This window comes from Lepisosteus platostomus, chromosome 7 (genome assembly GCF_059453375.1).
Source record: "Lepisosteus platostomus isolate fLepPlt1 chromosome 7, fLepPlt1.hap1, whole genome shotgun sequence".
Taxonomy (NCBI): domain Eukaryota; kingdom Metazoa; phylum Chordata; class Actinopteri; order Semionotiformes; family Lepisosteidae; genus Lepisosteus; species Lepisosteus platostomus.
This window is the reverse complement of record NC_142617.1, coordinates 3,513,263-3,776,656: the sequence shown is the minus strand read 5'-3', so window position 1 is coordinate 3,776,656 and position 263,394 is coordinate 3,513,263. Positions and strand designations below refer to the sequence as shown.

The window sequence follows — 263,394 nt, the reverse complement described above, 5'->3', positions numbered from 1 at the left end:
GGAGTTTACAGCTGTCGCATGTCAAGGCAGAAGAACATAACATTGGCAGAGAAAATGAATTCACATACCGCAGCTGAACGATTGGCGGGCAGGGCAGGCCTGCAGGTACTGCAGGGCCTGTGATCAAGTTAGAGTCTCACTCTGCAACTTTTGTATTAACGTGCCGCCACAGTCAAGGGCGCTAGACACAGTTTCTAGTTGCTGGCTGGCAGGAGAAGTCGACTGAATTCCGTGCACACTCATTTACAGTCCTAGTGCACGCATCTAGCTCTGGCAGGTATTGCGTGTGTTCGCCACCAGGAGGCGATTTTATTGCCGGCCATAAGCAGTACTGAGAAAGGATTCGTGCGGTGCGTCGTAACGCTGTCCTTCAACAAGCGGTGAGCGTTACGTTCAACTGTCCGAATCCATCAACGAGTTCTTCGCTTCATCTTTAGACAAACTATCCTAAATTTAGATTAAGATTAGTATTCTTTCACTTTCAGCCCTAACATACACAGCAAATCTAACTTCGAAAATATATTTTGTGTTGAAAATAATAATAATAAAATAATAATAATAATAATAATAATAATAATAATAATAATAATAATAATAATAATAATAATCGTCAATATGTTGGAACAGCTTTGCAAAGCGCATTTTAAAAAGTTTTACAGGATGAAAGCCTCATCAGGCGTAATCCTTCAGCACTTTATGGCGGAGCGGGTAGCACAAAGGTAATTGTTTGTTAGAAAATTAAACGTCTGTTCGGCCCTCGTGCCTGGACATTTTTTTTTGAGGGGAGCAGCCTCTGTGCTTGTAAAACAAACATCTGCCTTTTTCCGGGTTCATCACTGCTCACAGGGCGCCTGTGGGGACGCAGTGTGCTGGTCGATCGAAGCACAGCGCTTTAAACCCGCAGCACAGCCCCCCCAGGATATATCAGGCGCAGGATCTACACCGCCCCTGGTTCACGGGAGTCAAGTAAGGACACACGAAAGCGAGACAAGGAGGGAAAACAAATCCGAGCGTAAGGACGGACAAGACACACTAGGGGGCAGCCTTGGTCAAAACTTCTTTCCGGAGACGCTAACGCGTGTGGTGTCATTCTGCCTGTGACGGATCGCACCCCGCCTCTTCCACCCTGTCCTGCGAGTAACAACCGCCCGTGCTGTTCCCCAGGCGCCCGTCACCTGTGTACTAGCTTTATTTATGTGCTCGACGCGCAGAACAGGCCTATACACGAGTTACTTTTACTGCGAGAATAAAAAAAAACTCTCTACCTCCCTTTTTGTAAAGGTCAATTTTGATACAGATCCTTGGAAACTCTCATTTGCTAAGTATGCAGGTACTATTTTCACGGGTAAATAAAATGCATTGAAAGCAATTATATATCAGCAATGATCATTTCAGTGGGGAAACTTGTGAGCCTTTGTCACACCAGAAGAAGGCTCATAAACAGAAACAGAAACATTGTTTCAGCGTGGAATTAACCTTTACTTTTTCCTTTGCAGCTGTAATGATGGTATTTATATATATGGTATGATATATATAGTGGTATATATATATATAGGGTGTATATAGTGCTCTATACTATGAACAATGAATGGTCTTTTCATGACTCGAGCAACTATTTCAGGGAATAAAAGAAAATGGAAGATGAACGACGTTCCCAGTGATGTACAATGAGATTTTCTAAATAATAACCGTGTTCCTAATGAATGCACGTGAATTATGAGGTCACACAGTAGTGGAGCAATGAGAGAATGAATAATACCATTCAAACGGGCCTTTTACACAATTTGCACCCCTTCACAGCAGTCCTGAGTACCATTCACAGCATTCACAATTTCACCTGGCTGCTCTACTGCGGTCGCCAGACAAGAGCAGAAGAAGAAAAAAACGACAACAGCACCTCCCCAGAAATCCATCTTAAACGAGAGCTGCGTCACCGCGACGGGTCCAGAAGGTACGAGCCCCTTCCTTCCAGGCAATCTGACGAGGGGAGACTGCGCGCACAAGAGGGGTCACCTGCTTCTGCACGCCTCACCCGAGTGAGTTTATGATCAAAGCTCTTCTCAGCGCAGTGAGGCCCCCTGAGATCGCACGCAAGCACCTCCCCTGCACTGGCCCTTACCAACGGGAACAGCATCAGTGGCTCCATCTCTAATTATAATACTTAGTATAAAACCCAAACATTTTTTTTGGAGAACTCACGAGAAGGAGATGTTTGACACAATAGCTGGGAAGCTCTAAGCAGCTTGCAGGTGTGTTTGTAATGTCTTTCCTGTTAAACTGGCAGGTCCTGTACGGCAGTGCCCTGACACTAGCTCTGGGGTTTCTTCCCGGGGAAGACTGCGACATGTCCAGACTTCTCCAGCAGCAGGAGTTCATCACGCACCTCCACACTTGACCGTGCCAAGCTGGGCCAGGAGCTCCGTTTACACAGTGCCGGCAGGACGGAGCTCCAGCTGCACCGAGAGAGCAGGGCTCCAGCGCTCTCATCAGGAAGACACCACACACCGACACACTGCCAGTCACAATCCCTACACAGGCCCTGCCAGTGGGATAAGGGAATCCACAAACTGAAGGCGGCTTTTGCTGCCCATGTAGCCCATTCTGTACAATCCACTTCTGTCTCACCTTGAGCCCGTTGTGCGGCGTCACTTTGTATAAAAAGCTGAATTGTGCTGAAGCGTTTGGACTGATTTTGCCGCAAGTAACCTTCTCCAACAGTCCCCTCCACCCCCCTGCCATGTGATTCAATGTCCCCCCAAAACAGAAAGAATACTTTCTGGATTTAAGAGAAAAGGGTTTTGGAAGTTAAAGATGAGGAATGATAAGGGTGCCCTTTAAATTTCTGTTGAACACCAGGCTTTCCAAATCTTCCGAAATGTCACCGTGTTTAGAAGCAGATGAAGTGCACTGTCGTGCTGTACTCCACCTTTTATCTTGCAGATAGTGACATTTTATGGAGGATCATTTGTGAAGAAGACAAGGACTGCGCCTCTTCCACTGGAAAAAACCCGATTTTCCTCTTGGAGAGAAAAATAACTTCTTTTCAAAGCCCTTTTCATGTTTTCTAAACTATTTAAGACTAAATCGGTCTTGGTCAAAGATCCTTAATTTCTGAAACCTGCACATGTAGATTTAGTGATCGTACTGTCTCGCTGAAGGAGCTGAGGAAATTGAACTGTATTATTAATATGCATCTCAGGCTGTTGGAATACTTAATCAAAGAGAGATCCAACAAATAGACACGAAAACGTACACGTGGTTGTTAGAAAGTCAATCGACCTTTACAGATTAATCTATTAAACGGGCCATTGGGCACCGGTTCATCAACTAAGTGTCCTCAAGACTATCAAAGTGACTAAAACCCATTAACCCTTTGTAGCTACAGTAGGTTATCTCAGTTTCCTCTAAGGCACAATAAACTAAAGACTAAATCTTCAGGGCCTGCAACAATTTCACAGTAAACGATTTTTTTTTTTTTGAGCATATTGGGGGTGACCGAACAGCAGCTGATATTTATTTAGCACCTGCTTTTCACACCGAGATGTTTGCTGTTGGCAGAGCAACAAGAGGCTTTCAGGTTTCAGACTGCTGTCAGCTCAGCAGACATCTCAATGCAGGAGGCAGGGGCTGCAGCAGAGTACCTGCCTCTCAGTGCGATGAATGAGATTCCAGTCATGTGGCACGCCCGAGCTGGAAACACATGTCATTCAGTTTCCCCCTTTGCCCACATCTTTGGCAAGAACATAATTGTCTTCATTAATATTTGAACTGAACAAGTAGATGTGCTTGCTATTAGCATTCATCAAGAGTGGTCACTGGCACTCTTCAAGAAAGAAGGTCATTTGTGTTATAGAATGGAAAAAAGACTTGGTCTTGCAAGGAGACCTCAGTTTAATTATTGCTCCCAGATGTACCATTTTAAACCATTTAAATTGCTTTATATATATATTACTTTTACAAAACCTGCCTAAACAGCCTTTTTCTTCAGAACAGTCAGCAACCCATACTGCCTTATGGGTATAGCTTAGATTAGAACATAACGTTTTAGGACAAATGTTCTTTCCTTTTTTTTTTTTTGCAATTGAAATTTCTGTTTTAGATAGAGGTCATTCTCAAAACACTTCGCATCTGGTTAACATGCCGTGACTGGATGTCTTCATCTTGCTTGTGCGAACTTTATTTCTCGGTCCTTAACCCCTGAATGTCACTGCAGGAACCATCTTTAGTCGTGAACAGATGATTGGCATGATAAAGACGGTGATTTAAACTGCAAAGGTCAAGAAAAGCCAATTAAGAAATACATTGTGTTAAGCAGGCATCTTGAGAGATGACATACTTATATCACCATACAGACCTATAACGATTCTGTATCAGTGTCTCTACCTACGGCATATATTATATCCATCTATAGCTATACAATCATGTATAATCATTGAACAGTTTGTATTATAACAGCCACACTATATCTGTTTCATTTACCAAGGTAAATCTACAGTGCACATGCCCCCTAATAAGGCCACATTTTACAGCTGTCAATGGCTGGTTGCCTTGATTACATAGATGTAAGAAAGAATTAAATGCCTTTTCTGATAGCTCTGCATTCCAGAATCATGGCCAGTAGGTACAGTTTTTGTTTATCTCACAATAAACAGGAAGGGAGTTCCATATTGCTATGAGACACATTTACTGGTCTCCTGTCAAGCACTGCTATTTCAAATATAACTTTAATGACATATAAAAGAAGCATCTCCAGTATATTTGGCATTTTGGACTTATTTTACATTCAAGGCATGGAATGGCAATTTATTTCACAGCACTTCTTCACCCAGCACTTTATCAGGGGTAAGAAACAAGCTACCAAGCCAAGCTGTTGAAAACGATACTCTGGCTTCTCTCAAGAACTGAATGCTGAAATCTAATGACTAATGACTAATGACATCCTTGGATCAATTAGCTACTAACTACCCAGTGGTCTAAGTCCTCTTGTCGGGTGTGGTGGGGAGGTGTGCCATATGGGAGGTTGTGTTCCCGGGCCTTTGGACCTCTCAGCTCACGCTCGCTGTGAAGACAACTAGGAATCGCATTAATCCGACTCATAAAATCACCCTGCTGAACACAGCACAGCTCCAAGCATAGTGCTTTTTTTTGTGTGCACGTTTGAGAGCAAAGACAGAAAAGCAAAAAGCAATGGGGCTGATCTGGATCTCCACCATGAGACACCTCTGTGGGCCTCAAGTCAGCCTCAATAGTCAGAGCACTGTATATATTTCATTCTACCAACCTTCTTAGCCCAGCCGTGCCTCTAAAATAAATCTCTGCTTTGATGTTCCCAGGTATATAAAGAGGTCTCTGTGCTGAAGGCAGTGCTGTCAGACTGTATGCCATACCTCCAGTACAGCTGATGTCCTTTTGGCTGATGTCCAGTGTTGATGGCCTGGTTGCTGTCTGTGTCCTGCGTGTCCTGAAGAAGAAGAATTCTCCAGCCATGCTTACAAACATAAAAAAGCCCATACAAGCCAGACACCTGGCTACAAGCTCTTAGGGAACGTGAACTGCCCTCATTAACGTGCCCCGAATTCCCACAGCCACTGGAGGCTTTCCTGTGTGCAGCGAGTTCGCCACCACAGGGAGCAGAGGACGGAGGACACAAACACATGGCTTCCAAAACGGCCGATTCCTTCAAGATTAAGAGCAAGCTGCTGATGTCTGTGATTCAGGGAATATACGACGTGAAGCTACAGCCTGTGGTCTGTACAACACAAAGACCAATTTCCACCCTCAGTTACTTAATGTCATAAAAACAGGAATCCATCTTTGTCCCCCTAGTTATGCAAATAAAACAGCTTTCCCTTCTCTTTTGGAATTGCCAGAGAACTTTTTCTGCACTTAAGAACTCATTTGAGTGCTGCAAACTGTAGATGCCTTATACTGTACAGCCTAAATATTTAAAATATTTGAATTGTAATCCATTTAATATTTTATCGTGAGGTATATTTATCATTCTGCATAGATATGCCAGCTTTGATCATGTTTCCCCAGTTACCTAACACTTCAAACAACAATTTAGTAGCAGCTTCCAAGAAGGACTTTAAAAGAAGAAAAAACTGCTCTTCTTGAGAGGCAAGGCTGGAGGGACCACCAGGAGTTGTGCATCTGTTATTTGTTCCCACAAGAAATACAGAAACCCAGATCTGCACTGAAACATTTCCTACATAAATCTTGTGTTCCGGAATTTATTTCAGAAGTTGTCTCAGTTAACACACTAGTGACATGAGCTTGGTGAAGTAAGGGAAGCTCAAATAAATCAAAGCTTCCCAATATACACAACATTAATAATAATGTTTTACAATAAGCCAGACACCTTTATCCTAGTTAACAGAGTAACATTGGGTTACGTAACAAAAGAAACAGACTTCAGAATACAATTTACAGAAAACTACTACAGTTAACAAAAGAGTATAAATTTGAGTTATGAACAGGGAATTTTAGATCATGTGCATGTCTAGCTTAGTCTGATGAAGCATTTCATCTGTCAATTGATTTACAGTATTACCAGACTCACATCAACATAAATCATGCAATAATTCACAGTGGTGTTTCTAAACAACTGCCCTCTCTGCTCAGCATCACTTACTGTAGTAGACACCAGTCTACTCAAGCCCACCTCCTAGCTGAGGCTGTGACAGTGTGTGTAGCACAGGGTATGACAAACTAATAATGCATAAAAAGCACTTTATCAGAAAAAAAGTATAAATCTGTCCTGGAGGTGATGTGGGAAGGAGGGTATCCAGGACAGAGTTGGAAAAATTCTGATTTATAGTGATGAAACTGCATCTTCAAAAAAAAAATCAATATTTAATTCGTCCATCCATTAACAGAAAGCCACTTCATCTTCATAAAGGTCGCAGCAACCCAGAGCTTTTCCCTGAAGCAAAGGGCACAGAGTGGGACAGCTCCCTGGACAGAATGCCAGTCCACTGCAGGACACACGTGCGGACAGTGTGGAGACGCCGATTAACCTCGGAGGAGGCCGGCCGGCGTGTTGAACCCACAGGAAACCCACCTGAAGGCAGGAGGAGCGTGCCGGCCCCAATTCCGTAATCAATCCCAGGGCACATGAGCCACGGAGCCAAGTGCAAACGGAAAACACAGCTGGTTTCGGCAGCAAACCCGGCAGGGAAGCAGAGTCTTTTTCCTTCGGGTTTCAGAGAACGCTCGCAGTTCTCAGACCCGTGCAGGCATACGGTTCGCAGAGCACTGGAAGGGGCAGATTCTGCACTGAGCTCTAGTCTACACTAATTCTCACCACCAGCCTTTCATCAGGAAAGGAGCTGGGTGGGTTCAAATGCAGCCATTGCATTGTCTGTCCTTGGCCAGGCTGGTGCTTATCTGATCGATAGGAGAAATAGCTTTGAATTAGATTGGGTTAATCAGTGCAGTGCTTCAGAATAGCTGAAGCTGTCAGACAGCCTGGCTGTAAGGCAGCCTTTGAAAAACAGTTTCTTATTACTGAGTACAGGGTTAGATTTCTCACATTTCTCCCCTGAAAAACCAGCACATCTAGAATTGCATCCTCAACTATCTGCCTGCTATGTATGAAATCAAAGGTAGCTCTGTTAGGGAAAACCAAATCTATGATTCAAACAAATGAGCAGGATCAGTGATATCACCCTACAGGTTTAATGCCAGCCCTCAAAATCACAGTCTCATCACTTGGCAAGTGTCATAAGATCTGGAGCAAGCTGTTTTATTTTTACCCACGATTTAACAGCAAGTGCTTTTCTGTGTTTGTTTTTTAGTCTTGAACAGAGAAATCTACGAGGGGACCCCATCAGATGATTCGAAATCCAGAAAGTATTTTGCTTTTCAAAGGCAGACGAAGTCAACTCCATGGACTTCTTTAATATAAAGAGTGAAACACCAACCACAGGTTGCGAGTGGAAACTACATGGAAATGCATCCAAATCAGAGAACAGTTGGCATTTCTGTGGACAAAAAGATGTGAGAGCATGAAACAAGCTACCCAGTAATGTTGCTAAAGCTGATACACTGTCTTCTGTCGCAAAATAGTTTGATAATATCCTCGGCCCTTACAGCTACTAATGACTAAACAGACTGGAAGGCCAAACGACCTCCTCTCAGAAATCTCTGTTATGTTTTTTATTTCTGGAAGTAGAGTTACTGTTAACACAGGGGTTTTTTATGTGAAGGTAATACAGAAATTGTTCAGTGCAGCAGAAAAGCCTTTAGGGCTTTTTGAATAAAATGACCCCATAAATGCTTTCTAATGCATTCCAGAACCGAACTGCTACACCTCTTAACTGATACTGAGAGAAGGTACAGCATAGAGAAAGAAAATCTCCCTTACAGCTTACTCTGAAACAGCATGCTGTGAGATCATTAAAAAAAACTATCTGTTGTTCTTTCTTTATCAACAAAGCCCATTTAGGCTGAAGATCTAAATAGAGAAATGCACTACTTAGAAGTCAGTAGTGGCCACAAGAGACCACTGAACTGGTCAAAACGCCACTGGCTCCCACAATCCACTTGGTTGTCTTGTCCTCCACAACCAGGCCCTGTGTCTGTTGGTTTTTGTTCCAGCTGGGCCCTTAATCACCGGTGCTAATTAGCTCCTGTAACTGATTTGGCTGCTGGTTTAGACTTTTTTCTTCTTTTTTTTGTTACAGGGCCTTATTTCCCAACAACTTCAGCACCTAGAGCTCTGTGGAGTCTCTTCACGATTTGCTAATTAAAAATCTGCTTCCTTATTTCATTTAAAAGGCTCTTAACGGGTGATCAATCCATGGCGCACTATCCCAGGTGGGAGTAACACTATCGAGCCAAAGAACTTTTTTCTTTCTGTTTGAGTCACACTGGCATTTCAACTCATACACCTGAGCGAGGGCAGTCCTGAAACTCATTAATTAGCACAGGGTGTATACCAATTACATTGCTGTTCACGAGCTGAAAACAAGTTCCAAAAGGACCTTGAACAGAACTCTGAAGCAGTCTCTCATTAAGACTGAGAAACCGGAAAGAAACAGGGAATAACAGGACAAGTATCACGAACAATCGGTCTTGCTTTATGAGAAGAAAATCCCAGAGACCTGTGGATATTGATGCTGAAGAAGGAACCTTTGGGAATGATCACAGGTTCTTCAGTCCACTACTGGTATTGCACAGTGCTTGTAATTAGTATGCCAATGCACAGAAAAGGTTAAAGTTGTTTATTTTGGTGCTGTGTTTTGCAACACAAAGTTGTCTGATTAAAGGGATTCAAAAGCAGTCCCAAAGTGTGCTTGTAGTAAAAGTTATTACATTTAATTAAACAGACGCAAACATAAAAAATCATTTGCATTTGTAAAAATATTTTAAAAGAAGCCGAGACTTGTAAAATAATTATCGGCCCATTGGGCTTCTTAACCTTAATAATGGCGAATGAATGTGAACTACTTCTTTCTAATGAGAGGCAAAAGCAGCCAGCAGCCTGGCTGGTTTCGAATGTAGCTATAGATACTTTAGATTAAAGTTTAATACTAAGCTATAAATGCAGAGATTAATTATTAACTAGCTGTAGTTGAACGCCCCTTGAGAAACATTGTGAAAATGCATCTTTTAGCGGTTATGCCGGAACGGAAAGAAAAAGAAGAGTGAGGAACATCCAAAGAAAGAATGCTTACAACAGAATTCCAACAGGATAAATAAGCGAAGGGAGTTCCCATTACATCCGGTGCCTACCCTCCTCTTCCTCTGTCACAGTTCTACTGCTGAGGAAGGCTTACTGCTGTAGAGTGTCCCCTGGAACGTCAGGAAAACCTCCCATAATATAACATCAGAGCCTGGAGAGTCTGAGGAATGATTCTGAAATTTACCCACAAAATAACACTGGATTCAAAAAGCCAGGTTTTTATCACTATTTAGGAGAACAAGACAGACACTCAAATCGGACAAGTCACAGCAAAAGTTCTGACTGTTGCAAATCTTATCGTTTCACTGGAAAACAGGAGAGACCGGTTTCCTAGCTTATGCTCTTTTTTTAAAAAAACAAGTCTGCGAATGATTAGAATTATGGGAAACATCTTTTTCACCTTTTCATCCCTAATCGCCACCTCCTGGTTTAGAAGATTGTTATTCACATGCCATTTAAATCCCCCGAGTAAGTAAAACACAAGCTCAGGGTGTGTTCAGATGATCCTCTATTCTTCTCCGCAGAAGTTCCTCCACGTTCCAGCCTGATCTAGACACATCTCAGGAGCAGAACTCCAGTTTGCTGATGTAAACGGTGCTGTTGGACCAGTAGGTGGAACTGGAAATTTCCTACTAAAACGAAAACCTAAAAAATCCCACAATAATGTTAATCTTTAATACAGAGAAAGCAGGCTCTGTATTTATTCTAGAAGCAAGACGCTCAGGATAGTGTATTTCAACATCACAACAGTGTATGTGGATATTGTGTAATTGCATATACCCTGGAAAAACCTGATGGGCCAGATAGGTTGAAAATATCAAAACAGCAACTAATCTTGATGGAAAATATCTATAACTGACAGCGCTGATGTACTGTATAGGATTTGATTTGACGTTCTAAATGCATCATTTTTACATACACTTGAAATCAACTTTAAAAACTGAGTCTGGAAAACAGCACAAATCTGATAGTTATCCACATGTGTAGCCATGAATGAAAGAAATCGAAGATTCATAATTGCTTGAAATACAAACACAGCTATACTACAGTGGATTCACAGAAAATAATTCTGAAGAACGTGGACGAGTTTTGAACAAATGCCTTAAGGAACATCCCTGTGTTTGTAGAGGGAAGGGCAGCTCTGGTAAGAATGGTGCAAACATGGCACACAATTCAAGATGTCTACCACCAGCTCATTAGATGCAAATGAAGTAAAAGTAACTTTCCCTAAAGATTTTCCTATATCTGCAATGAAATAATATAAGCTTTCAGAAGTCTGTGTTTCAAAAGAGCCAGCAATATGATCACAGATAGCACTGAACTGTCTTCAATACCTCAGATCCATATTTAGCCTCCAATTTGATTGGAACACCAGGAGATTACAAGATCAAGTTCTGAGCATTCTGGTTTTACATGATTCTATCTTCAGAAATAAAACCAAAGCAGTGTTTGTACAACTTTTCTAGATTTAAAGCAGAGTTTCTTTCAAATGAAAAGTCTTTTCAGCCAGGGAACAGTATTTTGCAGGCATACACGAGAAGACAATTATAAACATTTGCACATGTACTGTACAGATAAAAGACCACGTTGTTTTTCCGAGTAGATTCAGGATGTACCAAACAGTACTGCTGAATAATAAGGACGAGAGACTGTGGGGTGCGGATTTTTGAAGAAAAAAGAAAAATCTCTGCTGCTGTTTTTCACCTCCTTTAGATTCTAGAGGTGGTAGTGGAAGTCCCCCGTCTGCCATTTTGTGTGTGGATTTTTGCCAAGTGACAAAATCCTTTAAAAAGGCTGGGCTGTCCTTGGAAGGAGAAGAATCTGGTACTAAGTGCCGCTTCCATGGCAACTTGTAAAAAGTTACCTTTAATAACCAGGCTAAGTCAGAAATGGGGTTGCTCTTTTCAGCTTGCTCGCAAGTCTGCTCCCCGATGAAAACACATCAGTACACACAGCTGAAAGGCGCAAGTGACCTCACCTCCTCATTGGCAACCTGTCTGCCTAACGCCTCTTACCTTTCTGTGACGAAAATCGTCCTCTTTTGTTCATGGGTGTGTTTCACCCTAGATGAAATGTCACATTGATTTTTAAATGCTGGCACCCACCAATTGAGTGCTGGCACAGCTTGGCATACAGTCCACCTGCGCTCGCAAAAGTCACTTACCCAACTTTCTGAGACCTTTGTTGCTCACGCATCCCGTTTATCTTTTCAGTGCCGTGTTCAGTTGTCCAGAGTTTCTTTAAAATGACCACGAGGCTTCTGCGTCATGCCTATTCCTATCTAGTGCTGTAAAAGACACCGACGGTAAAAGACCGACGCAAGGTAAATAGCCCATGACATGCATAGAATGTGTACTTGATCTAGAGACGATGTTCTTTGCAATGAAAAACAGGGGGTCATCAATCATGTGACCCACCACTCCAGACAGTCCCGTTTTGTTCAGTGGGCTCATCTTCCCTGCGTTCACAGCCCTTTGTCAGTCAGAGCCAGTAGGAATGACATTCTTTAGAACACTCAATTTGTCTGGTCCCTTGCATTGAGCCTATTAAGAAGGGCGGCTCCTTTATGCTTTTGTCTATTGCTTAAATCCAACGGCTTAAAGTCCATTTCTGAGTACTTTCAACCTTATTTCAAAGTATCAAGGCTCATTTTGGGGGAAATCACTCGTTTCAATGAAATATTGACAAAGGAACATGGTCAAGTGGAACACTGTGTACAAGAAGTGCTGGATGGAAGTTTGTCATCTTTTCTGTTTTTTTTTTAATCTTGCTTTCAGAGGGCCTTGTACAATTATTTATTCAGTTTCATGGCTTGTAAACATGTTTTATATTCATCAAGCCAATTATCCAAAGGACACAGCAGCACAGCTCAAGGTGTGAATAATCACACAGACAGGAACAGATCTGCCAGGATTGGTTATGCATCACTCCATAACACAAATGCATAAATTACAAGCAAAGTATGACTGCTTACTCTTCATTATGTTATTAATAATAAGTTTCAAAATAAGTTTAATGTTTTTTTTTGTGAAGTCATTTTTCTAAGTGTCGCCTTCACCAATTAAGGGATTTCCTGTTACTGCTGTCCAAAGCTTCATGGAAGGGCTTCAGGAAAAATCATTCGTTCTTCCATCGCAATTCCTTCAATAAAATAAAAGCTTGTAAAAAGTTTAACAGCGAAGACAAGAACATTTAAAATGCACTTTGAGACTGGAGCCTTCACTCATTATTATTCAGAGTTCAAACATTATCTAGATGAGCAAGAAAATTAAGATCTTTTCATAAGGAGCAACTTCTATTCTTAGTGGAGCTGGATTTATAGAGCTCGTTGGCTCTGTCCTTTGCCATGTATCCTGGCTCTGAAAAATCCACCATACCCAGCTCACATCTAAAGCTCCCTCTATTCCTTTACATGCTCAGCCTTTAAAGCGAATAAAACATGAGCTGCAACTCAGGCCAGTATTTGCACTTGAAGTTTTGCCGTCTCACACTTTGTAGGGGAAAAAAAAAGCCTGTCAAGTCCTTAAGACAATCATGAGACTCAGAACCTAGGTTTCTTCTGGAGGTTTGCGAGGACAATTAATTTGTGCCCCTGCCTACACATTACTCTAACGAAACGGGCATCAGACAGATTTACAAAGCACACTTAAAAGATTAATCTGAAACATGGACAAGAAAGTCAACACACACAGAAGGCAGCATTTTACCACCACTTTCGGGCCTGTCCTGCTCAGGACTCAGAAGCACAGCAAGGCTGCAGAAAGACCTGCAGGGAAAATCAGGTTGCTGCTATAAGTAGTGTCGGTGAACCGACTGTGATCCTCCCTGAAAAAACAAGCACTTTTTGAAAGAGCAGGCGTGGTTAAATTGGCACTCTGTTCTTGTACAGACTGTCCTCCCTAAGTTTCTGCATAAATTTGATTGGTGAAGCAATTTCACACTTTTCCACCCAATCTGCTGTGCATAGCTGACACATAATGGATACCCAAGTATCACCCAGGAAAGTGTTGTACTTCAATGGTGGTTGAAGTGCGTCCTCTACTGCATAAAAACTGCTTTGAGATTCTCCGCGCTATAAAACGGCTCATGTCTTTCCTTTGTCATAGATTACACCAGATCCACCTCACTAAATGCCAGCAAGAGCTCTGACACTGCTGCTGGTGCAGAAACTGTAGTTCTGGTATTGTAATCAGAACAGATTTCAGCAGTCTGATCACTGGTTACGCGAGGAATAATTCTTCTGCTGTCCTATTCAACATCTGAAAACCATTTTTTTTATCTTGCTCCACTTGAATCCCATGTTACATAAAAGAGGTACAATGAAAATAGTTTTGTACACCATACAGAGGTTGCATACCTGAACACACAGCATTCTTTGTCAGAACTAGAACACAAAAAATACATATTGGCCAGATCATACGATGGTCACCTGCAACCAAAATATATAAATACATCTCAAATTTAGAACAAAAAAACTGAAGACAACTCATCCTTTGAAACATTTGACTGCAGTTCATGCATATACTGTATACATACAGGTACATGTGGAAAAGAGAAACTGGCCAGCCATATAGTACATTACACTGACTGAAATCAGAAGTTAACTACTCCAAAACTATCAAACACCTGTAAAAAACTACTAACGGAAGTGTTTGCATACATTTTATTAAGAAATAAAGACAACATACTGGATCCAGGGGTGCTTGGAAAAATAAACTTACAGAAAAGAACCACAACATTGTCTGTGTAGTGGATTAGAAATTATTTGTCATCTTAAAAAGGTCAATTTAACATGCTTTTGCTATATGCACAATGAACATACAGTTGATAATAGAGCTAAAAAAATAAATCCAGTTTTCAAGTTGCCACATCATTCACTTCAATCAATCAATTTATTGAGCACTTAAATGCAGTAGTTATTATATTAATAGGCTGTTAACAACTTATGTAATTTAAAGAGTTATCCCCATCCTATCGTCAATTTAACAGATAACTGCAAACAGTTCCAAGATGAACATTTGCAAAAATAAAACTTCTGACCTTGCCAACTTCAAAATAAACATTTAAACTTTTATTAACTACATTTTCAGCCACGGTTATGTATATCCTATAACGGTTTGATAACTGACCACTTCAAATACAAATGTTGCAGGACCAGATTTATCCCTTTTGAAGCTTTCAAAGAAGCAGTGCTATATTTAATCCAATCATCTATATAACTGTTGCCCAACACAGACCATTAATAAACACTAACTGAACTTGCAGATACTGTCCATAGATCCCTTTTGAAAATGACAGAACATTCACATGTGTAAACGAAACGCTCTGACCTGGGTAACTTGTTGCATGCTCTTCAGAGATGGGGGAATGCAACGCAGACATGAATACAATCTGTACTTCGAAGTCAACAATAATGGGGACCCATGCGATCAGCTTATTAAGGGAGCCAGTGCCACTTAATTGCACTATTCAGGGTAGTATTCAGAACTTTACGTTTTAAATATACAAATATGAGCAATTTCAGGACCATGCTTTTACAGATGCCACAGGTTTAGAGCGAAGTGATTTTTATAAACCCTTTAAGGGATTAGAAATAAGCTCAGGTTCGTGACATGTTCAGTGTCCCACTCCTTATGGCAAACAGATCAAGCCAGGATGGCCACTGTGATAAGAGGAAGATTTCATCGTCTTTTAAAACCTAAAACAACTAAGAGCAATGATTCAGAGAAAGAATACAGAAGAATTATTGTTATTCAACAATGCTGTGCTGGGGAGAAGTGCTTCACAGGTAATCTTCAATAGATCATAATTTAATTTATGTGGTTATATTTCTCATGGAAGATGAAGAAAAAACAAAAAGAGGCACAAATGTGCTGGAAAAGCTGAAGAAGCCCAACACGTCAAAGGCTCGGCTCACTTTGGTCCTGGGTCCTCGGGCACCAACATGATGAAATGGGGGGTTATAGAGTCCATTTGAAGTACTTCTTTAGGAGTCCAACTGAGTGTAGTAAAACATTACTCCTATCACCACAAAAAACTGCAAAGGAATAAAAGAGGTTTATTTTGGGGGGAAATAAAGAGTTATGGCAATGGCCATCTGTCCTCAAAGCATCTTCCCATAGAAAGAACTTACAAAAGTATCTGATAAGACTCTCTAACTGATACTGAAACAGATATATGAATAAGAGCAGACAACTGATTTGTTTAAAACCATCATCGTCCTCCCTTATGATCACGCCTCCACCAGCCCAGCGCAGCTTGGGTGGGGCAAAAGCTACTGTACATTTCTGGGAAAGGAAACGGGATCATCCACAGCCTAACTTCAATTAAGACAAATAAGCAGACATGTATCATGCCCTTAATACAATCCGACTTCAGTAAAAGGGGTAAAAGTTTGGCTCACGCCTGTGTCACACTGCTGGGAAGAGAAATAGCAGGCTAACACAGCTCTTCAGTTCATACTTACCGTCCAACACAAGATGGCAAAACCAAACCAGGAGACACCCAATCCTTGTCGAATCAAAGGGCCAGCAATGTAATCATAGCAGCCCTGTGGCCAAACACAAACACATTCTTGCTGCACATTACAAAAGCAGCAAATGAAGGAGATTCGCGGAACACGAGGGTGCATCTGTCTCTCTTCCTTTGAAACTACGCAAAAGCTCTCCGTAGAAGAATGAATAAAATATGTGGACTGAGCTTCCCTAGGGCTGAACAATAATGGCACGATCTCTTGCTGATGAACAGTCATCTGTGACAGAAATACAGTATGCAAGTATAATTCTCAGCCCGCCCTAATTTGGAATGTGTGCATGAGTCAAAGATAAGCTCATAATGGGACGCTCTAATTTCTTTTATGAAGAGGTAGCAGCCACACCATTAACTGTGCCACTCATTAACAAGCACCTCGCAAATCATTTTTCATGCACTTAAGCCCTGGTTCCCTGCAATCAGAGCGATGGTTCTGAACTGCGCAGGTTTGGTAGCGCCAGCGGTTTACCTGAGTGAAGAGGTAGGGCTCCACCCCAATCTTGCAGGCATTCACGTTCACAATGCCTCCAGTTCCATCCTGCAGACAGCACTGTCTGGGCCAGGGGTACTCGGAGTCCGAGTTCTGCTGTCTGAACTGGGAGTTGTACTGCAGCCAGTCCTGAGGTCCATATACACCACAGCATTGGTACTGAAAGGAGGGCAAACTGGTTAGAAGCTCCAGCTGCAGAAGAAAGATATTTTCAGCAGTGTTGGAGGGAATTCTACCTTTTAAAAACATGCCTTTAAGCTTTCATGACCAAGACGGAATGGACAGACCTTTGCCTGAGACTTTGCTATTCTCATTAATATGATTGCAACCTTTGAGACTTAAGACCCCAAGCGATGAAGGTGTGCTGGTCAACTCGCCTATTCCTGAGCCCAGAGCACAATAGCTAGAGCCAAGCAGAAGTATCCAACATGCATCTCATCCACATTTACTAGAAGAAAAAGAAACAAAGCAGTTCTCCTTACTGACAGTTTTCCTAACCCTGACCACACAGCCCCAAGCACTGTTACAACCTGGACCTCTGCAGTCTAACGTGAAAGAATACCTCGGTCATGATCATGTTCCACGTGCTGGTAATGCCACTGTTCTTGTAGATTTCGTCCTGAGTGCTTGGCAGATTTTGGGGCAGTGGCTTGTTGTAGTTCTCCAACATTTGTTTAAGGAAGAGATTTGGAACAAACTATAACAAAAACCCAACATAAAAAGTCATTGAGACAAAGATAACATTCTCTATTATTGGAATTCTATATTTCCATTCAACTTTTTCCAATACAAGACAAATCTACCCTCCAAGAACGAACAATGAAAGTAATGTTCTCCGTCTTGACATTCTTGTTTACTCATTAAGTTCAACTAAAGACCACTGCTATGCTATTAAAGTAAGGGACAGTTATTGACTGCAGGAAGTGAAACACACTCACTTCTCTCACAAGCAAGGTTCTCTGTACCTGCTCAACCCAGACAGATGCAGACTCAACTTCCAGAGGTAAAGCATGATAGAAGGAAAAAATATACAGTACAGTATATACCCAGTCTTTGTGTGTCGCTGCTGTGATGGCAGATGCCACTTCAAAAGCAAAGATGAAAATCATCAGTAGAATATACTGTAAAAAATGAAAAAGAAAAGTCATCTGAACAACCACCTACATTTCTGTGACTATTTTCTATATTTGTTTGTATATTTTCTATATCTGATGTTTCTAATACATCAATTCCATTCAACATTTGCTACCCATCTAAAATATGTTCACAGGCAAGGCAGACACCGAGGGGTCCCTTAATTGGGGAGAAGAAAATTAAATTAGCCCAGACAGATTAAAGCCCTTTGTTAGCCTTGGGGATAAACCACTAACAAATGAAAGTCAGTATATAGCAGTTGAGAAAGTGATATATAGTTTGATAAAATCTTGCTCAGTTCTGTTGAATAGACTACATCAATTATCTACAGAGAAACTGTAACAGCCCAGTTTAAACTGAGCCAGGGTCTGGACTGGGACTCACCACAAGCAGGAGCCCCCTTTTGGACTTCAAGACGGCGTACATCCCAAACACAGCTGTGCAGAAGAGAGCGAAGCCCGTGAACAGGCCGATCCAGGCCGCTCTCCAGATGCTGTCATTGCCCGTAGCGTACACCAGGACGTACAGGTGGTCCCGATCAAAGATGAAGAAGATGCACATGGCCATCAGTGCAAGGCCACAGCACTGAGGGAGAGGATGAGCACAATCAATACATCAGCATGGGCCAGCACTCTCTCTGGGCTGGCGTTGGAAAACACACGCCGTCTTTATTCAGTTATCGGGAATCTCCCACTCGTTCTTTTGGATGTTTACAGATACAAAGGAAACGGTGTTGAGGAATATAACAGGATATGCTGTCCCTTAAACCACAACTGCAGTGGTGCTGTATCTCAGGTGTGTTGAAAACCCAGAAGTGCTCAAATGTTCATATCGCACGGTTCATGTCTTGCACAGGTGTCTGAATGTAACGTGGTGGAAAGATGACATGTGCAGGAAATTAAATCATATGGTCATTTAAACCTCACTAGAGACAAAACTTAAAAGGCATCCCTTAAATGGAGGCATAAACAGTCTCATTTCAAAATTAATTTTTGCAAAGGCCAAAGATCTGTTTTAATTAATAGAACTATGCTACAGGCATTGTCATAATGCCATTTTCATGGTTTGTTCCACTAAAATGAATTCCATAAATAGCAGAATGCCAGGTCTTGGAGTTCAACAAGGATTTTTTTTTACTATATAGCTAAGGAGATATACAAAGTTCACCCTCTCGTGTTTTTCTCACGGAACAGTTATTTTTATTTTTTTACCAAACTATATCATCTTTGAAATATGAAAATGTCAGAAAAGAGAGAACCATTAAAAAAAAATCCTTACACATATATAGCACTCCACTCAAAGCACTTTACAGTAATGGGGACTCCCCTCCACCCCACCAATGTGCAGCATCCACCTGGATGATGCGACGGCAGCCATAGTGCGCCAGAAAACTCACCACACACCAACTCTCAGTGGGGAGGAGAGCAGAGTGATGAAGCCAGTTCAGAGATGGGGATTATTAGGAGGCCATGATTGGTAAAGGCCAATGGGAAATTTGGCCAGGACGCTGGGGTTACACCCCTACTCTTTTTGAGACACACCCTGGGATTTTTAATGACCACAGAGAGTCAGGATCTCGGTTTTACGTCTCATCCGAAGGAGGGTGCCTTTTTACAGTATAGTGTCCCCGTCACTATACTGCGGCATTAGGACCCACACAGACTACAGGGTGAGCGCACCCTGCTGGCCCCACTAAAAGCCTAAATGTTGAAGAGATTCAGGTTTAATGGCAGCCCAGATCTAGAGGAAGGTACATCCCCAACAACACTACTCAGGGCCTCAAGGACACCAGGTGTGCAGTCCCAAGCTGCATCCCATCACCCAGGGACACTCTTTTTGTTTCAGGGGAGTCTCAGGTTCACCCGGGGCACCAAGCAAGGTGTATTTTTATTTTAATAACATTGGTTACTCAGATGGGAGTGCTTCAGGTTACACCCATCTTTCAGACAAACTGTCATTGTGAGCTCAGTGAGCAGAAAAAAAAAGCTTTGCTTTTCCAGCTTCTTCTCTCCAGTGTGACAGAATGTTTCTGTGGGTGAGAAAGGAGAAACAGTTCTGGGGAAGAGCCTGTGAAGCCACCTGCAGCCCTCAAGTTGTATTCTGGCAAGCAGCAGTTTCAGGTGTATTAACTCACTGAGCAAGCAGAAAGTATATTTTTTTAAACACAAGCAAATATAAGTTGTTCATTTCCTGTTGGGATTCATCTTCCAATGAGACTATAACACCTTTTTTTTTCCTGTAATTTCTACAGTCTCCCTTCTGATATTATCGTCATGACACAGCATATGAAAGCAGGAAGATTTTTGAAAGGCTGTTTCTCCAGTAAAAAAAAATGTCTACATGCAATTTTCCCTTGTTGTGAGGCTTAACTTTGGAACCGATAGCCAGGGATAAAGAATATTAAAGAAGTGCACTTAAAGGGAGACTTTACTCCAACAACTACACGCAGTAAAATGAACAACAGCCTCCTATGACCTAAGCCTTCAGTTTGTATTTTCCAATAAGTTCCTGAACAAATAAACTATACTTGTCCCCCTAATAAGATCCTGTAGCTCCCCTTGGCCAGCCTGCTAGCCCATGAAGGAGAGCTGTGGCGTACACCTGGACTCTCAAGATACTTTCAAGGCATACACGAGCAGCTTGCTAATGATTCTATTATATTAGGCTAAAACAAAAAAGATGCATCACCAGGACCACAGTGCTTTGAACTTTGAAACTCAGGAAATTATTCACATTTTTGTAGGGCATACGCGACAGGAAACCCAGGGCTGTCCTTGGCAGCCCCGATGAACAGTGAAACATGTCATAAGGTCTTAAATTCCACGCCTGCCACCCACCTTCAGTGGGTGTGGTTAATTTATTACTGAGGTTAAGTTATTTTAAGTATTATATAAAATGAAGTTTAAACACATAATCTGACTGTTTCCCCATACTAATAACAGGGAAAAAAATGAACTTGTAGATGAGCTGTTCTACCTAATCCCTGCCTTCTGCAAATAAAACATCTCATTGTAGAAACAGAAACCTCTTTAGCCAGAGCAACACGGTTTATCCTTTGAAACAATGTCCAGTCACAGCTAACAGTCTGCAGTGAATAGCAGGTGTATCCGTATCCTGCAGCTATGTGACACACTGTCAGACAATTTGTGGCCCATGACCACACAGCACTTTAATTATGCGATTAACTTTATGTCATAATTAAAATCACTGTTCAAGAAAACTCATTTGTAATACTTAAACTCCACATCAGTGAATCTGACTTTTTAAAAGCAAACATAGTTTTTTTTTTTTAATCACTTGCAGTGTAACAGCCTGTTTTAGCTGTTCAACGTTAACAGTTTCTGCTTGCCCAGTGAACACTTCAGAGCAATATTTCAGTCATAGAGTGATTAACAATCTGGAACTAGCTGGGGACAATGCAGCTACATCCTTAAGCACACATTTTTAATCTGATTATTCCAGTCTTTTCAACTGTGTAAATGCAACACAGCAGTAGTCAATCCTGCAATGAATCTGTATCCCTCCAGGGGGCAGTCATGCACTCTGATGAGATGTGTCACCTCTTGCCTCTCAGATGGAATATGGACAGTATTTACTAGGTGATTTTGTGTACAGATGCAGAGTGGGTAGTATGGGGTTGTCACTGGTTGAGTGAAATTAATATTTGGCTGCAATCTGCACATGCACAGACTTTGCTCTCTGGCCACAAGGTCTGGGCCTATCCAAGCATCAGTCAGCACACAGATCTCTCCTGGAGCAGCACTCATGTACCGTTTAATATTAACACCAGAAAACCCCAATGGGGCACGTTAATAAGAACTGACGAGGACTGAGGAGGAGGGGATCATGTCCTGACGGGTAGCAGCTGGGGACCAGCCTGGTTTTGATGAACCAGTCTTTAAAGAATCTGAGGTTTGCAAAAAGCAGAGCAGGTATTTCCCAGACACGTGCGTAGACGTGAAAATGACAAACCTGAGATGTACAGTGATAGTACCAGGAAGTACAGTGTGTGAAAAACTACAATCACTTCCTTAGGTTTTTCAGAGAAAAAGTAATGTACCTGCAGAAGAAAATTTAGACCAGATCGGTATTTTTTTCCTGCACTCAAGGGACATGTTGCTTGACTCCTTTCCCAGACAAGGCTTCCTCCTTTTGGACAACCTGCTTTTATCTCATGTAAAGGTGTTTAGCAAACAGTCCGTAGAAAACCGTCTAGGTTTTCCAGGAAGATGCCGTCAGACTGACCAATAAGAAATGATTAAACAAACAGCCCTGTGCATCTCTAACGGTGCGCTCTGTATATAGACAGATCAACGCAGGTTTGGACTCAACGGATCGATGAAGTCTTCCGCTTCGTCTGTCATTTTTGTCCTCTCTCAGCCGACTCACCGCAATGACGAAGTTGCCCCACGCGAGGAAGGCTTGAAAACAGCGAACGCCGATGTCAGATTTGGCCACCATGTCTTGACCTCAGGGTACCTGCGTGAAGACGGAAGAGAAAAGTAAGCGGGAGAAGCCGAGAAGGCGCTGGGGTGGGAGACGAGCAGCTGCACAGACCGCTCCCCTAGCGCGGCTCACTCTCGCGGCCTCCCCAACCCTCCCCGACACGTCCTGCACTGCCTTCTGGAGCGCTGCACAACGGGCAACAACTACACAAACCACACCAGGACTGGGAGGCCTCCTGCACAGCCGGAAGAATGATGTCCAGAATCTGCCAAAGAATCCTGGACGATGAGCCGATGACCTTTTTCTGCTGCTGGGGTGAGGTCGGTCATGGTTTGAAGCAGTTAAAATTGACCCAAAGCTGATATGTTTTTTTTTTTAACAGAACATTTCAGATAAACTACAATAATTAACCAATCAAAAAATTGTATTTCAGCAATGATAATATTCTTGGAGCACCTATGCTGAAGTGGCAACTCATTATTGTCTTAAACAGGACAGGGCTTACATGCTTTGTGACTGTTTAGTTTGGCAATACCAGCAAGCGTGAATAACTTACTACTATTTTTTTTCCTGAGGAACAAAATAATTTCATACACTTTAATAGGTGCCTACCAGAAAGAGACTATAGCAATCATTTTCCCCGCCAGTGCCTATGGTCCTTGCTCACATGTAATTGAGCCAGACCCCAGAAGATTTATCCAAAGAAAGATTAATGTCAAGAACGCAAAAGCAGTAAATCTTTCAATTTTTAAAACAGCAAAAAAATTGGATACGAAGGCAAGATCTAGGTTAATACCATTCTAAGAGACAGAGAATCACAATTATGAGATAAGTCAAAATTTTCTTTTTTGAAAAAGCAGGGCATATTTAAACTTATTTTTAAAAAATGGCAATTTTTCCATCCCCTTACAGAACAAGCCATGTTCGGCACTGGTACAAATAATCCAGGTTGTTGTTTTCATTGGGCCTGCAGTGACTACGCCAAACAAAATGGTTTACAAAGTTACTGGGTTCCAGACTTGACCTTAGCACGGAATTAGACACGTAATCGTTTTTAATTATCAGCCAAGATAAAACTGTGAATGTCAGATACCAAAATCAAAGTTAACATAACTGTCCACTCTTACAAGTCCAATTCTGCAGTGCAGCTCTCTACATTAAACTAAGGAGCCCCACAGATTAAGATCTTCTGCTTTGAGACACCAACAACTCCCCCACCTTGTAAATCGAGATGTTAGGTTATTGATCTGGCCCTTAGAAGTACTGTAAAACAGTATTCTCCAATGCCAATAATTCAAGATTAACAATAAAAGCCCTTCAGGTGAGGTGAAGAGAATCAAACAACAGTTGGTTCCAAGGCTTTAACTATATCCTTTCACGGAGTCCTTTACTGTCCATATACTCAAATGCACACTGTGTGCTTTCAACAGCGCAATTCAGAGTACATGAGATGCTATAACTACAGCTTTGTCCGTTCTCTGATCATAGGAGCCTAAGACGTTGCGCAACAACACGAGACAAACTTGGCGGCCTCACTGCCAAAAGCAGAACGCAGCACTCCCTGGGCATCCTCCAGTTATACAGAAACCGGTCAGGCGAGTTTTTTTATTTTCGTCACCCGGAATGGGTGCGTACCGAAATCCAGCGATATATGGCTACGCCTCAGCAAACCGTCCGCAAGATCAGCGAGGAGGGCGAGTGACGGGCTGCCTTCACCCCACCAAGTATGAACTGGAGAGGTGCTGGCCCAAAACAAGGCAGCATCCACACCCCGCCGAACAGAACTTCTACAAAAATGCAGAATGTTGTTATAAGCTGTCAAATGAGCCGTACCACGTCTTTAAAACGGTGTACAATTATATACATAATAAGAACATCGATTCTGATTTATTCCGTTTAGAGTCTGCCTACACCTGGTACAGTATATTTGCAATTTAGCAGCGCTCCTAGACACCCGCACAATTTATTTACCCTCCAGTGACATTTCCTCAACTCTGAAACAGCCGACTGCGCTCCTCGCTAACTCAGCAGTACAGCAAGTAAGCGGAAAACACGACTTCCCTGCTAAATATTTAAACCACCCCCAAGAACTGTTACATTTCATGGTACAGGTGCATTTTTCGTCATTATCCGCAATTATTCTTTGCATATAATTCTTATTATCTAAAAAGTCTTCTGTTTAAGACGAACATTTAAACAGAAAGTCGAGTTATTTTTTTAAACTACTACACTTTACAAAAACAATCTTGTTATAGTTGCACAGGAAGGTTATCTGGTAAGAAGTTGACACATAACCAGGTTACAGATAATTGGTACTCCACACATAGCTACAGTAGCTCTACAGTACATACAATACAGGCAAAGATCACCTTCAGGCAAAACCAGCGTTTTGCTCTGCCTTATTTGACACGGAGTGTAGTAACGCGGTGAGTGTGATCTGAAAGGGCAGTTAACGTCTAAAAAAAATAAGTGAAATGCTTTAGGAAAAAAAGAGTAAACTGTTTGGAAGCTGAAGGCGACGTTAACACAAACGAGGATCTGTAGGCACTTAGTATCTTTTAAGTAAAGCCAATAAATACATAAATATAATCCTTGACGACATATATACAGACTCACCTTTGTTACCCCCCAAAAAACCTGGATGTGTACTGTAAAACACTCTAAATCCCAAAGTGATGCGTCTCGGATATCCTTTGTTGCAGAAGGTGGAAACTTCAACCCACAAACTTTAAGCGACCAAGCCTCGACGTCTAGGGGCTGATTTCGGGTTGGTCAGCGCCGAACACGTGATGCTGGAATAACCTGTTTGAGAAGGCGGCAGGTGGGTTTTCAGCTACCTGCGTAACTAATAGGTAAGAATCATCATCTCCGAAAGATGAATGTACATACAGGTTTTAATAGCATCTTCGATTTTGTTATCAGTTCTGTCTACTGTTATGGCCGTGACTTTTTTTTTCCATAATGCCGTGATATAAAATGTGCTGCCATTGTTTCATAGAAAAACTACGTTTTTGTGCCTGTCACAAGTATTAGGATTCTACACCTAAAAACCGTCCATGCTGTAAGAGGGTGTGGTTCTAATTCATTCTGAGAACACTTAAAAAACTTACAGCACAGCAACAGGACATGTTTAAGTATTTATAATTACGATTAAAACGTGGGGGTTATAATTCAGTGTTTTCTACCGGCAAAAAAAAAAAGATAATGTTTTGAAGTCTCGATACAATAATGTTACATCTTATGCACTGCATAAACACGGCTGTTTGAAACGGTGTCTTGGATTTGTAAGCGTGATCATTATGTCTTGTAATCTGCAGTCTGCTTGCGTTTAACTGAAAGCGAAATGTCCATGCAGCATCTTAATAACTTCCACTTCTACGCTGAACTTCTCTAAAGTTGAAACCCAGTATAATTAGTACTATGAACTCCCTGTAATATTCTACTAAATGAGGAGTGAGCTACTGTACTCTCACAAAAGTTACAGTGAAATCAACTAATCACCTTTTGTGTTCTATGAATTAAGCACACAGCAAGAGCCAACATTTAGCTCTTTAGGCCTGTTCCTGGGTGTTTTGTAGCCAAACCACGGTAGTAATTACAGATGGTGACCTTTAAAAGCTGAGGATGTGATTCAGGCTCTCTTCACTGTCAGATCAAATATGGACATGTGCAAACTCCTTACTCACAATTGCCAGGCAAAGTTAACTGATAGAGCTGTGACCTACTTATTTCAGAAAAAAAAGATTTAAGATTAAATTTTAATTATAAGGATGCTATCTTTAAAGCAGATTTAAAGAAAAAAAAAACATGATACTTTTAAAGTAACAGAAGTTTTATCCCGTGAAGTAATTTTGTTGTGTAATACTTTTTTCATTACAGCAAAATGTATTTTGTTGGACATGTTTTTTTTTTAAATCATCTATGCGTTTCTGGAGCAAATAAGATGTAATATGTAAGACATCATATGCATTACGAAACTCATTTTAATTCTTCAGATTTATTTGGAAGATATAGATTTATCGTACTGGCAATAAAACTAGAGAAAGCTGTCAGTCATCATGTTCACAAATTAAAAAGATCGTAACTACCCAAAAGAGTAACTACAATAATAATAATAATAATAATAATAATAATAATAATAATAATAATAATATGACAGCATTATTTTACAGATAATGTAATTATTTCCATCATGGGAAACGTCACTGCTACCTTTTTTATGCCTTAAACATCGTATTACAATATTAAGCACAAATCTCAGAATCACTCCATGTCACCCAGTAAATTTGGTGCATCAGGTGTAAGTCACCTGTAACTGCCTTTGCCAGAAAGAATGTTTCAGTCTGGATCTGCAAAATGTTTGTTTTAAAAAAGAGTACTGTCTGTGATCATAGCTGCAGAATGTCTCTCAACAGTCATTTGGGTGGATGGGTTTATCATTGTATTCTAGGGCAGCTTCTATGTTGATAATAATTAGTGACCACTTTCACATAACAGACCAATAAACCATAAAACTTCTGTTTTAAATCAGGGACATACAATTATTTACCACCTGGTTTGCCATGATAAAATAATATATTCTTGTTAAAATGTTAATATTCCACTTAATCATTATTTCAGATCAATACAGTTCTCAAACAATAGAATATTGTATGGTTGTTTCAGATATTGATTAATTTCTTCAGCAGTTAAGTGATTTTTCAGCTCATTGATAAACATTCAGTATCCAATAATTGAACACAAAATGCAAAAAGTGAAGATTTTAAACTATTTTATTTTATTTTCCAGCAACCTACAGTAATTGTTCAAAATGAAACAAAGGAAGTAATTGGGAAAATAAGAGAATATCTATATCAATTAAACACAACTAAATGTTTCATAACAGATAAGGGATGAGTCTTTTTATTAGTTTGTTTAACTGTTACTTTTTTGGAACTACTGAAACAGCACTCCCAATATTTGCGGTTCTCTGCCACTCTTTAGATTAAAACTCTGTTAACTCCTGTAGCTTTTCCAGCAAAGTCTGCTTAAATAAATCCTCACACTTGAGGGAAAGTAGTCTGGTGTAACTTCTGAAATGCTATAGTGTTTGAAGCACAGATGGATTAATCAATGGAACAAATAAAGGTTTATTCCTTGTTGAAAAGAGAAGAAAGGAAACACAACATTTTGGCTGTGGACTCTTCTTCATGTGCCCTTCTTTACACCCAAAGAAGACTCCACAGCCAAAACGTTGTTTCCTTTCTTCTCTTCAACATGGAATAAACCTTTACTTGTTCCTTTGCAGCCTACGCATGCTGACGCAGCTACTGTACCTACTTGAACTACTGGATTTTTCAATGGTAGTTTCTCAAATTGTCCACTACATTTCAAGGAGCTCCATGATCATTTGGTGTCTCAGGTCTAACAAAACAAAACAGAAGATTTTTGCAATAATCTGAACTCTTCCATGTCCCTTACTTGAGTTTTCTAGCAGTGTACGTGGGACTGTTCTCCATAGCAGTGCCTCACAATGGAAAGTCATTCTGACCCTGAAGATATGTCCTTGTTCTTTTAACAAAAGCGAATCACCCAGTCAACAACCTTAATAGCATCGTGTGACATTTTTCTCCCCCTCTGTTTCATAACAAGCATTTTTTCAGAATTTGTCTCAATAAGTAAGCTGTGGAGCAGGATGATGGTGTGCTTTTTTATTTTTTTTATTCCCAGTAAATTAAAACTGAGCAGAGGTCCTGTATTTAATAAATAATGATTTCTCATGCTGCCTTATGCAAAAGCTAATAAAGACCTGAATTAAATCACAAATGACTGCTCTTTTTTCTTGATTTAGTGAATGGTTATGACTGCACATCATCTTCGGATGTTTTTTCAGATTCCTGCTTGTTTCTGATCTTCATTTGTACCTATGATAAAGAACAAAGAGGATGGTTAAGAAGATACACCTTTAGCTTATTAATTTTTGTTTTTCTTTAATTTGTCATCATAAAATGTAAACATAGTCCTTGGCATCATGATAATAGAAATATAATAGAACAAAAAGTATATTTTAATGTCTTTTTTCTTTTTAAATAAACAAGACAACCTTTCTCTTCAAGGTGGTGCCTTATTCAGGCATTGAAGAGTTCTTGATTTGCCTGAAACTGGGCTTGGAGACATTCAAAACAGGTTTACAAAGAACTGATGTTCATGTTAGCAGACAAAGGGGGACTCAAAATAAAAATTACATTCTTCAGAGCAAGACTTTTAGGTGAGATGGCAGAGATAATTTCTGCTATTGGTTCTGTTTTGCTCTCAGTTCTTCCTCAGGGAGCCTGTACCAATATGAATTAACCGTCCTCTTTGTTTTTTTTTTTAAAAGTGATATTTTAATAGTACTCGAAAGTGAGGTGCTCTTCCAAGATTCCATGGCACATATAAAATACTTCTCTGTGAACCACTAAGAAAAAAAAGGCTAAGAACCATATATATTCATGAAATTTGTCTACTTAAATTTAAATTATGCCTCTTTGAAAGTTGTATAAGATGTATTGCATGGTTAGTGTTCAGCATTTTCAATTTTACAATGACAAACCTCCCTTTAAAAGGCAATTAGCAGACATTTTCTTCACTGGATCCCAGTTTAGGAAACATTTTTCATTCCCCTCTGGGTATAGACTGCTTTTATCATTATTTTCCCAAATTATTTTAAATCCTGCAGTTATGATTATTGTGTACCACATAACCTCTCCCTTGTTGGGACAACTCATCCAACAACTGGCAAACGTATTGGTAAAGTACAGTACATCCATTTAAGCACATATCAGCTGGTCAACTGCGGGACTGAACTGGGATTTGTGATCAGCATCACCTGTAAACTGCTTTTGGGGAACCGAGCATCAAAACATCTCGTGGTTGTGATGCTCAGCATGAGGCAGCTCTGGCTTTATTTCGTAATTAGAAGATTTTTAGTGTTACTTCCTGGGCAACAGAATCAACTGAAAGACAATTTAATTTGACATTACAGTATAAACACCAAACTAGGGGACACTGAGTATGGAAAAAACTGAGTTTTTCAATAGGCTTAACAGCAGGGTTCCTCAATTCCAGTCCTCAGGGGCTGACGTGCAGCAGGTTTTCTGGCTCTCTTTAATTCAGCTACTGTACATCTTAAGACTGGAGGAAAGAGTAAAATTGTTCCAATTAATGAGAGACCGTAACCTTTATCTACAGGCCTGTTTTTGTTTGAAAGACCTGAGATTCAAAGGGTGGCTCATTGCAGAGGCACTGAACATTTTAATTGGTGCACCATTTCTGTTGCAAGTAAAAAAAACGAACTCCGCCGGAAGATGTGTTAATCAAAAAATTAGATTCCAGTATGAATTGCCGAGAAATGATTGTGAAGAAATAATCTTTCTTTATGGACAAATCTCAATGCTACTGCTACTTAAAATGCAGTCCTTGAAATTGCCACATCACTCACATTGAGGTGAGGCAAGTTCACATTTCTTTTGTGTCTAATTACTCACAGATTAGTTACGTCACAGAAAAAGGGTGAGGAAAACATCAAATAACAATATATGAAACTTATTGTAAATCCTTAGTCGCTTTTGACCTGTCCCAACAAAGTCCCATGCAGTCAATCCACCTATGTTATTTTTATGACTTATTGTCTAAGCTGGCATGCTTATCCAGGACAACTTGGAATATGAAAATGCGCATTAGGTACAACAAGGTTGATATAATCAAAAAAACTCAAATTATATACAGTGTAGGGACATGCTTTTGATAAGTATTTAATGTTCATAGTGAATAATGCGATAAGCAAGCTACATTATCTTAATCAAAGAGTTAAAAAGTCTAGTGCAATACAGAGGCTGCTGAGAGGTCACAGACGCTGTCTAAATAGATTCAGAGTCAGGTTCCCAAAGGGTCTCACAGACTTAGCAGTTGCAAAATCTACTAGTTAGCTCATTCCACTGAGCAGAGCCTGGTCCAGAAACTCTGGAAGGAGAGGAGGAGCGGAGAGCGTGAGGGGAGTGCCGAGAGGAATAGAAGACTGAAGACTGAGGAAGATGGGTGAGAGAGGGTTTGAAGGGTGAGAGAGGGTTTGAAGGATGAGAGAGGGTATGAAGGGTGAGAGAGGGTATGAAGGGTGAGAGAGTATGAAGGGTGAGAGGGTTTGAAGGGTGAGAGAGGGTATGAAGGGTGAGAGAGGGTACGAAGGGTGAGAGGGGGTTTGAAGGGTGAGAGAGGGTATGAAGGGTGAGAGAGGGTACGAAGGGTGAGAGGGGGTTTGAAGGGTGAGAGAGGGTATGAAGGGTGAGAGAGGGTTTTTAAATTGGATTTTAATGGGAGCCAGAAGAGGAGCTGGTGTAATGGAGAAAGATGGGAAAAGTGTGGCAAAATCCTGGATGAGTCGGAGCCTGGGGAATAGCAGTATCTGGGAAGCCAGCAAAGAGGGAGTTACAGTAGTCTAGGTGGGGGAATATCAGGGTCTGCAGTAGGAGAAGTGTAGAATAGTTTGTAAGGAAAGGGCAGGTTCTGTTAATATTGCTCCAGAAGAAGCAGCAGGAGAGACGAGAGGCTCAAGAGATGGAACATGTTGGGAACAGGAGAAGGAGAGGTCAGGAGTGAAGCAGAGGAGGACAGTGACTAGAACGGTAGAGACGTTAAGAGGAAAAGAGATGGAACGGTCCACAGTGGAGGAGGAAGATAAAGCAAATAAAAGGAGACCAGACTATGAGAGGTTGAGTTTAATATGATGAAAGTTCATTTTGGAGGAGAAAGCTGAGATACAGGAACATATACGGGATGAGTATGCAGGGGCAGGAAAGGAGAGGATATGAGCATCATGAGCATAAAAGCTGATACACAAGAGAGAAGATGAGGGAGGCTCAGGGACAGAACAGAGAGAAAGCTTTACCCACTGTACAAGAAATGATAAGGTCAGAGAGTGCTGACAGGAGATTATTAGGAGATTAAGATTACTCAGTATCAAAGGTGACAGAGTTCGTGATAGATCAAGGCAAAGAAGAGAACCAGTCATGAACGGGCTGTTGTGTCCACTTAGTTTTTCTGGAGTTCTACAGCACAGCTGTTTATACCTCCTGACCAACAGAGTGAAGTCCTTCTGAAGATGTGTGCTCTTTAGGAAAACCCAGCATCCCCTTTCTTCACAGGGTAAAAAATATCTGTTTCCAGTAAGGCAGTGCATTACTTTTTCTTCATCCAAGTTGTGCTTTTTAAAATCTGAACACTACAGGAGCCCTGAGAAGCATCAAGCGAAAATACACACAGCATTTACTTTTAACCTCTCAGCATATAATAATGGAACACGTCATCACCGCATTAAGACTGCCTTTGTATACCACTACCATTTGCTATTTTAAGGAAACCTTCCCCTGTCTCCTGGCTCATTAAATAAATAAAGGATATATAATAGGAATGCTTTTTTTTTTCTTTAAAACAGAGAACATTCAGCTTTTAACAAAACGTGCTGCTGCTGCACCAGCAGCGTGGAATTTCGTTAACCCGTGTAGAAATATGAAATAAAAAGCTTCACATTGTCTTCTTAGTTCAATTAACTCTGTGAATATCTGAGAGGAAAATGTGATTTGAAGTTAGTACAGTGCTATTGGATCTTGAACTTCAAAAATGTATCACAGGCTAACACAATTGCTTTCACACTCCCATCACTCTAATGACTTCATATAAGGAATTCAAGCTGGTCACATCACTTGACAATATCATTGGTGTTATTGCTGTGGTGCAGAAGAGTTGGGGTAAGTGTATAAACCCAAGTTAGTATTTTCATGTGTTTTATCAATAGTTAGCCACACTATGTACTGCAGACTAGGCTTGGCATTAAGATAGAACCCTCATCACCATCTCTCTCTCTCTGTGTGTCAGAGGCTTCTTAAATCTATCCAATAGCAAGCTGCCATCAAGCACTGAGTTGGGGAATTTTCCTTTTGCTGGACGAGTTAAAGGCCACTCTCCCTTGTGCTCAATTAGTGTACCCTGCCTTGCATCAAGAAAGAAACCTGTCTTATTACTGTACATTTTATTATTACAAGGAGAGACTGACTAAAGGGCTGGGCAGGTGTATTGGTTTTGAAACTAAGAGAATGGCAGAGGAATATCAGGGTGAGCCTGCAGACTTTAATGCTTAAAAATAAATAGCTGACCTCTTTGACTAATCCTAACATACATTAATTAACATACAATTTGACAGAAAAGAAGGGGCTACAGAATATCAATCTGTGTAGCTGAAATAGATCAAGTTCCAAAGAAAACCCACCTATCATCAAATCCTCTTAAAATTGTTTATTATTATTTACTTAATTGTTTTAAATGACTGGGAGAATTAATGCATTCTGACATGATATCCCAAAGTCTGAGAAAGACATTAAATATAACTAAATATTAGATGGCTTCAAAACTTCAACCATAATTTTAGATAATTTGTGTAAATAAATCAGGAATGTGTCAGAAAGCTAGTCAAAGCTAGCCTTAAAAGACAGAAACATACAGCAGGCCTAAAGACATGTCTAAACATCAGAGTTTTCAGTCAAAACAAACTTTAGAGGGTCAACTTTTTTTAAAAAATAATTCTTTTTTTTTTGTCAGACTTTTCCCAGGTTGTTTTTCTGTGGTGCAATTAGTCATTTTGAAGTCAAAAGCCTTATGGGCAACAACATTTACTCTGTAGGTTTCTTACTCACTCTCATTACAGAGATGTCCTTGAAAACCTAACAGTTTGATTATGATGAGGTGCTTGGTATAATTATGTGCTCTTAATAGGGTTTAATGTAATTAGGAACCAACATATAGTAGTCTTATATCAGAGGTAAGGTTACAACCGAGAGCCTTTTAATGAGTTTGAAGCTTGCTTCCAATTGGTATGATGAAAAGAAAGTCTGTTTGAAGTACAGGTTCTTTTTTAATTTTAGATGGTAATTAATAATTAGTAACGGTCGCACTTCAAAATAAGATTTACAACACAGAAAAGTAAACTTGACATAATTTTTTTTCAATGCAAATTGAGGTGCAGTAATTCAGAGTTTTTGCTGGACAGGAGCTTCTAACAAGCTGCTTGTTGGTTCCCAAAGACCACCGATGCTCATTAAACTGCACGGAGAGCAAAACTCCTTTGAGTTCAGAAAGAAAATAAATGAATAATCAAACTTAACCTGTTCTAACATAAACTGAAGAGGATCCTCAGGCCTCTTGAAAACCAAGTTTTCTGTCATCTCCTGTTGATTAATGAAAGAAAAAAACAAGGCATTATTGAGGGAATAAATGTGCTGTACTGTGACTCATTATTGTCCTTTTACATAATGTTATTCAAATACAGAATAATTCAGAATATTTCATCTTTCCATACATTCCCGACAGGAATCCAATACATAATAGGCCATGTTTTCAAAATGTAAAAAATACATTTGCAATAGACTTATTGTTTCCCATTTGGAAAACAATTAAAAATAATATTGTGTGTGGGAGGTGTGCCCATTAAACAGAGACCTTGACCTTTTGCGCTTCTCTCCAGAAAGGAGGAAAGCCACATGACATCAGAGCTGGCGTCCTTAAGCAGGGGCAGAGGCTTAGAGCTGGGCGTGTGTGCCCTCAATGGACGCCACACCTTCAGCGTATTCTGAAGAGCATGAGGAGGCCCAGGTGCCTCAGTGACCCGAGAGCTGGTGCTGTGCAGTACTGGCACACACCCTGGAATGCAACCCTGGGCTGTTCCACGCCAGCAGGTGACGAATCCAATTATTCTGACACGATACAGGGAGGTCACAATCACCAAACGCCCACGTGCACCGACCTACTGTACCCCTCCACCCTGGATACCCAGCAAAAGAAAACAAACAAACAAACAAACAAACAAACAAACAAACAAACAAACAAACAAACAAACAAACAAACAAACAGTGGACACAGCCTCATCAAAATAAATCCACCCGCGCATTTCACAACAAACTCCATGCTGGGAATCAGTGTCCAAAATGTTTTTTAATTTGAGTTAGATTTTATTGACTGCACAGAACATTTTCCTCCTGCCGCCCAAAGGCATACTGGTAGGTTAATTGGCTTTTGAGAAAACTGGCCCTGGTGTGAGTGCGTGTGCGTGTGTGTGCCATTATTGCCAGAATAAGCCCGGCTCTCCTGTGACCCCATTTTGGATGAAGCATTGAGAAAAAGCATGGATGGCTATAACATAGAAAACACTGAGCTTCGAGCCTTATTCTGTGCAAAACACTCAAGCCGACGTTTTTATGTTGACACGTCATTTGTATCACCTAGATAATGTGGGGAACCAATATAACATACAAACAGAACAGTGGGACATGTCGTGAACAAAAGCCAAATTGAAATCAAGGGTGTACAAATGCTGTCAACATGTTATGAAAAAGATATCGCTACTCTGCAAGATGGACCAAATCAATTTGCGAGCCTACACATGTCCCCCCCCGCCACTGACAGGCTAACAGAACTGAACATTATTCATAGTCTTGAACAAAGATACAAACTCTGAGGGGCCCCGATTCAAATATTCAATTTTCCTCACATATTCACCCTGACTCTTTCGAGACATGGTTGGATGAGATCCTTCAATCGCTTAAGAAACAGCCCCCCAAACGCTTGGGCCTCCACTCAGCTGCCTTCCTTGTGATCTTCCGTTTGTGGACAGTTTAGCTAGATGGCCACTGGTGCCCAGGCTGGAACTACGTGCCCCACCTGAGTTTTACCTGTACCTGAAAGATCTGGAGGATGTTATGCTTCTCCATGTACTTCACCGAACGCTCATAAGGGTCTTCGTATGGTGAGATGCCTTTGGTGCTCAGGTCCGACATTTCTGTTATCAAGACGTTTGCTGTGGGGTCTGTCTGTGCCATCTGAGTCGAAGAGCAGAAAGGGGTTTATACAGGAATGTCCAGCTTTTGTCCAGTAGAATCACAACCCAGGAGTGGCTACAGGTCACACTGACCCCACTAATTCCTTGATTGTCCCCGATGGGAAATTTGCTTTGCAGACAGGCAAAATACACACTGTAATGTGATACACAATAGACTTAGCACAACACGAACCTTTGACAAATAAAACAAATACATGCATAAGAAGAAAACATAAGCTAGAAGCAATTTAGAAAGATAAATGACAATGCGGGGTCATCAGTGTGTGAGATAGATCCATAAGATAAATGCATGATGAATAAATTAAGTAAAATATAACAGTTGTCCAAATTAAGCAGGTTATTAGCCGTGGGAATAAACAATAACTCCGTGTTATTACGGAATTTTGAGCAAACTAGCACATTCAAGTAAATATGTTACACTTGCTTAAGGAGTGAAATCAGGTCTTTAATACAAAACTAAAAATACCCACTGAAGGTGTAGTTAGTAAAATACTTTTGACCAACAGGAATGTAAGTGGCCCAATCATTTAAACCTAACCTGGTAAGTTTTAAATGTGAACTTGCAAATTTAACCTTTCAAGAGGAGCAAAAGTGCGAAGCGAATAGGGCCAAGACGTACAAGTTAAGAAGCAGCAGGTAAGATTTATTTCTGTGGAGACAATCCCGGCAGTTCTAGTATGTCAACAGGCTGGTTTATTAGTTTCGTTACTGACATCGGCCTACTCGCGTACAGATTCAAGTGGGCATCTGGAAAAAAACAAAACAATCTCCAACGTTTAGGTTAGTGTCTATCAAGAACAGAAACAATGTTATTTAAAGACCCGTCGAATCCACGTTTTCAAGCGCCGACGTCCTGTCCTGTACACCTGCAGTGAACTGTGATCACGTTACCGTAAGGTGCAGTGATCAATACCCTCCACTTCAACGCACCTTTCAACGGGACTGCTCTTTTATGTACGCGGGCTTCACTGTCGTCCTTTTCAGAGAGATAGATTGGGGGGAAAAAAAAGAAGAAACTCGTAACTTTAAAAGACGGATATGGCGCTGTGCAACTGCACGGTATCCACGCCTGTCCCCACGGACTTCACGCAAGCGTTCGTTGCCCCAGCAACAGTACAACAGCGAGTGTGCCGTCACGTGTCGGACTGACGTAATCGAGTGTGTATTTTAATCAAAAGCATTGTTTTGGGGGCACAGGAGAAACGTCCAATAAATCACAGGTCTAGGCATGCTACTGTTTTCAGGGTTTCTCGTAAACTGCTAAAAAAAAACCCAAGAGCAAACCTGTTTCTTGGCGGAAAAAAAATCAACTTTGTGTCTATCCAAGCTACAGTCGTACAATAAGACTTAAAAAGCATCAGAAATTATAATTTATGCATGAAGTGCCTCTCCAAAAGATTTTAATTTCCTGCTAGCTCGTATGAAATATGCATTTTCCTAGTACATTACATTCCGTTATTCACATCGAACTCTTACTGCTAATGTTTAAAGACGTTTAGCAATTTTTTTTCCTATTTCTAATCATGCGACTGGATACTCTCGAGGATGTCTCGGCATGTGAAGAAGAAATTTAAATTACAAAAAACAGGTCTTTCGACCAAATTATCTCACAACGCTGTGAATTACATGTCGGTATAGAATGTGATGTGGATTGTTTATCTGAACTAACACACCAGTCGACTCAGTTTCTAATCTTTATGTAAAACGTATGGCATTCATCTGTAAAACCAAGGCGAGTTTTATACAGTATACAAAAATACATGGCTCTTTAGCTTATTTTGAGGAGAATGTGAAGCGTGTCACAGATTTCACACAAGAGCACGATTTTTCTAATGGTATAAGAAAAATGTACCAGCTCATACAGTGTGTATTTGTTTGCACCGGGACGTAGGGAAGCCCTTACAAGACAGTATAGCCCTGTCTGCCTGTCCACCAGTTTAACTCTGTCCTTCCAGTTAAAAAAACTGTAAATCGCGTTCACTTGTTTATAGGAAAGCGGCGTTAATTCCACGGCGAAGGGCAGAAATAAAAACACAACGTTTCGGCCGTGGAGCCTCTTCAGGTGGGTTTTAACCCGTGTTTTGTCGGACAAAATGTGACAGCGTCCTCAAGATGGCTTTACGCGGGGAAGCAACAGTAACATCTTTACATTTATTTTGTCTGGTTAATTGCACTGGGAAAACTACAGTCAAAAGCATCTGGCGATGTGATTAGGCTGCAGACTTCAAAGGCGCTCTTGTCAGCCTGGCCATATGTCTGCTCAACACACCCACCAACACGAGTTTGATATCGAGACTTCTGGGCTCCAGCTTCCTGCGTGTTCAGAGCAGAACTCCTCTGCGCCTTCTCGTGCCGCAGGACGGCAGACACGTGTGGACCGAAGCATGAGGGAAGACGCGGCTTATTTATTTTTAGATTGGCTTAAAAGCCCGTGTCTGCTCTCCTTCAGATACCCCCCAGAGGTCTGGCCACATGGCGCAGCCCTGCCATGTGTCAGACCGAGCGGTTTCCTAAAGAGAGTGTCGTGTCTGCCGTAAAGGCACACAGTACTTCTAGGCTCGGGGTGATACACGACGGGTCTGTGGGTTGCTCTGGAAACAGAGTCAAATACTAAAAATGAAATCGATGCTCTCTTGCCCTTCTCTGCTCCGGTGGGAAGATGTCTCTCCGGATCTTTAGTCCGCACGTTAAGCATCCGCCGGTCAAGCGAGTAGCAGCAGAATACGATCAATGTATGGAGGACGCAGCAGGGTTGTAACGGATGTCTAAAAATAACGGGAGATTTTCCCTTGAGCTCAACTGGCCGGGTCCCTGTTGAGTGACGCCGGAGGCCCGGGTTCAAGTGCCCGACTGTGAGGGTCCGACCTGTGGCGCCAGCGGCGAGGGCGCATACCCTCGTGAACCTGGGAGCGCTACACTAAGACTATACCTGAAAAGGTTGCTAAGGTGGTCTTAAATAGACATGCGTTTATCTAAAGAGACATCTTTATCGGAAACGAAGAATGCAAGATATCGGGAGGCTAGACCGGCCTGAGAAGGTGGTGGCTTCAGCTTCTGTAGAAGGAAAGCTGTGAGCCGCAGAGCGGTCAGGGTGGAGGGTGCTGTTACACCCTGAGCCAGGCACTGAGATGGACAGGTTTCTCAGACGTCTGCTCTTTATTGTGCAGGTCTTGGAACGGACAGAGAATGGCGGACACCCGCCGGGCACCTACTGTAAGTAACGCAGTGGCCCTCAGACTTAAGCGCAACAGCGCCGTGAGCACAAGGGGGCGCCGAGTGCGACATGAGAAGTGTCATCCTTTTCGTACACCGTCCCCACGCCCAGACACCAGAGTACAGGGCAGCTGGAAGAGCTGTGTTCGTGTTCCTGTCTTTCAAAACTACTCGGGCTCTGTCTCCAGACTGATCAGAGCAACAGATCTAATCTTTTTCCTCCCGTTTTTAAGTAGTCGCCTGGGATATGGGAGTCCCCCATATCTTGCATGACACTTCACAATTGCCATGTATTAACTTTCATCTCTCCCTCAGCATGGAGCATTTATTGAATTAGTTAAATATTCAGTCCCTCTCTGCCTCCAGTGCTTGTATTATTGGGATAAATCAGAACTTCTGAATCTCTCAACAGCTTAATGATGTGACTGCCGGAGAGTAATTGATGATAACTGGGTAATGTACTACTCAGTCAGTCATTCCAGATCCGTTAGCACCACAATTGTATTGATTTTAGGTACCTGGTTGTGCACTGTTAACGGGATTCTTTGTTTTTTTTATCCAGGTGAATGGTGTGTAATTCACAATTCTGCATTTCTGCTCTGCTACTACACAACTGTGTTTCTCAAATGAATGATATCCACCTTCCTAATTCTGTTCTGGCACCATTGGACATTCACTTTTTTTTGCTGCATGTTATTCTGTCTATTTCTGTGCCATTGGACACATTTGATTATTCATTCAAATTATTTTAATCCTCATTAGCAATTACTGTATTAGAATGCATGAGACATAGTAAAACCTACTCCACGGAAATAACTAAATATGCAGTAAATCACACAGTGGACACAATATAGTTTCATTCATACCGGTGGCATGTGTCTACAAAAGCACACCAATCTTTGCTAAAAGTTAAATCTCTTTGGATCTTCCTGTTATTGCTTTGCAGAAATCCCGGTGATACAGAGAGAAATCTCATTGGATCAACGGACCTAAGAGAATGAGAGAAAGGTGTTGGTTACCATTTTGTTAGGGTTTGAGTGGTCCGTGAACTCATTTTTTTTAGCTCTAGCAGGAAAGACTTTTTAAACTGCAGGTAGATTTAAAACAGTTTCTGAACGATAAACAAGAGAGTGTGTGTGTCTAATGTCCTGTAACAGGATGTGAATCGGCATCTCTGTTTCTGATTTTAAAGACCTCTCTAAATCCAGACTGCAGACTCGATTCCGACCACTGCTCATCGGTTCCCAAGCCTGCTCCTCAGCACTCCCACACCTGCTGTTTTTTATTCCAAGTGAGCTCTCAGATGTGCAACTGAACCCTTTATTGCCTTAATAACAGGATTCATTCTAACTGTTTGGCTGCTTTGTTTCTTAAACGTGTACTTTTCGGAGGTTTCCTTGTAACCATTGCATTTCATAAATAAAAGAAAATTCCAGGTTTCTGCATAGAGGAAAAAAAAACTTTCAAATCAAGCAACTTTTTCATTCCATTAAGGCTTCAATGTGGTAATTAAGTTCAGCTGGAATTAAACCCAGCAGGTGTGTGGCCTCCAGGAACCGAACTGGAAACCCTGCAGCTAAGGCAAAGTTCACAAAAAGAAATCCTGAAGTTTTTAAGCTGATCTTTGTTTTTTGCACTTTCTGTCTTTTTGGCTGCGAGATGTCCGGTTGTTTTCTCCCTGACACATCCCCTTGAGCACGGTAGATGCATTTTTCCGCTCGAACACTTGGTACATTCAGGCACCGTAGAAAAAGTAAAACCCTCACAAAATATTTACACTTGGCTACCCTTCTGCAACCACCCTGTTAGTTAAAGTTAATATCATCCAACAGCAATCTCCACTTAGTGACCGCCCACTCAGACAGCATCTCGCCCCGGCATCAATCACCTGGTAATGTTCCATTGATCTGACACCACAGAAATCCAATTCACTGCTTCACACACAAGAGAGTAACAAAAAAATGTATTTCTGTAGCGAAACCATCTATGCTCTGTCGAACGATCCATGACGCACAGATCCTTTTCAGATGATTTTATCCTGGTAAACAGTCGGAGCCGAGTCACAGATTACAGTCTGTACGAAGATAGAGGAATATCTAAAATATATTTTTCTATGCGTATGTGTGTGAGAGTACACAGGGAGAGCACAGGGAGATTTGATTATTTTACTTTGGTCAATGTGTTCTGCTGGCCAGTAGAGTTTATTTTCATCAAGCTGTTTTTTCAATGGAAATAGGTCGCGGTCACATTTCTGCTTTTAAACACCAGGATTTAAATCCTCAATCACCCCAAAGTTTGGCCAGTCTGCAGGAATCATATACACAAGATGATCTTGCTAATTACTGTATAAATCCCAGATTATCTGAGTTCCATGAATGCAAATGAATTTGGTTCATTCGTGTTTCCTTGTTAGGGTGCTCCATTTCCTTTTTTGTTGCTTTAATATGATAATTAAAGGGCAAATTAACCCGAAGAAACATTTAATGTCTTTCTAATGGATATTCAGTGTTCTTGGTCATCCAGCTAGGTGTATCATATGTCTCTGTTTTCTGTGAGATTGTCAAATTAGTATTTTGTGTTGCCATGAAAATGCCCAAGGACATTTAAAGAAGAAAGTTAATTTGAATAATCTAAAAAGAAAATCACATTGTTCTGAGAATACTGAACCCTGACTAGCAGTGGTTTCTACAATTTTGAACACTCCATAGTTGATACAGGTACTTTTTGGATAGCTGTGTGCATGAGATTTAGAAATGTGAGATGGAATCAGCGAAGTATGTTAACTTTAATAGCATCCAAGGTTTCAGTGCAGAAACAGCCATGATTTATTAGCTTCTCTAATCAGAGAGAAACACAACACTGCCTGTCGGACAAGATCCTATCAATACCTGTGGGGACCAGTTGCTTCAGGCGATTTCCTTAAACACTGCTTATTTTAAATGCAGAGCTAAAGTCTGGGGCTTTACGCCTATCCTTTTAAAAACAGCAGCAACACTCACAAATAAAAACTCCTTCCCTGCTAAAGTGAGAATTATTGTGGTTGTTTTAATAATAATAGTGCTTCATTATGTATTTCCCGTTACTGTTTCAGCAAAATATCTTACAGATTGTCCAACACAATTTTTTTTACTTACTGGGTGACTAACAGCATGACAAATGGATTGTCTCACAACATCCTTCCTAAGGAAAAATGTATGAAGAGACTTCTTGCATTACTCTGGATCTAGAAAAAGCATTTTAAAACTGCATCACACTGTAGCATTCAAAAGCTTTACTTTAATTCTGAATTTTTGGAAAGTATTTTGTAGCCTGACAGCAAAAACAGAGAGATGAGTGAAGAAATGCAATTCTGTGATACTGAGCTCTGTTAGAAATGCATAAACTTTTCATTTCACAGCGACCTGGCAAGAAACATCAGAGTTTTTTTTTGTCAAGCAAAGCTGGATGACAAAGGTTGCAGTGTTTTATTTTTCTCTAATTCTCTATTCAAAGTAAAAATTATGTTCTGTGTTTTGCATTTTCCTTCCTTTCATTTTTTTCACATAACCTGTGACATGCTTTAAAAATGCAAATTAATTAGAACAGAATTGTCAAATACACAGGGTACAATGCCTTACAGCTACAACACTTACAAGAGGTGAGGACATTCTATGGGGTGGGGGGGGGGGTAATTCTTTCTGCACTTCTACAGAATCAGGCATTACAATTTTATTAATTAAATTCAGACAGTGGTCTTCAGAAGAATAGTGAGTGGGAGTATGAGAAAATATAAGTACTCCGTTCGTTTGGAATGATTCATTTTTTACATCCTCTATTTTACCAGATATTATAATCTACATGCCTTTCAAAAACACACAGCTTCTGTGTTTTAGAAAACAAGCGAGAGAAGTAAAGAATGTTCTACTGCAATGAAAAGAATGAAGGCTGTACGATAGGCCAGACTGGTTGTGATATTGATGGAAATTGTATTACACTTGTAATAAAAGGGACTGGATTGTTAATGACAGCATGAAAGGTTTAAAAATAATTACACCGTCTTTGTTTTCACAAGCTTGCCCTTGAGAGATGGACAAAGATTTCCTGTCAGTCTGATATTCTACTGTAGATGTTAGAAAATGGTGGAGCAGTCTGCTGGAATGGGATCACATGCTTAGAACGTTCTACTTAGGAAGTCTTGTTTACTTCTGCCTGCAGAAATCATACAACACAACACACAACAACAACAAACATATCCTTGTTGCAGCTTTGCTTGTGTTAGTCTGACACCTGTGAGTTGGTCAAACTGCAAGTCAGTATAAAAAACACAGTATGTGACGTTTAAGTGGTGTATTTTGTCGTCTCCCATATGGAAATCTATGCAGGACCCAAAGGTTAAATCTAAATATATGCTGATCCAAAGACTTCCCTAAACACAACATTTTTGGTAACACTGCAGATGAATAATAATAATAATAATTATAATAATTGCTTACACTTATATAGCACTTTTCTGGACACTCCACTCAAAGCGCTTTACAGGTAATGGGGACTCCCCTCCACCACCACCAGTGTGGGGTTGGTGGTGGTGGAGGGTGGTGAATGGGGGGCTGTTCTCGTCTTATAAAAACCCTTTTCACAATGATTGCAGACAGAGCAGTAGAAGAAAGTGCATTTCTGTATGCTCCCTGGAAATGGTTTTACCAGAGCACATTAAAACTCGTTTCACACCTCCGCTGACCTGCTTACCGCCCCGCACTCCTGTCATCCCAAAGGATCCCAATGCCCTGTACACACAGGACGGGGCCTCATTTTACCCTCCGCTGTAGTGCGGCGCCACCTGGTGGACATGCCGCGCCAGCAGCCCCGGTGCACCAGAGATGAGGTGAAGGAGGGAGAAATTGCTTCACCAGCTGAATTAATGGTGGAATTTTAGGGAGGCCAGATTGTGCTTCCCTACTGTCCCCTGCCATTCCGGAAGCTTTCCATGGAATTTGAGTGGCCAAGCTGTCTGGGGCTGTGGTTAGGAAACTCTGCTCCAGAGGTAATAAAACCTCCTACTGGTCCAGATGCAGCACCTACAGCAGTGACCCGGTTTTCAGCCTTAGCGTTGAAGTTTTGATTAAAAATATGCAATCCACATTAATACAAAAATAAAATTACATCATTTGTAATTAAACAAAATGGCATGTCCTTAGAAGAAGGTGAATATTTTTGCAAGGCAAAGTATATCCAAACAGTAGCAGCAAGACAGGTCCTCTGGGTAATAACATATAATTCACTTCTGTGATTTTTCTTGGAAAAAAAAAGTCAGAAATAAAATTGCATTATTATTATATTCCCACTGAAATCAAATGCAAGCTTTACACTAAATAACTAAGGAGTTAATTGAATAGAATTAATACCCCACAATCTAAAAGACACCCAAATTGTCTGTGTTTGTACTCCCTGACTCACCCTGATTCAATGTTGACCTCTGGTAGGAGGAGTGCTGAAGTCCCTGCAGCTTCAGATCTGGCCTGACTCTGTGCTCCCAGAACACAGCTTTAGACTGCTGTGCAATCTGGTCTAGGACTCCTTCCGGTAGAGGACACACATCACTAAACGAGAAAAAAACACTTACCTGTGTCACTGAGGCCGTTAAATCAGATTCCTACAGAAATCAAAACACACCCAGCTACACATTTCACAAATATAAAAAAACTAAAAGGAAGCCTGTAGCCAGGTGCTACGTTTATGCTTTTCTTCAGTCTGATGTTGTAATTCATTCTCCCCATTTCGAATCCCCAATCACCAAGAGGTCAGCGCTGGAGTGAGGGGGCTGCAGTGTCAGGCTGGTGGTTTCTGTGGGGAGAAGACCAGGCCCTTGTGGAGCTATACCAGCTGTGTGCTGCTCCTCACAGATGTTGTCAAGTAGCCCAGGATGGAACATGTGATATCTGGAATATTGGACATGTGCTTCGTGAACACATGCACTGGAGCTCCAATGTGTTTTCTTTCTTTGAAAGCAGCAGCTGTGTGTGGAATTCCTAGATTCACAGGGTCTTCAGCTGTCCAGCAGTAGAACCAACACAGTTTTCAGATGAGGGTCCTGTATCAACCCTCTGGATTACCAGATCAGCCTGTGCCTAGGTGTGTTTAAAGATGCTGTTTTGCTTCTATATATTATCATGACAAATTCTGATTATCAACTATACAACTTGAAATGATAATTAAATATCTCCACCAATTTTTATTATTTGCTCTACTAGATAAATGGATTTGATTATATTTTTGAGTTTGGTTAAAAACAAATAAAGACATGCCTACAGAAGCTACAGTATGTAGCAGAAAAACTAATTTCATTTTCACTAATGTCAACTAGTTTCATTGTGTTTTATTATGTTATCTTCAGTAACATCTTTTAATTAATTAATTCCATTACCTCAATTGTTACTCTGCAACTTAATACAGAAGAATGCTACTCAGAAAACATACCCTGAAGACACAAACTCAGCGTCAACAGATATTTCAACCTCTGTTTTCAGAGCAGCTGAAGCTGTGGACATATTAATCCAATTTTTTATATTAGTTTTATAAGCCTGTTGTATACTGTACTGAAATAGCGTTGGCACAGAACTCATGTATTGCAGACTGAATATACAGTGGTACATGATGTCTGCATTTTGAATTTGATTCTCGTCTGAGAATCAAGTTTGTTTTAACTTTGTATAGATGTTATCACAGTATATCATGGATGCCTGTCACATACATATTTGATGTTCATTTTTGCCTCCTTAAGACTTTCCCACTGAGCTTGTGTGCTTCTCAGTGAAGCTTTTTTTCTCCTCTCGGGAGGAAAAACTGTAAACTTTCCAGTTCTTAGCAAACTTGTAAGTTTTCCAAAAACTTGTGACGTGATAAATTTTTCATGCAATACAAAATCCCCATAAATAAGTGATTTTTGCATTCATAATTTAACTCAGATTTTAAGGAGCTTGCACACTTTTGACTGATGTGTTAAAACGTGCTTGAAACATCAATGCACTGTAGTAAACAGCACATGAGCCAGCTTGGAATAACACAGCTGTTTACAAAGCAGTTCTGGTGGAAGAGAAGCATGAATATCGCCTGAACAGGGGTCTCGTGTCTTCACCAGGGCCTTGTGTTAACACTCCTCAGCACTGCTTATGTTTTATACAGTATGTGACTGAACATACTCATAAGCTTCCATTAGGCCCTGTATACAGGCGTTCAGAATACTGAGCATATACAGCTGGAGATGGTGAAAGAGATGGAGGATCAGCACCTCGATACCCTTTTTTGTTTTATAACAATACTTTGCATTAGGGGACAAAGCGACAAATAAACTCTTTTGCAGACTAATGTCATTGAATCTAAATAATTCCGCTTTCTGGACTGAGAAGGATAATTTAGCAGTGGGCAGTTCACTTTGAATGCTCTCCCACGAAACGCAGAGCTTAAAAAGGATGAGAAGTGTAGTGCACACCAACTCACTGAAAAGAAGTGTCCTTTTAAACCCGGGGAGTTGTGTTGGACTCTGTGGACACTACATTACTGCTGCAGGGACTCACAGGACCGGAGCCAACTTCTACTGTGAAGATTGTTTTGGCTTGGAAAGCTGGTCAGTGGCACCAGCAGGGAGAAGGCCTCTTCCAAGACTGCTAATGTCCAGGCCTGTTCCAGAAGACCGCTCAGGGCTCTGGGCATCCCTGCCTGCACCGCATTAACAAAGAGAAGAAGCTACCACAAACTCTCACTTAGGACAGAGATGCATTTTTTCAGTATTAGACTTCGGTAGCTTTGCATTTGAAGAACCAGTGAAATATTTTTTTTTTCTTCTTCTAAGACACTCATTCATTAGAGTGGGCTGACAGTCCAGGCTTTTACAAAGAAGTGAGCAATGATCCAGTGTCTCCAAAAAACACTTCAATGGCGGTCAATGCTTTAGACAATTGTCATTGTGAGACAGATTAGTTTTAGCTGAAGGAAAGGGTTAAGAGCACATTGTAGCTCTTAGCTGTCTGGGCAGAAAAAACTGCCTGAGAAGTAACAGGAGCAATAGATAAGGTTGTGCAGCACTGAAATTGCACCGGACCTAAAAATAATGTTCAAGGACTAGTAGGGAGTGGATGTCTGGAGGTGTAAATAAGCTGTCTTTGTCCTGCGATATCTTTGCTTTACGCTTTACTGCACAAATATGTTAACTATTCCTTTTCGTGCTCTTTTTTGTAACTGCTTGTCTATATAAATGGGAAAGGTTCCAGCTGGTACTTTGAATTGCCTGTTGCTCCTGTGGCTGAGCAAGTCCTGTATGCATACTGTACATCATAGCCCCGCTGCACCTTTCCATGAACGAACCCCACTGAGTGTGTGGATTTTCTACATGGCCTACGGATGATGCGTGGTTACAACAGTAATCTTGCTCAGCTCAGGAGGAACCGGAGGTTCAGGCCGGGGGTGTCTGTGCTCGGCTGAGGAGCCACAGGTGAGAAACCAACACCTGCGGGATCACGTCCCTGTAACCCACCCCAGGCGAGGTGGAAAGTGGACGGAGGACAGGAGTCAGGTGGCCGCAGGTTTTGTGAAAGACCGCGTGGCTGTGCCAGTGTCAGTGCCTTCAAAGCCTTCTCAGCTCCCTTTTCATTACCTCACAGCTTCACGCCGTTTTTTGGCTGTTAGGCTGGAATGAGTGCACCGCTCTTGTGTTTCAGCACAGCACTTAATGGCTATCAATAACGCTTTCAGCTTCGGATTCGTGGAGGAGCCACTTCAACAACTCCAGCACACTGTGCTCCACAAAAATCAATAAAACATCAAAGGAAATGTTAAGGAGTTCTTAAGGGAAGAGTTTAATGATATATGAAGTCAATATGAAGTTATAAGTATTTAAATGTATAAATTACAGGAGGATTACCAGAGGGCCATAGCTCCCCTGGGGCGATTTTTATAGTTAATTTCACTAAGAAGTAAAAGTGTAAAAACATCAGCTTCACCTACCCCCTACCACATTATTTATATTCATCAGAGGAGTGTCTGTGTAGGTTAGCGTTGCTGACTGACTGTTGTGCCTCTTTGAGTAAAACAGTACATTATATCCATTTGTCCAAATCTGATCTCCTGTTAAGGAGAAGGCTTGACGGTAACTGAAGTGTCTGCAGCCTGATATCTCTTCTTTCCACTACTGTGTGCACTGCTTGTGTACTATGTGTGCACTGTACGTATATTACTATGTGATCTGCACATACTGTATACTACTGTGTGTGCTGCCTCTTCTGTTCTATTTTTAATTTTGTAATGCCAGTTTTGCCATAAATATTTTGGGTTGTTTGATATAACTCGTGCGGTAAGGTAGAATTAGTGAACAGTTTAAGAAAACTGGATGTCAGATGGATACATACGTTTAAAAGGAAAATCTGTTTTAGGTGCAGAAGTAAGACGAATTTCTCCAAAATTCATTAGATGCACAGAACTTTGAGATATTTCATTAAAATGAAAACACAAAACTGTGCCATTCAGTAAAGTACAGGAAAGTACTAGAGTTTTTATTCCTTCATATTCAAACTTCACAAACAGCGTGAACTTGTACAATACCTCAGAAAGTGAAACTTACAAAAAAAAGTGCTGGTAACATTTACAAAAAAATCTTCATCCTTACTTAGCAACAATCAGTTTATTCTTCCACACAAAGTTTTTTTTTTTTAGTCTTTTGTATTAAGGCTTAATACTTCTGTATAAAGTATATGCAAGATAAGTCTTCACAGTATTTTGAAAAAAGTCACAATAATATGTAACATAATGAAGCATTACGGCTATTTTCTTTATAATAACAAATACACAGCACAGGTAAATATACGTGAAAATACAGGGCTAACTGTGAATGGCAAGTTAGGATACTGTCTGCTAAAATAAAACTGGTATTTTTTTGTTGTTTTTCATTTTTAAAGCACTTGAAAGAAAGGTGTACATTATAGATCATATAAAATGACATACCATTGTAATAACTCAAAGCAGAGGGGGAAGAACAAAATGAAAAAACGGAGATCGCCTCAAAAACTTTGGCACATCCCTTTAAATATTTTTTTAAAATAGATAAAGGTTTCTTCAGAAATAATATGCAAGGCAGTGTAGCGAAACACAGGCATAATGTTGGACAACAACTTAAAAGACAGTAGACTGAAAACATACCGCATCGTAAGGTGCTAAATGAGAAAGAGATTAGAGTGCCAATCTTTCCATTCAGATCAGCACGTATAAGGTGCATTTGAAGTCTTTTTTAAAGTTTGTTTTCTTTGTCTTCTTTAAAGAAAAACGCACAAAGAAACAAACGAATGGGAAAAAAAAACAAACAAAAAAACCTGGCCAATAGTCTCAAGGCGACCTCGTACATCTTCCATAGTTTTTTACTTCTACTATCAAAAAAGAGGAAAGAAAGGGGAAATAATCTAGTCCTTTTTTGTGTTTTTATTTAGACCACAAAAGCTCCATCATGGTACGCGGAATTATGAAAATCGATTTGTTTTTATTTTATTTATTTTTTTTTGCAATCGAATTGGATGGATTTTTTTTGTTGTTGTTTTTGTTTTTTCGTGGAACGTATCACTGCACACCCGTGGATTGTGAGAGAGATTGGAGGATCCTTAAACCTTAAAAAGCAGCGCGGAATCGAGCCGCGCGACTCCCGTGGATCCCCCGCCGAGGTCAGACGGTCAGGCAGGGCATCCACGGCACGCGCGCCGGGGTGGAGCGGACGGGAGCGCGCACACGCCGACAAGTCTTTCAAGTGCCCTCTGGCGCCAGGACGCGCTTTGCTCGGGAAGTTGCGCGCCGCACCTGGCACCTGGCACCTGGCTGCGGCGCCACCCGCCCCTGCGTGGGGGTGGCTCGCACGTCGCAGTGGAATTGTGTGTTTGTGACCGTTCAACAACCTTAGCAAGAAACTATCAGAAGGCACAAACCCGTGTCTCCTCTGAGAAGTGACAAATTCAGAAGCACTGCATGGAGAGCATCACAACCGCAGGGATGGTAGCAAAAAGCCAAGCGGTCCCCACTCACGCGACCTCTTTCTCTCCTTAAAAGTGTGGATTTACGGTTGGCTCATCCTTTGCGTGATTAAACATTGATGTAGGAGGAGTGGGAGAGGGGAGTAATTGAATGAGCTGCCCTTCCTTCGATGCCAATTTATTTGTGTGTGTGTCAAAATCCGAGTCTTCCGCGTTTTCGGAGAACTTTTCGTTCTCCTGGCGCCGCGAAGAGTCCGATTCTCGAAGTCTGAAGTTGTCACCAGAGGAAACACAGGAAAAAAAGGAGATCGCAATTTGAGGAATGAGCCCAGGTGCGAGCGGCGTCGCACCCTCTAACCCCAGACCCATTCGGTCAAATTCACTTGCAATGGCAGGCAAGCTGACGAAGGCTGGTTGGGAACCTGCCTGAGCTGACAAAAGATCTTCCACCGATTCTTGCGAGTTCAAGAGTCGGTATTGCGGCAGTCTAACGCACATTTGCTCCCAGGAGAAATCCATCCGCAACACCCCGTTCACACCCCGTTCACCGACTACAGACAGCTTTCTTCTTGTTTCGTGTCTTTTTTAAAAAAAAGTATGTGTATATTTTAAAGTTGTATATATTGCTATTGATCCATAAAACCCAAGTTAATATTAGTGCAAATATCTTTCCTGTTTTGAGAAGTGGAAATCGGCTCTGGAGCGAACACAACCCCTTTTTTAACACTACAAAATGGAGGTTATGTCAGAGCTCAATGGCAACGTTCAGCTGAAAGGAAGGATGTCATCATAGTGGTAATGCAAAATATCAAGTTTTCTTCTTGTTTTTCTGCTCCTTGATTATTTGACTGCAATTGAGTGGTTTCCCTTTTAGTATTTAATACCATGAAAGAAAAAGAAAACTGTCTATTGTTCAGGACAGTGATGAAGTAATTCTGCAGATTTTAAGCCTAATGATCTTTTACCCATTGAAAGCTTGTGACTAATTTATGAAACTTACAGACTTATTAAAACAATAATTAAAATATCTTGCACCCAATCACTTTGTGTAAATGGCCATTGGTTTCTTAATTTTTTTTTTGGTAGAAAGGAGAGTCTTGTAGTTACATCAATTTTGAAGGAGGCATTCATTTAGATCACAAAAAACGATTTTGAACAATTAAAGATTCTTAATGTTTTTTCTTTAACAAATTGAATTAGGGATTGCATGAATCAATTTAAAGTGCTACTGCTTTGCACTGTCCTTACAAATGGATGCACTACAAGTCTCAGAGATTCATAACTGTCCACTTGGAGGAATGAGTATCAAAGACCAAATTTCGCGCTGCTTGGTTTTAGTACTCCTACAATAGTCCTTAATCTCTACATATCAGAAACACGCTCACAGTCCAGTGTCTTTGACAAGTCAGAGTATAAAACGTCCTTGTATAAAAAAATCCCCTTATTACCTATCTCAAAACAGCAGTCATTACATTACAAACGTTTTATCTCTTGTAACATTAATAATTATTTAAAAAAAGACAATAAAACCAACTTAGAACACACATGAAGAATTAGAGTTGAAAACATTACTGCAGCATATCCATAAGGGCAAACTTGGTTTTATCTTAAATACCTTCACCAAAACAACTCAATTTCCAACAATCATTTTTATCAGTATTAATCTATAAAATCGTATGCCAATTGAAACCAGATAGCAAAATCAATTTTGTCATGAAATAAAATGAAACAATATAAAATAACTTGAAAAAAGGGCATTTTGTGCATTAAATATGGAAGATGTGGAAACAAAGAAGAAATCCTTAGAAAGAAACAATGGAAAAATAACTTCTGTTACTATTGGATTCTGTAGAAGGAACCCTGGAATATGTTTAGTCATGTTAGGAATTGATTGTAGGAGACGGTGATAATGAAAGGTGTCTCTCTCTCTCAGGTAACTGAATGTCAGGGAGTGGTTCTAGAGAACAGGAACTTAAACTGTCAAACGTACATTAACACTTAAATATTCCAGATAAGTTAATATCCTTGGGACATACACTAAAAGCCATTTCTGTTCAAATAAACCCCCCAAAAATAAAACATTTTCACGGATATATTCTGTGAAGCAGCCAGCTCAAAAGACAAAATGTCAGAGCAAGCTGAAGTTTGCTCCTCACCATAAAGCTAAATAATCTTTATTGTACATCTAAAATCTTAAATACTGTTACATTCCGCCTTTTGATATGAGGAAAATCTCTGGTTTGTTTCTAATGAAAGCACCTAAAGTTAAAAAAAAATACACTACCTACAGAAAACACTTGTGCTATCTAGAAATAGGGAATTTGGTCCTTAGAGTTGCAATGCTGACACAAAGCAATGCCACCAAAATATATACATATATTAATTTTGATGTTAAGCTGCTCTTTTAGTGAAACACTGTAGCAATGCTAGATTAAATTTTTGTTAGGCATCAGGAAAGAATCTGATAATTCTATTAATAAATAGGGTACTGTTTTTTTTTCCAATACAAATGATCATTTAGCAGTAACGTAACTATAGCATCGTGGCTGAAGTTGTCACGGACGTCCAAAGGGACTAACCGTGGGGAGCAGGAGAGCGGAAAAAGACCCATATGCGTAGCGGCGAGACGGGAAAAAGGCCCGGGCTCATAATGCAAAGAGTCAGGAATGCCGTATAGAAACCTAGGCCCTCAGGGAGCGGACGTGGGGCGCCCTGGTGCTAGGCGGGTCTCAGGACATCCGAACATCAATGCTGAGCGAGGAAAGAGTGCAAGACCCGGAAATATATAGCCCAAGGGAAAGAGAGGGACAGGAAGGACAGCAGACCGGAAACTAGAGACAGGACAGAGAAGGAGCGCCCTCTGGCTACAGAGGGCGTGACAGAAGTGAGGCCAGGATTGTGGCTACATGTAAGGTCTCCATTTTGGATCTGAACGTGGATTGATAAAGTCCAGGTTCATAAAGTATTGTTGTGTGTGTGGTTGTCATTGTCTCTTCCTCCCTATGAAAGAACACAAAACAGTAACACACTGCCTAAGCCAACTGACCTGCCTGTGCAACCACAACAGACAGGGGAGCAGAGAGAAACAACAGCGAGGAATACGAGCAAAGCTCAACAACGAGCTGGACCTTTTTCATTAAACTACCGGGGGAACGCCGTGGGAATTTCATAACGGGAGCTTTTGGCAGGAAGGGAACACAGAACAAGATTCAGCACGATAAAACAATTGCACATCGCAGGTCTATCTGGGAGATGGCCTGCCTATCCAGTGCGCTCCATTTGCACGATGAACTAGAAACCACTTCGAAAAGCTACCACTACCGCTAAACGCTGCCATAAAAAAAAACAAAGAGGAAAACAAAACACATAGAACATATTTTACACAACAACAGCATCTGCAAAGGTAAACATAATGTGCAAAGCTTGTTCGGGAACTAAAAAATGGGGGAAAGGGTTATTCAAAGAATCACTAATTTAAAATCAACCTTAGGCAGAGTAACAAATAATTCTGCTACATTTACAATCCTCTAAACGTTATAACACACTATACTCTTTTACTGATAATATGCATGGTTAAAAATATTTTTCATTTTTAAAGAAATAGTAATTTGGTCTACAGTAGTTGAATAAACACAAGTATTAAACTACAGTGTTCTAATAGTGTTTAGGTTGAGCGGTGAACTTCATGTGCGGGACTTCAGCAGTTCTATTCTCTGTAGGTTCTATGGACATGAACCGGTTTTGTTTTGGACAACTTCGAGCATTAATGAAACTGAAATTACTGACACTAAGTGGAAATAATAAATTATGCTTTTTATTCAAGCACCTCCTAACCTATACATTTTGTACAAGATGATATTTGTATATATTGTATTTCTGTAGGGGGATTTCAAAGTGTTAATAGTCCAGTGACTTTATTTACAGTGTTGTATACTGGACTGTGGCAACAGCATGCAGATACAACACAAAGCTGCTCCCAATAGACAGAGGATTTGGCCAAAGGAAAGCCAAGACAAGCAGGCAAAATGATGCTTCATCTTTGGGTCACAGAGTGCTTCCTCAGCAGACAGTTTGGAAGTGCTGCTCTTGTAATGCTAAAAATTCATTATGGCCATACTTGTCTCAAGAGAGGAGAAGTCTCCACCGCAGGGAGGAGAAAACGAAACATGAAAATGGTTAGTGTTTTATCAAAGACCCCTCACTGTTTCTGAATACAGCTGTATTTCTGCAACATTCAATTCCCATAGTTGCACCACGGGCAAGTGTGAATTCACTTTGCACCAACACATCTTTCTCTCCAGGTTGAGTGCTCTTCCTACTGAATCCAAGAAGGTTTGTTTGAAACAGGAAGCTGACTTTTCGCAAGACTGGACGTTACCCTGCCCCCTCACGTTTCTCCCCACAGTGAGCAAAACCAGCAGCACTGCAGGTGCCTCTCCTCTTATCAGTGCAGTACAAAAGTAGAAAAAGTCCTCTAGGCAGCTTGTTATTGCAGGGATTCTACCCTCCAAATGCCAGAGAAAAAAGCAACAACAAAAAAAATAGGAAAAAGAACACCAAAACTCTAGGAACTAGGAACTCTAGGCAGTCTGTTGTAATAAGGAAAACACCAGAAACAAAATCAGGTAAGGTACATGTATCACAACTTGAAATAACATTACAGGTTTGACAGCACGTCAGCAGAACACCTAGTCTGGTCTTATTTTCTTACTGTAAAAACAAGACTTTTAACTTCGCTTCAGTGTTTAGGAATTCAGAATAACAGGAAGTAGAACATCGTCATCTTTCAGCTTGAATGACTGATGAGATATTTTAGCATTTGGACATAAAACTGTTAGTACACCTTTGAATATTTGCAAATATAAATTGTGCCTGTAAAAAATGCTACCTGTTCTTTGTGTATATATTAGGTGAAAGATTTGATACTAAAACATCAAATTGAATTTCCTAAGAATGTATCTCTCAACAAGGGAAATATATTACTATGGAGTCCATTTTCATATAAAGTATGTTCATGTGAAAATAATGGCTTTTTAAAGGTGTTGCAGAGCACCGTGGTTTGTACAGGCTGCAACACTGACCCATCAAACAATTTTATTGTGAATGAACTCCTTTCAATTCAAAATTTAAACAATGAAGGCAATATTGATACACAAAGATAATGTGAACAGAATTCCACTTACTAATACTCAATGGGTATAGCCCAGTACGTGTTTCAAATCAACTTTTTCTTAAAAAATCTGAAAAGCTACCAGGCACTCACAGCTTTGTGATAGTTTTTGGCATTTAATAAATTGTGATTGCACCATTAAATTCTGAAAAAAAGACACAGATTACTCAGTCTTGTTTGTCCTATCGCTGTCAATTTTTAAATCATCATCGGTTGTGGAGCTTGACGCTTAGGATGGATGAGAGTGGACCAGGCTAAGTATTTCAGTTATCATAATTCTAAATGCCAGAACACATCTGGAAAGGGAAGCCGTAAAAGAATAATCGAAACGTGGTTCAGCGTTAGTTTCTTTCCTGACGCATCAATGTCCTTCAGAAATGAATAATTCCAGTTACTCAGGGTCAGCCCCTCTTTTCCCTGACTCTTTGCTGTTTGTCATGTCATCTCCCAGAGCCTTGGACAAGAGTTAGAGTCTAGATTAAAAGGGAAACAAACCTTCTAATACGCACATCCAAATGATAAAAAAGTTGAGTCTTACATTTGCTGTTCGCCATGTAACAAGTTGCAATTTCTTACAGCCTAACCTTTGAGCATGCTGGCATTCTCTGTTGGTTTACTGCTGCAGTTTGTATAGGTGTTAAAGTTCTAAATGCAGGAATAACGTATTTTTCTACAGATCTGTTTCACACTTTCAGGGTCATGAAGATGTTGGTTGATCAGGGTATCTGTGTTCTTTTACAATACTGTGGACCCTACACAATAGTTTCTCTCGGTTGATTTGAAAGAAGAAAAAAAAAGTCGGACTGTGGAAATTGTCTTTAAAATGAAATCTATATTTCATTTAATTTCTAATATTGCAGTTAAAGTTTTTTTTGTTCACAGTGCTTACCTGCGGAGTAACTGAAGTGTGGCCTTCTTAATCAATTGACAAATGGTTTGGCAATCCTGCTGGATGTGAAGGCAACTGCTGTACTTATCTTTAGATGTATCGTTAGCAGAAAAGTGAACAGCGGAACACAAACTGGAGGGCACAAGTGGAAACTACAGGGAAGTGAATTTCAAACCAACAACTGGAGGCACTTTTTTACCCCAAAAAAGGGTGATGGGAGTGTGGAACAAGCTTGCGAGCCCTGATGTTGAAGCTGGTGCCCTGGCTGCTGTCGGGAAACAGCTGGAGGAGATCCTGGGATCAATGAGCAATTGACTTCATGGCCACCTCACGTTTGTAACTTATCTTATGTTCTTATGATATTAAGACACGGGTTCTGCCTGCTTCCCTTGCTGTCTAATTTCTTAAGGCTGACATTGATCCCACTAAGTTGTTTAAAAAGAAGCTACAAAAAGAAGCCCCTTTATATATTACAGCCCATAAACCTAACAGTTTAAAATGACAGAAATTCCAACCTTTCATAAAGTGATCATACGCATCTCTTAACTGCTGTAAGCTGGGATTTGTTTTCAGTTTTCATGAAAGAAACTCCAGATAAAATACTTTCTTGCAGAGAAAAGCGATATTGTTTAAGATGAACCGTGTAACTTATATTCCCATGAAAGGCAAGGGGAGGGACTGAGAACTGGAGCATGTGGAGAGCCCAAACTGGGCAAGACTTGCAAAGCCCATTATGAGCCTCATCCTAGTGAGAATGGATAAAAACGAAATGGACATTATTTTTGTGATGATACGGCCTCTAAAAGATTATGCTGCTCTTAAATGACAGCAAAATGCCAGTTCAGAATACTTAGTGGAAGGTTATTTTGGGCAATTTATTTGCTTTATTGATTGAGTGGCTGTGATTTATGGTTTGAGTTATGAGTTCAGGAAAATTATCTGAAAGTTTTATAGCTATTGTGCATCACAGTTAGATGGATATTTCACTAATTAAAGCTTAATTAAGTTGTATGTCCCTGATGAGAACAGCTGTAATGATTACTGTGTATCTACACACTCACAAGTGATAAACCTGTGCAAATTAAAATCGCAGTGAAGACAGAAATTTCAGATAACCAGAAAAAAACCTACAAAGAACATTTATCGGGAATTCCAAAATCATGTTATTTTGTTTGATATTGTTTGTTGGAAAAAAAAGCACATTTATAAAATACACAGTTCACATGTTAAAACATGTGCTCCTGGAACTATATCAAATATTTATGAATCTGATGTTTAATGATTTTTTTGGCCCAAACAGCTTTCTTTCTCCAGCTCAACAGTATGCTGCAGCATGTCTTTATTTCCTCCATTCCAGACCATGCCTCTACAACACAGACCAGGAGCAGAGCTCAGTTTCAGATTGCCACAGAACATGTTCTGGAAACTAATGAAAAGGTGAGAAACAAAGAACTTAAGAAGCTCGCCCATGTGATCAGCAGCTTCTTATGAAATGGTGGCATGTACAGTACTAGCACTTGAGACCTAGGTGGACGGATCACTCCAGCACTCAGATCATGATGGAGGATTTTTAAACTGTGCTCATCCCTTTAGTTCTATCACAGAGAGAGTAGGCCAATAACTATGGGAGACCTGAAACATAATGGCCATTGTGGAAGAGCACAATGCAACATACAGTAGCAGTGATGTTTGAATTATGTCTAAGGGCCTTCCAATGGATTACACAGGTTAACTTAAGCAGCATGCCTGAATTTAGCTGGCCATAGGCTGCTTTAAAAAGACAGATTATACACAATGCAATAAAGTACTGTGTATTAAAGTTGATCACACAGATTCACTTTCAGTAAGCGAGTAGATAGATTAAACTTCTTTCTTTGGATTTAAGTTTATGTACTATGCTCTCCTCCACTCTTTCTTCTATGACAGCTAAGACCACACACAAAATAAACTCTTGTTAAGTGGCTAAAGATCCAATTCATCCCAGCACAGCATTATCTGAATTGGGTAATCTTCTGGGAGCTTTAGGTTGGTTAATACAAGCCAAAATTTAACACTGACAATCTCACCCGTTGTTTGGATCAGAGCTTATTTTGCTAGCGATAAAAAAAAGTTGCACAGGCCCATTCCATGTTGAAGAACAATCTGGTGGTGATGAAGCTGATGGAACTGCGTTGAGCCAATAAAGTATTTTCAAGGTGTAACATTGTTGCTAGCAGACAAAGGAAGTAACATTTTGAATAAGCTTTCACTTTAGTGTACCCATACAAAACATTCCTGTACCACTTCCACTGGTCTACTGACAGCATGGTAACAAAGCGTTTTGAAAGAAGAAAAAGCTTTGGGTGTATATGATTTAACATATTTGTCATATTACCTTTGTAAAAGGAAGAAATATTTTAATAGTAATTCCAGTTTCTGGTGTATGAATAAAATATATTGTACGTTTTATTTTATAACAGCTCCTATTGAAGGTCATTCAAGACGTATTCCTTTTAACAACCAGCAGTGCCTATCTTGGTTTGATTATTGGAAAAAATGGAATGAGAAGTTGAAGACAACAGCTGATACGTTTTTAGCGTAATAGAAAAAAGCTTTTCTATTGCATTTTTCAGCAATTTCCTTGTTAAAGTCCAGCTCCTGCTATGTATGCATGTCCCAGGACACCATAACATCTTTTGTACATCTTTCCCCCCTGCCTGGGCACAGCCTCTACAGTAGCTATTAATACTGATCTGAATCAGTGCTGTTGCTTCAATTTGCAAAACCGAAATCTTTTGTACATGCTATAAAGTTCAATTAAGGAACATCACAGCCAAACAATTACAATTTAATTAGATTTAAACTAAAGTCAAAACTTGGGTTGTAGACTTAAATGGTGCTCTTATCCACATTAGACAGCCAAGAGCCATAACCTCTCAATAGTGAGATGGAGTGCGCTGAAGAATTGTACACTTTTTTGGCAACTTATCAAACCAGATGCTTACATCTTACAGACTGGGGTTATTATGGTTACAGAGCTCTGAAAATGTGAGCAAGTGTTGCTGTAAGAACTTGTAGGTAAAATACTTAATGTCATTATGCAAATACATTAGGTAGATGGGTGAGATATAGAGAATAATGTGTACTTTTGAAACACAGTCTGAAGAGCTCATGTTTAAACATGTAATGGCCCTTAAGCAAAATATTTAAATCTGGCCTAATGACATCAGGGGCACAGATCCATGAATGATTGCTATAAATAAGGAAACTCATCCCCGGTTGATAAAAAGATGCTCAAACTGACAGTTGTGTCTGATAGCTTATGAAAAGAGTTTAAAATCCTGTGATCCATAATGAGCTGAAGACCAGAACCCTTTTTATGTACTGTATCACGCTCAACGAGCTTTCAGAATCTCTGTAACACTGTATTCACTGTTTGTCACATCTGAATGGACTCTATTCACCTCTGTTGGATAAAATTCCAGCTACAGACTAACATCTATTTAGTCAGGAAAAATGAAATTAAAAAAGAATGAGCCATTAGACTTTTATCTGGGTTAAAGAACGGCTACCTGCTCACCAATTGTACACCTTGTCGATGGACTGTAGCCTCTATAAGCGACTACTAAAGAGGAATCTTAATTTATAGGGAGTCTTGTGTGATTCATCTAAAATTCTTAATACACCCAATTCAAACATTACTTTTAAGACACACACATGGTACATTGGGATCACAAGCAAACAAACCCACAGAGAGGGCAGCGGGCTTTGTGAGGAATGAGGCATTGGTATCTTTAAGGATCGTGGGATTGCTAGAAGATAACAAGGATACCCCGGCACCCAGCAAAAACTCCAAACCACCAGGGAAGGGTTTTAAAACAAGCTCAAGCTCAATAATTAAAAGATATGACTTTCAGAAAGGAAAGCTAACTGTGACTTTTCTAGCTGCATGAAATAAAACACAAAGAAACAAACATTGTCCTTTTAAAACTGTGAAAACCTTTAAATACCAAAAATGTATTGATACTAAACATGCTAATTGTTGTTTATTTGATTTAGCTAAGTGAGTTTTATGATTGTTGTATTTTTATTTAATCTGTATACATATAAAGAAGAGACCTCTTGAGTATTTAAGAGTTTTAAATTTGTATGAACTGAAGATTAGCAAAGTTAATCCTATCCCTATGACATTTAAAAAAATAAATCAAAAGTTGCCAACACTTTTTAAAGTTATACTGTACATTACATCACACGTTTAAACTGCATGTTAAAAATGATGATACTTTTGCAAAATGACTGCTCTGGAAAAACATACATCAACATATTTCTGTAAAGATGCAGTTCAGAAGTAGGCACTTAATAGGCATGTCTCCAGTACCCTCCAGTACTACACTTTAAGTGTGTGAAATGAGAAACTTTCAACCACCTTTTTCACTACAGAGAACAGAAAACCTTTCAGAAAATAATGAAAATTCAATCTTCTGCATTCGTGTTCAAAATCTACTTCATACAAGACATTTAAAAAGATTTGCATTTGAAAGTACAGAAAAAGATTGTCATACAAGTATAAAAAAAACAAAATAAATCCCTCTCTGATTCTGTTCTCTAGATAAAAAATCTGAGATGGTTGAAAGAGCTCTAGTACCATTGCCTGTTATAAACTGTACTCTCCTCAAAACGTTCTGTATTTTTAATTCTTTATTGGATAACTATGAATTCCTGTATTACTGAAGCAAAGGCTAAGTGCAGTATTGAAAACAAAATGCTAAAATGTGTATTGAGGAGGCAAAAAAAAGTACAGAATATGGCCCTAGACTAAACAAAGATACTTACAAAACTGTTTTAAATCAAGATTAACTTTCGGTCGAAACAGAAAGCTAGGCAGAAATGCAAGTCTAACTAGGGCTTGCTTCTCAGCCATGCCTCAAAACAATCTTAGCACAAGCAACTGTGATTTCTGTTTGTATTTCGAGACATCTGGGATATTATAATATCACACTATGTGCTGTACTTTCAGCACATAAAATAGAATTCTTGTAGTAGATGTTAGCCTCTGGCCATTTCTTTAACAATTATTTTGAAACTCAGAATTCTTCTCTCTTCCCATTTGATCTGAGGTGCCAGAGTTAAGCACGCTGCTGGGTAGAAGCCTCAAGATTTTCCTATTATGGCTTTGTGACTGTATTTAACATTTTACTTAGCACCGTCTGGTTATTTAAGGATGAATCCGACTTTGCCAAAAACAGGATTTCAATCTGCAGCACACGAAACATTCCATTCTGAAAGGCACCACACATCATCTCCTCTGACGTCTTTCTTCAGCTTCTGCACCGAGAACAGTACTGACAAGTCTTATGTTTCTTTTAATGCAGAATAGTTCAGGATCACCTCACTTCCAGTTCTTATAGAATTTATTTCCACGATGCACCAAGAGCTCAAGTGCTCTTGGTAGGTTCTTCGGATACGGAAACTCGGAAGAGAAAAAGTAGATCATACCCAGAAGAGGACTGTACAGACTCAGAAAGCATCCATGTCTCGTACTCACTACACGCCAATGTTTGGACAGACTGAAAAGAAGGTTGTAGTAACTATAAGAAAAACTAAAACCAGAATAAAAACCCATAAGCAAGTGGCTTCAATGCAGAGCACAAAATGCATACACGATTAATGAAATTCTGTAGTCTGTACATAAGTTGTATAGTGTAAGTGAATAAAATTATGCATGCCAAGTTAATGTCATGGTTAAAATATCAGAAGCAGACAGGGTTGCAAGCTAAATTCACAAAAGTACTGAAGGAATAGAAGTGACTGCTGATATAAAACTGGATGCTTTATAGTTACAGTATCTGTGTCCAAGCATGTGCTTCAAGGGCTACGGAAACCAAGGGAGATTTAATTGAATCCAATGCATCTTCCTGCCCTGCTGCTCTTAGGGCAGCAGCAAAGAGCAGCAGGAAGGATCAGCACGGCCACAGATCAGGTCGCGCTCTGATCTTCGGACACCTTAGCAGACATGGTGAACTCTGCTCTGCTCTGATCTTCTGTGAAAAAGAAGATGCGCAGCTCCACTGTTGCAAGAGTGTCACTGCAAGGATCAAGCCTCTCAGCAAAGCTCTCCTTTGGCTCTCTCCTTCACGTGTAGTCTTGAGCTATATACTCCCCTAGTCAGGTGAAAGTTAGAGATGAGCCTTAAGCACAAGTCACTTGCATCCGGTGGAACTCAGTTTAGTGCCACTTACATACTGTATCTAGTTTTGCAAACCCCAGATAAATCGTAAGGCAGCTATTTTTCGAAGGAAAATATATACAGAAAAATTAATGAGATTAGACTGACACAACATTTGCTGAGCTAATGAAAACAATGCCAAGCAGTTTTAGAGCGAAATGATTCAGAGCAAGAGCAATAAATACACAATGTGCTTCACTTTGAAAAATCACTACACTCCAATTCTGTTCCTTCACAGGCTCTTGTATACACTGAAGCTATGGTAAAACAGAAATATAAATTATACGTACAGGATAGTACTGAAGAGACTGTGGGTGTTTGATTATACTCAGCTTCAGAAATAGCTTGTGACTATGTTGAGAATGCCTATTTAAAAAAAGCACAAAGGAGAAGCACATATAGACTGCAACTGCACCGCTGTCATCAGATCAAGCTCCCTCATATGACCTGCAAGACAGCACCTTGTCTTCTGCTAAGGCTGACTACTAAGATGGAGGTGTGACAGAAACAAACCTCACCACAGAGCCCCCCCAAAACTGCAGCACAAGCTATGTGAATGTCTCGCATTTTCCTTAAGATCAAATCACGCATAAAAAAACCACAAGAGGTATTAATTTGGTACAATATTATCAATACCCTCTTATGAAAAGACATGATTAGTAACAAATCAGTACAAGTTCACTTTGTGATGGTGAGACCCAGAATCCAGCAAACAACACAATTGGCTCTGCCTGGAATCCTGCTGACAATTTATCTATGCAACACAATATTAAAAATGTCCATGGGTCTTTTAAGCTTTATGTCATATAATTACTGTACATGCTGTTACATCACCTTTAATTGCAATTCTCTATGTTCAAGATTATTTTGTGCAACAAACATGATTTTGCCAATACTGTACACCACTATCATTTGATATTCTGTAATCCAATGGTGATTACTAATTCTAATTAGGCAATTAAATACTGTTTTCTTGTGTCTCTCTTTGTAAAGTGAACTGCAGGCAATGAAAGGCCCCCACTCCCTCTAGGTTTCTGGTGTGGCTGGCAAGGCCTTTGGAATCTTGATTTTAGGACGGAGGATTAGCAACATGGAGAAGTGCACAAAGTGGGGAAAAAAAACTATTACAGAGCCCACAGTGATTTGGGATAATTAAAATAAAGAATTAATTGTGCTCTATGGGATTTGAACTAATTGGTTTTTCAGGATGAGCTACACAGGCACAAGGATGCCGTACGAAAACTCAGAACGGTTAAATTCGGCCAAGCTTAAAGAGACAGGTAAAGCTCTCTTTGGTTTTCCTAATGGAAGTTCTCGAACAGGAGCAGGCCACCCTTATCCTTGAGTGCCAGGTCCTGCAGGAGGCATCCTGCAATTAGCACCTGATTGAGACCTGGGAATCACAGCTCTGGTGACTTATCATCTTCTGAATTGTTTCAATGAAGTTTTTAGGGGCAGAGATGGAATGAAAACCAGAACCAAACACAGAGCTTAAAGGAAGATCGCTGGGGACCCCTGCTCTAGAATTCGGCATGAAAAACCCCCAGCAGGATTTTTTAAAAAGTGAGGGAGCTACAGCACATGTGCTACCAACGCGTGAAGAGCTTCTGGCCTTACTGTAGGTTCCTAGCAGCCCCGGCAGCAGATCAATACAAACAGGGGCTTCAATTCACTCTTGCAGGATCAAGGACATGACTAACATGTAATATTTCTAAAACAGGATTCAGGATACGGCATCACAGGCTGCACTGCAAGCACGTGAAAATCCTCTGATTAGGGAAGTTGACTTACAAACAGAAATCAACACATGTTTAGTGTTTGACTACTTTTTCTTCCTATTGTCTCACACACGTGACTGAGAGGAGTGTTGTGGCAGGGCTGAAGCATGGCTGGAGCGAGTCCAGCGTCAGTTAATTATCACCGGTTCAGACAAAAGAGTGGATCAAACTCCTCTCTTGGCCAGTCGTAGTTTCTGAGAACTCTTTCATAACCTTTTTATGTTTTATGAGGATGTGCACAAAAACAGAAATGTTGCCCGTTAATTCCCCAAATAATTGGCAAAACTTCGAGAGTGTCAGTTTAACAGCTGCTGAGGGTAACGTGGGTCTGTGAATTCTCCTTGTTTCTCTTAACGACTCAGCCTGCGTTTTAACGGTTTTAAATTTAATTGGGATGAAACAGTGAAAATGAAAACAAAATGCTGTTACAACCCCCCCCAAAGTGTCTTCCTTTAAGAAATTGTTCCACTTGCTGAAATTAATTTTCTTTTGTTGCTTTTCATAAAGGGATACTGACATTTTATATTTTCTATGCAATTTATGTTTTTTCAAATTTGGATTGGAGTTCAATTCTGATTTATTTCCCCCAAAAGCTTTGACTTGATTCCAATTGTTGACACTGGATGTGCCTTTAACTATCATGCCAGTTCATAGCAAGCTTCTCTTCAGCATCAAAAGTTAAACCCAAGCAGAAGTAATATCTTTGGCACGTTTATACCCTTCTTAAAGGTTTCTGATTCAAACTGCACTGAGAACCTTTTGCATGTTTGATAAGGGTTTTCTTTCCATCTATATTCTTTATTATTTTTTGTGTTTCCTTAGAGGAATAGTACCACTGTGTAGTTCAACTTTGGTTAGGGTACGAAAAGGTCTTACGTGGTGTGGTGTCATCACCATAGCCAAAAATTGAAAGAGAAGCTGATTGTGGACAAATACTGAAAACATCCTGCCTAGTGTGGCTTTTGAAATATACATAGTATATGTCTCTCTATGCAACTGAAAATCACCAATGAAATCCCATACTGCAAAACTGTAGCCTCATATCTTCCAGCCTAGTTTGGGCTTTTACCTCTAATAGTAATAATCAAAATGATGTCTTTCCCTGTTGACCCTGTAACCTTCTTGTTGTTTATTAATTACTGTTCTGTGGCAGCTCTGTTCAGCTCTTCACCTCTGAAGACTGGAACTATGCAGGCACCGATTGATTTACATGGTGAAAGGTAAATAAATTCCAGTCAGGGTTGCATAAAAGATTACTCTCTCCTAGGTGTCCACAGAAAGTGGTGATGGACACTCTGTTTCAACAGGTACTGCAGTGGCTTCAACCTTAAGGACATTAAGCGCCAGGGAGATAACACACATCTCTAGGAATGATACATGATAAAGTAGGACTTTGGACAAAAGCTCATCTACTGTACATTACTGAAAAGGGCAGCCTCTGTAGCATGAGAGCAGCAGAGCTTCCCCTAAAAAACCTCTGCCTCTGAAACTGGACCACTCTTGCAAAGAGGATACTCTCTGTTCCTCCAGGCAATGAGGATCACAGTTTTATTGCCCTTGCAGTTATTTGTTACCCTTGTGAAAACAAGCATGGGACAACTGAAAATTCCAGTTTAGTGATGCAGTATAGTGCCACTACTGAAAAAAAAGAAATAAAGGGTTAAATCAGGGTTAATGCCACAAAGTCTCAAAATGATAACTGATTCCAAAGCTTAACGTCTTGGTCAATGCTTTCTCTCTGCATTCTAAGCTATCCATTTTAAGCTGTCTGCTTTCTCGATAACTCAGTGTCACCGATGTTCAACGCACCACCCTCCTATGTCTTGACACTGTGGCTGGTAGCCTTTGCATAAGAAGTACAGTTACAGCTGAGCATGCAAGAAAAAGATTCTAATCCAATCGGGATTTTGTTATCCTGATCCTTTAGAGCCACACCAAAAGTTCAGCAGGGAGTATATAAGAGAACTGTGCAGAAACCTTAAAATAAAATATCTAGGACAATACATGCTCACTGCCCCATGGCGAAGTAGTGTGGAGTTCTGGGTCGGATTTCTGCTCCTGTACTGCATTTTGGAAGAAAAGCCTAGCAGTACAGAGGAACCTGTCCACAACTTAAAGGATCACTAAGTTCATGCTCTGACAAATGGATTAAATGTATTAATATTTTCCAGCAAGTACTGTAAGCCTAAAGTAAATTGTACTAAAATATACAACTATGAAAGAATGGTTTTAAACAGCAGTTATAACCGTACAAGCATCAGCAAATTTTTGTTTATAAAGATGTTTTGTTTCCAAGAACAGAGTGAAGCATATATGAAAAATCTCTTTACGTACTGTATACAACATTTGTTTTCTTCTGTGCACGGCAACAACTGTTGTTAGAGGGAATATACTGCTGAAAAGAATAAATTAAAAGATAAAAAATATACAAAACGGTACAGATTTAAATTAATATGCCTGCTCATGAACACTGCTCATGTAAATACATAGCAACAGAACTAATAAAAAGCAAAAAACATTGATTAATGAAAAAAGAAAAGGCTTCTCTAACACAGTGACCCCTAAACCTTTGTATCATCTAAAACTTTTTTGTCCTCTATAACTACAATAACTCTGGTATCAGTAGTGCACTTATTGGTTTAAGCAGTGCAACGTATATGCAAGGAAATAATGCAGTCCTCTTCTTGAGTGTTGAGAAAGATATTTAGAGATTCTCTTAGAAAAATCCATAGAACTTCAGGTTTTTGAGTAAAACAATTCAGCACAGACATTTGAAGTAAATGTGCAAATTATCACTTTTAGTCTACTATATTACTGTATAAAATGAGACTAAATCTAGCAAGTCTCACTGTTTGCTGTCTTTCTATCCCCATTCACTATAACAGCTGTGAGCTGATTCAAGGAACATGAGCAAAACCTTTTCGACTACAGGTGCAGGCAGTGGTATACCTCAGTATAACTACTCCTTGGCCTGACAAAGTCTCTCTCACACACACCAGCCACCAATATCAGAGCAGAGCTACTTGTGACACTGAAACATAACCCTTTTACCTACTCCCTATCCATTTCTCACACCATATGTGTGGTTATTATGGCCTGGGAATGTACTGTAATAGTTTCAAATTCATCTACAAGCGTAGTTTATTAGTCAAATGACTTGGAAAACTTTGGGGTTTTTTTCCTTGTGTCTTGTGTAACATCTGTTATTTCCTGTCAGAAAAAGTATGGACTTCCTGTTTGAGTCACCAGGTGGTGCTAAAGTATCAGAAGTAGTGCATTTCAGTTTGAGCCACCTGTTGGCACTGAAGTGGCAGTCTCATGATTTTGCTGACAGAACATACAGAGATTTTCAAGGTACAAGGCCATGGTAGGAGACAAATGAGAAAATAAAGTCCCAAAAACTATGCATCTTTAAACTATTCCAATCTACAGACGTGATCTTAATTCTTGGTAAACCTTTCAAAAATCATAATAATCATAAAAAAATGTTGATTGGAAACAGCAGCTGATAACAGTCTGAAGCAAAGAAAGTAAAAATGAGCAGCAATCAAAACTGACAGCATGCTAGGCAGCATACACAAGTCTAATGCTGTCACAACCACAAACTTCAAAATAATAAAAATATAAACCAAAACAAGAACATTTCTGTTTCTTTTTAAACTCACATTTTCTAACTGGAAGAGGTCAAAGGGCAAACAGCCTTAACAGTCTTCTAAGGTATTAGTGGCAGTGTATGCAAATTAAACAAGAAAAAAGAATCCTTAATCTTAAATGTTTGCTCAAATACTGTTGTACAAAACAAATCTCTGGTTCGTAAACGTTACTTGAACCATCAAAACGCATGGAGAAAAAAATATCATTCCTTTACCCATTCTTAAGTAGTAACATTTTATCACAATTAAGAAATTGTCTTGTACCTAACGACAGCTGCTTTTTCATCCCTCCATAACCGTTACAATAAATAATAACCCAGTGTCATAATGATAACTCTCCTTTTCTTATCCTATATATAAAAGGCAAACTTGTGACCACCATTATGTCAGAATGAAAACAAAGTACAAACCAGGTACTTTTCAAAAGAGGCCTGTATACCACAGTTAGCATGGACACTCATAGTGTCCAAGACGGTCTTAATGGGAACATCTACTTTTTAAAATTTCTCTGTATGCATGTGTGTTTGCTTTTTAGAGATAGTAGGCCTTTCTGTAGTGTTCAACACATAAACCAGTATTAGAAGAAAGCATACATTTAGAGGCCTGTAGTAAGGATCCAACCAGTGGACCGTTAGCAAACTACATAGCCTTAAGGCCACCATCTTTGTTTTCTTTAAGAATACCAAAAAAAAAAGTATCTCGTCTCTGGGAAACTTAATGTGCCAGTGTCTATACTCTTCATGCCCCAAAATAAGAAAAAAATCTAGTGCCATTTTCTTTTTTATTCTATAGAAGTTTTAAGTTTGTTTTCTTTAAAAAAAAAATTTTTTTTTTTTACTTATCCATCCGAGACATGCATGCGCATGTGGTCGTTGAAATGCTCGATTTGGTCAAACTTGGCCGGGCAGACCGAGCACACGTAGGTGGTCCCCTCCTGGCAGCCCGCCTCGGCGGTGGCTCCCACTCCCACTCCGACTCCGGCTCCGGGCCCCGCGCCGGCTCCTCCGGTCAGGGGCATGGCCGCAGCCACGGCCCCGGCTCCAGGCTCGGGCACGGGGATAGGCACTGGGATGGACACGGGGCCCCCGCCCCCCGCGGCCCCGCCCACCCCCGTGACCCCGCCCCCGGCAGTGACCCCGCCCCCGTTGCCAGTGCTGTGCAGGGTCATGTGTCTCTCCAGCAGGGTTTTGTGGGAGAATTTTTTCTTGCAGACGTAGCACTCATAGGACTTCTCCCCGCGGTGCAGTCGCATGTGGACGTTCAGGGAGCTCTTCTGGGTGAAGCGCTTGTTGCAGATGCTGCACTGGTAGGCCCGGACCCCCGTGTGCGTCACCATGTGTTTTATTAGGTAATCCTTCAAGGAAAAAGAACGCCAGCAGATGCTGCACTGGTGCGGTTTCTCACCTAAACATACACAAAAGTCACATTTATTAGGAAAAAAATCACAAACCACAGGCAGGAGGCCTCTCCCTCTAAACGTGACTGGTCAACACGGACGGTTTCCATGAGCCTTAATCCACTGAAGGAGCCACCCACTGATCTTTGACTCGGGCGCTCTTCCACACATCGCGGATTCACTGACTGGGCCCTGAGCTCATATTTGCACAGCAGCAGCTTGGAGAATATAGTCCAGGGTCAATCTGATAGACACAGATTGCCATCGCTTTATTCAACTGCAAGTACTGAAATACAGGTGTGTGCCATTTTAGGTTTATTCTTTTTGATCCACTCATCGTGTATATATTAGAGAAGTGCTTTCATTCACTTCACGTCCTTTTCTTTCAATTTGCATTTCCTATTATACATGTTCTTTGCCATTCTGTGCTGAAGGTTTGGCTTAGACTTATATTTTCCATCTTGAATAAATGCTTAATCAAAAACAGACTCTGATAGGATTTCTCAAAGTCGATGGTGAGGAAGTTTACAAAGGGGAAGCAGATCAGGCCAGGAATGTCTTGTTGATGAGTCTCTGTATAGGTCAGGGATGAAAACATAACTCCCACTGCACAGCCGCTTGATCCATTTCAGATTTTATGAGTTGCAGCGTAACTAAATATAATTATATAAGGTAGTTGATGTTTTTTAACAGATTTCATAACATTTTCTCCTTAGACATTCGACAGTCCACTTTTGAATTTCAATATTCTCCCTCGAGAAATAAATGTCAAACATATTTCAATATTGGAATGCTGGCTTTCCTGGCCAAAGAATAAAACAATGTATATATTTTGGTAATGAATATTAATTAACTCTTGCTCTGTTCAAAACAGCTGCCAATGGCGGCTAACGTTGACTTTATAGACGCACAAAGCAGAATTATAAATGCCTCTTTAGATGGTTCCACCCCCCTCTGTGTTCTGAAATGGCAGGAGCTAATTAATATCTGTTGGCATAATTCACTGCCGTTGCATTCTCTTAAAATCCAACATAAATCAGAAATGTAGTCCTTGTAAGATTATATATTTACTTTTCTACATCATCAGTAGACAGTAACACACCCCACAGCTTGTAAAGCCTGAAACGGATCAAGCTGCGATGCAACGGGAGTCGAATTTCCCTGCAGCAAGTGGTGAGCAACAGTGCCAGTACCTGTCACATGGCTCTCACAAGTCTTTGCATAAACTAGTATTATTCCCGAAACACTTCGGTGGGATTAAATCAAATGTTTGACCTAGCCTCCAACCACAAATTACAAACCTAGTCTGTAACCCTAAATGATGGGTTTTCACTGGGCAGGAGTAAAAGCCTCTGGGGTAGAGAATTCAGGTTTGTACACTGACTGGATGACTGGATCGAGGTTTTGGCTTCATCCAGCCTGGCATTTCTTTGTAGAAACAAGCAGAGACACTCATAGAACACCCAGTGGCAATACAGTAGGCGATACATTAGAGATCACGTAGTGACAAACCGCGTGTAGGATACAGTTAGGTCCTGTTAGTGCCCATCAGGAAGAAAAACCCTCCTCCATCAGCAAAAACCTGACTTCACACTATTTTCTGCTTGCCTTCTATGATTCTGCTTTGCTACACGAATAACCCTCTTGACAGATGGGAAAAGAAATACTGATACTGAAAGACTTGGTCGCAGATACCGCAGTGTTTCTCTGTATCTAAAGTATTTCTCTGTACTTGCTTTGCCTGATGTCTCTTGACCGTTCTAGATTGGATGAATCTCATCAATATGGATTAGAAGGGACTGGTCTGAATCAAATGTGAAGGGAACATTTGCACAGATCTTATTAATGAATGGCAATGAACTCAGAATGCAAAGTTGATTTCGTCCACAAAGAATAATAATGCATAATGTACTTTTGACTCAGAACCAGTTCGTCAGACATCAGACTCATTTTGGGCACAGAATCTGGCACAGCACAACAGCTATTGTAACATAATTACTATGAGTAAGAAGGAAGAACCAAGCTTATGGAAATTTAGTTTTTGATAAAACTCCACAAGCTACTTTAAAAACATTAAAAGACTGAATCTATGTTTAATGGAAAAATACATTTCCAGCACCTTAGGTCACGAGCTGATGCACAAGGGAGCTGTAAAGACTGATCAGGGCCATCTTGCCCTGATAATGTACAGGATTGCTTCCATTTTGACAAAGCCACTAACAGAATGATGAGAGGTGGCTGCTCTGGAAGGGCTTATATTTTTCCTCTCCTGCTTTACTTTTTTGTGAATGTAATGCAAATCTAAGAACCACCTTTGCTAATTAATAATCAGCATAATTAAAATGATGTACAGTGCCAAGCCGAAGGGTGCCTTAGCGCTCTGTTCAAATGAAAAGAAGATGAACCTTTTGCTGAGCCCAGTATTACAGGCTGAATTGTAATCTTCTGAGGCACCCCTAGCTTCCTCTCAAATTACTATTCCATTGTTCGAAATTTACATCTCCCTGAGCTAAAACAACAGCAAATAAATTGCTGGCTCAGGGATAAGGCATATTAATGTAGCCTGGGGCATTTCTGTGGACAAACGGATGATGGGGTATGCATATTCTGATGAATAAATATTTATCAGTTACAGAAGCTAAAAGAAAAACCCTCTCTGAAGAAGCTATCGAAATGATGAATAATGTGAACAGATTACAATCAGGTAACACGATTGATTTGAACATGAAATCTCGTGATGATTGTCAGTCACAGACAAACTGCTGGGAGCTCGGATAGTTGTTTTAGATCAACAGTGACGAAAATTAAATGTACAGGTGAATATAGTCCTATTTTACTTGTTTTTTTTCTGCCTGATTCTTTGTGGTTGGTATTGAATGGTATTTCCCCCTATTTACTTTAAAACAATAATGCATGTCTTGTTGACTAGATGTGCAAATAGTAACACTTCATAATTAAAGGTTCAATAATAAATGGTAACTTATACTTTATTATTACTTAATAGATCATGAATACAAAGTATCCTGTTAATAGACCAGTTACATTTATATTTATGCATTTTGCAGAGAAAAGTGAGACTACTGTACATAAAGTACAGCCTATGGAATATTTTTACTGCTTTAAAAACAAGATATTACAGTGATCACACAACATAACTGAGGGTTTGATGTTCAAGAGCATCCCTCTCAAAGCACACCTGCAGTGTTTTCATATTACAACACACTACATGAAGACAACATGAGCAGATGTTAGTAACTGTATGTTTAACTAGTATATTAATTGTTAATGTATGATGTATCCTATAACTATGGTGAGTTCATCAAAGGTGAATAAAGGATTTATTACTGCGCCTCATTATAAAGTGTTACAGTGCAAATACATGATCATTTTCCATTCATGTAGATTATTTAAAAAAAGGTAGCCTTTAAAACTATGCTTTGCGTATGAAGGACTATAAACACGATCAGTCAGAATGAGAAGGTTCACAAGGCTTGTTTTTACTGCTGGCAGACTATAGGAAACTAATGTTTTATCCTCACTGCCAGCGGAGAAACTAGGCTCGCTCCATGCAGTGCATGCATCGCTAATGTCTTGAAACAGGCGCGCAGCTACTCACCTGTGTGCACAAACATGTGTTTGACGTAGTTCTGTTTGGCAGTAAAGGTCTTGCTGCAGAGAGTGCACTCGTAGGGCTTCTTCTCGCCCTGGCCGGCCCCCGCGGCCCCCTGCCCCGCCGGCGGCTGCGCCGAGGGCTGCTGGGCCGACAGGGGGGTGGAGAAGGGCGTCAGGCTGGGAGGCGGCACGGCCACAAACTGAGGCTGCTGGCCGCCCAGCGACTGCGGCAGGCTGAACAGGAAGGGCTTGTTGCTGCCCGCCGACTGTGTGGCAAACAGGGTTGGCAGGTAGGTGTTTCCAGCGGTGCCAATGACCTGGGTGTTGCTAGTCAGGGTTAAGGGCATCCTCAGGTTGCTGGTGAGGGCGTCCGGCTGCCGCAAGTAGAGCTGGGTGCTGGGCACAGGCTGCGATATAATGGGGTTCAAGGAAGATTGCAGCACCATCTTCTCGTTGAGAATGGCGACCTCCCCCACCGGCTGGGAGCCCACCGCGTCGCCGTTCACATCGTTCATCTGCTCCGGCGAGGAGTCGTTCACCTCGATGTGCTGGGATTGCTCTCCCAGGAGCTCAGCCGGCTCCGCCTGCATGCCGTCCGGGTTGCCCTCCCTCCCGAAGCCGGCCAGGTACTGCTGCTCCACCGAGTCAGGCTCCGTGCCGATGGAGGAGCTCACCCCCGAGTCGAAGCTCTCCCCCTTGGGCTCGCTCTCCGTACCCTCCGCCTGATCCGTGTCCTCGTTGCACTCCTCGGACTCGTTGCGCTCGAGGCCCTGCATCCGGTCCTGACCGTAGCAGTTGTAGTCGTCTTCCACCTCCTGCTTGATGTGCACGCTGCCCGTCTGGATGCGGACGGGCCGCGGCTGTTTCCGGCAGTGGGTGGTCTCGGGGGTGGAGAGGAACCTCTCCATCTGCTGTGTTCTCTCGTGGATGCGGGTGATCCAGGCCGGGTCCTGCACGTGCTGATCTTTCTGGAGTGACAGAGCCGAGTCATAGTTGCCCACTATAGCCCCTCCATAGTAGGTGCGCTCTCCTGTACCGTTCTGCAAGGAGATCCCGGAGCAGGTGTACAGAGACGTGTAGATCCGGTCCAGACTTTGCTGGGAGTGGGGCTGCATGTAGCCGGACTCGGCATCGCTGCTGGGCCCCGAGGTGCCAGATTCAGGGGTGCCCCTGGGTGTCTCCTGGCCAGAGTCCCCAGGGATCAGCGGAAAGCCCCGGGTCCCGCTGGAGCCCACGTTCTGCGAGACGATGCGGGTGCATTCGTCAATGACAGTCTTGATCTGCAGGATGCTGGCGGCCGTTAGGATCTGCAAGGCCTCCGACTGAGACACGCGCAGCACCCCGCTGTACATGAAGTCAATCAGCTTCTGGATGGACTGTACTGAGACCACAGAGGGGATCTCGATGTCGCTGTAGCCCAGGAGGAGCTTGTCCTGAAAGAAGGGGCTCCCAGCCGCCAGCACACAGCGGTGGGCGCGCAGCATGCTCCCATGGATCCGAACTGTCACGTCACAGAAGTGGCCGCGGTTGCGCTGCTCATTGAGGGTCTCAAGTACAGAATTGCTGAAGTTGTGAAGGTTGATGCTGTGAATGCGCTCGGTCATCCCCTTGCAACTGAGGTCCCCTGGCGCACACACACAGAAAACAACAACTTAGGTCAGGGACAAGGAAACAGCGGGCTAACAGATTGCATTTATTTTCTAGCTAAAATGTGGATGTGTGGACTTAAAACTGAGAACAGGAGGCACTTCCTTGCCTGACAAGGGTGGTGGGAAGAAGGAAGAAGCTGCCCAGCCATGTTGTTGAAGCCAATACCCTGGCTTCTTTCAAGAAAACTGCTGGACGAGGTCCTGGGATCAATTAGCTACTGTCAAATGGGACAGATGGATTGAATGGCTTCCTCTAAATGTAACATCTCTTATGTTCTTATGGAAAATAAAAATATATACATATGGACATGATGGAAATGAGTGATGGAAGAGAAAGGCAGTTTTCCTTTTGTGCTTAATGCCAGAATGATACTGGCATTAAGAGACTACAGGACAAACATAAAAACAACAAACAAGTCAAAAACCATCTCAGTGGGCACTCAAAATTAATGCTGAAAGGAGCTGGTAGAGCAGTTTAAACATTCAGGTGTTTTTTAGAGATATATCTTAGCCATTTTAAATACATTCTCAATTGTGTTAATGGGCTTTTTTTGCTTTAAACATCACAGTTCCATATCTCTTGAACTCTCTTATTATGCTTTCCTTCCACTGTTAAATTATTTTGATCTGGTTTCAGTCTCTCAGTAATTGTAGCGACTGGAGTTGATTACTTGTGAAGTGCAAATAGATACAGGGCACAACCACGCAGTGTGAAAAAGAAAATGACCTAGGCTAATAAGAACAGATCAAACAGAAAACTAATTAACCAGGGTTGTACTGGTTTAGATGAATGCTGCAAATAAACTTATCTAGGACTTCAGTTATTCTGTAGTTTTTAAATCAGAAAATAAACTAAGGTTTCACCACAATCGGCTTCTGCACACTGTGGTGAGGATACATTTTGAATGATGTGGATTGAAAGCAGGATAAAGTCATGCCGATATTGAATAACCTCTGCAGAGTTTTAAAGTTCCTATAGTTGCAATTTTCACCATTTGTAATCATTAAGGAGGGATGAGTGTTAGTATATGCATAGCATGCACACAGATCAGCCCAGTGAATCAGCAGCTCACATACAGTACCGTACAGTGCAGCATAAATATGGTGAGTTTCATACAATTATCATACATGCACATTTAGCACTGAAAAAGCAATCATACAATTATCCAGCAATAATAACCTGGAATCCTTAGTCATATTAATCAGAATTCAATTTTAGACCTTCCTGAATATGAATTGTGCTTGTCCTGATTTCTGTGCAGATTAGTTGACGTTTATGTCTTTGTAAGACAGTTCTGAGGTGCCGAAGAGACCGCACAGCTGCCCTACTCAAGGAACTATCTCTGCATTATTTTTTTAAAATGGCATTTCATCGTTAAGGGATAATAAGATCAATGGTACTAAAGCTAATTAGAAGAAGAAAAATAGATTTTAAAAACTCCGCAAGACTGTTTCAGGTTAGAAACACACTAATCACCTCTCTTAAGATGTATCTTTTCTTTGTCTTTCTCTGCATTAAAACTTGATGCTACTTCTCCTGAAGTACAAGAACCTGCCTCTTATAATCCATTTAATCTGAAGACATCAATCACTGGCCGACTTCACAGGCTACAGAAGAAAGTAATAAAAAGTGATAATGAAGTGAGGAAGGGCTATTATTTCCTTGAAGATATGTGGTTAAGTACCATTGGCCGGCTGTTAATTAGAGATCCATTCTAATAACTACAGTTTCTTGCATGTGAAAGAGTAGCAACAGGCTACCCTGAAAGAATAGCATAAAAATAAATGTCTCCAAGGCTCTTACAGTTTGCCTTGTGATCAATAATGCAGACCCACGTTTGCCACCTGACTGGGGCAACACAGTCTGGTGACAAAACGCTGTAAGTGCACTTTTCTTAAACCAAAGCCATCTATCAACTTACAGCTCATCCTTCTTGGCAAACCAAAAACAGAAAGCAATACATTTGATATCGATTCCAAGAGCTCTCTGTGCACAAGTAAAACCAGTTGTTTTGTCTCTACCAGTTGATTTGATAAGCTTTATGCTTTATACAGCTTTCTCATCCCCTGGGTATTTTAGAACAAGGAATAACTATAAACTGAAAATATTAGACGTCATCCACCTCCAGGCACATGTGATAATTGAATAATTAGAGGTTTTATTTGCATTTGGAAACAGCAGCTCAACATCTGCTGTAAAGTGAAGGCTTTGAGCTGTCTCTCTAAAGAATGCTGTAATCAGCAAGCCAAAGGTAAGTGCTTAATGTGACAGTGTGAACTGTAAAGGAGGTCTTTTAATTTTTTATCGAATGACAGTCTGAATCAAGACTTACACTTTGCAAGCATGAACAAATAATTATTAATTAACCATCCATGCAAGGGGCATAGGAAATTGCTGTAAGAGGATTCAAAGAAATAGTACTATTTTCCAGGTAATGGTTAAATCACAATTGTGGTCAGTGAATTTCTAATTTGTTTCATTTTTTGTTCAACTTTAATTGACTTAGTTTTTAATTGAACCTTTTCTTGTCTTTTGGTTAATTTCTGGAATTCCAGAAACTATAACAATTAAGCTGCACTAATATCTTTTTAACTCCAGAAATTATGGAGGAATGATCCCAGCTTCCAATCAGACAAATTCTGCTCATACCCGTTCTACGGAAGGGGAGGAAGAGGAGGCCCAGTGGCTGACTGGGCAATTAGCAGGTTGCTGTGAAACGTGGGAACTGAACCTTTCACCCTCCGGTCACATACTCAGACAATATGGGGCGTGCAAAGACAATGGAAAAAGATAAGTGGGAAAAACCCTATTTCAAGACTTTATCAAACAAAACATGACTGTGCATTACATGCATTACATCCCCCAGTGTGCTCCTGTTCTAGGTGGAGGAGGAGAACTGCAAGGTCATGTGGAGATCATTACACCTCCCAGTTGCTGCTTTGCTGTTCTGAGGATTATTTACTTTGAGGATTTATGCATCCATTTCCTCTAGCTTTCTTCTGACTATATCCCCAGGAGCATCTCAGACTAAGCTGGACATCTTTCAAACCATTTGGCATGGTTGCACAGAACCCGTCCCCCGTGTCCAAGGGAAAAAGCAGAGCGGCTTGTCTGACGACACACCCGCACGGAGCACTCCTGACATGAGCCCAGACAGTAGTCAAAGGGCAGTCGAGAGCACGATGGGAGAACTGCAACGTCTCCTCAACATAATTTGAACATGGTTAAAAGCCAGCTTGTAATTTACAAGCCCCGAGAGCTAGGAGGCGCAGTGCCCAGTTAAATGGCTGTTGCTGTGAGTGACCTGAGGACGACAGAGCCAGTGGTCTTCCACCTGGCGTCCGTGAGTGGGCCAGCATATTCGGGGGTGACCTGAGTGAGCAGCGAGCGGCTTGCCCAGCTCTAACTGCAAAATGCTGAGGGGCTTTCCGACGAGAGGCAGCGTTCAGCCGAGAAAGGGCCGGGTTCCTAGGGGCTGGAACGCTGGGAGTGACGGGCCGTCCCCGAGCTGACGAGGCAGAGGAGGTGGTTGAGTGTAAAGCGATCCCGCAGAGGAGGAGGGGAGGGTCGCTGGCTGATATTGAAAAGCACTTGTCCCCAGCGGTTATCCAGTTAGCACATGACCCAGAGCTGACCCATGTCTCTACACTCTCACATCATTTCCACACAGTGGTCTGGTGTACCTGGCAGTGCGCAGCTCTGACTGACTGTGTCTTTCCAGCGCTCTGTAAGCCAGCAGAATGTGGAATGCCTTGGCATGAAATCTAATTTCTTACAGTAAATGCTAGTAAATGGGGAAACGAGTCATTTTTATTCAGCTGTGGCATACCAGACATTTCCCAAACTTTCTTCATTACCTTACCATACATTTACTTAGTCCAGATCACCCCTGTCATCCGTTTGACATGGGGATGGTAATGCATTTTCAATCTGAATAGGGTGACGCACTCTAATCTCTTTAATTAGCTCCATTATATCCTTTCTGGTTCAAGGCCCCCGATGTTTTTGACATTTTTTTTTAAAGAGCAAAAGAAATAAGCTCAAATGGCGCACGGCATATTTTATAGAAGATGAAAAATAAAACCTTTTGGTTTCTTAGTGAAGCCAAAAAAGGAATAAATTGCACAATATTAAACATTTATAGTTGGCTAATGTATTCATACCCCTCGTAGTGATGTAACCAAGTTGGTTCCAGCTCAACAACTAAGTCTTTCTGGCACGACATAAATGGAAACACAACGTCAATACCGATCACCACAAAAACAGCTGTCCACAATAATACTGTATAGAATTCTAAATACACAATGTTGAAAATGATCAACAGCTCAGCAATCTGTATTTTGCTATTCTAACACTGGCACTGACAACATAGAGTAGTTGGGTTGAGGTCTGGAGATCACTAGGGCCAATAAGGAACGTGGACCTTATGCTTCCTTAACCATATGGTTATAGACATGAGGGGGTGCTTGAGGACATTATCCTGCAGGTGCTAATTTGACACCAGGAAACTGGGTTGTAGATAAAATCTGATTTGCTTGGAAATCCATCTGTCACTTAGGCCTATTTCTATCAATTAAAGAGGTCCAGGTCTAGATGATGCAAAGACAACCCCACTTCCATGTTTCACAGAAAAGATGACATTCTTTCTCAACACGAACATCACCTTTCCCTGCTTAGCGTACTGTCCAAGTCTAGCGAGACTGTCCAAAAACTGGGGGTCGAGGTTTTTTTCTTTTATGCTGTGGAACGTGGTTGCCACAGACACTAGTTTCTTGAGGTAAATTGTGAACAGTAGTCTTGGAAGCGCTGTATATTTAAGTTTTTTTCTTTAAAGATTCCCTATTGTTGTCATTGGGTGTATGATAGCCTCCGAGACAGCTGTTCTGACAAAACCTTCCTACATCCTCTTCTGGGTGTGTAGCAACCATCTTGAACTTCTGAATGAACACCAGTTGAAACTAGAATGTCTTATAGGTCAATAGAATTGTTGAGGTCTACAATCTTTTAGTGTATGTTTCCACAATTCTGTGATTTTCCCACTGATCACATGGCTCTGAGTATTGTGCTTTTGCATTCTCCATTGAAGTCATTCAAGGTGATTTTTAGAAGCCTCTCTAAAGGTTCCAAGGCTTTGTAAAACTACCCAACAATTAAAAAACGTTTAAGTTTTTTTGTTAATAACCACTATTCCTGACATATTTTCAGGGTGTGAATACATTTGAATGTTAATATTTAGAAATATATGCAATTATTTTGGACAGGTTATGCTTTTAATGTTATGGTTAATGGTGTTTTGATTTATACAACAAATACTAAATGTATACCTGCGTTCTTTTATAAACCAAACTTTACTTACATTGAATAAATTTGGACATAGGTGCATATAATCCAGAAACCACAGATAGTAAAGAGAACTACAGTGCATGAGCAGCACGTAGAGTTTAGTTACATTTTAGCATGGAAGAAGTTATTTCAGTTCACATTTACAAGAGTAGGCTTTTATATGGATAAACATGGAAATTCCATGGACACTATATATGACACACTCTTTATAAACACAGAGCAGGATGCTAGGCCTAGCACTCTGCCATAATTTTGCATGCTTGTGTTAAAAAACACAGGTCCTTGTCCCTCTAACAGCATCTTACTTACGGTCAGATGACGTGGTGTTGAATATGTGTTTATGAAGCTGGTGAGGACACACTGGACAAGCTACAGGTCTCTGGCAGAGAGTGCCCAGCACGGTGCAGACTGTGCCCCAGGGAGTAATGTCATTCTTCTCTGCCGATACCAAATGTCTTTCAGCTGCTGTGTGGTTTCTTCTAGAACACAAAAGAGGGACTCATTAAAACAGTGCTTTTGTGTGCCACTCTGCAGGTCTTTTCCAAAACACAGAAAGAAAAAATCCTACCCTCTGCCTGACTACGGCTGCTTCAACACGTACTGCTTGGTCCGTAATGAGGCTAACTCAAACCCGCATGTTAAGCTTCCTGTTTCGGTGACTGCTTTCAGTGAAAAGCAGACCATACAGCCACCTGACTGCCATTAGAAACGTCTGGAGTCAACAGCATATAGAACTGCTGTTTTTACGTTTTATTTTTTTTTCTAAAAACGGAAGAAAAATGGAAATCATTAACAACCTAATAAGAGTGGAATGCATACTAAATGTGCATTAGTGTATATGGTTCATTTAAGGACGAGTTGTCTGGCTTCCAAACTCAAATTCTGTTGAATAATTTACAGCATTTTCTTGAGCTCCTACAACTGTTCAAAACCTTCTACAATGGAAAAAAGCAAAAGCAAAGGGTATAGTGCTGTGTACCTTGACAAGGGGAGAAGAATATATAGATTAGATCACAGAAATTCCAAGAGGAGGGTATGTACCAGCCAAGCCACAGCGGCTCATCTGACGTTCTGACAAAGATTGATTTTCTATTGATTTTGACGCTGAGGTGCAGCTTCATTTTGCTTGCCCTGAAGGGCTGGTGGAAAGGTTTCAACCAGGCCTGCTTCATGACAGCTCTCAACTCTCACATTTGATGATGGAGGCCAAATTACAAAAAAAAAAAAAAAAAAGAGACAGCTTATTGGCAGCTAGCTTCTGGGAAATCGTCATTGAATCTCTTCAATATGATCAGCTGAGGAGCGGTTACATTCATACAGCTGTTTATAAGATCTAAGTCATACATTAGTGGTAAATAATGGTTACTGGCTTGACTAGGAAGAATTGTGAATGAACTATACTTGCTGAATGCATGCTGAGTGGTGCGTCTCTAACCAGTAGAACATGTTTTGTGGCTCACTGTATGGAATTATTTTGAGGACCTTTAACATAATTTTTAGATTTAAAAATGCTGCTACAGTATATGTGTCTGCCTAAAACTTTCTCATACACTTCATAAATCACAGAAAGGTCTTGTGAATCCAATGTTTACTTCTAGAAAAAATGAGCCCACTGCTACCGCCATGTTTATCATGTGGAGCATTGCAAGGCATGCAAATAAGGTCATAAAGATTATTGGCCCGTCTCCATTAGTCCTGTGAGTTTCATTACCCTGCCTAATCACCTTCACTGTTTCAGTACATTACTGTACACTGCACTGAATAGTGAGCACATTCACACACCATTATCATGGTGGTACTGAATCACAGGCTTCAGCATGGACAGAAATGCTTCATAACCTTGTCAGTGTCTCAAATGGTTAAACATTTGACAGTGTTCAATTCTGCCGCAGTCTAGCGGATATGCTAGAGTGTGACCTTTGAACCTTTAACCTTTGACATTGAACCATTATTTTGTGGGTTCCCAGTATACAGCACACCAGTGCCCAGTCTCATCATTGTGCTCATTTCGGTCTCTTTTTGGTTAATCTTTTCCAGTACTGCCTGGCACATTGGGCTCTTCAGCGGTGTGTCTTTTTGTCATTTGCTTAGGAAGGCTCAACAGCCAAAATGCTGAGTTTCTTCTTTTTACTTTTCAGTGTGTAAATTTACCTTTACTTGTTCCTCCTCAGCCTACACACGCTGACAATGCTCCCCACTTCAACTTCTTTTGGTTGTTACTGTGCTTTTATCACATGTGAAGAAATGCACAGTGGTGATTTCTGGGAGCCACTGTACATTTTGAAGCATGTCTGATGCTCAGATCCCTTCATAGCCACTGCTGAATCTCTGTGAAGTCCTTGGAGCCATTAAGATCTCCTTTCAAGATGTGATCATCTGGCCTGCAGCTCTCTAAATGGTACCACCTCCTCGATCAGCTGACCCCTTCCCATGGCTAGTAGTTAAATACTTCCACCTGACCCTAATAGAACTCATCTCTTCAAGCTTCTTCAAGGCAGAAGCATTGAAATAATTATTGAACTGGCTCATCAGTTCAGACTCAGGTTTCACCACATCACATGAAAAGATCAAGCAAACTACTAATTTAGCTTTAATTTATTTTAAACATTCATGTGAATAATCTCAGAGATTATTATCACCATCATGGAATGCACAACTCATACACTTCATAGATGTGTAAAGAAACAGACACATTACTCTGTGTGATTTCACTTCACTGAAACAAGATACTCATGTGAGAAACTTGAACCAATAATTCTCAAATCCAACTGGTGTCTAGATCTTAGCTGTAACTGGTCTAATGAATGGAAATGCTTAAGGCACAGGACAGTGTCACTGGTGACAAAGACACTCAAATTGAACAAACCTTTTAATGGTAAATTAAGAACAATGTTTAAGCAGCTAATAGGAATTCTAAAAATCGAAAGAACAATTGATGGGTAAATATAATCACTGGACTGTTTTGTAAGAGGTGCATTTTCATTTTAAACAGTGCGTTAGGAATATATCCAGAGGATTGGAACCAGGACAGGCCATCAAGACCCTGAACAAATCCATTCAATGCCAATTATAATGTGTTCTTCCCAACAGCTGGGCAGTACAATTGTCAAAGCACTGATAATCGTTCCCAACATCATGCAACAGGAAAACAGTCCTATCTGAGAGACATCTTCCCCGACCGCGGACCTTACGGCTACACCCTCTCTGGAAACATCTGTCTCCAGCTTCCTGTTTGCTACATACTGTAGCAACAGGCAGGTCGTGTGCAAGAAGGAGTCATCTCAAGATATTTCGAACCAAACAGCCAACACAGCTCATTATACAGCTATTCCTCTAATTCAGATTCCCATTCTTTTGTTGTGTAAGGGTCACATGACCTTTTTTTATTTGGCTACTCTGCTACTAGATAGATTGATTAGCTCTGGTTTAAAAGAACAATCTTTCTTGTTAATGTGAAGGAGGAGCAGTTCACCTGATCAGACCTCAAGCGTTCAGATAGCACTTATTTATTTTAAAATAATACACATCGAAATATGCATATCAAACATACTGTAGATCAAAAGGTCCCAGGAGGGTCTTTAAAAGACTGATGCATGTGAGACTTGTCTTCAGTCAAGTGATCGGGGACAGAAGGAAAGGAGTCTGAATTCATCTGCATTAAACTGTTACTTTTGAGCTGTAATACTTTCATTTTAAAGACCAAATGACTCCACTTATATTTACATTCGATGAAAGAACCTACCCAAGATTCCAGATGAACAAAAACAGACCATTCCTTGATTAATTAGAAATAAATCTATAAATATTAATGATACCCATGTTCAAACAGGTACAAGCTGAGCATGCATGACAAAAAAAATGACTGAAATGAAAATGACACAATCAAAGTGCTTTCTGTAATTGCTGGGACAAAAAGCCCTCTAACCCAATACAAATCTTCAATGCTGAACACTTTTCTGTCTCTAAGAGTTCTGCGCAGTTCAGCAGCTAGATTAGATTTAAAATTATTTACAATGCAACAGGATTTTGTTTAAATTATTTTTCCACCCTACATTTTCAGAGTAAACCACTGTTCATAATTCATGCTCGGCAGAGAGAATGTCATTCGTTAAATATTCATTCACCTTAATTAGAGAATTTCTTTTCCGTAGCACAGATTATGAAAGCCAGAAGATTTTTTTTTTTGGCATCCGCTTTGAATCCAGTTGTGTACATTTTCTCCAATATATATTTGCCATTTGAAGCTGTAATTATTTAGGAGAAAGGGAAACGAAAAAAAACGCTTTGGGACTGGTCTGATGGAGAAGATCGCAGGTCAGTAGAGGAATACAGGAGTGGTGACATCAGAGCTCGTCTCTCTCCTGCCGCCGTTAGCTGGCAGGAATGCCACAGTAAGATAAAAATGCTTACGTTGTCCGTCAGCGTGCCTCTGTGGTCTGCAGCTCACTCTTCGGGCAGGGCAGTCCACACATGGGCTCGGCAGCTGATCTTCATTGGAGCAGGAACCTTGCAAAAGTCAGCACTGAACCTGAAAATGAAGGAACGAGAAAGAGAAAAGGGAGCTGAGCCGAGCCTTCAGGAGGATCAGTGCATTGCTCTTCTGTCTGTCCAGTTCCCCGAGCACCGTCCACTCGCGCTGGCGCACGGACCCCTGCTGAGACCTGCCACACGAGTCCGTCTTTACAGAAACACAGTCACAGAGCCAGGCCTGCCCCGGGGAGACCCAAGAGCCACAGAGCAAGGACGATGAAAGCACCACGGAGCTGCTTCACATCTGAAAGCCCACACGCGCTGTTACACGTTGTTTTCCACTGAGCAAAAATAAAAAAAGTAGAAAACTGCATTTTTCAGCTGGGGTGGTTTCTATCTCTGCAATACGCAATCAATAAATGACTGGCCATGTGTGACCATTAACTCAAAATACTCCAGATGGTATTTGGAAGCCGCTGGCAATTGCATTAATACAGTCAAACCCAATGGTTATCCATTAAGGTATTTTGAAAAAGATATTTATTTTGATATTTTTTTTTAATTTTTAAATTGCACATTTCTTTCTGACACTCTGCTCAGCCGTATCGTCGGCTGCGCCCATTCGTTTCTGAACCTATATGCATCATCTCAAGTGGCAAAACACTGTTTTTAATTATTGCTACATATAAATTAAACACTCTGATCGGCACATCTGGGCCTATTTTCATTTCTAATCCGCAGAGAGCATGGCCAACGCCAGTTTCCTTCCCTGCATCAAGTCTACCTCTGAGGGTCAGTTAAACAAAAAGCGTTTTCTCCTACTGCGAGCACAAGCCGTAGTCAGCTGTAGGGGGGCCACTTCATTCTGGCCTTGCCATACGTCGGTATACAGAATATCACATTTTCCTTGAGTGTGCTGTGAATTATTGATAAAGAATCATATTTATAATATATACCGTATGTGGTTTTCTGAAGTACAGCAGTGGCAGCTTATTAAATAATACATAGAAACATCTCCTGGGGGGGTATTTAAATATCTCCGACAGACAGAAGGCCTGGTTAGACCTTCTATCAGAAGTCACACATTTCAGAACAACCACCAGCTTCTGTCACGAACAAAGGACTGGTGTTCAGTCTATGATAATACAGTATATACTGAACCTTCCTTTATGGTACATGTACCCTTAAGAGACAGACAAAATTCCATGGGCACAAGATACCAACATGAAGAGCAGAAATAAATTTCACATACAGTACACAACACTGTGTATTGTCATATTTTATTAAACATATACGGCGAAAGCAAATCATGTGTGACAAATAGGACCAGACACTTCGTATACATTTTTTTTAATATGAACTGAGGATAGACTGTGCGTGCCTGATAGGTAAGTGTACACCTGTCATTGTTCATCAATATCTCCAGCGTGGCTCGACAGAGACGTACAAACAGCACGGGAGAGCAAGGGAAATGCAGAAGAAGAAAAAAATGCAGGAGTTATTTCTGATGCTGCCTGCAAAGACCGGCGTTTCTAGTGGAATTGTCCTGTCGTTTTTAAAAAACAAAAAGTAATCTGTTTCATCTGGGCAGCTCACCAGCCAGCCAGTAAGTGTACATACTGTGTATACGCACACAGAACACTTCATCTGGCACTACAAGAGAGATATCAGGTAGTACGGAGTTAAACTGGGCTGACCACTTTCACATGCACAAGACCATATTTAAAGAGATCTCCAGTCTGGCTCTGTAAAAAACAGGAGTGATTCTATCCCAACATCTCCTGTGTTAGCCAGGAGCAGAAGCTGTTCATGTTTGTCATTTCAAACCTGATGTTAGAAAGATTTACACCGCTGAACTGAATTGTCCAGCAGGGTTAATGTTTCTGCTCTAAATGGGTCACATTACTGAACGCTTACCCTCACACATCAAAATGGTGACTCTTTGTGGACATACAATATACTGTACCCATGACCAGGTTTTAGTTAAACTTTTCCAATCGATTATTTCTTCTCCCGAGTGGAGGATCCAGATAATGAAGGGCTCTGTATTGTACTAGTGCTGTACCAGTAACACAGAGAGATGGTGTGATCTTCCTACCACTGGGTTATGTGCTGTGCCTCTCATTCACACTGGAGTGACCCCTGCTGTTCTCTCCCAACACAGTAACAGCTTGAGAAACACTCCCGCTGTAGTGTAGTGAATTCTCTGGTTTGCGTATTCTCATCCAGAGGGAAAAGTGTCTTTATTGTCAACACCAATTAAACCTTTACATTCCTTTTGTTTTTAATTTTTGGTATTTGAAGCGACCTCCTATTTTCACCCTCTCAGTGTGGGTTGCTTGATTCGGGTCTGATCTGCTTGGGGCCTGCATACTATGCATAAAGTCTCTTAAATGCTTTGCACATTGTACTGAAAGTACCAAGTTTAATTTAAAATGGCATCACTGACTGCTGCTGGAATGAATTATCTTACTTGCTGTACAGTGCTTTAATTATATATGATTTCACTTAATAAGACACTCTTACATCTATGGACGTCCTGTTACTGTTAAGCTGTGAGAGTTTGGTTATATTATTAACAGTGATTTACAGCTGCACGCAAGCAATACAATAAGTTATCAAACAATGCAGATAACATAAAAAAGAAAAGAAATTCAAATGCTTGCAATATATTAGCATAAAGATAAAATCATGCAGGAACAGATAAGTGCAGGTGACTAGCTGTAGAGCTATTATAATTTAAGGGATAAGGGTGTTATAGAAAAGTGTGTTCATTTTACCTTATATTGCTATATTTGCCAGATGCTTTGCTGACATTTTATATTTTGGTCAAATTTGTTTTTGTACACAGTTTTGTCCTATTTGAATTATTTTATGCAGTTCTAATGCTGCTTAAATGTGGCTGAAACCAAAACTGGCTTCATTCAAGAAGAAACTGGATGAGATCCTTTGATTAAATAATTATTCATTTCCACAGGGGCTGAACGGCCCCCTCTCATTTGTAACCTTTCTTATTCTTATGCACTTAATTGTTGTCAATTTCAATTAAAAAAACAGCTGGAATTACTTTGTTAAGGAAATAAAAAGAGAAATGAAGTTCCAAAATTCACAATAACATTTTTCCAAAGACCCAATTTCCTCCCATTTTCATGCATTTAAGGATAAATCTGCATTTGTAATAATCGACACCTGTCTTTCTGGCCCCGTCTTCCTTCCATCCAAAAAGACAGCAGTGGTTCAGCTGTCTCTGATTTAACTCTGTGCTCTCAATCTGTACTTAACACCCAAAATGTGCAATAATGGGGGCACTAGCACCGTCCCATCAAATATCACTTTTTTAAAATAAAATTATAGCACTTGGAAATAACTATCAGCAGTTCTATGTTCATGCCATCACTTGGTCTGTCGTGTCTGGTATTCATAAGTGCTACCACAGACACTATATTTTCAGACTATTAGGGTAGCTGTGTACTATATAACTTTACATCGTTATGTATCATCGCTGAATAAAATATTTGGAAAGGAAATGACTTAGATATCATTATCTGAATGGGGCAGCCCTGCAAACATCTCTTTTTCCCCCTTTTTTTTCTCTAATTACAATATCGTCTGGTTGAGTTGGAAGCACTCAAACACACTCTCCATATACACGTCTACTGCACACGTAACTTTTATGTGTAAAGAGGAACAAGCTCACTGTTCTTGAGAAGGGGGTCAGCAGTGAGACCTCGAAGTGCCAGAGGGAGGGACGACGCTCTACTTTCTAAATGAAGCAAGATGTAGGCCAGTGTGTGTCCTCACGTGAACCGGGAGGAAAAGGCACGATGTGCAGGGTGAAAAGAATATGCGGCCATTTAGCAGCTTAACATTCACTCTTCTGCCTTTAATGCACAAATGATTTCATAAAGTTGCTGGTTCAAATGAATTTTCCTCCCAAACAGGCCAAATGACTGCACCTAAACCGATTATCTTTAATAAATGATTGTGAATTTTCGATTGTTATTCAATTTGCTGAAGTAGCAGAGATGGCAATTCAGAAGACGGCTGCTTGCAGCCGGCACCTCATTAAGTCTAGGGGTGATCAATGTCACTGTTATTTCAACTGCACAGTTCACATCGGTTTTTGTTTTATTATTCTAATCTACATTTTTCTGGACATGTGCCCGTCCAGTTCAATTAATAAGTGCTTGGGTTAAAAATAAAACTAGATCTCAGGTTTTCACTTATTTGGTGAAAAATAGAATAAATATTTGAGAGCTAAATAATATTCTTATAGATGAAAAACACATAGTGGGAGGGAGACTGTGTGTGTGTTCAATTTCACTCACAAGACATGCATTAAATTAAGATGTGACATTAAGCAATATGGAAGTGATATTTTATTTCTGTATTTGGTAAGCAGTCAAATTCTGCCAACACGTCCAAATCATTAGTATTTACCAAAACAAACTAAATCAGTTTTCCCAACAGAGTCACAGATTTGACAAAAACAAATAAATACTAACTTACTGTACATGAAAGCTGTGTACTTCCATACTTACAATTACTTTCTGAAAGACTGTGATTCAATTTAGTCTTTGTTTTTCCAAAGAAAAGCTTCTCTTCCATTTCAAAATACAAGTAGAAAGACATGACTGTTTAATTCTACTCCCTCTGTAACACAACTAATTGTACTTTCAACAGCAACATTAAGCTGACGCCTGAAATGGTAAGGCATCATCTACAGATTGTTCGTACATGGTATTTTCTTTTCTGCACATATTAGTTTTCCTGGAAGAGCTTACCAACCAATCACACTGCTGAAGGGGTGGGAGAAAAGCACAAGCGGCCACTCTTACCCCTCAGAAGAGAGTCGTGTCAGCATTTCAGGGTTTTGAAAAGGAAACGCCACAAAGCCCCCTGCCTCTTGCCTGTTCGCTTTCAGGAGAGCCACTGCCAACCCCTCCCTCTCCCACTCGGAATAGCAAATGAAGTAAGAGGCCGCCAGCACAGCCGCCGTGTGGAGATCTGCTCTGGAAGAGGGCAGGTACCCCATGACATCACAATGAAAGGCTGACAACTTTTCCATTTTTCAATAATCTGGAGAAGGCAAGAACAATGTCGCCAAATGACAGACACCGATTCATTACACGTCGGAGGCAAACAGTTGCAGCCTAAAGGAGAGCAGAGCCATCGAGACCCACATCCCTCTCTCTGACAGAGATCACAGCGGTGAGGATGCAAAAACATTGCCTTATTGCCTCTCCCAGTGCCTCTTGGTGGCCCATTTCCAGACACTGCCACAGAACAGTGGCTATATGCTACTGAAACCCAAATGCAGTGCTGTATGTATCCAGTCCTCGCTTTTCAAGCCTTGCTTTGTCTATTGTTAGCAGGAATATGGTGAAGAACAAGAAAAGATGGTGCAATACTCTGCTTCTGATGTGCAACAGAAAGAACGTGGTGTGAGCTAGGACACTCTGCGGTTTCTGAATGGGCCCTTTTCAGCTATTCTGGATGTGACACTGAAGCTCTCTGAATAATACAGTGCTGCCATTGTATTATATAATGTATGTTTACTGTAATCCCAATGCTTTTTTGGCTAATAATAGCTTCCTATTTCCAGGTAGAAGAGATCTGGCAATAAACCAGCCAGTCCCGATTAAAGGCCTGTATTCATGACTGCTGGTAACATTCTGATGAATCATTTTCCTGAAAGTCACAGAGTTCTAAAGCTCCAACGCTTTGACACAGGCTGGAGTGAAATCCCTCCCTTTCCTGCAGCAAGTGCAAGATGAAACACACAAAAGGAAAGAGAATGCACGTAGACCGCTTCTCCCCCCCAAAAAAAAATAGTTTGCATTCATGCAAACATGATTTTTAACAGATCTTTGCAAAACCCTTCTGGAAAGCCTGCCCTTGGAAATAATAAAGTTCAGAGTCCTTTTGATTTCCGATGTTTTGTTAATCAAATCATATTTACATTGCTCTATACAGTATATGAATTCTTTAGTCCATCTACAAAAGTTATACTTTCATCAGGATGCATTTTTTTAGCCTGTTTCAAAGTGGATAGAAAACAGAAACACTACCGCAAAGCTCTGTACAGAAGAATGAGCCTTCAAACAAGATAATGCAGAAGACCCTGCAGAAAAGCACATAACAGAGATTCAAGCCAGCACCTTTTCAATCTGTTGTTCTTTGGAAGCTTGGAAACAAATACAGATGCTGGGATTTGAAAGGGGGAGATAAAAAAATTAGTGTTTCAGATCCTCTAAGAGAAAAGTTTGAATAAATCGCCTTCATTTTTGTGAGTTTTCAAACTGTTAAAGAAAAACATAGGATTTTTTTTTTCCCGTTTTAAAATTTGTTGAGTTAATCAGACTCGGTAATTTCTGTGATTGCAAAAATAGTCGTAAAAATCCATCTTTGTGAAATAAGCTGTAATCTGGTTTTAATTTGCGAGTCACTTGATTTTACACCAGCAGCAGTGCAGTCTGCATGTTGCTCTTTCGCAAGATGATGCGTCACTCCCAGTGCTTTTATCAGAACCACTGCCAGGGAGCAGTGTTCTCTTCAAACTTCAAAACACACTGGGGAAAAAAAAATCACAGAAAGCACTCCCCTCCCAGCCCTCCTACACACTCATACACTCCTCCATTGTACTCCAGCATTATCAACCTGCAATGGTATGTTGATGTACAGTTTTAATAAGAACATGAATTTATACAGCTTAATCATCTTTAAAGGAGGTGGAAATTAGCAGTACTCAGACAGCTGGTGTCAAGATTAAGAACTACCCCCACTTTAAAAATATTTTTGTTCTGATGCCAAGAACAAGAGAAAAAAAGCAAACAATAACAAGCCCTTACCAAAGCTACTCTGCAATGATCACACTTATCACTATGGTGTTAATATAACAGGAAAGCCTCTCTCGTTGGCACAATGCTCATTAACTAGTTATCTGCCGGGCAGTTCCCAGACAGGCAGTCTAGGGAGAGCAATCACAGGCTTTGCTTCAGAAACATGCAAAGTGCTGCTCTTCCTCAGGTTCTTTGCTGGGCTGCACTGGAGCACTATGTCCATGCCAAGGTTCTATAGCACAACAGCATGGAATTAATCACCTCTGAGATATGCAGTATGTCCAAGAAGGGAGTTTCATCCCTACAGAAAGCAGGATGAGATCCCATCCCAAGGCACTATCTACACACCATGTTTTCTGCGTGACCCCATGCCTTCACACAACACAGTCTCCTGACACATGGAGGGAGAGTTAGAAAAACTTTAATTACATTTTATTACAAACACAAATGTTACAGTTTGTCTTTTGGAATGGAGGTGTTTACTCTTCCTACTTCCTTTTGACATGAATGTAGTTTTCCGAAGTTACCTGATCTACGGGGTCATGTTGAAAACTATAGCTCCCCTCTCTCCCCAGTGTTCCTGTTCCTTTCCTTGTTTTCTTTGATGGCGTTAACTTATTATATTGTATTACACCTGTGTTGTCAACTTGGTACAAATGAATTTACCTTCTATTCCCACTTATCGTTTTTATCTCCCCACCAATGAAAACTGTTCTATTAAAAACAGGATGTTTCTTTGCTAAGACCTACTCTTGCATTGCTATGTAACATGTATGTACCATGGACACTGATGACATTTTCCAAACTGATAAGATATCCCATGCTCCATTAAAACCTCAACTCAAATGTTGATACTATAGCGGTTCATCCCTGAGGTCATTCACTGTGTCCACAAGGACTAGTTTCGACAAAGGGATCTTCCAGCAGCTTCAGACTGACTCTAGTATTGAATGGTTAAGTAGGCGATCAGTTTGAGGAACAGGTCTGACACAGAGGAAGAGACAGACAAGTATGAGGTCACAGGAGGCCCACTGACAGGTGGAAGGAGTCATGAAGTTCTACAAGGCTGGTGACAGCACAGAGAGGTATGTACGTTGGTGAACACTGGGATGGCTTTACTCAACGGTAGAATTATTCAGTGACTCAGGGCCTTGGCCTGCTCTCTTTAACTGCTGTCAGAAACCAATTATTAACTAAAGAAAAAAAAATCCAATTTAGAATAAGATAAAGACTATTATTGAAAAGGACTGAAGAAATAAACAAGGACAAAGGTTTTTGCTGCAATATAAAGTTTGCCCCATTTTTATTTTTACAGACTCCCAGCTCAATTCCAACAAAGGCTCAGTAAAACATATTTTGCATATATTAACTTTTCCCAGACACCTTGAAGCCTTTACAGGTACTTACAGAAAGTCCCGGAGAAGCAAATTCCTTCTGAAAAACCCTAACAACTCTCACCACCTTGTTAATCTTTACCAAAACATCAGTTCCCCATAAAACAAAACTTCTAACTGAGACCAAAAGGTGAGCTTTCAGTCAAGAATATATCTTAACACCATCTTCACCCATCTTTATATCATTGCAATCTTATTGGACACTGCATAAGCCTAACATGTTTCCAAATGACAAACAATTTCCAGAATCACAACTGAAATGACTAAAAAACAATCCTATTTTCTAATCTTAACTCCTCTGTTTCAAATTCCATGACGAACATGACCCAATGAAAACATGCTGAGCACCAAACAGATGCTTATCATTTATAACTGAAAAAATAAGGAAATCATAAGGAAATTTAAAATATTAAAATAACAAAGAAAACCCTTTATACATATATACATGAAGTATAGTTACAGTCACATTTTCTCAGCTGTGTTACTTCAGAAACTAAGGATACTGTTACATCTTATAAGTTAAGAAAAGAAGAAAATAAATCTATTTAAAAAAATATTTCTATACCCCTTTTTGCAACAAAGACCAATTCAGCACTGGTCTCACTGACATTATGCAATATGACTGGTCTGTAAGCACAAGCATTACATACAGTACATAGAGTAAGTATTATATCTTTCTACTGCAAACTAATTTAATGTCTATTTGTACTAAGTGAAGAAGAGGAATTTTTTAAATCATGTAAATTGGTGAAAATGAAACAAAGATACTTCTGATATAGCTTATTTCATTTTGTAGCCCGCAGTTTCTAAATATACTGCCACAACACAAAGCTGGGTGACTTGTACCGTGGGAACAGCTTTGCAAGAGACTTTAAACTGAGGTTCTGGTACTTTGTCATTAAAGTCCCCAGCACACTGCACATAAGAGTAGGGGTTATAACACCAGTGTCCTGGCTCAGTTCCACTCTACAATCAATTCCTCCTTAGCTGAGATGAGGAGGCATTTTCACCTGTCTCCACCTGATCTCACGTGTTGTGGGGAAGCTGGTGGATTGTATAATGGCAGCCTTAAGGTATATCTCAGAAAGTGCAAGCCCAGTGCAATCTGTGACATGTTAGTGTTATCGATAACCATATTGTGTATGATAAAAATACATACTTTATGTACACACATAGGCAGGACTATTAACCCAAATATCTACACATATCTGTGTGTGTCACACAACTCCTGGAGGGCAGTTATTCTCATTGCATTCCTCATATTATACTTTTATTATATATAGTTGATATTTTCAATAAACAGCCAATGTACGTTAGCAGTAATGATAATGGGAAAACTAAATTAAAGCACTGTAGCTTTACTTTTGCATATTGGAAATACTGTTTTCTTTAAAGGTCATTTTCATTATATAATGTTCCTTTTGAACACTGGTCTCGTACTCTTCAAATTATGATGTTTATTAAACCGAAATGTATTACTGGAAAGGATGCACCACATAAGCAATGATAATGAACCTGTGCTGAGGTCCCTATACTGGAAAACAGTCCATTTAAAAATGTATTCCAGAAGTCAAAGCCTTATTGTTTGAATTAAAGCAGAACACAATGTAACCTTTGCTCGTTAATTTCTCTTTACATTTTTTCCCCAAGCTTTTCTTCTGCCAACACATCTGGACTTCTGTACTGTTTTCAAAAGATGCAGCAGAGAGACGTATTCCAACTGGCCGTTTGTTTCCTGTTCAAATCAATCTAATCACTTTCATTTTCAAGGTGCCAGTTAAGCATTTTCCACATAGCTTTCCTTTGTCTTTGGTCATGGAAGCAGGGACATAAGAGGAGCCCTGCAGCGTTTTGGAACAACAATCATTTTGCTATCTACTTGTTTTTAAAAAAATGTTCTGATGAAGGTTCATGAGTCGGTAACATGGACTCTTGTGTTTCAAATCCGAGTACATTTCATGACACAGCGAAAGCACCAAAACTGGGTGCAGACTGCATAAAAAACCATGCAAATGTGAAAATAAAAGAGTAATTAGTTATTTGAAATAAAACTTTACGTCCTCCAAATTCCTTGTACGTATTCGCCTTCAGACACTTGAAGGTCTTTGTCAGCAACAAATGGCAAAGTAATACTGGTACAAAATACTGTACCAAATCGGATACAAGCTTTGGTATTACCACAGCTCACTTATTTTGGTCACGTGATGCGATCAGATTCATTGGCGGAAGCAATGATGCTCAGAATGGTCAGTGGAACAAGAAGACGAGGCCGTCAAAGAACGCGGTGGCTCGACGCCATCAAGACGGACACTGGCTTAGGCACAGAACAGCTGAAAGGGAAAGCCCAAGACCGGAAAGCATGGCGAGAGATGGCCTATAGAATCGCCGAGAGTCGGATCCGACTGACCGGATAACATCATCATTACCACAGCCTTACAGTGGAGACACTAGACATTTTACTTTGATTCCCTGTTTTTAAATGGATACTTTCCAGATCGCCATTCTAAACCAGAGAATTTTTCTCGATGGACTTACTGTATCTCGTCAGGTACAGAATTGAATGCTCAAGAAGTAATTAGAATGGGAAACCTTTAGACAATGAAAGGGAATAGATTAATATTTTAAACGTAGATGACATAGATGACAACAAGCCCCAGTAAAGGCAAAGTCTGAGAATAAACAGTATTAGCATAGAACAGAGAATTCTTACATTTTTTACTGACTGCTAGCACAACTCTTCCAACAGTCACTCAGGAGACTGGCAATATCCACTGACTGGAAAATTGCTAATGAAGCACCAACCCATAAAAAAGGGCCACAAAACTAAACAGAGTAATAACAGGCCAATAAGCCTCAGTTCTATTACATGGACGGTTTTGGAAAACATAATTAGAACTAAACTATAGGATCATCTGAGTGGCAGTAGGTTTCTAGGGGATATTCAACAGATGTAGAAAAGGAAGGTCTTGTTTAATTAACTTTAGAGTTCTTTGAACAAGAATCAGTAGGGATAGACAGAAGTAGAGTATATGGTGTAAATAAATGTTCACAAGGCTTTCGATAAAAATCAATTCTATCAATTCTATTCTATTCAGTTCTAAAATTGCAGGCTATAGGCATTCAAGACAATGTATTTCCTTGCATTCAGAAATGGGGAGCGAATCAAAAACAGATCAGACAAAATAAGGAATGAATACTCAAACTGGGTGATGTCATTAGGGGGGTAGTGCAGGGAACAGTTTTAGGACCACAACGATCTCATCAATTTCCCTACGGGATCAATCTTGATTCTGACATACTATGTCTTACTATGGCGGTGCAGGATCTGTGCCTGTGGCTGGAAGGTTGCTGGTTCATATCCTGCGGCGGGCAGAAGAATTCTACTCTGTTGGGCCCCGGAGCAAGGCTCTTAACCCCAAATGCCGTATAAATGGCCGACCCTGTGCTCTGACCCCAAGCTTCTCTCCCTCTCTGTGTGTCTCATGGAGAGCAAGTTGGGGTATGTGAAAAGACAAATTCCTAATACAAGATATTGCATATGGCCAATAAAGTGATCTTATCTTATCCTAGTAAATTGCCTAGCTCAGGATGAACATCGAGTTCTAGTGGACAATACCGAAACACAAGGATTAGCTAAGTTAGAGAAGAACATGCAAAGGACCTTCAAATGGGCTTTAGTCAAAATTCACAACCGCATACACCTGACAGGAAACATTGAAGGGACACATTCCTGGAATATTACATTCAGATGGCAAAAGCGAACTTGAAAAGGAAAAACAGCGCAGGACTGACCTGCACTAACAGGTAAAGGAATCTATTGAGTCCTGAATTCTGATTCACGTATCCCAAAGACACTTACAGTACAAAGTAAACCTCATGGCCCAGCTCAGGATGAACAGTGAAGCATGCAACAGTGGACACAGGAGGACAACACAGAACATTTAGACTTGAGACCAGGAGACCGTGTTTTGCACCAAAGGTTGTAGGAGTCCGGAACAAGCTACCAAGGCAACAGTCCAGCTTCCGCCACGGGGTCAGGATGAGTTCCTTGGTGTCAATTACAGCAGCTACAGTAGCCACCCAGGCAGGGCGATGGCATCTTCTCACCTGTAGTGACCCTGTGCTCTCACAGTGCTTCACATGTGCCACTCATGGGCACTGGACCCTGATGTGTGGTCAATTGTTTGTCAAATACTGCTAAATGACAAGCGTGGTTTACTTTCACCCACACTAAGCTGTGTTAATAACAGTCAAAGCTATAATGCTAGAAAACACTTTGAGAGGCGGTGAGTGAAACTTATTTTCTTTTAACTTTCTTGTGTCTAAAATATCTAACACGCCTGTGTAGCAGTGCACAAACCCCTAATCCTTTGAAGAATTTTCATTTTTTAGACTTTTGTCAAGAGGCACTATCTTTGAACTTTTAATGCTATACGTGCTGATTAAAAACTGAAATGATACGTATAATTCTGAGAAGGTGAGGGGACAGTGTATTACATAGCCGTTTGGCGGTTCTCTGTTTCAATTAGCTTCCTGACAGCACAGCCTCAATGCCACCATCTCCTCAATCAGACACATCATCCACACTGCGGCAGACATGCACAGTGTCATCAGAATAATTGATGTATCTTCAGCATGTGCCCTTTTCCTTATGAGCTTTCTCTGCAGCGCTCTGTGCAAGATAATTCAAGCAATGCAATTCAGCTCTGTTAAGTTCCAGTTCATAACGTTTCAAATACAGTTCCTGAGCTTAAATTATGTACATTTATTAATGCGGGGAGTACAACATTCTTTTATCTTATGTTTATGTTTAAATCTAGCAACCCCCTTAACATTAAACCATGATGAGTACACCTCCATCCAGAACAATTACAGACAATTTGCACAATTTTCACCACTGCAGCAGCAGTTAAAATAACTAATAAATAGGTGATGGCAATCAATCTGGTCTGGAAAAAAATATTTCTTCAATTGGTTTTCTTTAATTGACTTTCTTTTTGTACAAGTAAAGGTGTTAAGTACTACAAATATTTTTCCCAACACTAACCTTGACTAGCTAGCTACATTGGGTCTTTTAATAGTACAAAACCATTGTAATATGCATTATTCAGGGCTTATTGATTCAAAAGAGGTATTATAAAAATACACACATAATTGAATGCCATACTGGAGTTTTAATGGTTAAATACATAGTAACGCTGGTGACCACTGCCACTTCTCTGCCATTCAAATGCAAGACTTGGCCATACAAATAATATGCTTATTATCAGCTTGTGAATTTGAGTCCTTTGGTTGGGTTTTAGGCACCTCACTAAATAAAACAGAAGCTTAAATACAAATAACGAATAGTCTGAAAGTAGATAATCAGTTATTTAGAAAACCAGCATTTTCCACGCTGTTCACACTGGTGTATATCTGTTTACAACGTGAACCCCTGCTCCTGTTAGGCACTTACAAAATCCCTTGTTCTTCACAATAAACACCCGAAACACAGTAAAACATGAACCAGGGGGAACAAGTGGAAACTGTATGGAACTGCATTTAAAGGATACTGCATACTGCAGGAGGCGCTCCTTTACCCAAAGGGTGGTGGGAGTGTGGAACAAGCCACCCAGCCTTGCTGCTGAAGCTGATACCCTGGCTTCTTTCAAGAAACAGCTGGAAATTCTGGGATCAATTAACTATGAACTATCAAAAGGGCTAGATGGCCCGAAAGGCCTCCTCCTGTTGGTAACCTTTCTTATGTTTTTATGTTCTTATGAGCTGGAGATTTGCACACCAGGGCTTCATCAAGAGGGCTCATAAAGTGATTTAATGTGTCGTGTGTTTAAAAATGCTGTCTCGTAAGCAGTTGGCTATGGGATAAAAACACAAGCCTTCAAAGCACTGATGACTGAATCTGCTCTGGCTCGCCTGGTTGAAAGCTCGGACCGAGATAATTTGCTGTGACATGGTTTTCACCCTTCGTATATAAAAAAAAAGATTTTGAGAAAAGTTCAAATTTTCAAGTCACGATAACCATTTGTTTTGGTGTCGTGCCAGGAGGGGAAGTTATTCAAGTTTTTAGAGAGCTCCTCATCTCCGAATGTGGCTTTCACAGCCCTGCTGCCTGTATGGACTGTGATCACAGAGGTTCTGGCCAGGCCCGCCAAACGCTGCTTACGCACAGAGTGTTGAGGATATTTTGGAGAATCCCCAGGAAGGTGCAGTGAGCTCCTGGTAACCATGGAGACAAAGGAATGCATCTATCTCAGGAGTCCAAGTAAAAAGCACAGCCATGGCAGAAACAGACACCACTTTATCCCCAGCTAAGCAGCTGGGAACCCGAGAAACAAAAATAACAAGACATTAAGAATGATATTACATTGTGTCACAGGCTGCACGACCTGTAGTTTTTTATTCATGAGGAATTTCAAAGTGACCCAAATGTTTGTCACATTTTTTCTCCCAAGTTCATGGTCTGCACTAAACGTCTTTTGAATTCTTTAATCTCTTCAGGAAATGAGGTTTAGTCAATGGCAGTTTCCTTGATTAAACATTACAAGTTAAAGCATTAGTTCAATTCCCAAGTCCTGCGAATAACCTGACTGGTTGAGTCCAGAGACGAACAGCAATTTTGTGTTTTTGTGCAACTAGCAAAAACAATCATAGTTCTGAATGAATACATATACATATATAGTATATAATCAAATTTTGGTTTTGGTGCAGTCTTACAAATATACATTTCACATGCTTTTGATGGCCTTGTAATGGAAGTTGTTTATAAAATTAGTACAGCTGCTCTTTTCAGTATCCTATAAATACAAAATGAGTCAATTTAAAGATATCAATTTGGACTACGACTCTGTTATTATGGGTCCATACTGCAAAATACTTTTAGATGAGAAAAACAAAATTATCCGTTTTCAATAAGGGATATAGACTACAATAGCTCAGGTCTTCATTTCAACCCGTTTCTAAAAATACTCGTCAAAATGCTACTGCACAATAGAATAAATAAAAGCACACAATTCTGCAACCTGATTTTTTTTCTCCCAGTGTTGGTTGTGTACAGTTTACGCACTCAAACATAGATGAAAGGTGACTTAAACCATTGGAGGTAGTTTCTCACAAAATACAGCATATATTATTCATATATACACAACATATACTGCATATATAATGTAAGGATAATTTATATACATCAGGAGACACAGTGGTAATGAATGCTGCTTTATGAGCCTCGGGTCCTGGGTTTGATTCCAGACTGGGGTGTTTCTGTGGAGTCTGCATGTTTCCCCCCGGGATTACTTACACTGTAGGTCTTGTTTCTTCCTGCCTTGCAAAGACACACTGGTGTCTCTAAAATGTTGCCTGTCTGCCCTTTCTGTATATAAAAGATGTGGTGGGAATCAAAAGTGCGACAATTTAGCAAAGTTCACAAGATGTATACATCAGTCCCTCTGGGGGCAGGTATGCTCTTCCTCTTTACAATTTACCCAGAACCACTCATAATGCATTTATTGAAACATAATTAATCGGGACACACTTTAGCTGTGAGTTTGAATTCCGTGTCGAAATCGACTGGAAAGCGAGCTCAGCTGTGGAGGAACGCAGGGAATGAAATGCCACCGTCTCTGTGATTCCTTTTGATGCTGTGTGACAGCAGAATTGAAAACAAAGAGCACTAAATGACACAAGCACTAAGTGAAAACCCCGTTTATGAAAGACAGAGCACACAGACACATTTATATCATGCACGGTTGAGATTATAACTCTGGACAGGCCAAAAGGGTATAGTCAAAATAAATAATTTGATGTGGTACACATTATAATGTCAGAGTATTGCTAACAATGTTGCTGCCAAGTTGTTTTTTTCATGTTAACATAAAAGTCTTAGATTTCATCTAAATGAAGAAAGAAATGTCAAAACCTCATAACCCATTTCTGTTTATATGATCCGCATTTCATCACAGAAGGAAACATTGTTCTTGACTGTTTGTGAACATAATATTTTTGTTGTTGTCTATCTTGAGATGTTAGTCTATAATCTCAATAACAAAATAACCAAAATGTGTCTTATTTAGTAAGTAGAGCACTATATGAATATACATTAGCTGCATATTTAGAATACATTGGAAATGTCCCTTGTTTTTTATGTATTACTCACAAAATCAACAGAGTTAAGTTTTCATGAACTCCCAGTTCTTATCAATTATATCTTTAAAGTGTATTGATTTACCTTTACATTACATTCAGTTGAACCCTTTTGGCTTTGAACTACTATAATCTACTAACATGGCCTTCAATCTCTATTTACATAATGTACTCACTTATACAGATCGTTTTTTTCCCACTGAAAGTTAATTCTAGTTAGAACTACTTCAACCTAAAGGCAGCATGTCAGCCTAACTTTCCCACTAGAATGCCTTCAAATAGAACAAGAACTAAATCATAGTTTTTCAATAGAATTAAACAGTAAAATATGCTTTTAGAACACTTAGGAGCCACTGAACATATCTGGTATCTTTATTTATACCACTGTTTTAACGACAACCAAAACAACCTGTTATAGGTTCTGAAACTACAGTATAGCCGACTCACACACAGCATGTGTAATGAACACTCGATGTGCAAAAAGCGTGTGTCAAATTGGAGCTTCAATGTTTCATTCAGAATGACTCCTATAACAAGCCAATGTGAGGAGGCGGATATCTACTACTTATTTATGTTAAAGTACAAAGATCAGTGCTTAGATTTGGGATGGGTGTCCGGGACAGGCACTTTGTCCCCCTGGGCAGAACGCGGCCCGGCTGGAGCTGTGGAGCTTTAAGACGGAGCCGTAGTGCTGACGTCATGCAAGTGCGTGTGCGCCTGTGTGTTTGCGCTCAGGGCGTCTGAGGACAGCGCTCTGCTTCAGACCCTTTGCAGTCTGCTTGTGTTTGAACGATCTATGCCGGAAGGATACACACGGAAAAAGTAAGCAGAGGGATCTAATGAGTCTGAAAATGCCAAACCTAAACAGAAAGCAAGAGTGGTTGGCTTGTGACATTTCCTCATCTGTAACTGGCTGTGTCTCATGTTCAAGATTCCTATGCTTGTCTTTGGCATACAGTACGTGCAATCTGATCAATATTACACAACCCGCATGAGGATGGTTAATACATTCCAAAAGCATTTCTATTTTTTTTTCCACGGACTGTAATAACGCTACTCTTGATTAGCTCCATGTAATGGAAACTACAGTACGTCTTTGCTTTGGATACGCCTCTTGAAATATGTGAAGAAATGCCACCGATTGTCTTAATATTCCAAATAATTGTCCACTCGTGTTTTTAAGAGCAGAACTTGTCTGACGACAAGCTTGCACTCAGATAGACCACCACTTGTGTTTTTTTTTAACATAACGTCGTTACACGACAAAATGGTCTTTTAAAACAATAATGGGAGAAAAAAAATAATTGAGAAAAAAAAATAAAAAGGGCAAGAGGGAAATAAAAAGAACAAGAAAAAAAAACAAACAGAAAGCTTTGTCTTTCCAAAGCATTTCCAAATTAAAAGTCATATGATATCTGACACTGTTCCACACACAGCCAAAAGCTAACCAGCCTGCTTAGAGGAACAGAAAGAGCCTGTGTACGTTTGGTCAAAGAGCTTCTTTCTTATTGTTTTTTCCTCTGGTGCAACTATGTAACACAGATCAAACCCCAGCAAGAATTCAGCTAACGCCAGCTATCGGCTTACGGCGCTGCTGCGCTGCTCCGGTGGGCATGGTGATAGACTCGAACATCACAGACAAGCATCCCAGCGGCAAGTGTTAAAATACTTAGTGCGTTTTCTGGCTTGGAAGGCAGCCAGGAGGACAGCCTTGCCTGTGAAACAAAAGCGCGCGTTACACGCAGAACCACCCGTCCCCTCTCCGCGTCCCGGCTTGCCACTCAACCTGGGGTAAATCCTTATCTAACCGGAGTAAATCCACCTGGCTACAGGGTGAAGTGAGGTGAAGCTGAGCGGCACGGAGACGGCACAGACTAACAATCCCCGGCTCCTACAACCCGACCGACACTCGTTACAGCAATCCCATTTCAGCTGCGACACAGAGGTTGAGCAGCCGCCGTCTCCTACCTGCCGTGAATGCTAATCAGCCGGAGTCTCTCTCCCAGCTCCCTCCTCAGCCAAATGAGTCCTTTCCTTTAAAATATACGAGATCTTTTCCGGCGCCAGCCTTTTCTTTTTTTTTTTTAGTTTTATTTTATTTATTTTTTTTAAAAAAGATGATGTGGCTGTTTCTTCTCCCCCACCCCACCCCACCCCCGTTTGCCACCAAGAAGTAATGGTGATACTACTATTTTCTCTTCCCCCCTCCCCACCCACCCCCCTAAAAAAATAAATAAAAAAGAGAAACTGCTCTGGCAAAAGAGCTTCCCAGCCCCTGTTATCGATCCTCTATTCTCTCTCTCTCTTTGAAGCTCCCTCGCTCTCAGGAGCGCTCTGTCAATATGTCCCCAGAGGTAGCAGGTCAGTCCGCCTGCTTGAAACCAGACACAATGCACTAGACTCAGAGTGCCATGCTCAGCCATCAGAACACAGTCCACGTAAAAAACAAAAAAGGGAAGAACCAGGGGGACTGATTTGTAAGAGAGAGCGACACCGTCAGTAGGCAGGTTAATCAGAGCTGCCTTAATTAGCCGGCCGCTGTAGACAGCACAGCCAGATGAAGTTGAACAATTTCGTATCTGGTCGCCCTGTGAAAGAGGGTCATTGGAGCTGAAACAGCGGACCAGGTCGCACTATAAAACAAAACTGTTGGGAGCTGTGGAGACGCGCAAATTAAAACTGAATCCCACACCCCACCTTCCGAAATGTAAAAGACAATCTGATTAAACGTTTTTTTTTTCCTCTCTAGTTTATCTGTACATCAAAGTCACGCTTCTTAGAAAGGTGCCTAAGAATGTCAAGATGTTTTTTTGTTGTTGTTTTGTTTTTTGTATTTCTCTGCCGGTACAAGAAAAGATAAACGTAGCTTAATCCCTGCACATCCGCAGGCTCCATTTCAGATAAAAAAAATATAACGGAATTAAGGCCAAGGAGTGAGAAGTGACAGGTCACGGTGAGGTCAGCTCAAACTCGACATTATACTGATGCACTCCCGGAGCACCCTGAACAGACGAGCGCAACAAGTGGACCGATCAGACGGAGGCGAACGTCAAGCAACATCTGCACGACGGGAAGAAATAAGTAAAAACAACAATGACAAAGTTTTTTTTTAAAAAAATGTAAATAAATCACTTGTTCATGTTGTCAAACAACCGTGCGTAGACGTGACAAAACGTAAGACCTTCCTCTTCGGGAATTCTCTTCTTCACCAGCAGTGACAATGGCAGTTCTCCGGGGTTAGAGGGTTCAGTGATTTTTCTTACATGGTAAATCGATCTCTTTTTGCACATCTCTTTTCGAGAGCCCGCCTTGGACATGTTGTGCATGACAGCAAAAGCCCTGCTCACCGATCTTTTTGAAAGCTGTACAGCACTGGAAGCGCTGAGCTGCTGTTTATACAGCACACAGCAGGAGTCTCGGACCCTGGTCCAGAGCAACCCCGCCCTGCAGTTCGATAAGTTTGCTTTAACTCACAGATGATCCCAGTCTTCAGAACAAGGCGACCTATTAGGCAAACTGTATTGGGACTCAACATACTGTAAAATATGAAAGACTTCTAACTTTCAGTTGCCTGAAATTTTAGGATAAAGGGATGCTTGTTTCTGTGATGCCCGTTTCATGCAGCTTTGAATGAAATAGTTTCCTCATCTAAAACATCTGTGAAAGTTGTGCTGCCCAGCTTTCACTCACTTATGTGGGACAGAAGATTGTGGTTTGCGTTCCTTTTTGAAGTTCCATTTGAAGGCATTTTTTGTTATCTCTTACTCAAATAGACAGCACAGTGTGTTTCATTGTTTTAAAGCAAGAGCTTAATGAACAGAAACAAAAAGCACAGCTGATCAACGCCGTTTTGACTGCAGATGAGTACAAAGGGAAAGGGGACAGTCGCTCAGACTGACCTCTCAGATTTCATGCAAATCGCCTTCAGTATAACCATGTCTACACCATCTGTCGGGGTTGCTGATACCTCACCACAGGCAGAGCACAGGAGACGTTATTACCAATAAACCTGGTTCTGGCTGTGCGGTTCAAGTTTGTTAAAGTGTGTCCTTTCAGGAAAGCTGCAGCAGTTCTAAACTTTCTCTCTGGGCACAATAAAGGCATTTATTTCGTTAACGTTTAGCTCGTGGCATTAACCTGCAGCTGAGCTCCAGGGCATTTTGTTTTAACACTGATCACCTACCTGCGCGGTTATCCCAGACTCCCACTAACATGAGCACGAGAAGGCTGTTCTGGCGCCGAAGATAAACACGCAGCTGTGAAATCAGTAGGGTCCGAAAGTGGAAGATGCAGGGTAAAAAAAAAAGGCCTTTCAGTCTTTCCCCGGGTGATGACTTCCACTCTGGCAGTCACTCGGGATTGAAGTCATTCCCCAGGGCTGGTCCGGGGGCCTCTCAAGCACATTGTGGGAGCTGGCACCTCTGCTCTGGAAGTCTGAGGAAGTGGACTGCCTACTCCTCTAGTAAAACAAGCCCTGGTCTCATCAGAATTACATGCCCAGGGATTATACAGTGTCACATATTTAAAAAGTAAACAGCCTGTGACTGATTTCTATTTTTTTTTCTTTTTAAACAAGTCATGTGACAGCAGTTTTGTATATGGCAGTGGATTTTTTTGGGGGGGGTTATGGCAGATTACACATTTACCATTTTTATATGGGAAAAAAAATCCTGGAGTAATAAGTAACAAGCAAGCTGTTTCGTATTGCATACAAAATCATATAAATCATGCTGGGGAACACAGTCAACTGGCTATTGTCTTGAATTTCACTAGGGTTTCAGAATGTTTATTCCAGAGTTTCATTTATACCTAAACTCTTTTCTGCTATCTAATGTCTTTTTACGTATACAGTCTTGCATTCTGAGGATTATACAGGCATTTAAGAAATAGCAATTATTTTCCCCCTGGCTCCTCTCTGGGTTTTGTTTTATTTTCTATATCGAAATACTTTCTAAATGACCATTAGTCTGAAGTCACGCTCATGTGATATACCAAACAGTCAGGACGACGAGATCAGGAATGGGACAGTAGGATTTTCTGAACTCGGAAAGACAACTTAAAGAGGACTTTCTCAGTCATTAGAATTACTATCATTTGATATTTTTTTTTCAGATGCAAAATGCCACATTGCACTTTAAAACGTCTGATTTTAAAGCACATGTATTCTGGCTACAGCAAGTAATCGAATGCTTCTGTTGCATGAGCTACAGAGCACCACTGAGGGCACAAATGTTGCAAAACAATGTTGCAAAACAACGTATCAGAAGAGATGGCTTTGGCACTAGTTCTCTAACAATCCTGAAACACGGAGCACATACTAATAGTTTTTTTCTTGGTGTTTTTTCTTCTGATGACCGCAATCCGTGAAGCAGCACACATGGGAAAAATCACAGCGCTGTCCCAAAGCACAACGGAAAAGCCGAAGTGACGCCAGCCTGGGAAGAGCTCAAACTGGCAAAGGATGGGGGGGGTTACTACCAGGGGCTGCTGGGAGGCGCATCACTGTCGTCAACAGCAGAGCGAGCAGACTGCAGCGTCGCGCCGCTTGGCAGCTCCAGCCCGCTTGGCCTTCTCCACATTGTCCTGCCCGACCCTGAATGCAATGAAATCAAAGGGCCTGCGAATGAGCATTTCACGTTTTACAACTAGCGAAAGAACCAGGAACAGGGACCTCTGCGTTCCCCCCATCTCTTTCAAGGCCAGAGAGTAAACACAGACACAAGTTAACTGTCCGACTGGCTTTCTGACTGCGTGATTTATCTGGCCAGTTAACACAGTAAAGCAGGTTAACCACAGGTCTCCCATTTTGCCCACTGATATAAACCACACAGCTTAAGCTTCTAAGTATAATTACAAACAACATGTCTGATTTTGAATTTAGATATTTATATATATTTAAACCAATAATAAACTGAAAAGTAGCTAGAACGGTACATTAATATTGTAACATCATTGCTAATTCAGCTGCACGTGTTTTTCACACTGGGTGCGTGCAACAGGCTGGAAAGATTTCTGATATTTTTAAAAAACACTGAATTATGTATACATTTTAAATAATGTCAATATTTTACATTTACAATATTTATATTTTCATTAGAGAAATGTGCAGGCTAATAGAAAAAAGTACATAAAACTGGTAAAGAATTATTTATGGACTTTCCAACTTTCGTTCTCCCATATATTCTCGTACTCGTACAGCGTAGAGTTTTATGATACTGCATGAAACTAATACTTAAGGAGCTGTTGTACACAAATCTGAGCTTGACTGCATGTTTCAGAGTTTACGTTCACTGTAACGTTTTGCAGGACCGCGCTAAGAATCTGCACAAAGCAGTTTAGAATCAAGCAAAGTATGAAAAACAAATCCTCCAGAGACAACAAACACAAAGAAAATGAACAAAAGAGACCATTACAGCAGATTTACACAGATTACCCGCAGCACTGTCAGAGTTTCCAGCAAGGAGGTGCGTGAAGAGCAAACACAGCAGATGAACGCAACGTGAGAAAGATTTCAGGACTCCAGCGTCGAGCTGCAACAGCACCCGGAAGGTGAAAAGGAGGAAAATATGACAGTTGTCTTCAGCTCTTTTCTACCTGTCACCCCGTAAGTGGAAGAATGTAATTCTTCTAAATAGGAAAACAACTTACACCTAGTGTAGCACCTCTCTTCACGACAAAAGAATCACAAAGCGCTTCACGATGGCACTGCGAAGTGGGAATTCAAGTAGGCCAAGCTACACCTGAGACAAGGGATGATTAGATTTCACTTAAACTGGAACAAAGAAAAAAAAAACTCGGCAGTATTCTCAAATATTATTTTGACACTGCTATTAGCTCATATAACCCAACAACACATTGCTACTCTCATGTGTACCCTTGCGATTCTGACCTCCCCTGTTATAACTACGTTTAAGCCATGTGCTTTTAAAGGGGCCCTACAGGTATTACTCTCTCAGTACCTTGCACAAGATGCTCTCTTGTGGCTTCATTCTTTCAGCTCTGCTGAATCCCCCACATCTTCAGTCAATTGGCTACCAATACCGTGTGAGAATCCCTGACTCAGTGATGCAGACAAGACTCTCCCTGTGTCATCCGACGCTCAAATAGCCAACCCCATCTTCACAAGTAGCACAATAACCACTCATTCATCTGAAGAGATACCAGGCTCCAGAGCACATTCGTTTCAAATCCCTTTCCCTGATTCACCAGGGAGAATGGTTATTCTGCTTATTTATTCTGCAGATGATCTTGGAGACTTACAGTACTGTAGGTGATTGATGTTACATATATTTGTGTTAATAAAAAACACTGAGCCACTCTGAGTGGCAGCTGATGAAACAGTCTGATTTCTGTACGATCCCTTGGCATCACTGTTAAGGACATGTGATGTGTCAACAAATGCTTTTTCCAGCCAGAAAATTATATGTCTATTTACTAGATAATTATGGTTTAATCTATAGAAGGTATTTTATGACATTAACCCCCCCCCATTCTGTAGATAGAATGTATAGCATTCTCATGTTACTCAATTAAAATGAACTTGAATTAGTAACTTTTAAATTGACGCCAAGATGGATTTTAGGACACATTTTAACATACCTCACTGTTAAATATCTGGCTGTAAGTGTTCTACAAATATGGCCCTACATGCTTGTACAAATTAAGACCTACCAAATCATGTGAAAAACAGAAAGACGCTTGGTTTTAAAGTTCTGAAATTAAAATAGGTTTATAGTGAGATTTTCTCTCTGCTTTCATCTCCTCCCTAGTTTCGCCCTTCTGACTGAAAGATTTCAAACGTATGTGCCGTCCACCGGCAGGCTCAGGAGGGCCCTGAGAGAAGTTTAGGCAGTTGCACCAGCTGTAGTCTTTGAAGTTGGTGTGCCAGCACCATGCCTTTCCCACAAAGGACACAGTTTATTTCGAACTACAAAACTCCCTTTGAAACAGGTGGTGAGATTTGGACCCCAACAGGAGCACAACCTATATAATCCACTGTAAGGTAAAAATGTCTAGGATTACGGATATGTTAATGGACAATAACTCGGAGCAAATTGCTAATCCTAACCTCTAACCAGAGCTGCTGTCCAGGAGGGGGGTGAGGGGGCTTGTCCTAACACTGGGACAGTGAACACAAAAAGGCAAACAAGCTGACACTCTTCTCCTGACAGCATGGCTAACATTTCCACGTCCGCACAAACCTTCCCAAAGAGGGTTTGAGGACGCTTCGTCAAAAGAGCTTTTGTGTTCTGTGGGACTAGAGGTCTGCCCTGCTGGAGCACAGGCTCTGCACACCTGCCAGGGAGGAATCTCTCTCACAGAGCCCTGGGTCCAGCCCTCATGGGCAGCGCAGGTCTTTTCATGCAGTCCCAGCTCATGTACACTCCTTCCGTTATCTCCTCTCACACCCGAAGCTCAGAGCTTTCCATTCTGTTGCTGACTGTGTTGGTTTTGCCACAGTGCCAGTATAACACAGAGTTCTTCTGCTCTTTAAATGTATGACTTCTGTCCGCACTACAGCTTCGTGAAACTATAAGCAATGATGAGGTCAGGAATCCAGAGAGAAGACTTGGTCAAGATCATAGTATACTCGATTCAAGGCCATAAGAAAACTTAAACACAGGTGTTCCAATTTAACTAATGGCTATAAATTAAGTCAATGAAAACTGGAAGCACAGCCTTTTGGAAATAATATATAACTACACATAACATACACAAGAGCACTGTAACAAATCGATCAGCATTCATTTGACATCCCTCTGAAAGTATCACTATAACAGACAATTATTATCACTGATTCATTTACAAAATAACTTGGAACTTGTTTAGAAAACAAAGCATATTATGCATGTTTACAAAATTGTGAGTTCTAAAAGGCCACTTTTTCAAATGAGTTGATCTGATAGTGTATTATACCTTGCTTATTCATATAAAACATTAAAAGCGGACTAAATTGTATTTTCATTATATAATTTCAGCTACCGGCGCTAATTAGCCATAATGTATTTTTTTTGGAAAAGATTCAAAGGTTTTTATACTTAAAACGTGTTATTCATTCTACCACAACGTAACCTATTGTTATTGCCACATCTAAATCTAAAAAAACAACATTCATTTCCGAACATACATACTTTTTACTTTTATTTTTTAACTATTGCGTGCAGTCATAAAAGCACTCCAAAAATTGAAAGCCAGTGTCAGTCTTTTTAATAAAAATCAGTGAATCAAAGCCCTTCAAGACAGAGGACTGCAGAACGGGTGAATTCTGAAGCCCCTTCGCAATCGCCTCCCGTTTCTCGAGGTTTTTTTTTTTTCAGGTTTATTTTGTACGAAATGCCTGCTGTTCAGAAGTGCACAAACAGTCTTAGGTCGGGGCTCAGCTGTTCAGATGTGGCGGCAGACTCTGGGTTTTATTAGGAGTAACAGGAATGAGATTTATGTCAGCTGCCTGTGACTTACCTGGGTCCCTGTGCCCTGCCAGGCTGCTTCCTCTGACATCTCTTTGTCTGGGGAGGGGTGTGTCAACATCAGGAGCAGCCTTTTCATCGTTCTGTTTGTCCACTACTCTGTAGTTGTTCGCCTGCAGTTTTATACATGTCAGATTAATTTTTATCTCTGTGTGCCATCAAAGCAGCGTGTATAATTTTCTCAAAGTGTGTTTAACATGCATAAAAGTATATTTGGGTTGCTGGAAATTTTGGAGCTACAGCATTTTCTAATCCATATTGGCAGTTGCATTACTATTTTGTTACAAGAATGTAATGATTCACAATAGTTCTATGCCACAATAATATATGTATGTGGATTTATACATAAATATGTACATTCATTTATGTAGATCAAAAGAAATTTAAAAGAGTAGAAATAAAATAACTGGAAAAGTGTTTGGTGTGGATCTCACCCTTGTATTAAGTCACTAATCTACACGGTTAAAATATTAAAATCCATCAGAGACGGACTTCATGTTATTGTGAGTTCTAAAGACATTTCTATAAACATGAGTGCACAAATATTCCAGTCTATTTGTACTGCTGCATCTACCATTTGTTTCCTTTTTTAATACAGTAAGGTAATGAATTTTTATGCTAATACTGCATCAGTTTTAAGGATTATATCAAAATCAAGAAATCTTTTGGGCTATTACTTTACAGGCTTAGGAACTGAAAGGTCAGTGTTTGCATAAGGCTTGTGGATTGAGCACGCTTATATTGACTTTCCAGTGAGAGAACAGTGTAAATGATTCATATTTAACTTTAAATGCCTTTAGGAACAGAATGATATTTTGCATTTTTAAACAGAGAAAAAAAAATAACACGCATACTGTGTAGAAATTGTAGATCTCATTTACACGTTATTCTGAGAGCCCAGGTTAGCATTTACTGCAGAAGAGCCCCTCTGAAAGCCCCTACAAGGACAAATTCTATCACATCATGAGCACCACTACTTGATTTGGTGTGTGGGAGGAAGGCTGCACACACTTGAGAAACTGTACACTCTAATAGTGCCACCAGTTTCTGTTGTTTAAAGTACACTGCACCCTTGTCTTGAACCCAGCTGTTTTTTTTTTGTTTTTTTTTACTGCATTTGCATCATCAGTCTTAGCTAAAGCCGCCAGTGAAATGAAAGATTAAGGACCGCGCACTGAGGAGTTGCATATTTTACCCCTTTGTTTTGGAAGGTGACTCCACTCTCAAGCAGAGCCATTCCACCACCCTCAATAACGCAACGCCCTGAGCGGCAGTGAGCTTTCAGCTCCTTCTTATTCCGAGAGGAAGTGGACTGTGGGGGCTCTTTTCCCTCCCCTGTGGCATTAATAAATCCGCACTCATTGACGGCCTCTGTAACAAAAGCTGTCAATTAATCTCCATGAAGTAGGTAATGATTTTCCTTAGCATCAGGATGATTCATGAGAAACGGCTTTTTTTTTCTCTTTTTTCTAATCAAGCTCCCCTGCTCTCTCCCTGGCATCAGCAGTCACGGGCAGAGCAGTCGCAGATGTGGCCGTGTTTCCTGCATTGTTCTGCAGACACACTTGGGTGACGGTCATGAGACGTGCGTTGGGCATCTCTGGAATGAAGCTCCGGGGCGTGTGTGTGTGTGTGTGTTTTTTTTGGTTCAGTTTTTCTATTGGTCGAAATTCCGCCCTTTATTCTGTTCTTTTTACCGCAGAATTTCAGATGGAAGAAATTGAAAGTATTTTCAACCGGCATCAAATGTAAGGCTACAAAGGAGAAAAAAAACGGAATAGAAGAGAATGTTCAGCCTTTCATTAATGAAATATTTACACTAATACATGGAGTCCTATATGAATACTTGAGTTTTTAGGCCTGCGTAGAAAGTACATTTGCTGATTCAATACAGGCTAAACTTATAAGTCATAGGAGAAAGGAAAAGTAGCTTTTCATTATTTGTATGTGCACTCTTAGCCTAATTGTAAGTGGGATGGATAATTGGGATGGTGAAACACACTACCTGTGAACACAGGGTTCAGATGTATGGCACTGCTGGATACTACAGTGGATTCCCTCTGCTGGCACTGGCCACTTAAACGCCTGTTATGATTATCTGGAGGAGAACAGAGCTCAGTCCACAAATTATCCTTAATGAGCTGCCCAGCATGCTCAGAAATAAAGAAGAATTTAATTTAAATATGACCAAGACTTCTTAACTTCACTTCAGAGGGAAAGGGAACGGTGTTGCAGGCGGATCTGGAGATTGGCTGCATGCTATTTCATTCACCAGAACATTTCCATTTCCCCAAATTTTAACTCAAAGCACCCATCAAGGTAACTGATGTTATGAATACCACTGTTATACAACTGATAGGATTTTTAGGAGCCACTGAAATCAACACAGTCCGCTGATGGTTTACAAACAAAACGTTCAAAATCACCCTTGACACTTGGTTGGTAATTACACTTTTTTCACAGTCAGACTAGAATGCGTACAGCACATTCACTTACTGAAGAAATTAAACACAATGAGCCGAATATTATACTGTGAACACTGGACCATGAAATTATACTATGTAAATAAGTTGTGCAATCCCCAATAATATAATTACACACAGATAAAACTGCTGGGATCATTCTTCCTTATTTATGGTATAAAGCCAATGATATTTTTAAATACTCGCTAGGCGGACAGGTGTTAGAGGCTAAGGCCATTTTAAGTATAATAAGAACAACATGTTAATATTAAGTAAATACAGCACCACCGAGTGAAAACAATGTGATACTCATACAATGCACACAGTTTCATGTTTTGTTTTTAACAAGTGAATCGGTCAGGAAGAAAGGAAGAAAGATACCCTGAGCAAATGAGGATTAATGAGCAGGCATTTACTGTAAATACGCAGAATACTGACTGGTAAACATACCCCTTTACCCCTCTCGACAGAGTGTCTGCTTTTTAAAGTGTTCAAATATGTTAACCCCATTCATGGAGATTTTTGTGTTTTATATGCTGCATTTAAAAAAATGTGACTGACATGAGATGTTCATGGGGAAAGAACATTAAAAAAAAACTACAGCTTTAGTTTATCCTAAAGACAATAGCAAATTCAATAGTAAAACAGAAAGCGTCTAGACACTACTTTCAGATATGCGCCTCCATTTAAAATTTGAAATGTAATTCAAATTTTGTTAGCATTTCACTTAGCACAGAGCAAGGATAGCAAGGTCTTTAAACAAATAATTACACCATTTTCTTGGAATCTGCACAACACTGCCTGGAAGACAATTTATAATTGCAACAAAGTTAATTATGCAAGTAATCTGTACAAAACCTTCACCAAATTCAATTCCAAAACCTAATACAAGCTAAAGTTAATAAAACTCAGAAAAGCTGTTTAAATAGAACTGCTCAGCAAAAACAAGTGAACACTTAACATGGAACACATTTTACTCCAGAGAACGTGTCCGAGTATGTACAGCTTTGTCAGAAATTCCAGAAGATGCAGACCGCTGTAAAACTGGAAACCTTTAGTTAGACACCTTGAAAACACAAAGAGAATTATACTGCTTCTGTTATTTACTATGAACGATGAACATTCCAAAATCAAAGACGCTGTTCAATTCAAATGGCATAAATTCAGGAGGCACTTTTCCAAGTTCACAGAACAACAGATATTATTTTTGCTCAGCAAAAAACTCTGTGAATTGTGCATTTTCTAGGTGGTTGCATATATCATAGTTAACAGATATTTTTCTCTGAATAATGGCCTAGCATTGTGCAAATTGATTCAGTGAACATGCCATGATACTAGAGATCTTGCACATCTAATATTTACAAATTGTGTAAAAATTACAGCACAGATGGGTGAGATTCATTTCCTCTAATCATTAACAATTAGACCCCAAGTTATAATGCTTGCCACATATAATGAAAGATCAGTTTCATTAGCTATTTTACATAAATCAGTTACAGTTACAGTCACATCCTTTACCTTATGTACACCAACGAGCATACCTGTGCCTAGCATTCAGAATCATAAATCTTTTTTTCTTAAAAATAAAGCTGTAAGTGCCAACAAACAACGTTAAAAAACGCCTTTTCCACATACCTTTCACTGTAGGATATGGCACAGATCAAAAACTGAAAGGAATCAGAGCGTTAATCGCAGCTCCTGAAACAAATGACAATAAGGGGTATCCAAACCCAGATTTCTACGGTAACGTAACAGAACGCAATTATTTCAAATTACTAGTTCAGTGGTGATTCAACTCCTTACTCTGAACCTGAGTGGGCAGGACTGAATGGGAATGAAACATTACATCTTCAGCATTAGACTGAACACTGTAGGGATTCCAAATCGGCACATACTGTAGGTCCCATCCCTAAAGCCTGACCTCGAATGCCTACAGTACATACTGTATGACTGTGTAACCTGTACACTCATTGTATTTATCTGAATGCATCTCCCTCTCTGAAACACATCACCGAGCTCTCCCACAATGCAATAATGTTTACTTTGTGACTGTTCTGTGCTGAACCAACCTCAAAAATCTCAGGCATTTCAGGAATTAAGAAATGCTCCTTTTTCTTAACGAGCCCTGATGGATCCTGCTGTCTGGCTAACTTGCTCTCGTATAAAATAAGCTCTGTTATTAGACCACTGCATTTTAGGTCAGATTCTTAAGAAATGAAAATGAAAGAAAGTTAGCAGAAAAAATGTGAAGTAAAGGCGCTCATAAAGAATAAGAAATGTTTTAACACAATTCCAAATGTGTCAAATTCAGATCTGCTACTCTGCAGGTGTCCCACACTGTACCAAGTGCACAAAACTCATTTGTCATCAGAGTCACATCAGGAGTCTTTCTAGCAGGTAAACTAAAGGTTAGGGATAAATATATTAAGATGAATGGTGAATTCATTGATCACCCATTGACCCTTTAACATCTCCCCCGCTGGACAGAAAACAGAATGACACCTCTGACTCCCAATTTCAGAATGAGCAAGCCCTTCAAAACTGCAGAGAAAGTGAATGCATCTCCTTCAGGTCCTCTATCAGATGTACAGCCCTCTTGACATATAGATCTTGCAATCTGCTTGCTTTCATGCATGATTAGGAGAAAAAAAGAAGAAAACAGAACAATTGATGTAGAAATTAATTTTACAGAATATCATAAACATCACATTTAGCATTTAGATATCCTCAGAGGCCAAAGTTATTCTTAAAAGACTTCATGCCCTGTAATTCCTGTGATTATGTACAATAACAAATCGTGATTTCTTGGCTGGTGAGCCTGAGAAACGAATTATTTCTAGGTTCCATCGGAAAAATGTAAAGTTATCAGCTCCATTTGATTTCTTCAAATAAATGCCACAAGACACAAAATAATCCATGCAACACAGAAACCTTAATTACTGCTGTACAGCATTTCTGAACCATGGAAAAGGTCTATTAGTATTAAAATGAGTCTCCATAAGTCAAATCTTGCAAAGACTTGAAACCCATTTGCATGAAAGAATAATCAGTCAGTCTGTATTCTTTTGCATACTTGCTTGGCTACTGCTGCACATCGAATATCCACTGAACATCTACAGTAAACCGCACTGTACAATGATTCTGTCAATGTGTGTTTTGTCAGAAGGAGTCACAACCAATGCAATAACATATTGCATAGGTGTTATTCGCTATCCAAGTGTCACGGACGTCCAAAGGGACAAACCGTGGGGAGCAGGAGAGCGGAAAAAGACCCATATGCGTAGCGGCGAGACGGGAAAAAGGCCCAGGCTCATAATGCAAAGAGTCAGGAATGCCGTATAGAAACCTATGCCCTCAGGGAGCGGACGTGGGGCGCCCTGGTGCTAGGCGGGTCTCAGGACATCCGAACGTCAATGCTGAGCGAGGACAGAGTGCAAGACCCGGAAATATATAGCCCAAGGGAAAGACAGGGACAGGAAGGACAGCAGACCGGAAACTAGGGACAGGACAGAGAAGGAGCGCCCTCTGGCTGCAGAGGGCGTGACACCAAGGGCTCGGTGGAGATATCGATAAACCCTCACTTTCTGGCCAAACTGCCCTCTTTTTAAGCCCCAACTGGGGTGTGAATCCAGACCCACAACTAGCAGGAAGCTTTAGGTACGTGTCCTTTCATTCCAACCCCGCAAGACAGTTTTGGAAATGCAGCTCAACATCAAAAATATTATTTAGCCGAAGTCTCAAGAGAGTAGTTTCCATTTCTTCAGATAAATCTCTCTTATGCCACTAATTAAACCCATGTTGTTAATCTCAAATGGGTTACCAAGGTTTGCAAAGAATCTGCATTTCAACATTAAAGAAAAAAAGAACGAGCAATTTCTTTCTAGCTGCGTGGCTTGAGATGTTTCTTCTATGTAATAATGGCCGTAGGAGAAAAGCTGATCCCACTAGTCTAATTATTCCCAAAGGCATGGCCTTGTCCAACTTCATGCATTTTACACTAGCTGGTACCATTCCAGGACTTTGTTAGGACCCAGATCTTGCTGATATGTAGCATGTACCCTTCTCATAAGAGTATCCGGAGTCTCTTGAGCGGTGACAGTGAGATTGATGGATTATTCTGTGAGGAATACAGCAATACGAGAGTCGACAAAGTCGACAGAAATTATCCAAAACGTTTTTCTCTGTTACCCTAGCACTTTGACAAATACAGTGTATCCTCTAGTCCATTTTATACCAATGATAATGTTGCGCGTTATCACCACTCAGTACTGGTCTGGCAGTTAAGACTTTCCAAATATGTACATTTCCCCCAAAATAAAATAAAATGCTGCTGAACCACAGAACAAAAAATCAGAACACTGGCATCTCAAGAGGAGCAAAACATAACTTAGGCCTCTTAAATCCAGGTATGCGGGAAGGTAGATTAGTATATATGGTCTACAAAAAGCTAATTTTGCTAGTATTGCTTCCTCCAGAATACTGAGTATGACGGAGCTAACTGCAGCTACAATACAGCCATCATCTCTTGGATTAAAGTGCAGCACGATAGTGGAGCAACACAGTATTACAAACAGGCTTGTTTTTCGCTTTACAAGACTGCTGTGCCACGAACCAGACTGCAGTGTGGAAAGTTGGAAGGCATCGTTTGCAATGCTACAAATAGCAGAAGAGTCATCAAGAGTCTAGCCAGCAAAGGTCCGCTCTCCAGCTCCACCACGCTCAGGGTCTGCCATCACCAGAGATCACAGCACCCTCGCTAAGGGAGGCTGATGCAAAGCTTTTTGTTTGTACAAAATCAAGCCACATGTGATAGCAGCTGAGCTCTGTAAACCTCGATGCTTGAAGCCTGGAGTTTTTTTTTTTCATGGCTTTTCCAATAGTTGTACGGTTGCCTGTAATTTAGTCATACAGCTTGGAAATCAGTTTCGTCTCCACGGGAAGCAAAGTAATTAGCAATCATTAAACAAGCCTCCCATTACTTTATTTTTACCATTTAGCGAAGGCATCATCCAGACGTTTAAAAACCATTTTGACAGTGGAGCTCTTGAGCACCGCTAAGAAGCGGCATGTCCAGATGTTAGGTTAAGGGTTGAAATACAACAGCACTGGAAGCCTGACCGCCCGATTCTGACGACAGACCTCAGAGAAAGTCCGTCGCCTGAGTCTGTGAGGCTTGCATGATCAGGCACTCATCTAACTGACACCCTGAGGTCTTTCAGGGAATAGTTAGGACCCTGAAGTTCACCTGGGAAATGTGGGGGCACATATTAACAACCTGAGGTTTACTCGAAGGCAGCAGTAATGCGGAGCAGACAGCCAGGTGTGGGTTGGGAGGACGAGGCATGCTGTGTGGTGCACTTTTGGAAGCTGCAGCTAGTAAGTAACCCCCGAGAGTCGGCTAGGCTGATACCACGCAGTAAGGTTTTCTTGATCTGTGCCTGTGTGAAACACCACACATTCACAGAAACATGTAATTGTAACTACAGGTATCAAGCGCATGCAGCTTAATACCGGGGCTGAGAAGTGGAATACACACTCATTTGTCAGGGATGACATGTGAATGTGCCCAAGCAGGATGAGATCCTCAGAGAAAACCATTATTTAAATTATAATTGCACAAAGAGATGTCGTGTGCTTGCTCTGGAAACATTACAGTGACTACTGGGTACTGGTTGGGATGTTCAGCACCCATCCCACAGTATTTTGTTGGATAATTAAATTAATGAGCAATATAATATAAAGGATCTCTTATTACAATTGAGTGCTTTAATTTCAGCCCTTTGGGCAATTATGTATAAACAGAAATTACCTGCTAATATGCCTAATCCTGCAAAAATTTATCCTTTGGTGGAAATGCTGGAAAACATCCGTACAATTTCAGGTTTAATTAATTTACCTTTGCTCTATGCATATGAGAATGATTGGCAGTAAATCCATCATGTTGCATTAGTAAACAGCACTGCCTGCCTACACAGTGCTCCAAAAAAGCACTGCTTTCAGTTCATTGTTCCACAAAGAGAAATGTCCAGAAAACTCAATATATTGACAGAGCAGCACATTGACAACAATTTGTGCAGGAAAAATTCTTATTTCGTTCTTCAGATGGAATTGGGAGCAGACTTTAGTGAAAAGCTAAATCTACTGTACAATGTGTAAAAACAACAAAAGGCTCAATTTTCTTAAAAGGTTCTAGTAGTATAGTTTTTATATAAATACCTATTTATAGTATGCTAATATACTTGTACACCCACTTTGACTGATACAGTAGGATTCTGACGTTGAGGGTGTTAGGACTGAAACAGCTACCAGAACTGCCCAATCCGGGAGAGTCCTCATCACTCTTGGGTTCTACAGGATAATCCTGGAAAATCCTATTCGTTCCCGGGACTCCAAGACAATCCTGTGGAGTGCTTGTCATTCCTGGGGTCTGTTGAGCCCTCATCATTCCTGAGACCTCCAGGACAATCCTTTTCATTCCTGGGGCCTATAGGACAATGCTGGATAGTCAGTAAATTGACACAGCATAATATCTTCAAGAACTTTCTGTAATTTCCAAAGATTCAAAGAGTTCTCCTGTTACTCAGAGCTTCGACACCAAATCCAAGAACCACTTTGGTGAAAGTAGACATACTCAGCCTGACCCTGGGAAATCATAGAAAAAATATTTAAGGAAATGGCTTAATGGCACAGAAAAAGTCCATCCGGGTCTATTGAGCTTTGCTGTGGTTTTGTCTTTCTTTCCTAACTGTTTTACTCAACGGCTTCATTTATTTTTCCTCTCCGCACTTCCTAATATCAATATTTCTTTATTGCACCACTGTTTTTTTATGAAGCAGCTTAAAATAATTTTTAAGCAGCTCCTGTTTCTCTAAATAGGTCTGTCTGTGGTGGTACAGTAGCTGTGACTGCAGAGATCGACAGATCACAGGTATTAGTTTAATGTTATGAAGTGTCAGATTTTAGATAAGCTACTGCACCAGATGAGCGATACATGTGGTGCATGGCATTTATTTTTTACTGCTTTATCCCTTAGGAATTTGTGTTTTTGTGAGCAAAAATCCCAGTAAGTTTCTTAATCTCATGATTTAGAATTCCGGTTTGTTTTTGACTTTTTCTTTTTTGATTTCTCTTTGTCAAGAATTCATTTATCATACACACCCTACAATTCCCTTCATGTCTGACCCTTCTTAGACTTTCATATTCCTTTGTCTTTCATGTTTCTCAGCCTCTCAATTTAAAACAGGTCTGAAATGGTGAGTCACCAAAATAGACCACTAAAGAATGGATTTGGAAAGAAAAAGTCATAAAAACTGCTTTTGAAAACATACACAACACGGAAGGATAACGCATAAATACATTATCAGATCCAGACCCCAGAATCTGACAGTAAGTGAAACTGAAAAATGAAGAGCTTCTCATCTCATTTCTTGGGGGACAAAATGCAAACTGGCAAGACAAAATTTAAAGAAGTCAAATATTCTCTGCAGACAGGAAGAGTGACAACAAGTATTTCATTTTTACTCTGTAAAGTATGACTGGACTGCATAAAGTGACTAAATATTAACATGCTGGAATCTGACAGCAGTGCGGTATGACTGAAGGGTTGAGTGTAATAAATGCTGTCGCGGAGTTAGAAAACAAAATTACTGAGTGACAGCAGAGTTAGTTCTTTTCTGGGAGAGTCAGTGTAGACTCAACAAATTGTGGCAACTAAAAGAGAAGTTCTCTGAGAACCAAAAAGAGATTTTTTTTCTGACTCTTCTCCCTTTCATTGTACAGTGTTAGAATATTTATAACAGCCGTGTGAAAAGTGAGCGTGCACTGAGAAACGACAGCTGCACTTACAATCGCTCTGATTCAGTACTGTCAATTACAGAGGTTTAATACCAGAGACGCACAGATGAGCTAAAGTCACACTGTGATGCACGTCAAAATATTTCAGTTCCAACACTATATGCATCGCCATAAATTATTAGCTCGGAAAAAACTGTTTTCAGAAGGTATGAATAGGGGAAATTATTATTGATGATAAACTTCGTTTTGTATTTAAAGCTGTGCTTTAATAAAATAGCGCAGGCAAAATTGCAAAAGGATTTCAGTCTTTTTCCATCCCCAAAATAATTTCAGAAATTAATCTTGAAATTTTCTTTTCTTTTCACGTCTGAGAGAAATATATTTCACGTTTTAACTTTGTAGCTTGAGGAAATTCAAAAAAAGGCAGTGAATTGGTTTCTTCTGGACTTTGTGTTTGTTTAGAGGATGTGTACAGGGTAAGTGGGAAAAAGTCACAAACATATCCACAATAAAACTACACATACAACTATAAGGTAATGCATAAAATATTTCAACTATAGCAAATATTTAATTAAAGAAAGTCAAATACTTAAGAGTACAAAACTCCACATTGTTAAAACAATAAACATTTGCAGCCAACGTTATTTTTTATACCTCAGAATGCAAAGTTTGTTTGTCCAAGATCTATTAATAGCTCCCAGAACGAGAATGCTGCTTACATTTCCAAAACGACTGAGTTAGAGCAGCCAAGATTTGCAATGATGCTCACATGTACTGTACACCTAATTAAAAGAAAAGCTTGCCTGTCACTTTCTACTAAGGTTTGCTGTTGAAAAAAAAATGCAACAATTCTGCAGTAGCAAAAACAAACTCTGAATCTTCAATTATTGCAGGATTCGATTCAGACTTAATACTACAGATTCCAGATGAAATAATGGAATCGGAATTATTTTTTAACATAAGGATTTAGGAAACGACTGCATATAGTGATGATGTACTTTAAAAATCTTTAAATGATTTACACTTCCCTCTATACACTCAATGTGCTGGCTGATCATAAAAACGTCAGCTCCAAGCTTAAAATAATTAATGATCATTGTGTATTTCTTGCCTTAGGAGTTTGAATTCCATCTGAATGGCAATTGTTCTGGAATTTCCCAAATGGGTGTCACACTGTTAAAGCTCTATAAAAAGCACACATTAAATATGTCCATTGTGTGTTGACCCAGGTGTGATAATATAACATAAAAAAATTGGACTATGGAAAATTTCCAGCTGTAAGCTTCATCAGTAGCTTCGGTTAAAAGGTTTTTTTTCCCTCTTCCACTTCATTACGGAGCTGTTTGAACTCACCAAGCTGGGCCAGTCTGCTAGCATCACCAGAAAACAAGGTAGATTTCTCCCAGATTAAACTCTGAGGGTGTCCTTTGTCTAAGGAGGTGGGGAAAAGGCCAGTCTCAAGGTGGATGAGGAATGTCACAAACAGATCTTGACAGGTCTCCTCTCCAGCAGCTTAATAAAGCAAAAGCCACGTTTAAACACAGAGGCATAAATGGCAATTTAAAAAAACAACCGATAGGGGAAAAACAGAGAAGGGATTCTATCCTGTTATCTATATTTTTAATTAGAAGGGGATGCTACAAGCAGTGTTTTTGATTTCCTGTTCGGCAGCGAGCAGTCACAGGGCTTCTATTTCCTCCTCCTGATTCTATCAGTGTGCTTGGTGGCTGTGTGTGCAGAGACACAAGACTCCCGTCTGCATCACGGCACTGGTTTCTTCTGCTTCCCTGAGGCAGGATGATCAATATCACTCTAATAACTGTAATTTGTAGGCTTCTGAATGGCTATAAATATCAAATTTAGACTGCTGCAGATCAGGTACATTTTAATATTAGACACTAAAGCAACCTCCTGTGACTTATAATTTATATGGGATGCAGGGCATATTCTCTTATCTCAATGCATCTTTTTTGTTTTTTAAACAGTTGAGACTCATGCTGTGTAATTCAAGTATTAATGCATGCCCATCAGCTTATTTCATGTTTCTTTACAGAAATTTCACTTTTCCTTTCTGCAACATGATTGATATTCGCCCTAAATCAGCAACTCTGCATCACAAAACATAAAGTTTATCAGTCGGCCTGTTGCAAGACTGACACTCTCACACAAAGTCCGGCTTCCTACAGTCCATGAAGTACTGTGAAAAGGGAATCTACTGGACGTAAAACATTTTAACCTTCACAGATTCTGAGTGAATTGTACAGAAAAATTACACCACAGTGACATTAACAATAAAGTGGACCATGAGCATGCAAAAATAATTGAGATTTATGACCTGCCAGGAAACAAGACCAGCAGACTGATCAAAAATCAGAAGGAAGAAGATGCTGCTGTGCCTCCCTCGTTTTTATGTTTTTTAAATTGGTCTTGTCGTTGCCGTTTAGTAGAGTGAACTGCTGTGATTTCCGAACAGAAATGGAAGAGCAGGGGTTGCAGAGTTCTCTCTGTAGAAAAGGTCATCTGAGCAGGCTTCACAAAAGGCCGTTGTGTCTTTATTTTTTTTAAAAAATTTGAAAACGTTTTAATCCTTATTTTTATTTTACAAGGCAGAATCACAACCTCTTTTACATTTTATTAGAGCTAGCACTACGCAGAGTGTAGCCTTTTTTCTTTCTAAGATACACTGTAGACACTGTTCCAAAAATACCTCTGTGCCTTTCTCTATTAAAAAACCTTAAACAAGGAAAGGGGGAGATGATTACTGCTAAAAGGCAGGTGGGCTAGCAAAAAGGAACACCAAAGTGCAACATTTTGTGCCTGAAAAGAACGGGCATCCTCACACAGCCAGTGATGGTGAAGTTATATGTCAATAATCCCGGGTATTCTGTATTCGTTTTGAGGTTGTTATTTTCATCATGGCTGTGCTGAAAACAAAGCCAGACCAAATGGGTAAGCACTCATCAAAAACTCTAAAGCTAATATTAATAATGACACAAACCATACAACTTCAAGCTTAAAAGTGGCAAAGCAAAAAGAAATTACGACTGTCACTCCCCGTCACTGTCAAATTAACTGATATTTTGTGTCGGCAACAGCTGGAAATGAAGCTTTTTTAGGAACTCGACATGTAATCCCAGTTCTTTTTTCCCATAAATTCCTAAACCATACGTCAGCCCCTGTATGAATAGGTTATTGTTCACTCAATCTTAATCTATAATTTTTAAATCTATTTTCTGTGCTTACATTTCAAACAATGGATATGCTATATATATATTTCCCATTTCGTATGTTGTTCTCCTGTGGTTCTGGCTCTGAGATGGGAGCTTCCTGCAGCTCAGAAACGATTGCTGTCTGTCTTGTTCCCTTAAAAGTGTGTTTTGTGCAATTGTGAAGTACTGTATTTCTCAGCCGAGCTGTATGTGAATCTCAATTATAGTACATAGTACATAATATAAACATAGTCCGTGAAATTAAAGAAATAAAACTGGACCAATTTGAGAAACGCATTAAATGTTTTGCCATGGGACTACCAAGACTTTAGTGTGAGAAGGAACTGTAAAGCAGACAAGGGGGGTGGATGTAAAACACACCTTCGATCTTGAGCCTCATGCAACTGACTTAATTTACCCACGATTCTCTGCTTGTTATACTGCTGAATACCTCTCGCCAAGGAACATCTGGGTGCTATTAAACAGCAAATGTTTAGATGTCAATTCTAATGCTATTCTAGCAGGCAAAGAGAAAAAGAAAACATTTCAAGCGATTCTAAATTCAAGACCAAATTCCTTTTTTAAATTTCATAGACCTTTACATAAAGACAAAACTGGAACCACAAGGGACAGGTGCAAGGAGGTAACAACTTTACTTGATACTTAACTCCAGACGACCTGAGAGGCGATCAGAGGTACTTTCTCTTGTGTGGAGATCTCCAGATGACACTCCCAGTATTTTTTTTTCTCCAGGATTTCTTAATACAAATGGCAGTGTAACAATAGAGTACAGCCATCCAACAACTGCCAAATTGCAAGAAACAGGCTTTCCCTGATGGAATTCAGTGTTTAGTGGATGTACATTTAGTAAATTCTCTACAGGTCTTCTCTGAGGGTTGAATTTTCAAAGTTGTCTTAGTAATCCATAAACATACATAAATTAATGCAACCTTCGCCAAAAAAAAGTCAAGCTCACAGTAAGACTACAGCACACAGAAATAATTACAAAGGACTACTAATTATGTGTTTTTATTAGTGTGCAGCAGCGAACTCCACTAAACCTATCCAATTTTCTTCAACGAGTTACACAATTGCTGCTTTTACCTGTAGCACAATTTACTACATGTGTAGTAACGAGCTGAATGGATATAATTTTAAATGCATCTGACTGGATCCCCTTTCCCAACTGTCCCTGATTCTAATCAAATATTTTATTTTGCTGCAGTAAAATACGAAATGCAGTCAAGAGCAGTTTTCTTGGGATTAAATTACTCTGAACCGCCTGCCAGTTGTCTTCTTATTAGGTATACAAACACAACACAGCTAACTTAAGAACTTTAGCTGCATATTTGTTATTGCTTTTAGAAGATCAAAGGGTGGTTAATTATTCTTAAAATGGAGATCAAAAACAAAGTTGCAATAAAATTATTTTTAGCGCACACCTAAAGCTGTAATGCTTCACACCTGCAGCTTACTGATATAATGATGCAGCTCTATAATAAAGTCCCTGAGTGCACTACCAACATGTAACTCCGAATCTCCTCAGCTAAAAAGGTTAACAGTGGCAAATCCTGCTCTTTTGATCCTGGATCTTCACAGTTCATTTTTCTACTGACACACCGCACATCGGGAGACCAGAGAGGAGATGAACCTCAACTCCCTATTGATAGAGCTTCCATCCGGCCTGAAAATGATAGGAGGGGGTCTTCTTCATTCCCTACTCCGAGCCAGTTTAGGTCAACTAATACAGAAAGTGCAGGCGGACAGTAATAATTGCAATAATTAATGAGACAAGCCTTTCACGTGTCCACACGGCTCTGTTTTTTCCTTCAAGAGTGAGGTTTCCATTCTCGCGGCAGGTAGGGGCGGCGCCAGTAACCAGGATGCAATACTGCAAGTGATTGCAAGAACACAAAAGAATATCTGTACCCGAAGCCATGTGGATACATCTACAGTATGTGCATGACCCCTGTGTCAGATCCAGAATGGGTGGAAATCTCTCGATGGCACAGTGGACTTCTTCTTTAGGGATGGCGTACCTGTATGCCTCTCTTTTCCTAACAATTTGTAACCTCTATAAGAAGACATGGCACATGGTTACGGGCTTCACCATGACCTCACCGAGAACAGATCTGACTCAAAGGGAAGTGAGAGTGCGGTCTGAAACAGATCTGGAAAGAACCCTCAGCCTCCCACTACGTCTCACGGATTTCATCTTTACATTGTTCTCTTGGGAGCACTGGAACTAAAAGAGCGCGCTCCACCGGTAATTTTAGAAACGTAGTCATCCCCAGGATGGCTCAACGTCTAGTGAAAAGATAGGGCTTTAAAGAAAGGCATGGAGCAGCCTTCACATTCGCCATCTGTGGCTGCTGAGTAGATGATGAGATTCAACACAAGTTTATCTGAGGCAGTGCATACCAATGTATGAATAAGCCTGAAGTCACAGCTCCAGTTATGCCATACATTCTTAAGCAGCCAGTCACCTACACTGTGGTGGTAACCATCAGGGACTGATCTTTCACTCAATCATATCTTTTGCATAGACTCCTAAAATAGCCCTCACAGCTGTGGTGAAACTCACGAGGAGTACTGTAGAGCCAACGCTAACAAGTTCATGGGAAAGAAAGGCAGAGAAACAAACAAAAAAAAAAGAACTTCTTCACACAGAAGAATGAAACAGTAAACTATCCTGTTAAGGAGGTCTGGGACATTAATGGTGAAATTGAGTTGTGTGTGACTATCAGATGATTAACATGGGAAATAAATACATTGCTAAGCCACATCTCCAGCAGCATCCAGTCTGCATTTCTCTATGGCACGCCTTGATCTTTGTTACTGCATTTTGGTATTTTGTATATTTAATTCACTTCTGAGCTCCTCTCAGACTAATGAACAAACTCCTCACTACCAATACAGAAGCAGAGTAACCCCAGAGTAACCCCTCTCACAACCTGCACACTGGCCAAGCTGAAGTGAAGCAGCTACCTGTATATAAATGCAGCCTCACTTGGCGTCTAAAGCAGATATACCTCTAGTTTTCACTGTTTGAAATTAAGGAAAAACAGAAGCAAATGAGATGTGCATCATTACAACAAACAATTGTTGTCCACCTGATTATTTCAAAGCATTCTGAACACTAGAAAGAGTCTGTCACTACCTTTTTCTTCACTGAAACGTCAACACCAGTTTTAGTTTGCTTTAATTTCAATTAAATATTCATGTGTTCTTTCAACTCTTCCAGAATTAAATGTATTCAGGGCGCTGGTACACCAGGGTACAGATGACCATTCTAGTGCCCATGTAACAGTAAACAAATTACTTCTGTTCGCATAGAAGTACCCAGTCCATCAATACTGTCGCAGTAAAGGTGAAAAGCTTATATAATTTGTGTTCTGCACTACAGCACCAATTAATTAAATTGAATCTGCAATAAATCACACTATATTGTATCAGTTCAACTAAAAATAAGGCTAATTATTATGACAACAATTTCAAGCATAATTTATGCAAATGATCATCCTTCAGCACAATTAAATTAATTTCATCACTTAAAATTTAACAGAAAATTACACTATTGGGATGCAAACAATTAAAAAAAAAACTTTATTTTTTTCCTCTTTTTATATCCCAAATTTACTTTTATGTTGGAAAAATGAGTGCATAGAAAAAAAAAGATTACTGCTGATGCACATCTGAAAACAGTAGTACATTACGCTACCTACTGGGATGCAGTGTTGTTTTCCATTGAAAAATACACAGGAAAAGGAAATGGCAGCGTTAAAGCATACAAGGTTTTTGAACTTAAACAAAACCCTTTTTCCTATTAAGATATGAAAAACAAACTGTATTTAAAATAGAGTGAATGCAAAGAGAAAACACACCTGAACAGATACCTCTCTGAACCGTGTTTCAGAGCTAAGCTGGCATACAGTAAAATCATTGCCTCAGTATACGACACTTCATATCAGGGTTGCTCTTTTCTCTCTTTTAGTTGCAGTTGGATCAACTGTAAGCTCTCTGATGCAGCACGAATGTGTCAGCACCCACAGCCCCAGCCTCCCACACGCCCAGAGCTCAGGGGAGCCGACGAGGGGAGCAGAAGACGTCTTGACCACGGCCACTGCCAGTCTTCTGCCCCACCAGCTGGGGGTCACGCTTCAGAATCGACGGCTGGGGACGTCTGCAGGGGCAGAGATTGAGGGGGCCTCTCTCTCACTTTCCATCAGCCAGCCACAGCGAGGGAAAAACAAAAAACACGACTTACCTTCACATACGATCTTTTTAAAAACCCCTTCGATTTCTCCGTGCCTGGTGCGCGCACGCAGCCCTCGAAGTTCCTTCAAACAAACATAAGAAATAAATTAAGGCATCAAACACTTCACCCTTTATTCTGCTTACACTTTTACATCCATGCTGTGCCCTTTTATTATTTTATAGTTCACACATTACAGGCATGCTATGCAGGTTGAGTCACCCTCTAGGCCTATTAAAAATGTTTCTTTCTTTGCCGCAGTTTGCAGAAGAGGGTCATGTTTTCATTCAGGCCCATCAGGATCTCTGATGGGTCCTCATAGTTCTTGAGAGCTACACCTTCCTGATACTGGGGGAGCCCTACCCGATTCTGTGGGCCCTCACCCTTCCTAAGCAAGGTCTGTCCCAGCCGGACGCCCGTCCGCACCCACCCCCACCCCTGCGCAGACACGCGGCACGGGCTCAGCTGCCATCCTGCTCAGAGCGCCGGACTCACTTCCTCCAGCCCGGCCCTGGCAGACCAACACTGACGGTTATCGCACGGGATCTGTGCTGCGCTGGCCAGCTTGAAGAGCCCGGCCCCGAGCTGCTGGCACAGCGGAGAGCAATCCTTTTTTGCACAGTTTATTACTACTTCCTGATGCACTGATTTTTTGGGAGTAAGCAAGCGCCTCACCTCCCCCCCCAAGCCTCAAAGGGATGTGGTTTTGGTGAAATAAAATATGAAACTGACTGCTGCTAAAGATAGGCTTTCCACTTTTAACAGAGTTCATTTAAAGAGCCTTTATACCACCACTGCTTGTGGCTCTGTGGACACTACAGGTGACAGGGGACCAGACCAATCCACTGTTTGGCTTCTGTGATGCCAGCTGAAGCTATCTGTAGCACAGAGGCCTTGAAACCAGCTTAAAGGAATACATTATTACCCTGAGGCACCTGCTGGAGGTGTGAACTCTGCCATTGAAGCATTCTCCAGTGTAGTCCCACAGGGCAGCTCTGATAAAGAAGTCAAACTTCAGTGTGAGAGAGGTTTATGCAATTTAAGTGTTTGACCGTCTTGTTAGCCGTTATGCCTACTTACTGTATGTTTTTAAAAACAAAGTTGAAAAAGTGCCTAGTAACCAAAGGGTTAATGCTAGATTAAATACCATCGTAAACAACACGGGCTTTAATGGGGACTTCACAGAGCTGACACAAATAATCTTGTCAACAGAAAACACTTTATTTTTGTCTTTAAATGAAAGTAAAAATGAAACGCCCACATGTGCTGAAGGTGACTGTTAGGATTCATAGGAAATTAGAAATAAACATGAGCAGAAAACAGCAGACGCAAAGGAAAAAGTATGGGTGTACTGTACGTCTGCACAAGATCACAGAGCCGTCTGAGAGAAGCCTTGAGTGTGAGCAGGACTGCGATCCTCCGTTCCTTCCTATGGGACTGAGTGAGCAAGAAGAGTCCAGACAGAACAGTCGTGTGACCAACTCTGATGTGACTCACAGCTCCAGCTGTAGAGCACTGGATCGATTCAGACTTCCATTAATGAAAAAAAACTCAATCGAGTGTCTTAGTTGGAAAGAAAAATCCACTTCAAATACAATTAATCTACTGCATATTTGTATAAATATATATTTTAGAAGGAGGCATGTAAGCGCACACAAATACCGTAATTCTCTACAGGATCTGTGCGTGACTTGGGGAATCAGACAGATTTCACTAATGATTTCCGTTTGGGATTAAAACGAACAGCTTGTTGCAAATCTCATATCCCTGCCATATCCCAGGACTGCTGCAAGCAAACAGCAGGGGGAATCACTATGTTTTAGTGTTCTTTAGCAAATGGGTTCAAAATAGCAGTTACAAAACCAGGAGATACTTAGACAATTACTGGAGATGATTTGATTAATTGGAATGAAAAGAAGACAAATGTGTTTTTTTAACAGGATACCTTGGTAGACCAAGTTGTAATATATCTTAGACATCATGACCACATCCAGGCTTCTGCTAAACCTTTGCAAGTCCAGGACAGCCCCGCCAGACACTTAGTCCCAGCTTCTTACAAAAACTGTAATACAGGATTGAAAGCCTAAACGCTACTAGCACTCTGTATAAGGGGTCTATTTTTGTGCATTTCAAATTTGCGTTCTGTGCTTTTCACCACTGGCCAGCTGTGTCACACATGTAAACCATGTGTGACTAAAACTGTACTGGAATGACACGCTCGAAAAAGTCATGTACAAGGTACTCTTTCCACAGATGAGCATGCTACATGAGACACTTCCCCCTCGACTGCAATTTCATGAATAAAAAAAAACTGCTCTCATACGTATATTTCTGACCTACTTAAAAAATTGTTTCTTTAGCTCTAGCTCTTTAAATCACAAGTCCATAACCTCCTGCTACTTTCATATTTTTCTTCATGTCCTTTTAAAATCATACAACCCAGGCTCCTGTTGTCGACTGGTCCTCCCTAGACCTGTTAAAATTCTTTTCTGCACCGCAAAAGTTGAAAACAAAGTTGAAAGCCAGAAAAAACGTCTACCAGGCCCCAGTGGATGACAATGAGAGCTCTGTGTTCACATTAACACTGAAGATCCTCTCCGTTGGGCTCACAGATATCCACTGCTTGCAAAGGAGATACGAAGAACACGAGATAAGTTTGGCGCTACTCCTCTTTATTAGAAAGTGTTGAATATTCCCCTTTATTTAAATCCAACAGCAGGGTTCAAGGCAAAATATGAAGATAAATGCCATTAAAAAGAAACAAGAAATGTCTGCAGCAAAAAGCAAAATCTACATTTGATTCAGTTTCCAAAGAAATATATACATATAAATACAGATTTAATTTGAAAAAGGAATAAATACATGCTTTTGGTTTCTTCATTGTAGTTTTTGACAGCAAAGATGTAGTAGACCGATCTGCTCAGATCTCAGAAGCTAAGCAGTACTGCTTCCTTCAAGGGAAAATCATGCTGCTACTGTGAGTGGTGCTGGAGACCTGCAGAGGTCAGGGGTCACTCTTCCAGAGTTTCCACACCAATGTCCTACTGTGGTGGCTGGCAACACTGTACCGTAGGAGATGCCGTTTTTTAGATGAGACATTTGATCCTGACGACTTGTTTAGTGAAGATCCCATGGCAGTGTTTGCACAAGGAGGGGTATCAACACCAGTGTCCTGACTGCATTGATCTCTTGAATGATCTGGCTTCCCTACTACTCTACCTGAGGCTGGACTTCAGGGATGGTTGGAATATGTGAAGCTCTTCGGGATCCTTCTAGATGAAAAACACTGTATAAATGTGAGGAATTTATTGCCACTATTAAAATATCATCACTGGCAGCTGGTATGTTGTAGAAGATAAAAGCAGCAGACTCCACTTCAGCACTATTGAAAGTGTGTTGGAGTATTAACACCATTTACACAGGTGGGTTAGACTTCTGTTTTTCTGTTTCTCGTGCTTCACAGTTTACATTTGAACGTACTGTACTGGTGAGAGTCTGACAGCGAAAGGTTTCACCAATGGCACCTTTACGGATAAAAGTGTCTGGCTATTCAGTAAACTGTTTAATAGTGCGAACGGATGACATTTACAATTTAGCTTTACAGTGAATTGCAGCACTCATAGTTCTTCGTTGTCATCACCAACATCATCATCACTTTTCACTACAGGCTAAAGATAGATCTAAATTCCTTTACATCAGGCTAACTGTTGGCTTCATTCTCCACTGAATTTGACATCAATCACAGATAATTCCATGAAATAAAAAATGTACAACAGACATTGCTTACCAACTATCTTTTTTGTTTAACTGTCTAACTGTTTATTTTCTCACTCTTTTACAGATAGCCCTTTTGCAGAATCCTGTGTGCACGTTTTGCTTAATACACAAGTAGATCACAGCATTTGTAAAACTTTGCTTTGGATCTATGCATTAAAAGTGTCTATGGAAGGAAGCTTCACCTATAACATTCCTGATTCCAAAGCTAATCCTCATTTCAGCCGACAGCGAATCCTGTATTGAAGATTTTGCAAAGTGTCTTGCTTCTGTACGATAGTTTTGCCTGGGTTGGCAGGAAAGACCTTTTCATTTTATCAAGTAAATGAGGCTTTGTAAAACAAATTGAAATACGTATTATTCGAGAAACCCCAAAATGTAATCCCTGTCTTTTCTCCCAATACTCCACCTTTTCCTGTGGCAAACGAACATCTGAAGCAGGTACTTACACAGGAGCTCTCTAACCTTCTGCTTTTCTTCTGTGACAATACGTTCCACTCCAAAGGAAAGGCACTAAAAGCTTTTGTTGAAAATTACGTTCATCTGTGTAACGGACCTCAACTGGTTAAGAAGAACAGCGGGAGTTAAAAAACAAAACTTACGAGTGATGATACAGTTCCTAAGGATAATCTATATAGCATCTGTTTGTGTTTTGTCTGATTACGGATGCTGCGTTAGACTGTGAGATGTTTTCCAAAAGAATAAATTCCTTGCCGGTACAGAGTGTAACCCAGAATGCTGAGCTGAATGTTATGTTGTACTACAAAAACACGCAACGAAAAATGAAGATTTGCAGTGGTGTGGCCTGCATCCCAGACATCCAGCTCGGCTCCCAAAAGTAATAAGCATATACTTTTTTTGTATTTTTAAAGATAATACACATTTTGAGCTGCCATGATATTCTAAGATATGGTGAGAAAAAAAAAGTACCTGATTACCTAGCCAAAAGCACAGATGCAGTGTTTTAAAGAAGTGTTTATAGCTGCAAAATTGGCTCAGACAGAGAAGAACATTGGTTTAGCAACTTGTAGCTCCAGAAACCACTTGCTTTTGATTGAGCACATTGACATCCAGCGAGAGGAAGCAGATGTAGCTCCAAACTGTCCATTTTAAAACAGAGGGAAAATCTGTATTCCAAGTGAAATCTGGCATTTGGGAGCTGGAGGTTTAGGATGCATGACTGTATTTCTAGCCAGATATCACAGACTCCTGGCTGCCCAGACAAAGAGCTCATCAGAACACCTACCATAACATCTTGAAGGGCAGTGTTTTCACAGGAGGTCATATGCTGGCTAGCTACAATAAATTAAAATTCTCTGCAATGTGGCCCATCCTGGGTCAGGTGCATAAGTAATTCACTGATGTCACAACCAGGGATATTTCTGACTTTGCTGAACAATAGAATGTTTTACAAGCAGGCCGAAACAAAACATTCTTAAAATTCTAAGCATATGACAGGCTTTTGTTTTACCAACCTTCATACGTGATAATGAAGTATGACTGTTAACAAGACCAGTCAAATCAACCTTTTTTGTGAACTGGCCATTTTATAACCATGGAGAATAGCAATCCCGGATCTTTTCGCTTTTTCTTTGGCGTCACCACTAGGTTTCCAAATGCAGGACCAGTTTAATGTCCTGCTGCCACGTCTGCTTGGCATATTTACTTTAGCAGCGGTGCCTTCTGAAGAAAGGTTTTCAGAATATGACCCTTGTCATGGCTGGCTTCAAAGCCTTTCTAATTTCACATATACAGTTCCTCCCAGCTACTTCAGAAAAGCCTTTTAAGAAGCTTTTTAATTCTCCTTTCTGGAATCTATAGATAACGTGGTCAGCAGCAATTTCAACAAACAGTAAGGGGGGAACACAAAACAGGATATGTGTCATGTAGGAAACAAAATAACAGGAAGTTGTAGAAGACCTAAACTAGGCATTTTAGCCACGAGGCAGCCAGTGTTGCCCACTGACCCCAGGGCTAAAGCTGACACACTGCCCTTCTATAAGAGCAGATGTTGGAATGGTCAGTCTTTCCTGATGGCAGTTTCTATTTGCCTCCTGATGACAGAGTGCATGTCGCAAACGTGGTTCTATAAAACACATAATAATCGAATGATTGGGTGTTGCTCATACTGTGCTTAACCAAGGGAAAAGGTTCAAGTAAATGACAGACAGAAATGTTTTTATACCACTCTTCCGATCTGTGCTGTTCCACAACTTTATCTCCATGGCTGAGACTTTTGCTTGAAATTCACTCCCTGACTGATTGTCCTAGCAGAGACAGTTATATATATATATTCTGAAATCATGTGGCCCACAAGGCCACTCAACTTAAAATGTTAAAATCATTGTGTGCACCTAACTCACATTGAACTTTTTCACAGCAAAGGGTTTGAAAGAGTTTTAATTTTTCCTTCATATTATCTGTTTGCATCTTCCTTTGTGTTTTTTGCTCTGCATGTATGGAGTAGAATGTGTATATAACAAATAGTAGTATCTGCTTTAGACTGTAACGACTGCAACAAAAAGTAAAAACTGTGGAAGGGTATGCATACTTTTATAAGACACTGTGTATACATATCCAGTTTTCCAGCACACTGGAGCCTCTCCTCCAAATTTTGTTACCCACAGAGCAACCCAGAGTGTACGTTAATTTTTATCTTGTAAATAACCACCCACCATTTGTGTTGAAACATGGGAAATCAAATTTATCTCTGATTCTCTAGCCATTACATTTGCGCTACTAAAATGTGACCTGCTCAAATAAGTACCTGTTTAACCCAACAAGAGCTCTTTCATGATAAACTATTTGACCTTTCCAAAGATTGAGCCACAGATTTCATAACATGTTGCTGGCAGTAAACATGGGAGCTTCAACTTCAACTTTTGGGAAGTTTCTTTATAGAGGCAGCCAAGGAAAACACAAAACTACTTTTCTCACCTGCTTGTTGTGACAAAGTTGATTAATGCAGTGAAACACAGCTGCCCCTTGTAAATCCACATGGAGATATCAATCTGGAACATGGCACACAGACGATAATGTGCGCCAAACACAAGCAATCACTAAGGACCAAATTCAAGTCACCCCTTTTTTCTGTAGGAAAGTCTTGGTCCATAACAAAGTAAATCCTATTACTGACATGGTTTAATAAATCCCACGGTCGTTAGCTATGCTTGTATCAATAAGAGGTTTAAAGAAAAAGTCTGGCACATGACAAAGCAGTGTTATGAGAAGGTACACCATTTGACTGACCATGTGAAAGTGCTCCTAATTTCCCAAGCCTGAAGCACAGAAATGGGTACAATCAAAGTTTTATCATGTCCTGAAATGGGCACTGTAGTGGGTGTCTGATGAGTTAGAGCATCTCTGTCACACACTGGACATAAAACTGGCAAAGAGAGAATAGCTGTAAGGAATGCAACACATCATATCATATCTCCTGATCACTCAAGTGCTTTTCATTTTTAAACTTTAAGACAGATATTTTAAGGCTTTGTATATAATATATAATATTTAATGTAACTGATGTACACACACACACATAAAGAGGATAACTGTAAATTATCCCTATGCATCCCATTGTCTGTAACTCCAAAATTCCCTCAGGTCTTGACAGAATCCTGTCAGCACTAACAACAAAACTGATTCTTTCACACACCCACAGACGAGCGTCTTCGCACGACTAAGGCATCTGACAGATCTGCAGGCTCACATTTAGAAAAAACATTTAATATATTACCGTATGTAAAGCAATGTCACATAATGCAATGAATACATCAACTATAAAGTATATGCATGAGCTCTTACTTCGGCATAAGTGCAGGTCAGGATTTTGGAGCTATAAACCAAATAAAATGTGCGATGAAGTAGTTATACATTTTACAGCTGTAATCAATACTTTTTTTAAACTGCTTTGCAGTCATTGGACTCCCATTTGGTCTGGCAGGCACCTCACAATTAAGTGACTCCAGAAAGGAATGGTTGCAGGGAAAACTCTTCCCAGTCAGGTTTCACACATGCCAGTACGTGCTTTAGTTAAATCCCACTGGAAAGACTTTCCCCACCTGTCGTTGGCACCTTGGCTGACCAGGTCAACAACACACACTAAACCGGCTTCAACTGTCCCGAGCTAGAAATATCGCAGGATTACGAAAACTATCTGACAAAAATTGTGTTGAGTTTCATCTTCTCAGATGAGAACTCATGATTAGCATGAATGCCACTACAATGCTCAGCTTTCATTCAGTAATACATATACCAGCAAGAATGTGGTAGATCAGAACTGGCCTGTTTGGCTTCGTTTCTTTCTTTCCTCATAAACAGAGTGGCAACAAACCCTCCGACATAAAAAACAACTGAAATAAACATCTCAGGAATAATGTACCCTTATAATACAGTGCATCTGAGGCCATTGGAGTATAGGCTTTAGTCAAAACGGACGGATTTGTTAAAAATATACTTTCCCTCATTTAACCCAGCCCCCTCCCCTGCACACATATAGACTAAAAAAAAAGATTAAATTATTCCTGTTTCCCTAATGGCAATCTGTGCCATTTGCTATTCAAACCAGACAAGATAAATTACTGTACATAAGACTGAGCAGGCTGGCAAATTAAGACAGGCCTCCAGAGGACGGGCAGGATTATTAATCTTTTAAGACACTGTAATATTTCTTTGCCACTGAATGTGTAGACACACGGACGCACACACACCCAGATTGAAACATCAGGTTGTTTTTTAAAAAAAATCAATACCACAACAGCCAATTTATCTATGTCTGTCCTTTGCCTTAACCTACTGCTTACGAAAATAAATAACTAATGACAGCTTGGATTTCATATGCAGAATGACACGTGCCGATCGATTGCTATTTGCCAGCACACCAATCTAATTTACATCCACTTATGAATTTAAACAGCTTTGAATATATTCACATGCACTATTTATATTTTCAGAACAGAGGCCTGGACTCCTTTTTTTCACAAGGTCTGACATTTTCTGCAAAGAGAGGCATGCACAAGATGACGGTTATTTCAGCATGAGAAAGAAAAATCAAATCATTCACCCAACTGAATGCAGCCACATTAACATGCGCTGCATTCATTATGCATGGAAATAATGCATGTTTATACAGTGGAATTTTGGAGAGACAGAAGGGGTAACTTGAATTGGTTTCTATGCTTTGTCTGAAAAGCAGCACAGTGAAGAATGGAAATGGTTCAAGGTCTGGCGGTTTTAATTGTTAATTCATTAACAGGTTTCGATGTGAAGCATAACTATCCTGCAGACAGTGCAGATCAACTGTCTTGTGCCACACTCTCGGAAAGCCTTTCTACGGCTCCAACAAAACACGCCAACACACAAGGCTTACTGGACAAAACACAAATGTTAACTTTTGATGTGTTTTAACACAATTTCTGTAGCTCAACTGATTTAAATTTAACTGTAGCCAGGCAGCAGACTTTCTGTTTCTTAGGGATTAAACAAAGGTATATTCCACTTTTTGTTTGATTCTAAATAGGCTGTCATAGTATCAAAATGAGTGCTGTTAGTGGTCAAAATATTACCTTCTGTACAGCATGTGCAAATAATCTAAAGATCACAAAACAATGCTCTTTAAATAAAAATGGCAACATTCTTTCACATCTAATAAGAACAAAAAGGTATGAAATGTAAATTGTATACATATTAAAGTTTTGTAACAAAGTTGTTATGAAGTTTTGTTTATTGCCAAGGATAATGTTTGCAAACCTTGTTAACTGCAAATAGTATGCTATCCTTTGTCAGTGCATGTACAATATATACTGTATATTTCTCTCCTGGGTTTAAAAAATATAAACAGCAAAATGTGTTCTTGTACGAGAACAAAGTCATTAATGTTTGTTGTAAATCCTAAGGAAGCAGAAATTTGCCAAACTCCCAGCCTTAAAATAACAGCCCTTTTGAGATCCAGCCTGTGGACTAATAACGGCACTACAGCGAGCACTTGTTAAGACAGCCAGCCATTTCACAAGACCAATGAAAAAAGAGCCAAAAACTCATTAGTATTTCTAAAACAAAATGAGAGCAATGCAATTTAATAACACGACTGGCTTTTTAGACAGAAGTATGCATGCACATTGAAACACCGATGCACGTGACGATAAAGTCATCTAACAGCCGGAGATGTGGCAGCAGATCTGCATGTTCAGCCCTGGGCTCCTGAGGGCAGCACTAAAAAAGCTCTCCCCACCCTCCTCCGCAGTGCCCTGTGCTCTCCAGCCAGCCTTCCACTTTTGAGGCGACATTTTATTTTCAAATATGTGCCACACCAGTGAATCCACAGCATTAATACAGTACATACTCATATTTCCTTTCCTTTAATTAAAAAAAAAACCTGTAGTCTGAAGAACAGGATATTTAACTTACAGTATAATGGGAAGTTTACTTGCTTGGATTTTAAACCTTCTCCAATGCCTACGTGGGAAACAATCGTGAGCAAGTTGTAAGCTGCTTCATCATTGGAAGTATTATTAAGAAAAAGAAAAAGAAAAAGAGAACAATAAAACAAAATACAAACATGCTCAAAACAGTGCAGCTTTGTGTTTTATAGAAGGAATGGCACAACAGCACATGGATTGGGCACTATTGCTTCATTCTAATAGAGAGAAACAATCAAGAACATGGTGTTGGCTGTTTTTCAGTCGAGAGACAGTTCCAAAAAAAGAGGGAAAAAAAGTACTGGCTGTCCCTGTGCGTTTTGGATTATTTGAATCTAGTGTTACCTCTGCAGTTTCCCAGGCAAGCTGGAGTTTACAGCAGATCTAGCCTAATTACTTCTCAGGCTTTTGAGCTTTTGCAGTTAGGATAATTCAAGGTTTTTCATAACATTTACTACTCAGTTTTTAAATCTTCAAAATAACCTTCCATTTTCCAGCTAGCTGAAGAGTAAAAGAGAACAAACTGCAATTAAAATCTGCACTCTGATGACTGATTAAGGAAACAACCATTTTTTATGTTCTTCACATTTCTAGAATTACATGTTCTTTTCCTTTTTAAAAAAAAAAACTCCTTTTCCTGATTTGGACAAAATGAATATACAAGTAGCATTAATACTGTATCACCAGGCACTGTTCAGGTACAATGAAAACCGTAACTCCATATTAACAGCTTGGAACAAGATGTGAACCTGGCTTTGTTCTTCCCTAATGTAAGTAATCAGCATCCTCCATCCTCACCCTGTTTGCTGTTGACTCTGGGATGGGTACTAACCATGAACCCTTCAGAGGGCTGTGAAAAGGCTTTCCTGTATTGCCAGCACTACAGACAAAACCAAGAGAGAAACCAGACAAGACAAAACAGTGCGTGTAGCCATGCTTGTGCAAAAGCTGTATTCAGTAATATAAATGCAGGAACCATTACAAAGATTTGGTGTGCATCAATATAAAACCTCCGTGAGCCTATTGTGACCGTCGCGGTTCGGCGCGGTTGTCGTTCCCTCCACCGCCTGTTTCGTCCCGCAACACCTGGGCTCGAACCCGAGTCTCCGGCGTAACGCAACAGAGAACCAGCCGAGTGAGCTAAAGGAGACCTCCCCCAGCCCAGGCGTCTGAGGTCCCTGCTACGCGCAGGGAGGGCGATGACGTCACCGTCCCCGAACTAGCTCCGCTACACCATCAAAGACTCTCATTCCCTCTTGACAAACAGCTCCCGGTGTCATCCAGCAGCTGCATCGCTGAGCAGCTACCACCTTTCACCTTCTCCCCACTCACACCTCTCCCCTGCACTGTCACTCAGGGCGGCAGCAGGCGCACAGAGAGGTGCCGCTCAGTGCAGGCCAGCAATCCATACATACCCCAGCCCAGCAGCACCTACTGTAATTAGCAGGAAAAAAAAACACCTTTGTTCCTGTAAGCGCAAGACGGATTGGAAAAACAACTTGGGAACTTTTCACCCCGTCAGATTTCCCAAGACTCAAGTGGAATCACTTGCATTGACAATATTTTTTAACAGGAAAGGGTAGAACAATACATATCAGGTATGCAAAAGTCTTGAGTGTAACAGGTTAGTCCTACCTCACTCTTTCACCCCCTCCGTTAACAGTCTGCACTCTGGTCTTCACTTTTTGGGAAAAACAAGTCTCTTTGCTTCCTCTTGTGAATGTGCCACCCTTACTATAAACCCTGCTGTTACGTCTCATCTCTGCAGTTTGAATATTTAAATTGTGATATGGATCAGCCCACACACACAACTTTCTGCACTAAAAACATGAATTGTCTGTGTTCTAGGACTCAGGTGTCGCTGATATTTTTGGAGAAACATCGAATTTGCCAAGGTCATTTTTCTTGTAGGTTCACAAGAGAGAATAATACCTTGAGGAAATAATTTTGAAAGACTTCAGTGGCTCTTAATAACTTAAGAAAAAAAAAAACACTGGAAAAAAAATCCTGAGTTGTTACTGAATTATTTTGGGGAGCCACACCTTATCATTCAACACATGTCAAAAATCAAACATTGGTAAACATACTGTTGTCTTTCAATTCACACAGGTCAGTAATTCTAGGAATTTATTCCCTGGGTAATCTCTAAACTGCTAAACGAATAAAAGAAAGAAGTTTGTTAACTCATACAGTAACATATGCTCAAGGATATGCCAAACAACATCACTTGAATAAAGACAATCAATTAATGCCCTTCATTTTTGTTGTGTTTTTTCAAATATCTAGGCTTAATGGCTTTAAATCTTCAAACAGAGCCCCAGACAATTCTAAACCATTCAATCATATGTATTTTTGCACAACAAAAACACAAAGTAAAACTATTTTCAAATTTTCATGTAATTGTCATTGCTCTGTTAATATAACCGATACAAATGTATTTGGATTAATTATTGACTTTTTTCCTTTTTTGTTTGTTCTTCCCAAGAAGAACTCACCCTTTATTCCTTTGGTAAAGATTTAGGTCAGACAGAGGTTTTATATTTCCTGTTACAATATGACTAATCTTCCTGCAGCAGTAATTATTTTGTTTTAATTCTGTAACAGCTCTGTAGTTCTAGCCTGAATCCATCTCCTATTGAAATGTCTGAACTGAACAAATGCTTCTTAACAAGAAAATAAGATGAGGATTTATACCTCACGCATAAAGTTTTTAAAACTGTACATTTTATTCATAGACTCTTACAAATTACTGCGTCAAAAACATCTAATATACAATGAAAATCCAAGCTGAAATAGTTTAAGACTAAAAATGAAACATACCGACATAATGAACAGTTTTGCAACTGTCTTGCACCGCTATTCAACGCATTTCAAATATGTAAAGAAACAGGAGTTTTTAAACAAAACGTAACCCAAATCCTTTGCTTTTTATACAATGTACCCACATTTCAAAACTGATTGCAGATTTCTTTCATAGCTTACACACTCAGCATTCTCAGAATGCCAGGGCACAACACACTAAGCCTTCTATATCCTAAATATACCTATGCTGTGCTTATATTATATATTAGATTTTTCATCTGCGATTCCAAAAGCCTGAAAGACCTACAGATGATCATATAGACATCTGAGAAATTCAGATTGATTTACAGTACATCAGCAGCTCCCATTGCTGGTTTATTAAGGAAACACACAACAGCTCTCACTGGATGAAAAATAAATTTCTATGCATAATAGGTAATTGTGCTTCAACATTTCTTTGATAATGTTAATAATTTTAATAGCATTTGAGTGTTTTAAGTAACGTGGAGAATGTCCTGGTACATAATTAACTGTTCTGCATATAGAGTTAAGAACAGTTTTTTTATCCCACATTTCTTTTCTTCTTGCACCAGGTCATTGGAAGCTTTAAAGAAGTTGCCACCAATGGTCAAACTCCATTGGCCTTGTTATAAAACTGTACCCGAGAGAGACCTAAGGACTGTGGCAGTGAAAGGTCAGGGAACCAGCCAACTACACCCAGCCAATCCAACAATGAGGCTGCTGTGCTTATAGCCTCACGTCAGAGTTTAACCATCCTCGGGCGAAACGGAGAAGAAATGCACTCATGATTTTCATTTCCTTTATTTATCTTTATTGTTATAAACACATTTACTTCAGCATTTCCAGAAGACATTCTGAAAGAGGCACGAAGCAGGCGAAACTGAAATGCAAGCATGCGACAGATTGCATTTAGAAATCTGCATCATCTGAATGCCCAGGAAGAGCTCCCCAGTGTAGGTGATCCCCCAGTGTAGATCTGGGAAACCTGATGGTTCAGAACAGGTATGTATGCAGTATTACATTATAATTATAATGATCTACTATGCCTGCAAGGTACTTTTCTGCCAAGATTCCTGGAGCAACATATTGCACAAACTACTGTATATGTCCCAAATACAATGGGGTGCGGTTAGCCGCTCTTTAAAAAATAGTTTTAAAAACTCCAGTCTTTAAAAACACTGAAGATCAGAGGAAGAATAGACAAAACTTGACAAATGACTGCCCAGGAAGTGTAACAATGACTAGATATTCAAGTTTTGAAATTTCTGAGACAAATGTCTCTTGAAGGTTTGTGAAACAGGATATACCAAAACAGATGGAAATTTAAAAAAAAAGTTAAGGGGGCTGTTATCATCATTGTTTTTACTCCTGTGTCCACCTGACTGGATTTTAGTGCCATATTTTCATGCCTAACTTAAAGATAATTAACTAAACAGATAACTACAGTAGTTTCTAAATACATGCCAAGAGATGCTCACTGCATATAACCTCTCCACTCTTAAAAACCAGACAGTGGAGACCAAGTAGCGAGTGAAGTATTTATCCTTCTCTTCATCCAAACACTGCTTCTTATTTGTGTTCCTTTCAGTGGAAGCTTGTACTTAGGGTCTGCTTCTTCAGTACAGTGTCTATAACTCAAATTCAAACTAATCGATCCATCTATTTTCTAACCGCCTAATCCAACACAGAGTCACGGGGTAGCCAGACACAAACACACCACTCTACTCTCGCACCAAAAGCGAATTTACCCCGCAATTTAGACTGTGGGAGGAAACACACATGTACACAGGGAGAACACACAAACTCCATGCAGACAGAGGCCCCCTAATTGAACGCGGGGTTAAAGAGCTGTGAGGCAGCAATGCTACCCACTGTGCCGACATGCCGCCAACAAGGTACAGTAGCTGTTTTTGAACTCATTTATCAGATAGAAAAGAGCACATGCCCGTTCTGGATAACCTATTAAGAGAAGAAGAATCAAACAAGGGAGAGGGTTAGTTGAGGACAGAGCAAAAAATAAAGGCAGCACAAACATCATTTATGAAAATAACCTTTTATGGTTAATGCAAATTACTTGCTTTGTACTACAGAACGAGCTACAATTTTTAAAAGGTAGGGCTTCAAATGTATTTTAAAAGGCAATTAATTATGCTTTATCCTACCATTAATGTCTCCGGTATGTAAATTCTAATGCAAAGCTCAGATAGTATCAGTTAACTGTAAAATAGCAGAACTCCAAAAGCAGCCCTCAGCTGGATCACATCTGTCAGGTGCCTGCCTCGGTCTTCTCTGCCAATGGGTCTGTTATCTGTTAGATCACCTTGGGAACAGGCGATATCATGCTGGATAAAGTCAATTCTCACAGCCGTGGTGATTCAAGAGAACCGATGACTTTTAGCACAGTTTACTGTACCATGTTTCTGCAACAAGGTGGTAGCGAGTTCACACAATCGATTAAGAATCCTGAGGTACGGAAACGTAGGATGTCATTCTTCACAAACAATGAAAAAGTTTGAAAAGGTTTGTTCCTGTTCGCTGTATTTTAAGATTTTTTTTTCTGAGAAAAATATGTGCCGCCAGACTTTTTACCATGGTACTTACCATGCCTATACAATGACATCAGATCACCCTTATCTAACATCTAAATAAATGTTAGGGCAATCATGATACCACAGCCTCATGTTTAAAGACTTTAATGTAGCTGTAGGAGCCTTTAGATAGATACTTCATTGATCCTGTGAGGGAAATTGCAGTGCAACAGCAGCTTAGCACAGTCAACACAGCACAGTGTAACGAAATGATACAATAATACAACAATACAATACATACATACAATACAGTCAGTGAGAAGTGCACTTTTACCATTAGTGGTTTACTGCTCTGTCAGGAGGCACTGTATATAGGAAAGCAGTGTGGAGCCAGGGTTAAGTGGAAGGTTGTGGGTTCAAATCCCAAGTGAGACACTGCTGTTGTACCCCTGAGCAAGGGGTTTGTCCTGGTGATATCATAAAATACCCAGCAGAATAAATGGGTGCACATATAAGTCACTATGGATAGAGGCATCATCCAAGTAAACATACAGTATTTATGAAGGTATTCTGTTAAATGTGCGTCACATTTCGTTGTGAACCTGACCCCAGCCAGGAGCTTTTTATAACAAACATCTAGAAACAACACCTCAGGGACATCAAGGTAAAACCAACCCCTGACTGAAACAGAAAATAAAAAATGAAGGGATGCTGCACTCCTGTCTTTCTCCTCACGACAGGAACAATGCCGCGATGTGTGAAGAAGTAAGGAATCTGGCGTCCTGAACAATACTTGTGCAATTATGGAAAAATACACGCCTAATTGCGAAATCCGAGATGCCAAGAGCTTCACAACAAAATTCCGATTAAACAAAGATGATACTATGTTGCAGAAGAAATTCCATTTTGCACATAAATAAGGTCATTCTTTTAAACCAAGACATATTAAAACTTAAGCCCTTAATAAAGAACTATGATTTTTTTCCTTTAAATGCCACCGTGAATGACAGATGCATTGCCCAGCGGTTCGCATTTCGTGTTTTGGGTGGATGCAGAACCAGTCCAGAGTGAAGGGGAACTGTCACTCGGCTGTCCAGGCCCAGGCCCAGAGGGCCAGGGGGTCTGCAGGTTTGCGAGATCTGTGTAAAGCAGTGACACCAAAGAGCTAGAAAAAACTCCTAAACTGGTTAAATTTAAGACGATAACCTGCTGAATGAGTTTAAACCTGTCCTGGACCTGGACTGGACATCTCCTGGGCGATGGAGCATGTTGTCATGCTGTTGGAACCATTCACGAAAAGGCTGAGGATCCTTGGGTCAGACGGCTAACTAACGATCGAGTCAGCTAGAGGTGCCAAATGGCCTCTTCCAGACTGTAACTTTCAAGTCCTTAAAGAAACTGAAGCGCAGAACACATCCATCCCAGGAGCGAGTAAACCAAGGCTAAAAAACTGCAGCTCCAATGGTTTAATAAATCAATTTAAAAAAATAATGGGAAAGGAAAGTACGTTATACAATGATCAATAGAGAACAATGAACTACAAAGAAATTAATATATTAGTACTGTATATTTACAGTTACTGTATATATAAGGAGAATAACGAGTGGCAAGCACAAGTTATAAAAGATATTCGAAATTCTAAGGTAGAGAGGAATATTATACAATGGAATCTAAAATAAACTCAAGTATAACAACAGTAAAACAAATGTAAAGGATGAAGAAAATTGTTTCAAGGATAATACTGTGATTAGATGTTAAAAGGGAAATAGCTGATAAACAGGTAACATGACTCAGGCTGAGAAAGGACAAAGTTCCGTACTAAATAATATTAGCATAAAGACATGTTACATGTACTTAAAGCACTTAAGCTAAAGAAATATCTAGGGCCTTAGGGTCTTCTATCAATTTTTCTTAAGTAAACAACAACATGTAATTCACAGACTGTTAACAATATTCTTTCAGCAGCTCTCCAGACAGGAGTAATACCCATGGACTGGAAAATTGCTAATGTAGCACCCCTCCATAAAAAGGGTGATAAAACTGAACCAAGTAAGTACAGACCAATAACTCCGACTTTTATTACAAGCAATGTTATGGAAACAATTCGAACTTAACTAAAGGGTCCATCTGAACGGAGATAGGACAATCAGCATGGATTTGAAAAGATATATCTCATTTAACTTTAGACTTCTTTGAGCAAGTTATAGGAGTAATGAATACAAAGTGGATATGTTATGATATTTAGAGTTTTGGAAGGTTTCAGATAGAGGTTTCTCAAAATATCGATTCCTAAACTGCAGAAAACAGGTAATCAGGGTAAATAATACAATTAGATAGAGAACTGGTTAATGGATAGAAAAAGGAGTACAGGTAAGGGTTAAATGCTCAAAATGGTTTAATGTAATTAGAGGAGTACCACAGGGATCTGTATTAGCTACCACTGCTCTGCTTAATTTATTGTCAAGTTCCTAGATAATGCCAAACATTACCAAACACTGTGTAAACAGCAAAGAAAATCAAAAGTAATTAGGCAAAACAGAACAGTAAAAACCTAACAGATAACACTGAATGTATGTATGTAATTACAGAGTACTACTGTACATGCAGGTCGCACTAGAAAATTACAACAGGAAGAAGCTTGAAGAAGAAACTTCTGAAAAAGACTTAGGTATTTATGCTGACATTTACATCTTCTAGAGCATGTGGGGAAGCAATAAAACACAAAAAGGAAGTTTGTTATTAAATATGTTATGAATATGTTATTAAAAGTATTATAAAATGTTATATTTTATGTTATTAAAAGTGCAGAATATAAAAAAGGGATGTTATCATTGCACATTGGATTCATAAGGCCTCTTTTAGAATATTGTGTGCAATTTTCATCATCACATCACAAAAAAAAAGAGATTGTTTCTCTGGAATCAGTCCAGAGAAAGAGCAACCAGATACATTTCCGGGCTCAGAGGAATGTTCTACTCTATTAAGCTAAAACTGAACCTGATTCAAGTATTCAAAATCCTCAAGGCACTGACAAAGTCAACTCAGTGGATTTCTTCAGAATCAACAGTGAAACACAAACCAGGAGACCCAAGTAGAAACTACAGGGGACGTTTATGGTAAGAATAGGAGGCACTTCTTTAAAAAAAATGGTTGAGTACGTATGGAACAAGCTAACCTGATCATGTTGTTGTAGTGCACATTCAGGGCTTCTTTCAAGAAACAGCTAGGTGAAACCCACAGATCAATTAACTATTAGCAACTAAACGAGCTAGATGAACCACAGCACCTTCTCCTGTTTGTAACCTGTTTATTGCTCTTATGGTGCTACAGGCTCATATATACAGTAGGACAACACCACACTCTTGAGTATTTAGCTTTGTCACTTATATTTCTAGCATTTTCATAAATGGGTTTAGTTAAAACGATTATTGCTTTTCTGATTCCCAAGCAGACTGTTTGAAAAAATCTACAGATTGTACATCTCAAACCGTATCAAGGGGTACAGTATGTGATAGAAATTTTATGTCCCTCCCCATTATATAATACCGAATGACAGGACAAATGATCAATTAGCCAGTCTTGAAATCCTGGATGGAAGCAGTCATCTGAAAAATACACCTGCTTGCTGTTTCGTCCTTACTTGTTCATCCTTACTTGTTCACCATTTCTGGGACTACATGCAATGAAATTGAGACTGTGTAACTGGAAAGCTCTACAGATGTTTACGCTGTACTCTGTATTCAAAGACCTATGTAAAGAGTAAACCTATGTTACAGTAAAACCAAAGATAAAATTATTACTAAGGGTGCAAGACTGAAGGTGGCAGACAAAGTATTAAAGGATATCGAACAAGTAGTGCATAAAAAATTAATAAGATCTACAGGACAATAAATCCCTTTTAGATCAGTCAGTAAATCAACATTTTGACACATACAGTACGCAGGTTGATCTGCTGAATGCATTTTCTCTTTAGAAGACATGGGGAGGAAAAAACACTAGTCTGCAGCTCACAGTAATGAAAACATCTTCGTTGTTTTTTCCAAATTAGATGTGCTTTAATAACAGTAGGATAGTCAGAAACTAAAGACAAATGTTTTGCTGTTCTAAAAATATAACACAAATGGTCTATTGCAATATGCATTTAATTGAAATTGTTCGGCAAAAACAAGGAAAAATAAAAACTAAAAAAAGCTGCCTTACGCTATATATAATAGCGATTTATAGCACAACGGTATTTGAGACCCATTATCTGGCCTTTATTACATCACAGGCTGCGTGGTACGCAGACTGCTTCCAAGACAGCGTGTATACCAATTAACAAAGGAGAACCAGCAATTATTGCTTCGTGTTTGAAATTAAACAAAAAAAAATATTAAGAGTTTAAACAACAGCAGTGAAATGAAATGAGAGAAGACAAACTGCAGTAACCAGTGATGGGACAGTGGTTAGAAAAATGCCCTGCGTGTTTCCCCGGCGGGGTGGGGGAGGCCCAGTAACCAAGCCAGCCTACTTCTCTGAGGAAAATGACACCCGTCGTCATTATGTAGGCGGTGTCGTTCTCACCCAGCTTTCTGGGCTCGTAAGAAGAGAATACCCTCACCCTCTCTTCTTAAACAGTGGATCAGAAGATCCCCAAGCCTTAGTGGGGTCCCCTGCAGAGACGAGGCCGCAGTGCCGCGCCTGCGCGCCCTCCACCCCCCCCCGTCTGCCCGCCAGGCGAGGCGCCAAGGCTCTCTCGACCTGCCCAGGCCGCATCGCGGCATATACGTATCCATGTAAAGTTTTCTATTCTGTGATTATCTGTATTTATTTGTGAAAAGAAAAAAGGACGTTCTTTTTACAACCAAAATCGCACTGCACCTTTCTCACTCTCTCCCGCGGTCGAGCGGGAAGAGCCCAGGGCAGAAGACAAAAAAGAACACCACGAAGGGGGCGGGCCCGCGTTCAAAATGACCGGGCGCTGCTGGAAACAGTCAGCAGGCCTGGCAAGAAAGACGCAGGCTGCTCCGGCACCTCGGCTCCCAGCCACTACAGGGGACACAAGACAACCCCACCTGCGAGCCTACAGCCTCCAGGAACGGGCCTTGTTTACAGTGCAGTGCCCTCCTGAGAACTCTGCTGAATTGAGCACTTTGTCAAAAAAAACTTAAATTCTGCATTTACCTTCCGGGCTAGCAGGAACACAGATAAAGGCTGCCATGGGGATTTGTTTTTCTCAATTCTCCTTATTTGATGTTTTTTGCGTGTGCGGGCTTGGTGCAGTATCGGTGCACCACCACCAGGTGGCACAGGACAGGCTGTCAAGGTTCAAAGTCTTCTTTGGCCTCAAGACCACAACCTCTTCATGCTCCTGTCTAAAATAGATTGATAGCTCTCTATCCTGCAGGCAGGTCTCTCAGCATTTCGATGCACATGCCTGCCTGAGAGATACTGCTCTAGAACAGGGAAAGTGAATTATAGAAACACTCTTATGCGATGTGTCCCAATGTTCCTGACTGGCATTTGTACTGGGGTTGTATAAAATACTCATTATAAATGTTCTTAAGGCAATTTATAAAATCCAGTTTTGGCTGATTTTGTACATCTTTAATTTTAGGCAAGATTACCTAATAGGTTCACATTCATTTAGAAGTATATGAATTTAATTATATTAACTTTTTTAAAAATATATTTCGAACCCAACCAATCTATGAAATTGAAATGTAGAAAACTCCAAGAATGGAAAAAAAAAAGAAAAGTTCCATTTAAATACGGTCAATAAAAATCAGCTTACCCTACACAAAATGGACACATCTATAGAAATCAATTTTCTTTTTTATGAAGAAATATCTGTATATATTATTAGTTTGACATCACATGACAACGACTGAAACTTTCATCTTTGAATCACAGTTAAAAGAACACTTCACAACAGAGGAATTTTGATTGGTAAAAAAAAAAGTAATTTTACACATTTCCATAAGGGGACAGACAGAAAACATCTTCTACCTTCATGGTTTCTTTTTTCTCCATGAAATTCACACAGATCACATTACTGTATATTTCTAGGTTTCTAATTTCTTCATAAAGTGCCTGTGCTATTGATCAATCTGTTTTACTTACAAGAATTGATCTGGTGTTCGTTTCCTGCTCTGTTCTTCAGGTCTCCAATGTCATCACAAGACAGAAACTTCGCTTCACGAGCCCTGAGAAACAGGTAAACATTTCTGACTGCCTCCATAAACCAAACACTCAATCAAAGCTGAAAAACACTTCAACAGCCAAATAACAGTAATGAATAAAGTCAAGCGCAGATGGTTATTTTTTTAAAAGTGCGTTAATCATAAATCATATTTTGTTTAGGTTTCAGAAAGAGTGTTGCTCAAATATAGCCTTTTGGCAGCATTCGCTAAATGTAGCCCATGCGGCAGTAACAACATGGCCATCAATTCTTGTGTGTAATTAAATAAAATTGCAATGCTGTCAATAAATACATAAAAGGCCCATACTGTACGCAGACATACTCATGTAATGTTAAAGAGACAAATGTGATGCCATTAATTTTGTTGGTCTGATTTTCTCTGTGGTACAAGATTCACTACACAATAAGGCCTGTATTCCGATTTTGTGAATTAAAGTAACACCGGAGTTTATTTTCTATCTGCTCACAACACTATCAGAGCATGAGCAGGGCTGCTGTTTCACAGTGCTGCCTTAAGCTGCTCGGGAAAGGGCAGCACCAGGTTTGACCTCCCCCGACCCCCACGAAAACACCCCGGTCAAAACTCTCCCCTGTCCTGCCTCACCTCCTGTGCCAGGAAGGGGCAGGAATCCTGTTTACCAGGGCTAATGGTTTTATCTACACAATGTTGTAAGCAAGCTGCTGCCTTGTGTCCAACAAGTGGTGCCATGGGGCAGTGTGAACCCCAGACACTGTGAACCCCAGACACTGTGAACCCCAGACACTGTGAACCCCAGACACTGTGAACCCCAGACACTGTGAACCACAGACACTGTGAACCCCAGACACTGTGAACCCCAGACACTGTGAACCCCAGACACTGTGAACCACAGACACTGTGAACCCCAGACACTGTGAACCCCAGACACTGTGAACCCCAGACACTGTGTGCCAGGCCCTCTGTGGGGTCCAGAATAAACAGATGATCCTTAATAAAAACTTATTAGCTGGACTGATGTTCTTATTAGATATGGGTGTTTATTGGATTTGAGTCCATGTGAATTGTGTAGATGCTGTGTACTGCACATACTGTACGCACACTGAAAGACAAAGGGAAGACAGCAACCAAGGCTCATGAGTAAAAAAAAAACATACTGTATGAAAGAAGTCACGTCCACTTATAACGAAAACAAATAAGGCTACTTTCTGTTTCTGCAGTGGCCTAAAGGCTTAATTTTATACTGTTTATATAGATGGCCGAATATAAATACCACACCTAAATAGGGCTCATCAGTCAGAACAATGTTTTTTTCTATGTATTTTTCAGTGTGGAATAAACATTTACTTAGTCCTTAATATAAATATATTTCATTAAATATTTAAACATGAAATGACAGGTAAAGGACAGCGAGGATCCAGCAGAAACTGGTCATTTCTTGATAATCTTTTCTCAAGGTCAGATAATCCTTGGTGTCCAGCAATTTTTATGTACTGTGCTGTACAAAAACATAACACAAAGATGGCCAGGGGAGCTCTCAATTCAATCTAGGAATTAATCCAGAACTTTAGCTGAAAAGACACACCAGGAAGAAGATTTTCTGCCTTTAGTTCCACTCTTGGAGTCCAGAAAAGTCAGATCTGACTAAAGCTGTCACAAAAGAGTTCAGTTTATAGAGAAACAGCTTAAAAATAAACCAACCCAACTACAAAGTAAGGCTTCAGGGATATTTAATTAAGACCTATAAACTCCTAAAGATGTGTCTCAAAATTCAAAGGCAGCCAACTTCTTCTATCTCATCCCAGATATTAGGACTCAAGGACAAATTTGTACTGAGACTGGGATCAGAACAGAAGGTGTGGGTTTGCACAGTGACTTGAGTGTAAAGAATATGTTCCCGAGTCACACTGAAGCCGATGACCCATTATGCACCCCCAGGAAATGTCTGAACCTCCTGGATGAGGCAGCAGTGAAGGAGTTTCCTTTTGTTTCCAACCCCTGTTAACCTCCACTGTATCATATGCACATTAAGCAACTAGCTAAAAAGGGGTAAAATTTCAGACAACACCCAAGTTCTTGGAACTGACTCTAGATATAGATATACTGCATTGTCTTTTAACAACAGAGATGGATTCTAAATCTGACATGCATTTCTTCCTATTTTTATATATACAGTAGCTCATCACTTCTCCCCTTAGATGAGAACTCTGAACGCAGTGTATTTGTATCTGTTCTAAAGAAAAAAGAAAAACATGGATATCATGCACATCAAGAACGAGCAAGATGACAGGCAGCATTTTCTGTCTCAGAGAACTGAAAAGCATTTACTTTAACCATTTCAACGTGTTGTCACAATCATGGCCCATCATGTGGTTCTGTGCTGAGGCTGCTCATAATTTGTCAAATATTTGCACCTCTGCTCTCGATTTTCTTCATTGCCAACGACTTGCGTGAGGTTATTATGAACACCTGGCTTTTTAAGTGATTTCAGAATAATAAAACGGCACAAACGTTTTCCCTTTTTTTTTTTGTTCCTGTAACAGGGACTTTAAAATGCATTCTCAAACCTACGGGAACAAAATATCTCAAGAAGACCCTAAGTAAATTTTGGCTGTTGCATTGCCCTTCTCTCCTGCTGCCTTATAAATTATACTCCACACAAGGGTAAAGGAAACATGTCCAACACTTCAAGTGACAGAAGCCTATACTAAATGTTATAGCTCTTGACCCTGACATACACGCAAAGCACTAAACGACAGAGCAAGAATGACCCAGAGGATCCATACAAGAGACAAGAACAGTGTTCTTTGGTGAGATCCCCCTATAGTTGGGGATCTCACATTGGGGAAGACTCATTTTCAACCCTCGCATCCTCACAACTCTGCCAGTGCTTCACGTGGCTGTGGCCCTTGTGATAGACTGATGTTGGTGGGATCCCATCTTGGATCCAGGCCATATGGACCTTGTCATCCCCCCCGTTCTGACTGCAGAGAGCTTCCCCACCTGCGAAGTGTTTCTGGTGGACAGTTCACTTCGCCCATTGAGCTCCGCTAGAAAACATCAAGCCCCAAGGAGCAGAAAGCTCCAGGGGCAGCTGGGCAAAGCAAAACAAAAAGTGGACATCTCAAACGGACTTCACGTGCATTCGTGATTCACACTGTGCAGATATTTCAAGGTTTTGAGCTGTTCCAGACTGCGATCAAAAAGGTGGACCATCTCCATCCTTAATGTGTACAATCATGGCAACTGATGAATAAAAGCAGGTTATCAACTACAGTTTAACACTTAAAAACAAGCTTTTGCTCCAGCAAAATGCTAATTCACTGAAAGTTTGATCTATTTTCTGAAAGAGGACTGAACTGTCATTCAGTACGTTTTACCACCTTATATAAGACACCAGAAATAATAGGGCAGAAAATCTACAGTAAAAAGCCCCTTTTCCAATTTCCATCTGATTCCTAGGAAGATAAAAATTTACTGCCCCCTGAGACGATTCACACTGCTAGTGGTAGTTAAGATATTGATGTAACACAGTTTCACGAGACAGATTTATGGACGTTTATCACACGACCACATACAGTATAGATCACTCAACGTCTGGCATCACCTCAATGACTGACCTAAAGGCTAAAGAGTATTGTCAACTAATGATCTCAAATCTCATTAATAAATATGAGCTTACACATTGACAAGACTACTACCAGAGGAAAAGAAAAAGGACAAAACATCCATCCATACCTTTTTTTTTAGGAAGCTGCTTATTCCTGGGCACAGGCAGCAGCAGCCTGGAGTCTTTACTGGACAAGACACCAAGCCACCAAATCCTTGATTATTGCCTGCACTATCCCTTCATCACTCTCCTCTTGATAATCTTTTAGGTTCTAAACAGTCCATTATACTATATATGGGATGTCATTAAAAAAGGTTTTGAAAGGGAATGAACACCTAACAGGATGTCAGTTCCCCCCCCCCCACCCATGGGTTTTAGCCCCAAAAATATATGCTCCTGTCACTTTGTGCTACTTCTGATAATCTTACATCTTTTGGGACAGAAACCATCACGTGTTCTTATTAACTCATGACGTAAAATTCAAATCTGATACCTCATTCAGGTTGCTTAAGGAACATCAAATTCAGTGGAAGTCTAACCACCCTCCACAGCATCACACATAATTTGTCATTAGTTCTTATAGTGGTTCTGCCTCCACACACTGCTTTTAACCACTTTCCACATCACTACAGCATGGGACAGAGCTGCAGGAAGTGATGGACATGGTGGACCACAGCTGTAAAACCATTCCAATGCACTGCTCTCAGCCTGCGAGGTGTACTCACCCTCTGCAGAACTGCTGCAGTCGGGGCTTCTGAAAATCAAACTGGTCAGAGAATCCACATGATTATATGCACATTGTACACTAATATATCCATTATATAGAGACCAAAGATGAAATCTCTGCTAAGTTATGTGGTAAAACTTCCAAACAGTCCTAGGGTTAACGCGTTAAGGATCGCCCATTTGTCACTTATCAAACTACGCAGAATACAGTGGCTAGGATAAAGACTGAAAATCTCTTCTCAGCACTCAACACTACCACGAGTAGATCTATATGTTGTTGATTAACTTCAACAACTTTCTGTGAAATCTTTCTTTTCCCAATGTTAGCTGAGCCTTGAGGAAAGACACTGAAATCATTTTTTTAAAAACATTGCTTTGCCCAAATGTATAAATATATTTGCAAGACGTGTTTATGACTAATGTGTTTTGTATTCTTCTCTTTTTATTTCTTTTTGATCATATCCATCCTTGTGCTGCTGTTGCCTCTTTGTTTCTTGGGCTCTGCTATATCTTTCTGTTTATCGACGCTCTTCATCAAAACAGAGACATCTCAATTTCCGAATGCCTCACGAGTTCAACAGATGGCAGCAAGGCAAATTCTGCTGTTGTGCTGTTTATATGTCACAGTAAGAAATAGATCTGCAATGAATGGGAAATGTCAGTAGCTCAACTCACAACATTATAATACAGTGTTACCTACACAGTAAGTACAGTATGATTACACTCGACTAATAGCGCATTAAGTTAATCACATGTAGTTACGGATACATTTTGTTCCCAAAGATATAATGCAAACTTACTGTTAACTGCTTGTACTTTTGATACAGCATGTAGTTTGCTTTACAGTTACATACAATTCAATATTCAACAGTTTTTAATAAATCATTAGAAATAGTTATAAAGTTTTAAAAGATATGTATTTATGTATATAGTGTATCATATTAAATATATGCATAGTCACCAATTGTTGAATATTGAATATATCTTTATATTCTACTTGAAGATGTACTGTAACTTAGGCAAACTACAGTATATGTCCTTCAAAAAGTTACTTGTAACTTCTGTAGTCACATATACTTAGAGTAGAGTGTATGAGTGTATTTACCTGTACTTACATTGTAGGTAATCTACAGTACCTGTATTATAAAGTTTTTCTGCAACACTGACCCAACCTGTGGCACATCTCGTCTCAAAACTGGAATAAGCAAGGCATTCAAAAACATTCAGGTGAAGCAGTGGATCACCCATCTGTGTTTCACTGTTTATAGGGCCAACATGTAAAACAGGGTTTTGAGGTCAATGGCAGAATGGGTTAAGTCACTGGCAGCACTGGTGTGATTTACGTGCAGTAAATCAAGGGTTAGAAAAACAAGTTTTAAAAACTGCATGTTAAAGTTTTTAAAAAGTTTTTAAAAACTGCATGTTAAAGAAGCCTCCGAGTTCTGATGTCTACTTAAGCTGGCGCCTGTTCAAAATCCTGACAAGTGAAAGAAAAAGAAAAGAACAGTAAACAAACTGCAGATAAAAGTCTCACATAATACCACCTTGTATACAGTTGGGCACATAACCTCTAAGTATACCACAGCTAATATTAGAATAAGGAAAACAAGGCAGTGTAAAATTACTGTGCAGATTTAACACTGTACACACTGGTAACACTTGACAAAATCACAGACGTTTCTCTAGAAAAACACGATTCTCCCACTGTGAAAATATTATATTGTAAAGCATCAGAGATTAAGAAAATGTCGATTATCTGTTAACCTTACAACTCAGCAGAAGTATAATGATATGAGCCTAATCAAATCAGTAAAGTAAACCCAAGCATCTTGTAGTATGATGTTTAGAAACAAATGCTAAGATATTACTTAAAAATTTACATTTCAGCAAGGAATTAAGAGCAATCAATAATCAACCTCTCTACAATCTTTACTGCATGTGTGTATTCAATAATAATAAATCAGGTTTAAATGAGCACAATTTCACAGACGTCTATAGCTTTACAAATAAGACATGATACTATTTTTTTAAATTATGATTTTTAAAATTGGCACAAGCTGTGCATGATCACTTACTTTATTAAAAAAAAACATTTACCATTTTATGAGAATCAGTAAAATTCAAACCCAGCCACAGTTTCAGTAGCACTCCACTATTTGTATGCAGAGTAACCTATAAAAAATCCTCACAAGGATCACCAGATTTTAGCATAAACCTCTATATTATATTATTTATCACATAATTGCATATGTGAAAATCTCTAATTTCTTTGTCAATACACTAAGCGATGTCTCACAAGCAAACCACTAGAGGGTTAAATGACTGGTGGAATCTAGTAGTTCTGTTCAGTAATTCAGAGCAAAACATACAGCAAAAAATAACAAAAGAACAGAATAATTGCCAGTACATATGGTAATGAATCATTAATGGCCAGGGTTTCAGTGAAAAAAAAGTAATATTATACTCAGCTTATGTTTTAATTGATTTATTAATATTTAATCACAAGAATGTAATTTAAGCTCCCTGTGATTTAGCTTTCATAAACCTTCCAATTTCACAAATTCAAACTCCATTTAAAAAGAAAGAAGCAATTAACTTTTGTCTTTGCAGCCCAAAGAAAAAAAAAGTTATGTTTAATTTTACATAAGAAATACGTGGAATGTTTGTTAGAAAAGGAAGGAAAAAGGGATTTGAGCAACAAAACTAAATAGAATTAATTAAGATGTAATAGCAGGTCAAACCGAGTCAAAGCTTGTACAGTATATTGTTTATAAACTTTAAAACAAGCATTGTATTTTAAAATAATCAGGCAGTTGAACAAACACTATCTCAATTCAAAAATGCTAGTTTCTGCTTTCATTTAGGTATCTGCTATCCATCACACAACGAGTAGCACATTCGATTAACTTTGAACCACGACCTTCAAACAACTTGAGTAGCTGTTGATCTGGTTAACGTTTCCTAAATTCAGTTCTCCTCCTGATGTTAGCCAGCCAGACTCACTGCAACAGTCCAAATGAGGAGGAAGAAGACTACATACAGTCCCCTCCAACATGCCCACTGTGGAGCCAGTCACCAATTAACATGCACAGGGCGTTAAATTAAATTGAAACATTTAAATTTTATTTTGAAGAAACTAAAACTATTTTTAATGGCATTCATATTAATCCCAGCCAAATTCTAAGTAGATCCTTCCCCCCAGCTCTCTCTAGTTCCATCTAATAACGGTCTCGTTCAACACCTAGAGAACTGTACCTGAGCAGGTGCTTAACTCTGTGTAACAAACAATAAAGAATAATGAGAACCACTGGAGATACACAAATGAGATAAAGGATAAATAAAAAGTCTATTTGTAGATTTCTGTCAAACATCTGTGAAAAAATTATGCCAAATTAGAGGTATTGTGGGAATGAAAACTGTCCGCTGAGGTTTAAGGCAAAGCGAGAGGGCTCCATCCTCAAGAGAACTCCATTAGACAGCAACCCAGTCTCTTGAGATGAAAGATTTGTGCACTGAGCCTCTTCAGCACTAATTTGTGGAGCACAGCGATTAAAGCATTGTTCGCTGCATTTGTGTACCACAGTGACATCTAACCCCTAAGATTTCAGCACAACGCTCTGGAGAGGCAGTGCATTGAGACACTGCACATTAAACTAAACTCACCAACCCTTCTTCTTAAAATCCCCTAGAACCCCTGCAATATATCCATTCTAAAAACCTCTTTAATGTGATAAGATTTTTTTTCCAATTCAGTAGCTTTTCCTATCCTCAGTCTTGGTATGACAGTCTTAAAAACAAGAAATGTGGAATGGAGCATGTTAATTATGAAAATCAAAGGCCGCCCTTAGAACACATGTTAAATAGCATGAATACATAAATACCCCCCATTCACATGAAGGAAGAGTGATTTCAATTACTCAGGCTCAATACACCCACTGAGTTCACACAAAAAAAAATAATGGATATTCCTCAATTTCTGAGGGGAAAAAAAGGTTTAAAGTACTAAATCCCATTGGTATTCCTTTGAAGTACTTCCACCTGGTCCCAGCAGAAAATACGCCAAAAAAATATAATGAGATAAAACAGAACCATCTAGTGTCTACTACTAATAAGTCTGTAAAACGACACACACGTATCAGAGAGATACCGACCCCACAATGAATCAAAATCTATTTTTAAATAAAAACAGTCTGCAACGAATTTAAAAGACTTTTGTCTCCATTTTTAAGACTTTAGAGCAGGAGGCAGGAGTCCTGGTCCTGTTCTCCATTCAACGTGCCCTCCTACTCAGTGTGTCACTGACGACTTCATTGATCTCCACCACAGGTAGGCTGGCAGAGTAAGGGCTAGGAATTATTGCCAGTGGAGTGGGAGGAGAAAACAATTAGACCAGGTGATTGAAAAGGACAGTAATCAGTGGAGTAAAATGAGAAAAAAAACTTATTTAAAAAAAAAAAACACACCTACTTGAAACAACTCTCAAGTCTATAAAATATGATCTTTATTTCACCTTCAACTGGCGTACATAATTTTATCAGCTGACATGTCATCTGGAAGTCTGTCTTTCTTTGAACTACTGCAGTAACGAATGGAATCAGAGGCACACATCCACAGAAGCAGTAACTATGGAACAATATCATTCTCAAAAGCACGTAAAGTTTGCAATTAAGAAGAGGCCAATCCGCCCATCTAATTCATTTGGCTGTTAGGCGCTAACCGATCTGAGGATCTCATTCAGTCACGCTTTGTAAGACACCAGGGTATCAGCTTTGACATCTCAGTTTTATCAGATTATTTTTGTACGTATGAACATTTCCACAGGATTGACCTTTTCAATGTCCTTAACGATTTTACCACCTTCTAGCCTGATCTCATCAGATCAGCAAGATTGCACCTAGTCGGTACTAGTATTCTTGATGCCTAAGGTAAACCAGGTTGCTGCACTACAATGGTGGGGGTGATGGACCAATATGTGGCACTCTTCACTCTGAGCTAGTAGTAACGCCACTGTATGGTGACCAGGATACTGCTGTAGGAGGTTCTGCTCTTCAGATAAGACATGTAACAGCAGTCCTGACTTTTTGGTCATTAAAATTCCCGTGGCATTGTTCATAAGAGTAGGACTGTTAGCCCTGAAGTGATGTCTGAATTCTGCTGTGGGCAGACGCACTCTGGCCGAGCTAAAGTCCCCCCTAAATTCAACTGGTGAAGTGGCTTCTCTCTTCTCCACCCAATCTGTTGTACCAGCGTGGCTGGTGGTGCACAGCCGCTGCCTAGATAGGCGATGGTAGTGGTGGATGAGGTAGGTCCCCACCTGTACGTACTCTATAATCTTTGGGAAGTTGTGGGATATCAATTGCTATGTAAATGCAAAGAATAAATATGATTAGTACCAATGACTGAATCAGGCCCTCTTCAGAACATCTTCTCTGTTCAAGAGAAACGAGTCAGTTCTTGTAGCTTTTCAAGAATAGGAAATTGCTTTGAGGCTGGGAACGTATCCGGTCGCACAAAGGAAGTTCTCTCCTAGGGCCCGAGGTTTACAGCAGACCCATGGGGTGACAGGACATCCGTACATCACAGAAGTGAGCCTTCAACTGGCTAATGTAAGAGAACGATAAAAAGCACATTCTGCAGCTCTGGGACTCCGAGAGACCCTGTACTGAGCTCACACCACTCTTACTGTATTCTGTTTGCCTACAATGAGCCTCTCCCATTGCCTTGAACACAAAAGACAGACAACAGAAACTGACTCCAGAGACAAAAGCATACAAACGAAGGCTTACTAGGCTGCTACACTTCTCATTTTTTAACATTTTACAATAATATTGATTGTGCTCATCATAATGAACCCCATCAGCTTGCACCCTGTACCCAGTTCCAAACTTGACCGAACTAAGTGACCTCCTTTTCCACTGCGTATACTAGTCTTTACATACCACTTAACATGTTCTTTGAACTGAGGAAGGCAACCCGTGGAGGTGGCTGAACATCAATGGCATTACTCAGCACACAGAGGACAGTAGCAGAACATCCTTCCCTAATGAGACTATTACGATGGATCCCAATGAGAATGGTCTGTACCACAGAATGGCAGCTCTTCAGCTATGCTGGCTATTGAAAGATTCCAGGAAAATACTGCTGATAAATTCCTTGCTACAGAAATCAATTACGACTGGAATCCATGGCTGAATCTTCAAAAGGAAAAAAAAACAAACAATTGGATGCTTTCTGCACTTTTATGTTATATATAGAATTAGTCAAATGAACATTCCTGTAGGTTAGGATGTGAGTTAAGAGCAGCAGCTGCAATATATACAGTACAGCGCTTCGCTGTATAATTAGCTTTTATTAAAACCTAATTATGTAAATAGGTTTATTATTACATTTGCATCTATGCCTAACAACAAACACACTTGCATGTATCGTTGACTGCAACTTTTGGTGGACAACTTAGAAATTAAACATCACGTAAATAAGGAAGACTGATTTCTTAAGTATCATGCCACATTTAAAAATGGATTAAAAAAAAAGTCTTTAAAGTTGATCTTGGAGCAGCATTAAAATATCTTGTCATCTCTATAGAATTAGTGGGACCGTAACAATCCAGAGCAGTGTTTACATCTAACAATCACAAATGGAAAATCTGAGATACAAAACATAAACTTAATACCAAGTTTGTATGTAAACACTGCATATACTGTAAACAAGCTTACAGAAAACATCTGTGTGCTATAGATAATATGCAACATATTTTCAAAGTAAACAAGGTCAGGAAGGGACGCAGTAGGAATTTTTCTTGTAAAGGTTACAACCTGATGAAAGTAGCAGACCAGCTTCTTTCGAGCCAAACAAGTGACTGAAAGGTGATCACTCTTGCACTATTGTAATCTCACATTTTATGCACTCACTGTTCTTTTTAACCAGCATGACAAGTGCAATACTGGTGACAATACTGGTGGATCTTCATTGAATTGCAGCAGCAATAAGAGATTTCAGGGAGAGAAAAAAAACATGTTCCCAGTGTACCTTCCATTGCAATAGAAAAAACAAGCATGAAGCCTTCGGCAAGGCAAATCCTGTTCGAGTACAGACTACTGGATCATATCAGACATTAATTAAAATGAGGCATGGAGTGTAACATTTCCGAGTGGCCAGATGCATTTTCTTGTAAACTTGCTGCTTTCAGGCAGTCCACATGATTGTTGTGCTGTTCTCCCAAGGTTATCACACAATAAGCAAATTGTGTGTTAATTTTAAACCCCTAGTTGATGCCCGAGGTGAGATGCTGCTATACTGTATGCAGGAGAGCACAGCACAAGAAATAACCATTTAATTGGCTCTTTTTTATTAGTTTCGCACAAATCGATTCAAAAGGTTCTTATACTCCACTTTGTCGAGAGCCCAATTCACTGTAAATTCATTGTACGGGTTGCCAGACAGGGACAAACCAGGCCTTCAATATTCTCTGTCCTGTAATAAGAAGGTTGTCAAAATCTTTCTAAAACTTTTCAGAATGTCACACTCAATAGTCGTTCTAAATATCAGAGGTAAGAGCAAAAGCATTTCTGAACAGGAGGATCAATGCAACTGTGACCATGAGAAAGTTACGGGGCAGCTATACAAAATTTAACTGCATGGTGTTTAGATTCATAGAAAGGAGGAGAATTGTTTATGGTTGTATTTGTTCACATCTCATAGAGAAGGACTGTGATACTGGACCAGATAAGTGAAAGTGAAATCCCTAAGGAGGCGTCCTACAACGGCACTGGTGAGCTTAGTGCCTGGCACTCAGACCCTGTCCTTGCCAACTGGTTGGGGCAGATTTCTCCAGCTTTGTTCTGAATCATAAACAAAACACCTATAGACTGCTGCCAAGGAACACATACAAATTAGGTTATTTTCCTATGTGTCTTTAAACCTGGACGCCTGTAGGGTGTATTTGTACATAAAGATCTGTTTACTGGAACATTTGTCTTTATTCATCTCAAATATTTCTGTTGCAATGCAAAACAGACTTTATAAGAACAAGACCATCTGTCTATAAAAAAAGAAGTTAACTTTCCAGTATTGCAGGTATTGCTCACATTAGCGTCTTGCTTGAAATGGCTTCAAACTCAAATGTGCATACGCTGGGCTTACCTAGTCAAACTAAACTACTGTCTTTTGTTTAGGATTTCAGAACTTTAAACTTTGCTATATCGGGGCACGTTATTTCTCCCTGTTAAAAACAGTTTTCTAAAAGCCTGGACTAAGTCTTACAGCTGTATTTGGAGAAACTATAATCTAACAGTCATGCCTAAAAACAAAACAAAACAAAACACTCTTAAAACAAACAACGTTCCTTTGGTGTGATGCTTTATCACAAAGACAATTAGATTTTAGTTTCCATCACCCTTTTTTATCCAAATGTTTTTTTCTCAGTAAATCAACGATAATAATGAATATGTCTATCATTAGCAATATAAACAAAGATCATTAATTTTTATTGCAATATTCCTTCAAAATAACATTTGAGAGATAATGTTTTTGTCTGCATAGTTATCAGACCCCTGTTAAGTGGATAGCACAGCTGAAAAGGATAATAAAATTTAAAAAACACTTTACTTAAGATTGCTTATAAGAGGTTTGTTTTCATTTTTACTATAGAGTCCATTTTACCCTGTCATCTGCACTGTTATCCTGTACTAAGTGCATTTTATGTGGCCTACTTCTAATCAGAAACAAGCAGGAAATAACCTTAACTTACTTTTGAAGCTATCTTCCTTGTGATCTGCACAAGACAAACTTACTTGTTTTTATCAGTTCTTAAACCATGTCTTTCTTTCCCATTTTTGTTTCCTTTCAACTTTCTCCAGACATTTTTCCTTCAGCGTTTCAGTGATCTCACCAGGGTTGTATGAAACCATATGGGTAACAGGGTTAACCGAGGACACAGATGCACTCTGGAAGCTGTCCAATTTCCCTATTAGAATCCAAAAGGCATTTTTTGAATCCGTGAAATACCTGAATGGTCGTGTATGGATTTCACTGGGGTTTAAAAATAAGACTGTAAACTGGGTTGGCATTAACGTGTCCTGCCTTCGCCACTACAAAATGAATTTGGGAAGCTCAAGTTTTAAGTGCTTCCCTGAAAATGAAATATCAGCCTGAAAAGTAGGCTGACAAGAGCCGTGTTCATACAGCCTTGCATATACAAACACACACCCTCTAACCTACATTTTTTCAGTATTAAATCTAAGTCTTTCTTCAATTGAGACAACACAGGCATACTATTATTGAACAAAGACTATTGTTCTGAAATCTATTTTTGCAAGACAAATGTTACCCATCTTACCAAGGAATGATAATATACAGTCGTATGGATTCCAGTATAAACTGAGCACAAGCGGAGTGGCAGTGACGAGAATGCTTACACAACTTAAATTATTTTGGGAGTTTTCTTTTTTTCTCTAAATTATTTCAATCAAGGCACCGCCTGTTGACTTCAGTATAGTCCAATTGCTCCAGACCTTTAGAAACGGCCGATGATAAAGGCTGGACTGGGGCGCTCCAGAATCAGGGGCGGAGACCGCTGCATGATAGTCATTGCAGAAAATCACCTCATGCAGCACTTTTGCAACTTTTGTCAAGATACTAGAAGACTGCAAAAAGATTACGCACTGTTATTAACAATAAGTTATGTGCACCCACCATCTGGAACTATTTTATTGGTCTAACTACATTAATAGAGCTCATGCTTGTGAAGGTTGTCACAGGGCCCAGGTGGTTACAGCTTCCCTTGGGTCCTGTTTTCTATTCCAGACCAGGGATCCTTCTGTGTAGAGCCCCTGTGGGTTCTCGCCACAGGTCCCAGTTCCCTCCCAACTTCTGAAGACATGACGACTGGACTGGGTTCCTTGCCGTCTCTAAATTGCCCATGCATGTGTGTGTGAGCGAGTGTGTGTGAGATCAGATTAATTTGGCCCGCTCGTCACGCCCTGTACACCTAGAGGGCGCTCTACTTCTGTCCTGTTCCTAGTTCCCTGTGATTATTCATGTCTTTCTGGTGTGTCTTGTTGTGTATCCTATTTACTTCTGCTCCTGGCTCAGCATTGAGGGTACGGATGTCTTGAGACCTGCCTAATACCAGGTCGCCCCACATCCGTGGCCTGAGAGCCTAGGTTTCTAAACCAACATCGTCCGACCCCCTGAGCCTGGGCTAACCCCTATGTTTCCCTTTTTGCTGCCAAGCATAGGGTCTCTACTGCTCTCCTGGTCATTCCACGGCTTGCCCTTTCCGACATCCGTGACACCACTTATCTTGACATTGTTGGCCTAAACCCTATGCTCTTTGCCATATGCACAGAAACTTGCATGTAATGTATGAATAGGAGTTCTGCATTTTACTGTGCTTCCAGCTGAATTAACGGACCCAGCATAAACCAAACTACTGCATACCAGGCAAAACATCAAAATAAACGGATACTGTAAATCACTTCTAAAGCTCTACAACATGTAGACCTGGTCCCATACAATGGAGGCTACACAAAAACTTCTAAAGGAAGTGGAGTGCGAGATTAAATACTCTGTACGCCTGAGAAATCTGGGCCAGGACTCTGTGATCTTGAGCTGAGCTGTGGCCCTCATGTCTAATCTGTGATTTTGCTTGAGAAAACATTTGTGAAATGCGGATTCGCTGTCTAATCACTGAATACGAACCTGAAACACAAACAACATTGAAAACTGGTAACTAAGAATCCCTGTTCCACAGGCTTCTGAACCTCACCTGCTGTGTACTATGTATTATTGTGTATTGGTGCTCTCCTGCAGTACTATAGGGCTGTCCTATCCTTGCCTGAAGGCCATTGTGAGACTGTAGGTTTTCCTTCCAACTTGCCTCTTAATGAGTGAAAATGGGCTAATTTAGTGGCTTAATTAGGCAAATTTGTCTGTTTCTCCCAGCTATTGGTGCTTTTAAGATATATAAGCCTACAGACACATTGGTCCAGGACTGGACAGGACCAGGACTGGACAGCACTGCACTACAGGAACTTTCTATATTTTTGTCAATGCAGAAAAAGGGAAAAACCTCAATCCACAGTGTCTGTTGCCCTGATTTATAAATTGCAGAAACTGCCATTTTAACCAAATGCTTCTCCTTCAATGATTTACCAATATTGATTAGAGCTACGCATTTTTTTGATCGCTTTACTCTTCTGACTGTTTAACCAAGTTAAGTATAGAATCAGATGTGATCGATGAATAAAGAGATTATTTTGCCACTGCTACAAAATCGCGCTTGATTGGAAATTCTCACTGTCTGTTCCTACAAACGCCAGCACAGGAATAGTGATTTTGAAAAAGATTTGTGAGATTTTCTTTATCATGAGGTAGCTCTTTTGCATCAGCAAGAACCCTGGAGAAAAACAGAACATTTAAAGTGGTCATGTGAAATATGAACTACTTCAGCTCGGCAAGCAAGACGAGTGATATTAGGTTTAATTTTTATATATTAAATAAACATTCTCTCCATGCCTCTCAAAGTGAAAATGAACCCACAAAATCCTGCACATCTATAGGATGGCTTCCTAACCTTTCTACTGTGCAGAATTCGCTACATTTTTTTTATTACTCCAAATAAACTTGGGCTAAATTTCCAAAACAGTTTTTCTTCTGTGTCTGCACCCTCTCCTGCCAGATGGACAGAAAGTTCTATTGAGCAAAAAGCTTTGATCAGAAGCCTATTAATGGAGTAATAATACGACAGCCAAGACAACAAGAACGGAAATAAACCAAGTCCTTTGTTTTAGGTGGTTGTCTGGTAGGATGCCACACAACAGACACTGAATGACAGTTGGGAGGTTGAATAAGGACTTCAAAGCTCTCAAGAGACTGAAAAGAGCACTGATTTCGCCCCCATTCAGCAAGCCCCTTGACGCGACTCTCGCTCTCGAGTGCTTCAGGGAGGCAGCCCCACACGGTCGTATGCTTTATCGCTGATGAGGTCGCTCGTAAGCGCCACGCCTCGCTGCAGAATGCGCGCGGACACTTCCCAAAGTGAAGAAAAACGCACCTCACGAAGTGACCAGCGCCTGAACCTCGCCTGTTTGGTACCGCGTCTCTGCTTTGTCCACCGAGTACAGGCTCAGTGCTCTTCAAGGCGTGTTTAATTGCCATTTGGGGTCTGGGGTAGTTCTGTGTTCACACTGCAGGACCACCCAGCTTTGTTATGGTCGACGAGAACTGGCTTTCATATGAGACGTGGAAAAGAAAAAAACTTCAAATGATCTTGCCTCCTTAAAACTCTGTCGGCATGGAGTTCATATGTGCTCTTTGTGTTCGCATGGCTTTCCTCCTGGTGTGAGCGCGTGTGTGACTGTGACTGTGTCTGTGTCTGTGTCTGTGTCTGTGTCTGTGTCTGTGTCTGTGTCTGTGTCTGTGTCTGTGTCTGTGTGCGCCCTGCGATGGACTGGGGTCCTGTCCAGGGGTCATCCTGGCTTGACCCTGTATTGGAGGAAGCGGCTGGAAAATGAATGGACTTAAAACTCCACCTCCACATGACCCGAGTAAAGGCTAGGCTTCAGGCCTGATCTCTTTCAGACAGGAGTTTCCGTGCGGCAGTGGAAAGTTACCCTGCCGTGTCCAAGCCTCCTCTCAGAATGGACTCTCTTATGAGGGGATTTTGGTTCCTCAGTTTTAATGAAAATCACCTCCTATGTTTTGATTCCTGTTTCTCAAAAAAAAATGTAATCCTGTCATTTTATAACCAGGAACAATTGGTCATTGCTCAACACGTAATGCATATGTTCACGTTCAACCTTTGTCCGAAAGATTTTTAAGGAATGTTTTCAGCAATCCTTTAAGGTTTTAATATTAACCTGTCTATCTAGATTTGTGTCATTCTTTACCTCCATCAATTCTGACTGCTCATGCATGTCACACTGATTAAAGCTAAGTGGAAATGAAATCCCAAAAAGCACTGTTTACGGTGTCACTACTGCATAAAGTAAAAATGCCACAGAAGCAGATATACAGTTCGGTTATTCTTATCCGCAGGTTGATAACACATGACCGTGCACATGTTTAGTGACAGTAATATTGCTGCCTGGATCACAAGGGCACCCAAACTTTGCTGTTGCGCGTTTCTAGAATACAACTAATTCACAATAAATGTACAATAACCAGATCAAAGTCTTTACCTCTAAATAATTAAGTTTTAATCTGGGCATTTATCTTTTTTGCAGTATCACCGATGTCAGGTGGTTCCGTCGCCATTACCTCATGATGTGAGAGAACACAAATTCAGTGAGGCATGTGATGCGTTGGTGGGTTCCTGCAAACCCCATGGAGACAAGAGCTACAAAACACACCAAGACTGTGAAAGTGCCTAATTGGAGCATGTCAGAAAGCTACCATTTCACTTAAGAGTTTCTGTTCAAGAGTAAAGCATCTCATTTGCGTCCCTGTGTTTTACAGGAGTGCTACTGGCCTGGCTGTCAAACGATGAAGTGGGAAAAAAAAAAAAGATAAAAAACCCGCCTTCCTCTTTATTTCTGAATGGTTTCAGAATCTCTCAGACAATGTCAGCTGAGGAAAATGTCTGACCTGGCACGCTAAATGACCTCGATATTAAGAGAACTACGGTTTACTTCACAGATGGTCTAGCTGTTTGTTCCAAAACACAGTTTTTAGCTTAATTTAATCTTTTTTTAATCATTCAGGTCACATTTAGGTTTTTTAATTATAGAGCACTAATCACAAAGTTCCTACTTTGTTCCTTCCTTATAGTCCCCTTTAATAGTAATCAAGACATGGGAAAACCAAAACCGTATCACTTTCCTCTTTACCCAGTTTTACCAATTCTTCATGCGTTTATCAAGTTCTCTCTAAAAACGTGCTGAAGTTTTTAACTAATCTTTTCCTTACCTGTTATGTTCATTTTCTCTGCGTCTGCTAATTGCTGCTCTTAAAGAACAGTGTTTTGAGAAGGTTCTTCCGCTTGAAAGGAGCTAAGGAGCTACATGAAGTTTGAGTCAGTGAGCTCTTTTTTTGAAAGAAACATAAGGAGGTCTGTGCCTTCTCCCAGTTGAGAGGGAAGCGGTCAAGAGTGTGGATGAAACACACTGAAACAGATGCTGTAGAAGGTAACCTAAAGGACACCAGAGGAAAAGCACATTCTTGTTATAATGCTACGGTGAAATGAACAGATTACCCATAACAACATGTTAAGAACTTTGTGTCTGCACAAGCCAGTGGTTAGCATTGACCCGGCCAGTTAGCAGTTATGAGGAAGCAGGAAAGTTTACACATAATGATTAACTTATAGTTTTTTGTAAATGTACTTTTTCTGCAGGCACTTCAGCTATGGTATTGAAGATGCAAAGTGCCCTTTATTCACTGCCTATTAGGACAACACAGTAAAACTGCCACCATGCAGCATAGTCATGCTATGAAATTCCTGACATTAAAAAGAATCATCTCTGTGTAGGGTTAAAGAAATGCAGAAACACAGGAAATAAAATTAAACTTGCAATTTTCTTAATCAGTCTCTCAAAATATTAAAACAATTTAGGAAGTTTAAACATTACTTTGTGTGTAAAAATTACAAACCCTACTTCAGTCATTTCAACCTCTGATCTCTGTGGTTCCCCTTCTTTTGTAGACTGTGTTAGTGATGTTATCACTTTTTCTGCTCTCTACTTAGAGACACAAAGGAATCTTTGAAAAGCACTTTTCCTACACAAAACGCAATATGATTAAGAAAGAAAAACAAATACAGTCATGTTCGATGAATGGATCTTAGAACAGTAAATAATTTCAAACAAAGAATTGGGTTTGGACCATTATTTGCCTAAATATTAGTTATACAAAAGCACTACACACACTGTTACACATAACTTTTTGTTTGTTTTACTCATCATCTTCCTGAAGGAAAGAAAGGGATCCCCTGGATGAGCTGCAGTACTCGGGTGCTGGGCGTAACCCTGCCTTTCTGGTGTGGATCCCCGAGTCCATGACCATGTCGATGGTTAGTTCAGCTATGGGCTGGCATAGCTGGGCTAGAGAAATAAAAGCCTGTTCTTGGTCACAGCTCCTGAGCCAACGAGCTGCTGGAATGTTTCTTAAACTGATTCTAAGACATGCATGCGAAAAATCTATTATTCAGAAAAGACTGTAATTTCAGTCCAATCTAACATTAACAGTTTCTTACAAAAAAAAGACTTGAGTAAATTTCTACTTTTTGCAAAGGTAAGATTATTGGCCAACCAGACAACCGGGCACAGAGTTAATGGAGTAATTAATGTTTGTTTTTATACGATGGCTGACTTGCGTTTTCTGTCGAAGAGGGTGCTGTGCTTTATATATCCAAAGCACGATATAGCATTATCTTGGCATCATGTGCTCTAGCATAGTGTGTCTGATGAGATGCCATGTTTTTTTGTTTACCATCTATAATGGAATTAAACCAATCCTTTGCCCGCAGTATAACAGCAGAACCATTCCTTTTGGATAAATCACTTAAGAGTTTTGCACAGAAGCACAACGCGATGGGAACCGCGCTGAGCCGTTGCTGGTGGTTAAGGACAGAGCGCTGCGCTGTAAGGAGCTCTGGACTTGCTCTAGAGCGGTAAGTGTCTGCTCAAGGGGCTCCTTCACCAGCCCGCTCACGCGATTCAACACCAGGCTTGAGAGCAAACTGTGCTGGGCATGCTGGGAAATAAAACACTGGAACTACAAAGACCCCATTTTTGAACTCCAGAAACACAAGCAGAGAATACCAATTTGAAGGAAAATTAATACAATTTTTAAAGAAAGTACCTAGGTTTTGTGCTTTCTTCTGCATATTTTCCACAATTCCCCACTACTGCCCTGCCAAGTGCTTTCTGATGCTTCATGAGGGTAACAGCAAGCGGATGTTTGCACTCATTGGAGAAAAGACACTGGAGCAAGTCTTCGTCTTCTGGAAGGATGCTGTAACGTCTGATCAGAAAGTATTTGTGCTGGAATAGCAAGAATGTAAATCTAAGCACAATAAATGAACAGGAACACAAAGACATTGGAATCCAAATCTTCAGAAGATGGATTGTGGACTGCAATGCACATACTGTAGGAATAAATATCAGTGTGTCGGATACAACCCTGTCCCTGGGCCTGTGAGTCACACAGTACAGACGAGCTGGACAACTCCAGCCCTCAAGCTCTGGATTATCACCCCCAAGAAGATATTTCCCATCAAACATGAGAGCCACTCCTTAGTCCCACACTTACAGCAGTGGTTCTGGAGTGGCTCAACAGGCAAAGGCGTTTCCTAGATGGAACATAGGTTGCGTATCACTGGTTCAAATGGTATTAACGGACTGTGCCATTGAGCTCAGATGTGTCCCGAGTGGAAGACTTCCTTGCCTTGCTGTGGGCCAGTGACCTCTGTGACTGGCCAGGCACCTGCAAGATTGTAGTGTCATCAAGAAGAGCCATGCATCTTCTAAGTCTGGCACCTTAACTCTGCTGTTTGTGCTTTACAAATAACAATAATTATAATAAGATTAGAGGGAACAAATAAAAGAGACAGCTTCATGATGGAGATTAAAAAAAATCTAAGCCCACAGGCCAATGTTGTACAAACAGCCTGATGAAAATATTTCACGCTTACAAAAGGATGTAAGGCGGGGGGGATTGAGGGGGTGGTTGCTTTTAGAGATTTAATAACATTTTATCAGTCACAACAGTGTGAGCTGTTAAAAACAAAATTACCCATTACATAAACGAACCTTTCTGCAAAACACAAAAACGGAGATTGCTATCCACAACAAACATTTCAGTACACCGATGCTTCGTTCTCTGAAAAAACGCGCAAATTAAGTCGAAATGCTCAGGCGGCACTTTCTCAGCGGTGCCGACTGATCTCCCTCAGAATCAGGGAACTGAACCGTGTGCTGGTCCTGAGGGGAATGTGGGCTGAGGCCTAGAAGATCCCCGAAGACTCCAGCGCCCACAGACGGGTTCAGGAGTTACCCAATCGGGATGAGACACAACCCTCACAGGATGGATAAGCTACAAAAGGGCTGGCCCAATTCACTGTACAAATAAAGGTCTTTACAATCTGCTGCAGAGGGTCCTGTCCACAAGAGTCAGACTTTCAAGGCCAAAGCACAAGACCTCTATGTTTCTATGTTACGTTGGTGGTCCACTAACTTCGACAGTGTGCGAGATCTAACGCGTCCACGTGCGTGTGCAAAATGTCATCCAAAGGTACAGGACTCATGTCAGACAGCATCTCAGCAATCACACGTTATAAAACAACAATCAGCAGACAAAGCAGACCTCACCAATACAGCGAAAGTGTAAGGAAGATTTATACAGCTGGAGTAAGTAAACTCAATGGCCTTCCAGTCCGGCACAAGGAGGACATTTCCTCTACTCCACCTCCTCTCACGGACTCCATGCTGCAATTATATATTTTTTCGGGTGGCGACAAAAGGTTAATCGTTATTCGGGGGGAAAATTACGCACATTACAAAACAATTTTTTTCCCCATGCTAAATAACCTTAAGGTGAACCGTCATGAAAGCTGATACATGATGTAATTAATTACGGCTTTTTGGCTAATCAGGCAAATGAGGAATTGTCTGCATACTTAAACAAATTTGTACTTAGAAAATGGATTACTCCTAATTACACTGGTAAGGTTGTTAGTTCAGATGTGTTGGGAAGGGGGTTGGTGGTACATGAGAGGCATGAAGATGACAACAGTACATTTTCATGGGCACAAGCTGTTCCTCATTTAATCTGCGCCACAGATAATAAAAAGGCTAAAATTGGAAAACATTTCTGTCGTTGCCACTTTCATTTCTAACATGAAGAGCTCTCTGTGTGGACTTGTGTGTTCAGGTTTGCCTTTCAAGGAGGAGTAATTCAGCAGTTCCCATTGCTGACATCTTTACACAAGTGTCTCAGTGCGCAGAAGGACTACTCTAAAAAACAGACACCAAAGCCACACGGATTCATTGGAACTGACAGAAAGCATTCATCCCGTTCAGGATATCTGTGAGACTGCACCCCGAACTGTGCAAGACTCTGAAACCATAATTGCAGAGGAAAATTAGATCGTTTTGACATGGCCTGTCTGCTGCTCAAAACAAAGTATTCTGGGGGGAAAAAAAGCGTGAACATAACAATTGTCTTTTAGGACAATGAAACTCCTGGCAAGGAAACAAAGCCTGAAATAATGATTTAATGCTTGGTAATTTACTTGTACTATTATTATTACACTGGTGTTTCATTGTCTGTATCAGTGCCATTGCAAGTTTCCTATGCTACAATAATGTATAGTATACTAGAATAAACCAGGCCTATACCTCTCTCCTCCGCAGCGCAGCCCTTGATGTTTATAATTGTTCGTCTGTGGGGATCTGTGTACAGTGCAATCAAGATTCTTCAAGTGTTGCAGGGTTACAGAGTTAACATCCCCATTTTTCAACTGGTCGCTTCTGTCACTCAACACCCAGCAGGGCTAAAGTTCACATCTTTTTGGCAGAGCTCCTTCGTTTTTTTCTGGCAGAGGAAAGGGCAACCAGTGTTCAGGTTTGGAAGCAAGGGATATGACCTCACTTCCTGTTTCCCGAAGCCATCTTCCTCCTTCACTGTTCTGCTTAGTAATCACACAGTAGTTGTGAGAGATCCAGTAGTAGGCCTACATCTTACTAAACAGCAATGGAATGTTATGGGAATCAAGCCAGAACTGTATTGTAGTGCAGGAGATTTACATGGGTGGGAACAGAAGAACGAATCCGAGATTCTGTTATACCACTGCCTTTTATTTAATCACTTAGTATTTCAGTTTTATTTGGGTGACGTTCCCCGACTAAAATTCCTAGCACCTTTGAAGCCAAGGATTTTGTGTTATTTCTTAAGTCCCTACGATTTATCAAAAAGATCAAGTTCTAGCATTTTTAAGAACATGATTACACTCACTCCACATTGTGATAAACAAAGCAAAGCTCTTTGTAAGCCTTATTTACATTAGCATGGATTTGGCAGGCTGAAGGAACAGCTCAACATGTGATGTGTTCACTTTACATCTCAAAACCTTTAATTTGAGCAGCTAGATTAGCGGAACAGGCAGCACAGATTGTTTTGAATTTGCTGTTTAATATAGCAAGTCAAGAAAGGTGTGACAAAGCCAGTGAGATCATGTGATGTCACAGTCCCTACACATGGTTATTTGTATTAGTACTAGTTTTTATGTCTTTTTGAGAAAGAGATTTGAGAAAGAACATTACAAAATGCAAAAAAGTAAAAAAAAGTTAACAACCTTTTAAATCCTAAGCATTTTGCAATAATACATACATTTTTACAATACCAAAAAGCAAATGTCTGCTTTAGAATACAGTAATAACTATATTTCTTCCATAAATAAGAGAATGTGTTGGATTCTTTTTTTGGATACTGACCAAAAAACGCCTGTCATAATTTCTCAACTTATTCTCAATGACACAGATGCCCTCTTCTTGAACAGAGAAAGTTCAAATCATGCAGTTTGTCTTTGTAAAATTCAGCTTCTAATCAACTACTAAAGTGTCTATCCCTCATCAGGGAATCATTTAATTTTAATACATGGTCCCAATATAAACAATTTCTTCCAACTTTCTTATGCAAAACTGTAAATAGTTTGAAGAAAGACTACAAGCCCTCAGAAAGAAAAAAAACTTAAAACTAAACTAAAAACATTAAAACTGAAAGTATTTAATGATACAACTGTGATAATAATAATAATTGCTTACACTTATATAGCGCTTTTCTGGACACTCCACTCAAAGCGCTTTACAGGTAACTCCTCTTCCACCACCCCCAGTGTGCAGCCCCACCTGGATGATGCGACAGCAGCCATAGTGCGCCAGTACTCTCCCCACACACCAGCTCTCAGTGGGGAGGAGAACAGAGTGATGAAGCCAGTTCATAGTGGGGCCATGATTGGTAAAGGCCAATGGGAAATTCAGCCAGGACACCGGGGTTACACCCCTACAGAACTCTTTTTTAGAAATGCCCTGGGATTTTTAATGACCACAGAGAGTCAGGACCTGGGTTTTATGTCTCATCCGAAGGACGGTGCCTTTTTTACAGTATAGTGTCCCCGTCACTATACTGGGGCATTAGGACCCACATGGACTGCAGGGTGAGCGCCCCCTGCTGGCCCCACTAACACCTCTTTCAGCAGCAACCTTAGTTTTTCCCAGGAGGTCTCCCATCCAGGTACTGACCAGGCTCACACCTGCTGAGCTTCAGGGGGCTGCCAGTGGTGAATTGCAGGGTGACATGGCTGCTGGCACAGCCAGCACTGGTTAGAATAGCACAGCTGTGGTGCATCATAAATCAAACCCAGTGTCTCAAGTTTCCTGGTAGACTGTGAGTTTTGCAGGAGAGGTGCTTTTTATTCCCTGTGCAGACAACCTGAGAAAGCATGGCCACTAGTGTGAACACAGGACTGAAGACCTCTGTGCGTCAGCTGGGCTTAATGTGCAATGAGGAGCTTTTCACAGAATGCAGGGAGTCTGGAGTGTTGTTGCCCCAAACAAGCCTGCTTCAGGCCCCGGCTCTACACCTAACATTAAAACGGCATTTCTTTTCATCACACGGCAGCCAGTCAAATGATTTCCAGTCATCCCAGAAACACTGAGCCAATTTGACGCACACCCAGTTTTACTTGGCATTTCTGCTGTAATGTATTGCGAGATGGCCTGTGAAATAAACAAGTCAGGCGCTGAGTCTTGCTGCACTCCATCCCCATACCATGAAGGGCTGAGTGAGCCCAGAGTGCACCACTAGCAAAGAGAATGAGGGGCTCATGCTGCCTGCCCTTTTGGGTGTTCTACAGTAAAGCAATATGCAGACTCTATACATGAAGTACATGGTATGGCACTGACGAACAGACCACTCTCCTGCAAGAGCTCCAGACCCACTGCTGAAATATTACGGTATGTTTTTTTTTTCTCGTTGGTTTTCCAGGGTTTAGTTCAACCTTGCATCGAAGACTTGCTGTCAGATTTGCTTAAGACCTTTATTTTTCAATGGTATTTACACTCTGTAGGCTATGCTGCATTTCCAAACAAATTTCATGCACTGTTATGAAAGCTTTTAATTACAAATGCACGTAACTGACCTCTTTTTGGACTTGGTTTCTACAACAATACGTTATTGGAAGCAATAGTCTTAATTCTAATAATATGAGATATTCTGGTAAAAGTACAGGAAGAGCTATTTGAATATTCATTTAGATCGACTAATTAAAACTGAATAATAACGTGTCATAACAGGGCACAGTGTTTAACGCAACACTTAAAAAAATATAGCATTTTGAAATTTCATTATCTTTATTCAAATGCAAGAGTTACCTACACGGCTCTTTCATCATAAAATAGAGATTTGTTCAATGCCCATATCCGCCAAATGATCACTCTGGATGCTTCAAAACCATAACCCCCTGGAAACGAAAACGTGCAATGTTTGCATTCTGTCACAGACATTAGCAGGAGTAGAGCTCAGGGAAAACAGGTTGATACTGGTTTATTTTCACACATTAACCAAATGGCCGGTCACTACAGTACATCAAAATCAGGAAGTTGATCTATGAATGATTTACTCTTATATACTAGGAACTACCCACTCTCTCTCTCCCCCCCCCACTTCCCTACCAACTAATCCCCAAACACTATGAGGCAGCCATCTCATCTTAGATTCCAGTCTTCAAAGATGCCACGGAGGTCAGATCAGCGCTTTAATAAGAGTTCTGACATTCAGTGAAACTGTAAAGGTGCAGGGGAGTGCCCAGTCTAGGTTTATCCCCGTCTTCACTACACTGGAATGCTGAGCCTGAATACCGCCTCACCCTGCAACCCCCTGCTTCCTACAAAGGGACCAAAAAAATGAAAAATGCCCCCCTCTTCCATCGTCTGCCCTGCTGGGCTTCTACATATAGGCGCGATGTCAAGTAAAAATGTCATATATTCAAAATAATAATGTCAAATAACGTCACAGGTCGACAATAACACAGGCAGCTCCTGCGAGGGGTGCAACTATGAAAGAACTGGATTTGTTCTCACTGGGATAAAAGGCCATTTTACAAATAAACTAGAATACAAAAATGTATACAGGAACAAAAGGCAATTATTTATGAAATTCTTTCTTCAGTTCCTTACTTCTTCTTGTGTAAGGGTATCTTTAACGTTTATAATGTGATACCAGGCTATCATTAAATTCGGTTTCTCTTAGTGAATTTCAAACGATATGACAAACCTAAAACTAATAATACAACCCCATAGCTACTATAATGCTGCATTAACTGCATTAAAATGCACTGTCAGACAATCCATAATCCTGTTTAATACTTATTGGCTTTTCAATGTATTTCACTGTTCACACAATTCTTCACTTTGTATGCAAAGAATTTCAGTTCTTTTCTCAAAAATTGCAGAAAAAAAGACTTGAATTAGAAAGTTGGAACACCGTGAGTTATTTGATAGTCAAACAAAAAATATGATGAACAGAAACACTATGTGTATACATGGTTTCAAACGAAATACAAATGCATATACTGTGTGACTTAGAAAAGATATATATATATGAATATATATATATATTTTTAAGGGCCCAGATCTAAATCTACGTCAATTTGTAATTAAACTAAGTTAAACAGAAAAATAGGTCAACAATATTTTACTTTATGCAAGGCAAAAAGTGTTTCATAACTCACCGAACCAACTGCCTTTTCAATTCTTAAGGTGTAATGGTTTATTTGTGTGCACATACACACAGAACCTTTTTAAGAAGGTAACCATCACCAGCAAAAATACTGACGCTTCTGAACCCATTTATTTATTTCATTGCATTGTAACAAGTGAGGAGTTAAGTTCTGTGCCTTCTAAAATTAACCCCCTCTCCCCCTGACAACAAACTGCTTTCTTACCTTTCTGGCGGATGATGGAAACAAATGGGAAATGACTTTAAATCACTTTCATCTCCCCTCCTGCGAGAAAGGGGGATAATATGTAAATGTGCTGTTCCAGCAACACACTCAGACAGTCACCACTCATGCAGAAATGCAGACGATTTGAGAAAATGACCAAGACCTACCAATAGTGATCAAAGTAATGTTAGTTTCACCTCGTTGTTCCAAGGGTGTTTTTAGCCTGGTTTGGTGATCCACAAGGGGTCAAAGGTCAAACCTCAGACTGACAGGTCATCCCAAAGGAACTATATTTCTGAGGTCGGAAAACAGGAAAACTAACGAGACGGTCCAACTTGTGCAAAGTCCAAGACCGCCCAACAGAATCAAATATTTCCTTAGTTTGCTCAGGGCCGAAAAAGCTAGAATGCTGATTCCAGGAAAAATATAATTTAGCTGGCAGGGAGATAGCAGTGAACTGTGAGGTACCTGGTACTTAAGCAAATTTGCATACAAATATGTAGTTAGAAAATTTGCTTATAAAATATTCTTGGGAAGAAATTTGGTTACTAACACTATATAGACGTAATGTGAGACAAGTAGTTTTCTGGATATAAAGAAAATTATTTTTTTACAATAATATACACACCCATATTTCGTATTATATGTTTTTATTTTCTTTGCTTACTACGATCAAAGTCATGTTCAATGCTGTACAGCTAGAAAAGTCCAGGCTTTATCAATTTAATAAAAGTCTGACAATTAATTTCTACAAGCCTTCTGCATTAAATGGACTCTATATTACATAGGCTATTGAAAAGCAGTAGTTTTTAAGCGACTGTTTTTAATAAACAAAAGCTTCATATAATATTTCAAATTAAATTACTCAAAATAAAGATCTTAAAGTCTGGTTTCAAAATCCTACAAATGCAAACATACGTACTGTATATACATAAACTACTGAAAGAAATTAACAGGGTGTACATTTAGGATTGAAAAGGGAAGCACTTTCTTTACACAAAAAGTAGGAGGTGGCTGGATCAAGCTACCCTGCTATATTACGGAATTAGTTTCTTTGGGGTCAGAGACAGATTTAGTACCAGCCTCACAAGCAAACAAGATGGGCCTAACAGACCTCCTCTTGCTTGCAGCCCTTGGTGTTCTTAGGGCATTCTAACCACAAACTTCACAGGCAAGGTGATGAAATAAACAACACTTTTTAACTCAGAAACTGGTCCATCTGGAGACATAAAAATACAGGCCAGAAAGCCCAGGTTTTCAGATGATACCCTGGCGCTAAGTTTTAATGATCAAAGCTGGTTCTGCGTGCTTCTGCTCTGCAAGTAGGAGGAGTATTACAGGAATTTCGTCTCCACAGAAACCAAAGTAATCAAATTCAGGAACCTGTTGTCTAAAAAATGGCAGGGATGCATGAGAAGAATAAGCCTTGATGTTACGCAGACAGTACAGTAATCTGCCCATCATATACAAAATTCTCAGCAACAAAGATGCTTGATAAACAAATTCAAAAGAAAAAGTGGAATATAGCGCTTAGTGCAAAGGTTTCATACAGGAATTATCAAACACATTGACAGCATTAGTTGTTTTGTTCGTGGGATGAAGGGTGTTGCACTATTGCTTTGTTAAACGTACTGATCAGACTCACACTGCAGTTTCACTCAACACTGAACAATTTTTCACTTTATTGAAACCTCCGATTCAATTAGATCTTTCACTAAAAGTGCAGGATTTTCTCTCCCTAGTGTGTAGAGCTAGGCGAGCTGCTCTTCACCCTAGTTTAAAAGGCTGGTTTGGAACTGAGAAGCCACTGACATTCAGCGTGTCAAAAAGCAGCTTAGATGTACCAGGAAATTTGATCAAAATGGATTCTATAGCAATGGGACACATTCGGAATTTCTTTCAGACGGTGAATTAAAAGTTTCTCATAACAGAGGTCAGAAGGTTTATTGCTCACCTCTACTGACGAAGTGGTGAGCAATGTGTTTGAAACACCATGACAATAGTGTGCACTCAGTGTGCACTGTTACACAAACACTCATCATCAAATGCTCTCCGATACACAAAAGTTCTGGTAAGCAAGCCCAAAAGGTTAATTAAGACAGCTGACAAAGACGCTTAATGACTGCATCCAGAAGGACACTAAAGCTTTCAGAAAGGAATTTGAATCAATGGCCACAAATGAAGTCAAATTCAATTCTGGTATTCTGCTAAAGTACAAACTGATTCATATTAAGAGAGGGAGAAAATGGCACAATTTCAGCAGGAAATACCTATCTCCATAAAAGCATGTTGTGAACATTCACCTTACTGATTTTATAATTTTTTAAACCTGATACCCAAAGAATGCCAGTTGGTTTGCTCATCAGACCTTCATTTCGGTGGGCAAAGACTCGGTTTAAAGAACGTGTTTTGTTTTAATCAGCAAGCCTTTGAAAAGTCTAGAAATACATACCATGAGCCTTGGGAATACAGAACTCAGTGCAAGAGATAAACCCTTAGAAACCCCTGACTGGTGAGAAGTCACCTCCTAAGAGAACAAGGCATGCATAAGTTAAAGTTGAGGGAAAAGTTCAATCCTTGCTTGCTGCTGCTGACACATGCTGGAGAGGCTGTAGAAAGGTGTGAAAGTTATTGCTCTTATTAATAATTATTGCAATTAGAATGTTAATTCAGTGTTTCCATTCCTGTAATTATGCTATTTTTTAATTCACAAGAATAATACAGCACAAAGAAATCCCAGCTTCATGAAGAACATTTAAAAATGTACATTAATCACAAAAATCAGACATGCAAGTGCTAGAATTCCTTTGCACTGCTGCATTGTTTTGCAAAATAACCTTTGCTGGATATCACTGCACTCGGGAAAGGTAACCTAAATGTGCTACTCAGAAATATCAATAGCATACTTTTAAACCTCGGGTCCCATAACTCTGATTAGGTTTCACTGTTCCAGTTCACAAACCAGGGAACCATCGCTTTTGTTTAATTATTTTGCAAATATATAGCCTAAGCAACTCTCTTGAACATCTGAGAGATTCCCCACTATGTTAAACAGTTAAAGACAGACAGAATGGAAGGCAGGCTCTTTTAAAACTACCACACTAAAGAGAGCAGCTGATAATGTTTGACCTTCTTTTGTGAAAGATGCAGTCTTTCCTTTCCTTTGTGATTCTCTGGATGGCAATGTGCTGGTAAAGGTTAAAAGAACCCGGCGCATAAATGTGTTTAAACTAATTGAAATACTAAACAAATAGAGCCTAAACACAATAGGTGTCTGTGGTCCCATCTGGAAGGTGCCAGCCCCAGAGCTCTGACCGATTCCTATAAGGGACATGTTCTGACTTTCACACTACGAGTAAGGAGCATGCTGTGTTGACTCGATGAAAAGTAGCTTCACATAACGCTGGTGTGGAGAACTGGCCTTTGACCAGTATATGTGCCACAATGCTGTCAAGGTGGACAAGCTTATGGTGAGCTCAGTTAAAACTTTGGTACTGAGTGTGTTTCCATCTCCTCACTCAACACATATCTGAGCACAATACTAAAACTCTGAGCCTATTTTTGAAATGTACACTGTACCTTAGCTCAATGCTGTCGTGCCATGATACAGACATGCCATAAAAATCAACAACAGAGCTTAAATAGGGGCCGAACACAACAACCACAGGAGATGTAAACAAAGGCATGAACTACAATTACACAAAAATAAAACTCAGAGTTTGTGAGAAAGCTAAAAAATCAATTTTTAAAATAGTTTGGCAACCTTGCCTATAGGTTTTAACACAATATCAAAATCACTCTTCTGTGTTTATTAGTGATGGGGATAAAGATATCTTATGACAGGGCCAGAGGCCAAAAGGGGTCAGCTTTGAGTAGCTCTGTCACCTGACAGTTTCTGCCACTGGCAAACATTTCTGGAATTTATTTGTTTAAATCAAAACAGGTGAGGTCAACAGGTGATTGACTGCATATGATCCATATGTATCTGTCAATACAGTGCTGAGCAGTACTGATTTAGGCCACCATGAAAAGTACATTCAGAAGAAGAAAAAAGAAACTCTCTTCACTCCTAATGAGATTTCAGGTCATAGAGAAAACTGAGAAGAAGTGAAGTGTTTTTAAATGAGCCTAATATTTCACAGCACCTGGGTCTGAAACCGGGAATACGTCTACTCAAATGTCAAGAGTGCGCTATAGTCTCTCCAAAACTGCGAGCGCTCAGCTTCCCTTATTTGCATGAGGTTTTGTATTCCATGATGAATATTTCTTTCAGACCCGGCCATCTTGGAAAGACTTTAAGACACATATGCTAAGCTCCTTAGAAAAAAAAAAAATATAATATTATTTTATATGAAGAGAAACGCACTGCAAAACTGCCAGCTACCACCACAGCCAGTGACGGTCTTTCTGGATTGAAAGGACGCTCCGGTACTTACTGTACCTTCCCCTGTCTGCATGTCCCAAGACTGATCCTTCTCGTTCCCGCCACTCTGCTGTACAACAAACTCTGCTGTACTCCAGGGAGCTGATGTCTTCGGTAAAAGAGACAGTGTACTAGAGGAGCTAAGAAGCTTTTGATGAAATCAGGAAATTGGCGCTCTCTTATGGCTGCAGCATCTCTTCTATAGGGCTGTCTCAACAAACTGGTTTGTGATTTAAAAACATAACCTCCCTCTAATGAACATAGTCCTCCTCACGCAGTGGGTGCCCAAACCCCACCATACCAAAGTGAAGAAAATAAAATCATCTTAACATCTTAACATCCAGGGTCTCACAGTGTCTCACAGGCTATGTGGGGTCCCAGAATGAAAACACATCCCTGTCTGCATGTACTGTACATGACAGCAAAACGGATAGTCAAAGGTCAGCAGAGGTGCTCACATCACTTAAGGCTGCATGTGAGTAATGCGGTTGAAACAAATACAAAGACTAACCACACAAGATTTTGAATAACAAAAATACATCGTCAAGATCCTATTTTTTTCATCAGTCATTTAGGTTTCTAAATGTGGTGTTCAAGTGGAAAAAAACCCCAACTAAGATACCTGCCTTGTCAAAGTCACATCATATGAAACAATGTTAAGCAGAACTATATTAAATGTTAAGACGTCCACCAGCTGAACTCGGTTAAAAAATTAAAAGCAGAGATTTAGTTGCAAGACTGTATTATTTAAAAATGCAGTGCAGTGTTGTATGAAATACAACTTTCTACTTTTCTGTTGCTGTTTGCCGAAAATTCATTTTAAACCTAACAAAAGAAAACAGCTTATGAGAATTTGTAAATTCTCCCATGGAAGATAAAATCCAATACTTACATTTTTTGGCCTAGTTTGTTTGTAAGCATAAAATTGGCATAGCAAGTGGTCAGCAAAAGAACTTGAATACTTCAACTATATTAGTAAAACAAAAACTAAACAGCTTAGATGGAAAAACAAAGAGGGGGAAAAAACAAGACTTGTTTAAAATCCAGAAATCAAGCTGGGTTCACAGCAGCACAGTAATGAGAGCACTTCTGACAGACAGAAGCACGTAGAATCAGACCTGTTCTGAAATATTCAGGGAGAGTTTCAAAGCTGAAAAAGACGGTTAAAATGTAAAGGTGGAAAAATAGCGAGAGATAACACGGATATGAGAACAGAAACAACAAAAACGGAGACGTGAACAACTTTTTACTCGATCACTGTTTTGGAGTACTAGCTGGGACAGGTTTTGCACAGAAGCAGGAGTCTTTGCTAGCGATCCTGGGATTGAATGTTGCGAAAGACATGTCTCTGTTTCAGATCCTTCCCCAGCATGCAATTCTTACTTCTCAAATCAGTGAATCCTGATGACTGATTCTGTTCTAACCTAATTGTTAAATGATGCAGAATGACTTCATCACCAGCGGAAGACACAAGAGGAAACCCGCCTTCTCACTCAACTCTGCGGATGCAGACGACTGATTCGCTCTCCCCGATGTCACTCATGGGGACGCTGGATGTTCATTACCCAGCTGAGGGAGGCTGGTTAATTTTTTAAACCCTTCAAAGGCCCAAAATGGAAAGATTTCTGCCTTCCAGCACAAACCTTATCTAGATCCTGATGTGGTTGTTTTTTTATCATTGCCATCTTTCAAGGGTATAAGCTTTAAAAATAAAACTGATATCAAATCATCATGTGCAAAGAAGTTTGGATCCAAAATGGAGTAGATACTATATATATATGGTTGTATTCTTTATCTAACTGAAGGATACACAGCAATAGGTTCTCACACATGCTACTTCTTCAATAATTCACTCTTTTAAAGCCTGCAAAAAGGCTTCAGCCTCATAATGGTTTCTTCATTCTCAAGGATAGTAAAGTAGTTCTGAAACCAGACACCGGAGACAATTGTAACTCACTTCAAAAGCTTTATATCGCTTTATACTGGATAGGTTGGCTACACTCTATCGTAGCTACAGGATTGCTCTGACCTTTCAACGTTTATATATTCCAACTACAGGAGAAAAACTCTCCCACTAAAACGGAATAAAGGAATTCCACATTAAGAAAAGTCCAGTCAAAACATCTGGCCTTGACACTGTCTTATATACTGATTAGTGATACCAACATAGCACAAAGCTTAACTAAAATGGGGCCACAGGCTGAATTTGTTCACTGGCCTCCAGCCTGATGTTTCCCTGAAAGTCTCTAAAGTCTTTTATAAAAATGGCTCGAATATTAACGCACGCTTGTGCAAAGGACAAATTATAGTCCTAGATTAGTTACCAAATGTTTTAATGCCATCTATTTGTTATCTTTCGTCATTGTACCACACACCATCTGCTGCACATGCATACAATTTAATATCCATTTCTAAATTTGGAAGGGTAAACAAAACTCCTCATGATTGTCTTTGCGATTCCCATCCTCTACGGGGCCGGAGACGTGAATGGAGTTAACCAGGTGGTATGGAACACACACTGTTCGATGGCTCCACGCTCTCAACATCAAGTTAGAGAGTCAGTGATTTAACCTGTCATGCCTCATACCCCTGACTTTCTCTTAAGGCTTGGATATCTCAGCACTCATCTAAGATTTTACTATGGTCACGTTTTATTGTATTTCAGTAAAAGCCCTCGTCTTTTGCCCCCCTCTTGTTTGGTCAATTTCCCTGAATTAACCTGGGGAGAACAAGGATCATCAGATTGTTGGATAGGCAATTCTGGGGAAAAAAAGGTTCTCAACCTTAATAATTCAAGCTGTTTAAAGTATCTTTTACAAAAATCATAACTTAACAATGCAGAAACTGAGGCTGTCGTTTACGTATCATTTTGTTTATTTGGAAAAAAAACAACATGAGATCATTGTTTTAAAGAATAATAAAAAAAATTAGATTTCCATATTATGTTATATGATGAAGAAAAGAGTTTTGGTGCTGAATAAAAATCTCTCCCCCTGTAAATTAGACCTAAAAGCTTGTCAGGCTCCATTTGCCTCATCTACGTTAATCAAAACTGTCTCCATTAATTAGTACAGACCTTGCCAAATGAAAAAATCACGCCAGTTGTTTGAAATCTAGAAAAGAGTGCTTACGTTACCTTAAACAGATGATGACAATAATAAAAATATTCCATTCCATATTTATACATTATATAACGTTTGAAATGTTTGCCACAGTTATGCGCTGTTCCTGGCTTGGTCATGATGAGAAATAAGTGACATGTGATTCTCAGTCACCAGGAGATGAAGCCCCAGATCTGAATTTAAGAACAAAGCAGGAAAGCAGCCTAAAGTGATCAAGTCACCTTCTTTTAAATAAAGTAATTTTTGCAAAAAGGAAAGTTAAGAAATGGTCATGGGGGGGTCTATTCATCCCTTCAAAGAGTTACAGTAACTAAGCCTTGCGTAATTAAAGAGTTCAGCCACAATATATTTCAGCTCAAAGAGCAGAAATATTGGCTGTTATTATAGAATAATTCTCTTGCATCGCACTCTGCTGCCTGAAGTAAACCCCTTACAAGCATGAAAAGCGTAAAACGAAAGCTGTTCAGTGTTGCAATTACAAGATTTTCAGCCCAAAAATGAGTTTTCATCAGGACTGCTCTAAACCCTCGCCTAATCTCTTCTCAGGCCCACTCGAGCAGCATGGGGGTGAGGAGCAAGGACTGCACTCACACTGCTGCTTGTGCTGGCTTCACAGGCTGACAACACAAGCCAGAGATTCTGTTACAGAATATCAGACGACTATTTTCAGTATATAGGGCAGGTCTTCAAGAAAAAAATAAACAGTTTCCCTTTCAAGCCAAACTCTCTTATTTCCTTCTATTCCCAGTGCATAAAAGCAAGTCCCTACAAGTTGTGTTCAAACTACACAATAAGAAAGATGCAAGCACTTTGATCACAGTTTTTGATTTATTCATGCGAAAACTGCCGTGTGCTTAAAATGGCGACATTGCTTATTGGAGCAAGAACTCTAGTAAAAAAAAAAACCTTTACTTTCATTGTACATTATACCTTGTTTATCAGAACCCAGCAATGGAGAGCAAGCTCTCATTTCTAGGTTTCTCAAGATTTACTGTAAATAATAAGCTATTTTATATATGCACAGACAGTTATTCTTTGCCAGCATTCTCTTCAAAAGTTCAGTATAATTATGAAAACATCAAAACCCAAAATATTTTAAAAGAGTGTGTGTTTGGGGTAACAAAAAGTAAATACTGCACATAGTTATTTATACACTAGACAGACAGATCTGCAACATAAGCATCAGTATGTTCAGATATTTAATTCCACCTTATCAGCCAACAACATGTTGACCATCAGCATTCCATTGTACTTACTGTTCTCTCAGCCTTGCCTTTCCCTCTCTGTGTGAGCAACAGGATATATGTGCAGTACCTACCCCCAGCAATGCAGACTGCTCAGAGCACTGTTCCTCACAAGCCAGAGCACAAGTATCGTTGACAAACAGGAAGACAGAACCACGTGAAAGAGACACCTGATGCACTGCTCCAACAATGGCATGCATTCATTTTGATCTTACCAGAATTAATTATTACCAGCATCAAAAAGGGCTTGAGTAAATAGCAAATGTCATCTGCACAAAGCACCGAACTGGAGATGACAAGTGTTTAAAAAAAATCCCTAGATTTTGGTTTCTTCAATTTCCTGCTGCATAAATGGCAGGGTTTCTTTTTCCTTGGCATGGCATTCTGTTTCCCAGCTACTCTGTTGCATCACCTTTCATTTCGCTAATGTAATGAACATAAACCTTTATGAGAAACAGTAACTACGTGTGCGAAGTGAAGGAAAAGTGATTGCTACACACAAACCTAAAAAAAACACACAGACCTCCTTAAAGATCCCAGACAAGACACAGAGAGGGAGCGAGAGAGTGGTTTGATATCAGCGTGGGGACGTTCCCATTGGGAAAATGACAAAATATTGGCCTTGGGGCTTTTTTCACCCTGTATGGAGTTTCATCTGAGTGGACTTTAAAACAGTCAACAAAAATAAAATGAAAGTCAATGAAAAGGCCCACAAACACAGCAATTTAAACGCAAGTGTGTTTCTGGACAAAAAATAGCAAACAGTGATGCCTGGCAGCTGATTCAAATTACCCAAGAGTGCATCTCACCTGCCCTCTTCTGTGAATTCTTGTTTCAGCTTCACACACTGAAACCAGACCACACAATCACAGTGTGTGCAGTGAGGAGCAATGTGATTTTTTTAAAACAGTTCAAAATAATTTCTTGATTAAAAATATTTTCTTCGGAAGCACAGAAAGCACAAAAGATGTTTTCACTTTAAGTCTTAAGATAAAATAAGGAGAGTCCATCTGTATGACTATGTAAGATGTCATGAAGGAGTGGTGAGCAGTGGAACACAGCAGTTAGTGTCTCCAGTGTGGGACAGGTCTGCCCCAGATCTGACACACGTTCATGAAGCCAGCGCCGCCACTGCTGAACCACTGCGTCAGCCAGAGAGCTTCCCCACCAAGTGTCACACGGAGGAAATGGTCACTAGATTTTTTTTGGTTAAGGTGTGCAGCATAGTAGCTTAACAGTAAATCAGTCCACATGCCTCCAGAGTAATTTGAAAAGGAAATCCTGTTTCATTAACATCATGGTTCAATTACTTGGATTCATGGCATTTGCTCCAACGGCAAACAATAAACAAAAAATGATTACACCATCAGGCACAATACGCATAAAACATCTTGAATTTAAAACAGTGTTATTATTGATCATACTCATTATGAGAGACACATATGGAGGTTTATCCTCACTGCCTATGGACTCACACTGCTCTAAAGGAGGAAATGAATTGAGCACGTGGCTCTGCTGAATGTCCCCTAATCAGAATATGTTGTACCATGAGCAGTGACAGACACTTGTAGTGCCTGTCACTTTGCAGGTCACCAACAGAACAGCCGGTGTGTGGCCACAAGTGTGATGATCACACTCAAATTACCGTGACGACTGGAAACACTTAGATTAAAGGAAGAACCAATTTTGATTCAGTTCTTTTAATATTGCACTGATCTGCTTGGTACACATAACAGAAATACCTATCACACATACTGTATACTGTCAGGTGCTGATTGTTTCTGACTACTATGATCAATGACTTCTCTTCATTCAATCATTACCATGTTATTCACCTCCTACTGTATTATTCATTCTATATCTTGCACCGCACAGTATTGCTATCATTTATGCTGCAACTTTAGTTTATTACATCACTTGACATGCTGGACAATGTGAGAGTTTCAGTAAATTATGAAATTGTGATAATTTACTACACAAGTTGTGATTTTCTTTTAGGGGACTTTGGCTAAAGAACAACGATTTAAAATTAGAATTAATAATTAGAATTAAATTACCTGAATTCCAAATCACATGCTTCATATAAACAGACCTAGCTGAAATTATACAAACCTCTTGACTGCAGATTAATCCATTTAACAATTACAAATCACCAACATGCAATTTACAATGAATCCAACTACCCATTACTCAAAATAAAGAATGCAGAGAGAACACATGCCCACACAATATCCAAACCCATACAGGGGGCACCCTTTGTAATGCCTTGGAAATGCCATTCTGAACACATCATTTAACCTTTGTCACAACAGTAACAAAATACCTAAGCTTCATTAAATTTAATTTTGCACACCTTTTATCTGATAATTTCACATTCTCCAAGTCACTTTGAAGTAAGAAAAACATCTGGCCCCTTTTCTAATAAATGGGATTTTTTTTCAAATCTGACCTGTCTTTCTAATTGCATGTTAAATAATTCTTAAGACCAGTACGCCGATTCGAAAATAGTGAAATCTTCACTATTTACCTCATTTTTAAACCTGAACCTCTCAGTCTGACCTCTGCTTGATAAGATGAAGTAGTGACCCAAGACCCTGTGCTCTGCACTTTGAATTACTACGTACAATGCTTCAATAATTATTTAATTCCCTGATGCATCACCAATTTTTTTGTAGCCCCATAGGAGACTGTTGTGCGAAATAACTTATTTATTGTTGGCAGTTACTATAATTAATTAAAAGCAGCTAAGTGTTTATAATTAGCATTGAACATATGTAATTACAACACAACTAGAATGTAATAATATTGATTCCTCTTGGACAATTACAGAATGTATTTTAAAACTCTTCCAAGGCAGGAATAAAGACACTTGTTTACAGTGTTGCTTCAAGCGCTGTCTATTATTCTTTCAAAATTTACTACTCTTAATAATAACTTATTGAATAATTATGAGAAGAAGAAATCGTCATTATCATCATCATCATCATCATCTTTCTTCTCATTATTAGCATCAGAAGGCCTGTGTGCCACATGTGTGACTCAGTGTGTTTCACCGTCTCCTTTGCATAGAGGTGAGCCCAGCTTCAGTACCGTCTCCTTCATGGTGAACGTAATGTGTCCATAAATAGCTCTGCTAAATTCCATCAGCCTTCTTATTTCACCATTGCTTCCTTGACAGACTTTAACAACAGAGTAAAGTTCACATACTGCTTTCAAGAGTTTGGTTTCTGTTTGGTGTATGCCTGCTCAAACAAAGCTGCTGGTTGTGTGTGTGTACTTTGGGGAAGAAAAAAAAGACAAAAAGTCTCTATATCCAGTCTGCTTTGAGTTTTTAAACTTGGTAGAACAGGAAACTGTAGATGGAGGCACAAAAAAGCAACACACAACACTGGCTCGCTAGAAGATCATTGCTCTTTACGACATACACTGAATGTTTTCCTTTGGAATTCGAGTAATAAGCCAGAGTTATTATCACAGCGTGGCCACAGACGTCTTTACTTTAATAATCCATCTTAATTTCATTCCAGTTCAGTTTCAGCAGCACACACGAAATGCTGCAGAAGCGAGGACTACCTGTGATGTTGAATAACTGTGCAGTAAGGTTCTCCAAAAGCATAATTAAAATGAACATATGCTCCTACACTTGCCAGTGGTCAGATCTGTCCTCTGATGATTCCTGCCCCTGGGAACACTGCGTTTACTGTGTCATGTCAAGCACCAGCTTCTGCAGCAGGTTTTCAGACCACGACCTCCTTGTTTTTTTTAAAAAAAAAACTAATAAAAAATGCCACTTTATCGAAGGATTCCAACATGCGACACCTTGCAATAATGAACAACTCGCCGCACAGCAGACATTCTGGTGGAGTTGCTTTAAAGATAAAAATTGCCTTCACTGTTTAGCCATTCAGCAGTTAAGAACAAACCTATGGCACTGATTAATTATTTTAAGCATAGCTGTGAACTACTAAATGTAATGAAATTGTACTAATAAAACATTACAAAAAGGAAGCATGATGCTGCCAGATCTGCAGTATCAAATTCACTGACATGCAGTTATATAATGCCCCCTTTTTCCCCGAACTTTGATCTTAAAATTCTTCTTGTTTTTCCAAGCAGGGGTGTGTCTCTGTCCCACAGAAATCAATAGCAAGCCCCAGATAAACTGATGTAGACTGATGCTTTGATAAGACTTAGGTCCTTTAACAAAACTATTGTAGAGAATATAAAAAAAAAGGTTTTTGAATGGATTAGCAAAGTAATACCTCTTAATGGCTGAAAATGTGAAACTTAAGAACAAAAAGAAACAGCAAGCAAAAAATACACACAGTCCATTGAAAATAAAATGTCCCATCCATCCATTTTTGGAGTGGTGGAGGAGCCGGAGCTTGTCCCAGCACGCAACAGGTAAAAGGCAGGGTACACCCTGGACAGGACATCAGTCCATCACTGGGCAAACAATACAATGTCTAAGGACCTAAAACTAAAACTACTCATAAAGACCATTTTCCATATAAACATCCATATTTCAGTGGAAGGCACTCATTAATATATGGTTATACTATACAATATTTTAAAAATTAAAGTGCTTTCCTCTTAGATCAACATATATAGGTTTAACAGTAGATACGTGTGCAGAATCTTTTAAAAGCCTCACATAACAAAGCTCATCTTTTATCCGTGTAGAAGTAAAAAAAAATCATTACCATGACTTAAAACAAGCTAAACTCCAAAACATTTATCAAGTGCTTCGTTTGGAAAACGTGGCAAATAAAAAAATCTTCCATCAGCCATAAACAACTGATTGTTGATTAAAAATGTGGACACTGCTTAATAAATCCACTCTACAAGTATACAGATACACAAAGAAAATACAAGTCTAAGCTTTATATCAATAGCTCACTGTTCACGGACATAATGCTACAGTATTTGCATTTTACATTGTGAGCTGATAGGTGAGCTGATTGTTTGAATAGTACTGTTCCTTGCGATAAAACACAGAGCTCGAGTCATGTGATTTCATGAAAACTCCACACGCTCGGTGTTTGGTATTTGACTTGAAACTGTACAGCCAGTCAAAAATGCAAGAAAAAATACAAGCATGCCCTGCTGGAGTAATGGAGATCCCGATAGTGGATCCTATCGGTACCACTGAAGCCAGCCTGCCTGTCTGTGAGCGAATTCGCCCGAAGAATGAAACGTTTTGCTTCAGCAACAAGCAGACTGGTCCAGAGAAACCTGCTCCTATGGGACAAACCACATCCTGGAGGGCAGGGGCTCACACTCTGGCCCAGGACCATCACATCTGCCTGATCCTTCTGCAGAATCTTTTTCAGACGGTAGTGGCAAATCTCCAGTAAGAAATAACCTGTACGTCAGCAGAATTAGCTGTAGCTGGCCGTCTGCATGAAATTTGCTTAGCAGACTCCCTTTTCCACGGGGAGTTCCATTACAGAAAATGTACATTACATGAACAGTACAAGGAACAAGCAGGCACAATAAGGTAAAATATATTAAACTAAACAAATGACAATAAAAACAAAATTAAAGAATTAAAACAGTGCACAGAATTTCTGGATACAGAGCAGTGATGTAAAAACTGTGAGAATATACTGTATACCCTGTTTACACTGAGTAAGTGCAATTAGCAAGTGAAGAGGAAGAAGTTATTTGCTTTAGTAGAATGAAGGATAATTATTGTGAATTAAGAGACAACACCTACATATGCAAAGATCTACTGTATATACAATGTGTAATGTGATCCTTAACTTGGTGAACAGACAAAAAAACATCATCATCCAGAAGCATAGCAAACATCTAAGGAAATAACTGCAAACAACTATCCTACACACAGAGTGAAAAATGTATCTGCTTTGAGAGACTGCTGAGGATGAGTTGTAATCTTTGGCAAGTTAAGTCTGTGGGGTGAATGCCACTTTCATATCACTCCATGTATTTTTCCAAAGAAAGTTATCATACCAGTTTGAGAATTTAAAAAAATGAATGCAGCGTAGTGTAAGAGTTATTGCAGGACGGAGCTGAGATTCCGGTTTCTCTACCTACTGTAGGTCACTGCAGCACTGAGGGGCGAGCGTGGAGAACAGACTCTAGCAATGAGAAAACACACACGGTACAGAACTCCTGAAGAAAGAGGAGTGAAGAGGATAAGTAGGGATGTAAGGACAGATAAGATACTGAGGGCAGGAAACAATATGCATGCTTTGGGCCATTAAGGGATTTACAGCTGAAAGATGAAATCATCATCTTAGGTGGGTCAGAGATCATAAGTGACTACAGACAGAGTGGTGGCTGTTGTAGTGTTTTAATTCACTGTTGCTTTGCCCTTGCATGACCTCAGAGAAGTGTGGAACTGTCACGGTGAGCCTTGTCCTGTGTGTTGTATTGCTGAAGCCAGCTGGTGTGTTCTACAGTGTGATGATCTGGGGAAAAATCTCCTTTAACATAAGAACATCCTGGTGTGCAGGTTAAGGGTAACTTTACTTCTTAGTAATACATTGACAAAGTCCTTAAATCAGCAGTTTTTTTTGTTCTTAAAAGCTCAAAAAGGAATTCCTGACTGCTCTGGACAATGCCAGACTGCACAATATCAGGGTTACAATGGTACGGCATCTGGAAAACAGCTGAGGTCTTGCCATGGTGTGAATGCTGGTAAACATCTGGGGGGTCAACACCATCAATGCCAGTGTCATCCACTGGAAAAAACTGTGACTGGCCAACGTAGTTGAACATCCCACAGCAGTCTGTCCAGAGGCTGATCAGGCCTACAAGTCAGGAATGCCTGGAATTATGCTGATGTTCAGGGAAGCCATACCCAGTATAAGCTATGCAATGTCTTTATTCTGACAGTGTGTCTCATTTCACAATGAGAAAAAATATCAATCCTTTGGTATGAATTTAGTTCACATTTCTTTTATTTTGGTTGATACTGACATAAGATATGGGGTGTGGAGTTTTGTTTAAAAGGTAAAAGTAAAAACATAATTGCTCTCCGATATTAATTTAAGATATTATCAGATAATGTGCCCCCTGTTGTCAGTCACGTGAATGGACCACGCATTCACACATGGTTTCTTGTAGCGGAGGTAGCGGAGTAATGAAAAAGACAGCCAACTTTAAGTGACATACAAAATATTTATTGAAAACACCTCACACAAATTATTAAAAGTGGCATTTCCTGAGCCCAAGACCGCTAAGGACCAAAGCAAGCCCACACTCGCAAAGAAACACGACAGCTCAGGGGGATGAAGCTGGCTTCCACATAAGAGAAGAGACCGGACAGTCTCACCTCTTGAACGGCCCAGTCTTGAGAACCATTGAAATGGAAATAAATCCGCCTTCCACAATAAAAGGAAATACAGCCCCTTTTCAGCCCCTAAATTTAGTGTGGCCTCCTATGTGGTCAGAAATACCTGCACTGTTCCAGTCCCCAAAAACAGGCTGAAAAACAGCTTTCTTGGCTCTGCAAGCCTGTGAATACTTACTCACCAGGGGAAAATACTTGTCTTTCCAAAGGATGCAAGTGGATCAAGAGAACATAGAGACCGACTGACTTGACCTTTCACCTTCTATACTGTACCAAGCTGGTGCCACACAACTGGCCAATGACTTACAGCATTAGGACATTTCCACAGCAGTTTTGTCCTAGCAACAGACATGCCTTTGGCGTGTGAGGGGAAAAGGGACTGTAAGCCAGCACCCCCACCAACCCAACATTACAGATGTTTAAAATATTTGCTTAAATCCATTAGATCTGAGAGCTGCGTTTCTTTTGTGCATCAACATATGTACTCAGTGAATGTTATATATAAATTTGTCTATGTACACACAGTATAACAACTGCATTTCTTCAGAGGCAAAATATGCCTCCATAATTAAATTGCCATTGAAATATACAATAGTGATTAGAGAACAAAAACCATGCTTTCATTGACCAACATTTTAAAGGCAATAACAATGTGACATTTGGTTTGCACATACAAATGTACCATTCCATGAAGGCTTACCTCTGAATTCTCAAATAAGCAATGTAGTTTAATTTGCAATCTTCAAGATTTTCGATTTATTCACTGTTGTGAATAAGCAGAAGCAGCAAAAAAAAAAAAAAAGTCTCAGCCTGGACTAGGAGTGTTTTAAGGCTCCACCGAAATAAACCACAAAAAAATTAAAAATGCTTTTACACATAACCTGGTGTTAATTACAGCTTCAATTACACTATTTCATATGCAATTAGTTTTTGCCAGTACATTAAACTATTAGAGGTAAAATAAGATTGGACTGTACATTTCTGTCTTTTATTACAGAGTTATAAAACAATAAATAAATAAAAAATATGGTCCCTATCACTGAGCCCTGAGGAACCTCACTGATAACCACATCCAAGATTGGTTCTTATAGTTCTTAATGTTCTAATTCATTAGAAATGGTGATAATTAGAATAAAATGTCAAAACACTATAGCATATACAGTACAGTATATATCATTAACATTAAGCCAGTAGACTTTGGAGTTAACTATTATTATTTCCTTTCCAGTTTCACATACCCAAACAGTATATCAAATATATAGCATAAAACATTTACAGTCACAGTGAAAATACCAATGAGTTTCAAAAATGGTTGCTAACATTATAAGAAGATAATTAGATTATGTATACGGCATATTGGAATATAAAATACAGTGTAAAAAAGACTAAAAATACAATATTCCAATCTGGTATTCTGGTATTTAAAGACAGAATATTGAGTGTTAATTGAAACACTAATTATTTCAATAATGAAAAAAAAAATATTTTAAAAGGTTGGTTCTGTGCAATGTTACCAGTCATAGCAGCATATAATAGTTTGTTGAATAGTGATACTTTCATTCTAAATGTGTATCAAGTGGTATATTCAATTAATATAATTTGGATTTATTATACCACGCATTAATTCACAGAACATGTACATTAAAAATTTACATGGCTTGATTTATCCTTTAGGCAAACTGTGAGACACTGACCAGCTAGGACTATGAAAAGAAAGAGTATGGTTGTGCTTAAAATGACCTATGCACATTTTTGTAACCTAATGATCGAAACTGATCATTAGAGTTACGACATCAAGAATGATGTAACTGTTTTTTGACGAATGCTCTGTGATAATACGAGACTACACGTTTCTCATGAAGAGCACAGTGAAGTACCCAGAATTACAGGAGGACAAAGAGCATTGTGGAAGTGTGAACCCATGTTTTGAAAACCATCTAAAGTAAACCGAATAACTCAGAAAGACTGAGTTCCTGAGTTTTGAGTTTTACCATTTAAAATATTGATAGTCCATCAGAGCTGCCTTAATCCAGCCTTCTCAAATCAGTGTTATAAAATGTAAAGATTATACTAATGAATTCATATTAAATTAATTAATGCAAGTTGTTTTATTTACAAATGCTGCACTGTGTGTCTTTCACATTATAATGATGGAAATTCCATACTTCATATTGTCATTTGACTTATTTTATCATACAGCAATTAAATTAAAAAACAATGTGCCGGTATTCCTGGGAAACACTGTCAAAAACTAAAAAGATTGCATCTGATGTTATTATTCTTCAATATTTGACTTTTACAGACAAAAAAATCAATACATTTGACTCATTTTCTGAAGTCCTGGATTGAGACAGAATTTATTTTAATTTCTTCATATCCCTGTATCATAAGAACTCTTACTGTACATAACTCTTATCTTTAAACCCTACAATAGGCATTCTCACTCTTCAATACAACGCAACGTTTAAATAAGCCCTAACAATGTGGAGAAACTTTTTGCAACATTGTATTCAGTTTATGTGTCCAAAAAAGGATTTGACACTTTTGCTAAATGATTTAAGGACAAAAAACCCTCTACAACTCATATTAAAAATATTTTGAAATTAAAAAAAAGGTTTAAATCTTAGATATCACAGAATTTGGTATTAAGGTTCTGAGCCACATTGCACTAGATTTCCATTTCTAACAGCGTACCGGAAAGCAACTAATACAGAGCTTCCAGACTGCTTCTTTAACTATTTAAAATTCATTTTTAAATTTGAGCTAAACGCACATAATCAGTGCATAACAGAATCTCGACTGAAATAATTTGCAGTAATAATAAAGAATCTGGCTAGTTTAGTGATGTAAACCGTAACATTTATATAGCTATGCAAAACACTGATAATAGAAAATAAAAAAAACAAACAGCAGAAGTCGAATGGAGCTCCCAAGTAATTGAAAACTGGAGAAACAATCAGAAAATAATTTACATACGCGCAGCAGCAATGAAATTGATCCTCTTTTTTATTCTCATAAAAAATAAGGTTCTCAATTTGGAAGCACATTTATATATTTTATCACGTAATACTACTTAATTAAGAAAACGTGTACAACTATAGACTGTTCTGTTGTATAAAAACTATGTGCAGGGTTTAAAACACTTAATTACGGCTGTAAAATAATTCATATAAGGACGTCATTTCAGAACCTCTTGATGAAAATCATTACCTTGACAAATTAGAATAGTAAACCTTTGTTTTAACTCCGTGAAAAGAGAATACTCTTGATGCATAATTACATGTATATTTCAGTAATGTATCTCTGCTAATTATTTACCTTGAAAGCGTGTACTGTAAATCTTTACTGATTATACTGCTAAACATCAAATGGGTCTGACAAAATAGTTTCCCTCACATAAAAATGCACAGCCGGTAATTTCCCCCAATTCCCTTTCTTCACTTGAGTAACTTAACTTTTGAGTCGTTGTCATGAAGCAAATCGGTGCTCAAGACTGTTCCGCGGTACGGCCAACAGCAGAGGTCATAAAACCCAGAAATCCTAGAGCTACTCTCAGCTGGACTCCTGTTATAATAAAATACTACCCGTTTTCATTTTTAAACCCCTTCGTCAGATATTCTCCAGGTACTGTATGTGATCGCTACTCTTCATGTCAGACCTGACTGAAAAGCAATAATGCATCAATCCAGGCAGTTTTTAAAGGCTAACCCGACGCTCGAAACACAAGCACACCTTTCTGCACTGAGCCATTTCAACAGAAAAATCTATCACTGCTATACTGTAGTTCACACAGCCTTTGAAGAGCACACGAACTAGTTATTTTTCATTAAGTCACTTTTCACACCGGTGTAAAAGAACTGCGTCTCTCACGAGAGGGTAAAAGACATAGACACCCGTAATATAAAGTTGTATCAAAACAGAATAAAATAGTAGGAAAATATACCGCATAATAGGATGATACTGACAACAGCTCAAGACAAAGGGGAGGCAAGAGATCTAGTAAATAAAACAATAAAAATAGAAAAAGTAACAAAAAATCAAACTCATTTCAAAGTACTCTGAAATTGTGTAAAAGCCTACAAGTAAAAAAATAAACTATGAGTGCTCCCTGTACAAACGAGGCGGTGCAATTATAACATCCTATACGCAGATGTCACCTGCTCCGCAGACGGATAACAGTGAAGAGTTCTCGTCTCTTCAGAAACGAACAGGTAGACAAGCTCTTCGCTCTGCATGTAAATAGAGAGAGACACACAGTTCCAGAGAGTTTCAGATTGGCAGAAAGTTGTTTTAATATATCCAATGCCTGCGTTATATATAGTAAAATCAAGATTTTTATTTTTCATTAAATATGCAACACTCCAAAAGTTAAAAATAAATAAGTCGTTTGCTTAGGGTACTCAGCAGTAAACATAGCTCTCAAACCGGGGCTTTTTTTAAAAAAAAAATCACATTTACACCCAGAGCTTTAAATGGTTAAACAACCTTATGGCTATGATGCCGTGCAAGAATGCGTGTGTCGCTACCACCTTTCCAATAAAGTATAGCACTATACCTTCAAGGTCAAAGACACCTGTTTCACAGAGAGTGCAGCCATTGAACTGTCCACGTCGCAACTTCAAATAAATAACTGCGCTCCTCATAGGAATCCCCGTCCTTGTAATATTATAATAATAATAATAAACATACAAAATAACAATAATAACAACAAAAAGTTTGGCTTTCTTGTGCTTCAGTTATAATCTTTATCTTTATTCGTGTACCCAGTTTACATATTTGCTTTTGGTGACCAACGTAGTATCAGCGAAAGCTACACGTTAAAAATAACGTTTCCACGTTAAAACAATGAAGAGTAGTGATAATCTGGAGCATCGCTGCCAAAAAAAAAAAAGAGGAGGGAGGGAGGGCGCGTCATGATTTAGCTTGTTTCTGCTTCTTAAAATAATATATAAAAATGCCGGTAAGTTCCTGCCAGGGGTGCTCGCATGTCTGCTTCCAGTAAATGTATTTATTTTGACAAATATCGGGGAGAATGAATCTACATTTTGGCTCACCTTGAGAGCGTATTACACTAGGACCGGTGGATAATCACCCGAAGGACCTGACCCTGCCATATTCCCCACTCCCAAAACGCGAACAGTATCTCATCTTTGTTTTTCTTGAAAGTCGTTTTGTCCCCCTTTCCGTTTCGTTGGCCCGGCTGTGCAATATGTTAAGCGGAGCCCCCGCTCGCGAATATAAAATAACATTTGCGTTGGCAAAACTGGCATTTCACAACACTTCGCCTGTGATAAAAAGAGGGCATTCATTTTGTAAAACATGGCACCAAAATGTTGGGTGCTAGGAGCGAAGCTTTTCTTTCATCACCGAAAAAAAATATATCCGTGTACACCAGCTGAAGAGTTTGCAACACAGACGTGACCGCTACACAATTTTAAAAACCCGAGTATCAGCTTTGGAGAGAATTAAAGACGGGCTTTCAGCTTTTTTTATATGATTTGTTTTTTTACAGAAGGCAGGTATTTCATGAGAAGACAGACAGAGAGAGGGGTTTGCCCGTAATTCGGTAAAGAAGAGCTCGTACCCCCATTGGAAAAAAAGGCAGATCAAGAATTTGGAGTTTGATACAAAATTGATCAACAAAACCGCTAAAAAGAAACCAGTTTTATCATTCCTACCTTCACCGAGCCGAAGAAACGGGAATCCGTAAATGTATCCCTCACTTACAAATGGTAAGAAAGTTCTCACAAACGCTGGTTTGAGAAAACACACCACGGGCAAAATTAGAAAACGCTACTTAATGTGGAGGCTACAAATAGTTAATAAACATCCCCTCCCACCTTTTATCTCTTTATCTAAACTGTCGTTTATTTATTTACTTATTCCTTCTCTCTCGGAGAAGCTTCCCTTCAGTTGACCACCTTATTATAACATATTTGCTTTTTCCCAATTTTTCTCTACTTTTTTCAAGCACCCACGGCAAAAATAAACGCACTTCAGCTGTCGGCTTTCATCGCACATCACAAACAATGTAATTACTGAACAACGGATCCTGCGATACGGAGACCTTCTCCGCGTACTTCCACCAATTTTGAATTATTACAGCGGCCAAAATCTGTGTGCCCACTTAAAAAAAAAAAACACTACGCATATTCCCGAGCATCTGAAAACTGTCATTCCCATCATCTTTCTCCGCTCTGTCACGCGTTCAACAGCTACTTGCATCACCGCGCAAACGAAGTCAGTGATACTTGCAACACATAATGCTTAATCCAACTTAATCTAAATCATGTCAAAACTATCCGTAGCGAAATAGGAAATAGTTATTAATCTGTTTCTCTGCGATTATTTCTTGATGTTTAGTCCCCAAGAACACCTTGAGGCGACTGGAACTCCCCTCTCCGTCCCTGTATTTAGCGAATTAACGTACTTGTTAAAAAAAAAGTTTTTTCACCCCCCCAAAATTTGTTTGGATAACAAGAAATTTCTGTTCTTATAAATAAAACGGACACTTTATCAACACCAACCCCCTCCCCTTCCTTCACCGTTTCTTACCTTCTGCTCCCAGATCGCTCTCAAGAAGCGGCGACGCCTGCGTTTTTAAAGCTTCCCCGATTTCTTGCCCCGGCGGGTGTTTTTTCGCGTGTTTTTAATATTTTTCCTTACTTTGTGTCATTTCTCACTTCCATCTTCTTTCATCTCATCAATAAACACACGCGCTGCAGCCTACCTTTGGAAGGACACCAGCCCGTCCCACCGTGCCCGCCTCCTTTTTTTCCTATTGGCTGGAGGTGCGGGAGGGTCACGCCCCCCCAGCGGTCATTGGCAGAGAAATTCCTATCCGGGCGGCGGAAGGCTGCGTTTTACGTCACTCAACATCCAAGCGCGCCAATCACAACATCGCACACCCACTGTTTATAGAGTTGTGGAAGGTTGAAACTAGCGCCATTAGGGCTCCTCCCCCGAAACCGATTTCCCTGAAACAGGACGGGATATTGGAGCCAATATGAACACCCAAGGCGCACAGTTTCTTCACCATACCTACTGTACAAACCTTACGCACACTACCCAGCGGACAAAAAGCACTGCGTCGATCCCGCATTATCTTTAGTAAATGGATAGTTTTGCATTTGTACTACAGTTGTCTTTTCTTTTGAATGCAAGTCCGAAGTTGCAAATAGTTTTTATTCGAGATCAGAGTGATGGTAGCAAAAAAAAAAAACTCCCAATAAGCGCCAGTGAACCATCTTACTAGGAGACCGTTCATTGATGATTATACACGTCTATCATGTCGTGTGACTTCAGATTGGGTGAGCGAGTTGTCCGTAAAGCTGTCGGGGGTGATGCTCTGACGAGCATTGGGCGATTCCGCCGTCCGTCATTTTTTTCCCCCTTGCCATCAAGTTCGATTGCTTCCCGTCCCCCTTTTACTTTCTACGCATTTCTATTTTCTCATTTATTTATTTTTAAAGACAACGACCCTAGTTGACCGCAAGCCAACAGTAAAAAAAAAAAGAGAGGAAAAAAAACCACCTACTGACAGCCCGCACGGCCAATGAGACGGCGCTCAGGCGCGCCGGGCTGCCAGGATCTCCAATGGCGATGGGGAGCCTGGTGATTGGCACACAAGTAGGGCAATTGGGGCTACGAGTTTTGTTTCGCTCGGTACCTCTGTCTAGACGGTGACAGGTGTGTGCACCCGTCTGAAGTCTAGACTCGAAGCGATCAGCCTTAAAGCGGCAGCGAGCGCTAAAAGCGGGGCCGCTCGCACCCACTTTTTTAAAAAACATATTCTCTCTCTCTCTAAATATCTCTCTGTTCCCCCTCGGGCAGGGCGCACACGATCCCGGCTGCGCACCGGCGGATCCAGCCGCCGGTTAAGGGAGACGAGCCGGTTGCATGCCCTGCCTAGCGCGGAAAGGTCGAAACGGGAAAGGCGAAGCGAGCGAAAGAGGGGAGACGCGGGGCTGGCGAAGTCTGGCCGATGCGCCAGGAGGGCAGTCGTTGCGCACAATGGCATAAAAGCGGATTTTCTGACGCGCTTCTCCCCCCAGCTGCACGATTGCATGCGATTGCGTCTGTTGCCATCAGTATTATTGTAACTATACGGGACGTTGATCTCCGCTACAGGCTTCAATCAATGCATTTATTGTCGATTTTGTGATCCCGTTGCTCCTTCCCCGAACTGTTGTGCCCGATGTGATAGAACTACAACGTTACATCTCATGAAAAGCTGAAATACAAACACTCGCAACCCGATTCTTTTCTGGAGGTGAAAGAAAAGCTTTTGAAGTGTGTGTGTGTGTGTTGAGGGGGTAATAAAAGCTTTGACTACAAAAAAACACGTTCAGACACATAAATGCACAGCGCAGAGTCCCCGTCTCATGGGACTCGCCATAGTCGTAGTCTAGCAGTAATTGTTCTCTAAATCTCGAATATTTAAAATGTCCTCCACTTGGAGAGAAATGTTTGATGTACGACCGTTTGGGGAATTTTTTATCGATAGCTGGTGAGGGGGCGCCACCTGCTGCTACGCATTAGTTAGATCACAGAATAATAATAATAATAATAATAATAATAATAATAATAATAATACTTTTATTATTTTATAAAGCACCTTTTAAGGTAGCATCTCAAAGCGCTTTACAGTAGGTGTAAAAATGTTACAACAAAAAGTTATAAGAATATCAAATGACAAAATAAACACTAGAAACACAAGAGGTTAGAGGCGTAGCAGAAGATACGGTGCACTGACACAAATTAAATACAATCCTTGTATTAACAAAATATTTGGAACCTAGAAATACGTCGACAATATTGTAACATAATTGTACTATTATCTATTACATTTTGAATATGACTGATAAATTATACAGACATTTATAACTTTATTTTATTTTCTTAAAATTTTCGATAAAAAGCGAACAATCTTCACTCATAACGCCCAGTAACATCTTGTTGTGTGGCTTAGTGTTTTAATGAATGGAAAAGTCTCATCTCTAATGTTAAATACCACAAAAACCTCGTACGCTTTGGTTAAAAATCTTTCCATGCCACACAGGCTGATTTTTAAATACTATCACAACGATTTTTTTACTGAGCTTAAGAGTGTGTTTATGTACTGCTGACGTTTTCGCAAACAGTGTAGTATAATACTAAAACAAAAAGTAAAATAAACTTAGAATGACGCAGAGGAGAAACAGTGGAATCAGTCAAGTCCACTCTCCAAAGAAACTCTCTTTGTCCTGCCAGTCTTACACGGTTATCCGGAAAAAGTTCGGCTGCACTAACAGATGACAGCTCGCAATTCTTTCGGCATAAACAGCCCGAGTGTAAAAGTGAAAGGAGTCTTTGTTTACACGAGAGAGAGAGAGAGAAGTGTGGTTGGGCGTGATGGCTTCAAGAGGTGCCCCAAACAAAATCCTGTTACACGGCACCCCAGAAACATGGGGAACCGACAGAGGATCTGCACACAGCAGCGAGTGGTTTGTGGAACCAAGCAGAAAGTTCATCCGCTTGACCTAAACACAACACAAAACTGCCATCACACCTGTTGCATACCACAGGTTGCATAACCTTCACCACATCTTACTCCTATAACACACCTACAGTATACTGTAGTTTGGCTCGCTTTCCTGTACTGAGCAATAAGTTCCACCATCGTTTTTTACTGTCTCGTCGCACAACCGCTCGCTCGTGTGCTCAGCGTCTGAAGTTTCTGCGAAACCCTATGCAGTAAAAACACGAGAGTATTTCAGTTCGCCCGAAGCACATGTTAACCGCTTGGTTATTTAAAAGAACCACCTACTGCTTTGACTGTGGGGCGAAGAAAATTGCCAACGTCTGTCACTCAAGCGCCAGATCTCGTGGTGTTAGGTAAATGGCAGTTTTGCATCAAAACACAATTGTGCTAAGTGTTTAAAACAGAGTGTTTTCGGAGCAAAATCTGTGCGAAAGTAGTTTATTTTTCTTTAAGATAATAATTATGGTGAAACTCAGATAGTATTTTGAGCTCTGCAAATGACAGAATAGTGTTTCCTATTGACATTTGTTGTGTACGGTTTGTGTGGTTTTGGGGGTGAGTCATACCATAAATTACAGTGCCTGGCCAAGTTTACAGGTTTCTGGGGGAAATGTGAGGCATGTGGAGGACTCTCTCTGCAATAATGCTTCATAGAGAGTCCAGCACATACTGTACATCTGCCTGCACTGAGCTGTGCCGCAGTGTCTGCTCTTCAAACATGTGAAGCACAAACCTTTCGCCACACAGGCACCTGAGAGACAGCGGACACCCTCCCTGGCCGACAGAGCAGAGCATGAGGATGGATAGCAGGGACCATCCTCTCCACTCCTGTCCCCTTATGAGCTCGGCCCAGCTCTGAAAGCTGGGTGGGAATCGTTGTATTAGCCTCAATCGAGACAGCTGGGCAATGGTCACTTTGACCTGTCAATGAAACATTAAGATTTATTAGGAACAAGTAATGGGTTTATTCCATGCTGAAAAAAAGAAGAGAGAAAACACAATGTTTCGGCTGTGGAGAAGGCTCCACGGCCGAAACATTGTGTTTTCTTTCTTCTTTTTTTCAGCATGGAATAAACCTATTACTTGTTCCTTTGCAGCCTACACATGCTGACGCAGCTGCTCACCTGAACTATTAAGATTTATTGTTATGTGGAAGGTACACCAGAATGAGATCTAGAAATCAGTGTGGCACCAAGAGTGCTGAGTTGATCACCTGTTAGTAGATGATTGATGATCAACGTGATCTTCAAAATGGGTGGGATGGAAGGTTTGGCTGTTCAGAGCCACGTGGTAGGAGAGGAAACTTTCCTATCCTCTTTGCAGAGATGCCTGTTTTAATCAGAGCTGCACCTCTCCTGTCTCCCACTGAGTGCAGCCTGTGTGCTCCAAAACACACCAAAATGTGTTTAAATTGAAATAAAAAGCTTTTAGCATTACAATAGAGATTGATCTTCCCATCACGGTCTGTCCAGAGGGACTTACATTAGCATGATATTAATTCAGTCAGCTTTTGAATTATCACTTGACATATATTTAACTTTAAATTGAAAACAGCTCCGTTCTTAATTAGGACTTAAAACACCAAAATAAACAAAACGTTTCATCTTGTTTAAAGAGAAGTACTTCATGAAATGCAGTGACAGTGCCTTCAAAGAGCAGTTCCTGTCTGCCCTTTACATTCAATTTCCATCAGTTTTCTTCAATTATTTATGGCACTTATATAAGGCAATAAAATAGGTACTTTGCATCATGCACTCAGCTGTACAATATGAAAAAAATAATAGAATTCAGCTGGTGAAAGGAAAAATATGTTTCTATCATAAATGTTTATTACTTCCATGTGTCTTTTGGGTTCATTTTCTTTAATTTGTTACACATCTATGACAGAGAGAGGAAGACAATATAAATTAGTTGCTTTTTGATTTCAGAGTGTTCTGGGATCATGACAAGTACAGAACTTGGACACCAAACGGCACGGTACAACTGAAAAAAAAATGTTGTATAGTTCTGGCAATACAGAGGCATCGAAGGAAAATAAAAAACCCAAATAAAAACAGAAACCAGAGGTTGTCTGAAAATAATTCAGGTTAAACTACATTTAATCAAACATCCCACTTGAAAATGGAGGGGAAACATTCAGCTCTGCCAAGACTAAGCTGGCAAACTGCAGTAAGAGAGGGAGGGGTCTCTTCAGTTCTCCACAGCTTGCATATCTGTCTTAATTTCGAAGAGCATAGCACACACGTCTTCTCTCTGGATGCTAATGGGAGATCTGGCAATTATTCCCCCTAAAACATTTGAAATAGTCAATATTCCATTTTCTCAGGCAACGTTTGCAATTAATAAGATGTTAAGAAATTAAGCAAAACAGTAAAATCCACTGGGCTAAGCCCCTCTTTCATATGGTGTTATTGTTGCCGTACTGACTTCTACGACCTGGGAATAGAAAGCACCAGCAGTTCCTTTTCTGCCCTATAGGTGGCAGCACTGGACAAATACGCCCAGAAAAAAAGTATTTTAAGTGATCAAGGCAGCGAGAAGAAAACGTCAAATAAAAAAATAAATTACCAGCTTCTGAATTTCAAAGCAACATCTCAATGTGAGTCCCTTTGTCTGCCCAAGTGGTTTTCAGCACTGTGCTGTTTCATCCCCCTAAAGAAAGACCGAACGATTATCTGGACAGAAGGATATGAAAAACATTGCATATATTTATATTATCATTTGGATGTCAGCAGTAGCATGCTCAATTTAATTTTTTGAACAAATTAGTTTTCATTAAATTGCATGACTGTATCATACTCATCCGAATAGTTTTTATAGGACCAAAATAACCATTTTCCATTTATGAGGAATCTGCAAAGTGCACCACGCTCACCAGCTTCGGTTTGACTTTCCTTCTTGCTTTGTAACCTTCAAGGCCACTCACACTTCACTGTACACGACGTCTCTCTGACTCATGAGATCGCAAGCCAAAAGTGTCAATTCCACAAGAAAAGATTAAAACTCTATTGTGAAGTGTTTGCACAGGGATTAGGGGTGGGGGTAGGGAGATAGTCATTACTGGCTAGGAAGCCTTCATTGGACAGAAAAGGGATTCACAGCACAGGAGAGATATTCTGGCTTTAATTTTTATTTCAGTTCAGCCGGCGCTTTCAAAATCTGCTTTGGAGGTTTGTATGAAATATGAGTTGAGCAAAGCAGTGAATAAACAATGCCTGGTGTCACAATTAAATCCTCCTCTGATTTCAGCCCTGCATTGTGCAATGTTCTGCATTCTGCTGATCGGCAGAGGTCTTCAACTACAGATAGCACACCTGCAAGCAGACAGTCCATCCTGAACATTTAATTCAGGGAAATCTGTCATGCAAATATGTAAAGATGAAACAAAAATAAAACAGACTTTTTTATGGACACATCTTCATTGTATAGTCATATTCACACAGTGCAGCAGAGTCTTTAACGAAGAACAGTTAATGTGAAGGCCTTCAAGCAGATGTCCATTATATCAATATCAGATTAATATAATATTATACAATATGTATTTGCATGTTTGTGAATGAATAATGTAGTTATTCAGCAATCCAAGATGTCAGAACCGAAAATGTGTTGGCCAGTCTTTATTAATCAACTCCAACCTGTAACATGAAAACCTTGGAGGTTTTCGTCAGCAGCAACAAATCAACGCTGACACTTTATTGTACAGCAGGGGGCAGCACAACACTTGAGGAGTGGACTCCTGTTCCGCACAATTCGGTGAGGGAAGAAAAAAATCATTTAAATATAACCACCATTTTCTCACGCTTTATTTTTAATCTCGAAAGGGAGTCACAGTATTTGGAGCTCTGAGTGAGAACAGAAACTGGGTAGGTAACGAACGGCAGGTGTTAAATGGCGTTTTGTCTAGGAGGAGAGGCAGGGCAGTGGAAGAAATAGGCTTCCGAGTCCCTTTATTAATGCAGTATGTCTGCTACAGAGAACAACCAGAGGGCCGCTCAGGCATCATAACCGCCCACAAGAAAATGTGATGAGGTTTTATTTCAAAGTACCAGTGAACAGCAGTGCACCTGTCCTATCTACCGTCTATTCCACTATAAAATGCTTTTAACACTGTGTTGCATTATGTTTGTACTGTAAAAATAATTCCCATCGCACCATTAATATTTATTAATTGTACACAGAACTGGACTAGGAAGGCCTGCATGACATTCAGTGTTTAAAACAATAAGATCAGACCTTTGAAAAAAGGCCCATGAGACCTCATTTAGTTAGTTATTTTTGAAATTGAGAATCTTGGAAGGTTTCCTTACGTGACCGGAATGCAGACAAAGCATGAAATTGCTGACGTGAAAATGACTGTAACAGGCTCTCGGGTTTTTCTTTTTTTTTTTTCCTCTGCAAATTGCAACATGACAGTCTAAATGTCCTCCAGGATACATGACTGCAAAGATGTTCCATCCTCACACACACAGCAGGAAGCAGGTGCAGGACCACAGGTGTGGCTGTGCTGTGTTATCATGGGTGGTGGCCTGTCACCCTGGATCCAGTTTGCACACAATTCCTAACTAGGTCAGGTTTTTCAACAGCCACCTCCTCTTGCACATCACACATGCAGGACGTTTCTCCTAAACACTGTAACTCAGGTGTCTATTTTTATATTGTTGCTCCTTAGGAACAACGGTAATCTTAACTATATGGGGGCGATGACACTGCAGAATGAGAACACGACCCTCTCACAAAGACAGATACTCTGCTGGTCAGGTCTGGAATATGAATACTTGTGTGAGATCTGGAGCAAAGGCAAATTGTGTCTGGTATAGGACATTTAACCCAAACTAGTCTTTCAATCAACAGCCTTATAAAGAGAAAAATAAATGATGGCCTACAGCCCTGTGTAAAATCTAATGATATCTGCATAGCTCAGAGACATGTACTGATTGCTCAAACCAGATACAGTACCAAACATGCATTTCATTAAGTGCTAAATCTATAAAATAAGGAAAAATCTGAGTTTTTTTTCGCACCCCAAGTTTTCTTTTGTCAAATAAAGAGCAGAGCACTCTAAGACAAAGGGCCTCAGAAGCTGAGAGCTAGGGGAATGTCTGTAAATACCACCACAGGTGCTTCAGGTTCACAGGCAGCCTAGAATATAAGTATCATTTAAAAAGTCAATTCCTGTAGCTTCACAGCTGTTTCAGAACAGCCATTGGAGTGCAACTTCTTTCCAGCTTCTCAGATTCGTTTTGACAGTTGCTCTATTTGGCACTTACACTACCATTTTCTGTTTCTGATTAAAATGACAAGCTGCACAATGTCTCATCTGATGTGTGCCCTCCAGTCAGAGTTCAGGTGCTGCTGAGAGTGGCAAATACACTACCTGCTAACATTACAAAATGAACTGAAATAGCTCCCAGTCACTCCCACAGAGGACATCAAGACTCAGTGTTGCTAGGCAGAGCACGCAAATCAACAGGCTTCTAAGATTTTTACTTGCTAATAGAGGGCTGCGCATGTTTATGGATGTAAAATGCCTTTCATGACGTCCCTCCTCCAAAAGCACTCACATCATTTCTAGAGAGCTCGCAAGAAAAAAACACTCAGTGCTACGTCCACCGGTTTTGCTGTTGCAATTGGGGTGGGACCTCAGCAGTGCGAAAGGCTAAAGACAATGTTAAAAAGATTAATTAGAACTCCAGCAGATCTATAAGCCGGCTAAACGTGTTTGTATTCCTCTTTAAAAGCTGCGACTGGCATTTAAATTGTATTGCTTTCCTTGATAAGACTGAAGTGCCCTGTCAGTGCCCAGCAAATAAATGAGGAAGAGAAGAGGGAGGTTTAAAAGCAGGAGCACTTCGCATCACCAGTGAAGCAATCTGAAATCAGACCTGTGATAAAACATCACAGGCTCCTGTAAAGATACAAAACTGCAGCAGCAACACCAAAAGACAGGAATATGGGACAACAGGACAACAAATGGAGATGTAATTGTATTCGTTTACATGCTCTGATTAAACATATTCTATTATACTTGTTTCATTTCAAATGTATAACTTTTTCATTACCCTCTCATTTTGCCATACCTAATGCACTTTAATGAATAAGAATATAAAGACAACAACAAATATGGATGAGGACACAAAGTCCTTGTCCTGCATTTTTAAAGTATTATTGTGTTTTATGATCAAACTTATTTATTTTCTAATAAAGTGAGCAGAGCTGGCTCGAGGTAATTATAGTCAATGGTAATGGAGTATTTTACAGAAGAGCCTCATTAGAAAGACGGTAGACTAACAGGTCTCTGGAGTGACCCCCGTGTAAGGCGCATTACAGTGATCTAATACTATAAGAGAGGTGACATCATCTGCAGCCTGTCATGCTGATGGGAAATGATAACGTAGGGCAGAGATCAGGCATGACTCACTTCTGTGAAGCACACATACATATAACAAACACACTCCATTACACCCTTCAGGGCTGCCCTGCAAATTGCATTATGCGGCGCAGATTGACAATGTTATTGCAGGAGTGGCCACAGGCGACCACACCAAAATTTCATATCCATCTTTCTGCTGATCTTCTGCAGCCCATCATTCCCGCTGGGTTTGCAACATGACAAGGAAGCCAATATCTCCTTTCCTCCTCATCCAGGCCTTTTTGCACCCTAGCCAAGGAGGACCTGTTAAACAAAATCCAGTTTTCCTCAATTTAATCCGCCAGGGCTTGAACACATTTGACCAGGGCAAGTCATTTATTTAATGATCCATTGCCTAACTGTTGCATTTGCTGCTTTACTGGTGTGAATTCCAAATGAGCATTATTGACACACTGTACTGAAGACCTTGATTTTTCTAAACCGAAAACACGAATAGATTGCATATATTAAAACTACATATTTAAGTGTATCTGTTTTATCCCTGTTCGCAGCCTTCTCAGGCAGCACTTCTCAAAATGTTATGCTCCAAAGTGTACACAGTGGTCAGCGTATGGATGGCTTTATTATTAGGCTGGTGATTATTCTCAGTCCAGGTAGGAGCTACGGTCTATCTGCCCACAGGATTCATGTTTCCACTCGACAGTGGTGTCTGCTTGCGGTGTACTAAAATGATTCATTCCGATCGACCTGTGTTCCAGGGTATCGGTTGATAGGCTCGCTTTGCCGCCTTTCGTTACTTGCATGTAATCTGCAAATGAAGAAGAAAAGGTCACTAACTGACTTGTCATCATGAAGCCTCCCCCCTCAATGAGCCTCTCTGTCGCCCTGTCACATCTAATAAAACATCATAACACTGGGCCGAAAACAAGGGCTGGCAGGAGTACAGAAAGACACACCCCAGGACGGCATTATTCACCCTGACAAGTGGTCTCACACCTTAATTAGCTCTGGGGCAGTGTTATCCAGTACAGCACAAAGTGGGCAATGTTCACAGCGGTCCGGCGCCATACCTAAAAGAGATAAAGAACACCAGATGAGAAATTCCAACTCTCAAAAGATGACTTTACTCGATAAACGCACAGTCATCAGTGGCTGATTTCTGTCTCTTATAGAATCCTGGCAAGACACTTTTTAGAACACATTCAACTTGAATAATCAGCTGTACAGACATAAGCTTTGTCATGACGTTCTGGAAGAGAGTTCTGTAAAAGTTCATTCGGTCTCTGTAATTTTGGGAAACATTACAGTAGCTCCGTGCAGCCTGTAACCCTGTGCATTGAACAGCTATTCTTGTTTATTTGTAAGACTTAATAATAATTCTTTCTTTACAGATGTTTATTGATATCCTGCCACCAAGAGAGCTACAGTATCTTTCCTCCAGTGTGGGTCATGACCTGGCATTTCGTTCAGATGACAGTGTGCCTGGTACTTTCAGAAGGGAGCAGATTTCCCCTGGGCTGGGCGTTAAAAAGCACTTGCAGAGGTACTGTTAACTCCTGTGTGTGGACTGGAGAGCTCACAGCGAAACCTTTTTTCCTCAGACCGCTCCTTTCTATGGGTGTTTGAGCGCAGTGTTAGCACATCATTCAGCAAATCCGGGTTGTGTTTTTTGAAAATATTTAAGAGGGCACACCCACGGGGATGTTTGTAAAAATAGTGGGCTGCTCTCTCGCTTTTTGGGCAAAGGTCGTATTCGTGTCAGGTTTTAAAGTACTTCTGTCTATTTGAAATGGGCATTAAGTACATGACATTTTCCAGATTTCTCTTTTTCAAAAAAGAGAAATAACATTGCATTCTTTTCAGATATTTTGCCTATCCCCCTTATATCAAATTGCGATCTTCACACTTTTTTTGTGTTTTTTCCTACTGCTCTCTTTGAGTGACGGATAAAAAAATTCTTATTGAATGACACATTAATATCCAGAAGCATCTACAGTATATTAAGGAGAGATCTTACTGGAGACTATGAAAAGACAAGCACCCTGATGTTGCATACAAGTTTGCATTAGTTAAATTATTCATCACAAATATTCTAGCATGGGGGCACACCAGAAAACCTGTTTTCATTTTTAACAAATTAATGGGGTACTGTAATTAAATAATCATAATGCTCTACAATGGCATGTTTAATTCAGTGAATAGCGGAAGTCACATGACTGTCCTATGAATACATCATGACATTCATTTTATATTAACTGTAAAATATTGTGCAATGCTTCATATGGTATGTAATTACATAAAAAATTTAGTTTATTGTAAAGTTTTACCAATTAACCTCCTAGAAACACATAAAGCTTCATATTATGTTTGTAATTGCTTTATAATTGCAACATAAAAAAGGAATAGTACTTTACATGTGAAATTTATTCCCCAATGTTTAAAAAATATTTTTCCCATCTATCACAGTTGTAAATGCCTTAAAAAAAAAAGAAAAACTAGGGTGTATTTCTTTCTTAATGTGATCTTTAGATATTACATGATGCTAACAGAATAATCTATTTGGAAAAATCACAAACTAAATTAATCCATGCTTAAAAAAAACACAGGAGTACAAAAATCATTTTGTTCTAATAAATAAACATGATTTCTAGCAGACAAAATATTGTGATTGTATAAACAGAAGAATATACTGTTATTATTATTATTGGAATAATACAGAATGAGGAAAGTGACCTCACTCGAGGGATCAGACAGTTCACTTGCTATAGAAGGTTGCCAGGTACCATGGTAACCATTTAGTGCACAGTGACTCTGAAGAAATGTTGTTGCCATAGTAACTGCGTCTGGGCCTGTGGGAGGTAGATGGACGTTTTTATGTGTGAAACCATAAACTACCACTTGCTATGCTGCCTATTGATCTACAGGAAAGAGATTTCAATAACACACGGCAGTTTATTTAATAAAAATGCAAATGGTGATTAGTTCTTGGCATTGTGAATACGACAGAATTGTAGGAGGCTCGGTGTACATGGTCAGTTATTTAAACACAAAAGGCAACAGTCAGTGGCAACAGTGATTGCCGGGGGGAAAAGAAACAAGATTATGAATGGAGCTCTAAAGAAAGATGGTAAAAAACAGGAAGAGACGTGCGTTTCTTCTTCCCCCTTGATCCTCTTCTTCCGCCTTGAGAATCCCGATTGAGGTGGGAGTGATCAGAGGAGCACAGGTCTGTGAAAACAAAGCACACCCAGGAGACTGTCACTGGGAGTCACCCAGATCCCAGTGTAGCTCCTCTTAACTGCTCTGTCTGCACACACAGCCCTTTAAGTGTTTTATACGACAGGCGGCAGTGGAAGTAACAGACCAATTGAGCCAGCTGGTACTGCATGTGTTTGGGGTGGCAAATAATACCCAGTAACCAAGAAGGTATTAATACCCAATTATGTATTAAGAAAACATTTTAGGTGAGGATATTTCTTAGCTGGCTTTTATTCTTCCAGATGTTCCCATGAGGTTATTGGCATGCTATTTAAGCTTGTTTAATTGATAATTTGATAATGTTGATAATTACAGGATGCACTGTAAGAGTTTGTAAAATGGGATTTTGCAACTCTGAAAAGCTACCAATAGTAATTTCTTCAATCTAAGGGTCTTTTGATATCTAATTATCCCATAATGCTGCAATGTTTTATTCTAATCCCTATTTATGAAGTGTCTCTTCTTTGTTTGGATTCTTGAACCCCTGGTAAAGCGCTCTTCTGCAATTCTGTGCCATTTCTTTCTTTTGCTTCTGCCTTGAACACAGAATGTTTAGTGAAAAACACACAGAGCATCTCAGCAGTTGAGGGAAAATAACCTTGCACCATATTTAACGTGGTGACAGCTTTTTCAGCTCTGGGTTTTTCATTCTCAGTTCAATTTTCAAAGCACACATGTAAGTAAAAATGGCGTCGTCATTTATCATTCAGTCAACGATGGTAATAGGCTTCGTTTTGCAGCCTGACAACGACAAACTCTTTTTTTTCTTATTTTAAACAAGAATATCTGATGTCCTTTTATTTTTTATTATTTTGATTGTCGTTATTACTCATTTGAATTGTTTAATTCAACATATGATGTGTCTTGGTTTTTAAAAAGACGTTTTAAACTGAGTACTGTAAGTGATAGATGAGATGGTGGATTTTCTTAATAAAATTTGTCAAAACCAAACTGAAAAGAAGAATGTATTGAATTCCAATTCTCTCAGTTTCATTTAGGATTTGTGATAGAAATCAAAACTCTTGTGGCCCCTGACTATTTTTCAGCATTTGAACAACATATGAATTGAATTTTTAAAGGTTTGGACAATTAATGCATATTAAATATTATTCTTGTGTCCTTTTTTCAGGTATTAAATGTGAAGAACCTGTGACCAGGTTCTGTGATGGGGTTTAACTTTCACATCTGACTAATGAAGCTGAATTGAAGAGCTATGTAAGATCTTATCTTTTCTGTTCAATATATACTGAGCACAAAATTAAAATTATCACTATTCATGCATGCTTGTTTTCTGAAAAATTAGGTATGTGAATTTTGGATATTGATTCAATGTTTTTCAATTCATTTGGATCAATTGATCATTTATGACTGTCCGTGATACCCTTGAACACCTCCGCCTGTTAAGTAAACACTAAAGCACCTCATTTGTGAGTTGTCTGGGCTCAGGCAATGAGGTGATGTAAGCTGTTGAAGGTCAAGCCTGGGGAAAATTGAGAAAAAAAAATCAGATATCAATACTGCATGTCAGAGATTGGACTACGGGACCTGAAGTGGACAAACTAGCAGTGGAACAATGTTGTCTTTCGTGATGAACCAGGGTGTTGTGTGGAACACCCTAATGTCTGTGAGTGTTGTGAAATGGAAACATGGTGGTTATACTGTAGATGCCCTACTTGTCAAACTTGAGCATTAAATTGCATTGCATTTGTGGGACAAGCTGAGATGATGGGCTCAGAGACCAGTGAGCAGGCACATGCTTGTCTAGGCTCTATAAGAAAACAAAGGAAGCCCACAAGACAGCATCTGCAACCTGTTGGAAAGCTGTATTACTTTCAGTGGTGGTCACACACATTCCTACAGTAGCTTGGGATTGGCACAGGAGATCCCAAACTGAAAAACCCTGTTGATGTCAAATAGTAATCAGCATAATGATTTTAGCAGGAAACGGATTTAGCTACTTCGTGATAATAACTGTGCAAAAATGTTACATTTGTAAGTTATATGGTTCTTTTGGTAAGAAAAATGAATTGATATTTTAAAAAAGAAACAAGCTTGTCATTTCACATGCAAGAATTCACAGAGAGTCACTTTGAACAGTGGGAACTGGCAGCTTCCAAGCGGTTAAACAGAGGAGCAAGGGATTCATGTAGCACAGCGTCTTTGTCATGACAGCCTTTGAAATGTTTGCAGTCTTAGACTGAAGGAGCTTAATGATACTCTTCGTTTACAGACATGACGTATTATTTCAGAAAAGGATGAAGAGAAAGGCTGGTTATCCTGATATGCTGGGATGACAAGGCAGCAGTAGGCTTCATTGGGTTGGCTGGGGCCATGTTAAAATATCATCAGTAACAACACATTCTACTGCAGACAGAACAATCCCAATTTACAGCTACCCAAGGAAATCTCCTTTTATAAGATAACATGAAAAGCCCAAGAGGATCCCAAGCCTATTTATCCACAACGTTTACTATCTCAGATCTGTCAAATTAAACATAAGAAAAGACAGGAATACAGGCTTATAAAGATGACTTCTTCATTGCTGCATTTGAAGGCACAGGTTTGCCATTTGAGCACTGCCAAGCTGTGCTATTATCATCAAGATGCCGACACATTCATTTTTATTTCATGCAATGAAGCTCTGAGAAAGTCAATGAATTACTAATACTTTAGTACTGATATTATCAACATTGTGAAAAATAGTTTAATAAATGGAAACAGTTTATCTTAAAAAGAGCAATCATAAGCAGTGCTTATTATTTCTTTCTTTAAATATGCAACATATTTTAATCTCATAGTCTTCCTGCTACATTCAGCTGCTCTTGTTAAGCAAGCAATCTTGTTATTTCAAAAGGGCGTTGCCCTTTTCCCCTCTTTGTGAAAGCCTCATTAAGTTGATATAAACTCCAAGGCATGTAAAAGACAGTAGGTTTCTGCTCTCAAAGCCAGTGCTAGGTCATTAAGAAAGGGTGAAGAAGGGGGCATTCTGAAAAATCATGTAATTGGAACAAAAGACCAGAAAATCATTAGGAATCTCCTCTATGCTGCTGCAGGGATTGCAGAGCCCAGTCACCAAAGAATCCCACATCTGGAGCTGGTAAAGCCCTGCTGCATGGAGGAACATACCAATTACACAGGAAGAGATATCTGTTTACAGTCCACTAACCTTTCCCCATTGAGGTAAAGAAACCCCATCAATGTTGCGTTTTGATGGGGGAAAAAGCAACAGATGTCTCGGTTATCTCATGTACAGAACCCTAGCACTAATGAAGATAATTCTTTTGTGTTTACACATCTGCGTGAATATTTGTAAACAGTACCGCATACAAATGAAAATGCAACTGTACTCTGTACTTATTTAGTACTATAAAGGACATCTGGAGATTTCACTGTCTGGCTCATAGTCAGTGTGTGGTATTAGCCTAATATCACTGCAATGATGATGCTCTGCTCCACCTGCCATTTCCCAGTTAGACTAAACAAAATGAATCCTAGCTTTATGGGTGCTCCAAATATGGGGATTGATACCACTAAATACACACACTGCCAGTTTCTTGTCTGAAAACCCCAAAAGTAACCAGCTCATTTTCCCCTCTCATGTTTTAAGATGGTAAAACTATTGATTTGTCCATGCTCTCTTTATCTAAGTTTTTGATTTCTTCATTTTTACGACTAAAAGAGCTGTATAAATAAAAAAGAAAATGTGATGATATCAGCTTTAAATGCATTGCACAAAGGACATTGAAGATGAGGTCAAAACGGCAATAATTTCAGACATTTTTGAGATACACGTGTCTTGTAACAAGGACATGTTAATCTGCCAGCAGAAAGAATTTCAAGGCTTCCTGTGCATCGACAATTGTTAGTGCTGCCATATTATCAAAGTTTACAATGGCAAGTGGAGCATCTCCACATTCAAGGCCATGTGGTTTATATTGCAGTATATACATTTATGATAAGTCAGTAGCTGTGGGAGGACTATCTGAAAGCATCCTCAGGAGTTCTCAATATAGTTTCATTTAGTGAAACATTTTCATTCCAGAGACTTCAAACAAAGCACAAGCACAAAGCCCGTGTAGTTTCGTAAGGGGCAGCAATGTAGTGTTTTGGGCTCTGGACTGGAGGGCTGCAGGTTCACCTCCTCCCAGCAGATTGATTGCTGTTGTACCCTTCAGCAAAGTGCTTCATTCTGGTTGTTAAAGAAAATGTTGTGACTTGACTGGTAAAATAAAAGATCACCTTACAAGATCTGTTATTTGATGTCATATTTTACTTGCAATCTCATGCAATGTTTTCAATCTTTTTCGAGTGGGAGATGAGAGAAGTGTGGATGAATGATTGCCACAGTCCTAACTTTACCTTGAAGGTCTCTCGTGCGCTGCAACAAAATAAATCCATTGGCGTTATAGAATTTTTTTTTTCCAAATTCTGAATTAAGCACAAAATCGTGAACTGTGTGAAAGTGCTGTAAATCGCCACGATATCGCAAACTCACATTCGAGTTCCCATGAACTGCGCAGTGATGCGACGCCTCATGCTCACAACTCTCCCTGATGACTCGTGTGCAGCGATCTACGAGCGCACAGGTACAGCTTGTGCATCGGACATTTCACTGCAGAAATGTTCCAACGTGATCTGCATGCAGAGTTAACAAGTAAGTAGAATTTGCCGGCAAAACCGTCTCGAAATCGAGAGCAATATATTTATTGGATTAAAAGCGATGTTTTAGATATATAAGCCTGCTTCTTTACAGGGGTCAGAGGGCTGCTTCACGACACCGGAAGTTCTGTCTCCTCGTTCTGAATCGCAGCATATGGCGCTGCGCATACCTGGAAATGTCATCTGTTTTATGATGCAAGTTACAGTGTACATTTCAATTTCATTGTGGTTTGAAATACTCTCATCAATGCCGATTCTTTCTAATCCCGAAATATAAAAATAGCATTGCAGTTGCCCTTTAAAAAATGTCCCCCTTCATTAGAGTGTAGAGTAAATACTGCTCATATTTTTGGTTTATACTTTATACAATTCGATTCTTGGTACCAACAAATCTGCACACAGACACAATCTTTTCACTGTTTAGGCAGGTTCAATTTGCAGGCAGATACAGTACCTTTTTTCCCCCCAGCAGAGCACTAGAACATCATTCGTAAAGCTAGTATTGGCAATGATTGTCTGAAAGCTGGTAACTGCTCAGTGCTCATCAATTTTTTATTTCTTTTTAATCTGTCTCAGTTTTACACTTATGCTTAGAAAATCGTTTTATCCTTTTGTTTATGATTGCAGAATATAACAGAAGGCTGATTCTGACTGGATTCTTATCAGCAGTAGAGACTGTGGTAACAGTTGGGTGTGGCTAAAGAGTGCTTTTCCTATCTCATTCTGCCTTGGAGACCAACTTTTACTTGCGTCATTTTTATTGAGTCTACGGCATCTGTCCGTCAGCTCCACTGAATGCTTGTCAATGGGCATTTTACCTTCATCGACCGCTCGATTGTTGAATCAGAAAGGCTATAATCTGAGTTGACACCGTCTATCTTTTCCTGAAATAGTTCTTTATTTCTCACAATGGTATAGCAAAGGGACATGCTTGTTATACCTGGAACACATGGGCTCTAAGGTGGGGTGAAGTTCAGGGTTAAAAATTCTTGTCTTTTTAACAACAAATGCAGCAAGTGCTGCACATAGGTACCTTCCTTTACTTGAGGATTATGTGTGGTGTTCGACCACAGGGGAGATCAGTGGAATCTCATTTTGTATTAAGGATAGTATAGACTGCTGAGTGTTGCACGCAGGTCGCAAAAGAATAAAATATACTGTAAATATGAAATGGGAATCTGACCTTGCAGGAAAATGTAAACCTAAGTCTTTTTCATAAGTATAAGCTACTTAATAGTTGACAAACCCTTTACCTATTTCTAGACAATGTAGGGAAGCAATAACCAAGAAAAACCCAGTATAAAGACAAATAGTTAAAAGCGATGTTTTGCAAAGTATTAGTACAATACATCCAGCCATTTTCTAACCACTTCATCCAACTCAGAATCCCAGGGTGCATCCTGGAAGGGATGCCAGTCCATTGCAGGACACACACTGACACCATGGCCAATTTTCCCAGAAGCCAATTCCCTTACCATGCATTTTTTGGACTGTGGCTGCTAACCTTGACTTTTTGCTTATATAAAACCATGGACAGATGTTTTGCTCTTATTAAAGCTCATTACTATGACAAAGCTATCTGTGACCACTGGAAGGGAAGGATATACTGTATGTATATGTCTTACAGGAAGTACCTCTCAGGGTTATGGCTTACGTTAGGAGCATGCAGTCTCTTCAGGTTTGGGAATGAGTATTACCTCTTGACATTTATTAATGCTGGGGGGCAGAACCATCTAAAGAGACGTTAATTCCACTTTGTACATATAAATTCAAAGCAAGCAGCAAGCTGACCACTCCAATTTGCTCTCATCAGTGTGACACAGCAAACTTTGACCACTGAAACGGGCTTATATACAGAATGTGCCTCACAAGAGGCACCTTTTCCTTTAACTTTGACTTCAGACGGCTGAAGCTAATCCCCTGTGCCACCAAACCCTGCAATCTACCCAGATCCCCAGTGCCTACTAGATACTTTAGGCACAAGTGCCACATTCTTAAAGCTTCCTTGCCTCCTTCAGCTGAAAACATGAAAACAATTTCTGTACAGCCCACTTCATTTGAAAAATGTTAGAAACCCATTCCCATTTCCCATTAGTTTTCATTAAAGAGTACATGCTTTTACAAGATGTTCTGCTTTTAAGGATTTACAGTATGTGTAAAAGCAGTGCACTCGTTTAAGATGTAATTAGATGTTATTAAGCCAGCTGTGCTTACAAAATAAGATGCAGGGGGGTAAACTCAATGTTTGTAAACTAAAATTCAGTGTTTTTTTCATAGTTGATACAATCACATAAACAGGTTCTAAAACAACGCTGATCTAAAAAAATATGTGCTTTGTTCAACAGCATTTGAAACAGGTATCCCTTCTATTGTTTGCTCGTTTTTAATTTAATTTACAATTCTGACACAAACACAACATTTTCAGATGGTAAGGATCATGTACATTTTCAACAAGCCTTAGTGTTCAGATTTCTTAGATCAAAAACCACCTTTTAACACAACATCTCTTGTTCATCTCACAGAGGACTGCATGAACGAACACATCCTGCATGGCTAAAGTAATTTAAGTTAAGACAGAGGTATAGAATCTGACACCCATTAGACTTCTATCAAGCAGTGTCTGGAGGGATTTCTGCATTACTTCTCCAACTTCGATAAAGCCATCACTCATTTTGGATGTCAGGAACAAAACCTGCAGGTTTCCTTATGTGGACGACAAGAGTGTGGTGAGGAAGTCTGTCCTTTCCAATTCTACCTGTTAAACAGTTTCACCTGAATAATCCTTTTCTTTTCAGTGAGGCTCCTACAAAGTATTATGCAGGCAGTTATTGCCTTTTGAACTCCAAAACTTTTCTAGATGAATGTTTGGGGAGATAAAAGTTAGGCTGGGTGCACTTGAGAATGCAAGTGGGGGTTAGATTTACATGTAGCCCTGAGCAGCAGTGGATTGCTAGTGTGTCCCCTTAGCAGGTAAGAGAGAGGTGTGCCAAGCCCTGTGCTGTCGTAAAAGGAGCAGAGCATGATAAATAATTAGGCTTTTTTTCTCTGTGGTCTTCACCTGAGAATTTTTAAAATGTCTGCTCTCACCAGGGGAGAGAAGAAGGTGAGCTAAGGGCCAGCATGATGAGAAATAAATGAATGCATTATTGTCTTTCTCAGGTGTGAATAGGAGTAATTAATAGTGTCTTGGTACGCCGTTCTTGTGATTGCAAAGCCTAAATGGAGTTCTAATCTCTCTCACACACATTTCACTTTGAATTTCATATTATGCATGTGAGCCGGTCGATTTTTTTCTTCACTTTCCCCCTCTCTCACAGCTCTGAGCTGTTCATTTAGAGCTCCTGAGGAGAGCATATGGCATGAATGAAACAATTTGAATACAGTGATGTGAATCACAGTCAATCTGATAGCTCACATTAGAGGAACCAGTGGAAGGAAGGATGAATACAGTAGCCTTGATGCCTAGTCGATAGTTAGTTCACCACACAGATACACCCTGAAGTGTCTTCAGGAGTTGGATGCTTTTCCAGTAATGTATTTTACTGTATAAATGCTGTTTAAAAACATACTTGTAGAACCATGGGAAGCTCTGATATTTCCTCTGACAGGCACTGAGGATATCATATTGTGTTAAGGGAAATTTACTGGTTTAGCTTTCTTGGAAATGTGAACTGTGCTGTGACGATAATTAAAAAAACCAAAAGAAATAAGAAGATTTAAAAGGGGGCTTCTGTGGTTGGATCGGGCATTGTTACACAAGAAAATGCTGGATGACAAGACAATATTTCCAGCTAGGGCAGGGTAAGTATGATTTTATTACTGTAATTTGTCACAATGGCGAGCCCAGAGGAACAGTGGAAGCTTGTGACTGTTATCTTCCTGAAAATCCAATAATCTCCATTAGAAAACCAATTTCACAGCCAGCCCACTCTCACTCCCCACTCCCCCATCCAAAATCCAGAGTATAAATGATTTATATCACACAAAGACTTGCACAGATTAAAATACAGCATGAACTTTGAGCAGCAAAGGTAGTGTAAATAAATGATGACATTAAATTGCTCTGCTAGAAAAGAAAAGCACTTGGTCTTAGTTACACTTGTAAGTATTTAACAACTGCAGAAAATACTAATACTACACAACAAAAAAATAACATACAATTGCTTGGTTCAGCAAGGTGTACAGTGCAAAGGAAGTGTAATTTTTTATTTATTTTCTTCAGAATTGTGCATTGCATTGTAATTTATTTATTTCTAAACTGCAGTGATCTTTGTTTACCATTCGGTATAAAGTGAAATGTATAACATTTAAGCAAATCAATAAGCAATAGGCCTCTTACATTCAGAGGTCATGCTGGGCATTGCAATACCCCTATTTCACAGTCTAATTGAACATTTTATAATAATGGATATAATGTAAATAGTACAATAATGCACTATTTAAACATGAAAGCATAACATGAAAAATTGCAAGGAGAAAAGCTTTGCACCAATCAATGCTTGTTTCAGTCATGCTAGCTGATCAAAAGTGGATGACCACAGACGATTAGACCACAATTCAGTCTCTTACAAATCAATTAATTTGATCTGAAGAATAGCAAATATGTTATAATCTGTGATCAAAATGACCTTTCACTGATGAACCAACTCTTTTTGCATATCTTAGGAAAAGTCTCCTGGTATTGGATGTGGTGGCAGCTTGGCTTTGTGGTGGCAGTTTTTTGTCGTTCTTTAATACCTGTACAAAAGCTCACTGTTTCTAATTTTGTCAATACCTAGCATTTTCAGTTAGTAGACATTTATCTTTTCACTGAAGTGACTTGGAAAGTTTTTAATTTTGGATAATATTTCTTTCAATTCAGTTTTTGGTTTGATTGACAGGGAATTCTTGAAGCTCTCCATGTTAAACTGATGAACAGAGGTCTGTGATGTTTTCAGGCCAACAATCTGAATTAATGTGGAACAGCTCGATTGTCATAGTTGTTACAGATAACACTCTTAGGATGTGCTGTTCTCTCTATAAATGCACCAACTTAACACTTCCTGCTTGTTTTCTATTATTTACTACAGAACAATGTGTTTCATCAGCATTGTTTTTTGTCTCAAAGTTAAAAAAATGCACAAAAGCAAGGCACAGGTTTCAGACATCCATTATTGAAAGCAAGCATCGGCCAAAGAGTTGTTAAATCTTTACGACTAATTGCTCAGCTGATAGTGTGGTTGCTCATTTGGTTCTTAAGTGGTGAACTGATAGCACTGTAACATTCTTACCCTTTTATAACGTGCCTCTGTACAGAGAAGTTAATCATTTGGTTTTTGAAGGCATGGTGAACTGAAATCTTTGTGTCAGCATATTTCAGGTAACGGCTGCTTTTTTCATAAGCACATTGAATACAGATTTACAACTCGTGATTTTAGCCACTGTGACTTTCTCCCATGTTAACCTGCTCTCTCTATCCCCCAGGCTGTTCTTCACTGACCCTAGAGGTCAGCCCTGCCATCAGCTATGACCTTTAGTGAATATATTTCCATTTTAAGACAACTCTGAATTAGATTACATTCATGCTTAGAATATTAATTTATTAAAAATGAGACTATCTACCTGCCAATACATCCATTGCTCCTGGAGGTCTGAACTCGCTTTCATTAAAAAACAAAGAAATAAATATTGAAACAATATAAGCCTTCTGCAGACAAAAGTGGCTGTGACACTAAAAACTACACTAGACAAAAGCAGATTTTACATTTGCTGATACATTATAATGCGCCTGAAACACTGTGCAAATAGAAGGAGTTGCTCAATAGATTAAGCAGCCATGGAGATGGTTTTAATCTTGATGTGTTTAGACATGAGTTATTAGTAGACAGAATGAATTTCCTGTCCAACACTCACAAGGAGGTTTATTCGTTTAAAGGTAACACCTCAGAGAAAAAACATCCAAGCCTGCTCTTTTTCACCTTACAGACAGTATCTCATGTGTGGGGAAAAAATACTGTAGCCAAAGGGATGTTGTTGTGTGGTTTTTCACTATACTCCTTAATGATGCTTTATTTCCTTTTCCATACTAAAAGGGTTTGAAATGAACATTGGTCATGGCAAAAGGCCAAATGTCCATAGCATAACTGAGGTCAGTGATGTTAAAGGGATATTTTCTCAACACAAATCTTTTGCAATGCATGCAATATTTTTGATCAGGTTACGAGATAAGTATCAGAGCAAAGCATCACAGTAGCTTTGTCTTTCTCTATCACTGTTTAAAACCGAACTCTTTTTTACTAGGTTCACCTGTAGCATGTCTTGAGTATGATTGTACAGGAATGGGCAAACAGTTTCTGTTTACTGTTGATGTCATTATGCCTTGCAGTAGAAGCAATAGAAATCACAATACCCAAGAAATACACAGACTGGGGCTCAGTCCTCAGTTAGTTCACTGTGTTGTGATTGGACCTCATTGTACTTGGAAACGTCTGTAAGTTGCCCAGGATAAGAATGTTTGCAAATCAAATAAAAGAAAAAAAGAACACATAAGAAAATGCAGACAAAAGAAAAAAAAATAGAAATGAATAGGCTCCTCAATTTAGAGTGAAGTTTTCTAAATCAGTTCCTTGTATTAAATGTGATTTATACTGTGTTGTGTATTATTACTCATACTGCATGTACTGTATGATTAGATGATTAGATCATTTGTATGATTAAATTTGATAATGCAGTCAGTTAAATATATCTAACATATCAATTTTATTTTTTTAATAAAGCTGCACTTTCCGTACCTTCAAAGCGTTTTGGTTTTCGCTGCTACTTTTCTTATTAAAGATTTACTAGAGTGTACAGTAGTTGTGATTCTAGATTTAACTAAACTGAACCTATTAATTTCATCCCTGATAAAAAGTTAAGTCAATACTTTCTTCTTTGAATCTTAGGATCCATGTTCATTCAATGAGCCCACAGTAAAACCTGTATTAAATAAAGAGAATTCACATGATAATTTTTCAGAGAATACATTAATTATTATAACAAATTACAGTAAATGTTTCCATGCAATCTATAATTACAGATGGCACAGACAACTGCTTCATTGTAATAGTATTTCAAAACATTCCTGCTCATTTAAGAAGTAATTCATTTGTAAAGAAAAGAAAAATCGTACCCGGGAGAGAAAAAGGGACTAACAGAATCAGGAAATTCTTTAAAAATGGAATTAGATTTTGTAGAAGCCTGATCTGTGTGTGTTCTGTATTTCTGACAGGTATCTCTCACTATAGCTAGACAGTCTTTTCTTTAGGAAAAGCCAAGATCAAATGAGCCCTACAATCTTTAAACAGAACTTGTGAATATTAGATGATTTGATATTAGGCTATTATTTTTAGCTTTAGGCGACTGCTTCTAAATTACATCATGAAGTGGTTGAGCTTCTTCACTGCATTTTGAATCAAATTCCTTCAACATTGTATAAATTGTTCATCATACTACCAGTTTCACACTGATTGACATCTTAATAATAAGCCGGGGATTACAGAGGTATCGTGGTGCAGAAGTTAATCTTTTTGATCTGCAGCACATGCTCATGTTCTGTCAGGTGGTGTGTGAATATCCGAAAGGTAACCAGTGAGAGGAGGCCATTCTGCTCATCTAGCTGCTGTATTGCACCCTTGTGCTGTGCTATTGACTGATACCCGTGTTCCTCAATCCTTTTGCTCAAGTGTCTGTAGTACTAGCACTGTGCTCACATCACAGCATCCCTTGAAAACCCTCTAAAAATATTCAGAAGCCCCGATGTAGATGAACAAAGATGTAACATTTAGATAGCACACCTTTACTTTTCTTGGGTCATTATTATTTTGTTATTCTTCAAGAAGTGACAGTAAAAACAGACTGGCATAATGACAACAGTATTTGAGATCCAGCCATATTTAAGTTTATGTTCAGAGTACTCTCATGCAGAATACCACAACCAGGGATGTGAAAAGCTGTCTAAATAAGTGAGCTGTTCAGTCTATACATTTAAAAAGCCCTTGCTCAGGAAAGGAAAATGATGGTTAAAACCTGAAGTAGATCACTAGGTCACCATGACTAGGATCCCCAAGTGGCAAAGCATAATTAGCTCAGTGCTGCCAGGGCTACAGATTAGTCAGCCAGGGCTTTCTTGATTTCCAGAGAAACAGCAACCCCTGTGGTTACCTGGGTGCCTGCAGACCCACAGTGACACCACCATCTCCTCCAATAGGGCTGAGTCTCTTGTACACGCCTGTGGAGTTTATAATGTAGGAAGAGGTGAAACCTCATGGGACTCCACAGTGCGTTAGTGTGCATCACTAGTCACTGAGCGCTGAGTCAGATAGACACAAATCTCAATGTCAGATTGGGCAGACATAATGTATAATAAAGAAATGAAGTAGATCAAATAGGAAAAGATTTGGCTATACAAGTTATGGGACAGTGTAAGCTGTTACTTCAAAATGTCAGAGAGTAGCTGAGACACAGAGAAAGTGCATTATTAAACAGGATTTTGGAATGTTGCCTGCTCTAAACCCAAAGCCAGCAGTCTCTATTCCATCCTAAGATGGCTTTTCATTGCTATGATGGAAATTAAAGCCTAATCAGACTAAATGCCTTTGGCCTGTTTTTAAGTGTGCCATCAAGAAGTCTGCAGCATGAGCCAATTACATTGGCTCACATTTCCCATCTCCCGTACCTTTTTTTGAGTTTTAAATACTGAAGAAGCAGGCATATTCATTTTATTTGATTATCATTAATATTATTTCGAACTTCAAATTCACAATTTCATCAAGTGGGATGTGACCTTGATAAAAACAGATTTATGGATTTTGGTTTATGGAGTATGCTCGGTGTCATGCTGAAAAGATGCATTATATTTCACATACATTGTGACATGCTGGACACCTCTTGACTCTGAAGCCTTGCTTAATGGGACTGATGTTTGGAAGTATTTGAATCGCCGTTGGGTAAAACTGCTAAATGTTCTCTGCATGCCCAACATTAAAGAAGAAAAAAACTTTAAAGCATTCCTGAAATTGCTTCCAGGCACCTAATAGATTTATTAACAATTTCAAGTGCTTTACACTTGAGATTTAATTAATCTGGTTATCATGCAAACATCACAATATAATGGTATTGAATTAGCATTTTCTGTAATGTTAATAAATATGAATATAATATGAGTACATTTAAGTAAATGTGAATAAATGTGTGGTGACAATGTGATAGCTCAGAGCAGGATCACCTCACCTGTTGGTTTTTGCTCCAGCCATGCACTCAGTTGTACAGTTGAACCATAAATCTAATAATACTATTAATTTGAATTGTTCATTTTTTAATTTCTAACAGTTAACTGTTGCGTTGCATAACTAAGTCACCGTTTTCATCTTGCAAAGAAAAAGAAAAAGAAAGACTTGCACAGATCAACCAACTTGTTAGTAAGGCTTCAATTAAATAATGAGCTTAAGCACATAAACAAGCTGACAAATGAGAGGAGGCCTTCTCGTAGTTTAGAGTTAACTGATCAAAGAACCTCATTGAGCCTTTTTTTAAAAGAATCCAGGGTCCTGGTCCGTACATTTTTATGCTTTTCATTACTGAATCCTGTTGTTCTTTACTATTTTTTTTTTAATTTGGGGCTCTCTTTCTCATTTTTCTTTTTTGTTTACCAATTCATTTAATGAACCAACTGGAATACTGATCTTCAGCTTCTGATTTTCTCAATTTTGGATAAACATTGTTTTGTGCATCAAGCAGAATCTGTTTAAACTGCTGCCTTCCATTTTCCACAGGTTTCATATCCTATCATGTCTTACTGTTCTTAAACTGGGTCTCATACCTTCAAAATGTGCTTTCCACAAATGGTAAACTTTTGCTTTGGACTCAGCCTCAGCAGTTTCAAAATATACTATATTGAAATGTGAAAAATACTTCAACGCCACAACAGATTATGATCACAGCTCCCTAGTTCCCACAGAGCTGCAGGGTGGGACGGACACAAGCTTAATCCAAGCCAAATCTTGAAAAAGCCTTCAGCTGAGGTCCCGTTGATTGCTGTAGGTTTAGGTGCATTGCTAAACATACAGGGAAATGTGGACAACATAAATAAGCAATTAGGTCAGACACTAATTTGCATATGCTTAAAAAATTAATGTAGTCTGTACATGACATCATTTTCTTTTCACAAATCAAGGATTGTCGTCCTAGGCCCATGGCTGTTGAGAAGACGATTTCAAACACTCTGCCACACGTTGACCTTCAAAGAGCAGATGGGCTGTTTTCTTGATGTCTTTGTCTAGGGATGGTACCTCAAGGAGCTCAGCAGGCTGCAGCCCAGAGCACCATGCTGCTCTGGTGAGCCAGGGCAACCGTCCAACTAGCCAACAGGCTGGTGTGATGGCGAAGAGTGACACTTTGTGCCAACAGCCCCCACAGCTCACTGAAGTCGTCACTTCCATTTAAAATAAATGAATAGCATTGAATTCATAACTTTTTGAGGATAGCTTTATTTGTACATAATTATTAGACGTCATATATTGGCTATTGCCAATGCACATTTTAATACCGAAAAACACAGCTAAAAAAGTGCTTGATGAAAATTGATGCCATGGTTAAACTCTGTTTAACAAAAGGTATAGGCCATGTTATCAATATTTATTAAAGCAAAACATCCATCTGATATTCCATCTTTTATTATGAAGGCCTCAGGGAAATTATTTTGGGGGAATTTAATAAAAAACAGGCACACAAGATCATTCAAATAACACAAAACGAAAAATACAAATAGAGCACAGACAAGAATCTTGTTAGAAACGGGATCGAGGGAAGGAGGCATTATTATAGTACAAAAATAATTAAAAATTGGATTTTTTAAGACCCCCTGGAAGATGTTTTGATTCCATCTTCAGTACTTAATAAGCATTAATGATGTTAAAAACCACTGAATGTCCCACTATAATTTAATTGCCTATTGAAATTCTCAGACTTCACTCTCCCATTTTTAACCTGGGGGGAGATAATTGTCTTTCTCTTTTCAGGTTGTCTTTGCTTGATGATATTCCTGATCTCACTGCAGGTCCATTAGGTTGTGATACTGCTTTCAAGTTTATGTTTTAATAAAACTTGACAATTATGTACATTCTGATACTCATTTAAATACAAAACAAGTAAAAGCTGATACAGGACTGTACACATATAGTACGAATATACATGTAAACCCTAATTCATAAAGAACCTACAGTGTCCAAACTGAAGAACACTATGACCTTGTGTACTGTTTATTGTACTGTGACCTTTAATATTATTTAATAAGTATTTTAAACCCTGTTTAATCTGTTCCTAAACTGGGAATCCCAAACTAAAATCTAAGCAACAAACCAGCTCTTAAGAATGATTATAGAAGAAAAGATGGGTAGCCATGGGTAGCCCATACCTCTTTCCATTAACGTGAATAATCCAGCCCATGATCTATACACAGTTTATACTATAGGACAGCGAGTATGAATTAGTTTTCACTGTTTCACAATGCTCAAAGGTAGAACTGTCTGAAGTAATAGTTCTCAGCCTGATTTTCATTCCAGCCGAGCTGTTATACACTTATTGATGCTTTTAATTCCACTGCTTGCTTATTTAAAGTATTGTTTCCTGTTTCTAGGAAACAATAATTTACCATTGTCAGTACTTTCAGTTTCAGAAATGTCGTTCTTCAAGTATATTTGTTCCCACAACTTCAGCACACAGCCCTTTATGCCTTTATTAAGACTTTGCTCGTTTACGTCTGTCTACACAGCTGTTCTGTTGCAATGACAATGTATTCAACACCCCCACAAGAGGCCCTGTAGGTCATATTTCAGATACCACACCTGAATGAAAATTGTTTTAAACTGATACACTGGTAGTTGCCAATTTCAAATCTCTTTCATTTTTTTAAGAAACTGAAAGCAAAATTAAAAAAAAACCTCAAATAGTGAATGCAAATAATGAAGCTTTAATTAAAAACTTAGCTCAGGCAAAAAACAGGAGGCACAGAGGTCCCCAGCAATTCTGCATTTTGAATCTATAAAGTCCAATTTACAGCGGTTCCCCCCACATTAGGGCTTATCAGCAAGACACACAGTAGCTGTGACTGACGAAGTGGTCTCATGTACTGTATGTACATAACATATACAGTATGTAGTATCTCACAAGGAAGGTCAGTGCTAACCTACTCAAATTCCTTATTTCTTCTGCTTGTTCCTAAAATATGCTAGTCATAAAAGTTTTCCTTACAACATTGATGTACGGACATGTACAGTGCCTTGCGAAAGTATTCGGCCCCCTTGAACTTTTCAACCTTTTGCCACATTTCAGGCTTCAAACATAAAGATATAAATTTTTTATTTTATGTGAAGAATCACCAACAAGTGGGACACAATTGTGAAGTGGAACGAAATCTATTGGATTTTTGAAACTTTTTTAACTAATAAAAAAATGAAAAGTGGGGCGTGCAAAATTATTCGGCCCCTTTACTTTCAGTGCAGCAAACTCACTCCAGAAGTTCAGCGAGGATCTCTGAATGATCCAATGTTGTCCTAAATGACTGATGGTGATAAATAGAATCCACCTGTGTGTAATCAAGTCTCTGTATAAATGCACCTGCTCTGTGATAGTCTCAAGGTTCTGTTGAAAGCGCAGAGAGCATCATGAAGACCAAGGAACACACCAGGCAGGTCCGTAATACTGTTGTGGAGAAGTTTAAAGCCGGATTTGGATACAAAAAGATTTCCCAAGCTTCAAACATCCCAAGGAGCACTGTGCAAGCGATCATCTTGAAATGGAAGGAGTATCAGACCACTGCAAATCTACCAAGACCTGGCCGTCCCTCTAAACTTTCAGCTCAGACAAGGAGAAGACTGATCAGAGATGCAGCCAAGAGGCCCATGATCACTCTGGATGAACTGCAGAGAACTACAGCTGAGGTGGGAGAGTCTGTCCATAGGACAACAATCAGTCTTACACTGCACAAATCTGGCCTTTATGGAAGAGTGGCAAGAAGAAAGCCATTTCTCAAAGATATCCATAAAAAGTCTCGTCTAAAGTTTGCCACAAGCCACCTGGGAGACACCCCAAACATGTGGAAGAAGGTGCTCTGGTCAGATGAAACCAAAATCGAACTTTTTGCCCACAATGCAAAATGATATGTTTGGCGTAAAAGCAACACAGCTCATCACCCTCAACACACCATCCCCACTGTCAAACATGGTGGTGGCAGCATCATGGTTTGGGCCTGCTTTTCTTCAGCAGGGACAGGGAAGATGATTAAAATTGAGGGGAAGATGGATGCAGCCTAATACAGGACCATTCTGGATGAAAACCTGTTGGAGTCTGCAAAAGACCTGAAACTGGGACGGAGATTTATCTTCCAACAAGACAATGATCCCAAACATACAGCAAAATCTACAAAGGAATGGTTCACAAATAAACGTATCCAGGTGTTTGAATGGCCAAGTCAAAGTCCAGACCTGAATCCAATCGAGAATCTGTGGAAAGAGCTGAAAACTGCTGTTCACAAACGCTCTCCATCCAACCTCACTGAGCTCGAGCTGTTTTGCAAGGAAGAATGGGCAAGAATTTCAGTCTCTCGATGTGCAAAACTGATAGAGACATACCCCAAGCGACTTGCAGCTGTAATCGCAGCAAAAGGTGGCTCTACAAAGTATTAACGCAAGGGGGCCGAATAATTTTGCACGCCCCACTTTTCATTTTTTTATTAGTTAAAAAAGTTTCAAAAATCCAATAGATTTCGTTCCACTTCACAATTGTGTCCCACTTGTTGGTGATTCTTCACATAAAATAAAAAATTTATATCTTTATGTTTGAAGCCTGAAATGTGGCAAAAGGTTGAAAAGTTCAAGGGGGCCGAATACTTTCGCAAGGCACTGTATATAAAAAGAACACACAATTTGTGTGTTTCCATTTTATGTATTACCTTTCCTCTTTTGCAACAAAACAAAGTGTCACTACTAATGCTTTGAACTGTTTCAAATCCGAAATTGTGCCAAGAAACCTCCAACAATGGGGACTAGCATAGAGCAAATCGTAGTAAATTGATTGTGTTGACTAAAACTTAATGAATGTGCCTTTGAAAGTGCTAGAAATAAGTAATTAGAAAAGAAGTAGCTGGATGTATCCTTCTGACAGGACAATCCGGCATCTAATCAGCCTGTCTTGTATTAAGGTGTCAAACTCTTCGGGCGTGTTTATGGGCCACCTGTGGACTTGCAGTCTACGGGTTTTATAAATGGTTTGTACTTGAGATTTCAAGCTCCCACTGCTGGCAGCAGACACTAGATATATGGGTTTAGGGATTGTGCGACACTGTTTATCACTCTTCACAGACACAGGGTTACGATATGAGCTAATGTCATCGGCCATAGCATGGCAGCTCCTCAGGGCTTTCACGTAGAAATGCTTTCAGACACATTTGTAAACGTGGACATTTGTGAACCCCTGATTGAAATCAGTTGAGTTTTTGTTTCTCGAAAGCTCACACTGCGACAGATGAAGCCAAGAAGAAGGGGTCTTGCCATTAGATCGGGGCTGACGATGTGGGGGGAACAAGAGGAGGTTTTTACCCACCTTGGGGGGGTTCATGGGAGAAAATGCGATCGCTGTTTTGATATTTAGTCCTTTTTCTTTTTCAACAAATAATTAAAAATGCTCACACGAAACTGATGGAAGCCAGAATATCACAAAAGCACTGTCACAGTGGGATCTTTTTTATTTTTTAATGATTTGTGCCCTCTTCTTCCTAAGAGTGGCCTTGATCCTTTTACGGGGAATAAGTGGCTTTCTGGTTTGAGACTGATGGACTGGAGTGGTGTAACGGCCGTGGGCAGCAAGCACTTACAAGGAACCTCAGACATGAACCACACATCAGGCCTAATTAGTCCTTCTGCAGTAAACCTGAATACTTCTCAGTTATGTTAAATAATTGAAAAAGCACTACTGTTTCACACTTTTTTATTTCGAGTCAAAGGAGATAATGTGGCTATTCCTCATGACACACTTTGAGTCATCAGAAGCTTATGTTTCTTTAGCAATTCGTCATTGAAGGTTTACTTTGTTCCTAAGCAATTTGTTCCTAAGGATCAAACGTCCACAAGAGAGAGAATTACTTGTGCACAGATTCAAATTATATTTTTTTCTGATATAAAATCCAATATGCAATATTTGATAGGAAGTGAACCAGATAACTAAATAAATACTGTAGAAGGTATTCCAAATGCAACAATCCAAATATTCTGCAGCCCAAAGTCAAGATCTTAAGTCATTTTTCCTTTATATAAAATTATAATAAACACAACATATCATACAGATATTAACCAAACCAGTGATACATTCATATTCTTGTAGACAATATTTCATTTATTTTTAAGCCCCTTCTCTGTTGTTTTAAGGTATATAAGATGCTCAGTTAAGAAGAGTTACTATCTTTCCATTTAGTACAATGTACTACAGACAGCATTCTATCAATTCACAGTAAATGATGTGTACGGATTGTTGTATTATCCATTCTGGACAGCTGCTGTGAGATCAGATCAGGAATGACAATATTTAAATTATATCAATGATTTAAGAATGAAAGCTGAATTTTGAGAATGAAGCTCAATTTTAAAGATTATTAGATGTCAATTCATGGAAGGAGTTTTGCGTGAAGAGCATGTCGGTATGTCGGTAGGTTTTTCTTTTGTATTTGAGATGATCAGTGACAGGAAAACCATTTAAGGGATATAATACTGCTGTTGGTTAATGTAAACAGCACACAATGTGTGTACACATCCGATGGAATTGTTGGAACTGAACATAGAAGCACTTTATAAATCATGCAGTAGTTATACACAATATCTCGATAATGTAAAATATCATTACCTTAATTTACATTAGAAAACACAATTCCAACCTGGCAAAAAATACACCAAACTATTAAAGAAATGAAAGGAATGCTTTGTTCTGCAACCATTTGTGTTCAAAATAATTGAATACATATAAAATAGGGTTTGGCAATAACTGGGGTAAAAATGCTTTGAAACAAGTGAAATGTAAATCTTGCTGTCTGGCCTGGAGCTATTAGAATCTCCCTCGGGAAGTGGCTTTTGTCACATAGTAACAAAATTAGGATTGGTTTCCCTTTGCGTGACTTGAAAACTGTACAGCAAACACCAACCCCAGGGATGCAGCTCAGAGGCATGATTTAAAAAAAAGAGAAAAAGCCATTATCTGGGAGACAATAGTACTCTTCCTCCATCGCTTCCTGGATCAGTGCTGCATTTTGACGTAGTGCCCAACCTTAAACTCTTCATTAAAATTTTAAGATAATTAATAACGCAATCAGATAGCCTCATTTCACTCTACTAGTATATAAAAGCCTGGCTTTCATTTGCTTAAAGCAGATGTTCTGAATTTGGATTTAGATTTGCTTATGGCTTATTTCAGTTTTTAAACAAAGTGTATTCATCCTTGTGCTGATGACCTACGTACTGTGGGAAACTGATTTTCAAGAAGGAAGAGGTCATCTTGAACCTCCCAAATTTCAGCATTTGCAATGCAGGTGATCCCTCACTTCAATGTTTTAAGCCAATTATAACAAAAGAAACAGCTCTATCTAAAGAGATGCGATTTGGAAGGTCAGTCATATGGTCTATTTAATTTGACCCAGTACTTCTGCTCATTGTGTTTTGAGTATATTGGGTTGTCTTAGATGTACTGTGTAAGTCAGACAGATATACAGTACAGTGTGTTATTTTTTCAAATGCTTTGGACTTTCCTATTATAACTGATTGTGCATTCAGGCTTATTTCATTAAGTATCAACTGGCAGGTTACATTGAGTAGACATTCAACATTTTTCGATTGACATGCGGTGTAGCGTGAAGTCATTTCTTTAGCTCAGCAAAGTGTTTTGGGGTTTGCCCAATCTGCCGACTTTAGAATAACTGGAAGTATTATTTGGGGTTTTAGGCCAGTCAGGCTAGACTGTAAAATAATGTTGTCCATTACCTAAAACCACTCAGTCTGAGTGGTACTGCGCTGTGCATGATGAAGCAGGCAGATTCAGATTTTTGCCTACAGTATAAGATGCCTGCCAGAAAGATTACTTTTAATTAGCCATTGATTCAGGATCGCAATACTCTGGAGAAGACACGTTCATTACAACTCTTTCTCTTTTACACGGCCTGGCGTTTAACGGTTAAAAAACCCAACTTTGTCTCTAATTAGACTTACAATATTTAAGGTGGATTTATGCCATTTTATGAATTGGCCTTGGTCATTCAGAAATATTTAGAAATTTGTTCTGTGCATTGATGTTTTTTTTTGTTTCGAGGGAAATTAGTTCCAAACCAAAATTGGCAAGAATGAATGATAGAAACTGTAATCAAATTATAGGATTTAACATGATTACAATTACTGATGGTTGGGGATCAGGATATTGTAATGAGGTGCGTTTATGCTGTGGGTCTTCAACACAATTTACAATAGGTACTTAAATTCAGTACAATAAATGCAGTCCACAGGATTTATAATCCATGTTGTTATAATATTCTACAAACCTAATCTCATAACCATGGAACTAAAATATTTAATCGGTTTAAGTCCACTCCTGCTTGAAATTACTGTTAAGCGCAAGGGCATTATTAATGCATAGAATAAACCATTGAGACTCATTGTGGAGGTGAAAAAATAAGCCAGACACTGCTTCCCAATTTCCCAGGTCAGCATGCAGGAACGACAATGGTGTTGAAAGGCACGGAGTCACCATAAACCCTTCTTGTCTTCTGAATTTGTTAACAATATGCTGATTTAAAATCCTTGTTATTACAAGGCCAATAACAGCCTCAACAGAAAACAAGTAAATATTTTAATAACTACCAACATCAGGCATGGGCTGTATTTGAGCCACGCAAAAATTTGCCATCTGCTGGAAAACATGGTTATTCTAATCGTGGTATTATGGCAGATTTCTTGAGTTTAGTTCATGGATGTGATAAAACTACTGTGTTGTTTCTTAAAAAAACCCTTTACTTATATTTTAGGGTATTCATTGAACACAGGCTTTGCAAGGTACAAGGCAATTCTTTTTTATTTTTAGAGAAATAATTGTCCTTCTTGAATCCATATAAAAAGAAAACCCCTCTCCATCTTTTTTTGAAATTTTTATTTCTTGGTATTTAAAATATTTTCATTCACACCTTGGATACCAGCGTTGGCCCTGTCGAGATTGCAGAAAGTTTACCTCAAGGACATCAACTGTTCATGCAATCCTGAGCGCTGACAAGTAAATCAGAATGATATTTCTCCCTGTGACTCTTACCTTGTAAGCTATTGACAGAAAGCATTTAAATACAACTTCTGCTCTGCAGCATTGTTTATCTGCTTTGACTACCCCTTATCAACCTTTGCTGTTTTCCTTCTGAAGAAAAAAAAGCAGCATATTTAATGAATAGAGGCAAATCCTACAGGAATGAAAAAATGGATGTAAATCTCATCCTTAGATCTTCCTCACAGGTGGAATGGAATTTCACTATGGCAACAAAGAGGCGATGAGTCATACTGTACATGCTCTTAGAATGTTCTTAAATACTGCACAAGCTGCCCTGTGGGCTGTTATAATGGGGAAAAAACAACAATGGTATCATCTTATCTGTGGCCTGTGCTCCATGATTTGAACAGGACGTCGTCATTCTGTTTAAAAGCTCTCAAATTATTTCTGTAAATCTCTGCAAGGTGTTCAAAAGGCTGGTGCAAAAAGAAGCGTTGACTTCTGCTGACGCAGTCCGATATTTCAAAAATATGCCGTTCTTACAAAAATGACACGAAAGTATGTTTAATATACGTCGTGCCCAATCGCCGCTCTGTATTCCATTTTCATTAAAAATCAAAGACCTGGCGAAATGAAATCAGAGAGAGAATTATCCCCCATAAAGAAAAATTATATATTGATTACCATTGCTTACGTTTAAAAAAATACTGAACTTTTATGAAAAGATTGCTGAAGATGTACTTCTAACCTATTCGTTTTTAGATTGGATATAAGGTTGCTTTGCTTGCTTTTTGCTGACAATATTGTTCTTGTTGATTCAGCACATGAAATTGACGAGTCACAATTTAAACTGGCACATTCTAGAATCACCAGGAGAATCACCCACTAGTCCCTGGAGTCTAGAGTTGCACAACCCATTTAAAATTCCAGACATGGTCACACTTTGGCTGACTTATGACACACATAGATGAAATTAAATCCCACAGTCCAAACACAACGGGTTTCAGATGAGATCAAGCAGTTAGTGGTGAAAATAAGCTAAGAACAAAGAGCCAGTAACCTGCAAATATTGACTTTAGAGACACTGATACAGTATACATAAAACAATATACAGTATGTGGAAAAATTTGGTTATCTGGTAATCTCCTTTTCCTATACTGTAAATAGAAAATGTTATAATATCTCATATCTAGAATAGGAATACAGAGAACATATTTGCAACTAAAAATAAACTGAACAAATTATGTATACTTATTTTGATCATTAATTTCACAAAGCATACATTAATAAGTTAATGAAATAATAACAACAGAGCAATGTGAATAATCAATATAACATGTAAAGTAATAAAAAGTCAGGGACGTCTGATGTCTTCACTGCTATAGTAAATAAAGATAACGAGTTTATTCCTGAGAAGCCAGGGTATAATGATGTTAAATACTGTATTTCTTGATACACTAAGTAATACTGGCAGCATGCAAATGCCTTCTTGTCAGAAATGACTGTTTGTTTACAACGTCACATTTCATAAAGTTTTTCTTTCTTGTCTACTTTCCTTTTATCTGAGGTCTCTGTTGTTCTCCACCCCACTCCCTGCTGGGAAGGGTGTTTGTCGTATTTAACATTGCTGTAATCACATGCTTTTATCTGCCTCTTCATATTTTGAACCCTGATTAATCCTGCAGTTGAGAAAAGAGAAATACCATTTACTGTTTCTTAATGATTATTACTTCTCAGTCTCAGTGAAGGAGCTTTCAGTTTCTCACTCATATTTAATCTTTTGTTTTGCTGGTCATCGTTAGTAGTGCAGAAAATAGGAATCTTACCAAGGGTCCATGAAAAAAAAAACAGGATAACATTTTTTTCTCACACACCTCAATACTCTTCTTTATATTGAACATGCAAAATATTATAATAATAATAATAATAATAATAATAATTGCTTACACTTATATAGCGCTTTTCTGGACACTCCACTCAAAGCGCTTTACAGGTAATGGGGACTCCGCTCCACCACCACCAATGTGCAGCCCCACCTGGATGATGTGACGGCAGCCATAGTGCGCCAGAATGCTCACCACACACCAGCTATTAGTGGGGAGGAGAGCAGAGAGTAATGAAGCCAATTCATATATGGGGATTATTAGGAGGCCATGATTGGTAAGGGCCAATGGGAAATTTGGCCCGGACGCCGGGGTTACACCCCTACTCTTTTCGAGAAACGCCCTGGGATTTTTAATGACCACAGAGAGTCAGGACCTCGGTTTTACGTCTCATTCGAAGGACGGCACCTGTTTACAGTATAGTGTCCCCGTCACTATACTGGGGCATTAGGACCCACATGAACCACAGGGTGAGCGCCCCCTGCTGGCCCCACTTACACCTCTACCAGCAGCAACCTTAGTTTTTCCCAGGAGGCCTCCCATCCAGGTACTGACCAGGCTCACACCTGCTGAGCTCCAGTGGGTTGCCAGTTGTGAGTTGCAGGGTGATATGGCTGCTATGTATATATTCATCGAAGGCCCCTGAAATACTAACACGTTTTTATATATAATACTTTTTAGGTCATGCTACTACCTACTTTCAAATTCCTCTAAAAGCAAAACCGAATTTGTGTTCTTTAAAAATGGCTAACTCCGGTGATACTGCAAGTCCTCAAGGACCAGCCTCCACCCCTCTCCTTCTGCCTCAGCCTGAAACCATTTACAAACAGACCTTAATCTGTCAGGCCTTTTCCTCAGCATGGTGTGCCGCACCAGGCTGGGTCTCCAAGCGCAGGAGCAGCAGATCGTCAGCCTTCTACTGTCTCCTGTGGTTACAGATCATGAGGAATTACAGTGACACTTGTGTCTTCATCTCATTTAAACTAATGTTACCGGTTACAGTGCACTGCCACGTCACAGGGCAGCCGGAGAGAGGAGAAGAGAAGAGGTTTTGGACTCTAATGAGAGCGATTTGTAATCCTTTTATCTCTCATTCTATAGCATAATCAGATGAACACGGGACTCAGCAAATAAACAACAGGGGAACAGAAGTCTGGACCCATGCGCTCTTGGTGGCCTATTTAAACACTTCCATGAACTCATTTCCACCACCCTCTGCACTTTGCTGTAATGAGACAAGGCCAGCACTCATGCCTTTTGGAGTACCTGAGCCCAAGTGATTTTACGACGATGGTCCTATGTGAGATGTTCAAAGCTTTAAGTTAAAATGCCTTGTTATCAAAACGACCAAAACAAGTGACTGCATGATAAGGATTAATTAAGGCACACGTAGATTCCAAACAAGGTTTCATTAAGTAAACACAGAATAGAAACAGGTCACTAGACGTTCAACTTCTCCAGGCAACCAGAGGAACTGACATTTCCTCCTGGGCAGCTCTGTGGAGCCTCTGTTAGAGCTAGCTGCTCTATCCTATAGGGAGGCAGTTTCTCCGAAATATGTTTGTCTCCTCATCTACACAAGTTTATCTTGCTAAGCCATGACCCAGCTTTAACCCTTCCGTCAGATATTTTCCATGGTCTCCATGCAATGATTTTAAATTTTAAAAAACCCTTAAAATGCTCATGCAGTTATTTAGTTTCTCTTTTGCAGCTGTGCAGAAAATGCCTGTTTTTGCAGAATCTGTATCTCTAGTATCTCTGTGGATGAAGAGCACCATGGGCTCTTTTTTTCAGTTTTCTATGGAAATGTAATTGTTGGCAAATGTAATAGGACAATAGACACCAAAACAGTACTGCAGCTAAGAAACAATTAACTACATACTGTATGGTGACAGTGACAATGCTCACTGAAAATCACTGTCATGGTGAAACAGTGACACTGCAAAAACCAATGAATCTAACTGTTGTTTCTTTGATGTGGATGGGAAAAAGGAGTAACAAAATGACAGTGAAATCATTCTTTTGCTGTAATGATTTCCTCCTGTTGTACTGTATGCCATGGATCTTTATCTCTTCTCTTCTCGGAAAGCCAGTGACTTAAAATGTTAAAAAAAGAACAAAAATCTGGGGTAATTCCTGTAATGTTCAAGATATGTTGTCTTAAATACTGAAAATGCAGTGTACAATTAGTCTGTCAATGTGTCTGTCAGCACGTTGAACACTATTTGCAATGCAGAATGTAGAACAAGAGGACAGAAATATAGAAAATGCAAACAGAAAGTTGTTGCATACACTATGACCTGAGCAACATAAATCACTTTCGAAACTGTCTCAGTAAACTCGTTATAATGCAGCTACTTGGTCATCTAGAGATAGCTATAAAATTAAATGTGACTAGAATAACAAGTTGCTACTTCTTGTACAGAAAGCCAACAAGTAATCAGCTGTAATTCCAGGAGGTTTAACCAAGTGCATTTTCTTTTGCACAGTAAGTCAAAGGACAAGCCTAGGGAAGATAATTCTGATCCATTGCAGTAGTGAATGGATATGAAATTATTAAAGATTGTCCAAAAATATCAGTATATACTGTATTAACAACATCATTTACTCTGCACATATAATTAATAGTATGAATACACAGGCACACATACTACTTAAAAACAGAAAAATGTATATACATGTGCATTTTATTTTTAGCATGATCATGGGTTATGTTTGTTAATACATGTGTTTCATTGTATTGAACTCTTCTATTGTAGTTCATGTATGATGTTGGGTTTAATGACTCATCTAAATTGTGAATTCCAAAAGATTCCCTGTCTAGTTAGTTTAAATAGTACTAAATGCACACATGTTGTTTTTTTTTTCAGAATCCTCACTGGATTTGAGAGCAGTTGCTCCCATTGAGTACAGCCTTACACTGTAAACACTAGAAAATATTTACCTAGCTAGGCTGAAATAGAAACCAGATGTAATAGCAAGTGGTCTTTTGCTGGCCAACTCTTTAAAAAAAAAATCTTGTCCAGCTTTCCTGCCTTCAGCAAAATGGAACTGTAATCTTGGCTTGAAAATGACTTTATTGCCCTCCTGTGATTTTTCTAATACTGTACATGTACACCAATGTGCAGTGGAGCCCTGTTGAAGACCTGGAAATAAACTGTATGTGGAAGCAATTCTTTAAAATAGCGAAGAGGAGCCATGAATATGTTAGTCAAGCTTTAAACTTGTTCTGCTCTTAAGCTTTCACAAGTGCAGTGAATTGCTTTTTAAGGCCCTGCTGACAAATCCACTACTTTATTGACACAGAAGTGTCTTTACAGCAGTGGATACAAGAAACATTACTGGCCTTCTAAGCTTTAAAGCCCTCCTCACACAGTGCAGAGTGCTTTTTAAGGGGAGTGACAATCATGTTGGACTCTTATCTGAGATCACATAAGACAGTCTAATTAGATCTGCCATGCTCACCAGAAAAAAAGTCACTGGCTCAAATCAGAAATTCATCTCTTTTGAGGCGGATATACATTTTTCTCTTGCATTGCACACATGTTCACAAAGAAAAAAAAACATGACTCAACTACATTGACAAATAAAGTTTTTTTTGTAAGGATTTTACACCTTTTCTACTGCATCAGTACCCAAGCATCACATCCACTAAAGGTGGGAACTGAAATGCTTTTCTAAAGGAATTAATACATTTTAACATTAGACCTGGTTCTTCGTAAAGGAGCAGCTTGTCTAATTTGAGAGAGGATCCTTCAAAGTGTCTGTGCAGCTTAGACTTGTGGTTATAAAACAAAAATAATACTGTATGTCTGTCCTAAGCACTTCCATAATTCATAATGTAACTTTTACACAATTATAAAACTACTTCAGTGTTGTTTTGTGTGTGCTAACAGGAAAGAAAATTCTAACAGGGGAACCTCCAATTTCCCTGTTCTAAGTTATGTCGGCAAGGTTTCAGCAGTGGAGTATCGGATAGCATTGGGTAAGAAAAGACAATCTCATGGGCTTAGCACACTTAACCTCAGTCATTCCCCACTCAACTCAAATGTTCCCAATTTGTTGTTCTGCCTATCTGTCTTCCTGGCTGTTTCCAATAAGGCTTCAGGAATGCAAATTATCTTCCCTTTATTTTATTTTGTACATCTGTGCTCCTGTGATAATGTGACCTTTCACTCTCACAGGGTGTGTAGAATGGAACCATTGCAGTTCAATTGATACAGCCAAATGACACAATGAGCTAAATACCGTAAGCAGTCAGTGTCTTGCTGTCTTCTCTTGCATATAAATGCACCTTTTCCTATGCAAAGACATACAGTAATATTTTGCTTTGTAACAAATTACTTTAAGAGTACAACATTTTAAACAAAGGATGTGAGTTTTTTTTTTCAGTGATATACAGTAGTAATGGTTGAAAAGCAAGGGTGGTATTAATTATGGGAATGAAAGGCGTTCCCTGTCAGAGACCAGGATGTTATTGTTTTACTTGCAGAGGTGGGGAGGTGTTGCTGTTGAACAGGATGTCTTGGAAATCTGCTTTCCTTATTGGGTATGATTGCAGGGAGCGGGGGTGGGTCTCAATGGTTTTGGCATTCACAGCATTATTGCGTTTTCAGTCCCTGGAGCGTGAGTTTCTTTTCTTGATGTGCATTTAAAGAAGCACATTCATCAGCACTCTCTGAAAATATTCTCTCCAGAAATCCGCCGTCCATACCTTTTAGTGAGACATCAGCCACCTCCACCTTTAATGATGCCACTCAGAAATCCACCAGGGTTATTCAAAGGTTGTGTTTAGAGTGTTGATCACCATGGCAAGCAAGGAGTGTTTCAAAATGTACGCTCTCAAAGCAAACAAGTGTCTGTGTTTATGGCTGGGGTAGATGCTTCATTCTGCAGAGGCAAGGAATGATGTTTATTATTGAAAAACTCCTGGTTGCAAAATATGACATACAGCATCATGGTTTTGTGATCCAAAATCCATGAAGTTCCGGATGGGGTGTAACTACATACTTATTAACTACACCAGCCCCCAGCTAGAAGCCCAACAGGGACTAGATGAGAAAAATAATTCCGAATTTTGATTCTTTAAGGATCAGTGATGCTTCGAAGGACCGTTCATTCAAAGCTAACATATTGATTCCTGTGTAATTGCAAGCAGGAGTCGGTGGCATTTAGAAATACCAGCTGCTGCTGCAGTAATCCCTCTCAAGGTAGATCAAAGCACACTAGCATTCATGTCAGACCTACACACGTTGTTTCAAGATCCATTTCTGTTAACCTTCTACCGCCCAATCACTTATTTTATAATTCTTGGTTAAAAGCTCACGATAGCTTTTAATGTGAATGAAAAATGATCAATGTGGCATCATCTGTCTACATGAATACATTCGGGTGTTTAACCAGGATGATGTTAATTGTAATACTGTCTGGGGATTTACCTTTTTACTTGCTCCACATTGTTCCTGTGACTGCCTGCCAATTTAAAGGCCCCCTTTTCCTGAGAATATTGACTTCTTGCGTGAGAGGCGGGGTGGGAGGCTGCTGTAACGTTGTAAAAGGTCCTTCAAAAAGACGGTAATGCACATTGATGTGAATCCAGGCTACAGAGAAGTTTAAAGTAAAAGCAAGGGTGATATATATATATATGCTAAGAGGGCTTAAAAACAAAACAAATGAGTATGGGAACCTACAGTATTTGTGACAGCTTTAATGCCTCAGCTTATCATTCAAAAGATCAGTCATCAGAATAAGTTTTTATTTGTCAGAATTGTTAGAATCTTTGTGTGTCTGTGTGCGTTACTTAGATCGTGATTTATGCTGTGTGGATCTAACAGCCTAGTTTTTTTTAAGAGACTGCTCTAATAGCTTGAATGTTACACAGCCCAGTGGTTGTTGTCAGAACATCCACAGGCTCAGAGAAACCTGCTGCGTCTCGGCAGTCCTCTTCAGGGCTGTGTGACACCAGTACTGCTGTGTTTCTCATTTCTGAGGCCCCACTCTCCATTCCTCAGCAGGAATAGGAAATCCCACTGTCCAGGTAGCTGGTACCTCAGGGCATCCAGCAAAAGTGAGCAGCACATCCTGCTGAAAGATCATCCTTGTCTGCTTTTGAGTCCCAGTAAGACAGAGGGTAAACCGTACAATGTATTCACATTACACGCTAACTTCTACAAAATAATTGTGTATGTGTTGTGTCATTTAGTACACAAGCCTATAAAACATAGGAAAGAAGGTAAAACAGGAATTGAATGTTGTTAAGTGTTATCTATTTATAAGTGTCGTGTCGGCCTTAAGCAAAAGCACCTTGGACCTGTGATAACTGTATAACACCAATCAGTAATGAGAAGGATATCTCTTAGGTCTCGTTAGACCCTCTTGCTTGGGCTTGGATAGGTATCTTTGGCTATGGTTCAGTAATGTGATGTTCTTTCAGTAGAACATAGCAAGAAAAAACACAAAGATGCACACATCTACACACAGCCAAAGCAATTGCATCCTTCACAGGAACATAACCTGTAACAGGTCTTTTAAGTTAAAGAGATGCCATCCAAATAATGCCCTTTTCCATGAATCCTCTCAGCATGACTAGAATTTTCCTCAGCATCTTGCATTCTAATATGTAGCCGGATATCTAAGTCACTAGTCTTTGTGAACTGTGATATCAATGAGATTGTGAGTGTTAGAAAAAAACAACAAAGTCACTCTGGGCCACTTCTCTTTGATCTCCACCTCCTCCTCAAACCCTCAGTATCACAGCTCTAAAAATTCAAAGCAGACTGCTCGCACTTTAATGGAAGTGCCTGTTTGACACTCAGGTGTGAAGTCTAAACATTTATAATTCTCTTGAGCATATTCACCCTCCATATTACAAGTAAATCTTTCATTTATAGAAAGCCAGGCAGATTACAAGTACTGATTTAAAACAATCATTATCCACAAGAAAATCCTGCCCAAAGGGTTTGAAAAAAGCAAACTTAGTTTTTTTTCCCACTCTGCCTTATCTATCCTGCCTCCTCAGTCTTTGGGATCTTGGCTGTCGCCACAGCCAGCTGCTCCGGGTGGGTTTCCATGGCAACACTGGCATGATGTAGAGCACAAAGCAAAGAAACGAGAGAGAAAGGGAGTCTGGGATTTTCTGAGGAAGAATACCTGCACTCTCTCTCTCTCACACACAATAAAGCAATTTAGAGCTCTCTACTCCAGCATAGCCAGCTCAGTACTAACTGAAATAAAGGAAAAAAAGGAGGAAAGGTGTGGACTGCCAGGCAATTTCATTCATTATCCTGTCACTTATCCTCGGAAAAACTTCCATAGTGCAAATGAACTGCATGCAGGCCCTGTAGTCTTGTGTATGTCCTTGTGAGGATAACAGAGGCTTAAAGATATTAATTACTCTTTCTGAATGGGGGAGAATACAGCCCTGTGGATCCTCCACACTAGTCTAAAAGTTTGTTGAAATTAAAGGAAGTCATTTACATGCATTGCTTTCTAATGCGGGTTTAGTCTTCAAATGTCAAAAGGGCCGCAGTGTTAATAGAGTGAATTGTCAGTGCAAACTGGAAGCCGGCTGGCACTTTCTGGGAAGTTATTTGACAGTAGCACAGCATGCCACATAATTCATCCTGAGTCTGCTTTAGCATTTACTGGAAGTTGTCTTCTGGAAACGATGGATTTCTAGGGACACCAGTCCAATAATTTGGGAGCTCAAACCAAAAGTGCAAAAGGAATAAGGATTTCAGGTTCTACAAATCCCCCCTCCTCTTCATATTAAGTAAAATGAGCAAAAAATTGAAGGAGGTGGTGATGCATGTGTAGCCTTATTTCTGAATTTAAATTTTGTTCTTCATGATTATTAGGAAGTAAATCTAGGTTTTTCCTGCCTTCTGTTCAGAAAAAAAGAAAATATCAAATGCAGCAGATTTCAAAGTGATACGATTTCAAAGATTGCTGTTGATTCGGACACCCCTTTGTTTGAAATCCAATAAGATAATTCTGTTTGTTATTATTATCTTAATAAAGATCTTAATAAGGAAATGTAAACATGCTACCCAATCATGTACATATATTCATACATTCATGCACACACCCAAACAAAAAAAGCTACCTTACATTAAGAGTGATTGGACATCTTTGAGGATGTCCCTCACATGCTCATACTACAATCATTATAAACCATAATGGCAATCATAACTGCAATTCTTGACAACCTGTGGCTAAATAGAGCCATTAGCACTCACCTGAATTACCTGAAGTTCTCCTCTGTTAACTACAGGACATAATGTAATCATTTTATTATTTCTTTGAACAAGGAAGCCAGGATTGCACAACACTGCACAGTAAGTGTCACTTAGACTGGAGCAATCATTGATGACACCATACTACAGTACTGGAGTAAGGAACCTGGAGTGAGCGAAGCGTAGTTCAGGACCCTATGCAGACAGTATAATCCAGAAGTAAGTGGAGAAGGACAACAGGGAGGAGACGACGGTGATCAGGAGGGGTTGACAGACAGGAGGGCGTGATGACGATGATCCGGTGCTCAGGGGGCGTGGCGAAGGCAAACGAGTCCAAAGAGTCCAAGGGATAAATCTGGGGTGCAGTCCAAAGTCCAAAACCGGGTGATCCATCCAAGACGAGACATAACAGGGAAAGCAATCTGGAACAGGGAAAGTGAATAAAACCGGGAGAACAAGGCCAGGCGCTCCGAGCCCTGTACGCAGATGGTCAGGACGCCGTGATGCAGCAGATGCCGTCGGGTCTCTCCTGGACCCGCTGGTGGGTGGGCCTCCGGGCGTCCATCTCCCAGTGCTGAGCCAGGATTAGCGAGAGCACCAGGTGTAAATAAGGAGAGAGAACAGGGGGCAGGTGCACGTTATCAACTAAAATATGAATGAGCCGGAGCGCCCTTAAGAGGAGGGATTACGATCGTGAAAAACCCTGTTCAACTCATTGTTTCACTTTTGTATTTTTAAACCAGTGACAAAATAATTTTAATCCCGGGCGTCAGACTGAATTTCTAATACTTATGGCTCCTCGAAGAATGCCAACTTCAGCAAATCTTAAGTTTGTGTAGATGTCATTAATTGTTCTAGCTTTGGGTGTGTAATTAGAACCCACTGTGAGTGCAGATTGATTCATTATGCCCACAGAGCCTATTAGTTCTTTGCATGATTACAGGCTATTCTTCTTATCTTACTACATAAATCATCATACGGTGTATTGGTGATGAACTCTAACTAAATAGCTCTTTATCTTCACTTCATATATTCTGACAGCAAAGCACATTACATTTATTGATCCTTGAGCAAATATCATTTTCAGTGTGGGTAAAAACCACCGAGTGTATAATCATCACAAAACATTCCTCTTTCTATTATAAATAAAGTCCAGGCCGAGAGATGAACAAGTGTAAAATAAAATCACTGCAGGACACGCCTTTAGGCTTATGGGAGAAGACCACGAGATGATGTGATTTACGCATCCAAAATCCTCCAAGGTATTGACAAAGTCAACTCAAAGGCTTCTTCAGGATCTGCAGTAAATCACAAATAGAAACTAAAGAACAGCTACTCAACTATATACGAACAGATTTACACTATGGATGATTGGAGTATGGAAAAAAAACAATGAGTCATGATTAGAATCTGAGTATCTTGACTGTAGATCCGTAGATCAGCTACCAGATTAGCTAGATGGTTGAAATGGCCTCTTCTTCTTTGTGATCTTTCCTGTATTCTTAATACAAATGGTTTCCAGATTGAGAGGATCCATTTCTATTAGACAAAGGAAAAAAGGACTACAGAAAAAAATGTTATTGGTGCTAAGAAAAGAATACAAATTCAGAAATAAAGAGTAGTAGAAAATATATAATACACATACAGTATATGTAATCCATAATCCATTGAACCTTTTATTTGACCTTTTATAGTATGTGACATTCCTGGTGAGGAGACAGATATTATAGTCAAATAACAGGTTCAAGGATCAAGGATATATTTAAGGAAGAGAATATATTTGTAAGAGAATTTTGGTGGGGAGTTGCGTCAGTATGTGAACTACAAGAAACACATAGAAGTTAGTTCCCCATTGAACAGTAAACAAAATTTAAAAAACACCACTGCTCCTTTGCAGAGTTTCTTCAGGAAATATTTTAGGTCACCATAAACTACTGTACAGTATGTGCTAAAACAAAATCTTCTTCTTTTCCTGTAGACAAGTGACTTCTAAAGAGTCATCCATAGTCTGGAGCCTTTAAATGTAAATTTCCTGACATTTTTGTTTGCCTGCACAAGAGTGCAAGCCTGAAATTTCTTTTTGGGGGGGGCATAAATAATTTAGCAGCCCAAAGCAAGTTGCTTTGTTAACTCCCAGAGGCAGTCTTGTAATTAGTAATTAATTTGAGAATAATGCCTAGAAACTGCTTCTTAAGAAGTTGAGGTTATAGCTTCCAGGAACAGGAAAACAAATACTACTGCAAATTACAAATCTGTAGAATATAATGATGAATGTATAATACGGTTTTACATCCAGAAGTGACAGTTCCTTATCACATTTTCTTAAAACCTTATACTCTGTCCTCTGTCTGCAGTACACTAGATTTTCATCAGTAATGTGTGAGTGACACTTTCTTCACAAAGCCATTTGAAGTAGTCTAAGAAATATAAAACTCATCTTTCACATTCATCTGTAAGCCAGATTTTGTGAAATTCCGCAGTGACAACATCTCAGCGACAGCAGGGAAAGAAATGTTATTTCTCTCCACTGCAGAAGAATACTAATAGAATTCCCACAGATCTTTGATGTGTTGACTGGAAGGTACAAGTCTTACTCACTGATGCACACATCCCCACTGTGACTGAGGCAAAAATATTTTAACTGCATGACATAATATAAAACAAAGTGTTAATAATTACTTTAACAATTAAGTGAGTTTAAAAAAAGAGAAGTACAGTAGATCACAATGCACTTTGAAAACTCTGTTTTGAATTTCTAAGTGCTTAGTTGTCAGACAGTCAATGTGAAATTTGACACTATCCTCACGCTGAATCCTGAGAAATTGAAACAAAGATACCTAGTGATGTAAATCGGGTTGTAGAAATCATTTAACATTCCAGTCCTTATTTTTTCCTCTTAGTAATCATCCTGTAAATGACTCACCTTAAATTGATTTTACTTTTTGTATTTTTCAGGGATAAATTCCTCTATGATACCACTAGTGTACTCAGGCAAATTAAATACATGCTAAAATGAGCAATAAGATTTTGTTAATTTTTTTTCATGGATTGACCGAATGACCTCCTACAGTTTGTAAGTGTTCTTGCTTTTCTTTATTTATCCACATGCAACATGCGCAAACATAAAAAAGCAAGAGAAGAGGTCATTCAGTCTTTCTAGCTTGTATAATGATTGATCTGATGAACTCTGATCCAGCTGTGTCTCATGATACCTTCTTCAACAGCATGCCTCAGCAGCTCTTTGTGTAAGAAGGTGCATTGGATTGTCGGCAATAGAAAATCTTCCTTTTGATCATCCTGACGATATTGTGAGAAGTCTAAGGATTTAGGTATCTAAGATTTTGCATGATATCTGTATGTTTCAAGATTTCCTTCCAGTATCATGTAGCAAGCTTAAACTTTAACCACTGAATATGTTTTCATTTATAATGGTATTAAATATCATTACCATTGTTTCCTTTGGAATCAATTTGCTTTCCAATATTACTTATTTTCACTCATTTTAACATTTACAACAGTTTTACAATTTATCACGTTTTTAGAGCATTTACTGTGCCCACAGTACACCTACCTTCAATTTGTTCTTTGTAGAATTTAGGAATGTTTAGAGAGATGCACTCTGAAAATAGCACAGCCACTACTGCATTCATGTACTTTACCCGAATAAAGAAAAGGAGAAAACCCATCCTTGTTATTATAGGTAAAATACCAGTGTTATTGTATTCATGTGAAGTTAAACATAAGCTTAGTACAGCACAGATGGTATTTAATGTGATGCTTAAGTATCACTTTTGGTAGTGTGGCAGCAAATGTCAGACAATGTTTAATTTGTTGTAGATTTTCAGGTTTGTGACTGGAGCTGCCAAGACAATGGCCAGTTTGAGAAAGGTCAAAATAACCTTAGCTCTGTTTATTCATCTTTAACTTTGTTTTTTTTTATGCTACAAAATGTTTACTTTCATGAAGATCAAATTAACATTAGAGGTAAAGCGATGTGATGATTATGACATTTATTGTGTATGGATATTTTGTTTATCAAATCGATTGTACATTTAGTAGGTTTTTATTCAACTTAGGCCCGTTCAGTGTCTTAATATGAGAGATGAAAAGGCAAATAAAATGTCCTAAACAGACAAGTTAAAAGGAACTGCAGTCCCAATTTCTCAGACCAGGTATTAAATCTCAGTAACAAAATAAATTAATTGATGGTATAGAAAACATTTACAAATTTCAGAATTAAGCACAAAATCTTGAACTCTGTGAAAGTAGTGCAAGTCACCATGTTGTTTCAAACCCCTGTTCTCGCCAAAGGTGCGAGCAGAAGTACAAGAGAATTGTGACGTGAAACGGCCCTTCCTGCTCACTATGTCTCAATATTTCTATTGGATTTAAAGAGATGTATTCACAAGCCTGCTTCTTTACAATGTAGTAGGGCCACATCACGTCACTAGACGTTTGTTTCTGAACTGCAGAATGTGGAGCTGCACATACCTGGATATTTTGTCGGTTTTGTGATGTAAATTGGAGGTTTTAGATGTCACTGTGTAAACGTTACTTTCAATGAGGTTTGAGATGATTTTTTCTAACCCCGAAAAATAAAAATAGTGTTGCAGTTCTCCTTTAAACAGCGTGAGAGCACGTGCTTCAAGTGCTCTGAAGTGTATTTCAGGCTGGAGAGGAGAGGCACATCTTTACAGAAGGGTCAAGGGAGTAGGTTATGAAAAAAGCTGCCTTGCCACATTGCTAAAGGTATTACCCTGGCTTTCTTCAAGAGATCAGGGAATTAATCTGCCCTTGCATCCAAATGAGCTTAATGTGTTGAGCGGCCTCAATTTCTTTGGTACCTAAGCTCTCATTGAAAAAGAACTGTATTCTTATTCAACGTAGCCCATGTTTTCATTATAGGGAGAAGAGGTCATCATGGGAAATTTTAATTTTCCTTCTATAGAATGGGGAAAAAATGAAAAAGAAATGATATACAGTACATGGCCAGTGGCTGCATTTTTATGCAGTTTGTATGAGGACCTACAGTACAAGAGGGACGTCCTGTACTGATTTAGCCTCTTCAAGCAATTAATAAATATGGTAAGGAAAACAGAGAGACAGAGTGTAAGAGACATTGAAATGGATGTAAGTAATATGAAATCAGCATTGGATGGCCACATTTTAAGGCATTCGGTGTGACGCAGATTTAGCCCGTTAGGGAGAAAATGAAAGTCTAACAAACAGTGGCCCAAATTAATTAACAAATCAATTAAGAAAGATATAAGGAATATTTAAGCACATTATAAAATTATTTTTGAAAATCACTATCCTGTTAAAGAACCACAGTGCAATGATTTACAGTCCATGGATGAAACGAGCTGAGAGAGAAAAGAAAATTGCAATCGAGGCTAAAAGATCATGCATTTTCTGTATTACATCACTGAATGTTACGCATTCCACACGCGTCTCTGTCCTGTCTCGCATCCCAACAGTAAACGATGAAGAGGGGTGTTGCAAAAGACGACAACGGAAATGTTTAATGAAGAAATGGAGATAGCTAATAAAATGCAAGTTTTACACAGGTTTTTACAAAGAAAATGGAGAACTTGTCACTGTCTAATGAAGGAAAAACATCTATACTAAGTAGTATTTGTGATAGGTACTGAAAACACCAAAGATAAACAAATCTCTAAGTCTTGATGGTATTTTCCTGATTAAGCTACAGGAAAATTAGATGTTACTCAAAGACTGATAACAAAACCTATTGACTGACGAATTGCTAACTTTAGGACCCATTCTTATCCTTCAAAAGGATGACTACAATCAAGTAATTATAGACAAGTATTATTTCTATTACAGGTAAAGTTATAAATATATAACATGAACTAAACAATTGGATGATGAGTGTAGATTAATTCAACAGGATAGTCAACATAGATTTAGAAAAAGTAGTTCTTGGTTAACTCACCTCACAGAGTTCTTTGATAAACAACAGAGTTAAAGGTACAATCAGAGCAGAGGATAAAGTTTATTTAGATTTTCTTATTCTTTGAAGTTTATCATTCTAAACTGCCTGTAACATGCATTCAAGATAAAGTGTACAGTATATTGCATTTGGGAACTGGTTATTGGACAGAAAACAGAATGCAGATAAAGGCTGTTCAGTTTGAGGTGGCATAATTTGTGGAAAACCACAGGTATCTGTGCTAGGGCCACTGTACTTCCTAATTTGTATTAATACAAGATGCCAAACTAACTAGTCCAGTTCAAAGAAGTCACCAAGATGGGAGGCTTCGCAAACACGATAGAAGCATTAAATGAAAATCAAAATGATTTTGACATGGTTCAAGACAGGACAAACATCTTAATATAAGCAAACAATTTGTGTTGCATGTAGGTAGCAGGAACATAAATTATAAACATAAAACTGGAAAAAACTGAGCTTGAAGAATGTAGTTAGGCTTACACGTTAATGTGATGCTTCATTCACATATTTAGGCAATGAGGGGAAGCAATAAAAACATCAAACAGAATGTTGGATAAAAGCTTACAATTTAAATCGAGGGTTGTTATGTTAAATGTGTACAATTTGTGGTCACTGTGTTACAAATACATTGCTGCTCCAGATTTAGTGCAGAGAAGAGCATCCAGATGCATTCTTTTGCTCAAAGGAATGCTTTGACAGGCCAGACACAGGCTTCTGACACAGAAGATTATGAAGAGATCTAATTCAAGTAGTCACAATCCTCAAGAGCACTGATAAAGTCCACCCGATGGACTACAGTGAAAAATGGACCAGAGGACACTAATGAAAACTGTGGGGAAGTGCATTTAAAACTGAGAACAGGAGGTATTCTTTTACACAAGTGGTTGAGGGAGTATGGAACCATAGCCATGCTGTGAAAAAGAGCCATGTAATTGAAGCTCATACTTTGGTTTCTTTAAAGAGTCAGTAGGATGAGATCCTTAGATCATAGGACCTTAGATCTTTTAGCTACCAGCAATCCCAATGAGGTATTGTAGATGGGCTGAATGGCTTCCTCCTGTTTGTAACTGCTCCTTATGCTCGTGCGTTCATCCAGATGGATGTAGTTTGTGTTCCGTAACAGCTGACATGAATTGCCAATGAAACACTGAAATGAAGGAACAACAAACACATTTACATGAGTACTTAATTGTAAACTCTGGACAGTAAAGACATGTCTGTTAATATGCTAAAACATGTACAGTAGCAGTATGCTTTGATAGTAGGTTTTAGCTCTCCATAACATTACTGTCCCTCTACCCATCCTCTAAACTGAGATGTTTTAGATGACTAGAGTGGGTCCTCTCTGTAACAGATGCTTACAGAGTTTTGTGGTGTCAATGTAATCTTTTTGCACTTTTAGATTCCATCACTTATTATTCCTTTAGAGCAGGTGTCCCCAGTTCTGGTCTTGGAGGGGCTATCACTTTGGCATATTTTCGTGTCTCTTTAAAACAGCAGAAGAAGAAGCTGGGAGAAGCTGGTAAATTGCTCTTATTTACCCAATAATGAGCTGATTCAAGCTGTTAAGTGTTCAGCTGAACAGAAAACCTGCAGACAAACTGTCCCTCCAGGACCTTGATTAAGATTCTGTGCTTTAGAGAAACATAAAAAGGAATCCATTTGAGGTTGGTAGTGACAAGAGTGACATCTTCCTTAAATACTAGTTCTAAGCACTGAAAATGATGTGCAGGAAGGCTCAGGAAATACTCCACATAGGAATACAGGGGAGAGGTCTACTGATGGGTAGCCAAAGCTCACTGGAAGGTATCTTTATCACTGCAATTTTATACTTAATAGTTGAGAACGCTGTTGCATAACCTACAGATCCAGCCATTCAGAATGCGTGCCGGATACCGCAGCACTTTGCAGTGCGTATGCTCTATCAAGCAGTAATGCAGGGCTTTTTAAAAAAGAAATCTATATTTGGACTGCACTGTTTTGTAGAACTACCAGGTGGTGCGGTGAATGCTTAGCGTGGCATATGGAAGCATTAGGGCTGTCGCCAGAAAACACCTGGGTTCGAATCCCGGTCAATCCTGAGCCCCTTGAAACAATCTTTTTCCAATTACAGAATTTAAGTTGTATACTGTTTAGATGTTTATTCATTTTAAACCATGTATTACAGTATGTTAAATATTAAATTCATTATAAAGTAGGTCTATTTTATGAAAACAAGATTACTCAGTTGGATATATAAAAATAGTTTATTATTATACTGTAGCTTGTTGCGAACACAATGTGCTTCTTTCAGGTTTACATCCGCATTGAGGATGGATTGAGATGGATTGAGGATGGATTGAGGAGGATCCGCATTTTTTTGGTAGCGGAAAATAAAAACAGAAGTATAATGTAAATATGCGTAATACACATGCAGTAGGTGGTAGTGGCAGCTAAATATAAAAAGGCACACAATAGTATTCCACTTTCTTCCTAAATATTTTATGCATCAAAGTCTTTAACTTGGTAACTTACGGTGGGTATTTTGAAAATGTTTTGACTGCACTTCATAAAAAGCTATAACGTTTTATCCTTTTCTATGAATACATATATAGTGTTAATTTTCCAGTATATCCCTTATCCTTGAAAGCTATATGTTGTGTTTCTAAATGAAACCCATCAATCTACTGTAATAGGTAACTATCAAACCTGTATTTGTAACACCTAAACATCCACTGACATGCAGAACCTTTTACAAATCCCACAAAGCGCGCAGACTTAATTTAATGATTGATGCCTTCTTTCTCATTTGAGAAATTAATATCTAGAAGAATAGTATTTTCAGTATAGTAAGGTAAAAATCACAGCGACTTGTACACAAGCAATTATGCACTATATAACCAAGAAGCAAACATTTCCTCAGAGGATGTTCTAGGAAGTGGCAAACACAGTCATCTGAGCCAATTAAGGATGCCAAAGGTCATAAGCAATACATGGACACTCTGCTAAATAAGATGACAGCTGTTTTGGTAATTAGAATAACAAAAACAACCCCACCACCCACTATTTTAAACTGCACTTTAGGACTTCAAGCTTTTGTGCTGTGTGCAGCTGGATAATGATGTTGCATTATTTTTGTTGTAAAAAAATAATATTTTTAATGTGATGTAATTATAACCCTGCTCCTGTCAGTTCAATTGCATGTCACAGCAGCAGAACTCTATTCACACAAGCTCTGCTTGATAAGTGCTATGATGTTTCAAAGGAAAACCACAATACCAACAGTCGATGAGCTGTATTTCTTTCGAATGAGAATATCAAAACCGGGTAGTAGCAGGAAAGAGGATTTAAAAACTTTAAAGCTACAATGCCTTTTTTAAAACAAATTATGCAAAAATGGCAAGATACAGATCAAATTAACTGCCAAGAAAAATACATCCTCCAATAATATGTGTTCTGTATATTATGATAACCAAATATTTTCTAGATAATATCATCAATAAATCGGTTCCATTCAGTTTGACATTCATGAAGATATTTGACCATTGAATACCATTCAGTTGTATCCAACAAATCAATGAAAGAGAAAGCTCAAAAGGTTACAGAATTCTTTCTAGCCAAATAAAACATGCAGTAGTTAATTGTTTTTGATCTCTGTAGCTTTTGGCCTCTGCTGTTCATCATCAGATTAATTGAATAAATACCGATCGCTCTCAAAGTCATGGGAATATAATCATATCTTTACAAATGATTTCTATTCAAATGGTGAGAAATAAAAGAAGGGGAATGGAGGTGTAAGGAGGAAACATAAAGGCAGTTACATGGAGTTTATATAAGAAGTTTATTAATCTGTGGTACACAGCTGCTACAAAGTAAAAGGTATGTTGTAAAGCTATTTATTATATGCAACAGTTATAAATTGTGCCATCAGTTAATATGAATGTTAGGTTGATGTGAAAGGCCTTAAATTAGTTTTATTTGCTATGAATTGGTTTAGTCTCAAATAGAATGTGTTTGAGCTAAGATGTAATAAAATAAAATCAAGGTATTAATTGATGTTAATACTATTTTTGTCATGACAGGATATTGCTGTAAATAATTTAAACAAATATCTTAAATGCAATCCAAAAATAATGAAACATATTAACTATAAAAATAAATGATATATACTTTCCTTTTTATTTTCTGCAGTGAGCACACAGCACCTTACACACACCTCTGCAAGCAGTTGGAAGGGGTGTGCCGTAAGCTTTAGAAAAAAAAATTGTCAGGTTAATCTAATTGCGTAATTGAAAAGAGCATTATTGCGATGGGTTTCAGGTTTGGGAATAGTACGATGAAATGATGCCTTTTCTGAGAAGGGGTGTGGAAGTCTGTACTGTAGCCACTCTGACACAGTCTTACAGTAAGCATCCTTCTAGAATCCTCGTCGAATATCAGAGCATTATTCTTTCTGCTGTGAGTCATACTCATACCCAGAGGTCTGAGACAAATGGCTATGCTTTGTAGGTGAGATTTACAATGTTAATTTATTAAGACTTGAATCTGAGCAGGCGCCTGGCACTCATTTTTCATTATGTATATGTCTAGGAGACTGGAGTGCTTGCCTGGGCTTATTTTTAAAATCCACCTGCCAAACATTCTGAGAGTTGAGCCCTGCTTTGGTCTCCCTTAGCAGTGGGGCTTGACTGTATGAGCAAACACTTTTCAGAATTACCTTTGAAAGATGCATTACTTTTTACATGATGCCATTTGGTTTGTGATCCGGAAGAAAGAAATCCCTGCAGTGAGTCTTGAATAGTAGCACGTTAATTTTTTGGTGCAGTCGGATGAGAGAACCGTTGCAAAAAAAAAATACTTTGTGACCCAGCAGCTCCTACGAAGCACATGGACTGTCTGCATAAATGTTTCAAATTCATCATGCTTGTGCAGCATAAAAAATTAAAGACTGATCCCATGTTTGTGTCTTTGTTAATTTAACTCATTACAACGTGTTTTAAGTATGATTCAAGCTATGGTACACTACAAACTCAAATGTGTCTTCCAGCTGTATCAGGCAAGTCAGTGAAACAACCTCTGCAATCAGGCAGATCAGAATCCGTGTCTTAGCCTGTTAATTGCTTTTCCTTCCACTTTTAATGGCAGCCTTTCAAACCACTCTGCATGGGCAGTTGTGCCTGAAAATGTTGAAGTCCCTAACTGACTGTAAATTATTACTGAAGAGAACTAAGATACATCTTCTTTTGTTTAAAGATGATCGTTAATGGAAGTCTTACCATAAGATAGTGAGGCTTTTAAATAGCCATATCCATTTTAAAATGTGTCCAGTTCATTGGAAACCTGCAAACCCATTGATTTATCATTTGGTATAAGTACAGTAAATGTTGTCATCCTGTCAATATCAGTTTCTGTTTAACATACTAAAATGTTTAGTTCCAGAAAAAACACTGTATAAGATTTCTGACAATAAAATATGAAAACAAAAATATTCCAAATACTCTAAGCATTTATTAGTTGGTGAAATGCAAAGAGCTTTTTCCTGATTACTTTTTAAACAATAAAACAGATGGACCAGAGGATACATTTTTGGCAATGGAATGATGATTTTAAGGGAATGGTAAATAGTGAAGAGATCCAGTATACTGGGCTCTGTGTTGCTAGAAGGAATACATCATTAATGTAATAAACTAGAAACTACAAGTGTCAGACAAAGATGCAAGTAATAGGTAGTGTAACTGTTACATTAGAACAAATAAAGACACAGGATACAGTTAGACTTAGTAACAGCTGACTTTTGGTCTTCCTCATTTACTTCTGGGGAAAATGCAATTTAACAACACTTCAATTTGACTGCAATCCTGCATCAAAATTCCAACCAACCATCAAATTTGAGTACTACAGTGGCTGTTTCTAATAGAAGTATAGGGAGTTTTATTTGTTTTAACACTGGGTGCTTGCTCCTTAAACAACATATTGAAAATTATATCACGGTTATTCTCTGCAAAATCACGATCATGGCAAAATAATGTATTCTCCATAGAAAACATATTTTGTTTCTCATAGATCTGCTTCTTGGGTAAACAATTACTGTATTTGTAAGTGACAGTTGACAATTGTGGTTGAGGCTGCATTGAATCTATTTTTGAATCATACTGCTAACCTACAGTACATTGTGCTTACAGTACTGGATTGCAAATAGGTCCCAATTTTCAATATCATGCTCACACGTTATTAAAAAGACACTGAACTCTGATAAACAGAAATCCAATCACACACGGCAGTGCTTATTTGATATAATCAAATACCGAGCGTGTATGGTGTCCACAGTTATTTGAACGTCATTAAAAATTCAAAAGCATTTGCTGAAGTTATGTAAATGTACACTGAACATTTCACTAATTTTTAGGTTGCAAAAACTTTTAAGAACTAAGGTGCAATTCATCTTAGTCAAAGTGCATGTGATACACTTTGTGAGTCCCTGCAACATCTTTGCAGGAACTGGGCTGCTGTCACCACCAGCACAATGATTTAATTTATTCTGCCTTGAACAGTGTAAGCCTCATAAATGGAAACAATAAATAGCCCCAGGACTGTGATGTGACCCTCTACATTCTTCCAGAATTTTAAACTTCAACACACTACATAAAAAAGGTATGCAGGTATGTTATACAGTACATCCCTTTGCTAGGATGCTGGGTGTTGCAGAAATAAGGTGTGTCTGGAAGATGCTTTCAAGAAAATTCCTTAGTGAGATCGATGTAGGTGCTGTGTAGCATAGACAGAATGAATATGTGCAAACTGAATCACACAGGATAAATGTATGGATGACAACACAATAAGGCCTCTTCATGTGACGTATCAGTTCCATGTTATGTGAAAAAGGTGCAGAATGAGTGTGCCTTGATACATTAGCCTGTTTATAACTTCAAGACTGCTGATCTCTTACAAGACTCGTAAGAGATCAGCATGCTTCCTCTTGACTGACTTGTCCCAATAGGATGGTTATTGTCCCAAAACACACGTCACTTAGCAGGAAAGTATCCAAATACAGTGATCTTGTGAGGTGTGGCCTGTCCAAAATATGCATTCCTTTTTATGTATGAGATAGAAAATAGCCTTCTATAACCAAGTGGATAGAACCACACCTGTATAACAGTAATTTAATTTAAATAATTTTAATCTTTGCCATTTATTACAAATCGAGTGATATCTTGGAACAGCTGTCGAGGAAACACCCTTCTCATTATTGCAAGATTTGCTAAATATTCCAATTTCATTAAATTAACATTTAACATTTTAAGTCAACATTTAACAAATGTTCAGTCAAAGGCCATAGTGGTGGTGGTGGAGTGCTGTCGAGTCGGTATCGACTCATGGTGACCGTATGGACAGTTCCCGCGTCACTATCTGTAGGGTTTTCATGGCAAGATACGGAAGTAGATCGCCAAGCCTTTCTTCCTTGCAGACAGTGCGAGTGTTGTTGCCGTGGTCGCAGATATGTGACCCTCTGCCACTAGTACCGCCCCATAATGCTGCTGCCCGGTATGGGTTATTAGAGAACCCGGCACCTGACGTGGGACAGAAACCAACTACCCCGAGATTATGAGTCTCACGCTCTACCAACTGAGCTAGTCGGGGCCCTAAAGGCTATAGTACGTGCAAGGAATTGGTTGCTTTTTATTATTTCAGATTTCATCAGGAACACAAAATAATTTTACATCAATTGTGATCTAAATTTTTATCCCGCCCACCTTCATAATGTCAGCCAGCAATGAGGAACAGTGCTCACGGCTCTAGACTCATGATTGGAAGGCTGTGTACTGAAATCTTGAGTATTATTGTACCCTTGAGAGAGCTTTAGATAAATAAATAAAGGTATCCAAATACATTTTTTTTTAGAATTACTTTAGATAGATAAAAGTATCTAAATACATTTAAAAAGAAAATTAAAAGTGACAGTGTATTTCTCTGGTAAGACCTATAGAAGAAAATATCCTGGCTGCTACCCTGCCACTAGCTCTTTAACTTCAAATATCCTATCTTGATTAACTTGCTTTCTTCAAACACTCTATTGCTGGCATTTAATCCAAGTGTTTGGGAGGAGTAGAAACAGAAAATGAAAACATTGGACAAACAGAAACAAAAATACAGCCATGATCATAAAGTTTTATTGCAAAAAAGTAATAAAATATTAATGGATCAACACTGAGGAAGCATTTAGATATAGGTCATGTCCAGAATGGCAAATTAGTAGGAAATAGATTGCTTCTAGCAAGTTATCACTACTATAAATCACTTAACAGTGTTTGTCAAAAAAAAAGACTAAAAAGCACTACTAGATGAAGGAGGATGTGCGATGTAAATGGATTTTTAATTTGTTCATCTGACTCTTTCAGTGTCTCTTCTATGCTCTAAGGGATTGCAGTCACAGACTTTAACTAATCTTCCATTAAAAACATTTTTCCCTGTTTGACTCTGATACATGCACTGCAATTCTGGGACACGGAAAAGAACAAACGTGATCTGAAGAGCTATGCGTTTCAGAAGTAAGACATCTGTACGTTTAATACATATTAATATTTTACATGTAGAAATGCAATGTTAATGTGAGGAGCCCAAGCTGCCAGAGGAGTTTAGATTACTTTGTACTGCAAAACAAAAATGCCACATCGACTGCTGCAGCCAATTAGTGACTACAAAAATCCTCAACACCCACAATTCTGGCTTTGCTGGGCTTCGAACGTTATGATAGGTCTGTCTACAATAGCTTGCATGAGAACTTGGATCTGCCTGCTTACAGAGGGCTTCTTCAGAGAATCCGAAGTGTCACAGGAACTGCACAGCGAGAGACTGGAGTTCTGTTCTCCAATCTCTGTTATACCCAGCAACACCAAGTTGTGTCCAGAATCCTCCAGGAGTGCATTAGGCGACAACCAATGCAAAATCCATTTCCCTTTTGTTTGTTCCGCCATGTTAATCAAAATTTATTACTTCCAGGAAAGTACTGGAAAGCAGCAAATCATGGTCAGTGTAAATTCAAATCGCTTTTCTGACCTCTGTAAAGCCCCGGATTGATTCAAAATGCATTTTGTTTTCTCACTGTCTCAGTAGAGGTCAGGTCTGTGGGTTCTTGCTGTTTTTAAAGTTATCTAGTCCTTTTTTGTCTTGACCCTGCTAGCCAAACCAGTATGGCAGTGATCACTGCCATCTCTTTGGAGGAAAAGTCACGATCAGATGATGCGGAGTATCTATTCTTAATTCTTAAAAATTTTGTTAGTTGGTGGTTTCCAAAATCATTTAAAAATCAATTTAGAAATCAATTTCAAAATTATATGCAGAGTTAAAGGGGGGAAGAGGAACATTAACAGTATAACATAAGCAAGGCACTTGTTAATGTTCCAGATATGATGTGGATGAGTGTGTAAATATTTATTATAACTACATACGTTTGGTGCTGTTTGAGTATTTGCTGTTCTTCATTAAAAATCCCTAGGATCCCCTTGAGGTCATTAAGCAAAGGGCACTCACCCAGATTCTGTTTACTTTAGGTGGATCGGTGACAATACAAAGCTGAATATGTTCCAAAGATTGTTTAGTTTTTTTGGAGAATTTCATGTTTAAAAAATAATCTCCGTGGACTTCAATGCAGTTTTTTATGATAATGCTGAATCACAGAAACCCATAGAAGAACTATCTTCACTATTGCTCTAGAGATTTACATCACATCAACTCATTTATCATCTTTTATTATTAAGGTAATTTCTGTACTAAGCACCAGAAGTGAGTTTCAGAATATTATAGAATGGCAGGAGAAAGTGTTTTCATTCACTTTCACTTTCATTCCAAAAAATAACATTCCAAAATGCTCTGCCCTTCTTCATTAGGGAATATCTATTATGATATTAAGTATTTAGGGTTTTGCAGAAAAAAAAACATCCCCAGGTTTATGATGCTGTAAAATATGTATTTGAATGTCCCTAGTGAAAACAATTTCCTGACTGAGACACCAAAGTTATTTATAAACTGTAAAAGAAAATTAAACATAAATTAGTTATAATGTTATCCAAAACCCTAGCCACTGAGATCAGGACACTGAAAACATCATTGTAAGTGCTCATATTCCCTTTAGTTGTTGTGTATTTAAAAATACAGGGCAAAAAATGCTTTCAAAATGATGTGAGAAATGAACAAATAGAAAAAAGAGGAGCTTGACTTGAGAGACGCCCTGTCTCCATATGGCAAGATTAGTTCTCCTAGGTTTGTAACAGCTGAGTGTGAGAAACGGGGAACAATATCATCTCCTTCCCAAATGTAAAATCCCTCAGTAGGTAACCTTGATAACCGTACTCTCTCCCTGAAGAACAGGCAGTGATTGAGTCTGAACTCAGCATTAAGAGGGAAATGTTAAGCTTAGTTTTTACAGGGTGCCTGTAAGAAACTATTTTCGGGAGGGATTTGAAATTCCTCCAGTGGGAATTCAAATAATAAGAATGTGCCGTAATAAGGATGTGTTAGTCAGACCAGTTGGGAAAACTTTACTGCTTCAACTGAGGGACTCACACTGTCTTAAACCCTATTCACAGCAGTTGCGATGCAAAGAGCAGGTGTGGTGATGTGATTAAATAAACAGGTCAATACCTGTTACACTTGAAGTGAGACTAAGGTGTTGCCGATTCAGCTCGGGGGGGGGTGGGGGTGGAAAAAATAGAAATGAGCTCTACTTTTGTGAGTTTTTTTGCTTAGAAGCTATGAAACTGAGCAGTCTCCAATACCAGCTATTAATTAGGCAAAGAATTTAAAGTCATAATCCGAGACCTCATTTCGAAGGCACTGGTTAACCTACTACGCACTGTATGCATGACTTTTCTTTTGTCACATTAAAAACGTGGAAGCCTTAGGTCTTTGTCAAATGGTCACTCTTATCTCTGTTGGAAGTGGCTCCCTTTTCTGTGGTGTCCTGTTTTGTTTTTCATTTACAAAATGGTGAATATGAGACATAATTTGTCATCAACATGTAACATCACAGGTTCAGTGCACTGACAATGCAAGGAGTGTAGAACTCTGCGGTGGCACAAGACCTGGTGTTTTTGTGTGGTGGAGTTATCCATTGCCTGGGGCATGGTGCAGTACAACACGCGCTCAGAACCCGCAAATGACAAGAACTGAATCCTGGCAAGGGCAGGGGGACCTGCACTTTTTCCACACACAGTGCACACTTTGTTTAACTCAACAATTTATTCAAGACCAGAATGCCTGAACTGAATATTTCAAAGGGGGAGATACATAACAGTGAATGACAGCAAAACTAAAGGTAAAAAACTGAAATATGTTGTCATACCGTAAGTACTGTATGCAGACCTGTGACCTCAATATTTGGTGGAAGCACCTTTGGCAGCAATTACAGGTGTAGGTCTTTCCAGGTAGGTCTCTTCCAGCTTTGCACACAGTTTTGTGCAATTTATGCCCATTCCTAGCAGATTTGCTTATCAGTCTCTCCCCGTCGTGCTGACTGGAATCTGAGAGGGAACACCAGGCTGACAGGAATGCATGAGGGCAACCAGATGGAGTTCCAGTGCAGACCAGGACAGACAGGCAGATGGACAGATCAGGCAGGGAGACACAGGAACCAGGCTTGAGGGGCTCAGTGACAAGGCAGAATGACAGAGCCCAGAGTGCTTTCAGATCCAGGACTTTGTTGAGCCCCGCACCCAGCTGGGGCATCCCCGAAAACCCCTTCCAGGTGCTCCGTTTCCTGAGCAACTGGTGTGGAGAAGCCAGGAGGCGGTGATGTAATTGGCTGACGGAGCACTGCTAACTCCACCCACAGCGCAGCCAATGGGAAGGACATAACAGATTCAAGTCAGGAAACTGACTGGACCACTTAAGGACATTTACCTTCTTATCCTTAATCCACTCCAGTGTGGCTTCCGCCTGGTGCTTTGCGTCATTCTCTTGTTGCAGGTAGGTTTTCCTCAAAGACTTGCCAATACTTTGCTCCATCCGTTTTCCCCTCAGTCTTGACATGTGTCCCAGTCCTTGCTGATGAGACCACTGCATTGCTTGACAACAGGACCAGTGTTAGCTGGGTGCTGTGGAATGTTGTGTGCACTAAATGTAATCTTGTGCATTTTGACCAAAATGTTCCAATCTTGTCTCATCTGACTGCAACACAAAACCTTCTACATGTCTTGCTGGAAACTCCATTTGAGGTTTGAGCTGTTTTGTTTTTCCTTTATGCCACTCTGCCACAGAGGCCAAAGACATTTTCTCCAGTCTCACACATTGAAACTCCATGGCGCTTTCAGGTGTTTTGTCAGCCTCACATCTAACCAATTCCCCAGTGACCCAGCTGCTCGTTTTGGAGGGACGTCCTTATCAAGCAGCACCTTCCACTCCTCAGTGACCAACTTCACCGTGTCCAATTCATAAGGGATATTCAGTGTCTTTGAAATGGTCAATACCCTTCTCTTGGCCTGTGCCTTTTTACAACTTAATCCCAGAGATGTTTTGAGTGCTCCTTGGTCTTTATGGTAGAATTTTGCTTGAATTCCCTTACAAATTCCTGCTTCAAGATGTCACATCTAAAAACTTTAAAGCAACAAACTGAGGAAACTGTACATGGGTTGAGGGAATAAATAAAATACATTTTATTCTGTGGTCAGTCCATCACCTTTGAGAAATCACTGAGTCAGCAAATTTAAGAATGAATTGTTCGCATTTAGACCCATGAGATTTAGTATGTTTTAACACATTGTGAAATGCTAAATTATTCCATGTGCATGACTTCAATGTGGAACCTTTCCCAAAAGTAGAGTATCTGTGAAAGTATAAATTCACATTTGGAATTATTATGCTGTATTTTGAAATCAATTTAGGATTAAATCCAATAAGGATTCCAGTCTTATATTTTAGCAATGGGTCTCCAGCTGATGAAATTGTATGGCATGTACATCAGCAGTGCTATGTTACCCTCACTATGTCCAACAAATATTGAGCCTTCAGAGGGTTCTGAAACACCGTTGACCTAAG

At 39.6% G+C, this 263,394-nt stretch overlaps 3 protein-coding genes and 1 long non-coding RNA gene across 17 annotated transcripts; all 4 read right to left on the bottom strand.

The window, feature by feature from the left end:
- Window positions 1-14,337: 14,337 nt before the first annotated feature.
- On the bottom strand, window positions 14,338-25,063 carry LOC148657896 (uroplakin-1b-like). The gene is made up of 8 exons (XM_088638521.1): window positions 24,906-25,063; window positions 22,233-22,322; window positions 18,228-18,428; window positions 17,756-17,830; window positions 17,272-17,406; window positions 16,689-16,868; window positions 16,155-16,238; window positions 14,338-15,725 (listed from the first exon to the last, which is right to left on the bottom strand). The coding sequence occupies exons 2-8, from the start codon at window positions 22,302-22,304 to the stop codon at window positions 15,675-15,677; spliced, it is 798 nt and encodes a 265-aa protein (XP_088494647.1). The 5' UTR covers window positions 22,305-22,322; window positions 24,906-25,063; the 3' UTR covers window positions 14,338-15,674.
- Window positions 25,064-27,043: 1,980 nt separating this feature from the next.
- On the bottom strand, window positions 27,044-36,307 carry tex55 (testis expressed 55). Its single transcript, XM_088638520.1, has 4 exons — window positions 36,121-36,307; window positions 35,030-35,170; window positions 33,461-33,523; window positions 27,044-28,192 (listed from the first exon to the last, which is right to left on the bottom strand). Exons 2-4 carry the CDS (start codon window positions 35,168-35,170, stop codon window positions 28,127-28,129), a joined length of 270 nt encoding a protein of 89 aa, XP_088494646.1. The 5' UTR covers window positions 36,121-36,307; the 3' UTR covers window positions 27,044-28,126.
- Window positions 36,308-60,520: 24,213 nt separating this feature from the next.
- Window positions 60,521-198,943, bottom strand: zbtb20 (zinc finger and BTB domain containing 20). Of its 14 annotated transcripts, none has more exons than XM_088638508.1 (9): window positions 198,750-198,943; window positions 197,873-197,947; window positions 176,085-176,144; window positions 148,751-148,833; window positions 127,120-127,192; window positions 83,489-83,606; window positions 79,388-79,557; window positions 72,090-73,709; window positions 60,521-68,481 (listed from the first exon to the last, which is right to left on the bottom strand). In XM_088638508.1, the coding sequence occupies exons 8-9, from the start codon at window positions 73,687-73,689 to the stop codon at window positions 67,916-67,918; spliced, it is 2,166 nt and encodes a 721-aa protein (XP_088494634.1). In that variant the 5' UTR covers window positions 73,690-73,709; window positions 79,388-79,557; window positions 83,489-83,606; window positions 127,120-127,192; window positions 148,751-148,833; window positions 176,085-176,144; window positions 197,873-197,947; window positions 198,750-198,943; the 3' UTR covers window positions 60,521-67,915. The 14 variants fall into 14 exon arrangements, with proteins under 14 accessions (XP_088494634.1, XP_088494642.1, XP_088494637.1 ...); XM_088638516.1 differs by lacking the exon at window positions 197,873-197,947 and adding an exon at window positions 120,997-121,155; XM_088638511.1 differs by lacking the exon at window positions 148,751-148,833.
- A 7,355-nt stretch (window positions 198,944-206,298) lies between these two features.
- On the bottom strand, window positions 206,299-215,972 carry LOC148657893 (uncharacterized). Its single transcript, XR_015939989.1, has 3 exons — window positions 215,841-215,972; window positions 209,084-209,157; window positions 206,299-208,895 (listed from the first exon to the last, which is right to left on the bottom strand). It is a non-coding gene; the product is annotated as an uncharacterized LOC148657893 (long non-coding RNA).
- Between the last annotated feature and the right edge of the window lie 47,422 nt (window positions 215,973-263,394).

Bases quoted from the DNA above. Each gene is read 5' to 3' on its own strand.
- tex55 (XM_088638520.1), bottom strand. From the start codon at position 35,170: ATGGCACAGACAGACCCCACAGCAAACGTCTTGATAACAGAAATGTCG. The intron at 33,524-35,029 runs GTACAGGTAAAA...ATTAATCAACAG, and splicing joins ACATCCTCCAGATCTTTCAG to GAGATGACAGAAAACTTGGT. The intron at 28,193-33,460 runs GTTAAGTTTGAT...TCTTTATCATAG, and splicing joins TTCAGTTTATGTTAGAACAG to GTACAAATGAAGATCAGAAA.
- LOC148657896 (XM_088638521.1), bottom strand. From the start codon at position 22,304: ATGGTGGCCAAATCTGACATCGGCGTTCGCTGTTTTCAAGCCTTCCTC. The intron at 17,831-18,227 runs GTGAGTCCCAGT...CATTTTTTACAG, and splicing joins AAAGGGGGCTCCTGCTTGTG to TATATTCTACTGATGATTTT. The intron at 16,869-17,271 runs GTATTCTTTCAC...CCCTCCTTTCAG, and splicing joins GGAACATGATCATGACCGAG to TACCAATGCTGTGGTGTATA.
- zbtb20 (XM_088638508.1), bottom strand. From the start codon at position 73,689: ATGACCGAGCGCATTCACAGCATCAACCTTCACAACTTCAGCAATTCT. The intron at 68,482-72,089 runs GTGAGTAGCTGC...GTGTATGTTTAG, and splicing joins ACACATGTTTGTGCACACAG to GTGAGAAACCGCACCAGTGC.